A 278,845-nucleotide genomic window follows, 5' to 3' on the forward strand; every position below is an offset into this window, starting at 1 on the left:
ACAGCCCAGCCATGGAATTGGACACTTGGATCCTGTGTGGAGCATTTAAGTGAGGCAAAATAGGCCCACTGTACTTAAAATGGGCCTTCCTCCACTAAACAGGCACAATCTGAATCCCCAGGGCCCAGATATGACATCACACAATCTCCTCTTTCTTGTCTTTTGTGCCTTTTTCTGTGGCACATCCTTGTGGCCCCAAAGAATTATCCCTCCACAGCATGAACAGCCCTGCTCCAAGTGAGGGAAATGGGTGTGGAGAAGTCGATGGTACAATAATCACCCAGGCTCAAATACTGAATCATGAAACTGAGGCCTGGCATAGGGGATCCCTGTCACCACTCTGATGCAGACACCTCCTGCCCTTGGATTGCTGAGAGAGTGAGATGTTCATCTTTGCAGGTTACTGACTGGCTGTGGCCCCTAGTCAGGATTAGGGCCCAGATTCCAGGGTGGGAAGGAAAATGGGAGTGACAAGCATTTGGATTAATCCCACCACAGAGACCAGTTGTGACACAATAAGGGACATGGCTCCAGATCTGCTGGTCAGCATCCATGTTCTGTCTGCCCTTGCCCCAGCTCTCTGCCTCATCAGATGTTTGTGGTAAAGGAGCCTTCAAGTTGGAGTCATCTTCAATGCACATAGCTCGGGTCCATTCCCTGCTACGAAAGCACCTTAGACCATGGAGACAGTGAAAGCATAGCCATGTATTACTGGATCTCAAGACTGCACTCAAAAAGGCCCAGATCCAGGCTGTGCAAGCCGCTTTCTGACTCCTGAGCAAATACAATTTGATCACTTGTTCGATGAATCTTTTCTGTGTAACCAGCTCACACCTCACACCTGCGCATAGGTTAGCAAGATATTTGAGAGCAACAGGAAACTGCTGTCTTTAGCGACCTTGCTGAGAACTGAGCGAGCTGGGGTGAACTGTGTTCCACAGGAGGGAGGATGGCAGCCCGTGCCACAGCGCAGGTCCTGCCCGAAGAGCACAGCACAAGCTCGATACTGCCCTCTGCACAGCAGCAGCTGCGCCCTGCAAGTCCCTTCTGATGTCTCCAAGGTTCAGGTTCTGTTACCTGGTCATACACTTGCATTCCTGCAGCCCCCATCTCCCTTCGAACACTGAGTCTGTTCCATGCTAGGAGCAGCAAGGAAAGGCTGCTTCCAGAGGGGTGGGAAGCCAGGCAGGAAGGGCTGTAGCAAGGCAGGGGCTTCACTGACCAGGGTTCATTCCCACAGGGCCTGAGGAAGGTGAGCAGAGCAGATCTGATGACAGATGGCTTCATCCTATGAGTTGGCCCTGGCCTTAGAGAGTCAATCCTCCCCCAAGGAGGGGGGAATGTACTCAGGGCCCCAGCAATGTACTCCACTTTGGTTTACTTTGTCTCATAAGACTTCGTAGTAGAGGTAGAAACTCATGTGCAAATAATGAAACAAAGATTCAGAGAAGGATATGCTGAAGGACTACAGAAAAAAAAAATGGTTGTGAGAATAATAAACCAAAGATGTGCTGCTATACTCTCATGCGTACATCGAATGGGACAGAACTCCCACATCCACCATCCTCACAGGGTGGAATGAGGGTCCAGGCTGCACATTCACCAATTGGACTTCCATGGGCTTTCCCAATTCCAACTGTGTAACCTGTGCTGAATCTTCCACAGCTGCTTGCTGCCAAGTGAAATGCAGTTTCCATGGCTTCCACTTGAGGCTCAGACCTCCTCCGCTCAGATGCTTCCTGGGTATCTTTCCCTCTCCGCACACCTCTGCAGAAAGCCCCTTGATTCCAGTTTAAAGGGCTTTATCCCTCCCTCTCAAGGAACCAGTGTATTCCCTTAATGTGCCTGAAGATAGTGTCCAACACACCAGGTAAAGCAGAAATATTAATTGTGTGTGCAATTTGTGAAGTCCCATGTCTCATTGCACTCTCAGCTGTTGATGGAGATGTCTCAGTACCTTGCTAGGTATATTTTCAGACACAGAGTTAAAAGAGTCTCAGGAGGAGACCTGCTCTCTCCTGTTTTGGGGTCACCGCGTCATGGCTTGTGTTTTCCAGTCTCTGCAGGTGGTCCCGAGTCTCACCAAGCTGGGCACTGATGCTGAATTCAAGTCCAGTCTCTGCAAGCAGTGCCCTCAGCAATCACAGACCAGCCTGGCTCATCTCCTCCATCCTCAGTCTGCCTTTGCTTACCACCTCTCTTCTCTGTTTTCTGCATTAGAACTGTTCAAGCTTCCTCCTCCTCCTCATTCCTTGCGGCAGACATGTGAACATGGACAGGTCCGTTTGCCTGCTTTTCTGGAGTCAGTCGGAAAGCCTGGAAAGTGTCCTGCTCAACACTTGGCACGTGGGACAGTGCCTGCACTGAAGGTCATGCAGGACCTGTCTGATCAGCACAGAGGACCGTGGGAGAAAACCATCAGCCTTTAAAAATGTCCTTGCTCAGAACCTGCAAAGTGGGATCCTCAGAGGCTCTTAATTAAGGAAAATTTGTTTCCGTGCTACTGGGCAGGAAAAAAACCACCCAGGCCAGCTCTCCTCTCTGAGATGGAGACTCTGGAGTGCGTTCCTGATGCACTAGCTGTTGGCCAAATACAGGCCAATTAATTTTTGCTGTATCTGTAATGGGTAAAGTTCTGAGTAACACACAGAGCAACCACAACTGCAATAGTTAAATCGTAATGACAGGCTGGGAAATGAAAGCAGGTCTTCCTAATGGAAACTGCTATGCAGTCTTAACTTTATGCCTCTACCTGCTCCACTTACTATCTCTGCACGGAATCTAGCACAACAGGACTAAATCTAGTCACAGCCTCTAGGCATTCCTGCAATATAGCTGCTAAACATATTAAAAGCAAGAGTAACGTTGTAAAATTATTTACTCAAAGTTTGGGAAGGCTAGAGAACAGGCTGGCTGTGGCCATGGTGTTGTTCGACCAAAGCTGGCTCCTGCCAGGCATAGATCCTGCTCCTGGGGGTGCCCATGGCATGGTCCATCAGGCTCTGCAGCCACCCCCTGCCTGAGGTGGGCAGCAGCTCCTGTGCAAGGGGCACCCAGGAGGTCCCCTGACCTCTGCAGCCGTGGTCCCACAGGCTCTCCCTGATGTAGAGCTGCTCCACGTACTTCTGTCTTCAGCTTGACAGTGAGACTGAGTGTTCATGCCTGGGGAAAGAACTTCAGAGCCAGGCCTGGCAGGGCCACAGCTAGAGCAATGAGAGTCCAGGATTCTCATTAACAGTAGCAAGAGCACTCCCAGGTGCACGGATTTGCTGCTGACAAGATCTCAGACTGGAAATTTTTGTTTCTGTAGCCCTGGACAAGGTTCACATATTCCTTTCACATATTTCTTTGAGGAATGTTCTGCTTAGGAGAGCTAAGCCCTCCCTCACTCCTGTGTTTGGATCCTGTTCAGGGAGAGCAATGTTAACCAAATTCTTTAGAAATTAATGGGGCTTCTAAGGCACAGGGCTGGTACCTCTCGCATGTTTAGAAGCAGCTCTCTCCAAGTGCACTGCTCTGCCCCAGCAGTTATGTGAGCATGGCACCCCAGAAGACATCCCTCGTCTGCAGGTCACTATGTAGACATACATCTCATGGCTCTGTGAGAGCCTATAAGCAAAGCTGATGTTCTTAGAGTGCAGGATGCAGGATTCAGAACAAAATGGGTTAGGCAGCACTATGCAGAATACAGGCTGGCACATGAACATCGTTTCTTCAGCTGGGAGCCCAGCCCAGTAAAAGCACCACTGAAAACATCCTGCCTCCATTGCCTTCGTGGCCTCTCCTCAGGTATCTACCCACACTGATGAGATCCCCTGGCACCTTCCCTTCTCCAGGCTGAACTGTTCCAGCTCCCTCAGCCTTTCCTCACAAGAGAGGTGGTCAGGTAATTTCTACATGTTAAGATGTTATTTTGTCACTGCTCAGGTTTTCTCCTAGAGGTGGCTTTTGTTGGTTGTTTCCTTGTCTTCTGACCATTCTTGCTGTCTTCTGCTACTACTGCAAAGTTATACCAAACCAGCCTTTGTTGACGCCTTTGCTGGGGATTCTTTTAGCGACCTGAAGCACCCAGCCCTGGTAAGCAGCTGCAGGTGACTCTGCTGAGGTGGGGAACGAGCCAAAGATCAGAGCATGGCTGACAGCCCAAAGAGCACCAGTGTGCAAAAGGGGTCTGCTCCCCTGAGATTCACATGTGGAGCACGGCACCTCAGGAGCATCAGCATCTGCTGCAGCACCTCTGGATGGAAACAGAAGTGCAGGAAGTATTTGGAGACTTGTTTCCCACAAAGAAAAACCAGAAGCCCTCGGCAGTGGGACAGCTGCTGTCGGGACAAGCAAGCCCCCAGCATGAACCCAGCAAAGCTCTGCTCAGGGGGACTGTGTTGCTGTGGGGTTGGCCACTGTGTCACAGCTCGGGGTGGACACTGAGGTTCCTACTGCGCCGAGTCAGGGCACCTTGCAGTGCTTCCTCAGGGGGGAATCACAGCCAGGACTGTCAGGCAGCCCCCAAGGTGCTGGTGTGCTGGGGAAAGGATGGGATCTGCCTTTGTGGGTCACATCCAGCCCTGGGGTCCTTCAGAACTCCTGACCACTGTCCATCCCACTCAAGTGAAACCTGCTTGGTGCTGCCAAACAGCTGGGAAAGAAAGCTTGTGAGAAAAGTGGTGTAAGACCAAATATTTAAATAATTTACCAAAAGTAGCGTCCCCATTTATTTCAGACTGTCTTTCTCAGAAACCACCGCAGCCAGCAGATTCAGAGCAAGGAAGCTGATAGAACCACTACAGACCAATGAAGGAAACTCGGGTTAAGTCAGAGCTATCACTGAGGTATGAATGGAGTTAGCAGTGCTGGAAAGGGAAACTGGAACTTACTAACCTGGGGCCAAATACAGTCTCAGCGGTGACAGCAGCTTATGGCACCTAGCGAAGGTTCAGAGATCTGTAATTAATCGCCCGGATCTCTTTGGGACTGGGCTGAGCACCATGCAGATGAACCCTGGTCTGGGCTAGGGCAGATACCCATGTGATTTAAAAACAATCCCCGAGATAAGAAATCTACATCCACCATGATAACCCATTCTAAGATGCAACTAACTAGAAGATTAATTGCCCTTGCTATTAAAAATGTCTCATTTCTAATATGTGTTTGCCCAGCTTCAGTCTCCAGCCCCTGTATCTGGTTTTACCTCCAAGGAAAGGCCTGACAGTGCTGAATGAGCCCTGCAGGGAGGTTGAGCAAGAAGGCACAGTAGGGTCCAGCAGTGGCTGTCAGGGGACAATGAAGGGGTCCCTGGCACTCTTTGGGAGGGGGTGTCAGCCCCTCCTTCCCTGTGAGCCTTGAGAGGAGAACAGGCACCCACACCTGCACACAGGCTCCGAGGAGCAGCCTTGGTGTGTCCAGCCCCTCACCTCCACAGCTCCCACTGCCAGGAGCTGCTGCAGCCCACCACCCACTCGTGGTGCTACTCTAAACCCCTGCTTTCTCTCAAACTTTCTGAAATATCGACCCTAGAGCCGAGTGTCCCTGCAGCAGGGAACCCAGAGACCTGCAGGCACTGGGCACCTGCCCCAGGTGTCTGTGTGCAGCTACATTCTGCATAATGAAATCCAGTAACTCAGGAAATATTTCTGCTCTGCATTTGAAACAACTATGTGCAGTATTCATATTTTACAGTGATAATGAAATACTTTCTATTCCATCAGTAATTAAGGAAGATGCTAAACTGTGTAAGTAACAATTTTTATAATGTGCAGGAGAAGAGCTTACATCCAAGAGTATTTAGTTGGCTAATGAGTTCACAGAACCATTTATTTTTTTCTTTATAGCAAATCATGGCACACTGGGGAACTTAAGATTACTAGGGGTAAAAATACCAATGTCTTGTCAGTATTTAAATGTGTTCACATGGATATCCAAGAAACTATACAGCAGTTTGTTCAACATACCTCCCAAGCAACCACAAACAAGCAGTCAAAGGATGTTCTGGGTAAGTCAGTAAAAACTAGAAGCCAATTCAATGTAATTTGAAAGAGGTACTTTCAAATTATTTTATGTAACTTTTTTATAAGCCTACAAGTTTGATAGAGCTAATGAGAGATGGGGCATGCTTAGAAATCTGTAAGTCATTTGACTAAGTTCTGCATGGCATTCTAATAAGAAAAATTAGCTGTATGCTGCAGTTAGTGTCCTCAGTTTAACTGATCTGAAAGAACTTGGTGGCTGAGGAGACTTACATAGCCTTTTGACAGGTGTGTCTCTATTCTCTTCACATATCAATGCTATATGCTATTTGCAATGAGGGAGAAATAAAAAAAACGCTGCTGATAAAATGACTGGAATGGATAAAAATGAATTGTTGGGATGGTAAATTAACAGGTGCACTTGCCCAAGAAAACCTGCTTGGGGTTGCTGGAAACACCAGGCTGAGGAACAGCCTGGCTGGTTACACTGAAGCGTGAGGTGCAATGTGTAAGTGAGAAGGATGAGGCTTCACCTTAATTCAGGGATGGCGTCACGGGTGTAACAAGTGTGAACAACATTAGAGGCTGCAACATCTGCTGTGGAGCACAGAGCACACTGACTGGAGGCATCTCTGCCCAGACCTCTCCTGGGCTGTGCCAAAGGGCAAATCACATCAAATACGGATCCAGAGCTCCTGAGCATTGGTGTGGATTTCAAGTGCGCAGCAGAGCAGCCCCCACACAACCGCAGCACTGTGCACAGCTGTCCTCCCTCCATCTCAAGGGATGCACCACAACAAGTAAAGGCCCAGGGAAACCTGTGTGTGGAGTCAGGGCTGGGTGACAGCTTTCACAAAGGAACAGCACAGCTGAACACAATTCCAGCCCCAATAAGGAGAGAAATAGTACAGATCTCTGTAGTTTTAAATTATATGAAGAGAAACAGAAAAATTTTGCCCATATGTTCTTACATGGCATCAAGTTAAATATAACAGTGACAGCAGAAAGATAAAGAGAGTGAGGTGATCAGTGCACTGAGTAATTCTTCTCTCCTTCCCACAAGGGCATCAGAATGCTCAAATATACACAGGCCCAAGAAGTGACTGGTGAAATTTATGGCAGAAAATAAAAAAATCTCTCCACAGCCAAAAAATACAAAGATGTCTTTTTGACTCAAAACTGCCTAAGAAGCAGGTTACAACACAGGGTGGGTACAGACATGCTAGGAAAGAGCTTTTCTCTGCTTGCTTTGCCTGTAAGTACCTTACTGTTAACCCCCATTATGGCTCCCCATGCTCTTTACTGAGGAACAGGAAAAACTGAGTGAGAGTCAAGCAGGTGCTTGAAGCTGGGAAGCCTGCAGAGTGTGCTGGCTGTCTGTCAGAAGGGATACCAGGGATGGGAAGGGCTTTGGCTGCACAGGGAGGGTCAGCAGGATCCAGTGGCTGCAGCTGGGATGGAAACTTCTGTCTAGAACTGGGATGACTCTTTCCCAGAGCACCTCACTTGAGTGGCTGCACTGAAAATGCAACAGTGGACTCGCATCTCTCCAGCCACTCCTAAAGCTGCATCTTGTCATGACTGTTCTGCTGACAAACCCAGGTGGATGCTGAAGCAGGAGCTCGTCTGTGCCCAAGAGATATGCCCAGCAAAGCCAGGATACAGAAGTGGCTGGCAGCTGCCTGTGCCTGCAGCAGCTGACAAAAACACACTAGAACCACATGCCCCTGTGCTAACAACCCCCTAGGTTCAGTGTTCTCAGTGGAAATCACAACCCTCCCACTCAGGATGGTTAAAGTTCCCTGGCAAAATTGTCCCAGCAAGTACATCCAATTTCCCCTTTAGAAACCTGAGAAAATAGCAAAGGTTGTTAAGTTGCCAGAATGTGCTCTGGAACATTAAATCTTTTTAAATCTGTTATTGTAAATGTTTTTGAAAATCAATTGCTAATCAATTAGCATAAATGAGTTGAAGTCAGAGCATTTGTACTCAGCCTGCATCTTAGCTTGAACCTTTCTGATTGTTTTCATTTGCCAAAGGGCTGGAGTTCCCAGAAGCTTTTCTGGTGGATTGGTTTGATTTGGTTTAGTTTTATCACCGCCAGTTGCCTTGGTCATGCTGTAAAAGGTTCTCCCTTTTTCCTACCAGCCTCATATTCCTTGAAGGCTGTTATCCAGTGGTATCCTTATGCATAATGAACTCGTGCCCTTTTAATTTTGGTAGGAGCACAGACAAAATTCAGTTTCTGAAGATATGTGGCCAGGGATGGCCTGCTCCTCTCAGTCATCCACCTAACCTCAGCCCTCCCAGGCACACCAGGATGCTCTGTGTACAAATCTGGTGGCTCTGAGAGAACCCGTGTAATGTACCTGCAGCCCCCCCATGGGTCCTTTGTTGCAGCAGGTGCCCATCTGGGCCACCTTCGTCCAGGAAGGACTGAGATGTGCCAGAGCTCCATCTGCTACTGCCTTTGCAGAAACCAGACCCTTTGTTTCATCTCTCCCCACTGGGAGAGCTACAGCTGCCCTCATCAGCCAGTGCAGAGCAGCCTTAGAACTGACAAAAGCAACCAGAAAACCCAAAAAACCAAGAAACAGCTATAAGCCTAACAGTTGCAAGTAACAACTACAAAATAAAGCAAACTATTAAATTCAACTCTTCCCTGTTTTAAGAAGATATTATTATGGCTGAGCATGCATTACTGAGCACAAGTTAATGCAGGCATAGGGATGATGTTACAGGGAAGGATGGGATACCTGTCCAGGTGTGCTGCTCTGCAGGCTGCCTTCAGACCAGGACACCAGGTCAGGCTACAGCAATCCCAGATTGTGCTGCCACCAAAAAGGACAGACCTTCCTGTTTCTGTTCCTCCTTTGCTCATAGACATCATCTGGCTAAAAATGAACTCTAAAGTGGTGATTAGGCTTTGGGAACAAGATAACTGGCCCTGATGATGTAAACAGATGACCTGAGCAGACAAGCTGGTTCAGCCAACAGGAAGGAGGTAACTAACTTCAGACTCCATTCCTACACTGGTGCAAAGGAAACTCACTGCTGGTCCATGGTGAGAGGGCAGGCCATCAGCCGTGTATTTTAAAAACTTTGGCTCCCCTGTACACTTCATCCCAGTTTTGCAGATAATTGTGATCACCCCAAGCCAGCACCTGACCTCTCTGCTCCGTATGTCATACAGCACATAGCCAAACCTTCCTGAGAAATACCAACTCTATACTGCAATGGTACCTACATAAAGGCAGGCACAAGTGCTTTCCAGGCACCTTGTGTGCACCTGTGGCACACGAACATATCCCTCTCATACCCTGGGGTAGCATTCCTGCTGTGGCACAGCAGCAGGGCAGGCACACCAGGAGCAGCACGATCAACCTCTCAGTGTGGTTTTGGGCTCACGTCCTCAGAGCAGCAGGGCTGAGGGCACGCAGCTACAACCCATGTGCCCGGAGAGGTGGGAACAGAGAGCACCCCTGGGTCTGTCACGCAGCCTTTCCTTCAGAGCTGCTTCTTCCAGAGTCCTGCTGCTGCTGTGACCATGAGGAGAGGCCAGGCAGAGCGAGTGCAGCATGAGGAGAGACCAATGCTATGGGTACCTGTGCCAGCCACAGCTTGAGCCACAGGCAGTAATGGACTTTGCTTACAGCAGATCTTTAAAGGATGGATAGTGCTTCCTTTTCTTCATAACTGCGTCTCCATGTCACAGGATAAAACATTTCCCTTCACCTTGTCAAGGGTGTGGTGCAGCCCAGTGCAGTGTGAGCCTGCAGCGCTCCGGGTGCTGGCTGCTCTCTGCCCAGCAGCAGCCTCGGGACACATTCCTTCTCACCAGCACTGCTCAAGCACAGCCTTCCTGCCCCAAGCTCCTGAGCCGGGTAACCCCAACATTGTACCTTCATGAAAGGGCTTTGATTGGAACACCCACCACAATTTCCCTCAGAGAAGCAGGGGGGTGCACAGGTCTGAGTATATATGCCACCACCCATGGCATGGCAGGTGACCTCTGTCAGGACACTCCTCAAAGAAATGTAGAAGTCGTGCTCAGGTAGGTATAAAGAACAGGATTTATTCCAAGCACCTTTGGGTACAGACCAAGCAACTTGACTAAAGACAGGACCACAGCAATCATCCAGGGCACCAGAGTTGCCTAGTACAGGCTAGAGCATTTGGATTTGGGGTAGGGAAACTGGTATCCTACTACTAAGCCTGGGATCCATGCAGTGTCTTTGACCCTTGTACCACAGATTTCTCTAATTCCCATACCTCCTTTTGTTAGTCTGGGTTTTGTCTGTATTAGTACGGACAAACAGAACACTCCAAAACAGGTGCACAATGCAGAGCACAAGGCTGGCTGGGACTGGGACACAGCAGCAGGCTTGGCACAGGGGTTGATGGGGCAGGGCAGGAGGGGGTGAGGGGAAGGGGGTGGCTGCAAAAGCACAGATCGCAGTGGCAGGGGTGGAATATCTGCACAGAAAGGCACAGCAGGACTGGAACTGCCACCCCTAGTAGAGAACATCCTCGAAGCCGAGCAGCAGGAACTGGTGCAGGGCACTCGGCAGATGTAGCTGGGACAGGACCAGAAGCAGCCGGCCCTCCAGGAGGGTCCTGAGTGTGCAGCGAGCCAGGTGCTGCAAGGAGCGAGGTCTGTGCCCCAGGGAGAAAAGTGACTGGTAGAAACACGGGTATTTCTACAGAGAGAAGAAAGGACCAGAGGCATGCAAAGCTGAAGGTGTCACCCTGGGACAGAGGTAGAACCAGACATCCACTTGCCTCACTATGGAGCATTCTCCCTGCCCCAACAGCACGCACCATCCCTGTGCCTGCAACCCCACGGCCAGCCCCAGCTCTGCCCAACCCCCTCCGGCCTAGATGCCCCTGGCAGCCCACCAGAAGCTAGAGATGTGTTCTTCAGGCAGCAGTCAGCATTTGCCCCCTCACCTGTACAACCTCTGCTGGAACTGCTTCCTCCCAGTCCTCGGAGACGCGCACATGGCTGTAGCTGTTCACCAGGGCCTCGATGACACGCGGGCAGCTGTGGCAGCACCGCAGCACCTGGCGGAGAGAGAGAGATGCCAGAGGCTCCCCGGAGCAGAGGCTAGCCAGTGTTAAATGAATAAAGCAGGGATTGAGTAAAAAGCCTTCAGAGGATACTCCTTGGGCAGTACAAGAGCCTGGATGAGGCTACACCCAAGATGGACTCCAAGTCACAAGTTGTCATGTTTTTATAGGTTTTGGTTCATTCACGTATTGGAGTTAATTGTCCAATTACAGCTTCAGGTTATGAAGCCCCATCCTCCCAGGCTGCTCTCCTCAATTCATGTTGTTTACACTTTTGGGGCCTGAAGCTGTAAAGGTACCCTTGGTTCTGGGGCTGGAAAAGGATTGTTTTGTCTGACTAAGCTGTGAAGTGAGCTTCCTAACACTTAATATTAAGTTCAGAGTTATATACTAATACAATACAGAATATGGAAAATATGAAAGCTAGAACTTAAGGCATCAAGAACAGGTGACTGTCACAGGGACAGTCTTCCTTCTCTCAGGATTTTTTCATAGAGCAGCACAGAGAAAAGAAAGAGAAAACAATTTCTACTTCTGCTCCTTGTTTTTCCCATGTGGAATGTGTTTGGAGAATTGTTTACCTGGGGTGATTGCTTGATTGGATTCTGGTGAGGATTGTTTGAGCCTGGTGGCCAATCCAACCCAAATGGGGCTGGGCTCTCAGAGAGGGTCACGAGTAGTGAGGAGTTAGATATGGTAGTTAGAGAAAGTAGGTATGTAGTTTTAGTATCTTCCTTTATATAGCATATTAATGTATTATAGCATAACTATAAATAAAGAAATAATTCAGCCTTCTGGAGTTAGACATCATAATTTCTTTCCACCAGGTTTGCCTGCATTTTACAATAGGTGGTCACCATCATTTGGCAAGCTCCTGCAAGCCCCACTGTCACCTCCTAAAGTATTGCTCAATCCAGAGGTAGTAAATCTGGTGAAATCCTATCCTTCCCTTATTGTGACCCAGGAGAGAAAAACCACGGCAGGTAAGGAGCACCAGAGCATCCCTCCTTAAAAGAGGAGGGCTGAGCCATCACTCAACATGCACAGCATGGCTGGCTTCAGCACAACCAGGTCCCCACAGCTTCTCCTCAGACACAGGAGCCATCCTAGATGGCTGGGGTGATGATCTCCACCAGCTTTACTGCTGCAAGGAGTTCACAAACACCAACACTCTGCTTTACACCAGACTCTTCACCTCACATTTCAGTAGTTGGAGCTGAGCCATTCCAGGGCAGGGACTGGCATTAATTTTGTGATCAGACAGAGCACAGCACACTACACCTCTTTGGAGGGCCACACCAGGGTCTCAGGGATGCAGGATTGTGCCTCGTTGGTGCACAGCTGCAGAGACATCTGTACCTGTGTCTAAAGCAGTGCTGTGCCCATGTCAAGGGTGGCACAGAATCACAGAAGACTTCACACATATTTGTACAACATCTCTGGTGTGTCCCACCCTGGCGTGGGTGCAGGTGACAAACCAGTGCCGTGTACCTAGCCACAGTGCAGCCTTTGGAGCGCAGCCCACCCAGGCAAAGCCGCACAGAGGCAGATTTCCCTGGCTCCGGGCTGCCACTCCCCATGGCCCAGGCCAGCAGTAGCTGTCAGAGTCTATTCTGGCTGTACCAGTGATCCTCATTATCTGGCGTTAATAGGAGATTAATTAGTGTTAATTGTTGATTTTCCTGTATTTTCCCAAAGGGGAGAGCAATCTGCTGATCTCCGGGCTGGGTAATTATTGCAGTGCTCAGGAATTAAGACAGGAAATTAACCCTTTGTCGGCGGGTGTCTTGCAGAGACAGTGGGAGCTGGAGGGTGTGCCCCTGAGAATAAACACCTCCAGAGGAAAAGGACCAACAATTTCCAGAGCAAGTAATAATGGAAACTGGGTGAGTGCTGTCCACAGAGCTTAGCAGACAGAAGCAGGAGAGTGCTACAGCAAAACACACCCCAGGAGAAAACATCAGGTATTCCCATACCAATAATGCCAGTTCTCCCTTCCAAGGCCCTGGGCAGAGCAGGGCAGGACAGCAAACAGGCTGCCTTGGAACAAGCCCTGCTGTGACAGGAGAGTCCACTGGGGCCCTGGTGGTGTTCCCAGCCCTCCCCTCCCAGCACACTCACCTTGAGGAGGGAACCTGGCCAGATGCGGACGGCACCGTGGTTGAGCAGCGCCCGTACCACGAGCTCTGGGTGATGTTCCAGCTTGTAGGCAGCCACTTGCAGGATGTTGTGCAGGGCCATGTTGCCGCCGTAGTTCATGACATTGACATTGGCACCCTGGGCCAGCAGTAACTCTGCGATTTGAGCATTGGCATTCTTGCAGGCCAGGTGAAGCGGGTGCTGCCGGTCCCGATCCTCAGCGTTGATGCTGGCACCGCTCTCCACCAGCAGCTGGCAGACCCGGTAGTAGCGGTCCATGTCCTGGGGCTGATGGTGCTGAGCACAGGCAGCATTCAGTGGTGTTTGCCCCTCCTTGTTCTTCACCTCCAATTCAGCGCCGTGGTGCAGAAGCAGCTGGACGTGCTCTGCCAGGCCGTGCCGCGATGCCACATGCAGTGCCGTGTCCTTCTCCTCCTCCGTCTGGCTGTTCACACTGGCGCCATGCTGCAGCAGCAGCCGGACACACCTGTGTGGGCCAAGGCGACTTGGTGACCATGCCTCATCTCCACCTCCCATCCTACCTCCCAGCTCCTGCATCTGCACCACCCCAGCTTTTCCCCTGAGTCCAAAAATCCCTGCTGCTCATGCCCTGGAGCAGTGTTTTTAAGCCAGGATGGATGGTGAGCAGAGATACTGTCACCCTAATTTCAGGTAACTCTGCATAGACCTCCTCTTAAAGTGCTGTCACACCTGATGCCTGCTGGTATGTATAGTGGAACTGCACAGGAACACCCTGAACATTACAGTGTGACCACAGTGGATCTGTGCAGGAACGCCCTGAACATTACAGTGTGACCACAGTGGATCTGTGCAGGAATGCCCTGAACATTACAGTGTGGCCACTGTCTCCTCAGCTGCTTCTGCTAAGGACAGGAGCTTGCAGTCACCTCTGAGTTTGAGCCTCAGAGGCAATCCCAGCGCAGGAACAGGCACCAAGGCCACCCCCATTCTGCACCCACCAGCCCACCCTCAGGGGAGAGGTGGGACCCCTCCTACAGGGATTAGGCTCGAGGGGGAGGGAGGCAGGACTCACTCGATGGAGCCGGAGCTCTTGCAGAGGTGCAGGGGCCGGTAGCCATCCTCGGAGACAGCCTCGGGATCAGCCCCGGAGCCGAGCAGCAGGCGCACGCAGGCGGCGCTGGCGGCTGCACAAGCCTCGTGCAGGGCTGTCTTGCCCCCCGGAGCAAAGTCGACGGCGGCGCCGCGGAGCAGCAGCAGCCGCAGGCAGTCCGTGTAGCCCCGGCCGGCCGTGATGTGCAGCGGCGTGGTCAGCTCCTGCTCGTAGCTCAGCGACCACAGTCCTGCAGGGAAAAGGGGTCAGGGAGCCACGTCCAGCCACGGCGCACAAGGACCTGCCCCTTTCCTTGAAGGACTTGGGGTACAGCCCCCTGAGACACGTGTGTTTCCCCTCAAGGGACATCAAGTCCCCTCCCTGCAAGATCCCTGGCAGGCTCTCAGCCTTGCAGACAGGAGCTCCAGGGAGCAGCAGCCCGCAGGACAGGCTGTTCTGGTCAGAGTGCCCCTCACCTGCGGCTCAGGTGGGTACATGGGGCTTCTGTTGTCAGGGGCGCAGCAGATGTAGGGTCTGGGGTGTAAGCAGGGCTGATGGCAGTGAGATGGCTGGGCCAAACACCATGTGTGAAGCACCACAAACACAAGGAACCAGGCAGTAGAGAGGTGTCAGAGCCAACTGCCACACACAGAGGGGACTCAGACAAGCCCTGAGCAGGGTGCAGACAACAAGCTACAGCAGAGACGGACATCTAGAGCCTAGGAGAGAGCAAGGGGCTGGAATGTGCCAGCTCTCAAAGATGCTGACCCAGCACAAAACCACCGCTGAGCCGGTGCTTTCTGCTGGCTAACAGCCTGCAGATGCTACAGGAAAAATCTCCTTAAACTGTGCTTCTTGCTGCCTACCCAGACTGAGCTGGAGGACATCCCAGACTGCATGGTGCATTCCATACTACAGCCTCTCAGCTCCTGCTTGCAGAGGCAGTATGGCACCTGTGTTTTCCAGGGCCAGGTTCAAACTGCACCATCTCATAGGTCTAGCTCCTGTTGTGACAGTCTGGCACAACCTGTGGTGGGAGCCCACAGCACAGAGCAGGCTGCACAGAGCAGCTCCCAAGCACTTAAGACAATCCCTGTGGGAGGGACCAGGTTTCCCGTATGCACCCCACGCTCTCAGAAGCGGGAACCCCCTTCCACAAGGAACACAGGAGAATCTGAGCATGTCCCCATGCTCTTGCTCCCATTCCCACTACTCTGCAAGCCCAGTAGCACCCGTAGCACACAGCCCCAGCAGCAGCCATGCCCCGCAGCACACAGCCAGGCTGAGCCCCACTGCTGCCCCATACTCAGCCCGCGGGGATTGAAGCGGTAGTTCTTCCACTCTTCCAGGTCACTGGTGTCAAACACAGCATCGGGGCTCAGGTTGTTCTGAGGATCTCTGAGGATCTTGGCGACAGTGCCCTGATCCCGGGTCAGCAGGGCCTGCCAGAACACCTGGGCAGGGCCACGCGCCTGCTGGGTGCGGATGGGCTCCTGGCTCTCATCTCTTCCGCCTGTGACGCTGCCCATGACGCCCAACAGACTCTGCTCAGAGACCAGGACAGGACCTGCTGGTGCACCCCAGCCAGGCTCTGAGGCACAGCCCCACCAGCAGCCCGTGTTTGGGCCCAGAGTCTGCCTGCCAGCCCAGGGTGTTTTGCAGGGAGAGGGAATGCATCACACCCCTCTCTTTGGCTCAGGCTGGGCACAGCTCAAGTCTCAGCTGTTCTATTCTGGGAAACCTTGTGACCAAATGCTGGGGCCAAGAGGCTGATAAAGGCTCTCCACTCAAGCAGCAGTACCTCAGCAGTGCCCTGCTGTGAAGGCAAAACCCTCAGGAAGGGCAGGGGAGCTTGAAGGGTAGAAATGGGGATGAGACATCACTAAGACAACAGAGAGGGAAATGGTATCATGCCTACTCAGCATGTTGCCCACTGTTGCCAGACCACAACAGCATGCCCACAGCAGCTCCACACACATCTCTATACCTTTGTTCACCTCTTGGCTCCACACACGTCTCCAGCACTGCACACCCATTTACCAGTTGCATCTGAGCCACTGGCATTGGGAAGATTTTTAAACAAGCTACAGAACAGCTATTTTTAATCAAAGCCAAAGAAGTGGTAGCAATAGGTACAAGGATGGGAAAAATTTAGGGTAATTATCCTTTAGACCCTCCCCACTTCATCCTTTTTCTTGATATGCAGGCTTGCACAGAGCCCCTGCATAGCTTTAGTGTTCCCTTTCAGTCCTCAGACACTCCCCTGGCTCGGCTGCTCGCTGCAGTCCTGTCACCTGAGCTGGTGTTCTCTGACCCCAGTTGGCTGCACACATCCCTCCTCAGTCGCAGGAGAGCATGGCCTGCTCACGTGGCAGCAGCACCCTGCACACATTGTTCACACCATGTGATCCAGAGAGCATGGCAAACTGCATGGAAGACTAGTAGAGTTCAGTTTAATTTTGTGTCATGGAACTACTCAGATCATGCAGTTAAGTGACCCCAGTAGACCACCAAGCAACAATTACCAGAGGACCAGTGCAGAGGGAACTTTACCCTTCTCAGTAATGAAAATAAATGAGCAAGTTCTATGCTGACAATATCCAGTTTGCTCTGTGTGTGCAAACTTCACCTTGTCTAACTGAAATGTGGCCTACAAAAAGGTAAAGAAAGGGAAGGCCCTGGCAGAAGTTCTCACCCGATGAGACCCTCTATTTACCCAAGGATATAAGCAGGTATACCATGAGAGCTTGAGGCTCCCAGTCACGCACCAGGGAGGCAGAAAGCAGTGTAAGTATCAGTGACACCAGACAGTTTACACTTCCTCTGGGCACCTTAAAATACCAGTGAGGTGATCTGGGAAAGACAAGGTCACTAGAACCTACTGTTTAGGTCACTGAATTCTAGGAGCTTCTCCCTGCACCGTCAGCAAGATACAGAGACAAACCTCAGGTAGCATGAAGGTTTGTTTTGGTTTTTGTTCTGTATTCTTATCTGATAGATTTGGCAGCATATTTTTGCTCTGTGCTTGATGAATGATCTTGTTTGGTTGGGTTTTTCATGTCTTGAAACTTTGTTGATTAGAGAAATTTCTGGATGAAGTTGTTTTATATTGATCCATTTTCTCTGGGGCACAAACCTTCCCCAGCAGAGAGACTGGCTGCTCCAGTGTCTGCCAACCTAGGATAACACAGGAGTTACCACACCCAGTCTGTGTTTTACTGACAAATGGTCTCACACAAAGGGTAATACCTTCAAGGATTTCATTCCTAAGTAGACTGTAACAATTCAAAACCTAGGTCTTACAAATCTTGCAGCTCAGTAAATAATCTTCACCACTCACAAGCAGCAGCATGTGCACTGGCAAGCCCACACACCCTATTCGTCTCTTGGTGGAGTGGATCCCCACAAAACTATCATTTGTCTAAGCACCAGGACATTTGGCCTTCTCCTCTGGGAAAGCAGCTTTGTCAACAGCTCTTCCATTCTCCTATGGGTGGCTTTTGCCACCAGCCTTCTGTTGAGGAGGCTCTCTCCCAAATTTGCCCTAAACCAGGACCAATACAGTCAAAAGGCCTTCCCCACTTGATGCTCTTAAATTCTGGGAGTCTGCCTGCACCACATCACTAGCTGACAGTAGCAAGAACCAGGGCACATCAGGCTGCCCAGCACACCTCTCCCTTGGGCACACCAACTGCATCACTTGCTGAGAAGCCTATAGACAATGTTGATGAGAAGGTAAGTAAAAGGGACCAGAGAGTGTGGAAGCATGTGTGGTAGGCCCAAGATGTGCCTGACAAGGTAGAGATGGACAAGTGAGATGGACAGAGGGAAACACTAAGAATGATCAGATCCTACCTCCTATCATTGAGGAAAGTTTGCTTCCACCATCTTTCTCATGGACTGGATTTCTGCTCCCCTTGTCAAACCTATCTCATGGAACAGAGCAGCATTCTGGTGCCTCTTCACCCATGCACACTCCCCACCACACACGTATTTCACATCCATCCCAGCAATCTCTAACAGGACAGTCCTGAGGATGTGCTTCTCCAGCAACTATTTCAGGGGCCCTATTCTCATTATTTTCTGGTAGATCTGCCTCATACCACCTTCAACAAGCCTGCTACTATTTGTTGTACAGCCTTGGAAACTTCCTTCCTCACACTAAAGCTGTTCTTCTCAAGTCCTTCTTCCACCACTGGGGATTCCTTTCAATATTTTTCTTGGGTGCCTAAGCCCTATCCTTGGACCCGATCCTGGGCGTTTTCTATTCCCCCATATCCCAGTCCCTCATACCCACCACGTTTACTGCTAGTCCAGCGCAGCACATCGCCCCTGGTCTCAATGATGAGGTTGACAGCTGCGCTCTTGGTGAAGTACTTCTGCACCATGTCCAGGTCTCCAGTGAAGAGTGCATTCTGCACCAGCAGATCCTGGCACTCCAGTGGCTCCAGGCGGCTGTGCTGGTGTCCCCAGCCCTCTGGGCTCAGGCTGTGCTCACTGTGGTGGGACCTCACACTGCAGGAAACCTTCCATGGAGCTGGCTGCAGCAAACGTTGAGGGGCAGAGCGGAGAGGGAAGGTGCAGTCCATCACAGGTAACTAACCCGAGAAATCTGAGCCACACAGTAAATGAGCTATTACAGCGAAGACCCTCTTGTTCAAGGGTTTGTCCTTTGCAGATTGCTCCTGGGTTCCAGCTCCCCTGCATCTGGCTGGACTCAGGCAGAGGCCTGAATCACCCAGTATAAATAGCCTGGCTTGGCAGCTCCTCATCACCACCTCCCCTTCTTCCCAGAGCTTATTTTCAGCTGCTAGGTGCAATTGCCAGCATGGACTAGGCACAGGAGAGGGGTGGCAGGCAGCCTGGAAATGCTCCCTTTGTGCTTGTTTGCTCTGCAGAGAGCCCTGCTCCACACAGCGCTCCCACTGAGAAAGGGGCAGAGCAAGGTGGGGGCAACCATGGCAGGGAGGTAGGGAGGTGAGGGGGAGCTTGGGAAAGGCCTGGATCAGACTTGGTGTCAGAAGTCATAAAAGACTAAGGATAGAGCTCTTCCCCACAGGGACCAAAAGACCCTCACAAGCACCACACACTGCTCTGGCAATCAGCTCCTTCCCCAGGGCAGCAAGGCTGGCTGCCCACAGGGCTGGGCAGGATACAGAAGGGCAGAGAGGTGAGCCCTGAGGAAAACAGCTTGTACAACACTGTCACATTGGTCCCAAACTGTAATCGAGTTCTTTGTGGTGTGGCTGGAGGTGCTGATCAAACAGGGAGCCAGACTTTGCTTGTGCTCCTTTTGGCAGCTGGTTCCAGAGCAAAGAGTTATGTAAGGACCTCATAACTGAAGAGGGTCCACAAACCAGTCCCAGGACTGGGATCATGCCAAACATTACCACTGCCACAGCACAGATGCTCTGTGCCAGTGAGCACATGCAGCATCCCTCTGGTGCTGGGCTGGGAGCACACTGTTCTCCTGAAGGATGCAGTGGCTCTACCTCCAGCTCCACATGGAACCCACATTCAAGCTTCAGAGTCTCCTCCAGCCAGGTGAGGGGCTCAGAGCAACAACCCTGACTTGGGGAACTTTGAGTACAGGAAGTCTGGATTCCCTAAGAGATGAGGAAAAGGACAAACTAAGAACTCTTAGTTCCACTCCAACCTGTCTTTACAACTTGTGCTGTTCCTGGAACCAATGCCATCATTTTCACCCAGTTATGGTCTTGGGAGCAGAACCCCAAACTAACCCCTCACACTCAGCACTATTCAGGCACCCAAGGCCACCCAGGGAAGGTCCCTGGGAGGAATGTTCTGACTGCAGGTGTCCCCCACCCCATTACCCCCTCCATGCTAGCTGAGGGAAGGCAGTGTGTTCACACTCAGCATCTCACAGGCCTGGGTCTGCACATTCTTGACTGCACCAGCTACCCTAGACATTTTCTCCCATTCCCATAGCTAACAAAAAAAAAAAAAAAAAAAAAAAAAAAAAAAAAAATCCCTCAAACCACTTCAAGAAAACCAATCAACCTAAAACTACAAACAAAAAATCCACAAAGAAAGGAAAAAAAAAACAACAAAAAACACCAAACCCACAAAACACAAGCAGCCTCCTTCAGCATCTCCAAGCCCAGTACCCATAGGTGCCAAGTAGGAAAGTCCACAGAGACATTGAGGGCACTGAGGGTCCTCAGCTGCAGGCAGAGAAAAGGGTGTCAGAGCCATTCATTTCCTATCCAGAAGAGCAGCCAGCTGGGTCACTGAGCAAGAGACAAATGTCAGAATACAACTTGTCTTTAAGTACACCTGGGGCTTTCATCCTCACCCCACTAATGTTTGGTCACAATATAGCACTGAGAAAAACCACAGCTGGGAGACCCTGGCTAGGAGAGCCTGAGCATGATCAGGAAGAAGAGGGCAAGGACTGAATACTGCCTTGTCCTCCCACATTTCTATCGTGCATGGCTTGAGGGGGCAGCAGAGGGTGCCCACACAGCAGTCGGAGAGAAACAGAGCAGCAAGGCCTCTCTCCCAGGCAGCCACTAACCAGCACACACAGAACTGCTGCTCCATCAGCTCCCTCACACCCAGTCCCACAGCTCGTGCACCTGCCATGGACATTCGGGAGCACAGCTTGTCCTCAGCTTCAGAGCCAGCCTCGAATAGCTGACACAGCTCCTCCAACAGTGCCCAGAGCTGAAAGCCCTGGGGCTTCAGGGTTAGGAACCTGCAGTGACACAAGTCCAAGGGCTGCTCAGAAAGTGACCACTGGTGAAGGCCAGGACCCCTGAACAACAGTTCCATCACCGGGCATGGCCCACACACCTCTGTTCCCATGGACAACACCCAAGTGCCATGACCTGGCTGTGCCTTATCTCTCACCCATGTCTATCTTGTCAAATAAATGTCTCCATGGGGCCAAGCACTGCAGCCATGGCGGGGGAGATGCATTCAGAGCCTCAGAACGAGGTTATGTGGGGAGGGAGCAGCATGCGTGGAAACGAGCCTGTAACGAGTTTGTAATATGCATGTGTGGCACGGCCTGCGCAGCGTCATCACAATGGCACAGGCACTTTCCCGCCTCATTGCCTCCCAAATGGATTTTAAATATCATTCCGAGGACACAATTATTTAAAACGCTGAACTAAACACTCACTAATGGGAAAACGGCGTGTGGCCTGCAGCAGCCATTCCTCATGGGGCCACTCTGCCCATGTCATCCTCCTCTCCAGCCCCACACCCTGCATGGGGCACATGGAAGCATCCTCTTCCTCTTCCTTGTTGGCCAAACAGGGCACCACTGATACCTGTCTTGAGCCCAGGCCAGCGCACGTGGCTTATGTGAGTGAGAACACACCTTTGTCCCCACCCCAGTGACCTCCAGCCCCTAGCAGCTTCCAGGCACCCGGGGCACTGCGAGTCAGCCCCCAGGGCTCCGCGTTGGGGAGCACCTCACCACACAGCAGGTCTTCCTGTCTCTCCCCAGTTTGGCATCAGGTTATGCAGGGCTACACAGGGAGAGGACAAGGATGAGAACAAGGATGCCTCCTGACCCCCTTTATGTGGCCCTGGAAGTTATAGTTCCAACACAAGATTTACTTTTTCACTTAGTCTGAATCCTTCCCACGCACCCAGGCACAGGGGAGATGAAGAAAGCAGCATTATTGTAGGCTACATCCAGGAATCCAGAGCACACAGAGCATGAGAAGAGAGGAAAAACCCCAAGGAAACAAACACTTTGCAGTAACACTTGCTGATGAGAACACAGGGAGAGACAGCTCCAAGAGTGCTGTGGACGCTCGGTCCCACTGCAGCATTGGCAGCATTGGGGTGGCAGAGCTTTAGACAGCAGAGCATCTGCTGAGGGGGGAGTGCCTGCCTGACCTTTGACTATTACCCCTCTCCTTCCCTCTACACAGGGATTCTAAGGCCACCACTCAGAGACAGCAGCCAGCCCCCAACTCAACAGAGAAAGGAGGTGACACAGAGCAGCACCATCCCCACACACAAGCAGCTGAGCACGGAGAGGATGAGAGTCCATTGCTGGAGGCCCGGCTGTACATCAGAGGTTCACATTTTAACAGCTTTGGCATCACTAGGGCTATCCATCACCAGCTCATTTTCTTCCATGTGCTGGACTGCTCCTGCCTCTGCTATTTGGAACAGCATCTAATGAGACACAGGAGCACCACCTGGCAACACGGCTGCCAAGGGACACAACATGGGAAGAGGAATACACACAGGACTGCACACTACTGCCAGCCTCCACTGCCCAAAATGCTCCCTCCCTCAAACCTGCTCCACTCCTAACAGACCTCAGGGATGCTCTGCCTCCTGGTCCTCCTCCATGGGAGAGAAAGAGCACATGCTCTTAAGCCATTACTCTCTTAGAGAACAGAGGCACTGGTGATATTTTCATGAATGCTCATTCAGCACTATGGTGCTCTTTTTGAGAGGTTGAAGAAAGGACAAAAAAAATTGTTTCTAGCCCACAGACATGCACAGCTTAGTCAGAACATAGACATGGGGCCAGGGACACGCAACATGACAGTGATGCAGTGTTGCAGCACTAAAAACTCTCTGTGAGACTTGTAAAGACATAGGCAGACCTGGACAAAGACTCGTGGAGCAAGGCAGCCCCAAGGCACTTTGGAAGAGAGCCTGCACAGGCGCCAAGCTTTGCTTTTAGTGTAACCTGAGTACTTCCGAGTTGTTCTCACAGCGATCAGTGCCCTGTAAATCCCTACTGGGCAGCAGAGCCTAAAAGCGACTTTGCCCACATCTCACGGGAGCCACAAGCCCAGTCTGGAGGCAGCTGAGCTGAGGCATGGTTCTCACCGGAGCTCATCAGCAAAACACAGGGTGAGCCCTCAGGAAAAGACAGCCCTGCGGGACATCCTGTGCAGGCATCCCGGGGCAGCTCCCGCAGGATTTACTTTGGGGAAACGAGCAGCAGGATCCCTGCACAGCCAGAGATGAGCCCCTCACATGGGAAATGTGCAAGGGACAACGTGGGCAGGTTGTGCAGAACTCCCTCGTTCCAAGAGCAACCTCCTCCTTCTGCCCCTCAGTGCATCTGCACTACCGGTCACATCTCCGAGGAAATGCAGGGATCTGGTGAGAGGAATGCGAGCCCAATCTCCAACTCCATTCCTCAGGTCTTTGTTGGGGGCGGAAGGGAAGAGAGGGATGTGACACGAAGCGGGATGCAAAAGTGGAGTACTGGAGACTCAAACACCTACACATTTAAATCCTCACTCCTCTGGGGCTCACGCAGTGTTCGATGCTCCATCAGACATCTGCAGGAGACAGCCCCTCACCTCACCATAGATCAGCACCGTACCCAGCCAGGTACCTGCCGGAGGAGGATGCCGCACGGTCCCCGGGCTCCTGCTCGTGCCGCAGACATGGAGCCGAGATCAGGCAGTCAGAGAGACCCATCTCCAGGGCAGGAGCAGAACTGCAGCTCCGGCTGCTCCTCAGCACTGCCCATCCCTCAGAGAGCAGCTGGGAGAGCTGGAAAGGGGGACAAGCTGGAGCGAACGAGTTAAAAGTGAGGAATGTTTCTCCATTGCCTCCTCAAAGAGAAGGATTTGGAATTTGAACTGCCTTCAACAACGAACAGAAACTGGCTTATTTTAGAAAGTTAGGCACCCCCTTTACTAGTCATTAAAAGAGCTTCTGGTGACACATCTGGCAACCAAGCAATAAACTTTTGATACATCAGGCAAACTTCACCAGACTCTAAGGAGCAGCCAATGACATTTTAGCGAGCGAAGACGAAGATTCCACATGCCCGCTGTTGATAGGATGTCTCTGTGACTTTGCCACTTTCAATACCCTCTGTAAGCATGCACCTAACTTGCCACAGGGGTTGCAAGATGTCAAAATCTTTGCTGTCCTTAACTGTCCTGGCTGCTCCTACGAGGCTTTTCATGCCCCACCAGGTTTGCCCGGCTGCCATGGCTCTGCTCCCTCTGTGGCTTGCTTGCCAGCTCTCAGAGGGAGCTGACCAGGTAAAGACCCAACTCAGATGTCCCCCATTGCACTCTCTAAGCCACCTCTGGACCCATGGTGGTGGTCACCCCTTCCTGTGCTTTTTAGAATTATTATTGGCATTTCTCTTCTATTTTCTTGCTTTTCTCTTTTATGGATAATAAAAAAAGTTGAATTATCACTTTGTTTTCCAACATCTAACCTCATTGATGTTTTAATCTCACTTGCAGTTATGTTTAGAACCTCATTCCTTTCCACAATTATGGATCAAGGCAAAACTTGCCTCTCCTCAGCTTGGGCAGATCAGAACACAAGCACAGACGTGTGGCCTAGTCAGCAGAAGAACAGATTCAGCAAGGAGATGAGCTGCTCACCTGCTCACTGCAAATGGAGCCTGCTCAGCCTCCCAGTCTTTGCTGGACTCTCCCAGGCCTGCCTCCAGTCTATGCATGCAGCTGAGATCCCCACAGCTCCTCTGCCTCCAGTACCAGCCATAGAGCCTCTCCCCACAGCACAGCTACCACAAGGGTTAGAGGGAGGAAAATAGGTGCAGCCCACACACCTCTGCTCAAGTCCAGTTCTGGCTTGCAGGCCAGACACAGGGGAGAGATTGCTCTTCAATGCTGTCCTACAGACAAAAGGAAACGGAGCCCCAGCAGAGCCCCTTCGCTCTGTCCCCCAGCCAGCCCCACTCTGCAGCAGCAGAGATGCAGCTGAAGGTGAGATGCTCAGTGCTGCTGCCTCCTGTGCTCTCCCTAGAAGCATCACATACATCTTGTCTGGCCCACACCAGAGAACAGCATCTGTCACAGCTCATGAGACTCAGCAGCACCTCACAAGCTGGGGAAATCCAGGACTGGCCCATTTACTGTCACCTTGAAACTTAACACAGCTCTGGCACCTCCTGGTAACCCTATCCTGATAATGGCTGTGAAGACAAGACATTAAAATCCAGACCCGACATGAAGCTGGCAAAAGGCACTGCAACAGGTTGCCCAGAGAAGTTATGGATGCCCAAGCATTCAAGGCCAGGTTGGACAGGGCTTGGAGCAACCTGGTATAGTAGGTGTCCCTATCTATGGCAGGGAGGTGGACCTGGATGGGCTTTAAGGTCCCTTTCAACCAAAACTGTTCTATGATCCTCACCCAGAACATGGAGCACACGTTTTCTTCACTCCACCACAGACCCTGAGGCAGCATCTCTGTGCAGGAATCCAGGACAGCCCCACACACCCCAAGAAGGTGCTGTGCTTACAGGGCAGCCAAGAACCTACCACAGGGTCACAGCTCTAGACACAACACTCAGCCCTGTGGTTGCCCAGGCTCCATGTGGACAGACAGAAGTACGCCCATGCTCCCTTCAGGGCCCTAGATCCCTCCTGTAAGAAGCACTTGGGGACACAAGGAAAGGCAGTGAGGGCCACTCACTAATATGAGGCAGAGCACAGGACACCCAGCCCTAGCCCAGTTTTAGAGCCTTGCAAGATAAAGTTCTCTTTAAAAGACACTGGAATTAAGTAGAGATGATGGCCACATGTCTAAAAAGAAAAGAGTACTGTTTTCCTGTCAGTGAAGATCATTTTGCTTCAATCTGCCTAGTCCAGAAAAGAAGAAAGTTTTCACCAGAAGGAAAAAAACAAACTAACAAAAAAACCCCTGACAAAACCCAAACTCAACAACATTAACAAAAATAATACACAAAAACAGCTAATAAGGAAAAGCTCTCATCCCCACAGCCTACCAGAAAAAAAACAAACAAAGAACAACAGCTTTGAAAATCATTTATAAACATTAGAAGAACCCTTTACCCAGTGCTAATTTCATCCTATTGACCCAGGGGGATTTAGCATCTATTCTGACCAGTATAAACTGATAATTTGAGCAGAAAGACCCACCACAGTTTGGAAGCAGTTGAAGAACAGCAGGAAAGTCAAAGGCAGCAGAAGTCTTCAGCAGTCAGGAACCTGAAAGCCATAGGAAGGAGTTTGGAGAACTGCAGAGAACCCACTATGCTTTCCATAATGACCCCAGCTTTGCCCAGGCATACCCTGTGGTCCCTGCTCTAGTTGCATATGTTTGTTTTCAGACAGCAGCTGTCCTTCCAGCCCTACCAAACAATCCCCATGGCTTAAACCGCCTCACAACTTGAGATGCAAAGATGAAAGACACGATCTCTATGCACTTTTTATTCGCAGGCAGACAACACAAGGCTTTGCTGTGTCAGTTGAGTAAGACCCAACACGTCTCCTGCAGGAGGAGGCAGCAGGCCCAGGCTGCTCTCAGCTGGTTGCTGTACTCAGTGAGGGCCTCGGTGCCCTCGGACACAGTGAGCCGGGCAGGCAGCAGCCACACGGCCATCTGCACCCGCAGCTGCTGACTGTGCCGGCCCAGGCGAGGCCTCGGTGGCCAGGTGCTCCAACACGTCATTGACAAAGGAGTTCGTGATGCTCATGGCCTTGGAGGAGATGGCCAGGTCGGGGTGCACCTGCCGGACAGCAGCTGGACACCAGCTCAGCCTCGCACACCCAGCAGCCTGGAGGGAGCGGTAGCTCCGCTCCCCAGCCCAGACAGGGCACTCTAACTCCAAAAGCACCTGCAGCTGCCACCCTAAGGGTTTCAAATCATGGGCCACGTTACACTCTGGAGAGGCTCCCATAATGCTAGAAGAGTTTTGGGATTGCACTGGCAGAAGCCTCCTCACAATCCCCATGGAAAACATGGCTGTGAGGGATGGAAATACTCCCGTCTCCAAGTCCTAGCTACAGGCTCATGCTGACAGCTGTGGCCTAAAAAACTCATGGCCACTTCCAAACATTCTCTCATCTCTACATCAAAAATAACCAGACATCTACTCACAGGGCCAGAAGCAACTATTTCTACTGTACTGACTTGTGTGAAATTACTTCTTTGGGCAGAGCTAAGCACCAGAGCTCATTCCCTCTAGGAAACACTTTCCGCTCTGGATCCATTGCTACTACCCCTAGAATCCACCCCCTCAATTCCTGAGCTTCACCATACCTGTACTTACACTGTTTCTTCTTTCCCCATCTCACTAGAAACCCAGATTTTTCTTCCTTGTTCTTTATAGTGCTAACATACAACAGGCAGAAGCTACTTTATGCACAAAACAATTTCTAGCAGAAAAGAAACATTTACTCACCTGCTTCAGTACTTTGTACACATAGACTGAAAATGCTTCCTTTCTCTTTGTCTTCTTCTTAGAGCTTTTTTTCCCCAGAAGCAACAGCATGACCATGTTTCTTCACAGGTTCTGAGCTCATCTTAACCTCCAAAAGAACAGCCAACAAGTGCTGTGAGGCTGGTTATATAGCACAGGCAGCAAGACCTAACCTGCCTCAGCTGCAGCTCCCAAGAAGCAGGACAAGTACACACGTGTGGCTGATGATTCCACTTTGCACTAAATGAAAAGCAGCTGGCCTGAGAGGAGCTTGGAAGCGACAGATCCAATTAGACTTTCAGACCTGACAAGTTTGAGAGTAACCAGGGCAAAGAGGGACAAGAGCCGAAGCATCTGATTTACAGGGGACATAATTACCAGACAAGAGCCATTCCCAGGTCCAAAAGGAGTTTGGTGAAAGGACGGATCTTGCTTTGGTACAAGTCTATGAACTGGAGTACTCAGGGTATTCCAGAATCAAATGGAATCATATCTGTTCTATGGAACAGGTAATGCCATCAGGGGAAACCCAGTAATTGCAGGAAGCATTGGTCTAGAGATGAAACGATGGCACTGTAAACATACTACCAGCCAAATTTCCATGGTACCTAGCCTGCTCTTGGGATCCCCCTGCTGCACACAACAGGGCCTGGAATGTCAGGAGTGGGGCAGTGGAAAGCTGACACCCCAAGTGTGGCTTTGACCTGTCTTGGAAACCAGTCATTACACTGAGGGTAATCGTGACACAGGAATTAGGTTTAGCTGGGAAAAATGTGCAGCAGCACAGCAGAGACATGGACAAAACAGAGTTTTCTGTACTTTGGAGAGAAAAGGAGGCCTTTCAGCAGACACCACTACAGCCATTTCATAAAAGAGTGATGCCAGTATGCTTCTATAGTGGGGGAACACACCTTTGGTGGGGGTGTCTGTGCTGACATGTGGAATCTCCTGCTCAGGTACACACATCATACTGGCACATCCTGAGCAAATCACATCTTCCAGAGAGTGAGCTCGGGAGCCCTACGCATCAGGCAGTGATTCTGCTACAGCTTGTGCAGCCCTCGGTGTTTCACTGAATTGTTTTGTTCTCAGCCTATCTCCATGGGGAGGCACCTGACCCCCTTCCCCTAGTGCAGTAACTGTCACAGTGACAAGGGCAGTCAGTGCCACAGCGGGGTTCTTGCTCCCAGAAACCGAAACACTAGTGATCAGGCAGTACAGGCTGGAACGGTCATGTCAGTGCATTTGTGAAGGAGAGTGGGCTTGTGAAGATATGTGGCAGTGGGATCCTCTTAAACAGGAGTGACTGATACTAGCAGTGAGGAGCAGGGGACATCGCCACTTGTGCTTCGTAAGGGGCCCTGTGTTGTCAAGGAACAGTCCAGGCTCCCCCCTCAGAGGGACATTCTGCCACCCTCCTCGCCATGGGAGCTGTGTTTCCTTGCTCTCAGCACACAGGGAGGGATTCTCGTGCTGAAGAAGCTGAGGGCTGTTGTATCCCTCCTTAGCTGCCACCCTGTTTGTGATCCACAACATTACACAGTGATGGACACCCAGCTGTCTTTTCTGAAAAAAACCCATTTAGTTGGAAGGGAGCCCGTTGGTGGAGGAACAGCAGCTGGTCACTCAGCGTTAGGCACAGGAAGCCTTTACACATCGAGGATGGAGGCTCCTCCACTGAGCACTACAGTCAGCTCTGAACCCTCAGGTCTGGAGAATTACCATCTGCTTCCCTAGACTGCATGTGCTAGAGGCTGCACACGCTGCTGTGCTAGGCCTGCCTCAAGCTGCTGCTGGTTTTTTGGTGTATGGACCTACTGCAGCACACACACAAGGGAATCCCACAAGCCTGCACCTGCCACCTCTGGCTGTGAGAGCCAACCTTTCTTTTGGATAACAGGCAAGTGTGACTGTGCAGGCGCTGGGTCACTTCTTTTACAGAAATGACCATCCTAGCACCTAAGGAGCAATTCTTGTAATTTATTGATAGTTTTGCTTTTCTGCAAAACCAGAAAATTCTCAGCTGAAACAGCTTGAAGTGGCACTGCCTCAGTGTGTTGCCGTCTCCGAGATTAGTGCTCCAGGACATGTCTGCCACAGCTGCTTCAGCACAGCCCAACAAACTGTCACCAAGAAACATAGGTTAAATCAAGGCTGTTAAAGCACATTTATGGATTCCATATTACAAGCCCTGGCCTACTGTGACCCTTAGTGCAGCTACAGCTGCTTTTGCTTCAAACATGTACCTGTGGCCCTTGTTTATAGATCTGAGACATATCTGCATCTGGGAAGTTCCTCTCTCTTTGCAGCAGCAGATAGGTAACAGTGCTCTTCTTGGCTCCATGAGCTACGACAGTGCTGCAACTACTGCCCTTCATGCTGGCTGTCATCCTAGCATCCCCCGGCCATTCTTGGGATTTACCCATCCCAAAGAACTCCGTGTAAGATTGTATCCTCCATTTATTACCGCAAATCTGAAATTTAGTGAAATGAATTGTTGTCAAATCTTTGGTAAGGAAAATAAGTGTAGGACAAATAGCTCTAGCTTCAGTAAGGACTGTGACCTCACCATTCTCAGAGCCACTTCACAACCACTTCCAACTCACCAACACTTCCTACAACTTAGAGAGCAGAACAAACAGACCTGCATTAAACTCTAATTGTTTAACTTGCGACCCATCAGTTTTTTCAGAAATCACTTCCCTGCAAGTTTTCACACCCTCGCTCTGGTAACTTCCATGTCCTCCACTGTGAGATATTCATCCAGGTGACATTTACTGCCATCTAGACCTTTCTGCTGAACTAACTTGGAAGCACTTCTACTAACTGGCATTATTTTCCTAGAAAACATATTATTTTTCTCCTCTCAGGTCGTTGCCAGAACTGGTGAAAAACCTGAAGGGTCCTATTTGATCTACTGAAAGCAGCTCACATTATGACATTTGTCCTATGGATGATACTCAGTGCTTCCACAGCAGCAGCCACGACTTTGATGAGCCCTTTGGGAAAGAAGTTGTGCATGAGAGCACAACTCCTTTGTTTGTCCTTACCTTCCATTCACCCAGGCACTTGTGCTGCCACATGGGCTGCTGGGCTACATGAGCCTCTTCTGTGATGAGTGCTGTCACTCTCATGTGCCAGAAATAATTAAAATGATGACTCATGATCAAAAAAAGCTATTAGGTTCAATTTGCTACCTACCTTTCTCTTTAGTGCCCTTTATTCTAGTACTAAATTAAAAATGTATTTTATTCAAGCTTCTGTGGCTCAGGGTGAGATCTGAACACCAACTTTTCCAAAAATCTGTTATTGAGAACAAAAATAACAACTAGACTTCAGTTGATTAGTCTTTACTTAAACCTGCAAGGAACAAGAAACTAATTCAGAGTCCAAAATTCCTATATTATTCAATCGTATTAAGAGAATTCAAGGTGAAGTAAAACGCCACAACTGAGCCCGTGTGCTTGTAAGAACACACGCTGGTATTCCACAGATCTATGTTCTGTCTCTAACAATGATCTTCAGAACACTTTCAAGTTGTGTCCGCCACTTTCTGCAACAGAGGCACCCATGGCCTGTTCTGTGAATCGCTGGAGATGCAGTGCTCAGTCTGGCTGAGCAGAGGTGCCCCAGGTACGAGGACCCTGCTCGGTGCCTCCACAGCTCAGTGCTCACCACTTCACATCTCTCAAGTTCTGGCCACAGCTTTGGTTGTACTGAGGAACTGAGCACTTAGCAGGAAGGGCTGATCTCAAAGCTCAGAACCTGCTGACTCACCCCAGCACAACCCAACTACCACGGCTCACAAAACAAGACAAGATTGTTTTTTTCTCTTTATTGACTGATGGATTCTCAGGCAGATCTGTTAATTACACTGTTAAATAATAGTTAAAAACAAACCAAGGCCAGAGGAGTTTGAAGTGAAGTATCTAAACTGAAGCAGAAATTGGGAAGGAAAAGGCAGGAGAAGCTGGGCTGGGGTCTCCACTTGTGTATCACTGCAGCTCGGACACCCCGATGGCCACTGCTGTGACCCCAAGCCAACAGATTCCAAGGCTTGGCTCAGATGGGACATTGTCTAAATAAGGACACAGTTGCCCATACGTAGCCAGATCAGAAGAGAACAGCTCTGTCCAAACATAGAGGTGCGAGGCAAGTCGAGGGGAAGCAGTATTGCAGCAATCCTAGAACACAGGCGGAGGAGCAGCAGCTCTGCTCCCGCTGGCACCGGCGGGCAGGTGAGTGGCGTGGCCACCGCCAGCCCCACGGAGAGCACGGCCTGGGGGCTCCTCAGCTCACACGTTGTGGGTCCGTTTGGTGAGCTGCGGGTCCTCATCCACCAGCTTCGACTTGAGATGCTCCTTGTAGGCAAGGATGTCCCCTTGCCACTTGGTGATTGTCTGCTTCTCACAGACCCAGATTTCCTGTGCAACCTGAGAGCAAACACAACGAGGAGGAGGAGGAGAGAGGCTTGCAGTACAAATTTTTACAATCTTACCAAAATTATAAAGGTAACTAAAAATTATTCTCTGAAGTCTGGCAAGAAAGGTTTGGTAACTTTCACATTTAGACTACCAAAGAAAAGTATCTACAGGGAAACATCTTCCCTGGTGTTTATCACATAGTCCTAGGCCCCCTCTGTATTTCCGGTTTTGTTCATGGACTAAGATGAAAAGCCTTTCTTGCTAAATTGGTAACTGCAACGAAAGTAGTTCCTGACCTGAACTACTTGGATCTATAACAGTGAAAAATAAAATCATACCTGAACTTGCAGCCAAAGCTATGGTGGATAGATCAGCACTTCACGTTTGTGGTGGTTTTTATTTTATTTAAAGTACCTAATGTTTTCCTGGGCTAGCTCAGCAATTGTTTAACATGAACACAGTAAGGGAATTGCAATTTTTTTTTTCACTCGTCCCATCTTTTTGGGATGAATAAGAGCCAGTCAGTTGAAAACACCTTGTTTTAATGACTAAAATGTTAGAAAGGTGCTCCGGCAAAACTCACAAGTGTCCTTACCTGTTGGATGAGTCTGAAGTCATGGCTGACAAGCATCATTCCTCCCTCAAACTCATTGATAGCATCTGCCAGTGCATCTATAGTTTCTATGTCCAGGTGGTTGGTGGGTTCATCCAGGAAGAGCATATGAGGGTTCTGCCAGGCCAGCCAGGCAAAGCACACACGGCACTTCTGTCCATCAGAGAGGTTCCTGATGGGGCTCACCTGCCCAACACACACATGGCTTGCAGCTCTGCAGTGACCTGGCAGCCTTCCACCCTGACCCAAACCATTTGGGCCTGCCCTGGGCTCCCCGCAGCTCCATGACACAAGAAGACAAATGCTCAGTTAGCCTTATACCTACATCAACCTTCTCCCACCCAGGGAAGAAGGGAATTCCAAGGATTTCTGAAGGACTGTACACAGCAAGGCCCAGCTTGTACCAAAGCTGTGTAAGGACAGTTAATTGGTCTGACTGGTATTCACTTACACAACAATCAAACTACTCTCAACTTCTGCAGTGATAAATGGGCAAAACCAACGTTGAACTGCAGCAATGTGGACAACTGTCACACACAGGATGTGTCACATACAGGAGCATGTCATGCTTGCACTTAGAGCACCACAGGTGAGCCCACTCTTGTCTGAACCAAGTGGACCCTACAAACAGCTGAGAATCTTCTAGCACTTCTGCCTGGTACTCATATTGGAAATAAGAGAGAAGCAAAATAGTTCAAATTATAATTAAAACATGCTCAGGTCTAGCACTATACCAGAACTTGCTTTCTTTTCACCTGGAATCTGAGGGAGTCGCCCTTTCCAACCCACACACTGCTGTGATCCAAAGAAAGTTCCCATGAGCATTGAGTTATTTTTTTTTCTCCAATTTCAAAAGGAGAGATGGAAAAAGCATTTTGATACTGTGGTGTGGCATGCTGCATACTGTATCACACTGTCAGGTATCAGCAGAGTAACAGAAAACACAGAACCTCTACTCCCCTAAGGAACAAAAAGCAAACCTCAACAGCTCATACTCACCTGCTGCTTCCCTGTCAAACCGTATCTGCCAATGATTTTCCTCATCTCCTCCTTCTCCTTGATCTCTGGGTAGCATTTCAGCATGTACTCTAATGGTGAGAGGTCTAAGTCCAACTGCTCTTGCAAGTGCTGACAGAGAAGAAAAGTCAGCTTCAGGCTGTGCAGGCCAACCACTTCATGGCCCTAAGCACTACCCCCCTTGCACACCTCTGGTACCAGGTGAGCAGCAGAACACATGAGCCAATAATCCCACCCGCAGGACAGCCTCTATGTTGAACTAATATTAGGGAATAATTTCCATTTCAGGAACAGGAGTGCTGCTTCAGAACAGAAGGCTTGTTCACCACCAAACACAAGGCAAGCAGGCAACCTGTCATAGCAGGTGGGAGACTGAACAGGAAGGACCACAGCCAGCCTCTTTGCAGGGTAAGAACACGAACTGGAGCCCATTCCATGGAGCAGTTCCTTCCCCCATCTCCAGACACAGAAAGGCAGCACTGCGAGAGGCCTTAGAAGCAGAACTAGAGGGGCAAGGTTCCCCATTCCTGACAGCCTTTTCCTCAGCATTCCCTGTCACTGGGGGCTGCTGTAGGGAGTACCTGGTGGTATCTACCGATCTTCACATGCGAGTGCTTGCGAATCATCCCATCTGTGGGCAGCAGCTAGAAGGAAAAGATAAAAATCATTTCACCAGGAAAGCTCTCCTCTTGTAGTATGCCAGAAATACAGAATCCAGCCATCTCCAGTCTGGCACAGGGGAGACAGTCTGAACAGGTAACATGAGAGAAAAAGCCTTATGTTTCAACAAGACCACAGGACTTGTAAGGCCTGACCAGGGTGTTCTGGCAAACAAGTGCACTTTGTTGAAGACTATCCCAAAAGTAAAGGCCCAGAGCAGACAATGCACAGAGCAAACCTCTCCTGTGAGCAGTTTCAGCAGGGTTGACTTTCCAGCTCCATTGGGTCCAACAAGAGCTACACGAGTATCCAGGTCAATCCCAAACTCCAGGTTATTATAGATCCATGGCTGCGAACCACAAAAAATACATTATGCCTTTTCAGTACTCTCCAGAACCTCCCTGCTGCACCTGTAATGCTCTGTCCCCAGCAGGCCCAGCATTAGCACTGCCAAGAACTTTGCTTAATTAGTCATACACTGCAGCCCCCTCAGAAGCTCAGCCAAAAGTCTCCCACTCCCAAACAAGGCAGCAATACAAGTGATCTCTGTATGCACACTCTCATACTCACCCCATCCTTGGTGTATCTGAAGCTGACATTTTGCACCATGATGACAGGAGGGGGAATTTTCCCACAGGGTGGAAAGTAGAATGATAAAGTCTGTTAACACAGAATATCCACCTGTGAGACACCCAGATCATGGATAGCCAGTCATTCCAGTATAACCGTGCCTCACTACCAACATTAGCTGTAGACCACGGCACCAGACTGTGATTTTTTATAAGCCCTACTAGCAGCTCACTCAGATTTATTCTGATGAGCTGCTTGCAAGCTCATATGCTGGCTAACAAATCCCAATTTATTTTCCTGTGAAACAAATGTGGGTTTGTACTCTTTATACAAGTAAAAGCTGCACCGAGCATCCTCTCCAATCTCTTATGAGCTCTAGGCATTCCTTTCTGATTTCTGTATCTGCAAAATAGCCTTATTGATAAGACAACTCCACTCCCCTCGCCTAGAAAATTCCTCCTTCTCATTGCTCAGCATTACTCCATCCTGAGTACAGGGATACCTGGCATCAAGGAGGGGTATCTTGTTCTTGCTGCTAGCTGTCAGCCATTCCTGCTGCCTGCTGGAGACCCTTCTACTCCTGTAGTCCACGTTTCAAATACAGATCTCTAGATGCAATCCCATGTCTGATCCTACCTTATCATTCACAACTCTCTCTGTCAAGCCAGAAGCCATCATTTTTTGAAGGGTCTTCTCCTTGCTCTGAGCTTGCCTGGCCAGCTTCGCACTACCATGGCCAAATCGTGCAATGTAATTCTGCAAAAAGAGTTAGCCAAAAGCCTCAGTGATAAGGCTGATGAGGGGCAGGGATGTCCACTCAAAGGGTAGGAGGATGCTCATGCAGCTAAGCAGGTACCTTCATATGAGCAATCTGATCTTGCTCCCAGTGGAATCGCTTCATTTGATTTTCTTCTAGTTCTAAGCGTGTCTTTACATACTGATCATAATTTCCCTGGAAAAAGAGCATGGAACATAAGATGTGTACAGAGAACAGCCCCTGTTTCTGCTCTCTGGTCACATGGGGCTCCATCCACTCACCGTGTAGTACTTAAGTTTGCGGTTGTGCATGTGGATGATGTTGGTGCAGACACCATTCAGGAAGTCCTGGGAGTGGGATATCAGCACAAGAATCCGCTTGAACCTGTGGCACCATATAAGTTATTAGAGGCTAAATTAGGAAAAGAAATCCTGTTTGTTGGCCCTGATGGTGAAAAAGGCTTTATATGCATGCTCTGGGAAATCGGCAGTAAAGCAGCTACAACCAACTGCAGTGAGTAAATCCTGCCAGCAGTTTTCACTGTAGTAAAACACCCTGCACTATTAAATAGTCTTTGCCTGTTATCACGAAAAGCCCAGAGCTGGCTGCCTTTGAGGCAAGTGACTCGTGTCAGATGCAGCTGACTCCACTGGCATCACGTTTCTAAGAAGCTTCAACCTTTGCTGCTTACTTTCCCCTCAGTACAGACTCCCATCCATATGCACACTGCATCTGGCTCTGCTCCAAATCCATACAAGGAGGGCTTAAAGCTTCCCCAAAAGAGGTTCAAAGTTCTTTTCTAAAGCACCTCACTTCTAAAGCAATGATGCAAAAGTTCAACTGACAGAGCTGATGGGAAAACCTCTGCAAAGACAAAGCCCTTCTCACTATACAGTTCTTTTAATGCATACCCCAAAACCTGAGCTTCCTAACTGTTCCTAAGCTTTTTGCCTTACACCTTAATGTTTTACCTTTGTTATGAAAACCAGGCACCTCACACACTAGCACAAGATGAAACCAATACACTCAGATACTACAGTTCTGTGAAAACAGAGAAATGGTGGAGAGGCAGCTCATACTATGAGTACCGTACATAAATGCTGGTACACAGGCTGCCAAGGCCTGCTCCTGCCTTTCAAGGAAGCACCTTTAACCTGGTAGTACAAACCAGTATTTCTCATTTCTTCAGCACCAGGAGACAGGAAGCTGAACTGAATTCTTTACCCTTGCATCAAAGAATCTCACACAGCAGCCAGCAGAAGGTGTCACTGGTACTGCAATGGAATTTTGCACCCACAAGGACTATACAGTTACTCCTGCAGAACTTGCTTACGTGCTGACAAGATGTTCATGCTCACATGCTGACAAGCAGAAAAGCACAACCCACAGAAGCAGCAAATCCCTCCATGCTTACGTTTTCAGCTCTTCCTCCAACCACACACAGGCATCCAGGTCAAGGTGGTTTGTGGGCTCATCGAGCAGCAGCATGAAAGGCCGAATGAAGAGCGCTCTGCAAGGACAGGGGAGATGACAGCACAGGGTAAGTGTAGGTAACCCAAAGCCTCTCAACCCTGCCCTGAGTTCTCAGAACTGTCTGTGACTCTGCAGTCACAAGCAGGCACACATTCTCACAGGAGGCAGGCAGCACTATTCCACTCACCTGGCAAGGGCCACCCTCATTCGCCAGCCACCACTGAAGTCCTTCAGCTTCTTCCTCTGCATGGCCGGCGTGAACCCCAAGCCATGAAGGATACGTGAGGCTCGTGCTTCTGCCTTATCAGCATCCAGCTCCTCCAGGCGTTCATATAACTCCAGGAGTTTCTCACATTCCGCTGAAAAAGAGCCTGCTGGTCAGCACCTCTGAACACAAAGGGCTCTCAGCTGCACTGCTGCACAGCTGGGAAACCCCACAGTCCCTCTGCTTTATTCCTGTTTAGCTCCCTCCATATCCAAGCCTGAGACACTTCTAAAGATGCTGCAAGGAATAATTCATCCAAAGAAGTGTCATCCGTGCCCGTTAGTACAGGGCGGCTGGGGGAAACAGTTACCACAACACGTGAAAACTTCCCCAAGGAACCCAAATTTTCCTTGGTAGGGAAGGATATGGAGGAAATGTCCCTTGGGACTTCAAGAAGCTTTACCATCTTCATGAGCTAAACGTTCCGCTTCTCGCTCCAACATGGCCCTCTCTGTATCCACTTCCATCACACACTGCAGAGGGGTCTTGTCACTGGGAGGCATCTCTCGGGTCAGGTGATAGATGTCAATGTGCTCTGGGATGGGCACTTCTCGCTTCCCAATAGCTGACAAAAGCATGGATTTCCCTGTGTGCAGATAATCACAATCACTGGATTCAGTGAGATACAACATCACAGTGAAACAGACAAGATACACTCAGATCCCACTGTTATTTCTCTCCAACCTCAGAAAATCCTGAAGAAATTTTGTCCCCAAGAGGACAGAAGAACTTGAGGCACAGCAGAGCCCACTGCCTCGGTAGGACGGGCCGCCGTCCTAGCTAAGGCTCACCACCCCAGGGACAGGACTGAGACATGAAGAAGCTTTTTGGAAATCCCTGCACTTCAGCCCTTGCCCACATTTGGGAAACTTTATCCCTGTTGTTGTTTCTGCTGTCTAACCAGGTCTGACAGCTGGTATCAGGATCCCAGATTCCGAAGACTTCTAACATAGAGGAAAGTAATGCACTCGTCCCTAAACAACCTGGGTTTTCCTGAAACTTAAATGAGGTGGTCACTCTTACTAGCACCTCTCTAATCACACCCATATGCTGCATCTCCCAGTGTAGCATCACTTTCTCCAGGGACTGTACAGTTGTTTTCCTAGTTGGGCCAAACCACACATTTTCTATTTCTCCACATAGTACAAGTTCTTTGACCAACACCCATCAGCATTGAGTTTACTGGCTCTAATCAGGTAAACAGGAATCAGGCAGATTAACAGATCCCAGACAACTCACCCAACTCTCCACAGAAACAAGATCAAAAGCACAGTCCAAATCTAGAATGCAATCTCAGACTTCTACCAGCAATCTTAGTAATTCCCCTCCCGGCTGGAGATATGGGAGAACAGAAACTGCTGCGTCCCAGCCATGTCTGTCTAACAGCCCTCCTTCTGGTTTCCAGCACTTCCCACCTGCACCTGCCCAGCTTCTCAGCAGAGACACCTTTACCAAGTTCCAGAGAGCCATGTGCTTCCCCTCAGCTTACCAATCCCATTGAGTCCAATCAGGCCATAGCGTCTCCCAGAGTTCAGCTCCAGTTTGGTGTCACTCAGCAGCTCCTGGCCATGAAAGGTCAGTGAGAGGTTGATGATATGCACATCAGTGCTGTTGGGGTGGGAGGCCAGCACTCCTGTCACGGCTCGGGCAGCAGCTTTCTTTAACTCAAAATCCTCCAGCTCCTTTGTAAGAGCATCCACCTCTATATGTAGAGAAGACCAGAAGTGTTACTGATTTACAAACACAAGCGAAGCCATAAGCCTCTGCACTAAAAGGCCCAGGACCACAAAAACAACTCCCCTTTCTACGGAAGAGTTAAGGAGACAAGGACACAATGACACTCAGCTTTTCAGCTTAGCAGGAGAATACATATGGTCTAGTAGGATCCTCCATCAGCTAAATATCTAAATGTCATCTAAACAAAATAGGACCATCAGAATTAAGTGACCAGCCACACCAGTGAACCATTTTCTGAACGTGATGGGACTAACTCCCCTTGCAAGAAAGACTAGACTAGGAATACAGTGTACAAAGTATTGCCTGCAAGTGAAAGAAAAAGCTTGGCCAGAAAATTAATTGACTAGAAAATAAACAAACGGAAAACTGAGAATAGAGAAGTGGCAGCAGCATTGAAACAGACCCTACTAATTTTCTGAGAAGCTACAATACCCATCTGCATGTTCCCTCTTTCCTCCTACAGTACAAGAAAATCATGGGATCACAGAATCCTAAAATGGTTTGGGTTACATCTTCCAGAGCATTTAACTCCAAACATGCTGCCATGGCTAGGGACACGTTTCACTAGAGCAGGTTGCTCCAAGCCCTGTCCAACCTGGCCCTGGACACTTCTACAAATGGGGCAGCCACAGCTTCTCTGGGCTGCCTGTGCCAGAGACTCACTGCCATCCTTCCTGTGATGCTGACCTTCTGTCACAGGCCGACTTCACTCCCCAGTGAGAGATGTTATCCTTTGAAGCAGCCAATAGCACTGGGGATCCTGGCAGGCAGACCTGATTTCTGACTGTGCCAGTGCAGAAGGACACCCTGGTTGTCAGCATCCAGCACTCCTGGCAAAATAACTCACTCTGCAAAATCACTATTTTACACCATGGCAAATGTGCCTTAGCCGAGGAGCAAAAAAATGTCACTGACACTGATATAGGACCCCTTAGGGCAATGCCACAGAGCAGTGACAACAACGAATGAAACAGGTGAGCAAAAATGGGTAAGGGAATGTTACTCCGATGCATAAATAGCTCAGTAAGAAATATGCCGGTATCGACCTAGAATCACATGATCTGCTGAGCCGGAAGGGACTCACGAGGATCCGGGATCCCAGGTCCCGGCCCTGCAGACACCCGGCCATGCCCTCCTGTACCCGAGAGCGCTGCCCAAAGGCTCCCGAGCGGCGGCAGAGCCGGGGCCGCTCCCGGAGGAGCCCGCTCGGTGCGGCATGCAAATGAGCCCGGCGGAGGCCGCCGATTGGCCGCCTCGGACCGGGCCGTACCCGCGCGCGCCGGGGCCGCCCGGAGCCGCGCCGGGGCCGCCCGGAGCCGCGCCGGGGCCGCCCGGAGCCGCGCCGGGGCCGCCCGGAGCCGCGCCGGGGCCGCCCGGAGCCGCGCCGGGGCCGCCCGGAGCCGCGCCGGGGCCGCCCGGAGCCGCCCGGCCGCCCTCCTCCTCCGAGAGCAGCCCTGCCGGCCCCCGGGCTCCGTGCCACGCACCGACTGCCTCTTGGCACAGTGCACCGCGGGCTGCGCCTGAAAGAACCTCGCGGGCTGCCCGGTGAGCTAAAGGAAGGCCCAAAAATAAACTCTCTTTAAGCGTTACCAGCCCTATTCCCTTTAGAACCAACAGCTCCCTGCGGCAAAGCCTCTCTCTTTAACAGGCACAAAACCTCTTTTAGAGGCAGGCTCTTAGTTTCTGCAAGCCAGGTACGTCTCAAGAGAAACAGGTGAGCAGAGAATCACAGCAAACAGCAGTAAGGGAATTAATTCCGACGCTACGGTGGTTTCTGCAGCAGCAAAGAAAACTCCACACAAAAGGAAAACCCAAGAAACCCCAAACAGGTCCGGGCATCAAGCAGCAGAACATAGGGACAGTGTCTGAGACGGGGGAGAACACCATTAGCCCGTCCACCTTCACACTGCCATGCCTCAAGCGGGGGCCAACGGGCATCCTTCACACACACGGCCCGTGCGGAGCCCCGCGGGTGTCCTGCTGCCCCAGCGCGGAGCTGTCCCGGCGGCAGCCACCGCAGCCGCCCGGCTCCGCGCAGCCCGTGCCCGAGTGCTTCATCAGAACATCAACGTCGCGGTTCGGAGCCCGGGACACAGCCGAGCGCACACGGGCGGCCGGGAACGGCGCCGCCAGGGCTGGGACACGCGGGGCAGACACGGGACCAGACAGCTTCTCACCTGGTAGCACCGTCCCGTTGGCCTCCGGGGACCGGACTTCCTGCGGCTCCGTCCCGGCATCACCGTTCTCGTCCGGGACCCGGCGCGGCCGCTGCCGGGCCTTGGCCGCCTCCTTCTTCTTGGCCGCCTTCTTCTTGGCCAGGTCGGAGGGCATGGCGCGGGTGGGAGCTACGCCAGAGGGGGCGACAGGCGCCGTTAGGCCGCGCCGATCCGGCCCGGCCCGGCCCGGGTCGCCCCGCCTCTGCTCCCCGGCCCGGAGCACACGGCGCCGCCGGCTCCCACCGAGCGTTCCCGCCCGCCTGCCGGGCTGGCCGCGCCGCGCCGCACCGCACCGCGCCGCGCCGCGCCACCCACCCCGGCCCGGCCCGGCCCGGCCCGGCCCCGCCGCTCCCCGCTCTTGGCTCCCCGGGCCCGCCCGCACCGGCCGCTCGCGCTTTCCTTCTGTCGCAACAGCCCCGCCGCGACCGCGTGCGAGCGCCCCGCCCCCTCGGCTCACCGGCCAATCGCAGCGCGGAGCGTCACCGGCGCCGGGCGGCGCGCGGCCCTCGGCAGCGCGGTCCGCACGGCCGCCGCGCCTCCCGGCCTGCCGCGCGCCGGCTCGGCCCCGCCCCGCACGTTACCATAGAGGCGGCGGCGGCGGCGCGGGCCAGAGCGGCCGGCAGGCAGCAGCGAGCGCGGCGGAAGCGGAAGCGCGCGGGGTGATGTGGCGGGTGAGGTGGGGGCGGCGGCGGAGTGCGGCCGGGCTGCAGCCGCCGTCACTGCCCGCGCCCCCGTCCCGGTGCTGCGGCCCGCGCTCCGTCCCGTCACCGGTCTGCGGGTAACAGCGCCCTGGGGCCGCCGTCCGGCGGCACCGCTACCGCCCGCGCGCCCCGCGCCCGCCATGTCCTGAGGCTGCCCCGGGAGCTCGGCCCGGCTGTAGCTGCCGCCATGCGCCTGGGCGCGGTCCTGAGCGCGCTGCGGCCCGCGCTGCCTCTGCTGCTCGGGCTGTCCCTGGGCTGCAGCCTGAGCCTCCTGCGCGCCTCCTGGAGCCACGGCGCGGCCGAGGAGCGCTGCCTGGCACCGGGCCCGCCCGCGCCGCCCGCTCGCGGGGCTCCGCCCGAGGCGGCGGAGGGGAGGCCGGGCCCGGGCCACGAGGACTTCAGGCCTCGGATTGTGCCGTATTACAGAGACCCCAACAAGCCTTACAAAAAAGTGCTCAGGTAAGGCGGTTTTTTTCTGGCTTGGATTTTCTTCAAGCAAAATATTCTCACGGGGAATTTTAAATCTTCGTATAAGTGATCAGTTTGAAATAACTTGTGTAGTAAGAGTGTGGTGCACCAAGGCAGTGGCCTGGATTGTTGCCTTAAGGAGTGCAACAGACGTGTTTAGGAAATTAACCTGAAGGGAAAAAAGGCAGCAAAATTGCCCAAGAAAAGTGAGGCTATTTCTTCTCAGTACAGGGAGGGTGATTCTGCCCTGCTCAGGCGAGACCCCACCTGCAATGCAGCATCCAGCCCTGGGGTCCCCAACACAAAAAGGGCATCAGCTTGTTGGAGTGAATCCAAAGGAAGCCACCAAGATGATTAGAGGGGTGGAGGAAAAGCTGAGAGAATTTGAATTGTTCAGTCTGCAGAAAATAAGCTTCACAGTGCTCTAGCTGCAGCCTTACAGCACTGCAAAGGGAGCAGCCAAGGATGGAGAGGCTGTTTAACAAGGACGTGGAGTGACGGGACAAGAGGGGGGTGACTTCAAACTGAAAGGCAGTAGGTTTAGATTAGATATTGGGAAGAAAGTCTTTCCTGTGAGGATGGCAAAGCAGTGGCACAGGTTACCCAGAGAAGTTGTGGCTGTCCTATCCCTGGGAGTGTCCTAGGCTGGGTTGGACAGGGCTTGGAGCACCCTGGTCTAGTGGAAGATGTCTCTGCCTGTGGCAGGATGTTAGAACTAGATGATGTTAAAGGTCTCTTCTGCCCCAAACCATTCTGAGATTTGGGGGTTGTTTTGTTACTCATGTTTAATAGAACATGTTAAATTATTCTTGAAAACTTGTTTTAACTGGTCTACTTGTTAGGAAAATTCTGTCCTAGTAATTGTAGTCTATCTGTTAAGGAAATTTTCCTGCCTGACCATCCAGGAGCCACTCTGGGTATCGCACTGTCCCTGCCCTGGGCTGTCCCTGCTGGGACTAGGGCTCCTTTGCAGCTCTGGTGACCCAAGAGGTGCCTTGTTCAGCTCTTCCCACACACCAAGCTCATACTGCCAGACAAGTTTCCTTGGCCCCAGGTTTCCTGTAGCAGAGTCTCTTTGGTTTCTCTTAGTATTTCACTTAGGGTGTAGCAACATCACAACAGCTCAGGGTGGTGCCTGTGCAGAGGGACCCTGAACAAAGGGAGTCCTGGACTTTTGCACCCTCACAGTCTGTTCACTTCTTCTGTTTCCTCATGTGCCCCTTGGTGCAGTGCTGGGTTTTGGTCTGGAGTCTCCTCATTGTTCACTGGGTCCTGCAGGGCTTTGTGCTGTTTGTGAGGCCAAAGACGACCACCCATTGCTGGTTCATGGCCTGGTGATCTCCCAGCACCCAGGGCTCCATGTGCAGCTGGGATACCCCAGCACACCTCAGCCACCAGCACCAGAGACTCCTTAATAATCATTCCAGTGTTTTTGTTTAGCACACCTGCTAAGCTGCACCGTGTACTAAGCTCCAAGTGGTTAGCTCTGTGGTATTTTAATTTTAACTACACTGGCACAGTTTTCTAGCTCAGATAGAAAATGTGAGATTGTAGCTACCTTGAAAGAAGCAAGTGCTTTTACAAAATGGGATTCTCACTAGTGAGTCTTCTCTTCAACCTCTATGACTAGGCTTGACTTTTTCAGCCTGGGTAGATTCCAGCATTTAATGACTTGTCCCAAGTTACCATCATTCTTTGATTTTTTTTTTTTTCTCCTCCAGCTGTTTGTCATGTAGGTATGTACTTCCTTTACAGAACTCGCTACATTCAGACAGAATTGGGATTCCATGAGAGACTGTTTGTGGCTGTGCTGACCTCCAAGGCCACGCTGAACACGTTGGCAGTGGCAGTGAACAAGACCGTGGCCCACCACTTCCCACGCCTGCTGTACTTCACCGGGCTGCGCAGTGCCAAGGTGCCCCATGGCATGGTGCTGGTGGCCCACGGTGACGAGAGGCCCATTTGGCTCATGTATGAGACCGTGAACTATATCCATCAGCATTTTGGTTCTGACTATGACTGGTTCTACATCATGCAGGATGACACCTATGCCCAAGCTGAGCAGGTCAAGGCTCTGGTGACACACCTGAGTATTAACCAAGATGTGTACCTGGGGCGAGCGGAGGAGTTCATCGGGGGAGATGAGCAGGCCCGCTACTGTCACGGGGGCTTTGGCTACCTGCTGTCCCGTAGCCTCTTGCTTAAGCTCCACCCACACCTGGACAGCTGTCGCAATGAGATCCTCAGCGTGCGCCCAGATGAGTGGCTAGGTCGTTGCATCATTGATTTCCTTGGCATCACTTGTGTTTCCCAGCTCCAGGTACTGCCGCCCTGCTCAGGTTTTGTATTAGCTGAGCCTGACAAAGCCCAGAAACTGATTCAGTCTCTACTGCATAGCCAAGTGGCTTCTTGTGAGATGCTGCTGTGAGTTGCAGAGGAAGGAAGGGCTCTGTGCTATGGCAGCATTGGCAGGGGGGCCCAGAATCGCAGCTGGAATGTTGAGGGAGAGAGAACACACGGGATTTAATTTTCAGCCTTACTAGCAGGGCTGATTCACAGGTTTTTGAGGGCACAATAAAGGGTATGTTGGTACTGAGGAGCAAGTGGGAATGCAATGCAGGCTGGGAGGTACAACTCACTGCTTTTTTTTTTTCTGGGAACCACAGTCAGTGTGGAGAGAGGGGCAGATGGGTGTATGGGGTGAGGAAAAGCTCCTCTGTGAACTCAAGTTCCATGCCAGTCTTTCTGGCTTTTGTCTGCTGCAGGGCCAGCATTATCACACTTATGAATTAGCCAAGAATACTGACCTGGAGAAGGAGGAAGAAGAGGACTTCCAAGCAGCTCTTGCAGTGCACCCTGTTTCTGACATGACCCTGATGTACCGGCTGCACAAGCAGTTCAGCAGGATCCAGCTGGACAGAATCTATCAGGAGATCCAGGACCTCCAGGTATGTGGTGAGGACTACCTGCAAAAACTCCTTGATCAAATGGAGGATTTCCTTCATTTTCAGGAACGAGAAAAGATCATTGCTGGAGGAAGATCATTGCTTCTGTTTGTGGGCAACTGTCAGTCAGACACAGGCTATAGTCCCTTGTCTCAGAAACAGACCTCCTGATACCAGGTTACCCAAAACTCCTGGTGTAACTCTACCCATGTACAGTTGTTGGGGTTGAGGTGGGCCTGGGGAGGAGCTCACTTGGATCTCTTTGAAAACGTAGTGGTGATCAGTTTGTGCTCTCTCTTTGCACAGATGCAGATCAGGAACCTGACAGCACTGACCCCTGCAGGTGAGGCAGGTGTGACCTGGCCTGTGGGCATTAATGCCCCTTTCCTTCCAAAGTCTCGTTTTGAGGTGATCAGCTGGGACTACTTCACAGAACAGCACCTCTTCTCCTGTCCCGACGGCTCCCCAAAATGCGAGCTCTCCGGAGCCAGTAAGGCAGACGTCAGTGAAATCATTGAGTCTGCGGTGGAGCAGCTGAACCGTCTCTATCAGCCCCTGCTTCGCTTCAGCAAGCGGCAGCTGCTGAATGGCTACCGGCGCTTCGACCCCACGCGGGGCATGGAATACACCCTGGACCTGCTCCTGGAGGCTGCCACCCAGAAGGGTCACAGTCATGTTCTGGCCAAGCGAGTGAGCTTGGTCCGACCCTTAAGTAAGGTGGAAATTATTCCCATGCCATATGTGACAGAAGCCACACGGGTGCAATTGGTGCTTCCCTTGACAGTGCAGGACCTGGATTTTGTAGCAAACTTCCTGGATATGTTTGCTATGAACACACTGGACACACATGATAATGCCTTGCTGACTTTGCTTTTTATCTACCATCCCTATGATGCCCAGAGAGTTGGCCAGGTGGATGTTTTTGCTGGAGTCAAAGCCATGGTAGGAGAGCTAGAGAAACGCTATGCGGAAGTTAAAATCCCGTGGATTAGTGTTAAAACAGAGGTGCCATCACAAGTGAAGCTCATGGATATAGTCTCAAAGAAGCACCCTGTGGACACACTGTTTTTCTTGGCCAGCGTCTGGACAGAAATCAACATGGAGTTTCTGAACCGTTGCCGCATGAACACCATCAGCAATTGGCAAGTCTTTTTCCCTGTGCATTTCCAGGAGTTCAACCCTGCGCTGGTGTACCGTGGTGAGCAGACAGCATCCTCCAGCACCGACTTCCTGAGAGATGGGCATTTTGACAGACATTCCTTTGCTGAGGCCTGCTTTTATAATTCTGACTACATGACAGCGCGTACCAAGCTCGCAGCTGATATCCTGGACCGAGATGAGGTGCTGGAGAGCATGGAGGTATTTGATGTCTTCCTCCACTACTCTGGCCTGCATCTGTTCAGGGCTGTGGAGCCGGGGCTAGTGCAGAAATACACACTGAGAAGCTGCAACCCCCGGCTCAGTGAGGAGCTGTACCACCGCTGTGTGCTCAGTAACTTGGAAGGACTTGCATCCCGCTCACATTTAGCCATGGCGCTCTTTGAGCAGGAACAGGCCAACAGCACTTGAGAGATGAGAAACATCAAGAGCTTCTCTGCACCTTAACACTCGGCACTTTCCATCCCCTTCCCAGCCTTGCCATGGGTGAAGGGTATGTGAGGTCAAGGGGGGAGGAAGGCTCTCTGAGACCCTGAGGCACATGGGCTATGGAATGAGGCTGTTTCAGTAGAGGGGTTTTGGTTTGGTTTTGGGTTTTTTTAAAATAAATTAATTTTTCTTTCCAGGCAGAGTAATGTCGTCACTTGTAAACTGTGCAGTCTCTGGGATGAGGGAGGTAAATAAGCTGTAGAGTAAACCTTACTTAAAGCTGTGTAATTCTGCTGAGCAGCACAGGGAGAGAATGAGTAGGAGCTGTGTACTTGGACAAAGTTACCTTGACTGTGCTACTCTCAGGGCTGTTGCTGCACCCTCCTGTGTGTTTATGCATTTCACTTTTTCAAGAGGCATAAACACAGCTTGTCTGGGTTAACTGGACAAAGCTATTCAACCACTTTCACTTTGATGGTTTTGGCTCTTCCAGAGCTGCAAAGTGGTTCCAGTTTAAATATCTTGGGGATGGAGACTCACAGCAGTAGAGTGGATAGTAACATTTACAGTTCAAAACTTCTTTTTCCTGTTTGAATGATTTTTTTTTGCATTTTAATTTGTGCCCATTGCTTCTCTTAGCATCACTGAATGCCATTGAGCAGCAGCTGTTTGTGTCTTCCTTACACTTTCCCATTACTAACACACACATGGATGAGGCTGCCCTGAGCCTGTTCTCCAGACAAAACAGTCCCAGTTCCCATTAGTTAATGTTTCCACATCCATTTACTGGACTAACTCCAGTATGTCCATGTCTATCTTGTATTGGGAAGCCCAAACTGGAGACAGCACTCCTGGCATGTCTTTTGAATCCTTTTACTTTTTCAGCTTTCCAGCATCATTTCTCCAGCCAGCATCCCAGAAATCAAACCCTGATGTGAGCTTGTGAATTTATGTGATAAGCCAGCAAGTGTGACTGACCTGTTCATCACTGCAGGGTCACTGCTGTAGGAGAGTGACCCTTCACTCCTGCTACACTCATCTCATGAGGTGAGTGAGGTGAAGATCTGGTGTGGGCAACAAAAGAGATGCTGAAAAATTAGAAAAGCTTAAGGATTCAAAGTCAGCAACATTGGTTCAAATGGGATCGAAATTTCAGATTTTGTTATTTAATAAGTAAGGCATGTCTCAGTTATATTTACATGGGAAGATCACAGATTTCTGCAGTGCCTTATGGAGATGTGTGCTTGTTGCTAAGCGAATGAAGCAGAGCAATGCAGAGTCCCCAGGGAGGTACAAAGGAGGGCCCTTTATTGCAAAAAACAGGCATTTTTAAGTAGTTAGGCTGTTAGCAGTTACATTCCATTTTAGCATAACAAATGTAATTCAGCTAACTAGCATTCACTGCAATGTGAGCATGTAATGGTTATATAACTCGTTTTTCTACCTCCAGTTCAAATGAATCACTTTCCCATAGTCCTCTTCTACTTAGCCAAAGTAGCAGGCCTGAGCCACGATTTTACAAGGTTAACAAGGCCCTTATTTTGTAAAGTTTTTCCTATATGCAACATCTAAGCACCTGTTCACAGAATGAGGACAAGGGCAATTACCTGGGAAACCTTTTATTATTATGAGGGTTGTTCTGCATGAGGAGGTCCTGATCCATTGCGATCCAAGTAGGAAAGAGACTAGGGCTGTGTAGGGTGCTATTTAAAATATGTGTTAGAGCAAACACAAAAGAATAGTGTACATCATCTCATATCCTTTGATATGAGATGTGGGGAACCCCAGGTGGGCCTCTGTTCCACGCCCAGCAGCCCAGCACACCCTGCAGGCCCCACTTGTGGTGCTGGTTCTCCCTTTTTTGCGATTGGAGCCATTATAAGAGTGCAAGAAAACTATCCTGTTCCTCATTCCTGCTGTCACACAGAAAGGATGTTTGCATGATAATTTCTTGCCTCACTGTTAGACAACAGCCAGGCTATGTGAGTGGCAGAATGGCTGGGCATGACCAAGAGCCTCCCATGGGCATTTCTGTATGATGAGCTGGCTGAGACTGTCTGGTGGGCAAGGGTTTGTGCAACAAAGGCAGGTGTGACTTTGCCCTGTGAGCAACACAGGCATGTGTGTGCTCAGGGTAACGTCTCCTTGGGATGCAGCGACTGCCAGCTGGGATCACGTGCCACAGCAGAGATGGACAGAGTGAAAACTCCAGTGATGCTCACCTTGGGGATGCTATGCTCGTCTTGAATGCAAAAGAGACTCTGGTGCCTGAAAAATAACTTCCTGGTGTCAGCAAGGATACAGAGCTTGTAATTGCAGGTTTCAGAACAGTGTAATTTCCAAGGAGAGTTCCTTGGATCATTGTTCTACATAACACATCTGGAAGCACTGGCAGTGGAATGCTGGTGCTGTAAGAAACTAAGCAAGCAGCAGATTTTCTGCACAGGGACACAGGGGTGTCATGCCACCAAGCTGAGCATTAACCTGGGAGAGATGCAGTAGGGGATGTGACAGGTGGGGATGTCTGAGATGTAAAACAAGCTACTAAAGGAAAGGGTTTGAAATTACATAGGGCAAGCAAGAACCATTAGTGAGTCCTCATTAGAGAAGAAAGGAAACAGGGTAGTGAGATTTGATGGATGTAACCCAACAACCAGGAATGTTGTTGCCACTTCTTGTTGGCAAGTCCCTGCCTGTGTTCAGGCTATGCCAGATGATGATGCAACACTACACAGAACTTAAAATTCTTAAGAGCATCTTGTATCTTGGGAGAAAGCTGAAGGAAGCTGAAAGCTGATTATTCTATTTTTTACAATCCAGCTCTGTGGGAAAGGAAAGGCAGGAAATACTGCCAGCAAACTGCCCAATCCATAAGCTGAGGATCCTGGTTTTTTATCTTAGGGAGAGTTCTCCAGCCAGTGTTGTTTGACACTTAATTGATTATTTGGAAGCAAATATAAGATCTCTACAAATAAAATCAGCAGATATGTAAAAATATGCCAAAAAGTCATGAAGAGAGGATAATAGTGAAGAAGAGTAAGGCCCTTCAAACAGACTTTTGTCTTAGAATAGTCAAATGCAAACTTATGTGCTTGGAGAAGATGGTGTATCACTCCTCCAGAGAAGACTGCATGTTAAAAAAAAAGGTAAGTCTGTAAAGAAATTGACTGTATTAAAGTGCAAGCAGCTTAATTTTTCTTGGACTCACTGTTTCAGACACTAATATCCAGGCTCTGTCCCAGCCCTGTAAAGTACAGATTTAAGACGTGATATAACAGATCTTTACAGGTAGACACTCTGGGGGAAACAGAAATCAATTGGTGTTGACGTGAGACAGCAAGAAGGGTCCTGGTGGCATAGCACACAGCCTATTTTTAAGCCTTCTAGGGAACAGAGAAAAGAAGGTTTGAGGTTCACAAAACTTACCTGAAGATTTTAAGAAGTATTTTACAGTGTGAGATGCAGAACTCTTGTAAGATAAGGGGTAATGACTTGAAACTGGGTTTAACAGTTTTAAACTAGAAGAGGGTAGATGCAGACTAGATGAGAGACCAGTTTTAAAATGAGGCTGGAAAGCACTGGGCACAGGTTGCCCAAACAACCTCATCCATGGAGGTCTCCAAGGCCAGGTTGAACGGGACATTTAGTGACCTTATTATGAGTTGGAAATGTCCCTGTCCATGGCACGGTGGGACTAGATGGCCTTTAAAAGTCCCTCCCAACCCAAACCTTCCTATGATTCTATGAACTCTTAGAAGGTTGTGACTATGTGTACAAAGTGAAAACACTGGATACTAAAGCAGTTTTTAGTTGTCCAGGGGTAAGGCATGACTGCAGCAGATTTAATTCCAAAGAAAAACAGGCACATGCATTCAGTGCTGAAAGTGAGTAGCTAATGGAATTAAGGTGGTAACTTTTCCTGTGTGCTACAATTTACTTGGTTTGTGTAACAGAGATCATTGGAGGCAAGTGTGAAATCACTTGTCAAATGTAAGTGGGTAGAGTAAGTCCTTCACTGCCTTAATTCTCATGACTGCCACTGTACAGTGGATGAAATTTGCAAAAGAGAAATCTATCAAAGGCTGTTAAAACACAAAGCCAAAACCTCTGGTACAGCAGGTCTCTAAATTACAAATCTGTAAGCGTTAGGAGAGCTGTCAGGGAAGGAGCACTCTTCGTCTACCCTATTTAGTGAGTTTTTAATAGGCAGACAGTGTTGGCCACTGTCAGGAAGAGAGTAAATCAGTCAGGTGTGCTTATGATTTGACTCTTTGCCACCATTTTTGTCTCTTGTGCTAAAAAAGACTAGCTCTTTTTCAGGATGCCAGAAATTACAAACTATGTGAGGATCATGATACTGAGTCTGTGTACTACAGTGGGGTCATGTACTGGCCAGAAAGACAAATTATCATGATTGTCAGGTTTGATCTTGTAGCCTTGAAGAAATGCACACCCTTCTGTGATGTCCCTGCTTTCCCCAACATGCACTGGGTGTGTTTATTTTTGTGTGTACTTCACTTTCATTGTGTCCACAGCAATGGATATTTTTCTTCCTTGTCTTCAGTTGTGAAGGTAATTTCATCCATTGCATGTTTTAGACTGCCTGATATATCCTGTTGGAATAATCTGTTGATCCTAGAGAAGGATGTGTAGTATATGTTACAAACACAAGAAGCTTTGGTCCCAGCTGCATTTTTAACTTCAAGAAACAGGTAAAAATAGACTCTCCACTTTTTCATCTGTGAGAGAGCTGCTACTCTACCCCAAATTAACAAGTATACTTAAAAAACAACAGCAACAAAAAAAAAAAACAACAACAAAAAACCCCAAACCCAGATGCTGTGAACTCGGCTATTGTATCTAATCATAGTGTCCATCAGTCTTCTTCCAGACCAAAAGATAAATGATGTGCCTCTGACATGAGACCTGGATGAGTAGCCCATCTCCCTTGGGGGATCTGCCAGGGTGGCCTCCCCTCTGCTCCCTGGGTGCTCTGCACCTGACCAGCAGTTCAGGTCTGTCTGGGCAGCTCCTCCACTCAGTCACAGCTCACAAGCTGCACAACTCCAAGGGGCTGCAGAGCCAATTCCCAGCACACTGGAGAGTGCAGCCCAGGTCTTGCAGATGGTCTAAACTGTTTCACTGAAGTTCTGGAGTTGCAGTTGGTCAGATGAGCAGAGAGAGGACAGGATGCTCTCATTAACAGGTGCACATTTCTGCAGCTACAGCAAGGTATTCTTGCTCAGGATACTCCTCCATTCTCAACTCCAGTACAAAGAGTTCTTTTCATAGCAGCTTGCTGTCTTCTATTTGGCTTGGAGCATTGCCTTGTCACACATCCATTGTGAAATATTCTGTACAGCACTGCAGAGCATGTGCAGGTCCAACTGCCAGCTTGGCCTCAAGCCAGGAGTCGTGGCCCGAACCCCACTATACCAGATGCTTTCATGCCCCACTGTCCCAGGACTCACTCCCTAGACCTGTCCTTCAGCCAAGGCAGTCACACTCTCCCATTAGGAACTCTTTCCTGGATGTGCTAGGCACTTGCCTTATCTGCTCAGCATGCATGCTGAACTTTGGGTTCTCGAAGGGGGTAATTTTCTGGTGACAGGTACCACAGAAGCTCGTTTTCCATTTGCAACAGTGTTTTGCTGGTACAAATAACTGTAGGAAATAAGCTTGAAGATGTGACACAGAAAATGCAGTGAAAAAGCCAAAAGCATGTGCTCAGTCCCCTCCTTAAAAACACCCACTAAGACTTAAATCCACCTTGTGATCTTTAAAATATTTTACTTCATCTTTTAGACCTGTACTGATTTTGAGCATGTGAAGCTGTCAGGTTTGCTTGGCTCCTTGCAGGTGGAGCTCAGTCCTTTCACTGCTTCCTCACAGCTCCTTGGAGCATTACTCCAAAGTATTCATTGTCAGTGCTCATTCTGTCCGAACTTCCCTCATCCCCATGGACTGCAGGGCTTTGGCAAGTCACACTGAGGGTTCCTCCGAATTGCTCTGTCAAAGTGCACGTCACAGCGATCTCGCCCTGGTGTTTAAGAAGCAATTTTCCTTTTCTAATTATAACTGACACCGCACCACAGACCTGTAGTCCGCCAGGCCCAGTACGCTCATCTTCACCCTCCCGGGAGTCACCAGCTGCTTAACACCAAAGCGTGCGGAGAGTGGGTCGCAGCTCTGGGCAGGTTCCGAGTTTGAAGGCTTGTACGTGCCTCAGACCCTCCCCGGGCCTCTTTGCTTTCTCATCCTGCTACTACCGTCCCCGTCGCCACTGGAATTCTCACTGGCTCCCGGTGAGCCCCGCCCGGCCGCCGTCGGGGCGAGCCCCGCTCGGTACCGGGCGGGGCGGGGGCTCTGCGTCGGGCTCCGCGGCCCGGGGCGATGCCGCGCGGGGCCGGCAGGCGGCGCTGGGGAGCGCGCGGAGGCTGCGGCGGCGGCCGGGAGCGCTGCGAGCGCGCCGGGGCCGCGGCGGCGGGGGCGGCAGGGGGCGGCGGTGAGTGCGGGGCGCGGGGCTGGGGGCCGCAGTAGTCAGGGGGCTCCGGCGGTGGTGCGGGGCGCCGGTGGGGAGAGAAGGGGGTGGCTGTGGTGGCGGAAGCAGGGGCGGCGGGGCTGGGGACCCTGGCGGCGGCGGCGGCGGACCTAAAGCCAGTCCGTCTCTGTCCCGAGATCCGTCGAGGCGGAGGAGCCGAAGCGGCCCGTTGGGCTGGGAGGGCGTGGGCGCCGCACCCACTTGTCCCCGGGAGGAGCTCCGTACCGCGCCGCCCCCGCGGGGCTGGGAGCGGGGCAGGGGCCGCAGCTGCACCGCCCTCCCGCCGCAGCGGCGCGGCCGGGGCCGGGCTCCCGGTGCGGGACCCTCTCCCCCGGCGCGGCGGGCGAGATGCACTTTACAGACGGTCCCTGGCCGCTCTCCGCAGCGCCGCGCAGGCGCTCCGCGCGCGGCGGGAGCGGAGCATGGACGGGACGGTGAGCGCTGCGCGGCCCCCCCGCCCCGCCCGGGCATCTGCCAGACGCCCAGGTACCTGCCAGGCACCCGGGGCCGGGCACGGACGCCGGGCAGCGCCGCTGCTGCTCCCGCCCGGGCGCTGCCCGCAGGGCTCGCCGGTCGGGAGCCTGCTGGAGTCCGGGCGGACCCCTGCGCCGCCGGTACCGCCCGGCGGTGCCTCCTTCCTCCGCTGCCGCTCGCTCGTGGAGCCGCGGCTGGAGCAGCCTGGCGGCTGCCGCGCCGCGCTCTCCGAGCTGCCCCGCGGACTCGGCTTTAGCCGGTGCAGCGCCCGCCTGGCCCCGCCGGGTGTCCCGGCGCGGGCCCCGCTCCTCCGCCGAGCCCCGGCGGCTCTGCTGCCTTGCAGGAACTCGGCTCGCTCGGAGGGGCAGGCAGAAAGGGGGAGCCCAGTGCTCATCTACCGCCCCCGAGTGTGGGCTGCAGGCCCCCTCGGGAGGGTCTCCTTTAGCAGGGACTGACTTTACCGAGGGAGACACCATCACTCTTCCGGATTTGCCCATCCTGCCCTGACATGATGCATGCATCCTCTGGAGAGGAGGGTCCTCTTCTTGACACCCTGTCCCTGGAGACACCTCAGCGCTGCCCTGCATCTAGCTGACTGCTGTCTCTGGTGCTCCAGGAAGCACCAGCCTTCACACAGGAGATGGCAGCTTTTGAGAGAGAGTAGTTGACTTGCTGCCTCTAAGATGCCTCTCAGTTCTGTCTTCAGAGGGAGATACATGGTCCAAGATACTCTCTCAGGACTAAGAGATCCGTGTCTGTGAGAGACTGATGCTCTGCGTGGCCTTCTGGAATACCTCCAGACTTCCCACACAGGCAAACCATCACACTTTGGCACCAGGAGTTTGCTGCTGGAGATTGCTGCTCTTTTCCTCCCTCCTGTTCCCTGAAGCCTGAACTCTTCTCTGCCCCTTCCATCACCGTGGCCTGTGGAGGATCCGTGTGTGCAAGTTGCTGCTGGGAGAAACTGAAGTAGAATTGAAATGGGGGACTGAGGAGCAAGCAATGTCATTCACCAGTTAGCATGATCTGGGAGAGTGTGCATTATCCTTGCCTGGTGCTGCCAGCACTGCCCTTCTTGGAAAGACCGACTTCACACTACCACCATTTAAGGAAGTCCTGCAGCTTCTGGAAATAACCAGTACCTTGGTGTTGTCAGCAATCAACAATCTGCTGTTTTGCATGGGGACACCACCAACCAAACAAGCTGAGCTTGTCTTCCCTCGAAAAACTCCCTGACCTCTCTGTGAGGAGGAACGTGCAGCTCGGCCTTGCCCCTAAGGCAGGGTGAGGACACTCAGCCTTTGCTCTCCTCCTTTTCCTCCATGCTGCAGTAATATTCCTTTCTGTACCTCATGCACTCTCACTTGTGCTGCCTCCACTGCAGTGTTTGCCTCAGCCCCTGGGTGCCTGGGCTCTGTCCTTCCTTGACTACTGCTCTGTTTCAGCAGAATTCACCATTATCTTCTTTTTGCCCCTTGTTCTTCCCTTTCTTTGACCCCACTAGATAGAGAGCCTTAGTCCTGTCCCTGGTGGAGTTATCCACTCTGCTCATTCTGCCTGGCACTGCCCAGGCTGGCACTGCAATGCTCATACTTCCTTCCGTTTCTTGCCTTTCCATTTTCTGAACAGTTGTTTCTATTTGAATGTCTAGATGTGAGCTTATGCTTGAGAATGCTGTGTGCACTGGTGCTCACACCTGTTCTGCTGTAATGCTGCTTTTCTTCATCAGCTACAGTACAGAGCTGTCAGGAGCAGCAGGGCTTTGTATGTGCAGGTGCAACCGCCTCAGCTCTTCCATGGAACAGGTTCCTTTTCCTTCTTAGCCTGCTTTGTCTTCTTTGGGAGCTATCATAGCATGCAGACACTGAAGCTGCCTGGCTGTGCCCTAAATCTGTAGGATCATTAATTATTCCAGTCTGCCACACTCTCCTTAACCTACTCGGGCAGCTAATGGTGCCTGATAAAATGCTGGAGTGTTCTGGTAGGAGTTCATTTTGAGTTCTTTAAGGAATTGAATTTTTTAAGGATGAAAACAAGCTGACTTGGTTAATGTTCCTAAACTGGCCTGCTTTCCCAAGGTTGAGAACAACTGTGTGAGATGATATCCTTGCTTCTTGGGACAGGCAAATTCCAGGGGTCTACTCCAATTCTCCCCACCCTGTGGTTCTTATCAGAGCCTGATCAATAGGTTGACAGGTTATGGGTAAGCAGTAACCTCTGTGTTCTTTCCAAACTCCACAAATACAAGCCTGGTCCTATGGTGCAAACTGAAGAGCCTACATGGATGGGCCAGTGCCTGGGCAAAACTGCTGTCTTGGCAGCCTGGTCATGCACCTATGTGCACAGTCTCCAGAGAAGTCCCAAACTGCTGTGTCAGTCTCATCTTCCCTTTCTTCTCCCCTTCTCTTTTTCTGCAAGTTGTGTTGCTTATGAAGTGTCACATGGGTTCATGCTGTTCTAGGAAATGTTATTTTTATTGTATGTTATTTCACTCTCACCCGGTATGTACTTTTCTCTTTTCAGAGCTGGATCCAAATGTATCCTCAGCCTGCTGTCTTAGAGCTGTTCCTGCTTAAGGTCACTGAGAACATCTCCTGCTAATTCATCATGACATAATAGCTGGTCTCCTGCTCCATCCACAGGATAAGTTTCTTGCTTCCTCTTGGTCTACACAGATGTGACTCCAGGTATTCAGCTGTCTTGTCTGATACAGGTAGGTTTTAGCTCTTTGAAAAGTGACCCATTTTAGTCAGGAAGGATGTGTCTGTGCTTTGGACTGGGGATGGAAAATGTTTGCCTTTGGGCATGTGGGAAATACTATGTTGTGAACTAAATCCTGAGACGCCAGCTTGCTGCTGCTGACATAAACTGGTCATTTGAATAGCCAATTACTTCTGTGGTAGTGTGTGCTAGTGTTGGCAGGAGGATGCTGGTCTGGCAGAGTGGACTAGTTCAGAGGAAGTGACACTGGAGGATGCAGTTGCTAAGAGGAGTCGTAGAAGTAGTAGTAGTAGTAGCAGGTATTCTTTGTGGTAATTCATTACTCCATTTGCCACAAGTAAACATGATTAGTTCTTGTCAGGTGGTTATTGATCTGTGGGGTTTCATGCTTCTCAGTGCAGGTTTAAATTAGCTCTTCCCAGCTAGGAAGACTTCTTCAGTACTTGCTGTTGCTGGGTGGGCATTGGGCATCTCCATGATAAGGTGCCCAAATCTGTCACTCACATCCTCATTTTCTACCATTAGTTACATTCTTCTTGTTGCTTTTGCTGTGAATATCCACCTGTGGCTACTTGTCTGTTTTCCCAGCCAGTACACAGCATGCCTGTAGGGGACTTTTGTTTTTGCCACACCTGGATTGGTGAGTTCTCACCTTTCACAGCCTACACAGGTCACCTCACTGGTAGTGTAAATTGTGTGGTAGAAAAAATTAATACTATTTGCTTTGGAAATAAACAGCCTAGGTTATAACAATTCTCACTGGAATTGGAAGGGCCTATGTATGAAAACTCCTTCAGTTTTTTGATGAAGATGTTAATGTTAACATTCTTTATCACTCAGCACCGTCTCCTTGCCCAGTGCAGTGGTTTCCAAGCAGAGTGCTTGGACTAACACCTGGAATTTGGTGGTCTCTCCTTGAATTGACCAGCATTCCAGGAGCTTATATTTTCTGGAAAGATGCAGCTGGAGGAATTGAATGGTTATTAATTTAAACTGTGAAGGATTAAGAGTTCGCATGTTATACTAGGGGAGTTATCCAGGTTTTGCATTTATATAGAAATGTCCTGGGTACATGGAACCAGGCAGGTATCTACAGTTTATGTGCCTTTTCATCTAGTTCACAAGGTTGTACTGTGCTCTCCATAGTGTTTTCATAATGCAGACACTGGCTAACAGGTCTTCTGGGAATGTTCCTCAGAGTGAGGAACAAGTGAGGTGTCTTTGATTTCCTCAGTGTTTGTCAAGTGAGGTGTGAATTGACAGCCTGAAATGCCCTTGTCAGTTGTTTCCAATATTCACTGAGTAGATGGGGAAATGACAATGACACTGTCATTTCTGCACCTCCCCTATGGAGACAGGCTGAGAATGTTGGGACTGTTCAGTCTGGAGAAGAGAAGGTTATGTGGAATTGTCTGAAGGGGCTGCAGATGAGCTGGAGAGGGATTCTTTGTTAGCAACTGCAGTAATAGGAAAATGAGTAATGGGTACAAATTGAAAGAGGGGAAATTTAAGTTTAGATATTAGGAAGAAATTTTTACTGTGAAAATAGTTAGATACTGGCACATACTGCCCAGGAAGGTTGTGGATGCCTTGACCCTGGCAGTGCTCAGAGCCGAGTTGGATAAGGCATTGAGTGACCTTGTCTAGTGGGAGATGTCCCTGCCCAGGGCAGAGGGGCTTGGAACTAGATGATCTTTAAGTCCACTGCAACTCCTTAACATTTTATGACTCTATGATGTGAAAGAAATTTGACTTCACTTGGGGAAATTTTGAGGCCCAACAAAGCATGATATCAAAAATTTATAAATGTATTAATTTTAAAGATTTAAGTCAGTCATTTTCCCCTGTCAAATACTATGATTCATGGCAACGGCAACAGCAGAATTTACAGTTAAAAGGTGGTGTCTACATGGAACAGAAGAGCTGTATTTGCAGCTATGAGACCAGTGAGGAATGATTTTGAAATGTGACTTGCAGATTTTTAAGCTTTCCATTTTCATGATAGAGGACATAGTGGAAAGTTACTTGAGGGGTTTTATTTGTGTTTGTTCCTTGAGATCGTAGGGGTAACCACACCGTAACTGAATGGGCTGGCAGGCTGATCACTCTGTGTGGACAGGGGCAATCTTAGCAGTTGCAGGAGAAAGTACAAAGCTCATTCACTGTGGGTCACAGAGGGGTAGAATGGTATGGGTTGGAAGGGACCTTCACAGATCACCTAGTCGTGTTCTAGCGTTTCACCTCACTCATTGTAAAAAATGTCTTCCTTAGGTCTAATCTAAAACTGCCCTCTTTAAAACAGCAGTTTAAAAGTGTTCTCCCTTGTCCTGTCTTACAGGCCTTGGTAAAAGGTCACTGTCTTTCTTACAAGCCCATTTTAAATACTGGAAGGCTGCAAGAAAATCTCCCTGGAGCCTTTGCTTCTCTTGGTTGAATAGCCTTGTCTCTCTCAGCCCATCTCCAGAGCAGAGGGGCTTCAGCCGTCAGAGCATCTCTTTGGCCTCCTCTGGGATTGTTCCAACAGACCCATGTTCATCTTGTAGTGTGGACCATAGGTGAGGTCTGACAAGTAGAAACGGGAATAATCCCCCCCCATACATGCTGTTGATGCTGTGGGATCAGCCCAGGACATAGGCTGTTTCTGGGATGTCAGCCCTCATGGCCAGGATCTGTTCCCCCAATAAATGAGACGGAGAATTGGTGATGACCAAAATGGAGAAGGCTGAGGTACTCAACAACTTTTTTCCTCTCAGTTTTCACTTGTAATTGCTCCTCCAAATCTCTGGAGTCCCTGAATCTCATGGTAAGGACAGGTGGAATGGAGCCCTGCCCGCTGTGGGAGTAGATCAGGACCTAGACCATCTGAGGAACATGTATGTACAGAAGTCCATGGGACCTGATGAAACATGTGCCAGGGTCCTCAGGGAACTGGCTGATGGTGAATCCTCTCTCCTTAGTAATCTGTATTCCTCAAAGGACATCCCATGGCTGGAGAAGCCAGCTATCAACACCAGCCATGAAGCCAGGTGTTGATCCACGTTGGTTGTGGTTGTTTACACCTTAATGGATCTTATGGCTAAAAGAAGCTTTTGGATCTTATGACACCCATATTTTACTGAGCACTAATTGATTTCCATTGGTCCTTACTAGGAGCCTTATACCTTCCACAAAAACAAGCTGGTTAACCATTGGAAATTTAAATGTGATATACTGCTTGTAGACCTTCTACCGGTGGAGGGTTTAAGAACTTGGACAAATATCTGTTAAGAAGGGTTGTGGCAGATCAAGGCTGTCTTCGGGCAAGGAAGTAAAGGCCATGCCAGGCTCTCTGCTTGTTCTCTTAATACTTAGCATTCTTGTATGGATGAAAATCTGGTGCCAGTTTTGTGCTTGGTAGTCCAGACCTATCTTAGTAAGGAAGTGAACCAGTGTGGACTGCTAAGAACAGCATAGATCTAGATCTATGCCTAGATCTCCCTGGGATGTGCACAGACCAGCTAGGGAACAAAGGCAGTGTGCCCTGAGACAGGGCACCTGAGAAACATCTGCTGTCATGACTTTGCTCTGGACTGTCTGGTGCTTTTACTCTCCACCATCCTCTGAAGTAAATGGTGGTGTGTGTCTTGTGGACATTTGACACATACAGGCTTTGCCAGGTGGTTTACAAGTTTGAGAAAACTGGATGCTCCTTATCTAATTACTGCTTTTTACATCTTCAATGTCTCTTGGCAAGTCCTATGCCAGTTAGTGCCCCAGACTGGCTATTTTACATGAAAAACATTTCATTCACTTTGAACTTAGTCCTCCATTTTTGTTGGTGATCCTCAAAGTTCTTCCGTTACAAGATAATGTGCTCCTTTTATCACAGTGACAATTTTTATTCTGTATATTTCCTCCCTCCTCTGCAATATAAACAGGCACTCTGCTTCAGTTCCTCTCCATAAGAGCATTACTTTGTATCTAGTCTTTCTATATCTGTATGGTTATAATTCTGCTGCATGCTTTTAGAGATGTGACCAGCACTGGCTGAAGTGTGATAAAAAAACAGTACTGACTGATACTGTGTTCTGTAATGTCTTCTGTCAAGCTCTTCATAAATCCTTCCGATCTTATATTCTGACTGAATGCTTCTGTCAAGTGCTGCCGCCATCCTCACCTGTTAATATCTCTAACAATGTAAATTGTACACAAAGTTTAATTAGTGGAGTCCTGTTTTTTGTTTGAAGACTTGGTGTGTAAGTGTGCCACTGCAGGTAAGGAGTCAGCGCGTCTTCTGTAGAGACAAACACATGCCCCATGGGTCTGTTATGTTGTTATTCTATTCTCCATTGTGAACCTGTTTTATTAGGATTAGAATTCTTTTATAGGTAATGTAAATAAAAGTGGGCTTGTCAGCATATTGCGTTTCAGTGTTTTGAAAATGGCTCTCAGCCAGGTTTCTAAAGAATATAAAAGCTAATAAGGGAAACAGATAGTCAATAAAGAAAACTCCTCGTATGCAGTAAGAAAAAGCAGTGGCTTATACAATGGTTGAGGTTGGAAAGGCCCTCTGGAGGTCATCAAGCAGAACTGGTTGCCCAGGACCATGTCCAGACAACCTTTCAGTATCTCCAAGCTGGAAGACTCTGCAGCCTGTCTGAGCAACATGTAAATGCAAATAGCATTTTACACTCACTGTAAAATGCTATTTTTTGATATGCCAAGGGAACCTCTTGTGTTTCAGTTTGTGCCCGTGGCATCAGATCCTGTCACTGGGTACCACTGGGCTCTGAAAAGAGCCTGGATCCATCCTCTTTGAATGCTCCCATCAGGTATTTATATGCATTTATGAGCTCCCCTCTGAGCCTTCTCCAGACTGAGCAGTACCAGCACTCCTGGCCTTTCCTCACAGGAGAGATGCTCCAGTGCCTTTGTCATCTTCCTGGCTCTTCCCTGCACTCCCGAGGATATCCGTGTCTCTCTTGCACTGGGCACAGTGCTCCAGCTGTGGCCTCATCATGCTGCACTGAGGGGGAGGACCCCCTCCTGGCACTGTGGCCAGTGCAGCCCAGGTGCCCTGCCCTCGCTGCTGCCTCGGGTTCCACTCAGGAACTTTGTCTGACAAGCTGCTCTTGGGCTGAGTCACCCCCTGCACGTCCTGATGCCTGGGGTCGTTCTTCCCCAGGGGCAGCAATTTGCACTTCCTGGTGAGTTTTGGCAGGAAATGTAAGGGTACACCTTCATTAAGGTCAGGCAGTCAAGGAGATTCTCCATGCAAAGGGGATCATGAGTAAATGGGGAAAGTGCTACAGAAAGAGAGAGACACTGTTAGGCTGTTAGTCAAGGGATAATGGCAACAAAGCCCAAGAGCAGGCTTCCACTGACTGATGAGCCTTTAGGAAACTGCAGGCATAGCTTTCCAGAGGTCTAAGCTGGGTTACTGCAATCCCTGGGACACCGGGAGTTGCTGAAGGTGGTAGCTGTAGAAGGATTAATAAATGTTGTGGTTTTGTGCTTTCTTGGCTCCCCATTGGTGCTTAGTGTATGATGAATTATTTCCAAAGGTCTAAGTAATACAGCAACAAAATTAGATGATAATGTGACATTATTTGGTGCAGCAGAACCTAAATCTGTCTCTTAGGATTGGGGAAGAGTGTTTCAAAACTGGGTGATAATATGGCGGAATACATTTATATGTAACGTGCATAAAGAAAATAAACCTGCTAATGTAGCCACATCACTGCTAAAATTATCTCTTTCAGCTCAGGAAAGAAATCTTGGCATCTTTATAGAGAGTTTTCTGTAAACCCGAGCTTAACAGTAGTGATTAAAATGGAAACTTTGATATTAGATATTACAGGAAATGAATCAACAAAGCTGAAGTTTTGAGGCTCTCCTATGTTGTGAAGAGAGAATAGCGTTTTGTATCTTTTAAGATGCAGTGACTAGTAGAACAAGAGGAATTCTAGAAAAAGTGATTAGGACAGTGAGAGGTGGAGAGATTTCCATCCAAGGAGGCATATGAAAATTCTTTAGAGTAATGATATACGAAGGTAAAAGTGCTAGAGATTATCAGCCACAACTGAGGAAAGTAAAGCACAAATAGACTTAGAATTTATAGGAGATACAGGCATATGGTGAAATTATGAAGCAACAGGCTTAAAACTAGCACAAAATATTTTGGGTGTTGGGTTTTTTTTCAGTTGAATATAAGCCCAGATGCTGCCATGTGGGCAGGAGGCCAGTGGTACCTGGCTTGTAGCAGCACCGGTGTGGGCACAGTGCCTGTGCCTGTGCTGGCCCTGCTGAGCCACCTCCAGTCCTGGGGGCAGCTCTGGGCCCCTCGTGACAAGAAGGACATGGAGGGGCTGGAGCGTGTCCAGGAAATGGAGCTGGGAAGGGGCTGGGGGAGCTGGGAAGGGGCTCAGCCTGGAGAAAAGGGGGATCAGGGGGGACCCTGTGGCTCTGCACAGCTCCTGACAGGAGAGGTGGAGGTCGAGCTCTGCTCCCAGGGAACAGGGACAGGAGGAGGGTGAACAGGTTCAAGTTGTTGGGAAATATTTCTTTACTGAAAGGGTTCTGAAGGCCAGCACAGTCTTCTCAAGGAATTATCAGGGTCACCATTCCTGGAGGGAGGATAAAAGACATGTAGACATGACACTTGTGGACATGGCTTAGTGGAGGACTTGGCAGTGCTGGATATATGTTGTATATTATGATCTTGAAGGCCTTTTCCAACCCAAATGATTCTGTACTTCTATTCTGTGATTAGTAAGTGGACCATGTTCCCCGTCACTCTTAGGGCACTGCCTGCATTCAGTCAGTAAATTGAGGAGTAAAGGGTGGAGAAGGGTCCCTGTGCTGCCAGAAACACCGAGCCGCCAGGCTTCCCCATCCTGAGGCATGCTAGCCACTGATCCTTTGAGCTCAGTCTCTAGCAGGTATGTGGAGCAGAAGGCCCCTATTTCACTTGACACTCCTCCCCAAATTGCAAATCTTAAGTATCGGTGCAGTCTTTTCAGAAGGATGGGGAAAAGGCTTGGGTGAGGGTGGAGAGAGAATGTGAAACCAGCAGTGCTGTGGGCACTGCATCCTGCAGCCAAGCGAGCTGCCTCGCTCCTCCTGCATGGCTGCAGTGCAGATCCCCCCGGCACAAAGCTGCTGTGCTGCAGGACTGTCCGGGCTGAACCGAGCAGGGCGGCCGCAGAGGGGCAGTGCGGACCTGCCAGGACCGTGCAGACCCTGGCTATGTGCGCTGTGTGTGCTGTGTGCGCTGTGTGTGCTGTGTGCGCTCTGTGTGTGTGTGTGTGTGTGCGCTGTGTGCGCTGTGTGTGCTGTGTGCGCTCTGTGTGTGTGTGTGTGTGTGTGTGTGTGCACTGTGTGCTGTGTGTGTGTGTGTGCGCTGTGTGCGCTCTGTGTGTGTGTGTGTGTGCTCTATGTGCTATGTGTGTGCGCTGTGTGCTCTGTGTGCTCTGTGTGTGTGTGTGTGTGCTCTGTGCGCGCTGTGTGTGCGCTGTGTGTGTGCTCTGTGTGCTCTGTGTGTGTGTGTGTGCTCTGTGTGTGTGTGTGCGCTGTGTGTGTGTGCTGTGTGTGTGTGGTCTGTGTGTGTGTGTGTGTGTGCTGCCTGGGGCTCTGCTACAGAGCTGTCTCGTTCTACAGACATGCTCTGGTTTAACCTAGTGGCAAAGACAGAGGAGAGATGGACACTGCCTTTTGCCAACCAGCTTTTCTGGAAGTGGAGTTCTAGACCACAGGAAGCCTATGGAGAGGAAGGAATCAGTTTTATTGCATATTAGATCAGTCAGAATGACTTGAAAGAGCAGCAGGACGACAGGAGAAAAGCAGGCATGCAGAAGCGTGTAGGCTGACAATGTCATTTTTAGTGCTGATATCAAAACCAGATATTAGGGATAATCTGGCATATTATAGCAAAGCGCTTAAAACATATTCTGAAAACAGGAATGGAATAATGATTGATGTACTTAACTGGGGGAGGTGGTTATGGCTGTGTAAAATTCTTCATGATCTTAAAGATGCCGAAATGCTTTGGGCACAGTCTCCAAAAGCAGTGGCTGTCTCCTTGGCAACAGGAAGGCATCTATCTGTTCCCATGGCAACGGACTGGAGGGGTGCTCAAGGAGGGCTTGTGCAGAGCTCCCAGCTCGTTGTTGCTCCTCCCTGGAGCAGAGGCTGTGGGCACATTCAGGTGCTCTGATTCTGCAGCTGACAAGGAGGAGTGAACTGGAATAATGTGGTACGGTTCCTGCTCCCTGTGTAAAACAAATTAATTGCGCAGTGTTGCTTCATCTGGGGAGTTCCTTCCTAATTGCCAGCATTAAAGAGTTCTTTGCAGCTCCCCATAAGGAAAGTAGATTTTTGCTATCCAGAGAGACATCAGAATGCTTGGTGTTGATTCTTTCAAAGGCGTGGACAGACTGATCTGAAGAAACAGGAAACAAGGTATATGCAGAGAGTTTGCATCTCAGCAACCCTTTCTGGTGTCTAAAAGGAGAACTGTGCAGAGACCCTGACAGGCCTATCTGCATTAGATCCACCACATAAGAACTGCTAATAAAGTAAGCTTATTATGTATAGTAGGCACCACTTCTTCTAAACTCACTGTGAGTCTTTTCTAAGTAAGCCAACTCATATTTGGCACCAGAAGTAGGATTGAAGCATGGTTTGATGTTTTTATCTTTTCTAAATGAGGCTGGGATGCAGAAGCACTAATGGAACCATGATAATTTCAAAGTGATCAACTGAGAAAATTTTAGAACCAGCATTTTGAATGCATTTCTATGTATTGTGTGTAAGTATTACTAAGCAGTGTTTAGTTTTTTTCATCAGCAGCCTGCTTTTCATTCCAGTAGCTTCTTTCTAGTCCTGCATTAAAAGATAGCAAAACAGAAATGCACTACTTACCTTCATTGGCATACTGTTTTGCCCCTAATACATACCTTTTAAGGCAAAAAATACTTTCAATCGCTGCTGCTGGACTAGCATATATGCTTGCAGGTAAAGGCACTCCAGGTATTTTGTCCTTGCCTTGTCTCAGCTCCAGTCTCCAGGCTGTGGTTCCTCATACAAATTCACTACATGTTGATTAGGCAAGCTGATTGAGTTACTTGTTATGCTTAAGTCTTTCCTGAGTAGAATCATAAAAGCACAGAATGGTTGAAGTTTAAAAGGACCTCTTGAGATCATGTGTTCCAACCTCCCATCTCAGAGCTGGGTCAGCTTGAGCAATTTCCTGGGTATGAAGTTCAGTAAACTTCTGAATATCTGCAGTGATGGCATGAACTTGCTCTTTGGGCAACCTTTTCTAAGTAAAAACCTGCCTGTTCACCTGTTGTGTGTGTCCATCTGGCTCAAACATTCCCTAATCTTGTCTTCCTTCACTTATGGCAAATCTTCCTTGCTCCAGACTTCCTTACTGGTCTTAGGAGCCTGGAATTCCTGACAGCCAATCTTGTCAATAAAGAAAGATGCAAAGAAGACATCCAGTACTTCAGCTTTTTCTGTGTTCATTCTCAGCAAATCCCCTCCCCAGTAAGCCTACATTCTCACATTTCTGTCTTTTACTGTTGAGATATTTGTAAAAACCTTTCTGCCTGCCCTTCATGTTCCTTACTAGATTCAACTCCAGGTGGGCTTTTGTTATCCTTATTGCATCCCTGTATGCTTGGACACTGTCTCTGTATTCCTTTTGGGTCACCTGGCCCTGCTTCTGCCTCTTGTAATGCTTCAGCTCAGTCAGGAGTTCCTTGTTCATGCATGCAGGCTTCCTGCTGCTTTTGATTAATTTCCTACCTGTGGGATGAACCAGTCTTGAATTTGGAGGAGGTGATCTCTGAAAATCAACCAGATCTCCTGAAACTCTCTTCTTTCCAATTCATTGATTGTTTTCTACCGTGTCCATCCTCTCATGTTCCTGAAATATCATCTCATGGTCTAGCCAAGGCTGCTCTGACCTTCACATTCCTGACCAGTTCTTCCATGTCCAGCAGAGCACCTCTCTTTGCTCCTCAGCTGCCCATGTTAAAAGTTTATCATCAGTGTGACCCAGAAGCCTCATGGATTGCTTGTGCCATGCTCTTTTATCCCCTCAGCAGACACTGGGCTAATTGAAGTCTTCCATGAAGACCAGAGGCTGTGGACATGGGGATTTTTCCTGCTGTCTGTGATCTCACTACTTCTTCCTCAGCAGGTGCTCTGCAGCAGACACCCACCATGGCGCTCCATGTTGGTTCCACCTGATAACTCTGACCCTAACTCTGGTCTGTGAGCTCTCAGCTCATGCTCTGTCCATCCCAAGATGGAACTCTGTGTGCTCCAGCCACGCGCTTGGCTGAAGGGCAGCTCCTCCTCTTCACCCCCAGCCTGCCCTTCCTAAAGAGTCCTAAAGGCTCCAGCCAGCCCAGCACTCCCGTCCTGTGAGTTGTCAGTTACCTTGGAATTCAGTGCATGGCCAGGGTGAAAAGGGACCAGAGAGAGCATCACTAACAGCGTGGATGTTTGGAAGCTTTCTGGAGGAAGGAGAGGTGGGCTGTCGGTCTGGAAGCAGATATGGGACCTTTGCTATAGGAATCAGGAGAATATGTCACAGCTTCATCAGTCTGAAGATGGTGACTGAAGGCCTTCTGTCCTCCAGCCATAGGCAAGTGGCATAAAAAGCATTTCACATGTTCCTGCTCTCACAGATGCTTTGCTACAGGGAGACTGCAACAAGATCAGGAGCTGAAATATTAACTATTGGAGTTCCACATGGTCCATTCTTCCCCAGCTGCCAGACAGAACAGTAATTTTCTGAGGGTGTTCTTCAGGGCTTTGGTTTGAAATGTCAGAAACATGTTGTTTCTGCAGGCAGGCAAGAGGGTTCACAGCACTGGTCTTTTGATAGACAAATGGAGTTAAATTTAAGGGAAGATCATAAACTTTACAATAAGGCTGTAACAGGAGAGGGATGTAGGTCTGTAACTGATTTTGATTAAATAATTTCTTACAAAAAGCTGTGATGGTTGACTCCTTGCAGCACTGTGGAAGAGGAAGGGCATCCTAGGGTTGCGTGGCAAAATGGATGCAGGGCAGGGTAAAATCAGCAAATGCATAAGGCTGATGGGATGCACAGGGATGCAGAACTGGGCCCTTATCTACATGCAGTATCTGCACTGCATATAGACAGTTTCAGAGCAAATTTTTGCTTGTGGCATTCTGAGAGGATTTAATCAGAGCAAAAAAAACCGGTATTTGCCAAGTTCAGAAAAGACAGAATTGTGGCTTTGTGATGTGCAACAGCAGAAGCTTCAACTGGGGAGACAAAGGATTGACTCGAATAGAAGGAGGTGGAGAAATAGAAGATAAGAAAAAATTAGTAACTGTCAAAACAAAATCAGCCAAGTGGAAGAGTTGCTAAAGATCAAATGCAGCAGAAAAGGAGTAAGTTATGTGATAGACAGAAGAACTTTTTCTGAAGAACAAAAATATTACAAGCTTTTTTTGTGTTGGAATATTTCTTAGCTCCCTATATTTCTTATTATTGGAATATTAGTGATTAACTTTCCATTACATAAGCTTTTCACTAATTTGTTATGTTTGTTTTATGCTTGTTTAGATTAGGTGAATACCCTACTGGAGATTAATGTCCAAGATCTGAACTAAAAGGATTTAAAGATATACTGGCTTAATTTTCATGTTACCTTAGACGTACAATAACAGTTTAGAAAGTCTTTCTCTCTATAACCTTAGCAGAAATTTATGTATTATTATATGGCATAATATTTATAATTAGCATTTGGTGTTGCTGTATCATATGTATATGGCTGTGTATTCTGATATGTGTATCAGAACACTAGGGAATCTCTTTGAAGAAGGAAGCATAGTTATTTCCCAAGAGACAAGAAGGTAGTCGAAATCCCCCACAAGTGTGTTATTTCTGTGGTTTCAAGTTGTAGGCTGGGTATAAATTGATCTGAAAACAGGTGTGGAGGATGGGGCGCACAGGGTAGGAATTTGGTGGCTATTCCAAACAAGTGTAGCCAGACAGCTGGCATGCCTGTCGGGAAGACTGGTGTTCTCTGTTCCACTGTGCTCCTTCTATTTCCATCCATTAACTTCATCTGCAAACTGTCAAGGTCAGAGACAACATGGCTCCTATCTGTACCTCCTCTCAGTCTCAGGCACCAGAAACTACCGAGTCCCAAGAATGGGAAGGATTGTAGCATGTGACAGAGAGTGTGACACAAAGTACAACACTCAGCTCTTCTCCCTCTGACAGTTCATGGTCATGCACAAACGCGCCCCTCTCCTGGAAGTTCTCCCAATAAACCCCGTTTCGAAAAGCACTGAATGCCAGAATGATTCAACTGCGTTCTTCTGCATGTTTTGAAGCTGATGCAAGGAGTGACTCGTGGCACCACTCGTGGCCATGTCGCTCAGAGGTGCTTTCCGGACGGCCGCGGTGCGTTGCTGCGCGCCGTGCGCTGTGAGCCAGGCTGAAGGCAGGCCGTGCCTCTGAGCGGGAGCTGCCAGCCGGCTGTGCCGTGCTCCGCTGAGGGAGAGGAGCACACAGCCACCGGCTGTGCTGTAGCCAGACCGTTGCCACTTCTGCAATGCTCAGTTGCTCAGATGAGCCTTAGTCAAAAGCCCATTGTCCAGCTGGAGCCCAAGTGCAGTAATCATGTCCCTGTGCCACGAGCTGCTGTGATTCATACAGGTATTGATGTACTGGGTGAATCGGTGCTGAAAGGATTAGCAAACCATCCTACCTGCTCTACAGACACAGCACAGTTCTTTATCAGGATTTATCTACCACCAGCTTGATTTTTTCCCAGCTTAAATCTCCTGTCTTAACATTTTAGGCCGAGTTGAGTTTTTTATCCTCTCTCCCAATTGGCTGTGAAACTTTTCCAAAATCTTCTTGTGTGAGGATTTAATCTACAAATATTTTGCTTCTCTCTTTCAGATCTTTGAAGGAGGTAAAAAAATCTGTATGTAAAACCCACCTTGGAGTCCATAGTAGTCATTTTCCTTCCACTTGTTTTTATTACTTGTTTATAACCTTTCAGTAATGTTACATGCAAATTACATACAAATTATGTTCCTATTAAGAATTTCAGGCATATAATAATGTTTTACTACATTGCCTCTAAGTCACATTTGCCATTTCCCGCTGGCTGCCATTGTTTTTTTCCAAAGCCATTGTTTGCTGTAATTATGTACTGTTTGAGATTAACTTTGACTTTTTGAAGTAATCTGTAATTGTTGCAATTATTCTGCCAAATAAAATAATTTTAGAAGATATTCTGCCTTGTCTGGCAATTCAGGTTTTGTTATGATCACCCCTACTGCTTGCTCTCAGTTCCATCATGTTCTAAGATGAATGTGATTAACCCCTGTTAATTGTCCTTCCAGTTCAGCTGAAGTGGGAGCTGGATTTATGAGTCAGTCCATGCCAAGACTGCTCTTGGCAGTGCTCTTGCCACTCTTTTCCTTCTTTGGTTCTGTACTTTATCCAGCCTACTAGTGTTCAATTCTTAAGCAGCTTTGCCTATGAATATATCCTTCAGTCCATATTTACTTACTATTGATTTCCTTAAACTATAGACACTTTTCAAATGATTTTCAGTGAGAATAGGACATAATTCTTAGCATTGCTAGTGTTAATAAAAATGGTCTTTAAATTTGTTTTTTCTAACAAACAAACAGGAAATCCTGTAAGTTTTCTGACAATACAGAAGGGCAAGAGTACTCTAGGCAGATGCACTAACTTCATCCTAAGTCCATGCAAGGCTCAAGAATGATTTTTGAAAGCGAAAATTAACTGAGCAGGAGAAGGATATGTGTGGTATGAAAAAGCAGCCTAAGTTTATTAATCTACTCTTTCTCAGATAAGTAGATTGATTCCTCACAAAGAATTTAGCAACTTTCTTGTCTAGATTTGAGTGAAGTCTTTGATACAGTGTGATCTGAAAATTTGCCTGGGACTCAGAAGACCGGTAAAAGCAGAACTGCAGAGTAAGTAAGGAGCTCAGTAAAGAAAACACAAGACATTGCAGTTTCTTCAGGATTTCTCTAGGGATTGGTGTAATTTATTATTTTCACTAATGCCCACAGCACAAAAATAGGCAGTGTAATAATTAAATTTGCTGCTGATGCAAAATAGGTATTGTTGAAGCAGAAGAGAACAGATTATGTGGGAAGAACTGCTTGACTGTGAACTACACAAGCAGAAACCAGCTGGTATCTGGTGACGTTACAGTGCACAGCCATGCACTTGGGGCCTTGTCACAGAGGTAGGCACTCTATGCCAGAAGTGATCTAATGACAGTGCTTAAGAAGGAGAAAAAGTCAGGTACTTCAGTTCATCTTCAAGAGAACGTGGAGCTGTCACTGCCAGGATGTTGTGGAAGGCAGCTATGAGCCTGGTGAGGTTTGATAGATTTCTGCTTGTGAGAAAAGTCTTACTGGCACACGAGCATGTGGCCTGGACAATGGAGGTGCAGCTCTGTCTGTCCTTATTCTAGCCAGGTTAACTGGGACTGACAGGAAAAGATGGAATTATGAGACATGGGCACAGAGTTTTAAGAAGGCAAATAACAGTTACACTTGCTTAGTCTGACAAAAGGTGAATGTGGATGTGATAGGTATGTAGAAATGCTTTAAAGCATAAACATTAGACACAAAGGACCATTAGGACAGTGTTGATAAGAGTAAATTAAAATAGCCACAAAACCCCAGAACTCAGATTTTTAGCAGCTGTCCTGTAGGAATTCCAAGATTTAAAGTGCTGTGCAATAAACTTATATCTGAAAGGATTAGATGTGACATGGTTGCTGTTGATTATACATAGAATCAGAGAATTGTAGAATGGTTTGGGTAGGAAGGGACTTTCCAGCCCAACAAGTAAACCAGGTTGCTCCAAGCCCTGGCCAACCTGGCCTGGAATACTTCTAGGGATGGGGCAGGCACAGCTTCTCTGGACAACCTCACCACTCTCATTGGGAATAACCAGCGGTTCCCACGTGCTGACACAATGGTTCTCTCAGCTCTGTTCTGTCAGTGAGTGACAGCAGGTGGATATTCTAAATGCTTTTACCAAACACACCCCAAAGCCATCATTCTAACAACCAAATATCATAAAAACACACTTTTTGGACTAGGAGGTGGTTGGTTTGAGGCTGGTTGTTGATAGGTCTTCTGCTCCCTCAGGATTACCCACCAAGAATTCCTCTATTTCATTCACTTCCAAAAAATTCAAATCTGTATTCCTCACTGTTCTCTTTCCAGGACCAAAATCTTACTACTAACATCTCACACTTTGCACTCTGTTCTGGTCCTTGGCTAGAGGATGATGATTGTGGCTGCTGCTTGCAGTGCTCTGGTTCTTTGCTCAGATGTTTGAAGCCATGCACAGCTCTTGCTGCACACTCAAGAGGGATGTAAAGAGGGATGGTGAAGATGGTGATGATGGAAAAGTGGAGGTAAAGGCATGGTAGAACTAGACAGCTTACCATGAGGTCAAACAGAATTGACTAAAATATTAGTATGGTCCCTTCCCTTCCCTTCCCTTCCCTTCCCTTCCCTTCCCTTCCCTTCCCTTCCCTTCCCTTCCCTTCCCTTCCCTTCCCTTCCCTTCCCTTCCCTTCCCTTCCCTTCCCTTCCCTTCCCTTCCCGACAGATTTGAGAAAGAAGTACTGGAAAGGTCTAACAGAGAAAGGAACTTTTGTGTTACAAAATCTAAGTTTCTGTAGGGAAATAAGGCAAAAGGAGCCTCTGGAAATCAGCTGGTTCTCTGTCCTGCCCCAAGACAGAACCCACACCACCTCCATCACTCTGGATAGATGCTTGTCTGACATGTTCTTGAAAGACTTTGGTGATGAGGAGTCCCATCCTTGCTGGACAGACTATCTCAGAACTTCTCTACTGTCACTGCTGTGCTTCTCCTTAATATCTAACATAAATCTTCCTGGGAGAAATTTAAGCCATTATTTCCTGTACTCTGTGTATGGGGAGCAGCTCTTCCCTGTATTTGCAGCAGCCTTTTGGACATCTGATGACTGTTGTTTTCTCTTTATCTTGTTTGGACCTTGCGGCTCTTGTCACACTTTGTGTCCTTTCCTTAACCATCCTGGTTTCCTGGTTTCTCCCACTCTTCCTCTGATGCACAGAGCCCTTGACGGCAAAGGTTGGTCTGGACCAGACACTGACAATTCATACCACGACCGAATTGCTTTGGAAGAGTTCCTCAGCAATTCTGGCAAAATTTAATTTTTCAACCTTAAGGAAATGCTGAGATGGAACAGCTTGTGGCCTGGAGAGCTCAGGGAATGGGGAGGAGGAGGAGGAGGGACGGAATGAGGAGAAATGAAGAATCTGAGTACTGTTGTCAGTGCCTGTGCTGCCACCAAGGGGATGAGAGCAGTGGGGCAGCATTCCTGCAGTTCCCGATCTTCTGGGGGTTTATCTGGTTATTTTGTGACAGGGTAGTAGTACTGTTAGCTCAGTTAGTACATTCAGCTTATGATCTGTCGTATCCCCAGATGTTTTTTTCTGAAAAATAAACATCTCTTCAGCCAGTTGTTCCCCGTCTTTTATTTAGACAGTTGTTGATCTATATCTTTATGTGGAGCCCTGCACTGTTTCTGACTGAAATATCCTGGTTTGAAAAAAACAGGATATATCTCCAAGTCGTCAGGATTTTAATTTTGATAATCTCTTGTAGCAAACTTGTAACCTCTCCAAACTGTATGTTGCTAGGAAATGGAATAAGTATGTTCTCTAAGTACATTATCCATATTGTTAATGAGACTATTGAATAATTCTGAACTCAGGAACAAATGGACATTGCTTTAGATTAAGCAGAGCCACCATCTTGGGATATTTTCTGGTTCTAGCATGTCTTCTCTGCCACATTGCATCAATTCTAAAACTATTGTGAATATTTTAATTTTCAGTGAAAAGAGCAATGCTGACTTAAGTAAAACTTGGATGAGGGAAACCACAGCTGCTTAAGGCAATCAGCACCTTCATGTACTTCTATAATTACCTACTGATCAAAAAATGGCAAGTAGCAGCAAACATACCTCCCTAAAACAACAGCTGCGTTCATCTCTTTTCTAATCAGACCATTTTAGTTTAATACCCTGAAAAGCCCTGAATAGCAGAAGTTAAACCAAACCACACACACAGAGACCAAGTGGGCTCCCAGTGCCCCAGGAAGTACCAGAGAAGGAGATCAGCCTTTCTCTGAAATGAAATGGTCTGGGAATGGGACATGAAGCTGAAAGTGAGTATGAATGAGGCCCCAGTGCATGCTCAGCCTTCAGGAATGAGTGGAGGAGCACAAGCCTTGCACAGAGCCCCATGGCTCAGAGAACTTCTAGGTCAGAGACGGCTGGAAGCCGTCAGGATACTTGCAGCAGTTGGAGATGACTTGGGTTAAATCGGTCACTTTTTAAAAGAACATTGACAACTATTTTCTACACTTTTATGGAAAAAAAAAAGTTGGGAAAATAGAAAACCAAACAATTTAAAATAAAATTATATGCTGTTTCTCTTAATATGGGAAATTAATTATTGCATGGTAACCTTCATCCTTTTGTGCAAATGGCTCACACAGTAGTTTTCCTGGACACTATTGTGAAGGGTTGAAGAATCACAGGAAATGGGTTTCATTCTCAGCTAGGTAATGTTGGGCAAGTCACTTCCATCCACTTGTACCGTATTTTCCATTTGCAAACGTAAGAGCTGCATCTACTGATTTATTTTCTAAAGTGCTTGGAGAACTACCGTCATGCTAAGTAAGAGCTGAATTTTTATTACTACAGGATTTTTAATTTTTTTTTTTTTTTACATTTACTCAGTTGACGGCTGAAGTGGACTGCCCGTGGAATTTGATGTTCAAGGAAAACTGCTTTTGGATGTCTGTTAAGGATATCCAGACAGATTACAATATACATGGTATGGTTTTCAGCTTAAATTAGTAGCACTTCATAGCAAATGTCCTCCTGCTCCAGAAGGTACTCAGTGGCTATTGGCGGAAATCGGGGCAGCTGCGGCTGCACGCCGAATCTGTAGCGAAGGGGGGAAACAAGAAAACCCTGAGATGCGGAGCCGAGCGCATGCTCCGGCCGGAGGACAAAGGGCCGGGCCGGCGAGAACAGCCGGCTGCCGCTCGGTGCCGCTCCTCCGCCGCGGCGCGGGAGGGGTTAAAGCGCTCCCGCCGCGCGGCCCCGGGCGCGGCCCGCGCTGACCTTCACGGGGCCGCGCTGCGCATGCGCGCGCCGCGCCCGGGGCCGCGCCCGGGGCCGCGGTTCTGCTCGCGCGGCTCGGCCCGGCCCGGCCCGGCCCGGCCCCGGGCGGGCAGATTGGCCCGGGCCGGTCCTCGCCCGCCCGCGGCGGGGCCGGGACCGTGGCAGGCGCACGCCCTGCCCGTGCCGGGCGCGCCGTTGCCATTCGGTGCCGATGGTGCTGGCGGCGGAGCGCGGGGGGACGCGAGGGGGGACCGCGCGCCGCGCCGCGCCGCAGCGCGGAGCCGCCGCCGCCCCTTCCCGCGCCGGGCCCGTAAGGACGGCTGCTGCAGGAGTCGGCACGGCCCGTCCTCGGTGCCGTTTCGCGCGGCGCGGGCTCGCACGGCTCCCCGCGAGGGGGAACAGCCGCACGGGCCGGAGCCGGTGCCCCCCGCGGCCGGGACTGCTGGGACCGCCGGCCGGTGCGGCACCGACAGCTAGTGCAGGAAAATGCACGGTGTCTGCCGGGCGCGGGAGGGGGCTCACATGATGGGAGCCAGCATTCCTGTGTGAGCCTGGGGTCTAAAAAGCATGGCAGATACCAGCTTCATGCTTGCCTTGCCAGTCACCTTGGCATGCAGAATTTAGAGTCCTTTAGGTTGGAAAAAGCCCTCCAGATCAAGTTAGCCTGACATGAACACGTCCACCAGACATGCAGCAGTTGGTTCCAGATTATATCTGCCTTTCTTTAGTTCAGCGAGAATTTAAGGAATTTTTCCAGCACAAAACAAGGCAAGGCTATGTTGATTTGCTTGGTGTATTCCTTCTGAGGGGCTTAGAGGAGCTGATAAGCATGCTCACCCTCGCTAAATTTCTGTGATTCCTAGGGCGGTTGCTATACACTAGCACTTAGATTGGGGTGGCCCTAAAAATCAGTGGAGGTCACTGTCCTCGTCCCCATGTTCAGAAGGCCATGTGACCTTCATGGCTTGCCCTTCGCTGCTAGTCAATGCAGTGTCTTTTCTGTGCTTGTTTTTATTATTGTATGAGGGCAGAATAATTTTTATTTTTCTGATCTGATTCTGTCGTTTGCAGTCTTGACAGAAAATTCACAGCCCCTAGACAAGAATTTAAAGCAGAGGAATAGAATAAGCCCCTCTTGTAACCTGGCAACATCTGGCCTATTGCTGTGTTAAGGGAGAGCAGGGAACATCGGCCCTTGTGAGCTGCCGGGAGCAGATGGGTGCCCCGGGCCATCGCTGCAGGCTCGGCCATCATGGAGCAGCCAGACTCGGCTTGTGGAATGGCCGCCGTGCTGCCAGCGCCACCTCGCCCCAGGGCCACCGAGGGGCTGGGCTGCTGCTCTCTTCTCTCTTCCCCCTTGGGCTTCATGTTCCCAGCAGTGTCGTGGCATCTCACACACTGTCGTGCAGGGCTTTGTTTGACAAGCAGTGAACTGCTGATGTTTTAGAGCAGCTGTGGTGTTAATAATTTGTCTGCGCCTGTCAGTCACCTGGGGTCTCTAGAGGATCCGTCGCAGTGGTGCCAGACCATCCCGGGAGTGGTCAGTGGGGAGAGGTGGTGCGAGTGGGGGCTGGAAACAAGCCGTGGGAGCTTTGCCGCCATGCTGCCCCCCACCCCTTCCTCCACTGATCTCACACACTTTCCCTTCGCTTCCACATGTCCCTCCCTGTTCCCAGCTCCGGCCTCCCGCTGCTTCTCTCTTGTCCAGAGGGGTTAGCTCTCGTCTCTCATGCTGGAAATGCTGCCAGCGAATGTTTCTGTGTGCTGCCTGCCAGGTCCCTGGGGAAAGGGCCTGGAAATGCAGTGCGGGAGGAGCAGTGGGAGCAAGGGAAAACCACTGTTCGCTGCTGCATTTTCTAATGGGAAAACATCTCTGCGAAGTGCTGAGCTCTGTGTCACTGCTGAAGTTGCCCCCTCCCCCTTCCCCTTGCCCCAGAATTTCCCATCCCTGATGCAGAGGAGGAGAGGCTGCAGCACTACCAGGGAAAACCGAGACGTATTTTTCAATTTGCCTCCTGCTTATCTCTGCTGTTTGGACAGAGAGGTTTAAAAAGCTGGATTTTCTGTCCCTGCAGAGTAAACAGACAGAGCCCGGCAGCACAAACTATTTCTGGCTTATCAGTGGAGGAATGCAGCAGCTGAGGCTGAGCGCGAGTGGGCCGTCAGGAAGGCCCTGAAGGGGCCCCCTCCCCACTCCGTGCTATTAGAAGTGTGAGAGCCCAGCAGGACTCAGAGGGGAGAGTTGGAGAAAAAGGCAGAAAAGGGAAAGAAAGAGGAAGAGAGAGAGTGAGAGAGGCTGAGCAGACCCTGATGGCTACAGATGAAGTTACAGGAGGGGCTCGCAAAGCTACGAAAAGCAAACTTTTTGAGTTTCTGGTCCATGGGGTGGTGAGTCGGGAAAGTTAGTGAGCTGGCTGGCTCTGAATAGAGGGATGAGTGGAAACTGGAGGTTCTGTGCTGGGCTGGATCGGCTCCTGCAGTGTGCTCCTGGGGCGCTGGTAGCTGCCTCACCAGGAGAATGCTGGGGTCTGTGGAACCCCCAGCCTATGCACTGATTCATTGTTAATACAGCTTGTGTCTGGGGGGATGTGTGCTGTGCTTTTTGCTGTGATTCTCCATGAATGGTGAATAGCATGCTTTTCAGCCTGATCATGGTGCAGAATCTGCACTGGATCTAACCCGTATTGGCTTGTAGGACACTTTGTTCTGTAATCAAACTTGCATTTTGAAAAACAATTCTGATGAGAGCCTGATGAAGCCTTGGGGTGCTGCCTTTGGTTCTTGTCTCCAGTCTTGGCTCATTTGTATCCTCTGGCTACTTAACAGGTGACTTTCAGGGGCTTGAAGAGATTAGCTCTGCAGGTCTGTAACAGTCTATGGAAACTCACCCACGAGAGAATGTCAGGGTGCCATGCTTAATTAAAGCAATCCTTCAGGTCTTTACAAATGTTCCAGCTTTTGTTAAATAATCAGGTCTTTGATCTCCATTTAAGGGGAAATGCTCACCCTGTTTTACTGCGACTGGAAACGTTCTTTAAATGACTCTAGTGTCTGAGAGCAGTCACCACTTATAACATTTGGATTTCTAGCATTGGTACACATTGAAGAGAAATAAGGCTGTTAAAAAGCCCAAAGGAATGTGATATTTGGATGCTGATATTCCCAAGTGCTTCTTTCTTGAGGATCCTGGCACCGCCTGTGGCACCTTTCTGAAGACATCAGGTGGAGGCTCTTGTACAGAGATCATAGAAACCTGTGGGGTTCAAGGCAGACTGTTGAGTTGTCTCCATGATAGGCCTACTCCAGATGGTAGGATCTTGTGTGTGTTCTTTAGATCCTGGATATGGTGGCACAGGCAGGGCCAAGGACTCTGAGGTAGCCTTCTGTGTTGGTGGGAGCTGTGAAGTGGTGGTGTGGTGCCAGTGCACAGGAGCAGGCTGGGCGAGATTGGCAGCTGCTCGGGGGTGACGGAGAGCGGGTGTGCAGTGGTAGCAGTGCTTTAGTTGTGGACATGTGGGTTTGTCAAGGTGGTCTGGATTGTGAGGCTGTATCTGAGCAGAACCAGAAGCACAAGTTGGAAGGATAGCAGATGGGATGATTTTGCCTTTTCCAAAGTTTCCCTTGGCATTTGCACACCAGTGCTCTTCCTTTAGTATCAAGAAGAGCGGCAAAAATAGTTATGTGAATTTGTTTATTCCACATCTAGCTGGCCTTTGTGTGAAAGCAGCATGCAGGGCTCTTAAGCCTGGGAGATTTTTAATTTATACTGGAATGAATATAGCAGAACTCATTTCCGTTACTTATTTGGATGCCAGGAAAGTCTGCCTTTTCTACCCTGGAACTTTTGTTGCTAGTGGCATCTTACTTGAACATATACATTAGCCTGGAATATCTATATATATATATCTCCTGCTTCTGTTCCTGAGGCTGGGGCTTCTTGGCTGTTGTTCTGGTGCCTGAACACTTCTTGTATCACCCTCTCTTTTCCTTCATTATCATCTCCTTTAGTTCTGCTTTGGTGCCTGGTTTGTTCTTTCCTTTAGTTTTTTCCTCATCTCAGGTTCATTTCAGTCAAAACATGGGTTGGGGTAGTCACTCTTCCATGACTTAAAAAAGATGAAAAAAAAGCTATAACTTTGTTTTATCTCTCCAGGCCCTGTATCCTGCCAAATAAGAGAATGTGCCATGCGAGCCATTACCTTGACTTTGCCTAGCACTGGCTCCTCTGTTTTATTACTATCAAAGTGTGTCAACGGCTGAATTAATTAATTGAAAAATCAAGTTGCATAGCAGACTTTAGTGGAATTTCTTGGAGTCAGACTCTGCTCTAATTTCAGGGACCAATCTCTTCTTCAAATGACTGATTTTTTTATTCTGTCGATGATAACATTATTTAACTTGGTTATTGAAAATTATTTTCTCTCCCCCCTCAAAAAATGGGGAGAAGTGAACAGAGGTAGAATGTTGTGAGAAATCTTTTTTTGCTTTGTTGACACTTAAATTAACAGGATATTTCCTGCAGTATTTCCTATGGGCGCTTAGCTCTTGGATTCACTTGATCTTTCTGGAAACATATATTCCTTTGCTAAGGTCACTTTGCCCTTTGCTCTTGTGCACCTGATCCTGCTTTTGTGCTTTTCCATACTGCCAGCTTAGATGATGTCTTCTTCCTCCTTTGTCCCAGGCAGAAGGGATCCCCCTGAAAGGTGAAGTCTTTCAAAGGTTGAAACTCTCAAGTGGGATGCTTCATTCTCTCCTGCTTGTGACCTTGATAGTTTGTTACACCTCTGGTTAGCAGTTGGGCTTTTAGAATGGTTACCTATCTTTCAGATATTTATTTTTACTATGCTTTTACTTCTTTTAGTTTTGTCAGTGTTTTGCGCATCATTTTTGTGGGAAGAATTTTTTTTCCCCCCAAAGATTTCATGCTGTACTTAGTCCTTTGTTGTTGTTCCTCTCTCTTTCTAGCTTTTGTATGGACAAATAGGCTTTAATCACCACATTTATGATGATTTTCTTTTTATCAGTGCATTTTCTGCTCTCCAGTAGTACATTTCAGGCAGTCCTTATGACATTGCTCTAGGTGTCCAGCTGTTACCTTGTATTTTGTTGAACAAGTTACTAGTCTTGCTGCAAGTCATTCCTTTCCTTGGTTGCCTCTATCCTCCAATCCCTACCATAGGCCTCATTGCTGGCTGGATTCCTTAAAGGGATCCTCTAGTCCCTCCCTTGCCTTTTCCTTTGTTTCTTTCTCTTTTGTCTTTTTCTTCCTCAAAAAGGGGTCTGCCTGTTTAGTCTTGAGAAGGTTTGTGGTGCTGGGCTTGTCAAAACTGTTGTCCAAACATCTAGACATCTGTCCTCTCATGACTCAGTTGCAGGAACCTTCGCTCAGTACCTTGCGCTGGTGACCTTGGCTGTGTCATCTGCATACGAGAACCTGCTGAGAGGTTCATTTTATTCTCCCGTTGTTCTGACCTTTTTAGTCTGCTGCTGTGTCCTTTTCCTGTTCCCACTTTATCTTCCTTCCAAAGCCAATCTTCTTGCCTTTTATCCATCAGTTACCCCATAAAGGTCTATGTGCCTTTCTTAACTCTGGAGTCATAGCTGTATTTACAATGTAATTGCTGTCAGTTCAAATCACCTTCTTTTTCCCATAGTGATCTTGGTCCTTGTCCTCTTTGCTATGCTTAGGAAGTTCTCTGTGGCAATATAAGTCCTTAACGATATTTTTTTTTCTGCTCATAGGTGTTATTTCATAGTTCCTGCTAATCTCTACAGTTTAATAATAGTTACACTCCAAGATTGCTAATTCATACAAATCTGTGTATGTGACTTCTTTACTTATCCTCAGTCCTCTTTTTCTTTGGCTATCTACTTCTCAAATCTGGTCATAGGATTTTATGGTGAATACATAAACTGTCTCGTATGAAATGGCATTTACAACAGTGAAAGAAGAATGTCAGAACATGCCAGCATGTAAACAGGTATTTCATATATATGGTAAATAACTTGCCAGTGTTAGAACACACTAACCAACAGGTTGATGGGTATGGAGGATCTATAAGATTTATCAGTGATTTGGAAAAGGGAGTAAGCAATGAACCTCATGTATGAGTTTTGCATGTCCTGATACATCTTGGGTTTAAATGAAATGTCACCATTCAGGAGAAAGGCTTGGATGTCCTGTGAGCTGCCTAGTGTCTAACTAATAAGAAATCACATAAACTGTTAGCCTGATTGAGAATTGGGGCAGGGAATAACACAGAAGCAATTGTAAATTCATGGCATATACTTAAAATAATGTTTTTCTGGTTTTGGTAATCTATGTGACTAACAAGCCAAAAGACTGGGAACTCAGAGGGCAGTAGTAGTGGGAGACCTCTGAAGGCTTCATCAGTGAGGGAATGGGGGTATTTTTGGTTTTATTTATAATCTCTAAGTATAGAGACTGATTATGCAAGCTGTAAAATCTCTGTAATTGGAGGCTCTTGGGTACTGGTTAAAGAAGTGAAGATCTATCAAAGATGATGGAGATACTGGTGGTACTTCTTTGAGATAAGGAAGAACTACATGACCTCAAGGACTCACTTTTTAGTATATTATAAAAATTATGGAGATTTTATTAGAATGGGAAGAACTAAAGAGATTTTCCCAAAATTGAATGGTGGTCTGTCTGTTTTAGTTTTAAGTGTGTGGATAAATGTGACTGTTTCTCCCACCCAGTCACAGGGTTGTGAAGATCACTACTGGCAATAGTGAGGTGAAGAGAGTATGGCCAAGTTTGAAAAAAGTAGAGCTTTGCTAATAAAAAATATCCTATTAATTTTTCTTTTGTCATGGGTGTAGGTACTGTCCCATCAGAGCATAAGCCAGCTAACACTAGAATGGCTAGAAAAGAGCCTCGTAAACTGTTTGTTTTGGACAGTTTGTTCCACTTTCTACCACAGAGCTCCCTGCATGCTTCTCTCTGCAAGGACATCCTCAGAGAATGGGACCTGGAGTGGAGGCACTGGTTTGTTGTGTGCATGTTCCCTGTTGTGGTCATTAAGGAGGTATTTGGGGTGAGTAGGACAGCCTGGAGAAATCAAAAAGCCTTATGGCAAGGAATTCGATTGGGAAGGTAGCTGCAGGGGACAGCTAGAGTGCAAACCTTGTACAATGTTCAACTATGTGAGCAAGCTGCTGGTAGAGACTGAAGGCTTGTCCTTTTCTAGCCATGGAGTGATTTCAGACTGTCAAATAGAGAAAGGTTCATACATAATGAAGAAAATAAAATCATTACTGCTAGTCAAGGCTTTAATTGAGATCAATGTGATTTCGTGCAATATGAGCTTGTTAAACAAATCTGAGTTCCTAGTTGAGAAAGCTTGGATTTGCTTAAGAATGTAGGTGTATGGATAAAATGGACTTGTGAGATATTTGAATTGCTCTTCTCTTTCTAAAAAAAAAATACTGTAGAAATATGAAAATAATCAGATGATCGTTTAGTTCAGTATCCCGCGTAGAATGGGGGCAGTGGAAGGCAGCATGGAAGTTCAGGAACAGGGCAAAACCTTAGTGATTGTTCATACAAATACTCTGATTTGGAGCTTGGGAGCTTTCTGACCCACAGCTGCCCTCTGTGTAGTGCCTCTATGTGGATTTTATTTATGGATGTTAGTCTAATGCTATCTTCTGAACCCTTCTAAACTTATAGCAGTCAGTGTTTTGTGTCAGGATTTTTTTCAGTTTATCTTGCATAAGGAATTATCTGATCCTGCCGAACTGTTGTTTGATTATTGTAAGGGAAGAGACAGTGAGCTCTTGACCAGCTTCTTCTCTCTCCAAGCTAGTCATGGTGCTGCAGAGGGCTGTTATTCCTCTCTCTCCCAAAGCCATATTTTTCAAGAGATGCATTCTGGTAGTTCTTCACAGAAAATCCCTTCTCTGCATTAGATCACAGCAGTGGTATGATGAGATCTGTTAAAGCTGGTGGAACTCAGAACTGGTCTGTAAGGTTTATTTGCTTCAATTCCAAAGACTTTCTTGGGTTTTTTCTTTTGGTTACATCCAAGAGCACCACTTGAACTTGGTGATAGATTATTCTGAACTGTGAACAGATATGCATGAAATAGAACTGAACTTAATCTCATGTTCCAATTCATGGTTCTGTAAATGGGATGTTTTCTTAGTTAAAGACTTCTGGATTATTGTGAATATTATATTAAAATGTGTGGTACCTGGAACACTTGGACTTACAGACTGGGAGCTTCTGGGAAATGGAGGAAGGTGACTATGGCAGGAAGCAAGAATTGTGATACTGATGTTCCAGCTTTTTAAGCCTCTGAAAGATTCATAGACATTAAAAAGGGGAACTCACGAATTAACATCTATATTTGTAAGGAGGAGAGAAGCCTTGTACCAGTTTTATTTGTTGCACTTCTAAGAGTCCCATTTTGAAACAACACATGCAGTTGGGAAACTATTTGTGCAGGCAGAAACTTGTTGCCATCACACAGTATCAATCTAGTCTAAATTTCTTAAGGGTTCCATGTACTTCTAGTTACTCATTCTTACTTCTAGACAGCATCAGGTATCTCCTCTTGCTTATGTTTATGCCGTATAGAAATCATAGAATGGTTTGGATTAGAAGGGACCTTAAAGATCACCTTGTCCCACCCCTCTGCCATGGACAGGAACACCTTCCGCTAGACCAGATTGCTGTAAGCTCCATCCAGCCTGGCTTTGAACACTTCCAGGGATGAGGCAGCCACAACCTGGGCCTCATGACCCTCATAGGTAAAGAATTCTCTTCTAATCTAAACCTACTATCTGTCAGTATGAAGACCTCTCTTGTTCCGTCACTCCAGGCCCTTGTAAACAGTCTCCCTCTGTTTTTCTTGGAGGCTCCTTTTTAGTTAGGAAATATGCTGTTTGTATACTTGGTGGTGGTTGTTATTCTCAAAATCTGTCGGTGTCTCTGCTAACAAGAAGCTGGTGGCTGTTCCCCACGAGCCAGCTGTAAGAGCTGCCTGTGTGGTGCTGAGGTGGATGGAGTCTGTCAGGACAGGAGATTGCTGTAAGTGCACCTCAGCACTCAGCTGCAATGCAGCAACTCCTGTCTCTCTGCTCTGTCTTTCTGAGGCCTCTTGTGGGTGTTCTTGCTTTACTTTACTTGACACTTTCTTTTACTTTCCCCTGTCAGTTCTCCGGGTTATTTTCCTCTTACTGGTATGTCCAGACAGGACTCCTTTTTTCTACTTCTGTGTTTTGACTGCTGTGATGCATATCCCCTGAGAAAAGGCTCCGCAGCAGAAGAACGTAGAAAAGCACTGCTCAAATGTTGTCTTGTTATTGCTGTCAGACAGAAGGTCACTTAAGGATGACAAGGAGGACAGAGGCAGGAATGTGACAGGAAGTTCAGGCAAGGAAGACAGCAGACGAGCCAAACACGACTTAGGAAACTGGTCAGTGGAAGGCAGTGAAGGGCTGTGGCAGCAGGTGTCAGGGGGACATGTTCTGCTGCACTGACAGCATGCTCAGGGTTGAATAGCTGTAGCCACAGCAGTGGTGGGCTGTGCACATGTACACAGGCAGTCAGCAGAACTCCTGTGGACCAGTATACCAATGAAATACTGGTTGTGTGCCTTTGTGTCTTTGCCTTGCTGCTGTGCCTCACCTCTGCTCTGTCCTCTGCTTCACCTTCCCAGAGCTGTGAGAGTGGTCCTTTCAGCTGGGGACAGGCTGTGGTCTTCCTCATTTCCTATGGCCAACAGTGGTTTTGCCCTCCATCCAGCAAGGTGTTTGTGCAGATTAATACATGTAAATGGAATCAATGAAGGTAAAAAGGAGATAGGACTGTGGATACAGAGATGGGTCAGGGATAGGAGTCTCAGGTAGATGATTTTCCAGGAAGTGTGTGTGTGTGTGTCAGTGCTGTTTTGCACTGCAGTTTTTCCCATGGGTTCTTCTTGTTTAAGACAGATTCCATCCTGCTGAAGAAGAGGGGGAGAGACAGATCGTGACCTGTAGATAGATGCACCTGTAGATAGATGCTTTTGCTAGAGCTGCCTCTCTTTTCTCATGTTTGTTCTTTCTCTGTTTCTCCATTTCAGTGCTTAGCAAAGGAAACTGAAGGAAGTTCTAAAACATAAGACCAAGAATGAGAGTAGATTTAGCTTGCTGACCTTGTTCTTCAAGCTCTAAGTTGTTCTTTAGAGCAGCACCAAAGTGCACCTTCAGTCTTACCCATGTAGCCAGTCAGTCTCCATGAATGGCTGTGCTGGAGACCTGGGCTCTTCTGAATGACTGTCAGATGTCCCCAGCTGACTGACAGGCAGCAGCTGGCCCGGTGGTCTGCCCTGTGCTGGAAGGAGGCCACAACACAACGTGTGGCTTGACAGATGACAGATCTTAAATGCAGGCTCAAGAGAGGAGCATTTTCTGGGCCATTTCTTTCCACTGACTCTGCCTGGGTCAGAGGGTCGGGGCGCATACACAGGAACAGAGTGCTCTGTTCTCTTCCAGCTGTTCTCGGGGCTCCAGGATCATGGCAGAAGTTATTTGCAGCTTTGCACAAAGTTGCAGTTTTTTCTGTCTGCTGCCTGCTGCTCTCTCCGTGGCCACACCTGCCATTGCTTTCTTACATTGACACTTGCTGAATTCACCTGCTTGGATTCCAGCGCTGGTGACTCTCCTACCTACTGCCTTGCTTTTCTGTCCGTAACAGTTGTAGCCCATATTGGTTCTTTGCTGGTAATCCATTCCTCTCCTTCATGCAGTTTCCTTTACAAGCATGAGGAATAGCTAAGACTTGTGGTGATCAGCGAGGGCACTGAGCTGGGCCTTTGGGAGCTATAGTGGATTTGGGTAGTTAATTTGGAGATGCGGGTCCAAATTACTTTTAGAATTATGTTTTATTATAATACTTATTTATATATTTAGAAATCATAGAGATTAGGAGATAAAGATGAAATAAACTTTTAAAAATAATTGTATATGTTGACTGTGCACAAAATATTTTCTTCCCACCCCTAGTGGACTGGCTTGCATACCCTCAGGAAGTGCACATATCTCACTTTGGGGTCCAGTCGTGTGTTTCTCCCAGTACTCTTGCAGTCTGCAACTACTGAGCCAAGTATGTCTTCCATGTTGTTAGCACCCTTTTGGAAGAGGGTTCCATAGGTTGATACCCACAGTGTGACAGACTCATCCCTCCAGTGGTCTGTGAGCCTGACCCTTCCGCTGATGGCCAGGGTTCCCTATTCTGGCAGGGGCAATGAACAGTCAATACCTCACTGTGCTCCCCAGGCCACACGTGATTCTTCAGAGCTCTGGCAAATGTCCCTTTAGATCACCTTGGATCACTTCTTTCCAGATGAAAAGTCACAATATATTTACCTTTACTTCCCTGGATGCAGTTTGATATGCTAAGAATTTCTGTGCCATTATTATCCTTGTTTCAGCTCTGCTGTGCCATCACTGAGCTGCAGGAGCTAGAGCTGCACACAGACCTTCACTTGTAGACACACCATGACCATGGCACACTGATATCCTCTATTCCCTCCATTCTTATTTCTTTTCTTTATGACTTTTTTTGACCTCTAGTAACCAGTGAACTAATATTTTTCTGGAAGTGTCTGTTCAAACAAGGTCTTGGTTCTGGTGGACAGCTTAGGGCCCATCGCTTTGTCTGTGTTTCTTGGATTGTTTTTTCCCCTTTTGTAATTCAGTTCAATATGTATTGAACTACATTAACATCTTCCTTTTGAGCATTCATTCTGTCTCATAAAGTCCTTCTGCAATTCTTGAAGCTGGCCTTCATCCTTATCAGCATGAATAACTTAGCATTACCAACAAACATCTTCACTTCCTTGTTTTTACCTGGCTTTTTTTGGTTCTTTTTTTCCCGGGTTGTTTTAAATATGCTGAAAAGGAGACATCCCAGTAGAAGTTTATACTTGCCTTCCTTTTGTTTTCAGAACCAATTACTTTTGCCTCGTTTCTATCCTTTAACTAATTGTTTATCCATAATGGATGCCATTGCCTCTTTGTTTCCTTAAAAGACTTTGTAGGGGGACTTGGCTTTCAGAGGACTTTTGTAGTATGGTTATTCTTATTTTTGTTCTAGTTCAAATGCCTAGAGAGTGTGTGTGTCTGTATTTTTGCATATATGTGGACATATATTAATTGATACATATTGACAATTCTCACTATGAGACCATCTTTCTGTTTTGAATTGTGTTTTACAGGCAGTCATTATTTGACTGGTGGTTTTCCTTGATGGCTATAAACTTCTAGAATTCAGAATCAGATTTACTGTGTGTCTTGTGTCTAAGTTCGTGATTTGACTCAGTGTCTCTCAAGAGCATGCAGAAGTCAACATAAATGCCAGGGCTTTAGAATGCCTACAGGGGCTGCTTACAAACTACCACGTCCATTTCTTTATTTTATTTTATTTTAAAGGCTTGATCTGGGCCATGACCTTTTTTATAAAGGATTCATGTTGCCTTACGAACTTACACTGCTCTCTGGTGTAGGCAAAGTAGAAGGCTCTCAATGGGAAATGCTTATCCTGGTGTTTGCCTGTGCTGGTTTCTGTCTCCCGGCTGATCAGAGCCGCCTGCTCGCAGTGCAGCGCACGCAGTGGGAGTGTGCTCACAGCAGCACGTGAGCTGCACCAGCGTGGACTGCGTGTTGCTGCCATGGGGTGTTCCCTTCAGGCTGAAGGTAGACCTTTCAGCTGTAACTGCTCTGGATATGCTGCTGACCGCTGAGTGTTTTCCCAAACCTAGTATTTTGCCTCCCTGTTTCCTGCCTACTTTGTCCCTGAATGCCTCTTCATGACATCCAAGATACACCAGTCACAGAGCTCGCATGTTTTGTGTTGCTGCTTAGCGCTTATCAGGATGGTCAAAATGGGGAATCTGTTGAGGCCTGTGTCGCATGATGTACAAATGTCTTGGCAGCTGCAGAAAGAGGAACCAAACTGGCTTTTCTTTCTGTTTCGCTTTTCCTCCAGCGCCCTGGGATGCCATCAGGAGCTCGAATGCCCCATCAGGGGGCTCCCATGGGTCCTCCAGGCCCCCCATATGTTGGAAGCCCCACAGTGCGACCAGGAATGCCCCAGACTGTGATGGAAACAACAAGAAAACGCACTGCACCACAGCAGGTCCAGCAGCAGCAGGTGCAGCAGCAGGTGCAACAGCAGCAGCAAGCCACTCAGAACCGAGCTAGGAGGTGAGTGTTCTGTAAAGAAAACACAGGAGGACAATTTGAGGAAGCAAAGGTGATACCTGTTTAGCAGTAGATAAGACTTTTAAGATCAAATGAGACAGAATAGAAGACCTATGTACTGACAGTTTCTTAAGCAGGAAGAACATTAGTAAATTTTAATTTTTTTGTGTTTATGAATGGTCTTGAACAAACCAACCTTTAATAATGTCTGGTTTTGAAGTTATTCTGCTTTTACCTTGCAGGTTTGTCAGGCCATAAATTTGTCTAGAGTGTTTAGCCTTTAGAATTAATGAACAGCTCTCTTCTAATATAGTACAATTATTTTATTATTTTTTGCCTGTTCAGTATTGTTGCTCTGATTTCTGAATGGCTAACCTAGTAGTTTGTAAATGACACAAGTGGAAAAATCTTTGGTTTGTCATGTGAATGCTTGTACTATGGTCACTCAGAAGAGTGGTCATAAAACTTGCAGTTGTCCCAAGTGTTTTTACATATAAAGTGGATAAATATGCAGTGGAAGTAATTTCCTAAAATTAGAGTGATTTCTGTGGGGAACTTTCTTTTTGAAATATGCCCACCTTGTACATTGCTGAATGCATTCTCTCTTGAGTAGGTTAACTAATTTCTTTTTGCAGCACATTAGACCTCATCAGTCTTGAGTGTTGAGTGTGATCCACACGCACATAGGGTGCAGTCATCTACGTGGGCTACCTTTTGCAAAATCATTATAGATGTAGATACAGCTTCAGGCAGTGTTCTGGTGGTGTCAGGGAATCCAGCTGTAGGTAAAACATGACTCTCTAATCTCAGTTCTTCAGGAGTCCTGCTCTGTCCAGGTTATATACCTTGGATCAGCAAGTCAGATTTGGGAATGCTTGTGTCTGGGATGCATCTGGAAAGAACACTGATCTTGAGAGTATTAATACATTACAGCTGAAAAATGTTGAACACAGAAGGAATATGTGTGAATGCAGAACGTGAGCACAAGCAGTGCATGTGCCCCTTGGAGGCCTTTCCCAGCAGCAGCCAAAATGCACATTCTATAGCACCTCCCAGGAGGTTCTCCAGGAGACTGCAAAATAATGTCCAGCCTTCAGGTACTAGGTAGGATATAACCTGAAAAATTGCCCCTACTGGATAATTAAGGTAAACTTTAGTCACTAACTAGTTTCCAGGGAGCATTAAAGGACAGTATTAGCTAAAAGTTGGTGGCCTGACTCACAGAAAAAATGTTCCCCTCCCCTGTTCTTAACTTCAGTGTTTCTAGTTTGAGACCCAGCAGTGATCTCTACTACATTGAGCCCAATTCACACCAGTGCTGCCTGGATACTCAGCGAGTTTCTCTGTTTCTTCTGCCGTGCCTTCCCTTCAGATAATGTATTGAATGTTTTCCCTTTTTTCATTTCCACCTCCCTGTCATTTCTCATTATGCGTTTTTCAGGCACAATTTTCTGGCACCTTGGGTTCAGTTCTGGGGGTAAAATTAGTTCCATGTTTTCTAGCATGGACCAAGAAAGTTGCACTTGTCCTTTCTTGGCAGGTTTGGTGGAGATAAAAATCTCATTTCTGTAAGAGATTATTGAAGAACTGGTTGAGATCCAAATTATTTGTGGATGTTGCTTTGTTTTTTTCTTGCTTTTTATTTGCAAGCCTATGGGGTTGTTGCAGGTACATGCATATCCCATTCCCTTTGGGAGGCTGGGGCTTGCTCAGCTTTTACTTCCAGATTCTGTGCAGATTTCATTTTGTGAGCTGTAGAAGGTGTTGGAGTTTCACACCATGTGACATTCCATTCCCCTTATTCCTACACTTTTTAAAAGGAACATTGTTCACCTATTAAGTTGGGTGTAACTGAATTTTCTGCCCGCTGTACCTCCAGGCACAAAGAGTTCCTCAGCCTTGGCTTATGTGGGAATGGGTAAGAGTCTTAAGAATCTGGTATTTCAGCCCTGGCTCGTTACTAACAAACGTAGAAAGAGAGTATGCCACACCAATGTGCATGGAAACAGCTTTTATGTGGACACAGCTGACGACAGACTTCCAGTGTGAAGACAGTAAGGAGGGGTGTCCTTGTGACATGGCAGAGTGGCAGCAGGTGGTTTTCTTGCTCCCATTTGTCTGTCACAGATGGAGTTATTAATTTCCTGGTTAAGATAAAGGCCTCACAAGTTAAAGAGATGAAGAACAGGACCTGAATTCCCTCTTGGCCCTGTTAGAGGAAGCTGGGTGATAGGTTTGGTGGGCATGAACAATTCTTAGAATCTGAATACAGTCTTCCTGACAGCAGCATTTCTTAGGCACATAGACATTTGTGTTTATGTATGTGAGTACAAGTGTGTTTTTAAAAGCATAACTATAGAAATGTGCCTATGTATGGGTATGGACACTATGTATACACACTGCAGGCACACATACATCTTCCCACGTGTGTTCATAAAGGTGAAGAAATGTTGAAGTGTAAGGTCTTCTACGTTTATCTATCACTCATGCAAATATGTTAAACAAGTGTGTGTGTACATATGAAGGAAGGGCGTCCATATATGTGTGTTTTCATACATCATATGAAATACACACATATGTTTGTGTTCTTCAGCACTTAATTTTGGGCACAATCGAATAATTGCGTGTTGTCTCTTTGAACAAGTTGCCATGCCGTTTGCAGTCACTCAGCCACTCAGCTGTGCACACGCATAGGTGTGTCTGTGCACACATGAGGCTGGGCTCTGCACGCCTGTCTGTACCTGGAAGCAGTGTGTGCACATGCACTTGCATATATTGCCGCCCTGCTCCGCGGAAGACACTGTGATCAAAGAACTTACAGACTTCTTTCCAGGATGCATAACAGACAGCCCTGATTTGTTCTTACCTAACTGCCTCCCCAGGCTGCTGAGAGAAGGGGTACGAGAGGTCCTGGGCATGGGTGAGACCCTTTTGCTGATGCATGCACAGCTGTGCACCAGCATGTGGAGATGTCAGGATAATTTAGCAGGTGGCCTCGTTACTCCTAGATCTGTCACCATGGTAACGTGTTTTTTTCTTTAAAAAATGTACAGTGCCAAGAGGAGGAAGATGGCTGACAAAATTCTCCCTCAGAGGGTGAGTCGCTTTCATTTCCTATTCCCTTCACAATCAGTTCAGCATCTTAGTGTAATTAGAGGAATTTTAGAAAATTCTTTGACTTTTTGTTTAAAAATCTAATTAAAAAGTAAGTAGGCAGTGGGTGAAAGTCTGGAGAGCCAGGCTGGGGCTGGGCTGGGGGCTGGGAGCGGGAGCAGCCCGGCCTGCGCGGCCTCGTGCCTGGATTAGCCGAGCCAGCACTGCCGCTTGCTGGAGGGACCGTGGCGCTGGGCTGCCAGGCGGCAGCTCGGCACCAGGGCCTCGGGTCTCCACGAGGCTCTTGATCCTTTCTTGAGGCTGCCCAAAACCTGGCCCAGAGTGTGGCTGTACCTGAGGGGTGGGCTCATGCTCAGCTCTCTGGCCCAGCAGAGCTGCCAGGTTATGATTTTTATGGTTGTGTCACCGTAGGGTTGAAGTGAACCCGTGTAAACAACAGAGTCCGAGGGGTCTGTATTGTCTGGAGAGTTACTAATTCTCTTATCCCTGGGGATGCATCTGGCTTTTGGTGTCTGCCTATGTTTGATCCTCAGTGCTTACATCTTCTACTTCCTTTCCAAGCACTGGGATTTCTCTCTGCTCTCCTCTCATTATTCCCATACTTTTCTTTTTCTTCACCCTCTTCAGTACAGTTCACAAGAAACTGCTTGGTCCCTAAAGGCTTCAAAATACATACCCTTGCAACATCCTAATCTAAGTTGCTTTGACTGCTGGTGCATTTTCTGGGCTCAGAATCCCTTGGACAGGCATCTTTTTCCTCCATATCCTTTTCAAGTTTTCAAGCTCCACTGCTAAAGTGAGCCCAAACTTGCTGGCAGGCTCCAAAATCACTTCTGTGAGATTTCACAGGTGCCTACTACCAGCCATCCAAAGAGGTGAGCCCACTTTGGTACTCCTGATGTTATGCTATCACTTCTTCTCTTGTTATTCCTGCCACTTTCTGAAAGCAGAGCCTTTCATACGTAAGCCACTAGATATCTTATGTTGCTGTCTTGAAAGGACTAAGCTACCATTAAACCCAGACCTTTGAACCACTTGCAGTCTCCCTGGGAATTATGTTGAAGCCTCATTCCTGTTCTGCTGGTGGTTAGTACCTTTTTTATAATGAAAGATAAGTTTCTTGTACTGTCAGTTTTGTCTGTCCCACACAAACTGTTTTCACAATGATACATCCTGTATAGTGAGGCTGTTGCTGGAAATATATGTCCATTTCAAGATGCTTTTAGTTTTGTTTTGGGTTGGTTGGTTGTGGGAGTGTTTTTATTTTATTTTTGCTTTTTATTTTGCATGTTGCCTTTATAAGATTAAAAGGTGTAAGAGGTAATCAAACTTTTTTTGCCAGCAGATCACTGACTGTTTATCAAGTCGATGATAATTCTTTAATAGGTAAAGCCTTATATAGGTGTGTCAAAAATCTCTACAGATGCTTTCAGAACCATGCTGTCACCAAATATTCTAGCTTTTCAGTATCTTTGTTGCTACCAGCCAATAGCTTTAACTGGTGGAGTAATAAGGCATTTGCTAGAAGTCTCTTCTGCAGTAGGTTTTTTATCAGTGCAGCTGCAGTACTGGTATCAGTGATGTGACCTCTCTCTGGGTTAAGGTACACTGTTAGGCTGCAGTTAGTGTGGCAGAAATCCCTTACACCATCTCTGGAATGAAGAAATTCTGTGTACATCATTGTCCTGTCAAGTGGAAGATGTGCACTGGTGGCTGTGGAATGCACGTAAAACATGGGGTAAAACTTCCAGCTTTCTGGAACTACCTCTGGAGTGTTTTCCAGCCAGTCAGCATCTGTTACCCACAGACTTTTTGCAGACTCTTGTTAATGTTTTCCGGGAACTTTGAAGGGGAGAGGGGAAGATATTAAGTACATTTGACTCTTAAAAATGATCTTATGTAGTAGTGGGAAAGGAGGTGGATTCTCACTGTTCCTCACTACTGTTCTGACTATGATAATGACTTGGGCAGTTGGCATAGGTAGCATCTTGTTGGTCAAGCCTATGCCATAGTCCTGGAGCATCGTGCTGGTTGGGCAGGATCACTGAGTCATTCCAGGTCAACTGTTTGAGAAGGATTTACTTTCACAGGAATGTAATTGTATGAAAAATTCAACCCAGCAAACTTTGCACATAGGAAGATTGGATTGGAGAGCTGCACATGGCATCTGGTTCCCTCTGTCATGGAAGCCATGACACAACTGCCACTTCAAGACTAGTTAGGTTCCTTACCTGAGACATACTTTTGATCTGCCAGCTTGGTTTGTTTTTTTTGGTTTTTTTTTTGCTATGCTCAGCAAGGGAAGTACTTCTAGTTTGCCAAGTTAGAGAGGCTCCCCTCTTGAAATCCTCTTAGTCATTTGTTTTATCTAATCCTGGTTAAATTAATGTCTTTCAAACCGTTTTAAATGTACCTCTCAAGAAACCAGAACTATACATAGTATTACAGGTTGCCAGTGTTCACCATGCTTGAATGCTGCTCCTGCATTTTTAGCTCTATTGGAAATAGCACTGCAAATTGAGATTGCTGTGCTTTTTTTTTTTTTTTTAATTGGCCTTTCCACATTGATACAGCCTCTGGTCATTCTGTGATTGGCTAATACAAGTATTTCTGCTTTCTGTCATATGTAACTGATGAATTCCCATATTAAAGCAGGATTTAGACCCTGAGGCATGATCCTGTGCATTGTAATGCTATATATCATCCCATCTCCATTATGCAGTTCTGAGCTTCCTTACATTCTCTGTACTGTCCTCTTCCTTGCAATGATAGTGACACTCAAATGTATCATTACTGAGTTTTCTTAGCATACTTCTCCTTTTTTGTACAAGAACACTTTTTTCCTATGCCAGGTCTTGCTCCAGCTCCCACTTTTCAGTCTTAAGGAGTGGTTCCCTTCATGACTGTATGTCAAATGCTTTACTTAAATGCAAGTTGATTGCATTGACTGCATATCTTTTGTCTAAAATACAATTTTAATGACCACAAGGACTTTGGTTACACTCAAACTGACGTACTGTAACATAACAAGGCCTAGTATTTTTTATAGTGTATTTAACATTGACTCCAGTTCTGTCCAGCAGGTTCTTTCCTTCCCTATTTTCCTCACTTCTGGATCTTTCCTGTGTTCACATTTGGCTGTTTCTGAAACCCTCATTCAATTTTGGAGAAGTTCACAGGCATCTTCATTCATGGCTGAGGACCTAAATCTCTAGAGCTGATGTTACCCTTGTGACCCAGGTTTTGCAGTTGTGCCTCAATTTTGACCTCAGACCACAAACCATCTGTAGGGGCACATGACTGCACCTCAGACTGTACCTCTTTCTCCAGGCCTTGCCTTCTCATTACTTCTGGTCAGTCTTATTTTCTCTTATTATTGAGTAATTACATTTTTTCCCAAGAAGCTGTGAATGTGATCCACCACTCCCATTCAGATGCAAGAATCTCAGCTGAAAACCATTCTGGCTCCATAGCTGTGCCTGTCTCTGCTTTTCCTTGTTTAACTTCCTGAGTGGAGTGCAACTTTGAAATAGCAAACTGCCCCTCCTTCAGTGGCTTGCTTGTCTCTTAGTATTGGCTACTGTTCTTCTCACTCAGCCCTGAATTCCTGAGGACTTTTTGTCTAGCGGTGCTGACAGGGTTTTGTACACCTGTCCTTTCCTTTTCATCTTCTCTACTTCATTTTCCTTTACACTAATATTTAGTCAATTTTTGCTGTTGCTGTTCACTGACCACCATGTGGAATTCTCTGCACAGATCCCATGCCATAATAGCTGTCCTGCTGTGGTTTGGTCACTGCATGGCTGTTGTCCACCTCTTTCTCCATCTGAGCCAACCAGAGGTGAGGAACACCTGGATCTGCCATTCTTTCATGTAAAAAAGAAGAGGTTAAGGGTGTGATAATCAGTGGTAGCCTTGGATATAGCAACTGTGAAATAAAGAAATTAAAGATCTTGCTGGGGATGAGGAAGGAGGGTAGTCAGGTACAAACCCTGGACTTTAGACAAGCAGAGTTTGGCTTATTCAGGGAACTGATAGGTGTGATTCCTTGAGAAACAGCTCTGAAGGGCAAAGTGGCTCGAGGAAGCTGGGAGGTCTTTAAGGACCTTTAAGAGCAGCCTGTTTTAAATGCAGGAAAATGAGCAGATTTATGAGGAGCCCAGAACAGGGTAATCACAGTGGTGGTCCCAGCATCAAAAGGCAATGTACAAGAAGTGAAGCAGGGACAGGCTACAAAGGAGGAGTTCAGAAACATTGCCTGGCATACAGGGAATGGTATCAGCAAAGTCAAAGCTCAGCTGTAGTTGAGATCTTCAAAGGACATGAAGGACAAGAAGAGCTTCTACTATTAGACTAGTAATAAGGCTGACCAAGGAAAATGTATGCTAAGTGGGCTGGGTGATCCAGTGATGGCAGAGACAATAAGTCTGAAGCACTCAAAGCCTTCTTTATTCAGTCTGCATTAATGATGCCTCCATGCCTTGTGATCAGTGAACACATCCAAGAGGAGCAGGCAACAGTGGACGGGATAGGGCCAGGGATTAGTTGAGGAAACTTGACCTGTACAACTCCATGATATCCAACAGATTGCATCTGGGGGAGCTGAGAGAACTGGCCAATCTCCTTTCAAGGCTGCTCTCTCAATAGTCTTGTATTCAGGTTGGGACATTTTGGTTGAAATGGGCTGACAGCCATGTGGGCGGATGATGAGGCTGAGAAGGTGGCTAATGGTTGCTCTTGGCTGTGAAGATTGTGACATTAGAGTGCTGCAGGGATGTGTCATGTGCATCATAGCAGCCGTTCAATCCAGCATCTTCGCCATTGGAGGAGGCAGTGCAGTGCTTGCTTAGAAAATCTACAGATGACACCAGTCTCTGGGTGGAAAAACCAGTTTATATGCTTGTGGACATGCTGGAGGAATGAACCAACAAGAACTGTATGAAAGTCAACTAGGTCAAATGTTCTTCCTTGAGAAAGAGGAGGGCTGCCTGGCTGAGAAGCAGCACTGCTGGAAAGGCCCTGGAGGCACTGGTGGACAGTGAGCTGTGTGAGCAGGAGGTGTCTAACATCATCCAGAGATCTGTGGCCAGGAGCACAGCCAAGAGATTGAGGGACTTGATTACCCTTCTTAGCTCTGTACTGGGTAGCTCAGTGCTAGAGCACTGTGTCTAGTTTTAGGATCCTAAATTCAAGAAAAACAATGGCAAACTGGACTGAGGTCAGTGGATGATTGTCATTGATTGAATGACTGGATCAGCACATGAGGAAAGAGTGAGACAACTGGCCTTGTTCAGGCTGACGGATGGCTCTGAGGGGACCTAGCAACAGCAATGGCTAGCCTGGTCCTAAGAGTGGAGGACCAAGAACATGCACTGCTTTTGGCATTTTACTGGACTGTTACTGGCCCCATGGTAGTCAGTCAGAAATCCTCCTCAAGCCACTCTCTCTTAGGGGCTGTAGGGTGGCACAGTCATGATTTATAAGGAGTGTCAGCCCTTAGCTGTCTTTCTTTCACCATAGAAGCCTCAGTGGTAGAGACACTATTGTCAATAATCTATAGGCTAAAGTTCCTGAGCGGGGAAACTGTCCAGTAGCTCCCAAGTCAGACTTCAGTCACTGCCACTTAAGGTAAAAAATCTGGTTCTCAACAATACCTGTGAAATGTGTGGGTTATGTCCATCTGCCATAGGTAGTAAAAAAGGCTAAGGATCAAATTGAGCTTGTCAGACTTGGGGGAATAAGAGGTCTTGGATTTTGTTACCTGTCTCAAAGACAGAAATTCTAGGGTAGCCTAATTCTCAAGAAGCTGCCAAATCTCTGTTTATTAGTGATTTTTTTTTTTCTTAATCAAGATTGCTGAAACTGTTTTGTTTGTCCTGTTTAGACAGTGAAGAATGCAACTCCAATTGTTCCTGCCTGAAATAGATCCAGTTTTATTTATTGTGTTTTTTCTGGGATATTGGAAGTGCACAACAAAAGGACCTGTGAAAGTTTTGCAGGCCAGCTGTTGTATAAAACAGGTTGAAATTTCATCAGCTTGCTCAGGACCTTGTCCAGGTTCTGAATACCTCCAGCCAAGAATGGACAATCCAGAGCATTTCTTGGCAGCCTGTTCCAAGGTTTTGATACCTTGACATGTTTTGTTCGTTTTGTCAGAGTTTTTTTTTTTTACAAACCAATTCTTACAGGGAATGAATTGCCCCTGCTGCAGTGAGTTTCTGTTGCCTCTCACCCTAATCTCACGCAACTCCACGGGGAGGCTGGCCCTGTCTGTGCTTCATGAGTCCACATAGCTGTCACACTCTCCCACGCGATCTGCTTTTCCCTTTTCTTCTCCAGGCTGGAGAAGCTCTAGCAGCTTCTCCTGGCAGGTCTGTGCTCCAGCCCCCAACATCCTACTGAGCCTCTGCAGGCCTCGCTCCAGGGTGTCACATCTCTGTGCTCCTGTGCCCACCATCCAGATCCAGTTTCACCAGCATGGAGTAGCAAACAAGAGCCTCTTTCCTGGGCTGGATGGCAAAACCCGTGCTAATAGAGCCCCTTTTGCAGCTGACCTTGGCTATGGCTGCCTTACCCCTCAGACTCCTTCTGCACTGTTGTCTGTCCCTCAGGGTGCCCAAGTCCTCTCCTGCCAACCTGTTTCCTACCCCAGCAATGCCCACCTGTCCCCCTGTGCAGTGCGATTCTCTGCCAGCAGCAGAGCTTTCCCGGGCTGAGCTTTACTGCGCTGAAGTGCCCTCCTGTTTCTGCAGCCTGTCAGGCTCCCTCTGCACAGCCCTACTGCCCTGCCTGCCCTGGGCTCAGGACTCAGCCAGGACCAATGGAGCCAATGACACCATGGAGCCTTCTCTGTGGCTTTCAACATGAGTGGCAGAACCAAACCCGGAGCTGGGTTTTTTCCTTTAGCTTTCCTTCTGCTCTCATCTTCTTGCAGAAGGCTTCCTCATGGCTTTCCCCAGCCTGCTGACTGCTGTCATTGCCTTCCAAGCAGTCATACTATGACAGCCATAGGAGCTATCCAAAGATGTTGTTTGTATCCCAGAATTTGCAGTGTTGCAGCTGTTCCTTGGTCTCTGATTCTGTCTCACAAGCCTTGCACATCTGTTTACAGGCAGGTGTAGTGGGTCCCCCCCACTGTCTCCCATCATGTCATTCCTTTGACACTGTCTTCACTGTCCCCACTTGCAAGTTGGCCATTTTTTGTCACCACTGATATCTTGTGGAAATCGAGGATATAAATGCATAATTTAATAACAATTACTTTTTACTAATCTTTAAAAGTTTGAAATGTTTGAATTTTCATAATAGAAAGATAAACAACTCCAGCCTCAAGAAAGACACTGTCTTACTAATGTTAATAGTAATCTCTTCCAGTTATCCATGGAATTCTAAGATAAAGTATAGCTACATATGTTCAAAACCTTGGCTGATAAGATGCTGGTTCTGCTAGGTGCTTTCTGGAGTTTCTTCAAGAAACTTCTTCATTCTGGCCTTTCTAGATAAAAGCCAGAATGGAGATTTTAAGTATTGAAACGCTCTTTTTGCATCTATAGTTAGAACTTTAGTTAAAAGAGTGCAGAACTGCACAGAGCTATGAACTTTTCCATTAGGGCAAGCCATGCAAGAGAAGGAATTAGGCAGGCTGCACAGATACCTATCCCATAGGCACTCTCATGTCTCCAAAAGATTATTCCCATAGTAGGATGAGAAAACAAAAGACTGAGAGCTGCCAAAACTGGCCTGAGTCTTTAATCTTGCCCAAAATCCCATCTTTGCTGTGACCATAACACATCCCCAGAGAAGAATACAAACACAGCAAGTACAAGTCTTCTCACCAGTGCTCTCCCAGCCTGGAGCCATTTGCAGTTCAAGGAATTAGATGCAGTTTTGTTTCTGGCTGATTTTAAAGTGTTTATGTTTTTTAGCATCTTATAATATTTAACATCCAGTTTGGTTATAGGAATGGAATAGGAAATAGCCCTTTCACTTTCATATGGTAAAAGATGTAAAAGTGTGGATTAAAAATATTTATTTAAGTTTTCTTCTGTTTCTACAAACTTCCTAGAAATTTTATTAGATCCTGGGTCTAGTACCCATTGAACCAGCCAGAAAGTTGTATCACCTGTGTTGTATAGGCTGTATCCTAAGGACTCTGTAGGCCTCACCCTGCTTCACCATGTGCCCGGGGGGTTCACACACTGACTCTGATGGAACTTGGAATTAAAGGTCAGAAACTACTTTCTCGGTCCAGAATTTTTAATTGACTGTAGCACAACATCATTAAGTTCTTCAGGCAAGGAACTGAGGAATCTTTTCATCTGTGCAGAACAGGAGAAAAAATATTGGGGTGTTTTGTTGTTTCCAAAGATTTGCACTCACTGCCTTGCTGCCCTTACTCTGCAAGCTGTCGGTCAATTCCTTGATGTTTCCAGGGTAATGCTTGCTCTTCATGCTCATGTTTCTTTTATTATGCTGCTGATACTAACACTTTGAGAAGCATATAAGCAGTTAAAAATCTTCTCGGCTAAAGCTGAGAATAATTTTTTCTCTTTGGCTTCTGCTTTTCCAAAGTATCAGTCTGGTTGTAAGTAGAGCAGGTATTCTACCATCTCAAAACAAAAAGAGTCAGTTGAAAGAGATATTTATTTGATAACCTTAGTCTGTCTAAATACAGCAGGGAGAAATTGTTTGTCTTCAGGCTGGAAAATAAATTTATTAAGAAAGGTATGACAAAAACCTGTAAAACATATAACAAAGGTGCCTAGGGAATGCCTTCCCACTGCTGCTCCAGCAGTGCAGGGAAATGGCATCAAATGAAACTTGCTCGTGGCAGGTTCCAAACGAGCAAAATGAGGTTCTTCTTCCCACATTGCCTGGTGAGGTTCTGGAATGCTCTGTCTTGGGCTCTTGTGGATACTAAAAGGCAACAACTTTGAAGCCTTGTCAGAGACACAATACTAGGAGAGCCAGCTATTGGCGTGACCTCATGCTATAGTTCTCATGTCCTTGCAGAACACAGGGAACAGGTGCATGCCTAGTGTCTCTCACATAGGTGTTTGTGCCTTACACCAGATATAAACTGTAATTTTAACTGTAACTAACTGATTCTAAAGCAAAACATGAATACCAACTCACTTTTAATTCCTGTGGGACTATTATAGCAGTTAAATATTTTAGTTAAATAATTGAAAGCTAGAGTGATTATTGTAGAAATAGAAAAGGTTATCTATTATATCTATTTTCATTACTTACAGTATCTTTTTATGGTTTTCCTGCATGAGTTATTCCAAATTCAGAACCAACATTTTCATTTAAGGGTATACTTAATAATTTCTAAGCTCAGTTCATTAGGTCTTTCTTCCAACCTACTTCATATCCCTTCCTTTGCTAACTTCCTTGTAAAAGAGAAAATAAAAAGGGGGTTTATCAATAGAACTGATGTATCAAAATACCAATAAAAGTTGGCAGGATCATAAGTTGACACCTGATAGCTGGTCATGTTGAAACTTTGACATGAAGGTCAATTTCACCTCAGCCAGGAAGATGTGCGAACAAAGGCAGGCATCCTGCGTGGCAGTTTTTACTTACAATGGGTGACACTTGTTTTTGAAATGTCATCATGAACACCCCCCCCCCCCCCCCCCCCCCACTTTTAGTCTAGGGAGATGCAGCACTTTTTTAGTTTTGAACAGGACAAATTCACTGTACTTTGGATTGGTAGCTAAGCCTCAGTCGAAGAAAAGAGCCATGATTCAGGCTTTGTGGATTCAGGCAGGGTCTTCCAGAATGCATTAGGCTCAGTTCTGTGCTCCTGCTCTTCAGTCTGTGCCTGTCCCATGGTGCTGAGACCTGCCGCATGTCTGGGAGCTGCTGTCGGGGGAGAACTCCTCTGGGCACACCTGTCCAAGGGCTGGGAATGTGTTGGTGTTGCTGTTCTGGGACATGGCAGATTCATGCTTCCAATATTTGGATATTCCTTGCTTCCTTCTCAGATCCGTGAGCTGGTTCCTGAGTCCCAGGCCTACATGGATCTCTTGGCCTTTGAGCGCAAACTAGACCAGACCATTATGCGGAAGCGTGTGGATATTCAGGAAGCACTGAAGAGGCCAATGAAGGTATGTTGTGAAAAATGTGTAGATTGTGTCAGAGGAAGAAAATAAGTCTTGTACTAAATGGTGGAAATACCTTTCGAGTAAAAGTCCCATTAGCAGAAATGCTTTGGAATGGGTTAGGCTGAGCTCCTAAGAGCGAACAGCTGGGAATCGGCATGCATAGAAAAGTGGTAGAGAAAATTCTGTGGCTGTTACCAGCTTTAGCTTCTGAAAATCTTTAATAAGAGGAATAATAGCCTAGGGATAAATAAAGGATAGATAAACATTGGCTTGGGAACTTTGCATTAAAATCATAAAAAATGAGGAAATAAGAGATTAGAGGGGTGTGCTGAAGGTATGCATTACGTTTACAATTCAAATTTGGTCAAAAGTGGAACCTGTGGAATAACAGAACATACAGTGGGAAGAATTACATACAGAAGGTATTATTTGTGTAAGAAAAGAATGGATGATATTTTCTCCTGTTTCTATTAGATAAAGTTCTGCTCTTTGCTTTTCCTAATATCCCACTGAAAAGGTCTGTTTCTAAGTTTTCTGAGTCTATTCATTGGAATCATGGAATAGTTTAGATAGGAGGAAACTGGAAGTTATCTAGTCAGCCTTCTGTTAAAAACAGGGTTGTCAAGGCCTTGTTGAGTTTTGAAAATCTGCAAGGATGGAGGTTTCACAGCATTGTCAGGCAGTCTGTTACATTTTTTTGCCCACTCTCATTGTGAAGAATTTATTTTTGTGTCTTATTTAAGTTCTTGTGACTGTATCGGGTAGTTCATACTCTATTCCTCAAATAATTCCCATAGAATGAAGGGTTTTGTAGTTATATGTCTGTCATGACATAAAGCTGTCATTCTTGTCTGTACCACAGTGATGGGGGTCAGCCCAACAAAGTTCAGTATTCTGTTGTCCATTAACACCTCCTAGACAGAAAGGAAACTGAATCCTGGATAGTCTAAATCATGAGTTCATTCTCAAAAAGTGTTGCACATAATATACAGTACTCTCAGAAGAAATCATTTGTCTTACCTTCTTGTTATGGGTTGAACACCATTCTTTTAAACTAGTTAGGAATCTGGCCATATTTAAAGGTGATTGAAGACTTTGACTTAATTCTTAAATCAGGAAGTTATTTATGCTGTGGCAAACTCTTTATGAATTAACAAGTGCACAAGGTCCGAGCTGTAAGCTGTGCTGTTGAGATATTCAGTGTCTGGGTAGGGAAGAGTGTAGGAGGCACAACAGAAACTGTAGACAGAAAATTCTGCTTCCATCTAGGGCTCAGCAAACATGTTTTAAATATCATTTACCCAGTTAACATCTAGAGAATGATCAGATGAGAACTTATATTCTAGGACTACCTATACATGAATTTGGAAAACAGATGTTTTCCAAATTCATGTATAGGTAGTCCTAGCATATAAGTATCAGACCTGTCAAAATAGGGCTAAACCTAGATAAACTTGAGTTTTTTCTTAATGTTAAGTATTTCCATTTTATTGTAGTTGCAAAATTGGTAACAGCAATAGAGGTTATCTCTGCATTTCCTTCTCTTATCAAAGCTTTTTAATTTTAATTTTAATTTTAATTTTGAAACACTTGCCTTAAAACAGTGATTCTCAAACTGGAATTGTAATCCTAGGAGAAATATGAATTTGTCTAAAGTATGTGAAATTATGTAGGTGATATGTAGGATTTCTCAGAGTTATCAACTGTAGTGGCAGTTACAGTGTTTGTCACGGTGATTGAGCTGTAGCTAGAAACAGTTGTAGGGAACCACAGATTTATGATCTAGTGCTGCTCAGGCTGTCAGCAGCCCTCTTCAGCTGCCAGCTTTTCCAGTTTAGATCTTGCCTTGGCAGTTTTCTGCTGGTTGGACACTGCTGTGTACTCTCCTCTTCTTCAGCCAGTCCTGCATTCTTGGATTTCATCTGTCATGAGAGTCTCAGAATTCCTTGTCTGCAGAGTAGCATTAGCAAGTGTCCTTGTACTGACTTCATGGAAGACCCACATGGTCAGAATTCCAGAAAGAGCTTTTAGGAGGCAGTCAGGCAGACAGGGCTGTTTGACAGATACAGCAAACTCCATGGCCTGAAGGAAATGGAAACCATACACCCAACAGACCACTAACTGTCCTTAAATAATGAATTACTGAAAATCTATGCAGCTCTAAGACCATGGTAGACTTTGGGAGTGGATTTATTTGGCTAAGTATAGACATAGCCATTTCATTCATTTATATGTGAGCTAGTTACTCTTGGCTCCCTTCATGGTTGAGAGATTAAGTTGGTGCAGGCAGTGCTGTTCAGGGCACAATTCTTCTCATACAGAAGTGGATGTTTAAAATAATATAGATAAATAACAGTGTAAAAATGCTTATTTCTCTCCATTGTGTAACCCTGAGATAGAAGTTGTCACCATAAACATGATTATAAGACTGAGAGGATTTTCATCCCAAAGCCTGAACCAGGGTCTTCTGACTGAAAGTGGGATGTGACCATGTCACAAGCACGGCTCCTACTCCAAGTCCTGGCACCACAAACAATACTTTCATCTCACCCAAACCAGAGACTGTCATCCAGGGACTGTCATTCTTTTGCAGTGAACTGATGTGAGACATTCAGTTTACCAGATATGTGTGTAGCTGCAATTTCCAAACTAAATGATCTGCTTCCAGGTTCTCCATTTTTAGGTGAAAAACAAGTAGTAGCATCAGAACACCATCATAGTGTCTCTCTCCCTAGTTTTGTGAATTGAGATTTTTTTCCCCCACTTTCAGATTTTAAGATGACTGAGGAATTGATATTGGATTGTTGCCAGAAAGCAATTTGTTTTTTTTTTCTGAAACACTTGTCTTGTGACATAATTCTATGTGTTCTGCTTTTTGCATTATGAGATAAGGAAAATGAAAACACCTTCTCTCTTTTAATCAGTCAGTGTTTTAAATATGTCATTCAGGTTCTTTAATGTTCTCTTTTCTCAGGTAAAAAATTAATTCCTTCCAATCACTGTAGAAAAATAACTTTTCAGTGCAACTGGCTTCTTCTTATTACCTGTCACTATACAACTCCTCGTTCTCTCCTGAGGAAGTACAATATGCAACTATGAAATAAGCTGCTACAGTTGATTTCGTAGACTGTTGTGCATACAAATTTCCATTTTATTCCTCAGTAGTATTTGCTTCACCTTTTTTTGAGTTTTGATGTTGTTGTTTATGCTTTTATAGAACTATCTGCAAGTATTTTTCATATGTTGGTGCAATTTTGAACTTAGTAAGTATTGTCTCATTCCTTTTAATTATTCATTATACTTGTGTAGTCTACTAAGTTACTGTTTTTTCTGCTTTGGATTGACCATTTTTAAGTTCATGTCCATTTTTTTTCAGGAGTTACCTAACTAATTTTGTTTCCTCTACAAATTTTGACATATCTTGCTGCTGCTCTGAGCAAGATGCCTCTGTGTTCCAGCTCTGATATGGACATTCTTCATTTAATTTGGGTATTTAATAATGATCAAACAGTGGCCATTGTTTTTTCTGTCTCCTGATTTTTAGTTTCCATGCTATCACTGTTCATTTTGCTTTCTAAGAATTCTTTTTTTTCTGTGAGACCAGGAAATGGTTACTGTATATGCAAAAGGAGAAACACAGATTTCAATCTTTTCTGTGATTTCTGTTTGAGGTTTTTATGCTACGTTGACGTTCATGGAAATTCACCCTTAAGATATCTTAGAGAGCTCTTAACACAGTACTACTTACCAGATTGGCAGTCAGATTTTCTTGAGTCAGTCAGCAGTAGACTATCTACTAATAACTTTGTTCGTTTATTTAAAACCCCAAGCACAACTTCCCTGGAAGTGTCCGGGAGGTTTTGGGTCCACCTGAGAGTTCATTGAAGGAGACTAACTTCAGCAGTTGATGGAGATTTGTCTGGGGGATATAGCACACAGATCGTGGGATCATCAGATGTTTAACTTTCTGATTCAACTTGTTAGGGATTCAATACTAATGGAAACTGAAAAAAAAAAAAGTAACACTGTAAACCAGGGAAGGTTTTCTGAAGGATTTGACAGATTTCCAGCATTTCACCCATTTACTTGAACGTAAAGTTGTATTGATTTGTGTGAAGATGACATCAGAGAACTTGAAGAAGGAACAAGCTCTAGGTGTGCTGCTCCACCATTCCTGTCAGCCTCCCATTCAGATCTGTTTGATTTCACGTGAGCTTGACCAGCAGTTGTGCTGAGACCTTTGCAGGAGTTCATTGCTGACATGACCATCTGTTACATATGATTGCTTTTTTCCTTTTCATTTTCTCAAGGAAAAATTGTAAGTGAAATACAGTGGGTTTAGGTGAAGACTTTGCATTTTAATATGACTGCTATTTAAAGTTCCTTTTGCTGAAGCTGAGTCAAAGATCAGTGTCTTGCTCTAAGAGAGCAAGGAGATCAAGCATTTACTGATTTTTGGATAAGAGATTATTTGACTCACAATGTTGATCAAGTCTCTGTGAAGTTCCCTGTGCTTAGCTTTGCCTTTTTGGGTAGTAAAGTTCTGGTGTCTGAAGAGATGAAACGTTATGCTTTCTTTTTGCCCTAGAGCTGTAAGTCTTCTCTTTAGTTTTTGCTCCCAGCTACTGAGAATCCTTTGGTTGCTTGCTCTTCTGTTCTCTGAGAATCCACCATACAGAGAGGAGAACAGATTTTAGGTCTGTGTGATAAAGCACCAGGCGAAGAAGTTTGCAGAATTTATTGAAGGGCAGTGGCTTCTTGCCACTGCTTTATTTAAGCTGCAAAACATTCAAGTTGCTCATAAATTTTATCATTTCCTGCCTGGATGAGATGGAGTTGCTCAACTGGAAACAGAAGAATATGTCATTCTGAGAGCCTTCTGGATATGAACTTGACATTGTTGGCTACTGAGAGTGAACCAAATGTAGTGGTTTTTAGTGTGTATCAGCAGCTGAAGAGACTTTATGGTCTCTACTCTAAAACCCCACCAAGCACCATGTTGGTATCTTTATTTCTTGAGCTCAGTTTTGACTATATCCCATCTCTGAACTGGTGTCTTCCAAGACTGGACATCCTTATGACAGCAGTATAGCTGGAGTTGTTGTTGGATCCCTTCATGTGGGATTCATTCTGTACTCTTGGGTCTCTGTGAAGGGTCTTGCTTTGCAGGCTCGATGGTAGTGTGAATCAGCTGCCAGGAGAACAGTCACAGTAGGAGAGAAGGAGCTTAAAGGTCCAAAGTAACTGTTCCTGGCTGTAGAGCCACAGTTATGAAATTTTGCTAGGGATTTCTACATTTATTTTCTTTAAATTCCACTGCACAAAGTATGCATTACCACTGTTGGTAATAAGGGTATGTAAGGCAAGTTCAAGAGCCATGGTCTAGTTCCTGGACCTGGAAGGGGAGACGGCCTCCCAAAATGTCTGGGAGCAGAAGAGCTACCATTCCCAGGTAGCTCTTATAAGGAGCCAGTGGTGCTGGTGACACTAGATGCCTGTTAAGTAAAAGCCTGCTTGTGTATGTAAGTACAGTTCTGCAAGTAATTCAGGTGGGGATAAAATTCAGGAATGTTGCATAAAATGTCCAGGGTGATTGGAAGAGTTTTGAGTTTAGAAATGTGAAGTCCTTCACAAATCCACCACATTAAATAGAGTTTTGGGGTCAATAATATAATTATATTATGAAAGAGCACTTTGGCAAGAGAAATCTTGTGGGAAAGGATGGTGAAGACATGGATTCACAAGAATGGTTTTTCTGTTAATCTGCCTGTTCTTACCTGTGTAAACCTATCATTCTCTGCACTGATGGCACTTTGGAAAATCCTGTTCCCTGTCAGAGCATACTGTTGACACTCCATTTCTATCAAACCTCTCTGTTACTCCAGATTTGGCAAAATGCAGTAATTTTCCTGTTCCTCTTCAGCCATACATCTCTGCCTTTCCCATACCTCTATGCCAGCTTATGCTGTATAATCTGCTGTATGTTACTTGTTCTCTCCAATGTGTGTATAAACTTTACAAGATCGCTCCTTTCTTAACGTTGTTTTGTTGGCATTAATTTGACAACTGTAGCCTTTTTGACATTGTATTCTACATAGGTATTGGAGATTAGAGTCCCAAAGTAATGATTTGTAACAATCTTTCCTGGAATCCATGCATCAGACTTAATAGCTGGGTTTTCCACATGATGCATGGGAGGAAGGGCACTGAGAAATGATACAGCCATAAGCCACTACAGTTTCTGGAAAACTTCAGATGGTCTATAAAAATGACAATGTATTAGCATTATTTTATCTCTGAGAGACTTGAGCACCCGGGTTAGGGATGAAGCAGGGTCCTTCTTTCACTCAGGTCTCCCAGCAAGCTGGAGCTGCAGCATGTTTGCTCAGAGTGAAGGCAGGTGGGGAGAAGAGGAGGATAAGGCAGTCGGTGTGTGTGTGTTGGTGTGTTCAGGTGTGTCTGCAGGATTGTTACTAGATGCTGCATGATGGTAGTATGCAGATGGGCAGAGATGTGCCTGGCAGGTAATTTGCAGCATGAGCTGTATTTGTGACTGCCATTTTCAAGTCTGAACTGATTCAACTATGAAGGACATTTGTGTTGGAATAGGGTTGCAGCTGAATTTTAGCAGTCTAGCTAGGTTGAAGCCAGAAAGGACATAATATCATGCTTTACTCACAATGATTTCTCAGCTATCTAATCCAGAAGTATAGGATGCATCACTTCTTAGGCATGGCGACCTCCCATCTTCCTCCATTTACAGTGAATTTCAGCATGTTTGTATAGCCAAGAGTTTTTGAAAGGAATTTTCAGATTCAGCTCTTCAGTATATTTTTGTGCATGTAACAGAATCTTAAATTGTAATACATCTGGTGCAGCTGTACAAAACATGGAGAATCCCTGTTACGTGTGCAATTATCACCTTTCATGCAGCTTCCTCAGATCCTGAACTTAAACTGGATATGTACTTTTCCCTTCTCTTTGTGCATAACAGCAAAAGCGGAAGCTGAGACTTTACATCTCCAACACATTTAATCCTGCAAAATCAGACGCTGATGACTCTGATGGCAGCATTGCTTCGTGGGAGCTGCGCGTGGAGGGGAAGCTCCTGGATGATGTATGACTTATCTCTGCTTCACTGGGGCTGGCAGGATCTAAAGATTGTCCTTTGGGGTAGTAGGTTTTACTGGGGACATCAGCTGAGACGAGACATATCTGAATGGCAGTGTTGACTCGTTGCTGCTGGGAAGGCACTGTGCCCAACCCAAGTGAGGGATAAGGCCCTAATGGGAATGTTGGAGAGTGCAGCAGAAAATGAGGCGGAAAATGAGAAACATAAGGACAGGAGAGGCAGGAGGAAGTGAAGAGAAGAGGGCTGAGATTAATCGCTTTAAAGAGATGTCAAGGTTCAGGTTATAGCAGATGTGGTAATTCTGGCCTACAGTGGGCATTGTATCTTGTGAAGAGCAGGATAACAGGGAGAAGGCAGTACTTCATATTCTTAGGGGGTACAACACGGTGTGTGAATGGTTAGAGCAAGGATGGAAGAAACATTTTACCATGATGAAGTCCTCAGAAGCCTCAGTGGTGGATTTAGCTGTCCTTGGGGAAGGCTGAACTTTGCTAATAAAGGCATCGTCTATTTGAATAGATTTCACAAGCTATTACTTATAGGCTAAACAGATGGAGAACATGCATGCATGGAGAGGGTAAGGCTTTCAGTCTGTCTGGAGGTAACTGTACATAAATCAGAATCTTGCTGGAGGAGGAAGTAGTGATAAAGTGCAGCATCTGGGAATTGAAGTTAGACAAGTTCAGTTTAGAAATTAGAGCATAAATTTCAATAAAGAAAGAGATTCTTTATTGGAACAACACAGCTTTTCAATTGCCAGCATTTTTTTAATAAAGTATTATCTGCATTAAATATAAATAAATAAATTGGAATCCTGTGGTCTGTGTTCTGTGGAGTCAGCTAATGATAGACCTTCTAGTTTTTAATATAGACAGTATGAGCTGCGCAGTAAAAAACAAATACTGGTAATTAAATGAAAATAAAATACTTCATAGGAAATAGTTTTGCTTAGTGTATGACCAGTCTGAAAAATTTACTGTAATCTGATAAATCAGACCAAGAAATTAGCATCCATCAAAAAAAACAAAACAAACAAACAAAAAAAAAAAACCCAAAAAAACCAGGCTGTTAAAAAGAAAGGTATCCAGAGGATTTAGGATCATAGAATGGTTTGGGTTGGAAGGGATCTCCAAGACCATCTCATTCCATCCCACTGCCCTGGACAGGGACACCTTCCACTAGCCCGTGTTGCTCAAAGCCCCATCCAATCTGGCCTGGAACATTTCCAGGGATAGGGCAGCCACAGATTCTGTGGACAAACTGTGCCTCACCACCCTCTGAGGAAAAAATGTCCTTCTTAAGACCAGTCCAAACCTAAATCTTTCATTAAAACCATTGTAATTTACCCTGTCACTACAGACCTTGGTAAAACGTCTCCCTTGATCTTTCTTACAAGACCCCTTTAAATACTCCCTGCAACCTGTGTTTCTCTGGGCTGAACAACCCCACCTCTCCTGTCCTCACAGGAGAGGTGCTCCAGTCCTGGGATAGTTTTCATGGCCATTCTCTGGATCTTTCTCATAGATGCCATGTTCACCTTACAGACCAGTCCTTTTCAATAACATTAAGAGTCAAGTAAATCTTCCCAAAAATATGCACTGTTCCACTACTGTAGAGATTTTTGCATCTTAGCCTGTTTTTGTCAGAGGGAGAACTCAATTAGATTGATCACACTTGTGGTTTACATGGGATTTAATGTTCAAGACAGACTGAGAAGTCTACAACACAAGCTAACAAATGCAGCCTTATACATGTCTGGTTCTTCTGCTTGTACAGCTCAGCAAACAGAAACGGAAGTTTTCATCTTTTTTTAAGAGTTTGGTTATTGAACTGGACAAAGATCTTTATGGACCTGACAATCATCTTGTGGAGGTGAGAAGGCTGTGCACCCTTTGTGTACAAACCAGTTGCTGGCACACATAAACACCTGGCAGCTGTTGCCTCCCTTGTTTAAGGGACTTGTCATTCATTATCTCATTTAAAGTACTTTCAAAGTTTTCAAAATTCCATTATCCTTAAGAATGTTTGATAAAGGAATCTTCTCTAAAAACATAAATGATTTAGTGCTGCAGTGCACACCTTAGAACAGAGTGTATGAAAAGATTAAAATATTGTGCACATTTCCTAACATGTAAAGTGTGTTAACAGCAGAGCAGATTCTGCAGTGAAGCTGAATTGAAATGACTGAGGGGGTGGATGTGGCGCGGGGGGGGGGGGGGGGGGTGTTGTGGTTTGGTTTTGTTGTTGTCAGGTTTCTTTTTTAGATTGCAAGATCTTCAGAAAGCTTGCACTTGTCTGAGACTGCTCAAGATGCACCTCTGTGGACATCAGTGAAAAAAAGACCAACAATTTTGTTTTTCCCTTTGTTAGTGGCACAGAACTCCCACAACCCAGGAAACAGATGGCTTCCAGGTGAAGAGACCTGGGGATGTCAGCGTGCGATGCACATTACTTCTCATGTTGGACTACCAGGTCAGTGCACTGCTTTTAGCCTGAAACATACAGCCACTGGGACCTAGTGCAACTGAGCAAACCCATCTTGTCACACACCTCAAAACCCAATATACTTGTCCTTGCAATGTCACATGGTTCATTGAAGTCAGAATGATACTAAATGGATAGATTATTTAAAATTTAAAGGGGACAAATCAAGTGAGTTTCTAATATAGTCTAGCAAAATATTGGTCTTGGCATTATGGTAATTAGTATTTTTATTGCCCATCTGCAGAAAAAATATGCATTTCCTCCTCTAGATTCTTAGAGAATAGTCAGATAGGTTGTACACAAGTTATGCGTGTGGTTCTTTAAAAAGCTATTCAGAGAAGCTTTTGCTAGTGATACCTGAACTAGCTGTGTAGCTGTGGCAGCCTTACCTTGGCACAAACTATGGATACTGCAGTTGTGGAGCTCGCTTATCTGACTGAAACTGTCCCTGAAGAAATGTTGCTGTCTTAAGGAAACTGTTAATTGTTAAACTCCACTGCTGCCATTAGATGGGATCCCCTTTTCAATGACAGTTCAGGCTCAGATGCATTTTGATCGTGTAACTTTAAGAACTTGTTCTCTGCCACCTTCTTTTGCCTCCAGGCAAATAGCATCTATTCAGGATATAGACATTCCATTTTATGTTAACAGAGAGAAAACTTTATTAGTTTTAGGGAGCATATGGGCTAACTGAAATACTGATATAGGCAGTGAGAATTTTTGCTATTAAGACAATATGAGGATGTTTGTTATGCTCAGCATTATTATAAATTTATGCTTTAAAATAGATGTTCTTTTGTTCTTAGGTCCTGATTTGTTATAAAGCTAGCTTTGGGTGAACTGCCACCCATCAGAGTAATCCTTGCTTAATAATGTGGTGAATAGTAAACCTGAGTATGAGCACACATTTGAAGAAGCATCCAATTCCAAATTATCCAAGGTTTATGTTACAAGAGACGGAGAACAGGGAAGTTGAATTGTATCACTGAGATCAGGAAAAGAAATAAAATCCATTGACTGGTTGTGGTTGGGTAAATTTTTTGGTGTGCACCAGAATGTTCGTGCTTGAACAGAGTTGCAAAACAGTGTGTTGACGTGAGACAGCAGTTATTAGCAGCTGTGGAAGCATCATCCTGCCTTCCTTCTCTCTCTCTGTGGTTAACTTCCAGTAGTTGAGGGGAAGGGCTGTTCTTTTTCTTCTCTCATTCCCAAAAGTCAAATTCTTCCTGAGTCTTTGTGCAAGTTTTTATTATTTGAAGCATGTGCTACAGGTAGTCTATGTGCACAGCACAGGTACAATGTCCTTCTTCCAGAGCACCAATGGTGGGACACAAAAATACAAACTTGTATTTTTGCAATCTCTGTCACTGAATGGGATACATCTCCTGAGGAGCAGAGTCCCCCGAGAATGAAAACTGAGCCTTCATCCTTGCATGTCTGTCTGCTTTGCTCTGTACTGCCACCTTGTTGGCTCTCTGTTCCAGCCACCCCAGTTCAAGCTGGACCCGCGGCTGGCCCGTCTGCTGGGGATCCACACGCAGACACGCTCGGCCATCATCCAGGCTCTCTGGCAGTACATCAAAACAAACAAGCTGCAAGACTCCCACGATAAGGAATACATTAACTGCGACAAGTACTTCCAGCAGGTAACTCTTCTTTGGACACAGTAGCTCTTTAGAAGCAAACTCTAATATCCAGCCACAAATTTGGGGTGAATGAAAATGACTGATTTTTATTTTCCCTTGATGATTTGCGGTATCCTCAGTACTGAATGGCTTTCAGCAGCCACTATGTGCCATGTGTTGTCAAAACCCCCTACATCTGGTGGTTCAGCACTTCCACAGAAGTTGTGGCCTTTCCAGGAAGGAGGATTTCTGGATTGATTTGATGAGTTTTTTTCCTCCGTTGTATCATTTTATGCTAAGAAATAGTCTGCTGATTCTGATTGGCACATCATATGTAGACCTGTTTTCTTCCCTTCTCTTTCCCCATTTATGAAGGAAGAAGACATGAAAGATACAATTAGAATAGCTGTTTTTTCGTAAATCTTCTTCAGATAATGAAATGCCCTTAAATATCTCCATGATCTTTTAAAGTAGCATGTTAAGACTTTTTGTCTTGCACAGTGACCTCTAGAATTAACCAAGAAGGACACATAAAAGCATTTCCACCCTTTCTGTAAATATGATTATGGGTTTTTTTTTGAAAGGTAATGTTAACTGAGCTATCACTGTCTTACCTGGCTTTGTTTTTCAGGCGCACATGACTTACTTTGAAAGTCATTGAAAGTAGGGTTTGTGAAATAATTCCATGTAAGGAAAGGACTGGCAATTACAATGAATGAATAATGTTTTAGCAAGCAATGAAAGTAAATGTTGTGATGAAACTTGTATATATTTTTCTTTTTATATTTTTATTTTCTGTTATTAATTTGCCCTACAACAGTTCAAAGTAGCCAATGCTTCAAGTAAATTTCAAGATACCTCTGCACATTTGCGACTACAAAATGCAACAAAATAATTGTGAGATTCATGGGTATTTTTAGGGATATAGAACCAAAGTGATCAGGATTATATAGTCATTCTCTTGTTTGTCTGGGTTTTGGTTTTTTGAGGATTACAGCATGTAGACTTCTTCACAAATAGTGAAAATTCCATATTAAAACCATGTAAGAATTTTTGGCAAAATGACAATTCTGTTTGTTCTCTTGATTAGATTATTTGATTTCCATTCTTTATTTATCTATAGCAAATTTAGATTGAGTTTTGTTTCTGCTAGCTCAAAGAGGAAATGGGAAAGGGGAGGTAAAAGACATTTGAAAAATCATGAGCAGAAGGAAAAATGTGAAAAAGGAGTAGTTTTTTATATTTTGGTCAATAATTACAGTTCATCAACTAAAACTGGCAGGTAGCAGATTGGAAACAAACAAAAGGTCTCAAGCACATTTAAACTTCAAAACTCCTTGCAATAGGACCTTGCAAATGCTAAAGTGTATTAGTGTATATAGGTATAAAGTGTATATAGGTTCCAAAAGTGACAAACCAATGGATGAAGAATCTTGGGCTGTTTTAAATGCAAAGCTGTGGAAGTTGGGGGAGTTTTTTTGGGGAAGAACCAGTATATGTTTCTCCTGTTCTTACAGTTTTCCTTTACTATCCACTTTTAGCCACTACCAAGGGCAGGATAGTATGGTAGATTTGTAGCAGATCCTTTGTGTGGCCCTGTACAGATGTACCTATGTTATTTTTAGTAAGCAGGAGAGCCTCATCAATTTTATTTATTTTAACTTTCAGTTTAAGAACTTTATTAGAGTAAGAAGTTGTTGAAGCTATCTTCTCATGCATCTCATTAGAGACTTACTTGCTCTTAGGTCTCCTTTGTCTTAGAATTCTGCAGGAATGCTGTGACACCTGAAAATTGTCTTCTCATCCTCAGAAGATGGGTTAAATGAAAGAGTTTGGATGTAGCTGATTGGTTTTCTAGAAGACTGAATCTCACACCCTGCAAGAGCTGACTAATCTGGAATAGTTTAATAAGAATTCAGTGCTTGCACTGATCTGAATTATAAATGGGATTGTTTTGTGTGTTTCTGTTTTCCTTAGGTCTCTGGCAGAATTGGCCTAATTAGGTGATCTTGCTTTCAAAACTGACACTACTACTTAGGAATCTGAATCCCTTTACAATAAATGAAATATTTCATTATGATTTTTTTTGTTGTTTTTCACTCTGATACTCTCAGGTTGAGAGATGGAGGGCAAAGGAATTGGGTTAGTAATGCCTTCCAGTCTGATAATATTTCTGTAGATTCTATAGTTTTAGCCACATAACTCCTGGAAAGAAAAGTGTTGTCCTGGCTGGAATATGTGTATCATTCAGGGGAGCAGTGCACAATGCGCCAGTGGCTCTGCATTCCCTTTGAGATACCAATCTTCTCACTTGCTATGCCAGTTTTTCTGAATGCCACGCTGCTGTGTTGTGCTTATGTCTAAGGGCACAAGACAGTACAGACTGAAAAATGATCACTGAACGAGTTACCTGACCCACCAGGATAACTGTAGCCAGAGAGGCTTTCAGAGCCTAACTTAGCTTAGACCACTAACTCCAGTTAGGCAGGAATGTGAGAAACTTTAGGAAAATTCCACTCAGCCTTAGTTTGCAGTCTCACATCCTCCTCTCACTAGCATGTGCCCTTGATCCCTTTTCCCTTCTTAAAGCTCTTGTTGCTCAGGCAAGCATCCATGTTAGGAATTTGACATGAGTGCTGAGCCAATGATGAGAGCAGATGGCATGGAGCTTAGTGTGGAGAGATTTTGAGTGGGAATTCCACAGTCATCTCTGTCAAGTGTCAGAATTCAGACCTCAAATAAGGAGTGAGCTGCAGACTCAGTAAATTTCATCATGTCCTTGTTCTTCAGAAACTAGCTAGCTGAATTCCTAGATGCAGGCAAGTCCAACACAGCTTTTAAAGTTGGTGAAAACAGATCTTTTTCTGTTTAAAAACAATGTTTACATTAGCAGGGAGATTTGAAATCCATTTCTTTTTTTTCCCCCCACTTGTGTAACAAGCAAAAACAAGAAAAAAGGTTCAAAGGTGTTTCAAAAGCAATAGAACCTTGCAAATGGTTCCTAGAGCTGGCTCCTAGGTATTTCTGCTGCCAAATTCACTCACGTGAGAAAACTGTGAATTTCAAAAGATACCCTATGTGAGGACCCCCAGATGTCTATTGTATGTCTATTCTACAACCTGAGAGTCCTTTTTCAACCCTGCCTGCATCCTTTGTCTCTGGAGCTGCAAAGGTTGTTTCTGTTTATAGATACAATACTATGAGTAGTGTATCTCTACTGTCAGGTGAAAATAGTTTCCCTAAGAGGCATTTGCATAGGCCTGAACATTTTTACAAATTGCCTCCATATAAAGGCACATTTTAAGGCAACTGTTAATATATAGGTTTTTATATATTTTTTTTTAAGGTCAGTTTAAATGGGATATCTTTAGAGAAAAGTCTGTTTGCCTGTTCAGAGCATTAAAAATCACAGTAGAAGACAAAGGCTGAAATAATTATATTTCTGAAAACTCAAGGTGTAAAGAGTGTTGTTTCTATATTCATGTTAATGCACTGCCATTGCTGTCAGAAAATTTCCAAACTCTACAGCTTTTAACTCTTTCCAGAATTTTTTCCTTTTTTTTCTTTTTTTTTTTTCCCCTGAATTCAGCAGAAATTCATTGTGTGATTTCCAGGGTTGTCGTGTGCAGAGCCAGGAGCTGAACTCAATGACCCTTGTCAGTCCCTTCCCACCCAGGATATTCTATGAGTCTATGATTCTATTTAGCTTCAGGACCATAGTAACCATAAACTGTTTTTTTGGAAACAGGTGGATCCCTCCCAAGAGACTGTTCAGGCTTTGGTTAAAAATAAATAATATCACATTGACTTTATTTTTCTGTAATCCTGAAAAACCCACAATTTGCAAATGGTTTTAAAATCCAGAAATGTTTTCTTGTATTTTTCTTTAGCACAAAATACTGCAGGAAACATTCATTGGGGGGGAAAACGCAAACTGTTTTTGTGTGTTCTCCAGTAAAAAAAATTAGTCATTTTCTTTACAATATGCTGCTGTAAACCCTTAGTAAGAGAGGGAGTATTTGCTTTTCTCCCATCATTGATACAGTTGGTCCTCATATCCCAGTGACGAGTCCTGTTCCCTCCAGTAGCTAAACCAAAAGTGAGACACCTGAAATTGTCATGACCTTCTGGAAGCCCAGATGAAGGTGCAGGGACAGATGTGGCCAAAAATTTAATCTGTGCAAGTAACCTGAATTACAGCTTTCAAAACCACCTTCTGTAATTGCCTCAGTTCCTTGTGAGCTGCAGATTCTTTACTTTATCATTTAACTGCAAGGTAGGTTTTGGACAAACAAAATTTGTTGTTTATTGTGTTACAGATCTTTGACTGTCCACGGCTAAAGTTTTCTGAAATTCCTCAAAGACTCACTAACCTACTGCTGCCGCCAGACCCGATAGTGATAAACCACATCATCAGGTAAGCTGGTTGGTCAGCTCAGCACTGTCCTGTGCAAAGCACTCACTAGATAAAAATACAGAAAGAGCTGCAGTAGCTGTAGGGACCAAAATCCAGTTTTTATAACTTCCATAACTTTATAACCTTGGACTTTGTTGTGTGTTCATTCTATATGTCATTCTAGTTTGTGTAATTCTGAGTTATTTTCACTAGCACAGCACCAATTTTCTAGGAGTATGAAAAACAGCTTTTATATTTACTAGAATACCATTAGTTGGGCTTTTTCCTAAGGAGAGACAAATGAAAGTTTGAACCCACAAAAGAGTAAAAAAGAAATTGAAATGAGGTATTGTGTATCATGTACAATCATTCTAATCACTGATATATTATGTAAAATGTACAACAGCATTGCGATTTCAAATGCAGTGCCAGTCCATGCGTGCTTTGTTGGGATTGGGTCAGCTCCTTGACTGTTAGTCTTATCCTGAGAATGCCAAGGAGTCAGGACATCTCCAGAGATTAACAACAAAGAATGCCTGGATTCAGAGGAGGTCAATTGTGACCAAGATACTGAGCCCTCATATCCATGTCAAAACAGATGTCTTCCTGGCATAGCAGATGAACACAACTGTCAGCTCTCAGGCTCTTCCAGAATGTGCCTTATTTAAGTGACAGCAGTGTACATGGAGGAGGGGGATAAAAAGACTTCTGGGGATTGCAACTTTACTGTTCATATATTTCAATCCTTTCCAAGTTTCTTTGTGGTCAGGGTCAAAACTCTAATTCTGGATGTTTAAAAATTAATATTACTTAGGTTATTGATTTGATTTCCTACAGAATATATACAATATATTTTTTAGCAGATGTTTCTGAATTTGCTTAAAATTGGGCTCTTTATTTTAAATTTTCACATATGTGATAGGGAGTTTAAATATTACATAGGCTATGGAAATAAAGTTTGCTTTTTGATTAATTTGAATGTATCAAATAGAGTAATGAAGAAACAGCTTGGTGGCCATGCAGATTGAGAGCTGTGTATGTACTGTCACTGGGCACAGCTCAGTGACCTGTTTGATGGACCACAAAAAAGCTGAGCTCCTCAAAGATAGATAGTCATTGCTTAGAGAAAAAATGGCAAGGAACTGATGATTATGTTTCTTGGCAGAGAGATAACAAAAAGGTACTGGAGGAAGTGTTTTTTGTCAGGTACCAGCTAAAGAACAGATGTGTGTTACAAAGCTACAGCTTTGTGTCTAGCAGCACTCTCTGATATGCTGTGTGCACCACACAGCACCTGACAACCTTAAATGGAACTGACGTAATGGTGTGGACAAAGGAAGAACTCATTTCCTGGGAACAGATAGTACTTTTGCAGTGAAGTCTTTACAGTGTTGGACTAAGCTAAAATAAATCTGGAGGTCTGTCCCTGAATTTAAAGAAACTAAGCAATTTTTAGACTCATAAAGTCACAGAATAGAAGGGATTACTGATCGTCATTGAGAGCTCCCCCATCCAAACTCAAATTAGGCTCAAAGTCTGTCCAGGATACTTAAGGGCCTGGTCCAGCCAGGCTTAAAACAGGGTCTCACAAATGCTCTCCCCTGTCGCTCTGCATTCAGTTTTTTAGAGTGAATGTAATGAACCACTGAAACAGTATGCCAAGGGCCTGTCCTGGTTTAATCCAGTCTTCAGCCTGTCCTTGCTTAATCCAGTCTTAATCCATCCATCATTCTCTCTCCAGCAGGGCAGGGGGACGCATTGAAAAGGTAAAAGGGAGAGAAAAAACAGTATAACAATGATAATGATGATGATGATGATGGTGATGAACAAAATCCAACACTACGAACGATACAGATGAAAACTGTTGCTCACCACCAACTGACTGATGCCCAGCAAGACCCTGAGCAGTGAACACCTGCCTCAGTTTACTGCTCAGCATGGCACCACATGGTTTCGAATATCCCTTTGGTCAGTTGGGGTGAGCTGTCCCAGCTGTGTCGCTTCCCAGCTCCTTGTGCACCCCAGCCTCCTCATGGGCAGGAAGTGTGAGGAGCTGAAAAGGTCTCAACAGGCTGCAAGCAACGATCAGCAATAATGAAAATATCTCTGTGTGACCAACCGTTTCCAGCACAAATTCACAAAACAGTCCCATACCAGCTACTATGGAGAAAATTAATTCTGTCCCAGTCAAAAACAGCACACTAGTACAGGGAATTTTTCATCACTAGTGATTGTAAATGTATGTGCTCATAATCCAGATAACGCCTCAGGCCTGCCTTTTACAGGAAGATCAAGTAGATCACAATTATTCATTCTAGTTTTAAAGGATATGCACAGGGATAAAAATGTGAAATATTCTAAACTCATTCTAGAAATTTTAATAGTATTGCAGAATCGCAATGCAATGGGGTTGAAGTAGACATAAAATAGAGATGCTGGTAGAAGTCAAATCTTACCTGAGCTCAAGCTACAAGTGGAGATTTTCTTGAGTTGCACTCCTAATTGCAGCTGACACACCTAGAATCAGAGGTAAATAGAATAACCTCTGTGGGATTTCCACTTCTGCAAAGAAGCGAGACATCTTCCACACTATTAAAGAACACAAGCAGACTGCAAAGCATAGCCCTCCGATATTCTTCTAGTATAAACAGGCTATCTCTGTTTGACTACTGTCATGATTTTCTAGAAACCAATTCCTTATAGCTATTGCAGCTTCTCCTGGCAGGTCTGTGCTCCAGCCCCCAACATCCTACTGAGCCTCTGCAGGCCTCGCTCCAGGGTGTCACATCTCTGTGCTCCTGTGCCCACCATCCAGATCCAGTTTCACCAGCATGGAGTAGCAAACAAGAGCCTCTTTCCTGGGCTGGATGGCAAAACCCGTGCTAATAGAGCCCCTTTTGCAGCTGACCTTGGCTATGGCTGCCTTACCCCTCAGACTCCTTCTGCACTGTTGTCTGTCCCTCAGGGTGCCCAAGTCCTCTCCTGCCAACCTGTTTCCTACCCCAGCAATGCCCACCTGTCCCCCTGTGCGGTGTGATTCTCTGCCAGCAGCAGAGCTTTCCCGGGCTGAGCTTTACTGTGCTGAAGTGCCCTCCTGTTTCTGCAGCCTGTCAGGCTCCCTCTGCACAGCCCTGCTGCCCTGCCTGCCCTGGGCTCAGGACTCAGCCAGGACCAATGGAGCCAATGACACCATGGAGCCTTCTCTGTGGCTTTCGACATGAGTGGCAGAACCAAACCCGGAGCTGGGTTTTTCCTTTAGCTTTCCTTCTGCTCTCATCTTCTTGCTGGCAGCCACACAGCACAGATTCTCAGAATGTTTGAGGTTGGAAATTATCTGGTCAGTGCCCTCCCCTGCTCAAGCAGAACCACCCTTAGCAGTTTGGCCACAGCCGTGTCCAGATGGCTTTGGAGTATCTCCAACATGGGACTCTCTGGTCTGGGGGAAAGGCAGATGGGCTTTGAAGGTCTTACTGCAACTTGTGCTATTGCTTGGTCATCCTTACAGTAAAAACATGTTTCCTGGTTCAGAAGGAGCTTCCTGTGTTTCAGTTTGCACCAACTGCCTCTTGTCCTGTCACTGGGTACCACTGAAAAGATCCTGGCTCTATCTTCTTTAAACCCTCCCTTCAGGTTTAGGTAAGTTCCCTCCCCACCAGCCTTCTGTTTTCTAGGCTGAATAGTCTCAGACCTCTCAGCCTTTCTCAACTGTGAGGTGCTTTAATGCCTTAATCATCTTCACAGACCTTTGCAAAATTCTCTCCATATATATATAGCAGCTCCATATATCTCTCTTGCACTGAGGAGCCCAGCACTGAATGCAGTACTAGAGGTGTTCTCATCGGTCTTGAGAGCAGAGAAGGATCACCTTCCTCCACCTGCTTATAACGCTCCTAATGCAATTCCATCCCTGGAAGTTCTTCCGCTCCCCCAAGTTGGTCAAGCTCAATTAGATCCTTAGCAATTTTTCTTTGCTACCTACTGCTGATGCTCACAACCCACACATTTGACATGTAGGGTTGAGGAGCTAGCATCTTTATATTGCAAGTGACAGTGATTGAAGTCTGATTTACCAACTACTGCGGTGAAGACTGTTTTCTTGTTAAGAAACTTTAGACTAACAAAGTAAATGTTAAGTCTAAAAGTTGGCAAACTAAAGATAAATTTAGGACAGGATAAGCCAAAGAATGATACTGGCATTTAGTGTATCAGGTCTCAGAGGATGTTAGAAATTAAATTTGATGGTCTGCGCAAAAGCTCCAGCTCAAAAGTCTTTGGAATCTGACTGTCAAAAGATGAGAGAATATACTAAAATAGGAAAATATATAAAGATAGCCTGTTCTTACACTTTTTTCACAGCATCTGCAACAGACTTTATTGAAGAGTGAATTCTCAGCTGGTTGGAAATTAATTCTGATTCATTATGGCTGTTCTCATGATCTTGTGTTATACTCTCCATAGTGTTGACCCCAACGATCAGAAGAAGACGGCTTGTTATGACATAGATGTAGAAGTTGAAGACCCATTAAAGGGCCAGATGAGTAGTTTTCTTCTCTCAACAGCTAACCAACAGGAGATAACAGCATTGGATAACAAGGTATTAGCTCAAGAGTAAAGTATCCCATGGTACATGTACTCGTTGTGTAGCTTGATGTGTGTTTGGTGTCATGTGTCAGACAGTAATATTGTGAGACGGGGACTTGTTAAGGGTATGTGCTTTCAAGGGATGAATAAGCCAAATGCAGTAGGAATGCATCAGGGTGAATGGCATTCCCACTAAGAATTTGATCCAAGGCCTGATGTGGTTGTTGAGATGATAGAGTCTCACAGGTAGTGTACTGAGTCCCCTGATGCTTGAGAACCACCTGAACTGTATGAATAACTTTTTATTGAGAGGTCATGATGCCTTGCTAAATTGCTAAGCCAGAGCTAGGAGAATCTCATATGCAGGTGTGGGGTTTGTGTTCCTAACTGCAGAATGGCTCTCTGTGTTAAGTGGAAATAGGGAACATGCATGGCAGGAAAATCACTTGGACCATTTCGGCAGTTCTAAGTGTTAGTGGAAGAGGATCATGTGCACTTCAAATAATAGTATCTGTCTTAAGGCAGTGGTGGGTTTTGCAGGCTGTTTTAGGGATTTGTGTCCTAGGTGCTGTTAGCCAGTTCTGGCATGTGCCACTGGCTGATTTGGATGGGTAAGGGATAAACAAAAATTCCTTCTCAGAGCAAGGCCCAAGTTCTCTTTGTTTACTGCTAATACAAACAAATGTGTTAAACTCTGGTCTTCATGATGAAGTTTTAGAGGGGGTCTGAGCACCAGCAGTGCAGTGGATTCTGGTAAGTGTTGCAGTGTCTTTGCTGTCATGGCTCTTGAGGAGGGTTCTTTTCTTTTCAGCTGCTCAGTCAGTTGCTTCCCAGCCTAGATAAGCCTGCAAGCAGCATGCATAGGATTATTCTGTTTCCAGTCCCGCTCACCTTTTCCCCTGTCTGTGTCACCTCTATCTTGAATATTTGCTACAGGACAGGGCAAGCTGTGATCAGAGACGTTGCTGAAGTCACTCCTGGTTGAATGGGCATGGGCTACTCCTGTTACCCTCTGTGCATTACATTGCTGTGCTTCCATGGAGTCCCCTTCTGGGAATTCGGCACACACCAGTGGAGTTCACCCCACACAACTACAGTGTTTTCCCAAAGAAGGAATGATTTAAAGTTAACAGCAGCTCTCTTCTCTTAATGTACCATGTAGTAGCTGCACAAGTGGCCTTGATGGCATAACCAGGTCAAGGGATTATTATTTTCTCCCATGTGCTTGCTCACCTTAGCTGTTTTGGCAAAAGAGATGAATACATGAAGCTAAAAAAGATAGGTTTACTATTTCAAACTAGAATGTTAGAGGGACCGGGCAGCAAAAGTTTGCTTTTGTGTGTGTATATGTGCAAATGATTCATGAGCTGTCCTCCCATTCATACTTGATGACTATCGATTATAAGACCTTGACTCCTCTTCAGTCTTCATTCTTCCCCACTAGTTAATATTTCTGCCATAAAATTTCTAAAGATATTATTAATTTTCTGTAAACCTTCCATACTCGTGATTTCTCATTGTTCACGCTCTTCTTTTTTGCAGCCATCATGACATTTACAGGCTTTCTCTTCAGAAAAATCTAGAAGTCATGGCTGTTCATTTGACATGGACTTGATCAGGAAACTGCTAGAGTTTTTAAGGGTTACAGTAGGATATTGAAGATGTGATCATGATGGTAACCAGGGGAATAACTGCTTTCTTTCACTGGGCACTGCTTAACTGCATATTTATGTAGCACCTTTCCTCAAAGATGCCAGTCTTGGCAGGCAGAGTGATTCTACACAGGAAATTATTACATTGTGCAGTGACATGGCTTAGTTCTGTATGCCATGCAGGAGTTCATTGCAGGAAGTGAAGGAGAATCCTGTACATACTTGTATTGCAGAAGTACAAGTGAGACCAGAATGTACTGGCAGGATTGCAGTTAAGTTGCTGCTTTTTGAACTGAAAAAGCCCTAGGAAGGGCTGCACAAATCTGTGGTGTAGAATTGTCACCTTTGTACATTACCAGGAATACAAAGACAGTATGAGAGCTGACCTGATGGTCACTGGAGCATGGGAGAAATTAAAGAATATCCGTTTTGGTTTTTTTTTCTGTCAGATTCATGAGACAATTGAATCCATTAATCAGCTGAAAATACAACGTGATTTTATGCTGAGTTTCTCCAAGGATCCCAAAGGATACATCCAAGACCTTCTCCGGTCCCAAAGTAGGGATCTTAAGGTGAGCTAAGATTTGAAAAATCCATTGAAAAATCTGAGTGGAACCAGAATGGAAGAATTTTATCTAAATATCCATAGAGTGTATAGCCAAACATCTAGGATGGATGATTGGTGGAAGGCAGACAATGAGTGGACTACTGCAATCCTAGAGTAGATAGGAAAGATAGTTTAGGTTGTATTCTAGTTCCAGTAGAACAGTGGTGTTTCATGGGTCAATTTGTGGCCAGACAGTAAGTTCAAAATGTAGGGCTTTGTTGATGTATTCTGTAAACTCAAAGCTGTGTAAAACTCAGCAGGAACATCCTATAGTATGAGAACAATTTGGGTGTTGGTTTATAGTTTAATCCTATCAGCTGTCCTTGAGCTTATCTTTGAAATATGCAAGAAATCAAATGTAAAGAAGTTCAGCTGTTTGACAGCAAAAATTAATAATTTGTTCCTCATGGTTTCACATTTTCTGTCTTTAACTGACATGCCTCAAAATCACATGTATTATTGAATCCACTAATTTATTTTAATAAAATCATTGTGTCTTTCTTATATAAATGCCTTTTTTTAACTGAATAGTCTTTCCAAAATCTCCTCTTAAGATTATGGTTATTACTATTTATATTGTATTCAAAGGGGACAGGCATCGGAAAGCATGTTTAGATAAAGCGGACTTTGACTTGAGGAACTTAGAAACAGAGGTGCTATGGAGCTTTTCTAGCTATATACATGGAATAGTTGTTCAGAGTTTTCCCTGACTGAGAACTAGTCCCATAAGAGCCTTTTCTATTAAGGTTCTGCCCTGCTGGCATCAGAGTTGTGATTATGTGATGCTGGAGACATAGTGATCAGAACTCTATTTTTGTAGAATGGCTTCAACCCCCTGCTGCCCTATCCCTGGAAGCAGACTGGACAGGGCTTGGAGCACCTGATCTAGTGGAAGGTGTCCCTGCCCATGGCAGGGGGGTGGAATGAGAGGAGCTTAAAGGTCCCTTCCAACACAAGCCATTTGATCATTCTATGATCCTGTTTTGGCAGTAAGCACACACTGTCCATTTGCTTTGGGCTTTGAGAACAGTGCTGATCATTTTTATGTGTAATGTAGATAAATTTTCACCCTGGGTAAATCTGAAAGTTTCTCTATGTAGTAGAAGAGCTATGGTGAAACATGGTTTTATTTTGTCACAGGTGATGACTGATGTGGTTGGAAACCCAGAGGAAGAACGCAGAGCTGAATTTTATCACGAGCCTTGGTCTCAAGAAGCTGTGAGCAGATATTTCTACTGCAAGGTATGAAAGAAATATCCACAGTGCTGACTTATAAATACATCACTTGCCAGTGAGCAATTTAATCTGCTAAACTGTACGGTGTGTCTTTTTATTTCAGATCCAGCAGCGCCGACAGGAATTGGAACAATCTTTGGGAGTGCGTAACACATAAGTACTGCTCACAAAATTCCATTGGCATCATGACCACCAAACCAGTGGACTTCTCAGTGTTACTTAGCTCACTGTTACACATGGACCTGCTTCCTGACTGGATGAGAACGTGCCATCAACACACCAGTCAGAACACCAGCTTTAGAGTGACCCTTGAAAATCTTGCCCAGGATGGGTGTCAAACCATTCCAAGCCAGAGACAGCACCATACAAGTGTCAGTGTGAAAGAAGACTAAAGGTTCACTCATCAACGCACATTGTTAAGTTTTAGTGGAATGTTAGACACTACACAGCAAATCCTAATGGGCTATGCTTAGAATCATGGTGGCACCAATGGCGGAGGTTGAGATAGGTGTTCTAGGAGACTACAGATTTAGAGAAATAAATGCAACTCTTGCCCTATGGTACCCAAGAGTCTCAAACAATAACTTATCTGGAATTAAACAAGATAGTCTTTCTTATAGCTGTGGAATGCTTTATATTCCTGAATAGAGTTTTTATTTCAGCCAGACCAATGCAAGAAGCTGTCTCACCATCTGAAAGAACAAAGTAGGAGCATTTGCATCCTGGAATGTAGAGCCCATCTGGAAGAAAGACATATAGTCAGGCCATCTCTTCTGCAGATGCAAATAATTTCTCTTCCCCTTGTCCTGGCAGTGAAAGGTAGATTGAATCACATCTCACTAGATGGGTATGATCTGTACACTGTACTGAGAGAAAGAGAATCATTCCTGAGATAAGAGCTTCTTATGCATCCTTAATATCAGTGGTATTAGCAACAAATAAGGCATTCTGAGAAAGCTAAAATAACGTCATGGTGCTTTGCTGATGCCTGCCTTTAACACAGCAGATATTAACAATAAGTATATATGTAAAATACCAGATTATTTAAATGTTACTCTGTGTGCCTGTAGGGTTCATCACTGAAAATAACTTCCTAATTCTTGGTGTAGAATCCAAGAAGCTTAACTTAATGTCACATGGTAGTTTTTTCTTTACTTCAAGATGTTAACAGACTCCCTTGATTGGTCTCATGTTTTAATCATAGGTGAATTGCCTCTTACTATGAATTATTTAGCTCTCCCATACATGATACATGCTGGTTATTTTGGATGCTGTTGAGTTATAAGGCACTATCAGCCTTAAATAGCACAGAGAACATATCCTTTGGAAATCATCTTTGTAAATGTATGGCAAATTCAGATAATGGGAATTTACAGAACAATTACTTGGAAGCAGGGACATCTTCCTTGAATCCTCATTTTTTGTAGTGCACAGATGAGGTGTAATAAAGGCCCAATATAATTTCTAGTCCAAAAAGCAGCTGCCAAAGTACAACTGTCCATTTGATGTGGCACTCAAGATCCTCTTCTAGGATCCTTTTCACCTCCTTTCTTACACTTCCTTGGAAAGAGAATCAAATTCACATGTGGTATGGAAGGAAGGCAGCTCTTCTGAATAAACGCATTTTTTCTCTAGTGTTGTGTTTTCTGCTGTCTTTGCCAATTTCTCTCTTAGTTTGACTTAAAAGTTTCTTCTCTTCAGTCACAGAAGAGATAGTCTTCTCTTTACCCCTTTGTTTAATATCTTTGTTTTCACATTAAAAGTGCCATAGCTTTTAGTCCATCCATTGTGTTCGGAGATGTCTTGGAAAATTTACATTTGATTGAATTTATGTGATGGCAGTACTCTCCCACAAAACCTCTTGGTGTAAGAAACAAGTACGGCAGTACTTCATGGTCTGAGGCCTTTTGCTGGGAATGGCTTGATTTGGCATTTTTCCCTTTTGTGTTAACGCCTCTTTTCACAGTAAAATGTGAAATCCTGCAGTCTTAAACTGGTTATACTGGGGGACTGTGAGGCTGCCACAGTGATGCACTTGAAACGTTACTTAATTTAGAACTCAGCGAATTGGACTACAAGCAAGCATTATGAGAAAAAAGCAGTGGGGGTCATCTGCTACTGTGCTTCCATATTTTTTATGCTGCTGTCTCCGTTGTGTGCATGCTCCTCGGTGTATAAAACTCTTATCTGTATGTGGCAAACAGCGGCTACATTCAGGGATATGCTCAGTCTGTGGGAATAAGAAATGCAGAGAAAAATACCAAGGATATGAGAAGGGCACGGGACCGAGATGCCTGCAGAATGTCTGCCTGGGAATTGTGGGGTTTGAGAGCCTTCCTGCTGAAGTGGCAGATACTTGAGAGCAATACCGGCATTTGCCACAGCTGACAGCATACTGGAGTCCAGCCTGTTTTTAGAGCCTCTGTAGAATTAATTGGATGGATCTGGTTCCAAGTCTCTTTCAGAGCAAATTAACAAAATTAATGTGGTGTTGGTGCCAGTGTTCACAACTGCATCACTGAAAGCTGAAGCTCTGTCAAGGAGCAGTGTTATACTGAAATGGGTGTGTGCATGAATCAGCCACTGAAGATGGCACTGGAGATAGCAGTCCAGAATCTAAATTCTTGTATTTCACTGTCTATAAAAAAAGACTGGTCAATACCAGTGAGTCTTAGGACTAGCTGTCAGATGTCTTTCCTTTGGTTAAACTGAGATTTGAAATTCTGATGCCTTTTTCCTGTGTTCAGGAGCTGTTCAGGTCTTTTCACTGAATCAGAAAGAGAAAAATTTTGTCCTTTTTTTCCATAGGTGCAGGTAAGAGCTTGCTTGTTTGCGAAACAAAGAAAAACTTTATTTGAAGATAAATAATGGAGCAATACTGGAAGTGACTGTTGCTTGATCATTGAAAATGAAAGGTAGTGGCACTGAACAGGCAGGTAATTTTGGCAGACTGTGAATGAGGAATTTATTTTAAGTTCAGGATAGTTGTCTTTTTGTGTATATAAAAGATGGCAAGATGTTTTGAGGTCTTCAGTTACCACCATACAAATCTATGCATACTGCAAAAGAACATTCTGTGCATAGAAGTAGTTCATGTATAGATGATAATATAGATTGTTAGAAAATACAGCATCAAACTAGGAAAGAGTTCAGTGGAATTCTGGAGTACCAGTAGGAGGGAAATGTATCTTGGAGCAGAAGTGTTGACATGGCAGGGTTGAAACAGGTTTCTTTCGTCTTCTGGGTTGTTGGCCATGAGGTAGGAAACAGGTCAAATGTTTCTTAGAGATTGAAAGGGAAGCAAATGTTCAGTTGTGGAATAAAGAGAAAAATACAATAGTGGGAAAGGAAATTTTAAAATGGAGCAGAGTACAACTGAAGCACCAGAAAGACACAGCACAAGATAAGGTGCAAATTACTGTTGGAAATAGCACAGCTCACGTGAGTCTGTGCATTCTGTGTGCATGTTTATGCGGACACACACTGTGTGTCTCTTGTGGGAGAGACAGTCACAGATGGTGTGTAGCCTAGGAAGTGGGGGGCAAGGACGGAACCAAAAGTTTTGCAAATAACTTAGAGACACACTGCCAAAGCATTTTCACTGCTACCAGCAGGGATTCAGTTGTTCGACATAGCAGGGTTGGTAGCTGTAGTGCAGACATCATCTCAGCTGGCAGGTTTTTTACACCACATTGTTTAGGACTTACCGTGTGGAAGCCAGGTGAAAATATTAGAATTTAAATCTATATTGGTGCATATCTTGGGCTCCTAATTTTGCCAAAATGCTAATCATGTATTTGGGGGTTGTTGGTCTGGTTTTGTGTGGAGAACTCTTTTAAGGCAATGCAAAGAGATAAGGAGGGAAAAAAGACTCTTTTTTCCTGAAGGAAGCGGTCTCCTTTCTCTTTCTGTAACTGCTCTGTTGTTTAATAGGATGTATCTGTTCTGACAGATCCTGTATTATGAACATCTTTTCCAAACTCACTGAAGAGAGGAACTCCATTTAAAAAATACAACAGTGGGTTTGTGCGAGTGAGCAAATACATGTATAAAGAATAGAGGGAAGGGAGAGGGAGACTCCCTCTGCTCTGTAGCCACCATATCCATTGTATGATGCTGAGTGATTCATCGAAGAGCTTTTAACAATAAATACTTTGTTTCTTTGTATCCTGTGCACAAATCTTACTAATGAAGACCGGTACCTTGATTTCTTTCTGTTCCTGCTAATGTTTGGATTTCTCTTCACTTGTGAATGCACGCAAAGACATGCAAACATTTACAGGTTTTAATGGGATTTGATAAAGGTGAGAACTGTTTCGCCTTAGATCTTTCTTGTGAGTTCTTTTTTCACTAGATTCCACCTTCAGCCATTTCCATACTCAATAAGTGAGAAATCCTTTCCATTGGAGAGATCTGACTCCTCTTCTGGATAACCCTAGAGCTAAAGCTTGGATGCTGAGAGGTGGTGTATGAATTAGAGTCAACATCTCCACTATGGTAACAAATAGGTGGTTACCACTTGTCTAGCACTTCTCCTGAGGTTCTGCTTAAATTAAAAAATCAAATTGAGTTTCTTCTACTATAATATGTCATTGTAGTTCCAGATTGGGCCAGGAGCTTCTGAAGAAGAGACTTCTGCCCCCTGTCCGTTGTCAATTTGGCAGAGAATATTGTTTTGTTCCAGAGTGGCTGGATGGAGCACGGGGACAGTTGTGGTTGTCAGCTTTAGAGTTTGATTGCAAAAGTCACTGAAAAAAAGAATGACAACGAGGTTTGTCAGACCGGTGCTTTCAGACCTCTCTTGACATCTTTGCTTTGTGTTGTAGGTTATTGTGTATTTGCACTTGCAGAGAATAAGTGTCTCCTAAATTCAGTCCAGAAGGTCCCAAAGGCTTTTACTGAGAATATTTCTTTACTTTCTTTCATTTGTGATAACATAATCTCCAAACTGCCAGGAGGAACTCCTTAATTTGTCTTGGAGAAAACAACATGGCACAGGCAGTTTGCAACGAGACCAGGATTGTGTTTGGAGAAGAGAGTGCAGTGTGTCCTGACAAGCCGTGTCTACCTTATTCCAGGTGTGTGCTCTTATTCCAGGGGGGAAAATGCACTACGCCAAGTCTTTTTCAGTTCTTTGACCTAGAAAGGTTCTTCCTGGCGCACAGGAAGCAGATGTTTTTTCCTCACGTGCTCGGGCTGGACTGGGACCAGTCCACGGCTGAGGAATAATTTCATTTTCCCAGAAGGAAGAGTGGAAATAATGGACTTCCATGTAAAATGGCTGGAGAGAAACTTGGAAGAATTCTTGCAACTTGTTTATGATTTATTCTGGACTGGTATTTGCTCCCTCAATGCCTTCAGTGTCCTAAACCTTCGCGCTCCCCGTGTGAGGGCTGACGGGCGCTCGGTGCCCGCGGCTCCGCAGTGACGCCCGCGCGGGCACGGACACTTCCACTGCCCCGCGGGAACGGCTCGGGAGCGCCGGGTGCGGTAACCCCGGCGGGGCCGCTCGGTAACCCCGGCGGGACAGTGCGAGTCCTGGCTGCGGCAGCGACGGGCGAGGGTTGCAGCGACAGGGGAGGAGGGCGGGAGCTGCTGTGGGTGTAGCGAGGTTGAAGATGAGCGGAGAACGGCGGCTCCCGGAAAGCCCCTGCGGGGGGCGGCCCCCGAGCAGCGCCGGGTGGGAACGGGTGGCGGGGGCTGCGCGAAGCCCGGGAGGCGCTGCGGGGCTGGGCCCGCCCGGGAGCCTCTCCGGGAAAACGAAACCCACACTTTCTCCCGCCCCGGCCCCGGGGCGAGCGGCAGCAGAGCGGGGAGCAGATCTGAGCAGGTGGGGCAGTGCCGGGGCGCAGGGAAAATGCGGCTGGGACTGGAGGCAGAGCTTGCAGGCTTCTCACATTTAAATGAAGGAGGAAAGCTGGGAGAGAGGTGGTACAAAAGCACTGTGGGTGCTCGGGCAGGTGAGACATGACTCAGGGAAGCGAGTCGCTTTCCTGAGCTCCTGAAGTTCCACTTGCCTCTCTCAGGAGCAGTCGTGAGAAGTTTCCCGTTTGGAGCTGGGCCCCAAAAGGAAGGAACCTGAAACTGCTTCTTCTGATAAATCCCTAAGTGTGGGAGGCCGTATGAAGCTCACTGCTGTAAGCAGCCAGTAACTTCAATGGATATTTTAACTATTAAAAACAGTGACTTGTATTTCCTCTGGACAAAAATGACTTGGCTTTCCCATGTAGGATTCACTGAGGCTGTGAATTGCAATCCAGGGCATCTCCAGGCTTCTGATGCTCGGGGCTGTGTCGTTTGTTGTGCAGAAAACATCCCAGGCTGTCCATCCTGGGTGTGGATGTGCATTTCCAAAGTTCCTCAGAGTGGGAAAAGGCCAAGAGGGTGGTGGGAAGGGCTTTCTCCCAGGTCTGGGCATCCTCAGGACACTTCAAGTTTGGTTTTTAAGTGTTTGTTGTCTTTTGTTTCCCAGCCCAGGGCTAAGCTGGGGAAAAGGTGGAGAGAGTAGCAAGAGAGATTCCCGTGTTTAGATCCATCCTTGGATTCCAGTTCTCCTAGTGGGTCTGTGCTGGCCAAAGGACGGAGATGTTGACAGTACCTGTTTCTTCACCTGTTGAACCTGGAAGAGACGCTGATCATGAAATTGCAGGGAAGCTGCAATTGTGTAGTGACTGGAGGAGAAGCATCTTGCCCATTATCCCCCACACCAGCATGTGCTGTGTTTTTTTCCCATCTGGGTCCTTGTTTCCCTCTGTGTCTCTATATTCCTCTGTCCTTGCCGTGTGTTTGGCACTCTCTATTTTTCTCTGTCCTTCTCCATGTCTCACTTGTGTTCCTTTTATTCTCTGTGGCTCCTCATGTCATTGTTCCTCACGGGCTCTTTCTGTCCTGTTCCGGTTCTTTTTTAATCCCTCTGTTGTGATGCACATCCCAGTTTGGTGGGTTTTCTTTGGTTGGTTTTTTGTTTGGTGTTTTTTTTTTTGTTGTTGTTGTTGTTGTTGTTGTTTTAATTTTGGTGGTTTTTTGGTGTTTGTGTTTTTTTTTGTTGTTGTTGTTTTTTTTTTTAATTTCATCCTGCACCCCGTTCTTTCTTTTCTTCCTGTGTCCTTTCAGCTTCCATTCCCTCTTCCTGCCCCTGGTCTGCGACAGCGAGGCGGGGCGGGAGCTTCGAGCCTTCTGGGGGCTGCCCCCCTTTCTTGTTGCGGCGGAGTCCCTTTCTGGGGGATGGAGGTGTGGGAAGGGCTGGAAGGGAGTGCTGGGCTGCTGTCCGGGGCAGTTGGACTCGTCCTGTGCCTTCTTCGGGAGTCAGGGTTAGGGGCTGAAGCCTCGGGGCTCTGATGGCATTTGGGGCACCCCAAGGTCGCTAGGAGAGGGACGCACACTGCGGTGGAGGAGCGGGTGGGTGGCAGATGAGAGGGGGGGTCACGCTGGGTGCCGTCCCGCAGAGGGACCCAAAGCTGCCCCAAAATTCCCTGGGAGGGTGTGTGTAGAATACTAAAACCGGGCAAGTGTTTCGTTTTCACAGCTATTGGTAAAGGATAGGAATCTATCGCTAAATTCATTTGGAAAGAAACCCAGAGCACCGCCAGGTATGAGCTGTTACCATGATAAGGAGGAGGGGCGGCTCCTGCCGGGGGGAGATTGTTTTAGGGCGAGGGTTTGCCACCGCTGGCTTTTGCACGGAGCTGCTGGAGAAGAGGAGTTTACGGGGGGCTCCCGGGGCTGTCTCCTGGAAGGATGGTGAGCGCTTCGGACAGGGTCCGGGGGATCACCTGGATCCCCACCTGGAAACGTGGAGCATTGCTCAAAGGAGGAGCCGAGGGACAAACCTTTGTGCCGAGAAGCAGCAGCCAAGCAGGTGAGCCGGTGCGCCTTTGTAGCGGGGACTTTTCCCCTTTCTCTTTGAGATTTCGTCATCCTGAGGTTGAATCGGAGGGGGCAGTCCTGTGGTCCCGCCTTTTAAGGGGTTTGGATTGAGGTAAGAAGCCCCCTTTTGCCATCGTTTGAGGAAAGCCGCTTCTTTTCTTCTCTTCTAGGGGACGCAGTTGAAGGGGAGCGCACGTTTCCGTGCCCTTGTTGGAAGGAGGTGAGCGCCGGAGCGTGGCGTCAGTGTCGAGGCTTCAGAGGAAGGGAGCTGCAGCCGTGGCAGCGCTGGCAGGGCGGGGATCGCGCTGTGCCGCTGCATTCGGGGCGCTTCTTCTGCCCCCGGCCCGGCAGCGAAGGGTCCGGCGCGGAGCCCTGCCAGCAGTGCCGGGGCTGGCCGGGGCGGAAGGGGAGCTGGGCGCGGCTGGGCTGCCGCGGGCCCGCCGGAGCCGCGCCGGTGCGAGCCGTGCGGAGCCGAGCGGAGCTTTGGCCGGGCCGGCGGGCGGGGGAGGCGGCGCGGGCGGGGCCGGTGCCGGCCGGTGCCGCCGCTCCGTCCGCTCCGGGCGCGGGGCTCGGGCGCCGCCGGGGCCCCCCGGGCCCGGTGCCGGCCCCGCCGGGCCGGGGGCAGCGGGCGGGGGTCTGCCGGCGCGGCGCCGCCTCTGCCTGCCGGAGGAGCCGCTTTCCTGCCGGAGCCGCGCTGCGCCCGGGGCCGGGAGCGCGGCTCCGCATCTTCCAGCCTCCCTCGCTGCGCTGCTTTTGAGGCGCTCCTGAGGAATTTTTTGGGTCGTCTTCTTTTGTTCGTAGCTGGTGTATGAGAAGGGCCGTGGTGTTCTTGTTGTTTGTTACGGTTCTTGCTTCAGGTGCTGATGGACAAGGGTTTTTTTTGATTGAGTTGGTTGTTGGATTTCTTTTTGATCGGTTTACCATGGTTTTTCTGGGTCGTAGCATGAAGTAGAGGGTAGGTTTTTAATTCGGTTGTGGAGCCTTTTATTAGCGTGAGTATGTAGTGGTTAATTTGGTTGGTTTGAGGTAGTGTCCTGTAGTTAATTAGTGAGGTTTTTTTTAATATTGATAATTGCATTATTGTTTATTATAGTATAGGGGTTTTATTCGTTTGTCTTATTTGATTGCCGTGTATGTTTTATTGTTGGAGAGAATTTGGTTACATTTCTCTTTTGGCGACGTGTTTATTTCTATGTGGTATTTATGTTTTGATGGTTTGAGGCATTATGGGTTTCTTGAGTTAGAGATTATTATTTTGTTGTTGTTAATATAATTTTTTTTTTTAGTTGGATGTATTTGTTGTTTTTTATTAGTTTTATTTTTGGGAGCATGGGTATTCCTATGGTGGATCTTTATAGATAGTTATTTTATTTGGGTGGTGAATTTTTGTTTCTTCGTGGTTTCGATTTTTTATATCTGTAATTATTTTGGGGGGCTTAGTTAATTTTATAGCGTATTGCGTTCTCTTTATGAGTTAGTGTAGTGGTAGAGTTTTGTGGGTTTTTATTAGAAAATTTCGGGTTCTGTTGTATGGTTTGGAGTATAGGAAGTTAGTTGGAGGGTTGTTTTTTTCTTTTTAGTGGTTTGTGTGTTTTGCTGTGTGGGTTTCTATAGTTTTTTTTAAATTTTTCATTTTTGTGATGTGATAAGAACTGTTAGTGAAAGGACTGTAGTGCAGGTTTTTTTGCTGGTAGTTGGTTGGCTGGTGGAGCCTTTCTGAATTTTTTGGATGGTATTGGTGGGAATTTGATGCTGTTTTGGCATTTTATTTTTAGGAATTGGATTACAACTGCAAAGTTTTAACTATAACTCTAATGGAACAAACAAATGCATAAATATGAAAATGGGAATATAAAACTTCAATTTTAAATATAAACGGAATACATATAAATAAAACATGTTATATAAATAATGTTATCCATTACTATTAGACATTATATTGTTTGATATAGAGTATTTTATTTGTTTATATAAATACAGATTATAAATATAAACCAAATCCATATAAAATACCAATACAGAGATGTATAATTAATACATGTGGGTATATAAATATAAAAAATACAAAATAATAGAAATCAATACAGTACATAATGCATATAATTAAGCAAAACAAATATATACATATGAAAATGGGAGTAGAAAACTTAAATTTTAAATATAAACAGAATACATATAAATAAAACTTCACTTTGAAATATAAACAGATTCATGTAAATTAAACATGTAATGTAAATATGTATTACTCTAGGATATTATAATGTGTGATACAGAGTATTTTATGTATTTATAAATATAAACAAAATCCATATAAAACATCAATTTAGAAGTATATACTTAATAGATGTAGATATATAAATATAAAATTTACAAAATCATTGAAATCGATGCAATACATAATACGTATTATACTCTATATGTCCTCTTACAGCACATTATATTTCATATGTATTATATATCTAAATATATAAATATATATTACATAATATATATAAATATATAGTACATTAATATAGTATAGCATAATATATAAGAACTTGTAAGTGTCAAAAATATAAATATAGAAATATTTAAATATAATTTAAACAAAAGGAGATTTTTATTTTCTATTTGTTAGGAGGTAGGGATTTTATTATAAAAATTTCAAATATAAATAAAAAAATTAGAAATCGATGTATGGAAATATATCATAAACACATCAAGAGCTATAGAAAAAATTAAATGTAAGTAAATATAAGTATTAACATCAAGTATTTTCGTTATACATCCATATACATTATAAATCCGAATGTGAATATAAATATGAAAAATATAAACTATGTTGAAATGCAGTTCAAGAGGAAAGCTTTTTTCTTTCGGTTCCTATCGGGTCAGAGGCAGGTTTTTTGTTCCGTTCTTTCCCCCGCGGATGCTTCGGGGCATTCGCTGCCGAGGCCGTGCCGGCGGGGACGGCGCAGTGCTGCCGCCTTGTGGGCAGAGAACGGTACTGCAGCCCGCCGCCCGCGGCCGCCATCTTGGGAGTGGCGTGGCGCGGCCTCGCTTGACCTTCTCGAGAGGGCGCGAAAAGGAGGACATTGAAATTCGAGGACCCGTGTCTGTTTTCTACACTGCCTGAATTGCCCGCACCGCCGGCGCCCCCCGACGGGATTTTCCGCGGCGGTTCCGATGCCTTGCACACGGGCTGTGGGGTCAGCAGCACGGCGAGCGTGCGGGTTTTTGGCGGGAGCCGACAGGCATCGGCAAAACGGCCTCTCTCTGTCAAGGTCCCCACGGCCCGGCTTCTTGCGAGCGCCTTGGCGCGGGCTCGCTTGACCGTCTCGAGAGGGCGCAAAAAAAAAAGGACGCGAACATCCGGGAGCAGCCGTGTCTGTCGACTGCTCTGCTTGAACACCACCCTGACGCCGGCGTGGCCCGGCGGGATTTTCCGCGGCCGTTCCACTGCCGTGCACACGGGCTGTGGGCTCAGTGGCTCCGCGGGCGGTCGGATTTCGAGCAGGCGCCGACCGGCATCGGCAGATTCGCCTCTCTCTGCCCGGCTCCTGCAGCGGCCGCCATCCTGGGCGCGGCCCCTGCCTCTGCCGTGCCGCGCGGGGTGCCCGTCCCGTCCCCTCCCGTGCTGTCCCATCGCCTCCCTGCCGTACAGCTAGAAATAAACAAAACCAACGTAGAAATATATATAGATTAAAAAGAAAGGGCTTTTGGGGCGGAGGGGGCGTTATTTGGTTCGAGGCAGGGTCTTTTAGTTTCTGTGCGGGATTTTTTTTCCAACGGGCTCGATCGCCGCCGCTCTTTTCCGCCTGCCTCCCCTCCGGGCGAGCGGCGGCCCCCGGCTGTGGCGGGCGGCGGTGCTGCCGCCTTGTGGCAGAGGGCGGTACTGCAGCCCCCAAGCCAGCGCCCGGCAAAACCACCGAGACGGGGCGGGAAGGGCGAGGAGCGGCGGCGAGCGCGGCGGTGTCTGTGAGTGAGGGGAGGGCTGAAGGCGGCTCCGCGGCGGCGGCGCCGCACAACGAGGGCGGATGGGCGGGGCCGGTGGCGGCGGAGGCGCGGTTGCAGCCCTCCCGGGCCGCGGCCGAGCGGCCTCGGAGCAGGGCTGCGCTCCTTTCCCGGCACCGCGCCCCTCTCCAGACGCCGGGAGCGGCCGCGTGCCGGAAAATGCCGCCGGGGCGGCGGGGCGGAGCCCTGGCTCTGCCCGCCCCTGCTGCCGCCCTCCTTGGAAGGTCAAGGGAGCCGCCCCGTCCCGCCGCGTCCCTGGCTCGTCCCGCCGCCTCCCCGTGCTTTTCCGCCGTCTCCACTCTCGCACAAGCCCCCCGCCTCCGGGCCCCGCTCCGGTGCAGGGAAATGCAGGAGAACACGGAAGCATCGGGGCAGAACCGGCGCTGGAGGTGCCCGAGCCGTCTCCCGGCCCGCAGGAGCAGAGGTGCCCGCCGCCGTGAGCTGACAGGTATGCAGGATGGGCTTTGCCTCGCTGCGTTCCGGTGCGTGCTGCTGCGGCAGGAAAGAGCGAGAGCTCCAAAGCCCTGAGTAGAGCGCTTGGGGAATGGGAGGCGAGGAAGGCTTGGGCTAAGGATGGATTGAAACCGGGCTGCCTGTTCGTGCCCAAAGAGACGTTTGTTATCCACACTGCCAAAACGACCACCTGGTACACCCTAGGTCTGCCTCGTGTTTTGTGTGTTTTTATTTCCTGCTCATGTCATTCCAAAAAGCAAGGGCGGAGCAAATGGGACTGGTTCCCACTGTTGCTGTGTGAAGGCTTTTTACAGGCTGCTGTATTGATGTCGTCTTTTTCTTCACTCCAGGCTTGGCTTTTCCCATCTTTTTCCTATGGCTGCTGCATTGGGTGTCCCCAGGAGGGCTGGGTCCCTCAGCAGGGGTCTTAGGAGTTGCTATGAATTCTGATTTTTCTGAAGGTGTATGGAGGTGTGCTATCAAATCAGCTCTTTTCTCTCCTGATAAGCTTTCCATCTATGACCACCCATGCACTTATGTGTTTTAATCACGTAGCCGGACACACTAAAGCTTTTACTTTCTAAGCCAAAACCTGAAGCAGATGACTGTTTGCTTAGTGTGTATGAGAAGTGGCATTTGTGCTGGAGAGTTGCAGTGGGGAAGAAAGGATGGACTGGATGGGCATGGGAGGAAACACTTGCACAGCAAGGCAAGGCAGTGTGATGATTCAGGAGGAAAAATGAGAGGTTGTTGCTTCTGATCTGTGGGGACTTTCCTTTGGAATGATGGATCAGAGAGTGTGTGGAAGCAGAGAGCATCTTCTGGATATTTTTGCTCTGTAAACTTCTCTCTGGCTTCACAGGTCCATGCTGGAGATTGGGAGAAGGGTCCCTGCTGGTTGCTGTGTCCTCGGTGGGCAGAGAGATCTGACCTTGGCCAGATGGGCTGGTGGGTATTGAATCAATCCCTGCCTCCTCGTGAGCAAGTTGTTTGAAGGAGTGGTCAACAGGGATGGCTTTTAGGTGGCTTCAGTTCACTTTCTTTTTCATTTTCTGTTTCTGGGTGTTTTGATCCTGACATGGCCAAACCCTCAAGTTTGCAGAATTAGGGCACTTCCCTGTATGAACTGTGAAATGTCCCAGAAGCTGATCGATGTCTTTGTGCTCCTGCTGTGTTAATTTGGGCTGTGCTTCAGCCTTCTCTCCCTGGGCTCTTGCAGTTGCAGTATCTCTTGGGTGCTGTGCAGAACGGAATCAGGCAGCCAAGCCTCAGGTTTCCCTTCTCCCTGACCCTCTACGCTGCTGGTGTGGCACAGCAGATCCTGAAGCAGGTACTGAAACTTGCTGCATGTGTCACTGCTGGGGTGAAAAACGGAGCCTTGGGGAGTGTTGATCTCCTCACCTTCTCTGTGCTCGTGCATTCTTGACCGAGCTTTTCCTGCTGGGCAAGAGAAGGGGAGGGTGGGCAGCACTCAGAATGAGCCTCGGAGCAAAGGCCTTCTGCAGTTGCTGGGCTGTTCTCCCAGCTTGGAGCGCTGCACACTCACCGCAGCTCCACAAATTGTCATCCGTGCTTGTGGATTGGCAGCACTGTCCTCCTACACAATGCCAGCTTTCTCTCTTTGCAGAGGAGCACGTGTACATAAAGGTAAAGAGATTCTTTCTGTCACACCAGTATTTGGACCTGAGGAAGGTACCAGGTTTTTTCCAGCTTTTCTACAGTTTTGATTCTGAGGTAAGAGTCCCATTTTAGGTCTCCAGTAATTCTTCAGAAATGTATTAAAACAGCCGTAAAAATACAATGAAATCTCATTCTCCCACAGGTAGTTAATTAGAAGCATCTTTCTTATGTTTCATATTGGAATTAAAAACGTTATTTCCATGGGTTTTTTGTTATTTTCTTAATACTAACACACAATGAATTGTGCTGTGTATGCTCTGTGAGCACAAGAAACAGAATATCCTGCCCCAGCTAGCTACAATTCCTCTTTGAGTTTAGATTAAATAACTTTGAGTTCAACTGAAGTATTTTAGAAACAGCAACTTCTAAAATTCCATTTCCAGTGCATGTTTGGGCTGCAGACTGACTGTTCCCAATCACTGTTAGTGATTAAATTTGATAGGAGTGGAAATGGAGAAGTCCAGAACAAGCTGTGGTAAGCCCTGAGCTGGCACTCAGAGGGAACCAGGGTTTTGTGCTCTTAGGAGCAGGTATTCTTTGGAAACGTCTGAATGTCTGATGGTGGTGTTTTTCTTTGTGACTTCCAGTACAAAACAGCATGAGTGGATACTCAGATTTCTTGGGGAAGGGCTGCGTGACAAACATTGCTGTGAGCTTTGTGACTAGCAGAGGATTTTCCAGGTCATTCTTTCATTTTTCAACAGTCCTTTGTGTGACGAGGGCTCCCAGGTAAGAATTGAAAAAGAAAGTCCCAAAAAACCCCAAACCACAGAAGCTTGCATGACTTTGAGATCTCAAGTACCAAACAGAAAGGAACAGCTGACTCTGCCTTGGTCCTCTTGAAAATCTGTTCCTTGTTGGTTTTGTGTATGTGTGGAGGGGGAGATAATTGCTTGTGTCTAAACCAGTCCCATCCTTATCCCCTGAGACTGGAACAGGTTCCTGCCATCACGGAGCCTCAAGTGGGTGACGTGGTTTTGCTCCTGCAGTCGGGGCCTTTTCTTTTTGGGGTCTCTATTCCCCAGCCAGCACATTTGTTATGCGAACAGTGCTTCAGGAGGAGGGAAACTCACGTGCCAGGAGCTCTCAGGTTTGGGAGCATCCACCCTGAGTATTTCAAGTATCAAAATCTTGGACAAAAAGAGAAAATTGTCTTGCTACCTGAATACTTCTTGTAAGAGCAGCACCTGTGGTATGAAGCATTGAAGGGAGAATGTCTTTCCTTCTCTGTAGTTCCTGAGAACAGGTGGCATTCATTTTACCTGGAAGTTGATCAGATACCAGCCAAATTGCTCATTTTAAGTTAGATAATTAGATCTTGGCTGTAACAGAACAAGTTGCATTTTCTGTTTCAGAGTCGTATTCTGGAGATATTACAAAGTGCTGCCCGTGTCACCAGAGCTACCTATGAGCTGATGGAGGATCACAGCCTCCTCATGGGGGTCCTGCACAGCTTAGAGCAAAGGTAACCAGAGAAGTACAGAAGAAATGGGAACAATTTTCCTGTCCACAGTAGAAGAATTCTGTGGCTGAGGATGAAAGCAAGGGTGACAGACATGGAGACAGGGGCACCAAGGGCTGCCCTGGCAGAACTTGCTGAACTCTGAGGCCTCCCTTGTGTTTTTGAAAACGGACTCAAGATGCTTTCAGGTAATGGCAGGGGGTGCTTTTTGTGATTTGGAAATCACTCCTTGAAAAAGCAAAATGACACCTTGTGCTGGTGTCTTTACTTTTTAAATTTCAAGCACCCTCAGTTGCCATCCTGTCACAGGACCTGCTGCACAGGAAGTGGCACAGTGATGGATTTGAGCTGTCTAGAACATTATTTCTCCTCCCCTTGCCTCTCCCTCAGAAAAAATCTCTTCTGCTAACATAGAGTGCCCTGACAGGCAAGTGCACCAAAGGTGCAGTAGAATATGGTCCCCTGTAGGAGACGGACCAGCTGCTGGTGAGGATCTGCCTTTTAAATGTGGTTTTCTTTTTTTTTTTCTTTTTTTTCTTTCTTCTTTTTTTTTGGTTGTTGTTTTTTTCTGGGTTTTGTGTTTGTTTGTTTGTTTGGTTTGTTTTTCAGGTTTCTGGAGAACAAGGTGATAAATAAAATTATTTTCTTACTCCATACTCTATGGCTAATAAACTTTGGAGACAAGAGATCCCTTTTGCTGGTCACTGAGAGCATCTGACAGCTCGTATTTCCAAGTGCTTTATTTAACAGGAAACTGGTTTGTTCCTTCTTGTGAGTAGGATTGTTGGCTTTGCATGGGCAAAGTCACTCCAGATTTTCCAGCTAGGAAAAGAGTTAGGGAACTCTTTTAAAACAGTCCTGGAGGTAGCAAGCAGCTTGGCTTGGTAATCCTGTGGGGAGATAGAAGAATATCTGTTCTGATTTTTGTCTTCTCTTTTTTCCACAGCTGTTTCTGTATTCCTGACTTCCATTTACATTGGAGACATGGGGCTTGGAGCACAGGAGCCAGATATGTTACCCGTGTCAGATTGATCTGCACTAGTGCAGATTGAGTTACAGGATGACTCAGACACTTGAAACAAGGGGAAGAAACCATTCCATCTCTTTGCAAAAACACTTGGCTCCATCAGGGCATTAATTCAGGGGACTAACACTTAACCTTTAACATTCTGCTCTGCTCTGTCCTCATCGCCGTGAGAGCCTCCTGAGCTGTTCTCATATAGACCTACCTTGTTTGGTCAAAAATAATCAGTATTTTATTACTGGGTGCAAACTCAGGGGGAAGATTTGATTCAACATCTCACAGTGGCACATTAACGCTCCAATTTCCCTTTTCTTGAACAGTTTGAGAGACAATATTACTTATGTAATTTTTATTTACAGGCATTTTTATCATTTTGAAGAACCAAAAAGACTGTTTGTGCATGTGTGTGTGCTTAATATCCACCCTCTCCCTAATACAGAATGGGGAAAAAAGGCTGCAGAGCTTCCTACACTGGGGTGTAATTGCAAAGAACCAGGAGACAGCACCATGATTTACTGTTTCTTGGAGAGCCTGGTTGGTTTCATGATACCAAAACCAGTATGAATAGAAGACTGGACTCGGGAATCAGGACAGTCTTCTTGGGTTAAAAAGCTTGAATGGCACTTCAAGACATTTATGTCAGACCTGGTTTATTTTTATTACCCATTTTTTAATAACAAAAAAGCCCCAATCCATTGTGATGTGCGACAAAAGCCCACCTTCCCTCTGCTTGGAACAGGTTGACAGATGGAACTAAAGCCCAGAGGATTTTCTGCTCAGTGATTATACCCAGATTTCTCTGGGAAATCTGGTACATTGTTCTGAAATGTGGCCATGAGAGTAGTTGAGCATGCCAGTGCAGATCTGCAAACATGCAGTGCCTGAGCAAACTGAATGCATTTGGCTGAACTGAGATGAGCTCAGCTGAACCGACCCGTCCTCAGCCCAACCAAACTGTGTTTAGCCAAACCCAGCCGAACCTAGATGAGCTCAGCCAAACTGAAATTCTGCTGAACTTGTATTTCCTGATGTGTAAAGTAACAAGGATTCTGCTGAATTCCAACACATGAGCAAGGACAGCAGGAAAAGTTCTTCCTGAAGTTAATTTACCCCCATGGAACCAGCTGACATCACAAAAGGCAAAGACACTGACAGTGAGTAGGCAATATTATTTATTATTTTCTTCCACCACTTCCTGGGGGCTTTCTTTAAAAAAATACTTCTGACATATTAAGCATGTCCCACAGCATTCCCAAACTTTAAACTGCTGGATTTGCACAGTTCTTCCAATGCATTCTGCTGGCAAGTACTCCGTCCTTGCACCAGGATCTGCCCTGGGTGCTCTTGTGACCGTTAATTATCGTGAGTGCAGTCACTGCCTAATGAGCTCCTGCCCGACCCTGTGTTCCTGTTCATCATCGTGCTGAAAGGAATGAGAAGAAGATAGTCTTTACCAACAAACTGTGGGTCTGCTGGTACACCAACCCAGATACTGACAGATGAAAGAAGTAATGAATGGAACTATAAATTCAGAGTTCCAGTGCCCCAGTACCCAGAGACCCACCTGGTCAGGGCAAGTCACTCTTAGGCAGTGCTGTGACTGACCTCAGCCCAGGCAAAATCACTGAACTGAAGCTAAGACACAACTGAAAAAATCTTTCAAAGAACAGGGAAGCTAATTCCAGACTCTGTGGATTTGGACAAAGACAAGTGCAGTGACAATGTCTGATACCATTTTCTGAGGGAGGTGTGATTGGAAGGATGAAGGCAGCTGCACATCTCTACTATGAGGGTGCTCATGCACCACATCCAAATACTGAATGGAGTTCCTTATGGTAGGATATCTATCTGGAGCCAGCAGGGAGCCCCGGGACCCTGGACTGAGCCTCTCTTAGAACAAGAAACAGGGATGAGGGATGAGGCATGCAGATCTTCCAATTTTCTGGGCATCCAGCTTGGGTATCTCTCCAACATTACACCATCTGGTAGAAAGGTAATAGCCAGAAGAATTGTGTTGTGCATGGATATCAGAAACGCACAGCCTCCAGTGAAGTGCATCCCTCCAGGGACACCTGGAGGGAGCTGGCCCTGTCCTCTTTCCACTGTGTGAAGTTCCAGCCTTGGCCAGGAACCATCTCTGGCCACTAGCCCTTATTTTTCTGTGACATTTTGGATGTTAATACACATAATTGAAGCAAATGTTAATGCTCTGCATCCCAGCAGTGTGATCATCAGCTGCCTTGGCAGGCAGCTGGGTTTGAAATCAGTGGTCCCAGGACTGCTGGTGGGTGAGCTGGGAGAGCACAGGAGGTCCTGCATGTCCCTGGGCTTGACAGAGATGGATGAGCAGAGAAACGGTGAAGGCAAAAGTTCTCCAGCCCTGACCGGTGATGTGAGCGTGCGTTTGTTGGGTGAGTGTCTCGGGATTATCGTAAGAAAAGAGACGTGAGGTTTCCACAGAGATACTGGATGATTGTCATGCCAAGGGCAGTGGGTGGGGGACACAGCAGAGGATGACAGGGCAGGGGATGCAAGTTTACACTAGTGGCTCCTTTCAAGCACTCCACTGGGTTTCAGTGCTGGAACTGGGGGAAGTGAGGCTTAAAAAACAAACAGAACTCAAGCAAAAAGGACAAGTTTTGTGTGTGACTGGGTTTAATAGTTTCTTCAGTCCTAAAATTGTTTTCTCACAATATGTCTCAAGCCTAGAAAAATGATAACATAGGATGGTTTCAAAGCCTAAATAAATCTTACTGAACACTTGTTTTTTTTTTCATTAATGATTTCTGGGCACTCCAGAAAACATTTCTAGACTTGCCTTGTCTAGAGCCACAGTGGCTCCTTTGATGGCCAAAATTAAATACATGAAGGATAAATATGTGTATTTTAAAGCCAAGTATTTTGCTCAGTAACATGATGAAAAAGTGAAAAAAACTTTAAAAATGAATATTTTGTTTAAGTCTTGCAAGCACTCTGAGATTTTCAAGTACACAGACTTCTCCTGCCACTTTTTTAGGAACAGTAAATTCTTGGTAACATGCCTCTGTTACCCTGCAACTTCACATCCATTTCCATGTCTATTGTGTTGTTAGTCCGACTCCTGCCTTGTGGTTTATTTGAGCAAACTGCCTTTTTAAAATTGTTTTTATTACCCTTTGTGAGCATACCAGAGGCCCTAGGTGCCAATAAATGAGAATATTAGTGCTCCCTTTGACTGCTGTTTCCCTTCCCTCTGCTTGTTTCTGACCTAATCCTGAATCTCTGACCAGCCTGCTGAGCTGAATTTTCTGATGATAAAAGGAGGAGCAGTGGGTCAGGAGACACTCCGACCAAATACTGACAGAAGTGTCCCCTCTGTGCAGTTATAAACGTTATGTGTCATTGCTGCGTCACTGGAGGCAGTGAATGTTTCCTACAGGTTATTTTTTCACACCAGTATCTACTTCATCTCTGGTTATACTTACTTTGCTGGCGTTGATCCGGAGCAGGACATACACAGCAAAACAAGGAAAAGAAACATCACAAACGCAGCAAGGCCGACCCAAAAGGCAATGACGATGGAGTCTGTGGGCACAGCAGAGTAATTCTGTCATGTGCATTCTGCATGGCAGAAATAAAACACAGTGAGATGGTTTATCATCTCTAATAAAGGTGTGCCGTTTGAATCATTCCGTTTCTCCTTTCAGAGAGAGGACTCCAAGTGCCAATTTGTTAAAGGTCTTGGGAACCTCCTAACAGGGTATGGCAGCAGGGATGAGGGAAGGGCTGGGAAAAGCCTCCAGAGAGTGTTCTGGTGGCAACATCTGGTGCAGATGTTGGAACATGGCTCCTTTTACATAACCATAGTGCAGAAAGCCTGAGTGGTTACTGCCTAATTCTGCAGGATCTTTCAGGAGAGGCCCCCAGGAAGGGAATTCCAGCCTTGAGAGCAGTTTATACCAAGAGAAATTGCAAGGGGAGTTTGTTGCCAAGTGCCTGTGCCCCTCCCAGCACATCAGTGCAGTGGAAGAGAATGTGCCCCTTGCCCTGTTCAGCTGCAGTGCCCCTGCAGCCACCATAGAAGAGGGCAAGATGCTGCCTGCTTTGCCAGGAGCACATGGTTTATTTCAGGAACAAGAGGGCTGGCAGTGCCAAAGTGTGTCCACAGCCAGTTTAGAGGGAGTGTGAGGTGGCTGGGGGAGCAAAGGGAGCTGCTCTTTCATGGAGGCTTCAGTGCTGTGCTGATTTTATTGCCTGAGCCTTGGGCTCACTTGAGGGAGGGGACGGATCTGCTCCTGCCCCCACAGCACCTTTGGCCACTGGTTCAAAAACGCTCCTTCCTGGTGTCACTGTGGTGCTGGTGGTGTCCTTGGGAAGTTTGGGTGCTCTGCCCTACATTCACAGCTGGTGGCTTACTTCAGATGAGGTGGAAAAAGAAGGGTCACTGACTCCAAGACAAATATTGACCAAGACAAAATAAATCTTCCCTCTGCAAGTACAGAAAACATTGTGTTCTTTGAAACAGGTCCAGTATGTTTGATTGAGTGCTTCTTTGTGAAAAAAGTTCAGTCTGTGTTGGCATCAAAGCCACAAATAGATTAAGGGAATGAGCCCAGCTCCTTTTAAACCCAAAACTAGAGCTGGCCCAGCTGTTCCCTCATCAGAAACAGGAGTTTAGGCTGGGCTACTGAAAAATATCAGTGGGGAGGGCAGCTTGTTTTATTCTTCCTTTACCCAGGGACATTTTGAAAAGCCCAGAGTTTTGAAGTGTTCCACACCATTGGGACAGAAATTAAGAGTTTGGATTTATAGAATTCCCTGTCAGAGCTATTTTGGCTTTTTCTTTTACAAACAATTATAATAGATGTTATGGAATTCACCGAAGCCAAATAAATTGGCTTCAGGGCTCGGGTGGAGCTTGAATCAAGATTTCCTAGGTTTAAATTCTGCAATTAATTGGTTTTTGCTTGTTTGCTTTTGTTTGGTGTGGTTTTTTTTTCTTTAACTGGAATAATGTATTTTCGTATTTTACCAATCTATAAAAACTTTCCTATTGCTAAATTTTGCCATCACATTTTGTGCATATGTGTGTGAGTGCTTATAAATAGCCTATTAGATCATGGGCCAATTAAGATTTTTCATTATTTTTGTAGAAAATTGAGAGAGATGCACAACATTACAAATAGAAAACTTTTCATCTGGGTTTACCTTCATTTTTATGAGACAAATTCAGTCTCAAAAAGTTTCAGGAACTAGCCACACATAGAGGAAAAGAAGTGCAGAGATTCAGGTCTGTGTTTCATATTAAAAAAAACCCAAAACCTAGCAGGCAAAAGTGAACAAGGGAACTGCAACCCCATCGCAGTGTTATGGAACTGTGTAATTCCCTGGGGCTGCCCCAGCAATGGCCCTGAGCACATGGAGCCGATAATCCCAGCAGCAGCTTCTCAGGGAATAAGAATGTAAATATACAAAGACAAACTATATTCATTGCTTGACTGGTGCCTTTACTCAAAACAACAAAAAATCCCAACCAGCTGTTGGGAATTATTTCCCTTGGTGTTTTCATTAGAACTTGTAACCTGCTGATCTCCCACTGGTATTTGGAGAAGGAAGAATAATAGTACCAAGAGGATGCACTCTCTATTCCTCCTAGGCTGCTGACATGGAAAAAATGTCTATTTTCATCTTCTTAGAGTACAAAAATGCCTGAAAGGTGGTAAACTTCTCTATTTCTCGGGGGGGGGGGGGGGTGTCAGAACAAGTGGGACTAAAAAGTCAATACAAAATCAGTTTACCCTGCTTTTTAATGGAAATAAGGCTGATGAGATCACTCTTAGGCACATATGGGGTAATTTCCTCCATAAAACTGTCAACAAATTTAAATTAACAGAGGGTGAGCATCTTGTCTCAGAAGCACAGTTTCTATAAATTTCAAGAAAACAGGCAGCAGAATTAAAATACTGTATCAAGGAGGGAAGTGCCACAACACAAATACCATCTCTGTTACGCACTGGGTGATCCAAATGATAGTAAAATGTTATTAAGGAGAAAATGGGGGAAGGTTTATTCCTGATTTTTGGGTTTTGCTATGCCAGCCACATGCCAAAGACTTACATCTAGCTTAGCTAAGCAGTTTGGGGTTTCTCTAGTTGAATTTGGGGGTAATCATCTGCCCTAACTTTAAAATTGAGAGAATCAGAGGAGCTGCTCATAATTTTCCTGGTCCCAGCACCACCAAATGTTGCTCTGCAACATTAGAGAGCAAGATTTTCTTTACAGAAGGATCTGGATATTCACACCACTTTCTTTAAGGTGAGGCGCTCTAAGTTTGGAGGCAATAAACCCTCAGCTGATCTGAATGCACAGAAAAACTTTTCTAGAGGGGGTGCAGAGTAAGTTTCTCCTTTTTCCTACTGCTGTTCAGGCAAGAGAAGGACAAGCAGCTCCTAACACAGAATTCAACCTCCACCATCAGAAAGGCAGTTTCTTGCATTTTTAGTGAGAGAGACAAGATTCTGAAAGGCAATCGCAATTTCTGGGAACAGATAATAATTTCGCTGTAGTAACCTTGGGAAAAACAATTTTAGTCTGTGAATCCACATCTGAACAGTTACAGCCATCTTCAGTAAACTAAAGAGCAATGAGTAAACCCTGTAACTTTGTTAATGAACTGAAGATACAACCACAGGCAGAGGCTTGACAGAAATCAAGGGAAAGCACTGTCTGCAGCCAAGTGACTCCAACACACCCTGCCTGCTCTCCCTTGGTCTTTGTCAGCCCACCCATCACCCTCGGTTAATCCGCTGGGACACAGCTTGTCATTTTATTTTAGCAAAACCTAATCAGTGCAGTTACATTAGAAAAACCAAAATCATTTGCCACTACAAGTAGCCATAACAAGACACTGCTGTTTCACTGTGCAAAGCCAGGTGTGAAATGGAATGAGCTATGGCAAGGTCAGATTGGTGAATGCTACTTCATATCCTTTGGAAATAAACTGCAAAGCCCAGCAGAATCGGTTTCCGCAGCAGCAAAGCATTTGCACAATAATGGATACTATTACTTTATTAGTTCAGCAGCACTAAATCAAAGGAGGAAAGGTCAAAGAATAGGTTTGCAGCTTATTGTTCCTGGCTAGTGGAAACATATATTTCCTTTACTAAAAGTCTGAATGTTTACCCATTGCAATGTCAGCCTTGTCTCAAGATGAAAACACAGTATTTTTATGAAAACCTCTGCTCTTTCAGTGAACTTTGGTGACAGTAGCACACAGATAACCAGCACGCCGCACTACAGATTTGCAAGTCATCAAATTTCCCCTTAGCAAATGACCAAAAAAAAAAAAAAAATCTGTCCTTGTAAAGAAGAATTAGTGTCAGCAGTCTTATAGCTTCAAATACTGTAAGATAAAGCCCAGAGTGTTTGTTAGTAATTATCCAGCCTGAAGGCAAACACATATTCACACAAACCAGGCACTGGCATGGACTCTGTTGCAGAAAACAAAACCAGGTCAGTGAGACAAGGTACCCAACATTTTCCCTGTGTAAGATTAGCACCTACCACTCCACAATACTTACATTTATTAACCTTCAACTTGCTTCCATCTACTGGAATTGGATCTATGTAATCCCAGTAATATTCATAAGACCAGAAATACTCCGAGGAGTTTGTTCTGTTAGCCATGTCAGTGGTGCCTTTTAAGCCAGCTCAGAACTCTGACCCACTACTTTGCTTCGCAGCACTGCAGCGCCCTCAGAAAGACAATTGCACAACTGGTGTCTGTGCCAATCACTCTGGGGTCCTGCAGCTCAAGGGCTGCCTTGGGACTGAAAACATTTCGTGGCAATGAGTGTTAATGTATGACAGAGATGTACGAGGAGCCCTGAAAACGCAATCCTCGCTTCTTGCCGGTCACTCATGTTATTTCTCAGGATGTTTTAAACTGAGATGGGTGCCCTGTAACTTAGGGACAGGTTGGACAAGTGCCAGCTGGATCACAGACCCTTCTTTTCGAGCAGTGCACTGTTCCTGGGAGCTCCCGAGCACAGCCGGGCTGGAAAACATTCCTGAATGTATCTGGATGGAAAGGACTGGGGTCTGGAGGGGTCACGCCAGGAGTGGCTGAGGACACTTGGCCTCTTCAGCCTGGAGGAGACTGAGGTCAGAGCTCACCGGGAGCTGCAGCTCCGGTCTCTGCTGCCCGTGAGCAGGACAGGACCCAGAGAAGAGCTGGAGCTGGATCCGGAGGGGTTTAGGTTGGCGATCAGGAAAGGCTCTTCCCCAGAGGGGCTGGCACTGCTCAGGCTCCCCGGGGCACGGGCACGGCCCCGAGGCTGCCAGAACTGCAGGAGCCTTTGGAAAGCGCTGCCAGGGATGCCCAGGGTGGGACTGTTGGTGTCTGGGCAGGGCAAGGGTGGCACTGGATGGTCCCTGGGGGTCCCTTCCAGCTCAGGGGGGGATCCCTGACTTAGGAGCGACCTGATAAATCGCCTCATACAAAACCGATGTACCGGAATAACCACACCCTTTGTCGTAGTTCCGTGCCCTTACGAGGTCCGAACGCCGCACGGGCGGCGCGGGCGGGCCCCGGGGAGCGGTTCCGGGGCAGCCCCGGCGAGCGGGGCGGGCGGCGCGGGGGCGGTTCCGGGTCGATGTCCGCCGTCACTGCCGCTTCCTCGGCGGGCCATTCGAAGGCGATGCTGGGGGCCACTGCCGGTCCCTCGGCGGGCGGGCAGGACCCGATGGCGCTCTGCCCGGAGCTGGAGTACTCGCTGTCGCTGCTGGAGCCGGGCGGCGGCCGGGCCGAGCGGCAGAAGCGAGAGCGGCGGGCGGACGCGGCCCCCATGCCCATGGTGTTCATGTGCACCGGCTGCAGGCGGCCCGTGGGCGACACCTCGAGCTGGGTGTCCAACGACGAGGAGACCGGCTGCATCCTGCTGCGTAGTGAGTGCCGGCCCCGCAGCCCCGGCGTGTCCCCGCCGTCCCTCTGCCATCCCTCCTGCCATCCCTCCTTCCCTCCCTCTCTCCCGCTGCAGGTGCGGCCGCCAGCGTCGCCGTGGACCCAGAGCGGAAGGTCTCCAAGCTGCCCGGCGAGTGCGGATGGTGAGGGCCGGTCCTGGCCGGGCACAGCGCCGGGCACCGCCGGGGCTTCGCGGGGAAGGCGCTGAGGACAAGCCCGACCAAGGCCCCGGGGTGCTCGTGGGCCCCCAGAGCCCCTGGAACTCTTATGTGGGGTGCTCTGTACAAGCGCTTGTGGCCTAAGGCAGAGGGATTTCTCACAGGGACACAGAGCCATTGGCAAGGGGAATGGCATTAGGATGAAGGAAGGCAGGTTTAGATGAAATATCAGAGGAAGTTTTTCCCTGTGAGGGTGGGCAGGCCCTGGTTCAGCTTGCCCAGAGCAGCTGTGGCTGCCTCTGGATCCCTGGCAGTGTCCCAGGCCAGGCTGGACACTGGGGCTGGGAGCAGCCTGGGACATTGGAAGGTATCCCTGCCCACAGCAGGGGGTGGAATGGGATGAGCTTTAATGTCCCGACCACCATTTAGTGATTCTGATGGTCTTCCTGAGGTCAGTCAGCCTGAGGAGCTATTGCAAATTCAGGCTGAAAGATGAATGCTCATAATTTACAATGTGTAAAGCAAGAATGAATACCTAAAAAAATTCTAATGCATAGGGAGGCTTTTTTTTTTGTGTGTGTGTTTTTTGTTTTTTTTTTTTAAGAAAAAGGATGGGGAGAAGTTTTCCTTTTATTTTCTTCTAAATAAATGTTATTTCTTACAGCATGGTAGAAACCTTATTCTGCTCTGGCTGCTCAACGACACTTGGCAGCATCTACAGGTGCACCTCAAGGAACCTCGACTATAAGAGAGATTTGTTCTGTTTCAGTATTGACTCCATTGACAGGTAAAGACAGAATGTTTGTGGGTCAGCCTGCCAGTTCCACTTCACTCACCAGGCATCACACTGAGGGTGCTCCTGTCATATCTCTGGGAAGTCTCGAGGGAGCTTTTCCTGCTGCTCTGTCCCAGAGTGGTTTTCTGTGTTGCTGCTGTTGGCATCAGAGTGCTCAGCTGTGAGGAACTGCCGTTTGTATGAGAAATTGCATTCCAGCCAAGAAAATATCACCAGGTCCAGGGCACGGGAAGGGTCCTTCTCATTTGATCAGAGGAGTGCCCAAACCAAGCTCCAGATAGGCCTGTCTGGAGTCCTTAGGGGTCGGATTATCAGCAGGAAGTGTGGCCAGAGGGGCTCAGGCAGAACTTGGGGCGTGTCCAACCTGCACTGCTCTGTCCTTGCTAAGGTGGCATTATGGTTTGACACTGGCACAATGTCAGCGCTTTAATGAAAATTTACGTTTTTTAACTGAATGCTGTGAGATGTGATTAGGAACAGAGCAGAGCAGGCTTGAGCTTAAAAACAAAGGAGAAAACTTTATTATTTTACAACTACAATAAAAGGAATACACAGAATTTAGGATGAAAACCTTTTAAACATTCTACTCAATTTCTACTAAAACACAGTGAGACACAACTCTGGATTCTTGATTAAGTTACTATTCTTTAGATAATTAATTTTTAGTTTATCAAGGGAGAGACGAGTTTGTCTTGTGTTATAGATCTCTAAGAAACACAATTGTAACTTCTTGTGTTTCTGTGTCACACATGGTACTGTCTGGAGAAAATTTGCTGTTGTGACACTTTCCCTTCCATGTCACAGTGCTCCCACCACTGTGCATGGACTGAAGCTGCTTATAGGGTTTATTTTTAAGGATGTTTTGCTAAGGACTAAAAGAGTAACAGTTTTTTCTTTTTGGGATAACAGTCCCCACCATTTTTTCCTTCTCTGGGGCTGAGGGTCTCAAGAACAGAGATAATATTTTTTTTTTGAAGCTAGAGGGTTCTGCTATACCCTCTTTAACTTTTTTTCTTTGTTTACTTTACTCTTGTACATTTTTAGCTTAAGTAATTTTATCCTCTTAAAAATGCAGTCTCTGTCTTGTAGGAGAAAATTGTTTTAGTCTATGGCAATACAAGAAAAGTCTAGCTAAGGCTACTCTAGTATTTCTTTCTACTTAGCCTTCTTCCCTCATTTTCTTCTGACATTTCGGTCTTAGGCTATCTCTTTTCTTTTAGATTAAGGAGGAGTAAGGTTTTGTAAAGTTTTTTTTTTTCAGGAAAGGGTTAAAAGTATTAAGCTCCCAGGATGGGTGAGATCTTACAGTAGGCTGCTAAACTCTTATGGCTGGGCACTTGCTTTTCTCTTATTTTTGTTTTCTTTGTGGTGTACTGCTGGCACATGATGTTAAATTTTTAGGTGGAACGGGCTCTTTCTTTTTCTCTCTCTCTCTCTCTCTGGGAGTTTGCTTGGGACATTTTAGTGGCTTTTTTACCTTTATGTCTTGTGGGGCAGCTGGTTTGGTTTCATTCTCCTCACCCATCTTTCTTTTTCTGGGTCTCTGATCTGCTTCAGTTACTGGTGGCATGGCTTCCCCTCTCTACTCGTGGTGGACTGGAACAGAAGAGAGAGTTCTCTTGGGAGTTCTTTGCTTTTAACCCCCTGTGTTCTCAGAGGCGTGTCTAATGCTTTTAGTGGTCACTTTAAGTGTTAATATCTAAACTTGATGACTGATTAATTTGACTCCAACTTTTAGAGAACACTCACTTCTATGTCAAACTATAATAGGTGGGCAAAGGCAAATCTGACAGCTGAGTATGTGCTTGACACTCTCACTCAGCCCTCTTAAAATCTGTCTAGAAAATGAAAGTGTGCATGGGTTTAGTCAGTTTATAGCACTGAAAAGTGGTCTTAAGGTGTTCTTCAGTAAGTATATAGTGAATCACAGCTTTATGCCAATGTTCTTTTATGCAAGCATTGTTCTAATGGACAGTGTTCACCCAAACTAGTTTTAATGCCTCTGTTTTTTTCTGAAGTTCACATTTATTTTGCTGTATTGCTGTGGATGTTCACCCTTGTGCTCTGCACAGTGCGTTTGGGTTTTTTTCTTAATTCTACAGCTGTGATACCTTATTTTTTGGCAGTAAAATGGCATGGCAGTAAAATTCTCTACAGCACTAACCTGGGTGCAGAATGCACTTTTCTTGGAGAATAATGCTGCTTCTCCCAGCCAGCGCTGCACTGTTCCTGGTGTCTGTGCAATTTTTCACTGCATCCTGCAGCTTCAGAATCCATGGCTGCCTCTCAGGGTTCTGGAGGAGTGCCGTGTCTGGATTTTTGGCTTCAGAGTGAGAAGTGCATGATCTAAACTGTGGCATCTCAGCTATGTTCTAGGAACCCCAGCAAAGCAAGCTCTTATTCATGAGGAACCGCTTACTCTTGAAAGTCGAGCTGTCTTGCAGGAGGTGCTGGAAAAGGTGAGATTTAACCTCATACCATTCTTTGTCTAAATCACCTCTGTGAAACCTTAATGTTCTTCAACACTTTATTTGGAACAGCTTATTTCACCCAGAGTAATTCAGTGCATTGTAGCATGTCATTGGTATCTTGAGTTATTCAAGATTTTCAGTAACTTTTCCTTCCATTTTTATGGTAATTAGCATTTTCTGTTTATCAAGCACAGCATTAGGTTCCTATTTATGTCTCAGTAATTTGGTATGTTTTTTCTAGTTAGTTCTGATTCACTTCTACAGATCTTCACTTAACTTTTAGTCATGTTTCTTCTTGCCTTTCGTGCAAATTGACTTACTGCTTTTGCTGTAGCTTTGTATTGAAATCTAAAATCATAAATCAAGTTGATGTTTTGCTCTACTAAAATCTTGTGACTGCAGGTAGAAAGAGCTGGGAGCAAATAGTGTAAGGAAGTTGTCCAGCTAAGCTGAGTGTGTTGCTCTGACACCGAGGCTGGAAAATTGTCCACTGTGTGGACAGTGAATGTTAGAGTTGGGTGAGCTTTCAAAGTATGAGAGCAGCAGGGAAAGAATCGAATGAAAAGAATCGGTGGTGTGAGATGAGATTTGAGCCCTTTTTAACATCCACATGTGCTCTTTGTGTTGTCAAATCCTGTGTGTAAGCCAGAATCTCTTCCTGGCTATTTTGCAGGTGGATGTGATACTCAAAGCTCTGGAGACAAGGCTGAGCACTGTCGAGTCATGCGTGGCTGCTCTGCACAGGCAAGTGTGACAGGAAATACATGCTGAGCTGCCGGAGAAGGCGAATGTGAGCCTTGGCCCTGCCATCCTCTGGGATCTCTGGGAACATTGCAAGGACTGGGAAAGAGCTGAGAGCCATGGAAGCAGCGCTGACCGAGGCTGTGTCCCAGCCAAGGAGTTCCTTTTATGTTCCTTAAGAGGATACCCCAGGGCTTTTTTTCTTAATAAAGACTTCTGATCAGACAATCTGTTGATTTCTGATTTAATGTAAATATTTATTTAAATTTTTGTCTCTGAAAGCAAAACATTTATCTCCTGACTTCCCTGCTATTCAGTATCTGCTGAGCTAAGCTAAGGAAAAACCTCCCTGTGATTCTGTAATTTTGAAAGAACCAGCATTAAGTCACTTATATTTTTCTTGTCTCCATAGCTTTAGTTTGTCTCGTGCTCAAAGACAGGAATGACTCAAGAACGATATGGGGTGAATTGTTAGTTTGGCGGGGTTTTTTTGCAAGTTCAGGGAGAAAATGTGATGTAAGAAAAGGCTTTTTTTGCAGCATTAGATTTTTGCAGCATTGCAGCTTTTCAAGCTTTCTAAGTAAGTCACTTCATTCCAATTTAAACTCTCTTGAAATATGCTTGATATGTTTTTTTTTTCATTATTATGTTAAGTTTTTATTTTGGTTTGATTTGGCTTTCTTTTTTGCCTGGCTTAGGAAAATTTAACAGATCTCACTTTTTTCTTCTCCAGTTGAGTGTAGTGTTATCTTCTTAATTCAAAAAACATTTGCTTGCTTTTCTTGCTTCTGCTTTTGCCTTTACTTCCTAGTTAGTTTAGCTAAGCAGTCCAATTCTTTCCCTGGACTGTCTCTTTTCCTTTCCTCTTCCTGAATACCATCCAACCTGCTCCAGACTGGGATCTGGGAGACACCAAGGAACACTGGAAGCCTGCATTTTGTGATCTGCAGCAGCCATCCCCAGTGCTGGAGAGAAATCCCCAGCGTCCAGACCCGGGCAACGACTCCCAGGAAAGACTTTCAGGATTTGTTCATCTCTTCAGAGTGGTGAAAGAGTTTTGTTGTCATCTGGTGTTGTTAATTTTTTTGGTGCTGGGGAGTGCTTTGTTCATTGAATAAACAGGTTCTTTTCCACTTCTCTGAGAGAAAATTTTTTCCTGAACCAGGTGGGTGGGGAGGGGCCGTGGGGGTTTGTTTTCTGGGGGCTCTTCCCAGAGGGTTTTCCCCAAATTTGCCCTAAACTAGGACACCAAAATAAAACTTATCCGTTTTCTTATGAATTCCCAGCAAATTGGTCCCAAAGGCTCTGTCACTCAGTCTCTGCTTCCATTGGTGTGGAGAGGCTGGATCCCAGTTATCACCCCAGGAGTGCCTCTGCATCCCTCTTCCCCACTTTTCTGTTCCAGTCGTGCAAAATACTCAGGCTTTGTTGTTTTCCCCCTGCAGTTCACTGCAGATCCCAAAAAACACCACAGGAGGGTAGATCATTACTTGTGCTTCCACCATCAGATGAGAGAAGAGATGGCCACATCCTAGGAGCCTGATTTTGTAGTGTTTTATGGAATTGGCCCAGTGGTTTTTACTTCTGGGGTTCCCGTAGTCTGTCCATGGCAGGTCCAGCCTGTGCTTCAACTTAGAGCCCTCAGTCCACAGGAAAATGAACCTTTGGGGAAGTTCTTACAGCTCTGCTTACTGCTTTATGAATGGTGATGGTTTTCTGGAAGTAGGCTGTCCATTCTGACCCTTTTTCTTCCCTCTCCCTGCAGACTCTACCTGCTGAAAGGCTGAGGTGAGAGCAGGATCTGTAAAATCCCTGACTCTCCGTGTCTTCCTGAGGCTGAAGCCATGTTTGCTGTCAGTGACAACAGGGTGGAAAATGCTAAAGAATGAAAACTTTGGGGTTTTTCCCCTAAACTACCTAAGACTCTCCGCAGCTGTGCCCTGTCTATCTCGAAAGAGTTTCTGGGTTTACAAAGCTTTTTACATTCTACAGTATTTATCTAAAACTCCATTTAAAAGAATCATACTGTATCAATGTGGTGTTAATTACTTTTTTTGAGTTGGTTAATTAAAGCAAATTATTGATAAGGGCTTTGAGCATCTTTTAGTTGGAGCTGGCAGCTCTTATTTAGATTCTCTTCATTCCTTTAATTTATTTCAATTATTTTTTAACCAATTACTGCTATTAGGATATCCAGTAAGGACAAGAGCATTTCTGCCCTACTGGATTGGGAAATCCAAGCCCAATTCCTTGGAGACATTGAGGGGATGGGGAGCTGAGCCTCAAGCTGGGCTTTGACAGTGGAAATTTGGTGAGGAAGGAAGAGGAGAGATCCCACAGAAAGTGGCTGAGGCCAGTTCCGCTGGCTTTGGGTGCTCCTACCCCCGAGAAAATCATCCTGGCTGAAGGGAGCTGGAAGAAGCCAGAGGGCTGCGCCGGGGGCTGTGCAGGGACCCCAAACCCTGGTCAGGGGCGCTGGGCAGTGCCAGCTGCAGAGGAACGCTGCAGAGGGGCTGCGCTGGAGCCCCTCAGCTTCCATGCAGAGATGCTGGCACTGCGGGGCTTTCGGGACACTGCCGAGAGGCTCCGCTGCCAGAGCCGGGGAGTTCTCCCGTTATGTTCTGTCGTGCTGAGCACCTGGCAAGTCATTACAGTCCCACAGGCTGCCAATCCCAGCGGAGCAGCTGGAATCACAGACGGTCACACAGAAACCGGGCTGGGAGAGGAAATGAGCTGTTCCATGTTATTTTTCACAATGCATTTTGAATGTATACCAGAATCTCTTCTTTCCCCTCAGACCCCGTACCCTTGAGTTTTGAGTTTTCTCATAGAAATGTCTCGGCCTGCACTGGAAGAAAGAAAATTCCCTGGCACGGCGGGGAGTGGCGGGGTTTGGGGGTGCTGGGGCGGCACGGGGGTCCCCACACCCCGGCCGGCTTCAGTCAGCACCGGGAAATCGCCACCGCCGCCGGCTCGGCGCGGGTGCCCGTCCCAGAGCGGCTCCCGCCGTCCGCGGCGGTCCCGGTCCCGATCCCGGCCCCAGCGCCGCCCCGGTGCTCCGGCCCGAGAGAGACCCAGACCCCGCCCGCCGGGGCAGAGGCGGCACCGCTCGGGACCCCCGGCCGGCACCGCCGGGAGCCGAACCGGCACCCCCGATCACCGCCCGGGACCCCGGCCGGCACCCCCCTGATCCATCCCGGCGGGCCGGGAGCGATGGCCCCGCCTCCATCCCGGCGGGCCGGGGCGGAGCTTCAGGTGCGGGGCCCGGCGCTGGCTCAGGTGCGCGGGACCGCAGGGCGGCTGCGCGGGGCCAAGGTTATCTAAGTGCCGGGAATCTCCCCAACCGCCATTTGCTCCCTCTGAGCGCGTTGGGGACCCATAGATTCTGTCCGGGCTCCGCAGCATCGGCCCTCTCTCCTTCCCCCCCCGCCCTTCCTTCTGCTCGTATTCTCCTTATTTCTCTGCCTTTCCCCCCTTTTCCTCTCCTCCCCAAAGCCGACTGCTTTCGCTTCCCTTTCGGCCTCCCCTCCCGTGCCCCCTTCTACTCTTTCTTCCTTCTGCTCGTATTCGCCTTATTTCTCTTCCCGCCTTTCCTTCTCGTCCCCTTTCAGCCTCCCCTCCCGTCCCAACCTCTACCCTTCCTTCTGTTATGTGTAGTAAATATAATAAATATAGTAAATATAATTCGCGCCATTCCTTGTATGAAATATGTAATATTGGATGCTTGTTAAATCATGCCCGTTGTATTAGTTCCTCCCCCCCTCCTCCCCCTTTTTGTAGGTAAGACTTGAGTGTATACTGGAAACTGATTTACAAGTAACAGATGTGGCTCGGCCGGGAGATGGGCCATTGTCTGCTGATCGTCTGTGCTGATCGTCCAAGATGGATATCATGGAAATACTCAGACAGATCCATGTGAATGAAGCCTTCCCGTAAACACCCAACATTGAATTTTTCTACTCATCACCAAAAAGAAATCCTTATTAACATATGGACTCCAAATAGAAGAAAGGACTGATTGCTAAAACCTTGGCCTCAGGCAGAATTTTCCCTATAAAAACCGCCTGTGCCAGGATGGAGGTGTGTGGGCATAGGGGAAAACCTCTGCTGAGGCTGACTCCTTGTTGCACACCCAGGGTCGACCCCGGGCTCGGCTCTGTCCTTTCTGTGTGGCTGGCTAGATAGAATTTGACCGCTAATAAAATTATTTTTATTTTTTAATCTGGCTAAAATAAACTCTCGTTTATAACACTTCCTTCTCTCAATTTTTCTCCCCTAAACCCATTCCTCCTCTTCCTGCAAACGCGATCCCCCCCCACTCCTCCCTCTCCTGTCCCTGCCCCGCTGCTCCGTTCCATTCCCCCTCTCTCCCTCCTCTGTGGCCCGTCCCTCTTGCTGCCCTGCCGGCCTTTCCCTTCCCCGCCCGCTTTCCTCCGCAGCCCGACCTCCCTCCCCGCCCTTTCGCATGTCCCGCTCTCCCTCCTCTCTTCCCGTCGCCCCTTCGCTTCTTTCCCCCGCAGCCGCGGGGCTCGGGGCGCCGGAGAATAAAGCCCCGAGGGCCGGAGCCCGGCGCCCCCCGGGCCTTGCGGGAGTCCCCGCACGGGGCCGGGGCTCTCGGCGGATCCCCCGCGCCGCTCGGACCCCGCCCCGGCGCTGCCGGACCTGCGGCTCCGCCGGCATCGCGCTGCGAGCGGCCCCCGCTCTGTGCCGTGCCGGCCGTGCCGCGTCCCCGCCGCCTCTGCCGCTCCCTCTTTCTGCCCCTGGCCCGCGACAGCGAGGCGGGGCGGGAGCTTCGAGCCTTCTGGGGGCTGCCCCCCCTTCCTTGTTGCGGCGGAGTCCCTTTCTGGGGGGATGGAGGTGTGGGAAGGGCTGGAAGGGAGTGCTGGGCTGCTGTTCGGGGCAGTTGGACTCGTCCTGTGCCTTCTTCGGGGGTCAGGGTTAGAGGCTGAAGACAGAGTTAGAGGCTAGAGACTGAAGAGACTGATGACTGATGTCATTTGGGGCACCCCAAGGTCCCTAGGAGAGGGACGCACACTGCGGTGCGGGAGCGGGTGGGTGGCGAATGAGGGGGGCGGGTCACGCTGGGTGCCGTCCCGCAGAGGGACCCAAAGCTGCCCCAAAATTCCCTGGGAGGGGTGTGTGTAGAATACTAAAACCTGGCAAGTGTTTCGTTTTCACAGCTATTGGTGAAGAAGAGGAATCTATGGCTAAACTCATTTGGAAAGAAGCCCTCTCTTGATCCACTCATTTGTATGCAGGAACGTAGGAAACTGACTGGGGATGGGCAGTAGTTCTGAAAATCATGCCCTAGCCTTTTTCTCTAGGAATGAGCCAAGCAAGTGCCCTGAAACCAGCGGATCAGCTGCAGGGGCTGAAGGGAACAGAAAGGGCTCCCCGGCACCTTTTGCCTCCGTTCTCTGCCATTCCCCCAAACGTGTCGCAGCCCCGGAAGAGGCGTTTATCATGCAGCCTGCCAAAATAAAGACCTGTAAAATCCTAGCTCTGCCTTTTGTTTAATGTGTTCTTACTTCCTATTTATGTCATCACAGAAAGCAAGGAAAGAAGAAATGTGAGTGGTTCCCACTATTGCTCTGTGCAGGCATTTTTAAAGGCTGCTGTACTTCTGTTCTCTTTTTCCACTCCAAGCTTTACTTTTCCTCTCCTTTTTCGAGGTCTGCTGCTTTGGGTGCCCCGAGCAGGGCTGGGTTCCTCGGCAGGGGTCTTAGGAGTTGGTGCTGATTCTGCTTTTTGCGAAGGTGTATCAAAGTGTGCTAGCAAAAGGACTATTTTCTCCAGGGGAAAGCTTTCTTTCAATCACCATCAGTGCATGTATGTGTTTTAATCGTGTAACCAGATGGATTAAAAAAAGCCGACGCCTGTAGCAGATTTCTGTTGGATCTGTGTCTGTGAGAAGTGGGCTGTGTGCTGGAGACGGAGAGACGCTGTTGGAGGGTGGCAACAGCGGCAGGTTTGAGCTGTGAGGATGATGAGGGCTCAGAGCAGCCCCAGGTGTGAGCTGTGAGGATGATGAGGAGGGCTCAGAACAGCCCCAGGTGTGAGCTGTGAGGATGATGAGGAGGGGCCGGCTCCTCTGGGGGCTGATTTAGGGGGTTTTCCTCACATCGCTTTTGCACGGAGCTGCTGGAGGAGTTTATGGGGGGCTCCCGGGGCTGTCTCCTGGAAGGACGGTGAGCGCTTCGGACAGGGTCCGGGGGATCACCTGGATCCCCACCTGGAAACGTGGAGCATTGCTCAAAGGAGGAGCCGAGGGACAAACCTTTGTGCCGAGAAGCAGCAGCCAAGCAGGTGAGCCGGTGCGCCTTTGTAGCGGGGACTTTTCCCCTTTCTCTTTGAGATTTCGTCATCCTGAGGTTGAATCGGAGGGGGCAGTCCTGTGGTCCCGCCTTTTAAGGGGTTTGGATTGAGGTAAGAAGCCCCCTTTTGCCATCATTTGAGGCAAGCCGCTTCTTTTCTGCTCTTCTAGGGGACGCAGTTGAAGGGGAGCGCACGTTTCCGTGCCCTTGTTGGGGTGAGGTGCGCGCCGGAGCGTGGCGTCAGTGTCGGGGCTTCAGAGGAAGGGAGCTGCAGCCGTGGCAGCGCTGGCAGGGCGGGGATCGGGCTGTGCCGCTGCATTCGGGGCGCTTCTTCTGCCCCCGGCCCGGCAGCGAAGGGTCCGGCGCGGAGCCCTGCCGGCAGTGCCGGGGCTGGCCGGGGCGGAAGGGGAGCTGGGCGCGGCTGGGCTGCCGCGGGCCCGCCGGAGCCGCGCCGGCGCGAGCCGTGCGGAACCGAGCGGAGCTTTGGCCGGGCCGGCGGGCGGGGGAGGCGGCGCGGGCGGGGCCGGTGCCGGCCGGTGCCGCCGCTCCGTCCGCTCCGGGCGCGGGGCTCGGGCGCCGCCGGGGCCCCCCGGGCCCGGTGCCGGCCCCGCCGGGCCGGGGGCAGCGGGCGGGGGTCTGCCGGCGCGGCGCCGCCTCTGCCTGCCGGAGGAGCCGCTTTCCTGCCGGAGCCGCGCTGCGCCCGGGGCCGGGAGCGCGGCTCCGCATCTTCCAGCCTCCCTCGCTGCGCTGCTTTTGAGGCGCTCCTGAGGAGCTCCTGGGATCGGTGGCTTTTGATCGGCGTCGCTGTAGGAGAAGGGCCCCGGGCGCTTCTTGGTTGTTACGGTTCTTGCTTCGGGTGCTCGAGACAAGGTTTTTTTTTGGGTTGAGTGTTGTTGGATTTCTTTTTGATCGGTTCTTATGTTTTTAAAGGATGTGTTTCTAAAGGTTTACACTGTTTTTTCTGGGTCGTAGCATGAAGTAGAGGGTCGTTTTTTAATTCGGTTGTGGAGGCTTTTATTAGCGCGAGTGCATAGTGTTTGTTTTGGTGGGCTTGAGGGAGTGTCCTGGAGTTAATCGGTGAGTTTTTTTTTTTAATATTGATGAGTGCATTCTTATTTATTATATTATAGGGGTTTCATTCATTTGGCTTATTTGATTGCCGTGTATGTTTCATTGTTGCAGAGAACTTGGGAGATATTGTTTGTGGTTACGTTTCTCTTTTGGCGACGTGTTTTTTTCTAGGTGGTATTTGTGTTTTGATGGTTTTAGGCAATATTTGTTTCTTGAGTTAGGAATACTTATTTTGTTGTTGTTAATATAATTTTTTTTTTTTTTTGTAGCTTGATGTATTTGGTTGTTGTTTTTTTATTAGTTTTATTTTTGGGAACATGGGCATTTCCATGGTGGATCTTTTTAGGTATTTATTTTATTTGGGTGGTGATTTTTTTGTTTCTTCGTGGTTCCGATTTTTTAATAGCTGTAATTATTTGGTGGGGCTTTTTAGTTAATTTTATGGAGCACTGTGTTCTCTTTATGAGTTAGTGTAGTGATAGAGTTTTGGTTATTATTTTTTTTAGAAACGTTGGGGGTCTCTTGTATGGGTTGGAGTACGGTAAGTTAGTTGGCTTTTTTTTTTTTTTTTTTTTTCCTTTTTAGTGGTTTTTGTGATTTGCTGTGTGGGTTTCTATCGGTCTTTTTTAAAACGGTTGTTTCGTTTTTGTGACGTGATAAGAGCTGCTAGTGAAAGGAGTGTAGTGCGGGTATTTTTGCTGGTAGTTGGTTGGCTGGTGGAGCCTTTCTGAATTTTTTGGACGGTATTGGTGGGAATTTGATGCTGTTTGTTTTGGCATTTTATTTTTAGGAATTAGATTATAACTGCAGTGTTTTAACTATAACTCTAATGAAACAAAACAAATGCATAAATATGAAAATGGGAATATAAAACTTCAATTTTAAATATAAACGGAAAACAAATTAAACATGTAACATAAATAATGCTATCCATTACTATTAGGTATTATATTGTTTGATGTAGAGTATTTTATATGTTTATATACATATAAATATCGATTATATACATAAATATCCATATAGAAATGTATAATTAATATATGTGGATATATGAATATTATAAAACAATAGGAATTAATACAGTACATAATGCACATTTTACTGTATGTGTCTTATTATAACACATTACATGTCATAAATATTATATATCGAAATATAGTACCTCAATATGTTGTGATAGAATAGATAAATACTTGTAAAAATCAAAAGTAGAAATATAGAAATATTTAAATATAGCTTAAAATAAAGGGGATTTTTCTTTTCTATTTGGTAGTAGGTAGGGATCTTATTATAAAAATTATGAATAGAAATAAAATGAAATTAGAAATCTTTGTATAGAAATATATTCTAAATACGTTAAGATCTATATAAAAATTCAAAGGTAAGTAAATATAAGTATTAGCGGTATGTACGAAATAGATAAATTATTATTAAAATTCTATCTTGCTATCTTATTATATATATGATATATATTTATAAATCAATATAAAGTAAAAATTCAACTGTGACTATAATGATGAAAAAAAATATAAATATTCAAGCATCTTTTATAGAAAGGGCTTTTTTGTTTTTATTTGTTTAGAGGCAGGGTTTTAATGGAAAAAATATTAATATGCATTTTATTTTGTTATCATTCTAAATATGGAAATATATAATCAATGTATACTGGTGTGTATATAAAAATATAAAATAGAATTAAAAATAAGTATTAGGAAGAGATAGACTATAAATAACACCATACATCAATCTACATTTAAAATATAAATTTGAATATAAATGCGAAAAATAGAGATACATCTAAATGGAGCTTAAATAAAGGGTTTTTAAAAAAGTTTTTTACTTGGATCGAGGCAGGGGTTTATTTTAAGCAATATGAACCTTTTAGATATAGAAATCTAACTATAGAAATATGTAAGCAATGTATAAAAATATAAAATGTAACAAAATGGAACACGAATAAATGTCAGAAATCATAAAAAAAAATTTCCATCAATATCCATTACAAATCCGAATGTGAATGTAAATATGAAAAATATAAAAATAAAATCGATTGAAATGCAGTTTAAGAGGAAAGGCTTTTTCTTTCGGTTCCTATCGGGTCAGAGGCAGGGTTTTTTTTGTTGGCGTTCTTGTCCACGCGGGATGTTTCGGGGCATTCGCTGCCGAGGCTTTTCCGGAGGGGACGGCGCAGTGCTGCCGCCGTGTGGGCAGAGAGCGGTACTGCAGCCCGCCGCCCGCGGCCGCCATCTTGGGAGTGGCTTGGCGCGGACTCGCTTGACCTTCTCGAGAGGGCGCGAAAAGGAGGACATTGAAATTCGAGGACCCGTGTCTGTTTTCTACACTGCCTGAATTGCCCGCACCGCCGGCGCCCCCCGACGGGATTTTCCGCGGCGGTTCCGATGCCGTGCATATGGGCTGTGGGGTCAGCAGCACCGCGACCGTGCGGGTTTTTGGCGGGAGCCGACAGGCACCGGCAAAACGCCTCTCTCCGTCAAGGTCCCCACGGCCCGGCTTCTTGCGAACGCCTTGGCGCGGGCTCGCTTGACCTTCTCGAGAGGGCGCAAAAAAAAGGATGCGAACATCCGGGAGCCGTGTCTGTCGACTGCTCTGCTTGAACACCACCCTGACGCCGGCGTGGCCCGGCGGGATTTTCCGCGGCCGTTCCACTGCCGTGCACACGGGCTGTGGGCTCAGTGGCTCCGCGGGCGGTCGGATTTCGAGCAGGCGCCGACCGGCATCGGCAGATTCGCCTCTCTCTGCCCGGCTCCTGCAGCGGCCGCCATCCTGGGCGCGGCCCCTGCCTCTGCCATGCCGCGCGGGGCGCCCGTCCCGTCCCCTCCCGTGCTGTCCCACCGCCTCCCTGCCGTAAAGCTAGAAATAAACAAAACCAACGTGGAAATATGTATAGGTTAAAAAGAAAGGGCTTTTGGGGCGGAGGGGGCGTTATTTGGTTCGAGGCAGGGTCTTTTAATTTCTGTGCGGGGTTTTTTGGGCCATTTATTTCTAAGGATTTTTTTTCCAAGGGGCTCGATCGCCGCCGCTCTTTTCCGCCTGCCTCCCCTCCGGGAGAGCGGCGGCCCCCGGGTGTGGCGGGTGGCAGTGCTGCCGCCTTGTGGACAGAGGGCGGTACTGCAGCCCCCCAGCCCGCGCCCTGCCCTTCGCCGCTGGGTGCCGGGGCGGGAAGGGCGAGGGGCGGGAGCGAGCGGCGAGCGGGGCGGTGTCTGTGAGTGAGGGGAGGGCTTTCTGTCCCTCGCCGACCGCCGTCCATACCGCAACACTTTGAGGCTTTTTGTCCCTCTTCGGTCGCCGTCCGTACCAGAATGGTTTGTGCTTTCTGATCCTCGCCGGCCGCCGTCCCCCACGTGACGCGAGCCCGGCGCCGCCGTGATGGCGGCCGGCGGTGGGACCGGGACTGGGTCCGGGTGGGCTCTGGAGGCGCTGCTGGAGATGGGATTCGGGGCTTGGCGTGCGTGAGGGCGGCGGCACCGGTGGGACATCGGGGGAGGGCCGGGGACAGCGGGGGAGGGCGGGCGGGCGGGAGCAGCCGGAGGGTACGCGGGCCCCCTAAAATTTCTCCGGGACCCCCAAAAAACCCCCCGGGACCCCCCCAAAAATAACCGGGAGCCCCCCGGTCCCGCAGGGTGCAGGCGCTGGCACTGACCGGGAACCGGGGAGTGGAACCGGCCATGGACTGGTGAGGGGGGGACCCCAAAAACACTCCCGGGACCCCCAAAAAACCCCAGCGGGATGCCCCAAAAACAGCCCCGGGACCCCCAAAAACAGCCTCGGAAACCCAAAAATTCCCTTCAGGAGCCCCAAAAATCCCCCTGCAACCCCCCAAAATTCCCTTCGGAACCCCAAAACCACCCCTGGGGCCCCCAAAATTCTACTCAGAACCCCCAAAGTTTCTCCCAAAAACCCCCTGAGACCCCTAAAATTCTCCCCAGGACTCCAAAAGCCCCCCCCGGGATGCCCAAAATTCCTTTTGGGGCCCCAAAACACCCCCTGGGACCTCCAAATTTCCCTTTAGGATCCCTGAAATTCCTCCTGGGACCCCAAAAACCCCCTGACACCCCAAAATTCCTCCTGGGATGCCCTAAAAACCTTCCAGAATCCCCCAGGAACCCCCCCAATTTTGGGTCCCCCCCCTGATTTGGGGTTCCCCCCGGTTTTTGGGTCCCCAGGCTGGTGGCTCATGAGGACGACCCCGACTCGGACCCCGAACTCCCCCCGGGTTTGGGGGCACCGCCCTCGGGCCTGGGGGGGCCCCATCAGCCGCCGGACACCAAGGACGAGACCCAGAAGTGAATTTTGGGGGTTGGGGGGGAATTTTGGGGTTTGGGGAGGAAATTTTGGGGTATGGGGAGCTCAGAGTGGTTAATTTGGGGTTTCGGGGTGGTTTTGGGCAGGGTTTTCGGGTATTCTTGAGAGGGCTTTGGGGTATTTTTTGGTGGGTTTTAGGGTATTTTTGGGTGGATTTTTTGGGGTATTCTTGGGAGGGTTTTGGGCTGTTTTGGGGCATTTTATGGTGAGTTTTTTGAGTATTTTTAGGAGGGTTTGGGTATTTTTGGGTGGGTTTTTTGTGGGTATTTTTAGGACGATTTTGGGGTATTTTTGGGTGGGTTTTGGGCTGAAGGCGGCTCGGCGGCAGCACCAGAGAAGGATGGCAGCAGCGAGGGGAGCCCGGCAGGGCCCTGGCTTTGCCCGCCCCTCCTGCTGCCCTCCTTGGAATGGTTTGAGGCATTATGGGGTTATTGAGGTAGAAATAATTATTTTGTTGTTGATAATTTAATGTGGGTTTTTTTTGTTTGTTGTCGTTTCATGTATTTGGTTTGTAGAGCAGGAACTGTAGACAGAATCCTGCAGAAGTAGTATGGAATTTGTCTTCCCAAAACCTACCCGGCTTCTAACCACTTTCAGCATGTGGTCTTCCTTAGCAGCACATGGTTCCCCCACACTTGGGAGCCGGTGCACTCTACTTTTCTCTCCACCTTTGCTGACAGATCCTGCTGAAGGCTGAGGACAAAGCCCTACCCCTACACGGACAAGGCAGCAGACCTGGTTCGGGACGCCAGCGTGCTCCAGGTTGCTACAGGACTCGGATCAAACATCAGCATCCCCGTCTCTCACGCTGATGGTATGTGGTAACCCCTCTAAGAACAGAATTCCAAGACTTGGGGCTACGTTTTCTAACCCTAAGCAGCAAACTGGGGATGGATAACTCTAGAAATCCTGTCCTGTAAGGACCTCCAGGATTCAGCCCTCCATGTGTCCTTGGTATCAGAAGCTGGAATTGCAGAGTTGCCACTTTACCCCCAAACGTAATTTTTGATGTGGTTGTGCCACTTTAACGGTATTTGAAATCTCTCTTCGTGCTCTTGCAACAGCATTTTCGAACCACAATGGAAATCTAGTCCTTCTGCCTGGGGCTGCTCATAGAATCATGGAATCGCAGAAGGGTTTGGATGGGAAGGCTCCTTTTTTTAAAGCTCGTCCCGTTCCACCCCCTGCCATGGGCAGGGACACCTTCCACCATCCCAGGATGCTCTAAGCCCTGTCCAGCCTGGCCTTGGACACTTCTAGGTATCCGGGGGCAGCCACAGCTTCTCTGGGCAACCTGTGCTGGAAAGCAGCATTGAAAGCCAGAGTGAAGTACAGCTGTGATTTTTGTGCTGCCCCTAACATTGTATTGCCTGACAAATGTGCCTTTGGGTTTTTTGATTGGTTTTTTTTTGTTGGTTTTATTTATTTTTTTGAGGGCTTTTTGTGTTTGTTTTGTTCGGTTTTGGTTTGGTTTTTTTTTTTTTGAGAACTAGAAAGATACCTTGTGTTCCTGGAATGTTGCATTCTACGTCTGTTATTTTCCCAGTAAGTCTGGATCCTCTGCTTACATTTTTTCCTTCACTTATTAGATGTCGTGGATGTGCTGGCTGTTCTGATGGAGGGCAGTGATGGCTTAGATGAAGAAATTGGGTTCTCTTTGAATGAAGATGTGATTATCCAAACATTTCCCTTCAGTGCTGTTGTCCCTGCTGCATTAGCAGCCAGGAATATACTGTTGCTTTAGTCTGAAAATGGAACAGGTACAGGGGTTTTTTTAATGTTTTATGTGTCATTTCCAGCAGTGGAGTGAAAGTGGCATCATTTCTGCCCTCTTGCAATAATTTTTTACCATTTATCATTTTTTACCTTGAGGCATTTTATTATCTTCCCTGCAAGCAGAAGGAGGTGCAGATTCACGGTGCTTTGTGCTCAAGAGGGGCATTGAAGCTCTGTAGGTGCGTCTGCCCTTTTTCCCTGACCCTAAAGAGAAGGGACACTGTCCCTGCATGGACAGTCTTGGTCTGGAAGTAGTTGGCCTCAGTAACACAGCGTTTTAAGGGCAGAGCGTGGCGATCAGGAGAGGAAGGTGATTCTCGTGCCTGTGGGCAGCTCTTCCCGAGATCAGGGAGAGGGGACTGCATTGTTAAGTAGGAAGTGGATGCATTTCACAAGGGAAACTTCAGAAATTAAGCTCCAAGGGCAAATACTGCGAGGTTCTACCACCTCCTTGAGGACAGCGTTAAAACCACAGGGGCATCAGCAGAGCTTGGAGCAGGACTGGCCAACCCCAGAGCGCCTCAAGAAGCCCTCTGTGTGTATGTGGCAGTCGAGTAGCACCTGGGGGGTGCTGAAAGTCCCAGTTCTGACAGAAAATTCTGCTTAACTTGTACACGTTGGCTGGGTGTGTGCCCCCAGTACAGCTCGGTTCTTCTCTGAGGCGGTGCCTGGCAGGGTCCGTCCCTGTTAAGAGACGGCTGTGTTTTTGGCACAACACAGCGAATGTGGATTATTTGCTTCAGCAAGAGCTGATGATGTCTGGAGGGTTTTTCAGGCACCTCAGCAGCCAGGAGCACGTGTATAGTTCACTAGGAACACTTTTTGATCTTGTTCAGTTCTTTTCTCCATGAGGCTCTGTGGGCTGCTGGCAAGGCCCAAAGTAAGGAAGGTTGTCCCAGTGTCCGTGCTCATGTTAATAGTTTAATTTATTTGGCTTTTCTAGGAGCAGATGTCGTGGAGGACCTTGGTGCTGTTTTCACTGACCTCCTGCACTCTCTGAGAGAACCCCTTGCTCCCTGCTTGACGCTCCAGCTCTGTGACAAAGATCCCGAGTCCCTGAAAGCTGCTAAGTATCCTCAGCTCTACCAGTTTAACCGATACTATAGACTCTGGATGCCCAAGCAGTCCCAGGAACCTGTGGTATGGAGTCCTTGAAGTCGCTGAATTCTTGAGCCAGTATTCCTATAAAATCCTCGCAGTCGACAGAGGTTACATTTCCATCAGAAACAGCGTTTTTATTGAGGAGGTAATTCTGCATCTCTTGTTGATCCTGCTGGGGACACATGTTTGCTCCAGGGCTTTTCTCTGATGGCACAAGAGGTCTCTGTGGTGTTTGGGAGGCGATACCAGGGCTCAGGGCTCATACAGAGACTCCTCACCGGGCACAGCAGAGCCTGGTGTGCGCTGTGGCCTCTGTTTACAGCACCTGGAGTTCCCCCAGGTGGGTGGAGGATCACAGGCCCCTGGGCTGGGTTTGGTGAGTTTTTCTAAGCTCAGCAGTGTGAACACTCCAGACGCCCCTGGGGAACCTGCTGGGCAGCTCTGTTCTAGCAGGACTGCATGCCAGTGTTTCCAGAGATTCAGTTCAGGGCTCATCTCAAAACAAAGGTGGCTAAAGAGATTTTTGTTTCATACTCATCGCTGTTTTTCTCTTATGCTTTTTGTTTCGCTTTAAACAGTTTGAAAACCACAAGGAGGTCAGCCAAGAGCCTCCTGTGGCACCGGATTCTGTATTTGCCACTTTGTTGAAGGGAGCCTGGGAGAGAAGAAGCAGTACCTTCCTGGAAGATGGTGTTCAGACAAAGTGGAGAGACTTGGCTTCCTGGCTCCCCCAACCTGAGCAGCTTTTGCTGGGAGTAAAGCACGTGCTGCTGTACCCGAAACCCACAGTGGAGAACTTCAGCAGATAATAATGTAGTTATCCTTGGTTTACTTTATGGTACAAGTTATAGATGACTTGGCTGCTAAAACTTAGGTTCCAGTGCTGTAGCTCTTTTTCCTCGACTCGGCTCCGAGGGTACGCAGCACCGTACAAAATTATACCTAATTTGTAAACAAATGTCAGTTGTTCTGATTATTGAAGCTGGGCTTTATTGAGTTGAATCCGGAGTGTGTGCTGCACCCAGGTCCTTTGTACAAATAGGGTACTGAGGGTGGGGGAACCAGAACTGCACATTCCTTGTGATATGGATGGGATTTTGGGGGGGTTAAATTAAAAGGAGATGCAAAATGAGGGAATTGCTTTTAGATGTAACTATTCTTGTCCTAAAGGGGCCATCAGCTCTGTCCCGAGAGCTGAGTTAGGAGTGTGTGTGTTGAAAGAGCCGCAAGCCTTTAGGGGCTGCAGTTTGTGTGCCCTGGAATGAGGTGCCCTGAGGAAATGTGTGAGCCGGAGGGAGCCGGGGCCGGGCGGAGGGAGCCGAGCTGTGGGAATGGGCGAATGGAGGCGGGTGCGGGCGGGACTAGGCGAGCGTGGGCGAAAGCGGCCGAAAGGGGCCGAGGAGGCGAGCGGAGCCGAGCTCTGCCGAGCGCAGCAGCCCGGGCAGGGCGCGGCGCCGGGGCGGAGCCGGGGCGCTGGGAGGGATCCCACTCCTGTCCCTCTCCCTCCTTCTCCATGCTCCTGCCCGTATTCCCCTCGGTTATCTCTCTTTCCCCCGTTTCCTTGTCCCCCCCAAACCCGGATCCTTCCTGTCCTGTCCCTGCCCCGCTGCTCCGTTCCTTTCCTCCTCTCTCCCTCCTCTGTCCACCGTCCCTCTTCCCTCCCCTGTCAGCCTTTAAATCCGAATTATAAATATGAATGTGTATATAAATATTAAAAATATAAAAACAAAATACATTGAAATGCAGTTTAAAAGAAAAGGTTTTTTCTTTTGGTTCTTGTTGGGTTAGAGGCAGGGTTTTTTTTGTTTGCGTTCTTTTCCGCGCGGGATGTTTCGGGGCATTTGCTACCGAGGACGTTCCGCAGGGGACGGCGCCCGTTCTTTTTTGCCGCCGGCCCCGCCCCGCGGCCCCGAGGCGAGCGGCGGCCCCCGACGGTGGCGGGCGGCAGTGCTGCCGCCTTGTGGACACAGGGCGGTACTGCAGGCCCCCAGCCAGCGCCCGGCAAAACCACCGAGACGGGGCGGGAGGAGCCAGAGCGGCCCCAAAACCACCGAGACGGGGCGGGAAGGGCGAGGGGCGGCAGCGAGCGGCGAGCGGGGCGGTGTCTGTGAGTGAGGGGAGAGCTGAAGGCGGCTCCGCGGCGGCGCCGGAGAAGGATGGCAGCGGCGAGGGCAGCTTTCTGTCCCGCGCCTGCCGCCGTCCATGCCACCAAGCGTTGCGGATTTCTGTCCCGCACCGGTCGCCGTCCGTACGAAATCGCGTTGTGGCTTGTTGTCCCGCGCCGGCTGCCGTCCGTACGACAACGGTTCATCTCTATTGTTTTTGAGGACTTCTTGTTCGTCTCAATGGTGTTGTGGAATTTCCGGTTAATCTCCATGGTTTCTGGAAAACTTCCGCTTAGTCTCTATCGTTTCTTGGAACTTCCGGCTCATCTCTATGGTTTTTGGAGGACTTCATGTTCGTCTCTATGATCTTATGGAACTTCCGGTTCATCTCTATGGTTTCTGGAGGACTTTCTGTTCGTCTCTATGGTTTCATGGAACTTCCGGCTCGTCTCTATGCTCCTGGAGGACCTCCTATTCATCTCTATGGACCGTCCCTGTGGTCGCTCCTGCGCGTGCGCGGCCGCCATGAGGGACCGGACGCGGGAAATATGACATGCGAGAGTCCAGAAAAAGGGGGAAAAAAGGTAAAAAACGGGAAAAAAAAAGCCAAAAAGCGGGACAAGGAGCCCGGAATCGGGATGGGGGAACGCGGAAACGGGGGGGAAGTGACCAAAAATGGGTAAAGAGCCCAAAAATTAGGGAAGAATGGGCGAAAATGGGATCGGGGAGCTCGGAAATTGGGGGGGAGTGACCAAAGTCGGCGAAAGAGCCGAAAAGTGGGAAAAAGATCAGAAAATGTGGGAAAATCGCACAAAGAAACGGTTTAGGAGCCCAAAAATGCGGGAAAGGCAAAAAATGGGGAAAAAGCAAAAAAAAAAAAAAAAAAAAGGGAAAAGTGCCCAAAAATTCGGATCGATGTGTGGAGAGTTTTGTGGATGAGTGGCTTCGGGAGAGAGGCCATGACTACTTGCAGTTAGTGAAGCGGTAGCTGAAAATTGCAGAGTGCAGCAATAGCGGATGTAGCAACAATATCACACGTCCTTGGGTGAGCTGGTTCCCAGCAGCAGAACGGTCAGCAAAGAGATAAGTGTAAGGGAAAACAAAGCAAGCAGAGAAAGCCCCAAAGGCGAGCTTGACCTGTTCTAGAGACACCAATGAGGAGCCTAAGTTTTGCAATATGCATGAGCTTCATTATAACGGGTATAACTGTACATGCGTACTTAGAATAAACTGAAACTTGTTGGCATTATAGAATGGGCTTTTCTCCCGTTATTTTTCCCCAAAAATGGTGACCTCGACGTGATAGGCGCCACGGTGGAGTGATGAAAAAGAGTTCAGGTCCTGATGCAGCCAGGACGGCAAAAGTGCTGAATTGAAATAGAGTGCACCGTGCCCCAGGTGACTGCAGAGGCAAGCCTGGCCGATACGTGCTGCCGACGACCTCGGAGGGCTGCAACAGCGCTGACAATAGAGGTATGGAGAGGCAAGCAGCATATGATTTATTTACTGCATTCTTGCAGAAAAGGCAGATTAAAAACATTGATTTACATAAAGATCTGCCAAGGTTATTAACATATAGGTATGCTAAGGGGTTCTTTATAAATCCTCATACAGTACATAAGTTGTCTAAGTGGCGTAAGTTTAAAGATAAACTATAAGAAGACATTTTAGATGATGATAAGGCAGCCAAAAAGCTAAAAAAGTTGTAAAAGGTAGTTCACAATGAGTTATTACAACATCAGGCAGAAAAAAAAGCTGCTGCACAAGCAACGTCACACTAGAGAAGAATAAAAGTTATAGCAGAGAAAATTAATTACCTAGTATTTCCATGCCACCTGCTGTGTCTACAGTGGAGTTACCTCCATTGCGACCCGTGCCTGAGGACACGGAAACAGAGTCGCGTTGTGAGCCCACGGCTCCTCCAGCCCCCCCAAACAGAGATCACTGGTTTGTCACAGTTTGTCTGTCAGTAAATCAACCCCTAAGGCAAAGTCTGACCTAACAAAGGCTCTGGCCAGAGAGCAAAAAGAAGTTTAGGCAACTCTAACAAAAGAAAAACTAAACAAAGAGAATAAGCAAACTTTAGAACTAGCAGCCGACTTAGCTTATCCTATAATTTTTCAGCAGCAAGCGAGCAAAAGGTTACCAGCTCAAATTACACCGTTAGATTAAAAAATTGTTGTCACAGTTGCAAGCTACAGTGAGTCAATTTAGAGTAACTAATAAACCAACTCAGCAAATACTAAATTATATTTAGAGTACTAATATATTGTTGCCAAAAAATTCTAAAAGTCTTGCTAAACTTATTTTCTCACCGCATCAGAAACTTTTATTTAGTGCACACTAGCAAGCAGAAGTTAATAAAGCTGTAGCTATGCAAAAGCAGCCTAAAGATCCTCTTCACAAAGTAACTATAGATAAATTGATAAGCTTAAGACCATGTTTTCGCACTAAGGCACAAGCTATGCTAAAACCTAAAAAATGTCAAAAGGCAATGCAACTAACTCAACAAGCTATAGATAAAGTAAAAGACCCAAGAAATTTACCAGCATATATAAAAATTAAGCAAAAAAAAAAACCAAAAAACTTTTAAAGCATTTATTAATAAAGCAACAACAGCAGTAAAAAAAAACTAGAGTGCCTAAGTTTATACATAATATATTTATATATTTATACGTTAAATATATATTTATACGTTTATACGTAAATCATTAAATTATTAATTAATTATTAAAGCAGTATGCTTTACAAAATTGTAATACTTCTACAAGAAGTATACTAAATACATTAAAAACTAATTAAACTATAAAAAATACACTAAAACAGATAACTACTATACCAACAAAGCCACAAACATTTTTAGTTAAAACTATTAAAATACTAAAGGAAAAGTTACAAAAGCAAGCAAAAGCATCACAAACACAAGTGTTAACTGCCCTTACACCCCTCCAAACATCAGTAACAACCCAAGAAAGTCCTCAAGGGGGCCGTATAAAATGTTTCCATTTTGGTGGGGTTTTTTGTTTGTTTGGTTTGGTTTTGGTTTTTTTGGGGGAAACTAAAAAGATACTTTGTGTTCCTGGAATGTTGCATTTTACCTCTGTTGTTTTCCCAGTTAGTCTGGATCCTCTGCTTACATTTTTTCCTTCACTTATTAGATGTCGTGGATGTGCTGGCTGTTCTGATGGAGGGCAGTGATGGCTTAGATGAAGAAATTGGGTTCTCTTTGAATGAAGATGTGATTATCCAAACATTTCCCTTCAGTGCTGTTGTCCCTGCTGCATTAGAAGCCAGGAATATGCTGTTGTTTCAGTCTGAAAATGGAACAGGTACAGGGGTTTTTTTAATGTTTTATGTGTCGTTTCTAGCAGTGGAGTGAAAGTGGCATCATTTCTGCCCTCTTGCAATAATTTTTTACCATTTATCATTTTTTACCTTGAGGCATTTTATTATCTTCCCTGCAAGCAGAAGGAGGTGCAGATTCACGGTGCTTTGTGCTCAAGAGGGGCATTGAAGCTCTGTAGGTGCTTCTGCCCTTTTTCCCTGACCCTAAAGAGAAGGGACACTGTCCCTGCATAGTCTTGGTCCTGGAAGTAGTTGGCTTCAGTAACACAGCGTTTTAAGGGCAGAGCGTGGTTCAGCAGTAACTGCAACATAGCCCATGCTTCTGCAGCACAGACCTCAAAAGTTCTACACTCCTGTGGACCCTCTTTGTAACTAAGGACAGTGGAAGTCAATTGCCACCTAAAAAGAGAATTTATTTTCAGATCGAGTACTCTCCAAAACTAGCTCTCAACATATTTGACAACACATTGTGTTGCCAGTTTTGTAAACCTAAGCAGTGGAAAAACAGGAAAGCAACATAAAATGATGTAGTTTTCCTTTGATATATGTGACCCTGTCTCATTCACACCGTGTCATAGTAATTTAAATGTGCATCTTGTCCCTCATCTTTAGCAGAAGAATGGTTTTTCAGAACACAACCATAACTTTCTCCATACCAATTAAACACAATTATTCTTGAAGGCATTTTGCAGTGTGTAGATTCCTTTTGGGTATTACAGCAATTTAAGAGTACCTCACTTTAGGTAAGTCAGTTCTGTGAAGGATACTGGTTACTTAACCAAAGGTATGTCTTCAGGTAGAGTTAGTTAAATTAAAATAAATGTCTCCTGGAATTTGCCTCTAGTGATGAAAAAAGTTTATTAAAATCAGTACAAGCACATTGCTAGGCAAATCCTTAATACTTATCAAACTACAGTGAAGTCACTAGAATCATTCTTAACTTGAATTAGCATGTTGTTGCAGGCCCTATAACTCTGTTGAGTAGGAGAAGGAGAAGATTTTAACTAATTGCATTCATCCATACAGATGTCTTTTGTGGACCCATTTAGGCTAGTTGACTAAATCTGGCATAAAAGATAGCACAGAGATTTTAACTGTTGAAAAACTCTGAGCAGGAAGTGTTCCCACAGTGCAAGAATCCTTTGAGTCAGGGTGCTTTAATAGTGTAATTCATAAGTTGTCTAGAGGAGGAATAGAAGGAAGTTAAACTAAGCTACCTTTAAGGAAGATGAATTAAACCTCATTAGAAGTCTGTATGGACACTCATTCTGCAAATTAAAGGAGCAGGAAGGAAGGCAATTGATGGTGCTTCAATTCTCCATCAGAGGCCTAAGAATAATGTATCTTAACAGTTTTCTCTTCTTAATTCAGTTAGTGTATTTTCATTTCCCTGAATGACTCCAGGTAGACAAAGGCACAAGGGAATAGTGGGTTTTGAATTGCCCAGGATACTACAGGTGGAGGTCCTCAGGAAGTGGCATGTGCTTTTTGGCTGTTGCTACAAACCATGGAGCTTTGAGCCATCCCAGGTGCCAGCAGCACCCTGAGCAGTGCTTACCAGCACCTGGCACTGGTAAATATTCCTGGCACAAAAGATTTTCTCTCCGTGGCCAAGCTGTGTCCGTGCAGGTAGCAGGGACAGCCACGCCATGGTCAGGGTTGCTGCTGCAGCACATCCCATTCTGTCCCGGTAGGATTCACTGAGCGCTAGTCACAAGAAGAGTGTCTAAAGTGATTTCTAAGAGAAAAGCTGCATGGGGTCAAACATGATCTTTCCTGTGGTTTTTGTAGCCAGCTCACCGTCAGTTCCCAGCACTGAACCAGGGCAGGGTGTGCCGTAGCTTGGCTCGTCCCTGAACGGGTGCCACCGTGCCTCTCCCTTCTTACTGCCCAAAGCTTTGTGTCCAGGCACAAGGGGAGTAGAGAAGCTTCCTGCCAGGAGATTGAGAGGCAGCCCGTGTGCTCATTCTTCTGCTCCATGAGCCTTTCCTGGCAGAGACGGGGCTGCATGGCACTCCCTGCATTTGGAGCACTGGTACTTGCTGATAGCACAGCTTCTTCTCCCATCCTCTTGCTGGCTGCGAGGTCCTGTTACCTTCCCTCATGTTACCTTCTAAAGAAAAGGGGCACTGTCCCTGCATGGACAGTCTTGGTCTGGAAGTAGTTGGCCTCAGTAACACAGCGTTTTAAGGGCAGAGCGTGGCGATCAGGAGAGGAAGGTGATTCTCGTGCCTGTGGGCAGCTCTTCCCGAGAGCAGGGAGAGAGGACTGCATTGTTAAGTAGGAAGTGGATGCGTTTCCCAAGGAAAACTTCAGAAATTAAGCTCCAAGGGCAAATACTGCGAGGTTCTACCACCTCCTTGAGGACAGCGTTAAAATCACAGGGGCATCAGCAGGGCTTGGAGCAGGATTGGCCAACCCCAGAGCACCTCACAAAGCCCTCTGTGTGTATGTGGCAGTCGAGTAGCACCTGGGGGGTGCTGAAAGTCCCAGTTCTGACAGAAAATTCTGCTTAATTTGTACATGTTGGCTGGGTGTTAGCTTGGTTCTTCTCTGAGGCGGTGCCTGGCAGGGTCTCTCCCTGTTAAGGGCCGGGCGTGTTTTTGGCACAACACAGCGAATGTGGATTATTTGCTTCAGCAAGAGCTGATGATGTCTGGAGGGTTTTTCAGGTACCTCAGCGGCCAGGAGCACGTGTATAGTTCACTAGGAACACTTTTTGATCTTGTTCAGTTCTTTTCTCCATGAGGCTCTGTGGGCTGCTGGCAAGGCCCAAAGTAAGGAAGGTTGTCCCAGTGTCCGTGCTCATGTCAATAGTTTAATTTATTTGGCTTTTCTAGGAGCAGATGTCGTGGAGGACCTTGGTGCTGTTTTCACTGACCTCCTGCACTCTCCGAGAGAACCCCTTGCTCCCTGCTTGACGCTCCAGCTCTGTGACAAAGATCCCGAGTCCCTGAAAGCTGCTAAGTATCCTCAGCTCTACCAGTTTAACCGATACTATAGACTCTGGATGCCCAAGCAGTCCCAGGAACCTGTGGTATGGAGTCCCTGAAGTCGCTGAATTCTTGAGCCAGTATTCCTATAAAATCCTCGCAGTCGACAGAGGTTACATTTCCATCAGAAACAGCATTTTTATTGAGGAGGTAATTCTGCATCTCTTGTTGATCCTGCTGGGGACACATGTTTGCTCCAGGGCTTTTCTCTGATGGCACAAGAGGTCTCTGTGGTGTTTGGGAGGCGATACCAGGGCTCAGGGCTCATACAGAGACTCCTCACCGGGCACAGCAGAGCCTGGTGTGCGCTGTGGCCTCTGTTTACAGCACCTGGAGTTCCCCCAGGTGGGTGGAGGATCACAGGCCCCTGGGCTGGGTTTGGTGAGTTTTTCTCAGCTCAGCAGTGTGAACACTCCTGATGCCCCTGGGGAACCTGCTGGACAGCTCTGTTCTAGCAGGACTGCACGCCAGTGTTTCCAGAGCTTCAGTTCAGAGCTCATCTCAAAACAAAGGTGGCTGAAGAGATTTTTGTTTCATACTTATCACTGTTTTTCTCTTATGCTTTTTGTTTCGCTTTAAACAGTTTGAAAACAACAAGGAGGTCAGCCAAGAGCCTCCTGTGGCACCGGATTCTGTATTTGCCACTTTGCTGAAAGGAGCCTGGGAGAGAGGAAGCAGTACCTTCCTGGAAGATGGTGTTCAGACAAAGTAGAGAGACTTGGCTTCCTGGCTCCCCCAACCTGAGCAGCTTTTGCTGGGAGTAAAGCACGTGCTGCTGTACCCGAAACCCACAGTGGAGAATTTCAGCAGATAATACTGTAGTTATCCTTGGTTTACTTTATGGCACAAGTTATAGATGACTTGGCTACTAAAACTTAGGTTCCAGTGCTGTAGCTCTTTTTCCTCGACTCGGCTCCGAGGGTACGCAGCACCGTACAAAACTGCACCTAATTTGCAAACAAATGTCAGTTGTTCTGATTATTGAAGCTGGGCTTTATTCAGTTGAATCCCGAGTGTGTGCTGCACCCAGGTCCTTTGTACAAATAGGGTACTGAGGGTGGGGGAACCAGAACTGCACATTCCTTGTGATATGGATGGGATTTTGGGGGGGGGGTTAAATTAAAATGAGATGCAAAATGAGGGAATTGCTTTTAGATGTAACTATTCTTGTCCTAAAGGGGCCATCAGCTCTGTCCCGAGAGCTGAGTTACAAGTGTGTGTGTTGAAAGAGCTGCAAGCCTTTTAGGGGCTGCAGTTTGTGTGCCGTGGAATGAGGTGCCCTGAGGAAATGTGTGAGCTGGAGGGAGCCGGGGCCGGGCGGAGGGAGCCGAGCTGTGGGAATGGGCGAATGGAGGCGGGCGCGGGCGGGACTAGGCGAGCGTGGGCGAAAGCGGCCGAAAGGGGCCGAGGAGGCGAGCGGAGCCGAGCTCTGCCGAGTTCAGCCGAGGCGAGCCGAGCTTTGCCGAAGAGGCGAATGGAGGCGAATGCGGCTGGTAATAGCCGAGCGTGGCCGAAAGTAGCCGAAGCTGGCCGAGGAGCCGAGTCCAGCCGAACGGAGCCGAGCTCTGCCGAGCGCAGCAGCCCGGGCGGGGCGGGGCGGGGCGCCGGGGCGGAGCCGGGGCGCTGGGAGGATCCCCTCCTGTCCCTCTCTCTCCCGCTCCATGCTCCTGCCCGTATTCCCCTCAGTCACCTCTCTTTCCCCCGTTTCCTTGTCCCCCCCAAACCCGGATCCTTCCTGTCCTGTCCCTGCCCCGCTGCTCCGTTCCATTCCCCCTCTCTCCCTCCTCTGTGCCCCGTCCCTCTTCCTCATCTGCCGGCCTTTCCCTTCCCCGCCCGCTTTCCTCCGCAGCCCGACCTCCCTCCCCGCCCTTTCGCATGTCCCGCTCTCCCTCCTCTCTTCCCGTCGCCCCTTCGCTTCTTTCCCCCGCAGCCGCGGGGCTCGGGGCGCCGGAGAATAAAGCCCCGAGGGCCGGAGCCCGGCGCCCCCCGGGCCTTGCGGGAGTCCCCGCACGGGGCCGGGGCTCTCGGCGGATCCCCCGCGCCGCTCGGACCCCGCCCCGGCGCTGCCGGACCTGCGGCTCCGCCGGCATCGCGCTGCGAGCGGCCCCCGCTCTGTGCCGTGCCGGCCGTGCCGCGTCCCCGCCGCCTCTGCCGCTCCCTCTTTCTGCCCCTGGCCCGCGACAGCGAGGCGGGGCGGGAGCTTCGAGCCTTCTGGGGGCTGCCCCCCCTTCCTTGTTGCGGCGGAGTCCCTTTCTGGGGGATGGAGGTGTGGGAAGGGCTGGAAGGGAGTGCTGGGCTGCTGTTCGGGGCAGTTGGACTCGTCCTGTGCCTTCTTCGGGGGTCAGGGTTAGGGGCTGAAGCCTCGGGGCTCTGATGTCATTTGGGGCACCCCAAGGTCCCCAGGAGAGGGACGCACACTGCGGTGGAGGAGCGGGTGGGTGGCGAATGAGGGGGGCGGGTCACGCTGGGTGCCGTCCCGCAGAGGGACCCAAAGCTGCCCCAAAATTCCCTGGGAGGGGTGTGTGTAGAATACTAAAACCTGGCAAGTGTTTCGTTTTCACAGCTATTGGTAAAGAATAGGAAGCTATGGCTAAACTCATTTGGAAAGAAGCCCTCTCTCGATCCACTCATTTGTATGCAGGAATGTAGGAAACTCTGACTGGGGACGGGCAGTAGTTTTGAAAATCATGGCCTATCGTTTTTCTCTAGGAACGAACCAAGCGAGTGCCCTGAAACCAGCGGAGCAAGGGGCTGAAGGGAACAGAAGGTCTCCCCGGCACCTTTTGCCTCCGTTCTCTGCCATTCCCCAAAACGTGTCGCAGTCCCGGAAGAGGCGTTTGCCATGCAGCCTGCCAAAATAAAGACCTGTCAAATCCTAGCTCTGCCTTTTGTTTAACGTCTTCTTACTTCCTATTTATGTCATCACAGAAACCAAGGAAGGAAGAAATGTGACTGGTTCCCACTATTGCTCCGTGCAGGCATTTTTAAAGGCTGCTGTACTTCTATCCTCTTTTTCCACTCCAAGCTTGACTTTTCCCCTCCTTTTTCGAGGTCTGCTGCTTTGGGTGTCCCAGGCAGGGCTGGGTTCCTCGGCAGGGGTCTTAGGAGTTGGTGCTGATTCTGCTTTTCACGAAGGTGTATCAAAGTGTGCCAGCAAAAGGACTGTTTTCTCCAGGGGAAAGCTTTCTCTCAATAACCATCAATGCATATATGTGTTTTAATCGTGTAACCAGATGGATTAAGAAAAGGCAACACCCATAGCAGATTTCCAATGAATCTGTGTCTGTGAGAAGTGGGCTGTGTGCTGGAGACGGAGAGACGCTGTTGGAGTGCGGCAACAGCGGCAGGTGTGAGCTGTGAGGATGATGAGGGCTCAGAGCAGCCCCAGGTGTGAGCTGTGAGGATGATGAGGAGGGGCGGCTCCTGCCGGGGAGGAGGGGGGAGGGAGGAGGGAGGTTATTTTAGGGCGAGGGTTTGCCTTCGCTGGCTTTTGCACGGAGCTGCTGGAGGAGAGGAGTTTATGGGGGGCTCCCGGGGCTGTCTCCTGGAAGGACGGTGAGCGCTTTGGACAGGGTCCGGGGGATCCCCTGGATACACACTTGGGTACGTGGAGCATTGCTTAAAGGAGGAGCCGAGGGACAAACCTTTGTGCCGAGAAGCAGCAGCCAAGCAGGTGAGCCGGTGCGTCTTTGTAGTGGGGACTTTTCTTCTTTCCCTTTGAAATTTCGTCATCCTGAGTTTGAAATTTGTGGTGCTGCCCTGTGGTCCCGCCTTTTAAGAGGTCTGGATTGAGGTAAAAACCCCCTTTTGCTATCATTCGAGGCAAGCCGCTTCTTTTCTGCTCTTCTAGGGGACGCAGTTGAAGGGGAGCCCACGTTTCTGTGCCCTTGTTGGGGTGAGGTGAGCGCCGCAGCGTGGCGTCAGTGTCGGGGCTTCAGAGGAAGGGAGCTGCAGCCGTGGCAGCGCTGGCAGGGCGGGGATCGGGCTGTGCCGCTGCATTCGGGGCGCTTCTTCTGCCCCCGGCCCGGCAGCGAAGGGTGCGGCGCGGAGCCCTGCCGGCAGTGCCGGGGCTGGCCGGGGCGGAAGGGGAGCTGGGCGCGGCTGGGCTGCCGCGGGCCCGCCGGAGCCGCGCCGGTGCGAGCCGTGCGGAGCCGAGCGGAGCTTTGGCCGGACCGGCGGGCGGGGCCGGTGCCGGCCGGTGCCGCCGCTCCGTCCGCTCCGGGCGCGGGGCTCGGGCGCCGCCGGGGCCCCCCGGGCCCGGTGCCGGCCCCGCCGGGCCGGGGGCAGCGGGCGGGGGTCTGCCGGCGCGGCGCCGCCTCTGCCTGCCGGAGGAGCCGCTTTCCTGCCGGAGCCGCGCTGCGCCCGGGGCCGGGAGCGCGGCTCCGCATCTTCCAGCCTCCCTTGCTGCGCTGCTTTTGAGGCGCTCCTGAGGAGCTCCTGGGATCGGTGGCTTTTGATCGGCGTCGCTGTAGGAGAAGGGCCCCGGGCGCTTCTTGGTTGTTACGGTTCTTGCTTCGGGTGCTCGAGACAAGGTTTTTTTTTGGGTTGAGTGTTGTTGGATTTCTTTTTGATCGGTTCTTATGTTTTTAAAGGATGTGTTTCTAAAGGTTTACACTGTTTTTTCTGGGTCGTAGCATGAAGTAGAGGGTCGTTTTTTAATTCGGTTGTGGAGGCTTTTATTAGCGCGAGTGCATAGTGTTTGTTTTGGTGGGCTTGAGGGAGTGTCCTGGAGTTAATCGGTGAGTTTTTTTTTTTAATATTGATGAGTGCATTCTTATTTATTATATTATAGGGGTTTCATTCATTTGGCTTATTTGATTGCCGTGTATGTTTCATTGTTGCAGAGAACTTGGGAGATATTGTTTGTGGTTACGTTTCTCTTTTGGCGACGTGTTTTTTTCTAGGTGGTATTTGTGTTTTGATGGTTTTAGGCAATATTTGTTTCTTGAGTTAGGAATACTTATTTTGTTGTTGTTAATATAATTTTTTTTTTTTTTTGTAGCTTGATGTATTTGGTTGTTGTTTTTTTATTAGTTTTATTTTTGGGAACATGGGCATTTCCATGGTGGATCTTTTTAGGTATTTATTTTATTTGGGTGGTGATTTTTTTGTTTCTTCGTGGTTCCGATTTTTTAATAGCTGTAATTATTTGGTGGGGCTTTTTAGTTAATTTTATGGAGCACTGTGTTCTCTTTATGAGTTAGTGTAGTGATAGAGTTTTGGTTATTATTTTTTTTAGAAACGTTGGGGGTCTCTTGTATGGGTTGGAGTACGGTAAGTTAGTTGGCTTTTTTTTTTTTTTTTTTTTCCTTTTTAGTGGTTTTTGTGATTTGCTGTGTGGGTTTCTATCGGTCTTTTTTAAAACGGTTGTTTCGTTTTTGTGACGTGATAAGAGCTGCTAGTGAAAGGAGTGTAGTGCGGGTATTTTTGCTGGTAGTTGGTTGGCTGGTGGAGCCTTTCTGAATTTTTTGGACGGTATTGGTGGGAATTTGATGCTGTTTGTTTTGGCATTTTATTTTTAGGAATTAGATTATAACTGCAGTGTTTTAACTATAACTCTAATGAAACAAAACAAATGCATAAATATGAAAATGGGAATATAAAACTTCAATTTTAAATATAAACGGAAAACAAATTAAACATGTAACATAAATAATGCTATCCATTACTATTAGGTATTATATTGTTTGATGTAGAGTATTTTATATGTTTATATACATATAAATATCGATTATATACATAAATATCCATATAGAAATGTATAATTAATATATGTGGATATATGAATATTATAAAACAATAGGAATTAATACAGTACATAATGCACATTTTACTGTATGTGTCTTATTATAACACATTACATGTCATAAATATTATATATCGAAATATAGTACCTCAATATGTTGTGATAGAATAGATAAATACTTGTAAAAATCAAAAGTAGAAATATAGAAATATTTAAATATAGCTTAAAATAAAGGGGATTTTTCTTTTCTATTTGGTAGTAGGTAGGGATCTTATTATAAAAATTATGAATAGAAATAAAATGAAATTAGAAATCTTTGTATAGAAATATATTCTAAATACGTTAAGATCTATATAAAAATTCAAAGGTAAGTAAATATAAGTATTAGCGGTATGTACGAAATAGATAAATTATTATTAAAATTCTATCTTGCTACCTTATTATATATATGATATATATTTATAAATCAATATAAAGTAAAAATTCAACTGTGACTATAATGATGAAAAAAAATATAAATATTCAAGCATCTTTTATAGAAAGGGCTTTTTTGTTTTTATTTGTTTAGAGGCAGGGTTTTAATGGAAAAAATATTAATATGCATTTTATTTTGTTATCATTCTAAATATGGAAATATATAATCAATGTATACTGGTGTGTATATAAAAATATAAAATAGAATTAAAAATAAGTATTAGGAAGAGATAGACTATAAATAACACCATACATCAATCTACATTTAAAATATAAATTTGAATATAAATGCGAAAAATAGAGATACATCTAAATGGAGCTTAAATAAAGGGTTTTTAAAAAAGTTTTTTACTTGGATCGAGGCAGGGGTTTATTTTAAGCAATATGAACCTTTTAGATATAGAAATCTAACTATAGAAATATGTAAGCAATGTATAAAAATATAAAATGTAACAAAATGGAACACGAATAAATGTCAGAAATCATAAAAAAAAATTTCCATCAATATCCATTACAAATCCGAATGTGAATGTAAATATGAAAAATATAAAAATAAAATCGATTGAAATGCAGTTTAAGAGGAAAGGCTTTTTCTTTCGGTTCCTATCGGGTCAGAGGCAGGGTTTTTTTTGTTGGCGTTCTTGTCCACGCGGGATGTTTCGGGGCATTCGCTGCCGAGGCTTTTCCGGAGGGGACGGCGCAGTGCTGCCGCCGTGTGGGCAGAGAGCGGTACTGCAGCCCGCCGCCCGCGGCCGCCATCTTGGGAGTGGCTTGGCGCGGACTCGCTTGACCTTCTCGAGAGGGCGCGAAAAGGAGGACATTGAAATTCGAGGACCCGTGTCTGTTTTCTACACTGCCTGAATTGCCCGCACCGCCGGCGCCCCCCGACGGGATTTTCCGCGGCGGTTCCGATGCCGTGCATATGGGCTGTGGGGTCAGCAGCACCGCGACCGTGCGGGTTTTTGGCGGGAGCCGACAGGCACCGGCAAAACGCCTCTCTCCGTCAAGGTCCCCACGGCCCGGCTTCTTGCGAACGCCTTGGCGCGGGCTCGCTTGACCTTCTCGAGAGGGCGCAAAGAAAAGGATGCGAACATCCGGGAGCCGTGTCTGTCGACTGCTCTGCTTGAACACCACCCTGACGCCGGCGTGGCCCGGCGGGATTTTCCGCGGCCGTTCCACTGCCGTGCACACGGGCTGTGGGCTCAGTGGCTCCGCGGGCGGTCGGATTTCGAGCAGGCGCCGACCGGCATCGGCAGATTCGCCTCTCTCTGCCCGGCTCCTGCAGCGGCCGCCATCCTGGGCGCGGCCCCTGCCTCTGCCATGCCGCGCGGGGCGCCCGTCCCGTCCCCTCCCGTGCTGTCCCACCGCCTCCCTGCCGTAAAGCTAGAAATAAACAAAACCAACGTGGAAATATGTATAGGTTAAAAAGAAAGGGCTTTTGGGGCGGAGGGGGCGTTATTTGGTTCGAGGCAGGGTCTTTTAATTTCTGTGCGGGGTTTTTTGGGCCATTTATTTCTAAGGATTTTTTTTCCAAGGGGCTCGATCGCCGCCGCTCTTTTCCGCCTGCCTCCCCTCCGGGAGAGCGGCGGCCCCCGGGTGTGGCGGGTGGCAGTGCTGCCGCCTTGTGGACAGAGGGCGGTACTGCAGCCCCCCAGCCCGCGCCCTGCCCTTCGCCGCTGGGTGCCGGGGCGGGAAGGGCGAGGGGCGGGAGCGAGCGGCGAGCGGGGCGGTGTCTGTGAGTGAGGGGAGGGCTTTCTGTCCCTCGCCGACCGCCGTCCATACCGCAACACTTTGAGGCTTTTTGTCCCTCTTCGGTCGCCGTCCGTACCAGAATGGTTTGTGCTTTCTGATCCTCGCCGGCCGCCGTCCCCCACGTGACGCGAGCCCGGCGCCGCCGTGATGGCGGCCGGCGGTGGGACCGGGACTGGGTCCGGGCGGGCTCTGGAGGCGCTGCTGGAGATGGGATTCGGGGCTTGGCGTGCGTGAGGGCGGCGGCACCGGTGGGACATCGGGGGAGGGCCGGGGACAGCGGGGGAGGGCGGGCGGGCGGGAGCAGCCGGAGGGGACGCGGGCCCCCTAAAATTTCTCCGGGACCCCCAAAAAACCCCCCGGGACCCCCCCAAAAATAACCGGGAGCCCCCCGGTCCCGCAGGGTGCAGGCGCTGGCACTGACCGGGAACCGGGGAGTGGAACCGGCCATGGACTGGTGAGGGGGGGACCCCAAAAACACTCCCGGGACCCCCAAAAAACCCCAGCGGGATGCCCCAAAAACAGCCCCGGGACCCCCAAAAACAGCCTCGGAAACCCAAAAATTCCCTTCAGGAGCCCCAAAAATCCCCCTGCAACCCCCCAAAATTCCCTTCGGAACCCCAAAACCACCCCTGGGGCCCCCAAAATTCTACTCAGAACCCCCAAAGTTTCTCCCAAAAACCCCCTGAGACCCCTAAAATTCTCCCCAGGACTCCAAAAGCCCCCCCCGGGATGCCCAAAATTCCTTTTGGGGCCCCAAAACACCCCCTGGGACCTCCAAATTTCCCTTTAGGATCCCTGAAATTCCTCCTGGGACCCCAAAAACCCCCTGACACCCCAAAATTCCTCCTGGGATGCCCTAAAAACCTTCCAGAATCCCCCAGGAACCCCCCCAATTTTGGGTCCCCCCCCTGATTTGGGGTTCCCCCCGGTTTTTGGGTCCCCAGGCTGGTGGCTCATGAGGACGACCCCGACTCGGACCCCGAACTCCCCCCGGGTTTGGGGGCACCGCCCTCGGGCCTGGGGGGGCCCCATCAGCCGCCGGACACCAAGGACGAGACCCAGAAGTGAATTTTGGGGGTTGGGGGGGAATTTTGGGGTTTGGGGAGGAAATTTTGGGGTATGGGGAGCTCAGAGTGGTTAATTTGGGGTTTCGGGGTGGTTTTGGGCAGGGTTTTCGGGTATTCTTGAGAGGGCTTTGGGGTATTTTTTGGTGGGTTTTAGGGTATTTTTGGGTGGATTTTTTGGGGTATTCTTGGGAGGGTTTTGGGCTGTTTTGGGGCATTTTATGGTGAGTTTTTTGAGTATTTTTAGGAGGGTTTGGGTATTTTTGGGTGGGTTTTTTGTGGGTATTTTTAGGACGATTTTGGGGTATTTTTGGGTGGGTTTTGGGCTGAAGGCGGCTCGGCGGCAGCACCAGAGAAGGATGGCAGCAGCGAGGGGAGCCCGGCAGGGCCCTGGCTTTGCCCGCCCCTCCTGCTGCCCTCCTTGGAATGGTTTGAGGCATTATGGGGTTATTGAGGTAGAAATAATTATTTCGTTGTTGATAATTTAATGTGTTTTTTTTTTGTTTGTTGTCGTTTCATGTATTTGGTTTGTAGAGCAGGAACTGTAGACAGAATCCTGCAGAAGTAGTATGGAATTTGTCTTCCCAAAACCTACCCGGCTTCCAACCACTTTCAGCATGTGGTCTTCCTTAGCAGCACATGGTTCCCCCACACTTGGGAGCCGGTGCACTCTACTTTTCTCTCCACCTTTGCTGACAGATCCTGCTGAAGGCTGAGGACAAAGCCCTACCCCTACACGGACAAGGCAGCAGACCTGGTTCGGGACGCCAGCGTGCTCCAGGTTGCTACAGGACTCGGATCAAACATCAGCATCCCCGTCTCTCACGCTGATGGTATGTGGTAACCCCTCTAAGAACAGAATTCCAAGACTTGGGGCTACGTTTTCTAACCCTAAGCAGCAAACTGGGGATGGATAACTCTAGAAATCCTGTCCTGTAAGGACCTCCAGGATTCAGCCCTCCATGTGTCCTTGGTATCAGAAGCTGGAATTGCAGAGTTGCCACTTTACCCCCAAACGTAATTTTTGATGTGGTTGTGCCACTTTAACGGTATTTGAAATCTCTCTTCGTGCTCTTGCAACAGCATTTTCGAACCACAATGGAAATCTAGTCCTTCTGCCTGGGGCTGCTCATAGAATCATGGAATCGCAGAAGGGTTTGGATGGGAAGGCTCCTTTTTTTAAAGCTCGTCCCGTTCCACCCCCTGCCATGGGCAGGGACACCTTCCACCATCCCAGGATGCTCTAAGCCCTGTCCAGCCTGGCCTTGGACACTTCTAGGTATCCGGGGGCAGCCACAGCTTCTCTGGGCAACCTGTGCTGGAAAGCAGCATTGAAAGCCAGAGTGAAGTACAGCTGTGATTTTTGTGCTGCCCCTAACATTGTATTGCCTGACAAATGTGCCTTTGGGTTTTTTGATTGTTTTTTTTTTGTTGGTTTTATTTATTTTTTTGAGGGCTTTTTGTGTTTGTTTTGTTCGGTTTTGGTTTGGTTTTTTTTTTTTTGAGAACTAGAAAGATACCTTGTGTTCCTGGAATGTTGCATTCTACGTCTGTTATTTTCCCAGTAAGTCTGGATCCTCTGCTTACATTTTTTCCTTCACTTATTAGATGTCGTGGATGTGCTGGCTGTTCTGATGGAGGGCAGTGATGGCTTAGATGAAGAAATTGGGTTCTCTTTGAATGAAGATGTGATTATCCAAACATTTCCCTTCAGTGCTGTTGTCCCTGCTGCATTAGCAGCCAGGAATATACTGTTGCTTTAGTCTGAAAATGGAACAGGTACAGGGGTTTTTTTAATGTTTTGTGTGTCATTTCCAGCAGTGGAGTGAAAGTGGCATCATTTCTGCCCTCTTGCAATAATTTTTTACCATTTATCATTTTTTACCTTGAGGCATTTTATTATCTTCCCTGCAAGCAGAAGGAGGTGCAGATTCACAGTGTTTTGTGCTCAAGAGGGGCATTGAAGCTCTGTAGGTGCGTCTGCCCTTTTTCCCTGACCCTAAAGAGAAGGGACACTGTCCCTGCATGGACAGTCTTGGTCTGGAAGTAGTTGGCCTCAGTAACACAGCGTTTTAAGGGCAGAGCGTGGCGATCAGGAGAGGAAGGTGATTCTCGTGCCTGTGGGCAGCTCTTCCCGAGATCAGGGAGAGGGGACTGCATTGTTAAGTAGGAAGTGGATGCATTTCCCAAGGGAAACTTCAGAAATTAAGCTCCAAGGGCAAATACTGCGAGGTTCTACCACCTCCTTGAGGACAGCGTTAAAACCACAGGGGCATCAGCAGAGCTTGGAGCAGGACTGGCCAACCCCAGAGCGCCTCACGAAGCCCTCTGTGTGTATGTGGCAGTCGAGTAGCACCTGGGGGGTGCTGAAAGTCCCAGTTCTGACAGAAAATTCTGCTTAACTTGTACACGTTGGCTGGGTGTGTGCCCCCAGTACAGCTCGGTTCTTCTCTGAGGCGGTGCCTGGCAGGGTCCGTCCCTGTTAAGAGACGGCTGTGTTTTTGGCACAACACAGCGAATGTGGATTATTTGCTTCAGCAAGAGCTGATGATGTCTGGAGGGTTTTTCAGGCACCTCAGCAGCCAGGAGCACGTGTATAGTTCACTAGGAACACTTTTTGATCTTGTTCAGTTCTTTTCTCCATGAGGCTCTGTGGGCTGCTGGCAAGGCCCAAAGTAAGGAAGGTTGTCCCAGTGTCCGTGCTCATGTTAATAGTTTAATTTATTTGGCTTTTCTAGGAGCAGATGTCGTGGAGGACCTTGGTGCTGTTTTCACTGACCTCCTGCACTCTCTGAGAGAACCCCTTGCTCCCTGCTTGACGCTCCAGCTCTGTGACAAAGATCCCGAGTCCCTGAAAGCTGCTAAGTATCCTCAGCTCTACCAGTTTAACCGATACTATAGACTCTGGATGCCCAAGCAGTCCCAGGAACCTGTGGTATGGAGTCCGTGAAGTCGCTGAATTCTTGAGCCAGTATTCCTATAAAATCCTCGCAGTCGACAGAGGTTACATTTCCATCAGAAACAGCGTTTTTATTGAGGAGGTAATTCTGCATCTCTTGTTGATCCTGCTGGGGACACATGTTTGCTCCAGGGCTTTTCTCTGATGGCACAAGAGGTCTCTGTGGTGTTTGGGAGGCGATACCAGGGCTCAGGGCTCATACAGAGACTCCTCACCGGGCACAGCAGAGCCTGGTGTGCGCTGTGGCCTCTGTTTACAGCGCCCGGAGTTCCCCCAGGTGGGTGGAGGATCACAGGCCCCTGGGCTGGGTTTGGTGAGTTTTTCTAAGCTCAGCAGTGTGAACACTCCAGACGCCCCTGGGGAACCTGCTGGGCAGCTCTGTTCTAGCAGGACTGCATGCCAGTGTTTCCAGAGATTCAGTTCAGGGCTCATCTCAAAACAAAGGTGGCTAAAGAGATTTTTGTTTCATACTCATCGCTGTTTTTCTCTTATGCTTTTTGTTTCGCTTTAAACAGTTTGAAAACCACAAGGAGGTCAGCCAAGAGCCTCCTGTGGCACCGGATTCTGTATTTGCCACTTTGTTGAAGGGAGCCTGGGAGAGAAGAAGCAGTACCTTCCTGGAAGATGGTGTTCAGACAAAGTGGAGAGACTTGGCTTCCTGGCTCCCCCAACCTGAGCAGCTTTTGCTGGGAGTAAAGCACGTGCTGCTGTACCCGAAACCCACAGTGGAGAACTTCAGCAGATAATACTGTAGTTATCCTTGGTTTACTTTATGGCACAAGTTATAGATGACTTGGCTGCTAAAACTTAGGTTCCAGTGCTGTAGCTCTTTTTCCTCGACTCGGCTCCGAGGGTACGCAGCACCGTACAAAATTATACCTAATTTGTAAACAAATGTCAGTTGTTCTGATTATTGAAGCTGGGCTTTATTGAGTTGAATCCGGAGTGTGTGCTGCACCCAGGTCCTTTGTACAAATAGGGTACTGAGGGTGGGGGAACCAGAACTGCACATTCCTTGTGATATGGATGGGATTTTGGGGGGGTTCAATAAAAAGGAGATGCAAAATGAGGGAATTGCTTTTAGATGTAACTATTCTTGTCCTAAAGGGGCCATCAGCTCTGTCCCCAGAGCTGAGTTAGGAGTGTGTGTGTTGGAAGAGCCGCAAGCCTTTAGGGGCTGCAGTTTGTGTGCCCTGGAATGAGGTGCCCTGAGGAAATGTGTGAGCCGGAGGGAGCCGGGGCCGGGCGGAGGGAGCCGAGCTGTGGGAATGGGCGAATGGAGGCGGGCGCGGGCGGGACTAGGCGAGCGTGGGCGAAAGCGGCCGAAAGGGGCCGAGGAGGCGAGCGGAGCCGAGCTCTGCCGAGCCCAGCAGCCCGGGCAGGGCGGGGCGCCGGGGCGGAGCCGGGGCGCTGGGAGGGATCCCACTCCTGTCCCTCTCCCTCCTTCTCCGTGCTCCTGCCCGTATTCCCCTCGGTTATCTCTCTTTCCCCCGTTTCCTTGTCCCCCCCAAACCCGGATCCTTCCTGTCCTGTCCCTGCCCCGCTGCTCCGCTCCTTTCCTCCTCTCTCCCTCCTCTGTCCACCGTCCCTCTTCCCTCCCCTGTCAGCCTTTAAATCCGAATTATAAATATGAATGTGTATATAAATATTAAAAATATAAAAACAAAATACATTGAAATGCAGTTTAAAAGAAAAGGTTTTTTCTTTTGGTTCTTGTTGGGTTAGAGGCAGGGTTTTTTTTGTTTGCGTTCTTTTCCGCGCGGGATGTTTCGGGGCATTTGCTACCGAGGACGTTCCGCAGGGGACGGCGCCCGTTCTTTTTTGCCGCCGGCCCCGCCCCGCGGCCCCGAGGCGAGCGGCGGCCCCCGACGGTGGCGGGCGGCAGTGCTGCCGCCTTGTGGACACAGGGCGGTACTGCAGGCCCCCAGCCAGCGCCCGGCAAAACCACCGAGACGGGGCGGGAGGAGCCAGAGCGGCCCCAAAACCACCGAGACGGGGCGGGAAGGGCGAGGGGCGGCAGCGAGCGGCGAGCGGGGCGGTGTCTGTGAGTGAGGGGAGAGCTGAAGGCGGCTCCGCGGCGGCGCCGGAGAAGGATGGCAGCGGCGAGCGCAGCTTTCTGTCCCGCGCCTGCCGCCGTCCATGCCACCAAGCGTTGCGGATTTCTGTCCCGCACCGGTCGCCGTCCGTACGAAATCGCGTTGTGGCTTGTTGTCCCGCGCCGGCTGCCGTCCGTACGACAACGGTTCATCTCTATTGTTTTTGAGGACTTCTTGTTCGTCTCAATGGTGTTGTGGAATTTCCGGTTAATCTCCATGGTTTCTGGAAAACTTCCGCTTAGTCTCTATCGTTTCTTGGAACTTCCGGCTCATCTCTATGGTTTTTGGAGGACTTCATGTTCGTCTCTATGATCTTATGGAACTTCCGGTTCATCTCTATGGTTTCTGGAGGACTTTCTGTTCGTCTCTATGGTTTCATGGAACTTCCGGCTCGTCTCTATGCTCCTGGAGGACCTCCTATTCATCTCTATGGACCGTCCCTGTGGTCGCTCCTGCGCGTGCGCGGCCGCCATGAGGGACCGGACGCGGGAAATATGACATGCGAGAGTCCAGAAAAAGGGGGAAAAAAGGTAAAAAACGGGAAAAAAAAAGCCAAAAAGCGGGACAAGGAGCCCGGAATCGGGATGGGGGAACGCGGAAACGGGGGGGAAGTGACCAAAAATGGGTAAAGAGCCCAAAAATTAGGGAAGAATGGGCGAAAATGGGATCGGGGAGCTCGGAAATTGGGGGGGAGTGACCAAAGTCGGCGAAAGAGCCGAAAAGTGGGAAAAAGATCAGAAAATGTGGGAAAATCGCACAAAGAAACGGTTTAGGAGCCCAAAAATGCGGGAAAGGCAAAAAATGGGGAAAAAGCAAAAAAAAAAAAAAAAAAAAGGGAAAAGTGCCCAAAAATTCGGATCGATGTGTGGAGAGTTTTGTGGATGAGTGGCTTCGGGAGAGAGGCCATGACTACTTGCAGTTAGTGAAGCGGTAGCTGAAAATTGCAGAGTGCAGCAATAGCGGATGTAGCAACAATATCACACGTCCTTGGGTGAGCTGGTTCCCAGCAGCAGAACGGTCAGCAAAGAGATAAGTGTAAGGGAAAACAAAGCAAGCAGAGAAAGCCCCAAAGGCGAGCTTGACCTGTTCTAGAGACACCAATGAGGAGCCTAAGTTTTGCAATATGCATGAGCTTCATTATAACGGGTATAACTGTACATGCGTACTTAGAATAAACTGAAACTTGTTGGCATTATAGAATGGGCTTTTCTCCCGTTATTTTTCCCCAAAAATGGTGACCTCGACGTGATAGGCGCCACGGTGGAGTGATGAAAAAGAGTTCAGGTCCTGATGCAGCCAGGACGGCAAAAGTGCTGAATTGAAATAGAGTGCACCGTGCCCCAGGTGACTGCAGAGGCAAGCCTGGCCGATACGTGCTGCCGACGACCTCGGAGGGCTGCAACAGCGCTGACAATAGAGGTATGGAGAGGCAAGCAGCATATGATTTATTTACTGCATTCTTGCAGAAAAGGCAGATTAAAAACATTGATTTACATAAAGATCTGCCAAGGTTATTAACATATAGGTATGCTAAGGGGTTCTTTATAAATCCTCATACAGTACATAAGTTGTCTAAGTGGCGTAAGTTTAAAGATAAACTATAAGAAGACATTTTAGATGATGATAAGGCAGCCAAAAAGCTAAAAAAGTTGTAAAAGGTAGTTCACAATGAGTTATTACAACATCAGGCAGAAAAAAAAGCTGCTGCACAAGCAACGTCACACTAGAGAAGAATAAAAGTTATAGCAGAGAAAATTAATTACCTAGTATTTCCATGCCACCTGCTGTGTCTACAGTGGAGTTACCTCCATTGCGACCCGTGCCTGAGGACACGGAAACAGAGTCGCGTTGTGAGCCCACGGCTCCTCCAGCCCCCCCAAACAGAGATCACTGGTTTGTCACAGTTTGTCTGTCAGTAAATCAACCCCTAAGGCAAAGTCTGACCTAACAAAGGCTCTGGCCAGAGAGCAAAAAGAAGTTTAGGCAACTCTAACAAAAGAAAAACTAAACAAAGAGAATAAGCAAACTTTAGAACTAGCAGCCGACTTAGCTTATCCTATAATTTTTCAGCAGCAAGCGAGCAAAAGGTTACCAGCTCAAATTACACCGTTAGATTAAAAAATTGTTGTCACAGTTGCAAGCTACAGTGAGTCAATTTAGAGTAACTAATAAACCAACTCAGCAAATACTAAATTATATTTAGAGTACTAATATATTGTTGCCAAAAAATTCTAAAAGTCTTGCTAAACTTATTTTCTCACCGCATCAGAAACTTTTATTTAGTGCACACTAGCAAGCAGAAGTTAATAAAGCTGTAGCTATGCAAAAGCAGCCTAAAGATCCTCTTCACAAAGTAACTATAGATAAATTGATAAGCTTAAGACCATGTTTTCGCACTAAGGCACAAGCTATGCTAAAACCTAAAAAATGTCAAAAGGCAATGCAACTAACTCAACAAGCTATAGATAAAGTAAAAGACCCAAGAAATTTACCAGCATATATAAAAATTAAGCAAAAAAAAAAACCAAAAAACTTTTAAAGCATTTATTAATAAAGCAACAACAGCAGTAAAAAAAAACTAGAGTGCCTAAGTTTATACATAATATATTTATATATTTATACGTTAAATATATATTTATACGTTTATACGTAAATCATTAAATTATTAATTAATTATTAAAGCAGTATGCTTTACAAAATTGTAATACTTCTACAAGAAGTATACTAAATACATTAAAAACTAATTAAACTATAAAAAATACACTAAAACAGATAACTACTATACCAACAAAGCCACAAACATTTTTAGTTAAAACTATTAAAATACTAAAGGAAAAGTTACAAAAGCAAGCAAAAGCATCACAAACACAAGTGTTAACTGCCCTTACACCCCTCCAAACATCAGTAACAACCCAAGAAAGTCCTCAAGGGGGCCGTATAAAATGTTTCCATTTTGGTGAGGTTTTTTGTTTGTTTGGTTTGGTTTTGGTTTTTTTGGGGGAAACTAAAAAGATACTTTGTGTTCCTGGAATGTTGCATTTTACCTCTGTTGTTTTCCCAGTTAGTCTGGATCCTCTGCTTACATTTTTTCCTTCACTTATTAGATGTCGTGGATGTGCTGGCTGTTCTGATGGAGGGCAGTGATGGCTTAGATGAAGAAATTGGGTTCTCTTTGAATGAAGATGTGATTATCCAAACATTTCCCTTCAGTGCTGTTGTCCCTGCTGCATTAGAAGCCAGGAATATGCTGTTGTTTCAGTCTGAAAATGGAACAGGTACAGGGGTTTTTTTAATGTTTTATGTGTCGTTTCTAGCAGTGGAGTGAAAGTGGCATCATTTCTGCCCTCTTGCAATAATTTTTTACCATTTATCATTTTTTACCTTGAGGCATTTTATTATCTTCCCTGCAAGCAGAAGGAGGTGCAGATTCACGGTGCTTTGTGCTCAAGAGGGGCATTGAAGCTCTGTAGGTGCTTCTGCCCTTTTTCCCTGACCCTAAAGAGAAGGGACACTGTCCCTGCATAGTCTTGGTCCTGGAAGTAGTTGGCTTCAGTAACACAGCGTTTTAAGGGCAGAGCGTGGTTCAGCAGTAACTGCAACATAGCCCATGCTTCTGCAGCACAGACCTCAAAAGTTCTACACTCCTGTGGACCCTCTTTGTAACTAAGGACAGTGGAAGTCAATTGCCACCTAAAAAGAGAATTTATTTTCAGATCGAGTACTCTCCAAAACTAGCTCTCAACATATTTGACAACACATTGTGTTGCCAGTTTTGTAAACCTAAGCAGTGGAAAAACAGGAAAGCAACATAAAATGATGTAGTTTTCCTTTGATATATGTGACCCTGTCTCATTCACACCGTGTCATAGTAATTTAAATGTGCATCTTGTCCCTCATCTTTAGCAGAAGAATGGTTTTTCAGAACACAACCATAACTTTCTCCATACCAATTAAACACAATTATTCTTGAAGGCATTTTGCAGTGTGTAGATTCCTTTTGGGTATTACAGCAATTTAAGAGTACCTCACTTTAGGTAAGTCAGTTCTGTGAAGGATACTGGTTACTTAACCAAAGGTATGTCTTCAGGTAGAGTTAGTTAAATTAAAATAAATGTCTCCTGGAATTTGCCTCTAGTGATGAAAAAAGTTTATTAAAATCAGTACAAGCACATTGCTAGGCAAATCCTTAATACTTATCAAACTACAGTGAAGTCACTAGAATCATTCTTAACTTGAATTAGCATGTTGTTGCAGGCCCTATAACTCTGTTGAGTAGGAGAAGGAGAAGATTTTAACTAATTGCATTCATCCATACAGATGTCTTTTGTGGACCCATTTAGGCTAGTTGACTAAATCTGGCATAAAAGATAGCACAGAGATTTTAACTGTTGAAAAACTCTGAGCAGGAAGTGTTCCCACAGTGCAAGAATCCTTTGAGTCAGGGTGCTTTAATAGTGTAATTCATAAGTTGTCTAGAGGAGGAATAGAAGGAAGTTAAACTAAGCTACCTTTAAGGAAGATGAATTAAACCTCATTAGAAGTCTGTATGGACACTCATTCTGCAAATTAAAGGAGCAGGAAGGAAGGCAATTGATGGTGCTTCAATTCTCCATCAGAGGCCTAAGAATAATGTATCTTAACAGTTTTCTCTTCTTAATTCAGTTAGTGTATTTTCATTTCCCTGAATGACTCCAGGTAGACAAAGGCACAAGGGAATAGTGGGTTTTGAATTGCCCAGGATACTACAGGTGGAGGTCCTCAGGAAGTGGCATGTGCTTTTTGGCTGTTGCCACAAACCATGGAGCTTTGAGCCATCCCAGGTGCCAGCAGCACCCTGAGCAGTGCTTACCAGCACCTGGCACTGGTAAATATTCCTGGCACAAAAGATTTTCTCTCCGTGGCCAAGCTGTGTCCGTGCAGGTAGCAGGGACAGCCACGCCATGGTCAGGGTTGCTGCTGCAGCACATCCCATTCTGTCCCGGTAGGATTCACTGAGCGCTAGTCACAAGAAGAGTGTCTAAAGTGATTTCTAAGAGAAAAGCTGCATGGGGTCAAACATGATCTTTCCTGTGGTTTTTGTAGCCAGCTCACCGTCAGTTCCCAGCACTGAACCAGGGCAGGGTGTGCCGTAGCTTGGCTCGTCCCTGAACGGGTGCCACCGTGCCTCTCCCTTCTTACTGCCCAAAGCTTTGTGTCCAGGCACAAGGGGAGTAGAGAAGCTTCCTGCCAGGAGATTGAGAGGCAGCCCGTGTGCTCATTCTTCTGCTCCATGAGCCTTTCCTGGCAGAGACAGGGCTGCATGGCGCTCCCTGCATTTGGAGCACTGGTACTTGCTGATAGCACAGCTTCTTCTCCCATCCTCTTGCTGGCTGCGAGGTCCTGTTACCTTCCCTCATGTTACCTTCTAAAGAAAAGGGGCACTGTCCCTGCATGGACAGTCTTGGTCTGGAAGTAGTTGGCCTCAGTAACACAGCGTTTTAAGGGCAGAGCGTGGCGATCAGGAGAGGAAGGTGATTCTCGTGCCTGTGGGCAGCTCTTCCCGAGAGCAGGGAGAGAGGACTGCATTGTTAAGTAGGAAGTGGATGCGTTTCCCAAGGAAAACTTCAGAAATTAAGCTCCAAGGGCAAATATTGCGAGGTTCTACCACCTCCTTGAGGACAGCGTTAAAATCACAGGGGCATCAGCAGGGCTTGGAGCAGGATTGGCCAACCCCAGAGCACCTCACAAAGCCCTCTGTGTGTATGTGGCAGTCGAGTAGCACCTGGGGGGTGCTGAAAGTCCCAGTTCTGACAGAAAATTCTGCTTAATTTGTACATGTTGGCTGGGTGTTAGCTTGGTTCTTCTCTGAGGCGGTGCCTGGCAGGGTCTCTCCCTGTTAAGGGCCGGGCGTGTTTTTGGCACAACACAGCGAATGTGGATTATTTGCTTCAGCAAGAGCTGATGATGTCTGGAGGGTTTTTCAGGCACCTCAGCAGCCAGGAGCACGTGTATAGTTCACTAGGAACACTTTTTGATCTTGTTCAGTTCTTTTCTCCATGAGGCTCTGTGGGCTGCTGGCAAGGCCCAAAGTAAGGAAGGTTGTCCCAGTGTCCGTGCTCATGTTAATAGTTTAATTTATTTGGCTTTTCTAGGAGCAGATGTCGTGGAGGACCTTGGTGCTGTTTTCACTGACCTCCTGCACTCTCTGAGAGAACCCCTTGCTCCCTGCTTGACGCTCCAGCTCTGTGACAAAGATCCCGAGTCCCTGAAAGCTGCTAAGTATCCTCAGCTCTACCAGTTTAACCAATACTATAGACTCTGGATGCCCAAGCAGTCCCAGGAACCTGTGGTATGGAGTCCGTGAAGTCGCTGAATTCTTGAGCCAGTATTCCTATAAAATCCTCGCAGTCGACAGAGGTTACATTTCCATCAGAAACAGCGTTTTTATTGAGGAGGTAATTCTGCATCTCTTGTTGATCCTGCTGGGGACACATGTTTGCTCCAGGGCTTTTCTCTGATGGCACAAGAGGTCTCTGTGGTGTTTGGGAGGCGATACCAGGGCTCAGGGCTCATACAGAGACTCCTCACCGGGCACAGCAGAGCCTGGTGTGCGCTGTGGCCTCTGTTTACAGCGCCCGGAGTTCCCCCAGGTGGGTGGAGGATCACAGGCCCCTGGGCTGGGTTTGGTGAGTTTTTCTAAGCTCAGCAGTGTGAACACTCCAGACGCCCCTGGGGAACCTGCTGGGCAGCTCTGTTCTAGCAGGACTGCATGCCAGTGTTTCCAGAGATTCAGTTCAGGGCTCATCTCAAAACAAAGGTGGCTAAAGAGATTTTTGTTTCATACTCATCGCTGTTTTTCTCTTATGCTTTTTGTTTCGCTTTAAACAGTTTGAAAACCACAAGGAGGTCAGCCAAGAGCCTCCTGTGGCACCGGATTCTGTATTTGCCACTTTGTTGAAGGGAGCCTGGGAGAGAAGAAGCAGTACCTTCCTGGAAGATGGTGTTCAGACAAAGTGGAGAGACTTGGCTTCCTGGCTCCCCCAACCTGAGCAGCTTTTGCTGGGAGTAAAGCACGTGCTGCTGTACCCGAAACCCACAGTGGAGAACTTCAGCAGATAATACTGTAGTTATCCTTGGTTTACTTTATGGCACAAGTTATAGATGACTTGGCTACTAAAACTTAGGTTCCAGTGCTGTAGCTCTTTTTCCTCGACTCGGCTCCGAGGGTACGCAGCACCGTACAAAACTGCACCTAATTTGCAAACAAATGTCAGTTGTTCTGATTATTGAAGCTGGGCTTTATTCAGTTGAATCCCGAGTGTGTGCTGCACCCAGGTCCTTTGTACAAATAGGGTACTGAGGGTGGGGGAACCAGAACTGCACATTCCTTGTGATATGGATGGGATTTTGGGGGGGGGGGTTTAAATTAAAAGGAGATGCAAAATGAGGGAATTGCTTTTAGATGTAACTATTCTTGTCCTAAAGGGGCCATCAGCTCTGTCCCGAGAGCTGAGTTACAAGTGTGTGTGTTGAAAGAGCTGCAAGCCTTTTAGGGGCTGCAGTTTGTGTGCCGTGGAATGAGGTGCCCTGAGGAAATGTGTGAGCCGGAGGGAGCCGGGGCCGGGCGGAGGGAGCCGAGCTGTGGGAATGGGCGAATGGAGGCGGGCGCGGGCGGGACTAGGCGAGCGTGGGCGAAAGCGGCCGAAAGGGGCCGAGGAGGCGAGCGGAGCCGAGCTCTGCCGAGTTCAGCCGAGGCGAGCCGAGCTTTGCCGAAGAGGCGAATGGAGGCGAATGCGGCTGGTAATAGCCGAGCGTGGCCGAAAGTAGCCGAAGCTGGCCGAGGAGCCGAGTCCAGCCGAACGGAGCCGAGCTCTGCCGAGCGCAGCAGCCCGGGCGGGGCGGGGCGGGGCGCCGGGGCGGAGCCGGGGCGCTGGGAGGATCCCCTCCTGTCCCTCTCTCTCCCGCTCCATGCTCCTGCCCGTATTCCCCTCAGTCACCTCTCTTTCCCCCGTTTCCTTGTCCCCCCCAAACCCGGATCCTTCCTGTCCTGTCCCTGCCCCGCTGCTCCGTTCCATTCCCCCTCTCTCCCTCCTCTGTGCCCCGTCCCTCTTCCTCATCTGCCGGCCTTTCCCTTCCCCGCCCGCTTTCCTCCGCAGCCCGACCTCCCTCCCCGCCCTTTCGCATGTCCCGCTCTCCCTCCTCTCTTCCCGTCGCCCCTTCGCTTCTTTCCCCCGCAGCCGCGGGGCTCGGGGCGCCGGAGAATAAAGCCCCGAGGGCCGGAGCCCGGCGCCCCCCGGGCCTTGCGGGAGTCCCCGCACGGGGCCGGGGCTCTCGGCGGATCCCCCGCGCCGCTCGGACCCCGCCCCGGCGCTGCCGGACCTGCGGCTCCGCCGGCATCGCGCTGCGAGCGGCCCCCGCTCTGTGCCGTGCCGGCCGTGCCGCGTCCCCGCCGCCTCTGCCGCTCCCTCTTTCTGCCCCTGGCCCGCGACAGCGAGGCGGGGCGGGAGCTTCGAGCCTTCTGGGGGCTGCCCCCCCTTCCCTGTTGCGGCGGAGTCCCTTTCTGGGGGATGGAGGTGTGGGAAGGGCTGGAAGGGAGTGCTGGGCTGCTGTTCGGGGCAGTTGGACTCGTCCTGTGCCTTCTTCGGGGGTCAGGGTTAGGGGCTGAAGCCTCGGGGCTCTGATGTCATTTGGGGCACCCCAAGGTCCCCAGGAGAGGGACGCACACTGCGGTGGAGGAGCGGGTGGGTGGCGAATGAGGGGGGCGGGTCACGCTGGGTGCCGTCCCGCAGAGGGACCCAAAGCTGCCCCAAAATTCCCTGGGAGGGGTGTGTGTAGAATACTAAAACCTGGCAAGTGTTTCGTTTTCACAGCTATTGGTAAAGAATAGGAAGCTATGGCTAAACTCATTTGGAAAGAAGCCCTCTCTCGATCCACTCATTTGTATGCAGGAATGTAGGAAACTCCGACTGGGGATGAGCAGTAGTTCTGAAAATCATGCCCTATCGTTTTTCTCTAGGAACGAACCAAGCGAGTGCCCTGAAACCAGCGGAGCAGCTGCAGGGGCTGAAGGGAACAGAAAGGGCTCCCGGCACCTTTTGCCTCCGTTCTCTGCCATTCCCCCAAACGTGTCGCAGTCCCGGAAGAGGCGTTTGTCATGCAGCCTGCCAAAATAAAGACCTCTAAAATCCTAGCTCTGCCTTTTGTTTAACGTGTTTTTACTTCCTATTTATGTCATCACAGAAAGCAAGGAAAGAATAAATGTGTCTGGTTCCCACTATTGCTCCGTGCAGGCATTTTTAAAGGCTGCTGTACTTCTGTCCTCTTTTTCCACTCCAAGCTTGACTTTTCCCCTCCTTTTTCGAGGTCTGCAGCTTTGGGTGTCCCAGGCAGGGCTGGGTTCCTCGGCAGGGGTCTTAGGAGTTGGTGCTGATTCTGCTTTTTCCGAAGGTGTAGCAAAGTGTGCCAGCAAAAGGACTGTTTTCTCCAGGGGAAAGCTTTCTTTCAATCACCATCAGTGCATGTATGTGTTTTAATTGTTTAACCAGGTGGATTAAGAAAAGCCGACAGCCGTAGCAGATTTCTGTTGAATCTGTATCTGTGAGAAGTGGGCTGTGTGTTGGAGGTGGAGAGACGCTGTTGGAGAGTGGAAACAGCGGCAGGTGTGAGCTGTTAGGATGATGAGGGCTCAGAGCAGGCCCCAGGTGTGAGCTGTGAGGATGATGAGGGCTCAGAGCAGCCCCAGGTGTGAGCTGTGAGGATGATGAGGAGGGGGCGGCTCCTCCGGCGGCTGATTTAGGGGGTTTTCCTCCCATCGGTTTTGCACGAAGCTGCTGGAGAAGAGGAGTTTATGGGGGGTTCCCGGGGCTGTCTCCTGGAAGGACGGTGAGCGCTTCGGACAGGGTCCGGGGGATCACCTGGATACGTGGAGCATTGCTCAAAGGAGGAGCCGAGGGACAAACCTTTGTGCCGAGAAGCAGCAGCCGAGCAGGTGAGCCGGTGCGCCTTTTTAGCCGGGACTTTTCTCCTTTCCCTTGAAATTTCGTCATCCTGAGGTTGAATTGGAGGGGGAGTCCTGTGGTCCCGCCTTTTAAGGGGTTTGGATTGAGGTAAGAAGCCCCTTTTTGCCATCATTTGAGGCAAGCCGCTTCTTTCCTGCTCTTCTAGGGGACGCAGTTGAAGGGGATCCCACATTTCTTTTCCCTTGTTGGGGTGAGGTGAGCGCCGGAGCGTGGCGTCAGTGTCGGGGTTTCAGAGGAAGGGAGCTGCAGCCGTGGCAGTGCTGGCAGGGCGGGGATTGGGCTGTGCCGCTGCATTCGGGGCGCTTCTTCTACCCCCCGGCCCGGCAGCGAAGGGTCCGGCGCGGAGCCCTGCCGGCAGTGCCGGGGCTGGCCGGGGCGGAAGGGGAGCTGGGCGCGGCTGGGCTGCCGCGGGCCCGCCGGAGCCGCGCCGGTGCGAGCCGTGCGGAGCCGAGCGGAGCTTTGGCCGGGCCGGCGGGCGGGGGAGGCGGCGCGGGCGCCGCGCCGGTGCCGGCCGGTGCCGCTGCTCCGTCCGCTCCGGGCGCGGGGCTCGGGCGCCGCCGGGGCCCCCCGGGCCCGGTGGCAGCCCCGCCGGGCCGGGGGCAGCAGGCGGGGGTCTCCCGGCATGGCGCCGCCTCTGCCTGCCGGAGGAGCCGCTTTCCTGCCGGAGCCACGCTGCGCCCGGGGCCGGGAGCGCGGCTTCGCATCTTCCAGCCTCCCTCGCTGCGCTGGTTTTGAGGCGCTCCTGAGGAGTTTATTGGGTCGTTTTCTTTTGTTCGTCTTTGGTGTATGAGAAAGGTCACGGTGTACTTGTTGGTTGTTACGGTTCTTGGTTCAGGTGCTGTGATAAGGGTTTTTTTGGATTGAGTTTGTTGTTGGATTTTTTTTTTTTTTGTGCGATATATTGGATTTTTTTTTGGTTGCTTTTATATTATAAAAATATAATTGCTGTTATCTTCTTAAAGGATATGTTTTTTTAAGGCTTACAATGGTTTTTATGGGTCGTAGCATGAAGTACAGGGTTGGTTTTTAATTAGGTTGTGGTGGCTTTTTTTAGCGTGAGTATGTAGTGTTAGTTTTGGTGGGTTTGAGGTAGTGTCCTGTAGTTAATTAGTGAGTTTTTTTTAATATTGAGAATTGCATTTTTGTTAATTCTCTTACCAAGGTTTTATTCATTTGGTTTGTTTAATTGTCGTGGATGTTTTATTGTTACCGGTAATTTGGGAGATATCGTTTATGGTTACATTTATGTTTAGGTGACGTGTTTATTTCTAGGTGGTATTTGTATTTTGGTGGATTGAGGCATTATGGGTTTATTGAGCTAGGAATAATTTTTTTTGTTGTTAATTTCAGTTTATTTATTTGAGTTTTTGCTTTAGTTTGATGTAGTTGTTGGTTGCTTTTTATTAGTGTTTTTTTTAGGAACTTGTGTATTTATACGGTGGATTTTTTTAGGTAGTTTTTTATTTGGGTGCTTTTTATTGTCTAGTGGTTTAGATTTTTTAATATCGTTTATTACTTTGGTTTTTAAAGCTAACTTAGCAGAGTACTGGTTACTCTTTGAGTTAGTGTAGAGATATGGTTTTCATTTTTAGCAGCTTTCAGGGTCTGTTGTATGGTTTGAAGTTTAGTAAGTTGGTTGGACTTCTTTTTCTAGTGGGTTTTGTGATTTGTTTTGTGGGGTTCTATAAGGCTATTTTTTATTTTTGTTTCATTTTTGTGATGTGCCTCACTAACAACTGTTAGAGAAAAGCGTGTAGTGTGGGGTTTTTTTTGCTGGTAGTTGGTTCTGTGGTGGTGTATTTTTAGTTTCTGTTGTTTGTTTTTGGGTTTCTTTTGTTAGAGATTAAAGTTTTTATTTTGGGGTTAATTTGTAATTATTTTTAAGGTTTTAGAACGATTGAGATTTTTTATATGGATGCCCTGTATGATAACAGTTAATTTCTTATAGGTTGGGGTTTTTTTGTTAACTCGTGGAGCCATTCTGACTTTTTTGATGAGATTGGTGGGAATTTGATGTTTCTTTTGCTATTTTATTTTTAGTAAGCTTTTCAGTAGGCTTTTTGATTTTGCTTTTTTTATTTTTTGTGGTGTAATAATCTTTTAGAAGAATTTGGATGATTTTAAAAAATATTTTTGTTATACTTTTCATCTAATGTTGTTGGATTATTACAGTTGTTTTGGAGTTTTATTTTTTTTAAGTTTCATTTGGATGAATTTATGCTAGATGGTAGGATTGTGTTTTTATTTTTGGAGTAGTTGGTTGTAGGTGTATTGTATGTTTTTCAAATGAAGGTAAATCGAGGTTTGTATTCAGTTGTTAGAGGAATGGAGAAAAATATTGGTAATGTTAACAGTGGTGTGTTATTTTGTGGTTTTTGATTTTAGTTTGTATTGGAGTTTTGATAAGTCTAGTACAGTAGTGTTTAATGGTGGAGTTATTTAAGGTATGATAGTTTATAGTTAATTCTTATTGGTTTTAGATTTGTGTGTAGGTTAGAGGAGGTTGTTGAAGGGTGAGTGGGTTTTTTAGATGAGTTTTAGTGTTTCAGTTTATAGAGCATTTTTTGGATGGGAGTTATGGTATTTTGAGTTGTTTGGTGTTGCTGGTGATGTATTGTTGAGGTGGTAAGGAGGATTTGTTGGGTTTTTTAAAAGAAGGTTTATTGTAGGTAGTTTTAGATAGTTGTGGTGGGTTGCTTAATTGTTTTATGTTTCTTGGCTTTTTAGTAGTTATTTGAAATATGTTAGAGTTTTTTGGGTTTATTGAAATACTTGATTTTGAGGAAGTTCCTGTTTAGAATGTATGATTTTTTTTTTTTTTTTGGCTTAAAAGAAAAATTTTATATTTTATTTTTAGTGAGGTTTATTTTTTTTTCCTTTTCTTACTGCTATATTTTGTGATATTTGTGTTAGGTTAGTAATAGGAATAGCTTTACTTTTATACATTGAAATGAGGGTAGTGTGTACTGGTGTTCATAAAAGTTTAATATTTTTATGGTTCTGATGTGTTAGGTTAATGAATTTATAACGTTTACAAGACTTTTATTTTGGTTTTATTTCGATACAAGCAGGGTTTTCTTAGTTTTAAGGATTTGTTTGGCATAGATTAAGAGGTCTTATTGAGGGGATAGGACAGGGTGTCTCTGTTAATCTATTTGGATATTGGGTAAACAAAATTAATATTTTGGTAGATTTTTTTTATTTTGTTAGTTTGTTTATTTATGAATTTGTGTGCCTGCAGCTGTAGTGTCTCTGCTGCAACTCTCAGTATCCATTCATGTTTGTGTGCGTTAGGCAGTCCACTCGTGTACCAGCGAGACCCCCCTGCAAGCGGCCGCAGAGCCACTCCTTCACTCTCGTGGGAATTTGGGGAGCGGCACACAGCTCTGAGAGGAAACCTTGATCTTTGTCACTTGAAGGTGGCACCAGGGAGCCTCAGGAGCGGCCGAGGAGTTGCTGTAAGTCGGGGAACTACTAGTGAGGGGGACCAGGGTCCACTCGAGTTTTGGGAACGCCACCTCACCTCGCCTGCTCTTCAGGCAGGCAGACCCTGCCAGGAGGGCGTGGGCGAAGCGTGCGGCCTGAGGAGCCTGGCGTTCTCAGGAGAATAATGGTGAGCAGCAGAATTGCTGAGTTGTGGCTGCTGTGCGGTTGAGATCGTGCAGTGATGTTTGGTGTTCTCGATTGTAGCTGAGCATGGGACCACAGCCCGGTGACCATAGGACATTCCCCACAGGCGAGGCTGCCTCCATTGCCACGCGACGTGGATTCTCATGCCCAGATGCCTGAGAGATAAGTGGAGGGCTAAGACCCACAGAGGGGGTGAAAGCGGGGTGCTGGGAGGGCCTTTTGAATCAGCTTTGGGAGCGGGGATGTGCAAGAAGCGTCTCCTTAGGCCACCTAAAGGAAAAGTGTCTGTTTTGATCACAGTGCTGAGGTGCTCAGGGCAGAGCAGTTCCGGTGTGTGTCCTGTCACTTGTCTCTGGTGCACTCTGTGTTCTTTGGGTCTCTCAGTCCTTTCTTCTCCTCAAAAGCTTTCTCTCCCTGTCCTGTGTCATGGGTGGCTGCAGGTATTTGTCCTGCAGCTGCTCTGCCCTGCTGCTTAGCCTGTAATAGGCACAAGTCCTGGGGACTTGAAATTTGTAATGCAGGGTGTAGTTGTGCTCTAGATTGTATGGGGAGATAGACATAACATGTTTGGTGATGCTAAGTTGTCCTCCCTCCACCAGCCCCTGAGGGACTCCCCCTTCCCCCCCAGATCTTAATTGGGAAATCCCCCTGACCCCTGGGACCCTTCAAAACTCTCTGGGACCCCCCAGAAAGATCCCCCAGGGACCTACCTTGAACCCTCTGGGACTCGCTGAATGATCCCCAGGAATCCTAAGGGATCTCTGGTACTCCCCAGTGGTCCCCAGGACCCCCTGGGATGCCCCTGGGACCCCTCCCCCATGTGACCATTGAGAGACCCCCTTGAACACTCCATGCCCCCCTCCCAGAATCCATCTGGGACCTCCAGACCCCAGAGTGACACCCCTGGGACCCCCGCATTCCTCCCCACCATCCCCGAGAACCCTCAGAGCCTTCCCGTGGTGGCAGTAAGGGCTACAAGCAGTGACAGAACTGCTTCTACTGCGTCCTGTACTTGCTATGGGAGCACTGGGAGGGACACTGGGGAAATCAAGAGGGAAGCGGGAATGTTGGGTGGCACACTGGGAGGGAACTGGGGCAGCTGGGAGGACTCAGGGGCACCTGGGAGAGATCTGCCGTGGAAAAGGAGAGAAAGGGAGCCAAAGTCATCCCAGAGCCACGGGATATTCCAGACTGAGACCCCGGGGCCACCCAGGACCATGGCAAGAGCAGTCAGGCCATGAGCCGGGGGCAGCTTTGGTGTGGGAGGCATCTGGCATCCCATTTGGAATTTCAGGAGGTCCAGTGGTGGCCACAGGGCCATAAGCACAAACAGCAGTCCTTTTCCCTGGGAAAGAAAACTCACCAGTCCAGGTTCCTGATGTCAGTTTGTAGGACTCCCCTGGGACTATCAGGGCAGCACAAGTTAGAGGTGGGGACAGCTTCGGTCTGGGATACATCCTTTGATGATTGGAGTTTTTGTAGTCAGGCACCAGCTCAGGGCCAGGGGCCCCTGGGCATATTCTCCAGCCTTTACCCTGGGAAAGAAATCTCACCAGTCGAGGTTCCTGGTGTCAGTTTGTAGGACTCCCATGGGACAATCAGGGCAGCACAAGTTTGAGGTCGTGGCAGCTGGGGTCTGGTAGATAACCTTCGGTGTTCGTATTTGTTGCAGTCAGCTGCCCACCGAGGGCCAGGGGGTCTTGTGCGCTAATTCCAGCCATTTTTCCTGGGAAAGAAAACTCACCAGTCCAGGTTCCTGATGTCAGTTTGTAGGGCTCTATTGGGACTATCAGGGCAGCACAAGTTTGAGGTGGGGGCAGCTGGGGTCTGGGAGATATTCTTCAGTGTTCGTATTTGATGCAGTCAGCTGCCCACCCAGGCCCAGGGAGTCCTGTGCGCTAAATCCAGCCTTTTTGCCTGGGAAAGAAAACTCACCAGTCCAGCTTCCTCATGTCAGTTTGTAGGTCTCCCTTGGCACTGTCAGGGCAGCAGCAGTTTGAAGTTGGGGGAGATGGTGTCTGGGTGATATCCTTCGATATTCGTATTTGTTGCAGTCAGGGGCCTGCCCAAGGCCAGGGAGTCCTGTGCTCTAATTCCAGCTCTTTTCCCTGGGAAAGAAAACTCACCAGTCCAGGTTGTTGATGTCAGTTTGTAGGGCTCCATTGGGACTATCAGGGCAGCACAAGTTAGAGGTGGGGGCAGCTGGGGTCTGGGAGATATTCTTCAGTGTTCGTGTTTGATGCAGTCAGGTGCCCACCCAGGGCCAGGGGCACCTGTGTGCAAATTCCAGCCTTTTTCCCTGGGAAAGAAAACTCACCAGTTGTCATGGTTTGACACTGGCACAATGCCAGTGCCCCCATGAAAATGTGATCCCTCCCCTGAATGCTGTGAAGTGGAATCTAGAACAGAGCAAAGCAGGCCCAAGCTTAAGAACAGAAAAAAAAAAAAACTTTATTAAACTACTACTACTAAAGAAAAGAGAAAACTAAAGAAGGGAAAAAAAAACCACACAAAGATCAAATGAAAACCTTGCAAAACTTTCCTCCCACCACCCAACTCCAACAAACCACAGGGAGACACAATATGGACCCCAATCAGGTTTCCGCCCTCCAAACAATCGATACTCAGTCCATCGAGGGAACAGAGTCTCTCCTGTGCCACAGACCCCCCCCTCCAAGAAACACAGCTCCACATCCTGTGTTTCCATGTCACACATGGCACCGCCCGGAGAAAAAGTTTGCCATGGTGACCCTTCTCCTTTCCATGCACAGTGCTCTCACCACCAAATGCATGGATGGACAGACTGCCTTTAGGATTTTTCCTATCAAGGATGCCCTGCCAAGAGGGGAGAAAACAACAGTTCAGTTTTTCATTGTTTGGGACCACAGTCCCCCTCCATTTTCTCCTGGGGCCGAGGGCTCAAGAACAGAGATCTTCTTCTCTTCTCTTTCCTTTCCAGGACAAGGGGGCGCCACCACAAACCCCCTAACCTTTTCTCTGTTCACTCCAATTTTGTCTTTTTCCCAGCTGAAGCAGGTCTCTTGACTCACTGGCATCCTCCCAAAACACAGTCTCTCTCAGAGGAGAAGATTGGTTCAGGTTGTGGCTAACACGGAAAAGTCCAGCCAAAAGTCACTCCTTGTCCCCCTCCCATCCAGAATTCCTCCTTCCAACATCCCAGGGTCCAAGGTGTCCCTCTTCCTCTCTTTCAAACCGAGGAGGGGAAAGGAAAATTCACAAAGCTTTCATTTCTCAAGGAAGGGTTAAAAGTCCGAACTCCCAGGATGTCTCGATGCCCGGACATCCAGCAACTCCCACGTGACTGGGCACCTTGCCTTGCAGCTCCCCCCGCTCCTCCTTCCTCGCGGCTTTCTCTCTCCCTCTTGGGAGAGGAACTCTGGGGGGGGGGGGGGGGGGAATGGAGACATCCCAGATTTCTTCCACCCTTCCATCTGCAGGGGCCAGCCCGGTTCCAGTCCTTCCACCACCCTTGGGGCCTACCTTTCAGGCCATGGGGGCTTCCCCTCCCCCACCCAGCTCGTTGCTGGGCGGGGGAAGGTCTGCACTGCACGCTGACCGGAACCAAAGAGAGCAAGTTCCCCTGGGAATTCTGCTTTCAACCCCTCTGTGTTCTCAGAGGCGTGTCTACTTTCAATTGGTCAATATCTAAATTGACCTCTTCTTTCTGGAAAAAATTCTCTTTCTGTGTCAAACCATGACATTCCACCCTTCGTCTCTGAGAACACAGATTACAAAAAAAAAAATCATTATCAAAATTACATTCAACACATTCTACATAAAACAGCAACTTACACTAAATCTCCACCCCAATTAATCTCAAAACCCAACACATGCTTTGCTCTTATTCCTCCTGGTCCCGTTTCACAGCATTCACCTTATCACCATCTTATCTTATCTTATCTGATCTTATCTTATCTTTTCCCGGTCAGGGAACCAAATGTCATGGTTTGATTCTGGCACAATGCCAGTGCCCCCATGAAAATGTGATCCCTCCCCTGAATGCTGTGAAGTGGAATCTAGAACAGAGCAAAGCAGGCCCAAGCTTAAGAACAGAAAATAAAAAAAACTTTATTAAACTACTACTACTAAAGAAAAGAGAAAACTAAAGAAGGGAAAAAAAACCCACACAAAGATCAAATGAAAACCTTGCAAAACATTCCTCCCCCCACCACCCAACTCCAACAAACCACAGTGAGACACAATCTGGACCCCAATCAGGTTTCCACCCTCCAAGCAATTGATACTCAGTCCATCGAGGGAACAGAGTCTCTCCTGTGCCACAGACCCCCCCCTCCAAGAAACACAGCTCCACATCCTGTGTTTCCATGTCACACATGGCACCGCCCGGAGAAAAAGTTTGCCATGGTGACCCTTCTCCTTTCCATGCACAGTGCTCTCACCACCAAATGCATGGATGGACAGACTGCCTTTAGGATTTTTCCTATCAAGGATGCCCTGCCAAGAGGGGAGAAAACAACAGTTCAGTTTTTCATTGTTTGGGACCACAGTCCCCCTCCATTTTCTCCTGGGGCCGAGGGCTCAAGAACAGAGATCTTCTTCTCTTCTCTTTCCTTTCCAGGACAAGGGGGCGCCACCACAAACCCCCTAACCTTTTCTCTGTTCACTCCAATTTTGTCTTTTTCCCAGCTGAAGCAGGTCTCTTGACTCACTGGCATCCTCCCAAAACACAGTCTCTCTCAGAGGAGAAGATTGGTTCAGGTTGTGGCTAACACGGAAAAGTCCAGCCAAAAGTCACTCCTTGTCCCCCTCCCATCCAGAATTCCTCCTTCCAACATCCCAGGGTCCAAGGTGTCCCTCTTCCTCTCTTTCAAACCGAGGAGGGGAAAGGAAAATTCACAAAGCTTTCATTTCTCAAGGAAGGGTTAAAAGTCCGAACTCCCAGGATGTCTCGATGCCCGGACATCCAGCAACTCCCACGTGACTGGGCACCTTGCCTTGCAGCTCCCCCCGCTCCTCCTTCCTTGCGGCTTTCTCTCTCCCTCTGGGGGGGGGGGGGGGGAATGGAGACATCCCAGATTTCTTCCACCCTTCCATCTGCAGGGGCCAGCCCGGTTCCAGTCCTTCCACCACCCTTGGGGCCTACCTTTCAGGCCATGGGGGCTTCCCCTCCCCCACCCAGCTCGTTGCTGGGCAGGGGAGGTTTGCACTACACGCTGACTGGAACCAAGGAGTGAGTTCCCCTGGGAATTCTGCTTTCAACCCCTCTGTGTTCTCAGAGGCGTGTCTACATTCAATTGGTCAATATCTAAATTGACCTCTTCTTTCCGGAAAAAATTCTCTTTCCGTGTCTAACCACGACACCAGTCCAGGTTCCTGATGTCAGTTTGTAGGGCCCCCTTGGGACTGTCAGGGCAGTGCAAGTTAGAGGTGGGGTCAGCTTTGTCCTTGGATACATCCTTTGATGTTTTGATTGTTTGAAGTCAGGTGCAAGCTCAGGCCCAGGGATCCCTGAGCACATACTCTGGCCCTTTTCCCTGGGAAAGAAAACTCACCAGTCCAGGTTCCTGATGTCAGTTTGTTGGGCTCCATTGGGAATCTCTGAGCACTGCAAGTTTGAGGTGGGGACAGCTTTCTCCTGGGATGCATCCTTTGATGTTTGGATGTTTTGAAGTCAGGTGCTAGCTCAGGGCCAGGACCCCCTGGGCACATACTCTGGCTCTTTTCCCTGGGAAAGAAAACTCACCAGTCCAGGTTCCTGATGTCAGTTTGTAGTTCTCCCCTGGGACTATCAGGGCAGCGTAAGTTTGAGGTGGTGGCAGCTGGTGTCTGGGTAATATCCTTTGATGTTCTTATTTGTTGCAGTCAGGCGCCTGCCCAAAGGCAAGGGGTCCTGTGCTCTAATTCCAGCTCTTTTCCTGAGGAAAGAAAACTCACCAGTCCAGGTTCCTGATGTCACTTTGTAGTGCTCCGTTGGGGCTCTCAGGGCAGTACAAGTTTGAGGTGGAGACAGCTGGGGTCTGGGAGATATTCTTCAGTGTTCCTATTCGTTGCAGTCAGCCGCCCACCTGGGGTCAGAGGGACATGTGCGCTAATTCCAGCCTTTTTGCCGGGGAAAGAAAACTCACCAGTCCAGATTCCTGATGTGAATTTGTTGGGCTCCATTGGGACTCTCAGGGCAGTGCAAGTTTGAGGTGGGGTCAGCTTTGACCTTGGATACATCCTTTGATGTTTTGATTGTTTGAAGTCAGGTGCAAGCTCAGGCCCAGGGACCCCTGAGCACATACTCCGGCCCTTTTCCCTGGGAAAGAAAACTCACCAGTCCAGGTTCCTGATGTCAGTTTGTAGTGCTTTGTTGGGAGAATCAGGGCAGCACAAGTTTGAGGTGGAGACAGCTTTGGTCTGGCAGACATCCTTTGATGTTTGGCGTTTTTGTAGTCCGGCGCCAGCTCAGGGCCAGGGGCCCCTGGGCACATTCTCCAGCCTTTTCCCTGGGAAAGAAAACTCACCAGTCCAGGTTCTTGATTTCAGTTTGTAGGGCTCCATTGGGACTATCAGGGCAGTACAAGTTTGAGGTCGTGGCAGCTGGGGTCTGGGAGATATTCTTCAGTGTTCGTATTTGATGCTGTCAGGTGCCCACCCAGGGCCAGGGGGACCTGTGTGCTTATTCCAGCCTTTTTGCCGGGGAAAGAAAAATCACCAGTCCAGGTTCCTGATGTCAGTTTGTAGGACACCCTTGGGACTTTCAGGGCAGCAGAAAATTTAAGGTTGGGCAGATGATGTCTGGGTGTTATCCTTCGATATTCATATTTGTTGCAGTCAGGCGCCAGCTCAGGGCCAGGGGGTCCTGTGCTCTAATTCCAGCGCTTTTCCCTGGGAAAGAAAACACACCAGTCCAGGTTCTTGATTTCAGTTTGTAGTGCTCCGTTGGGACTATCAGGGCAGCACAAGTTTGAGGTGAGGACAGCTTCGGTCTGGGAGATATACTTCAGTGTTCCTATTTCAAGCAGTCAGCCACCCGCCCAGGGCCAGGGGGACCTGTGCGATAATTTCAGCCATTTTCCTGGGGAAAGAAAACTCACCAGTCCAGGTTGTTGATGTCAGTTTGTAGGGCTCCCTTGGGACTCTCAGGGCAGGACATGTTTGAGGTGGGGACATCTTCGGTCTGGGATACGTCCTTCGATGTTTGGAGTTTTTGCAGTCAGGTGGCAGCTCAGGGCCGGGGGCCCCTGGGCATATTCTCCAGCCTTTTCCTTGGGAAAGAAAACTCACCAGTCCAGGTTCCTGATGCCAGTTTGTAGGGCCCCATTAGGACTATCAGGGCAGTACAAGTTTGAGGTGGGGGCAGCTGGGGTCTGGGAGATATTCTTCAGTGTTCGTATTTGATGCTGTCAGGTGCCCACCCAGGGCCAGGGGGACCTGTGTGCTTATTCCAGCCTTTTTGCCGGGGAAAGAAAACTCACCAGTCCAGGTTCCTGATGTCAGTTTGTAGGACACCCTTGGGGCTTTCAGGGCAGCAGAAAATTTAAGGTTGGGCAGATGATGTCTGGGTGTTATCCTTCGATATTCATATTTGTTGCAGTCAGGCACCAGCTCAGGGCCAGGGGGTCCTGTGCTCTAATTCCAGCGCTTTTCCCTGGGAAAGAAAACACACCAGTCCAGGTTCTTGATTTCAGTTTGTAGGGCTCCTATGGGACTATCAGGGCAGCACAAGTTTGAGGTCGTGGCAGCTGGGGTCTGGGAGATATTCTTCAGTGCTCCTATTTCATGCAGTCATCCACCCGCCCAGGCCCAGGGGGTCCTGTGCACTAATTCCAGCCTTTTCCCTGGGAAAGAAAACTCACCAGTCCAGGTTCCTGATGTTAGTTTGTAGGGCTCCATTAGGACTCTCTGGGCAGTACAAGTTTGAGGTGGGGGCAGCTGGGGTCTGGGAGATATTTTTCAGTGTTCGTATTTGATGCAGTCAGCTGCCCACCCAGGGCCAGGGGGACCTGTGTGCTTATTCCAGCCTTTTTGCCGGGGAAAGAAAACTCAGCAGTCCAGATTCCTGATGTCAATTTGTTGGGCTCCATTGGGACTCTCAGGGCAGTGCAAGTTTGAGGTGGGGTCAGCTTTGTCCTTGGATACATCCTTTGATGTTTTGATTGTTTGAAGTCAGGTGCAAGCTGAGGCCCAGGGATCCCTGAGCACATACTCCGGCCCTTTTCCCTGGGAAAGAAAACTCACCAGTCCAGGTTCCTGATGTCAGTTTGTAGTGCTTTGTTGGGAGAATCAGGGCAGCACAAGTTTGAGGTGGAGACAGCTTTGGTCTGGCAGACATCCTTTGATGTTTGGCGTTTTTGTAGTCCGGCGCCAGCTCAGGGCCAGGGGCCCCTGGGCACATTCTCCAGCCTTTTCCCTGGGAAAGAAAACTCACCAGTCCAGGTTCCTGATGTCAGTTTGTAGGGCTCAATTGGGACTATCAGGGCAGTACAAGTTTGAGGTGGGCGCAGCTGGGGTCTGGGAGATATTCTTCAGTGTTCGTATTTGATGCTGTCAGGTGCCCACCCAGGGCCAGGGGGACCTGTGTGCTTATTCCAGCCTTTTTGCCGGGGAAAGAAAAATCACCAGTCCAGGTTCCTGATGTCAGTTTGTAGGACACCCTTGGGACTTTCAGGGCAGCAGAAAATTTAAGGTTGGGCAGATGATGTCTGGGTGTTATCCTTCGATATTCATATTTGTTGCAGTCAGGCGCCAGCTCAGGGCCAGGGGGTCCTGTGCTCTAATTCCAGCGCTTTTCCCTGGGAAAGAAAACACACCAGTCCAGGTTCTTGATTTCAGTTTGTAGTGCTCCGTTGGGACTATCAGGGCAGCACAAGTTTGAGGTGAGGACAGCTTCGGTCTGGGAGATATTCTTCAGTGTTCCTATTTCAAGCAGTCAGCCACCCGCCCAGGGCCAGGGGGACCTGTGCGATAATTTCAGCCATTTTCCTGGGGAAAGAAAACTCACCAGTCCAGGTTGTTGATGTCAGTTTGTAGGGCTCCCTTGGGACTCTCAGGGCAGGACATGTTTGAGGTGGGGACATCTTCGGTCTGGGATACGTCCTTCGATGTTTGGAGTTTTTGCAGTCAGGTGGTAGCTCAGGGCCGGGGGCCCCTGGGCATATTCTCCAGCCTTTTCCTTGGGAAAGAAAACTCACCAGTCCAGGTTCCTGATGCCAGTTTGTAGGGCCCCATTAGGACTATCAGGGCAGTACAAGTTTGAGGTGGGGGCAGCTGGGGTCTGGGAGATATTCTTCAGTGTTCGTATTTGATGCTGTCAGGTGCCCACCCAGGGCCAGGGGGACCTGTGTGCTTATTCCAGCCTTTTTGCCGGGGAAAGAAAACTCACCAGTCCAGGTTCCTGATGTCAGTTTGTAGGACACCCTTGGGGCTTTCAGGGCAGCAGAAAATTTAAGGTTGGGCAGATGATGTCTGGGTGTTATCCTTCGATATTCATATTTGTTGCAGTCAGGCGCCAGCTCAGGGCCAGGGGGTCCTGTGCTCTAATTCCAGCGCTTTTCCCTGGGAAAGAAAACACACCAGTCCAGGTTCTTGATTTCAGTTTGTAGGGCTCCTATGGGACTATCAGGGCAGCACAAGTTTGAGGTCGTGGCAGCTGGGGTCTGGGAGATATTCTTCAGTGCTCCTATTTCATGCAGTCATCCACCCGCCCAGGCCCAGGGGGTCCTGTGCACTAATTCCAGCCTTTTCCCTGGGAAAGAAAACTCACCAGTCCAGGTTCCTGATGTTAGTTTGTAGGGCTCCATTAGGACTCTCTGGGCAGTACAAGTTTGAGGTCGGGGCAGCTGGGGTCTGGGAGATATTTTTCAGTGTTCGTATTTGATGCAGTCAGCTGCCCACCCAGGGCCAGGGGGACCTGTGTGCTTATTCCAGCCTTTTTGCCGGGGAAAGAAAACTCAGCAGTCCAGATTCCTGATGTCAATTTGTTGGGCTCCATTGGGACTCTCAGGGCAGTGCAAGTTTGAGGTGGGGTCAGCTTTGTCCTTGGATACATCCTTTGATGTTTTGATTGTTTGAAGTCAGGTGCAAGCTGAGGCCCAGGGATCCCTGAGCACATACTCCGGCCCTTTTCCCTGGGAAAGAAAACTCACCAGTCCAGGTTCCTGATGTCAGTTTGTAGTGCTTTGTTGGGAGAATCAGGGCAGCACAAGTTTGAGGTGGAGACAGCTTTGGTCTGGCAGACATCCTTTGATGTTTGGCGTTTTTGTAGTCCGGCGCCAGCTCAGGGCCAGGGGCCCCTGGGCACATTCTCCAGCCTTTTCCCTGGGAAAGAAAACTCACCAGTCCAGGTTCTTGATTTCAGTTTGTAGGGCTCCATTGGGACTATCAGGGCAGTACAAGTTTGAGGTCGTGGCAGCTGGGGTCTGGGAGATATTCTTCAGTGTTCGTATTTGATGCTGTCAGGTGCCCACCCAGGGCCAGGGGGACCTGTGTGCTTATTCCAGCCTTTTTGCCGGGGAAAGAAAAATCACCAGTCCAGGTTCCTGATGTCAGTTTGTAGGACACCCTTGGGACTTTCAGGGCAGCAGAAAATTTAAGGTTGGGCAGATGATGTCTGGGTGTTATCCTTCGATATTCATATTTGTTGCAGTCAGGCGCCAGCTCAGGGCCAGGGGGTCCTGTGCTCTAATTCCAGCGCTTTTCCCTGGGAAAGAAAACACACCAGTCCAGGTTCTTGATTTCAGTTTGTAGTGCTCCGTTGGGACTATCAGGGCAGCACAAGTTTGAGGTGAGGACAGCTTCGGTCTGGGAGATATACTTCAGTGTTCCTATTTCAAGCAGTCAGCCACCCGCCCAGGGCCAGGGGGACCTGTGCGATAATTTCAGCCATTTTCCTGGGGAAAGAAAACTCACCAGTCCAGGTTGTTGATGTCAGTTTGTAGGGCTCCCTTGGGACTCTCAGGGCAGGACATGTTTGAGGTGGGGACATCTTCGGTCTGGGATACGTCCTTCGATGTTTGGAGTTTTTGCAGTCAGGTGGCAGCTCAGGGCCGGGGGCCCCTGGGCATATTCTCCAGCCTTTTCCTTGGGAAAGAAAACTCACCAGTCCAGGTTCCTGATGCCAGTTTGTAGGGCCCCATTAGGACTATCAGGGCAGTACAAGTTTGAGGTGGGGGCAGCTGGGGTCTGGGAGATATTCTTCAGTGTTCGTATTTGATGCTGTCAGGTGCCCACCCAGGGCCAGGGGGACCTGTGTGCTTATTCCAGCCTTTTTGCCGGGGAAAGAAAACTCACCAGTCCAGGTTCCTGATGTCAGTTTGTAGGACACCCTTGGGGCTTTCAGGGCAGCAGAAAATTTAAGGTTGGGCAGATGATGTCTGGGTGTTATCCTTCGATATTCATATTTGTTGCAGTCAGGCGCCAGCTCAGGGCCAGGGGGTCCTGTGCTCTAATTCCAGCGCTTTTCCCTGGGAAAGAAAACACACCAGTCCAGGTTCTTGATTTCAGTTTGTAGGGCTCCTATGGGACTATCAGGGCAGCACAAGTTTGAGGTCGTGGCAGCTGGGGTCTGGGAGATATTCTTCAGTGCTCCTATTTCATGCAGTCATCCACCCGCCCAGGCCCAGGGGGTCCTGTGCACTAATTCCAGCCTTTTCCCTGGGAAAGAAAACTCACCAGTCCAGGTTCCTGATGTTAGTTTGTAGGGCTCCATTAGGACTCTCTGGGCAGTACAAGTTTGAGGTCGGGGCAGCTGGGGTCTGGGAGATATTTTTCAGTGTTCGTATTTGATGCAGTCAGCTGCCCACCCAGGGCCAGGGGGACCTGTGTGCTTATTCCAGCCTTTTTGCCGGGGAAAGAAAACTCAGCAGTCCAGATTCCTGATGTCAATTTGTTGGGCTCCATTGGGACTCTCAGGGCAGTGCAAGTTTGAGGTGGGGTCAGCTTTGTCCTTGGATACATCCTTTGATGTTTTGATTGTTTGAAGTCAGGTGCAAGCTGAGGCCCAGGGATCCCTGAGCACATACTCCGGCCCTTTTCCCTGGGAAAGAAAACTCACCAGTCCAGGTTCCTGATGTCAGTTTGTAGTGCTTTGTTGGGAGAATCAGGGCAGCACAAGTTTGAGGTGGAGACAGCTTTGGTCTGGCAGACATCCTTTGATGTTTGGCGTTTTTGTAGTCCGGCGCCAGCTCAGGGCCAGGGGCCCCTGGGCACATTCTCCAGCCTTTTCCCTGGGAAAGAAAACTCAACAGTCCAGGTTCTTGATTTCAGTTTGTAGGGCTCCATTGGGACTATCAGGGCAGTACAAGTTTGAGGTCGTGGCAGCTGGGGTCTGGGAGATATTCTTCAGTGTTCGTATTTGATGCTGTCAGGTGCCCACCCAGGGCCAGGGGGACCTGTGTGCTTATTCCAGCCTTTTTGCCGGGGAAAGAAAAATCACCAGTCCAGGTTCCTGATGTCAGTTTGTAGGACACCCTTGGGACTTTCAGGGCAGCAGAAAATTTAAGGTTGGGCAGATGATGTCTGGGTGTTATCCTTCGATATTCATATTTGTTGCAGTCAGGCGCCAGCTCAGGGCCAGGGGGTCCTGTGCTCTAATTCCAGCGCTTTTCCCTGGGAAAGAAAACACACCAGTCCAGGTTCTTGATTTCAGTTTGTAGTGCTCCGTTGGGACTATCAGGGCAGCACAAGTTTGAGGTGAGGACAGCTTCGGTCTGGGAGATATACTTCAGTGTTCCTATTTCAAGCAGTCAGCCACCCGCCCAGGGCCAGGGGGACCTGTGCGATAATTTCAGCCATTTTCCTGGGGAAAGAAAACTCACCAGTCCAGGTTGTTGATGTCAGTTTGTAGGGCTCCCTTGGGACTCTCAGGGCAGGACATGTTTGAGGTGGGGACATCTTCGGTCTGGGATACGTCCTTCGATGTTTGGAGTTTTTGCAGTCAGGTGGCAGCTCAGGGCCGGGGGCCCCTGGGCATATTCTCCAGCCTTTTCCTTGGGAAAGAAAACTCACCAGTCCAGGTTCCTGATGCCAGTTTGTAGGGCCCCATTAGGACTATCAGGGCAGTACAAGTTTGAGGTGGGGGCAGCTGGGGTCTGGGAGATATTCTTCAGTGTTCGTATTTGATGCTGTCAGGTGCCCACCCAGGGCCAGGGGGACCTGTGTGCTTATTCCAGCCTTTTTGCCGGGGAAAGAAAACTCACCAGTCCAGGTTCCTGATGTCAGTTTGTAGGACACCCTTGGGACTTTCAGGGCAGCAGAAAATTTAAGGTTGGGCAGATGATGTCTGGGTGTTATCCTTCGATATTCATATTTGTTGCAGTCAGGCGCCAGCTCAGGGCCAGGGGGTCCTGTGCTCTAATTCCAGCGCTTTTCCCTGGGAAAGAAAACACACCAGTCCAGGTTCTTGATTTCAGTTTGTAGTGCTCCGTTGGGACTATCAGGGCAGCACAAGTTTGAGGTGAGGACAGCTTCGGTCTGGGAGATATACTTCAGTGTTCCTATTTCAAGCAGTCAGCCACCCGCCCAGGGCCAGGGGGACCTGTGCGATAATTTCAGCCATTTTCCTGGGGAAAGAAAACTCACCAGTCCAGGTTGTTGATGTCAGTTTGTAGGGCTCCCTTGGGACTCTCAGGGCAGGACATGTTTGAGGTGGGGACATCTTCGGTCTGGGATACGTCCTTCGATGTTTGGAGTTTTTGCAGTCAGGTGGCAGCTCAGGGCCGGGGGCCCCTGGGCATATTCTCCAGCCTTTTCCTTGGGAAAGAAAACTCACCAGTCCAGGTTCCTGATGCCAGTTTGTAGGGCCCCATTAGGACTATCAGGGCAGTACAAGTTTGAGGTGGGGGCAGCTGGGGTCTGGGAGATATTCTTCAGTGTTCGTATTTGATGCTGTCAGGTGCCCACCCAGGGCCAGGGGGACCTGTGCGCTAATTCCAGCCTTTTTGCCGGGGAAAGAAAACTCACCAGTCCAGGTTCCTGATGTCAGTTTGTAGTGCTTTGTTGGGAGAATCAGGGCAGCACAAGTTTGAGGTGGAGACAGCTTTGGTCTGGCAGACATCCTTTGATGTTTGGCGTTTTTGTAGTCCGGCGCCAGCTCAGGGCCAGGGGCCCCTGGGCACATTCTCCAGCCTTTTCCCTGGGAAAGAAAACTCACCAGTCCAGGTTCCTGATGTCAGTTTGTAGGGCTCAATTGGGACTATCAGGGCAGTACAAGTTTGAGGTGGGCGCAGCTGGGGTCTGGGAGATATTCTTCAGTGTTCGTATTTGATGCTGTCAGGTGCCCACCCAGGGCCAGGGGGACCTGTGTGCTTATTCCAGCCTTTTTGCCGGGGAAAGAAAAATCACCAGTCCAGGTTCCTGATGTCAGTTTGTAGGACACCCTTGGGACTTTCAGGGCAGCAGAAAATTTAAGGTTGGGCAGATGATGTCTGGGTGTTATCCTTCGATATTCATATTTGTTGCAGTCAGGCGCCAGCTCAGGGCCAGGGGGTCCTGTGCTCTAATTCCAGCGCTTTTCCCTGGGAAAGAAAACACACCAGTCCAGGTTCTTGATTTCAGTTTGTAGTGCTCCGTTGGGACTATCAGGGCAGCACAAGTTTGAGGTGAGGACAGCTTCGGTCTGGGAGATATTCTTCAGTGTTCCTATTTCAAGCAGTCAGCCACCCGCCCAGGGCCAGGGGGACCTGTGCGATAATTTCAGCCATTTTCCTGGGGAAAGAAAACTCACCAGTCCAGGTTGTTGATGTCAGTTTGTAGGGCTCCCTTGGGACTCTCAGGGCAGGACATGTTTGAGGTGGGGACATCTTCGGTCTGGGATACGTCCTTCGATGTTTGGAGTTTTTGCAGTCAGGTGGTAGCTCAGGGCCGGGGGCCCCTGGGCATATTCTCCAGCCTTTTCCTTGGGAAAGAAAACTCACCAGTCCAGGTTCCTGATGCCAGTTTGTAGGGCCCCATTAGGACTATCAGGGCAGTACAAGTTTGAGGTGGGGGCAGCTGGGGTCTGGGAGATATTCTTCAGTGTTCGTATTTGATGCTGTCAGGTGCCCACCCAGGGCCAGGGGGACCTGTGTGCTTATTCCAGCCTTTTTGCCGGGGAAAGAAAACTCACCAGTCCAGGTTCCTGATGTCAGTTTGTAGGACACCCTTGGGGCTTTCAGGGCAGCAGAAAATTTAAGGTTGGGCAGATGATGTCTGGGTGTTATCCTTCGATATTCATATTTGTTGCAGTCAGGCGCCAGCTCAGGGCCAGGGGGTCCTGTGCTCTAATTCCAGCGCTTTTCCCTGGGAAAGAAAACACACCAGTCCAGGTTCTTGATTTCAGTTTGTAGGGCTCCTATGGGACTATCAGGGCAGCACAAGTTTGAGGTCGTGGCAGCTGGGGTCTGGGAGATATTCTTCAGTGCTCCTATTTCATGCAGTCATCCACCCGCCCAGGCCCAGGGGGTCCTGTGCACTAATTCCAGCCTTTTCCCTGGGAAAGAAAACTCACCAGTCCAGGTTCCTGATGTTAGTTTGTAGGGCTCCATTAGGACTCTCTGGGCAGTACAAGTTTGAGGTCGGGGCAGCTGGGGTCTGGGAGATATTTTTCAGTGTTCGTATTTGATGCAGTCAGCTGCCCACCCAGGGCCAGGGGGACCTGTGTGCTTATTCCAGCCTTTTTGCCGGGGAAAGAAAACTCAGCAGTCCAGATTCCTGATGTCAATTTGTTGGGCTCCATTGGGACTCTCAGGGCAGTGCAAGTTTGAGGTGGGGTCAGCTTTGTCCTTGGATACATCCTTTGATGTTTTGATTGTTTGAAGTCAGGTGCAAGCTGAGGCCCAGGGATCCCTGAGCACATACTCCGGCCCTTTTCCCTGGGAAAGAAAACTCACCAGTCCAGGTTCCTGATGTCAGTTTGTAGTGCTTTGTTGGGAGAATCAGGGCAGCACAAGTTTGAGGTGGAGACAGCTTTGGTCTGGCAGACATCCTTTGATGTTTGGCGTTTTTGTAGTCCGGCGCCAGCTCAGGGCCAGGGGCCCCTGGGCACATTCTCCAGCCTTTTCCCTGGGAAAGAAAACTCACCAGTCCAGGTTCTTGATTTCAGTTTGTAGGGCTCCATTGGGACTATCAGGGCAGTACAAGTTTGAGGTCGTGGCAGCTGGGGTCTGGGAGATATTCTTCAGTGTTCGTATTTGATGCTGTCAGGTGCCCACCCAGGGCCAGGGGGACCTGTGTGCTTATTCCAGCCTTTTTGCCGGGGAAAGAAAACTCACCAGTCCAGGTTCCTGATGTCAGTTTGTAGGACACCCTTGGGGCTTTCAGGGCAGCAGAAAATTTAAGGTTGGGCAGATGATGTCTGGGTGTTATCCTTCGATATTCATATTTGTTGCAGTCAGGCGCCAGCTCAGGGCCAGGGGGTCCTGTGCTCTAATTCCAGCGCTTTTCCCTGGGAAAGAAAACACACCAGTCCAGGTTCTTGATTTCAGTTTGTAGTGCTCCGTTGGGACTATCAGGGCAGCACAAGTTTGAGGTGAGGACAGCTTCGGTCTGGGAGATATACTTCAGTGTTCCTATTTCAAGCAGTCAGCCACCCGCCCAGGGCCAGGGGGACCTGTGCGATAATTTCAGCCATTTTCCTGGGGAAAGAAAACTCACCAGTCCAGGTTGTTGATGTCAGTTTGTAGGGCTCCCTTGGGACTCTCAGGGCAGGACATGTTTGAGGTGGGGACATCTTCGGTCTGGGATACGTCCTTCGATGTTTGGAGTTTTTGCAGTCAGGTGGCAGCTCAGGGCCGGGGGCCCCTGGGCATATTCTCCAGCCTTTTCCTTGGGAAAGAAAACTCACCAGTCCAGGTTCCTGATGCCAGTTTGTAGGGCCCCATTAGGACTATCAGGGCAGTACAAGTTTGAGGTGGGGGCAGCTGGGGTCTGGGAGATATTCTTCAGTGTTCGTATTTGATGCTGTCAGGTGCCCACCCAGGGCCAGGGGGACCTGTGTGCTTATTCCAGCCTTTTTGCCGGGGAAAGAAAACTCACCAGTCCAGGTTCCTGATGTCAGTTTGTAGGACACCCTTGGGGCTTTCAGGGCAGCAGAAAATTTAAGGTTGGGCAGATGATGTCTGGGTGTTATCCTTCGATATTCATATTTGTTGCAGTCAGGCGCCAGCTCAGGGCCAGGGGGTCCTGTGCTCTAATTCCAGCGCTTTTCCCTGGGAAAGAAAACACACCAGTCCAGGTTCTTGATTTCAGTTTGTAGGGCTCCTATGGGACTATCAGGGCAGCACAAGTTTGAGGTCGTGGCAGCTGGGGTCTGGGAGATATTCTTCAGTGCTCCTATTTCATGCAGTCATCCACCCGCCCAGGCCCAGGGGGTCCTGTGCACTAATTCCAGCCTTTTCCCTGGGAAAGAAAACTCACCAGTCCAGGTTCCTGATGTTAGTTTGTAGGGCTCCATTAGGACTCTCTGGGCAGTACAAGTTTGAGGTCGGGGCAGCTGGGGTCTGGGAGATATTTTTCAGTGTTCGTATTTGATGCAGTCAGCTGCCCACCCAGGGCCAGGGGGACCTGTGTGCTTATTCCAGCCTTTTTGCCGGGGAAAGAAAACTCAGCAGTCCAGATTCCTGATGTCAATTTGTTGGGCTCCATTGGGACTCTCAGGGCAGTGCAAGTTTGAGGTGGGGTCAGCTTTGTCCTTGGATACATCCTTTGATGTTTTGATTGTTTGAAGTCAGGTGCAAGCTGAGGCCCAGGGATCCCTGAGCACATACTCCGGCCCTTTTCCCTGGGAAAGAAAACTCACCAGTCCAGGTTCCTGATGTCAGTTTGTAGTGCTTTGTTGGGAGAATCAGGGCAGCACAAGTTTGAGGTGGAGACAGCTTTGGTCTGGCAGACATCCTTTGATGTTTGGCGTTTTTGTAGTCCGGCGCCAGCTCAGGGCCAGGGGCCCCTGGGCACATTCTCCAGCCTTTTCCCTGGGAAAGAAAACTCAACAGTCCAGGTTCTTGATTTCAGTTTGTAGGGCTCCATTGGGACTATCAGGGCAGTACAAGTTTGAGGTCGTGGCAGCTGGGGTCTGGGAGATATTCTTCAGTGTTCGTATTTGATGCTGTCAGGTGCCCACCCAGGGCCAGGGGGACCTGTGTGCTTATTCCAGCCTTTTTGCCGGGGAAAGAAAAATCACCAGTCCAGGTTCCTGATGTCAGTTTGTAGGACACCCTTGGGACTTTCAGGGCAGCAGAAAATTTAAGGTTGGGCAGATGATGTCTGGGTGTTATCCTTCGATATTCATATTTGTTGCAGTCAGGCGCCAGCTCAGGGCCAGGGGGTCCTGTGCTCTAATTCCAGCGCTTTTCCCTGGGAAAGAAAACACACCAGTCCAGGTTCTTGATTTCAGTTTGTAGTGCTCCGTTGGGACTATCAGGGCAGCACAAGTTTGAGGTGAGGACAGCTTCGGTCTGGGAGATATACTTCAGTGTTCCTATTTCAAGCAGTCAGCCACCCGCCCAGGGCCAGGGGGACCTGTGCGATAATTTCAGCCATTTTCCTGGGGAAAGAAAACTCACCAGTCCAGGTTGTTGATGTCAGTTTGTAGGGCTCCCTTGGGACTCTCAGGGCAGGACATGTTTGAGGTGGGGACATCTTCGGTCTGGGATACGTCCTTCGATGTTTGGAGTTTTTGCAGTCAGGTGGCAGCTCAGGGCCGGGGGCCCCTGGGCATATTCTCCAGCCTTTTCCTTGGGAAAGAAAACTCACCAGTCCAGGTTCCTGATGCCAGTTTGTAGGGCCCCATTAGGACTATCAGGGCAGTACAAGTTTGAGGTGGGGGCAGCTGGGGTCTGGGAGATATTCTTCAGTGTTCGTATTTGATGCTGTCAGGTGCCCACCCAGGGCCAGGGGGACCTGTGCGCTAATTCCAGCCTTTTTGCCGGGGAAAGAAAACTCACCAGTCCAGGTTCCTGATGTCAGTTTGTAGTGCTTTGTTGGGAGAATCAGGGCAGCACAAGTTTGAGGTGGAGACAGCTTTGGTCTGGCAGACATCCTTTGATGTTTGGCGTTTTTGTAGTCCGGCGCCAGCTCAGGGCCAGGGGCCCCTGGGCACATTCTCCAGCCTTTTCCCTGGGAAAGAAAACTCACCAGTCCAGGTTCCTGATGTCAGTTTGTAGGGCTCAATTGGGACTATCAGGGCAGTACAAGTTTGAGGTGGGCGCAGCTGGGGTCTGGGAGATATTCTTCAGTGTTCGTATTTGATGCTGTCAGGTGCCCACCCAGGGCCAGGGGGACCTGTGTGCTTATTCCAGCCTTTTTGCCGGGGAAAGAAAAATCACCAGTCCAGGTTCCTGATGTCAGTTTGTAGGACACCCTTGGGACTTTCAGGGCAGCAGAAAATTTAAGGTTGGGCAGATGATGTCTGGGTGTTATCCTTCGATATTCATATTTGTTGCAGTCAGGCGCCAGCTCAGGGCCAGGGGGTCCTGTGCTCTAATTCCAGCGCTTTTCCCTGGGAAAGAAAACACACCAGTCCAGGTTCTTGATTTCAGTTTGTAGTGCTCCGTTGGGACTATCAGGGCAGCACAAGTTTGAGGTGAGGACAGCTTCGGTCTGGGAGATATTCTTCAGTGTTCCTATTTCAAGCAGTCAGCCACCCGCCCAGGGCCAGGGGGACCTGTGCGATAATTTCAGCCATTTTCCTGGGGAAAGAAAACTCACCAGTCCAGGTTGTTGATGTCAGTTTGTAGGGCTCCCTTGGGACTCTCAGGGCAGGACATGTTTGAGGTGGGGACATCTTCGGTCTGGGATACGTCCTTCGATGTTTGGAGTTTTTGCAGTCAGGTGGTAGCTCAGGGCCGGGGGCCCCTGGGCATATTCTCCAGCCTTTTCCTTGGGAAAGAAAACTCACCAGTCCAGGTTCCTGATGCCAGTTTGTAGGGCCCCATTAGGACTATCAGGGCAGTACAAGTTTGAGGTGGGGGCAGCTGGGGTCTGGGAGATATTCTTCAGTGTTCGTATTTGATGCTGTCAGGTGCCCACCCAGGGCCAGGGGGACCTGTGTGCTTATTCCAGCCTTTTTGCCGGGGAAAGAAAACTCACCAGTCCAGGTTCCTGATGTCAGTTTGTAGGACACCCTTGGGGCTTTCAGGGCAGCAGAAAATTTAAGGTTGGGCAGATGATGTCTGGGTGTTATCCTTCGATATTCATATTTGTTGCAGTCAGGCGCCAGCTCAGGGCCAGGGGGTCCTGTGCTCTAATTCCAGCGCTTTTCCCTGGGAAAGAAAACACACCAGTCCAGGTTCTTGATTTCAGTTTGTAGGGCTCCTATGGGACTATCAGGGCAGCACAAGTTTGAGGTCGTGGCAGCTGGGGTCTGGGAGATATTCTTCAGTGCTCCTATTTCATGCAGTCATCCACCCGCCCAGGCCCAGGGGGTCCTGTGCACTAATTCCAGCCTTTTCCCTGGGAAAGAAAACTCACCAGTCCAGGTTCCTGATGTTAGTTTGTAGGGCTCCATTAGGACTCTCTGGGCAGTACAAGTTTGAGGTCGGGGCAGCTGGGGTCTGGGAGATATTTTTCAGTGTTCGTATTTGATGCAGTCAGCTGCCCACCCAGGGCCAGGGGGACCTGTGTGCTTATTCCAGCCTTTTTGCCGGGGAAAGAAAACTCAGCAGTCCAGATTCCTGATGTCAATTTGTTGGGCTCCATTGGGACTCTCAGGGCAGTGCAAGTTTGAGGTGGGGTCAGCTTTGTCCTTGGATACATCCTTTGATGTTTTGATTGTTTGAAGTCAGGTGCAAGCTGAGGCCCAGGGATCCCTGAGCACATACTCCGGCCCTTTTCCCTGGGAAAGAAAACTCACCAGTCCAGGTTCCTGATGTCAGTTTGTAGTGCTTTGTTGGGAGAATCAGGGCAGCACAAGTTTGAGGTGGAGACAGCTTTGGTCTGGCAGACATCCTTTGATGTTTGGCGTTTTTGTAGTCCGGCGCCAGCTCAGGGCCAGGGGCCCCTGGGCATATTCTCCAGCCTTTTCCCTGGGAAAGAAAACTCACCAGTCCAGGTTCTTGATTTCAGTTTGTAGGGCTCCATTGGGACTATCAGGGCAGTACAAGTTTGAGGTCGTGGCAGCTGGGGTCTGGGAGATATTCTTCAGTGTTCGTATTTGATGCTGTCAGGTGCCCACCCAGGGCCAGGGGGACCTGTGTGCTTATTCCAGCCTTTTTGCCGGGGAAAGAAAAATCACCAGTCCAGGTTCCTGATGTCAGTTTGTAGGACACCCTTGGGACTTTCAGGGCAGCAGAAAATTTAAGGTTGGGCAGATGATGTCTGGGTGTTATCCTTCGATATTCATATTTGTTGCAGTCAGGCGCCAGCTCAGGGCCAGGGGGTCCTGTGCTCTAATTCCAGCGCTTTTCCCTGGGAAAGAAAACACACCAGTCCAGGTTCTTGATTTCAGTTTGTAGTGCTCCGTTGGGACTATCAGGGCAGCACAAGTTTGAGGTGAGGACAGCTTCGGTCTGGGAGATATACTTCAGTGTTCCTATTTCAAGCAGTCAGCCACCCGCCCAGGGCCAGGGGGACCTGTGCGATAATTTCAGCCATTTTCCTGGGGAAAGAAAACTCACCAGTCCAGGTTGTTGATGTCAGTTTGTAGGGCTCCCTTGGGACTCTCAGGGCAGGACATGTTTGAGGTGGGGACATCTTCGGTCTGGGATACGTCCTTCGATGTTTGGAGTTTTTGCAGTCAGGTGGCAGCTCAGGGCCGGGGGCCCCTGGGCATATTCTCCAGCCTTTTCCTTGGGAAAGAAAACTCACCAGTCCAGGTTCCTGATGCCAGTTTGTAGGGCCCCATTAGGACTATCAGGGCAGTACAAGTTTGAGGTGGGGGCAGCTGGGGTCTGGGAGATATTCTTCAGTGTTCGTATTTGATGCTGTCAGGTGCCCACCCAGGGCCAGGGGGACCTGTGTGCTTATTCCAGCCTTTTTGCCGGGGAAAGAAAACTCACCAGTCCAGGTTCCTGATGTCAGTTTGTAGGACACCCTTGGGGCTTTCAGGGCAGCAGAAAATTTAAGGTTGGGCAGATGATGTCTGGGTGTTATCCTTCGATATTCATATTTGTTGCAGTCAGGCGCCAGCTCAGGGCCAGGGGGTCCTGTGCTCTAATTCCAGCGCTTTTCCCTGGGAAAGAAAACACACCAGTCCAGGTTCTTGATTTCAGTTTGTAGGGCTCCTATGGGACTATCAGGGCAGCACAAGTTTGAGGTCGTGGCAGCTGGGGTCTGGGAGATATTCTTCAGTGCTCCTATTTCATGCAGTCATCCACCCGCCCAGGCCCAGGGGGACCTGTGCACTAATTCCAGCCTTTTCCCTGGGAAAGAAAACTCACCAGTCCAGGTTCCTGATGTTAGTTTGTAGGGCTCCATTAGGACTCTCTGGGCAGTACAAGTTTGAGGTCGGGGCAGCTGGGGTCTGGGAGATATTTTTCAGTGTTCGTATTTGATGCAGTCAGCTGCCCACCCAGGGCCAGGGGGACCTGTGTGCTTATTCCAGCCTTTTTGCCGGGGAAAGAAAACTCAGCAGTCCAGATTCCTGATGTCAATTTGTTGGGCTCCATTGGGACTCTCAGGGCAGTGCAAGTTTGAGGTGGGGTCAGCTTTGTCCTTGGATACATCCTTTGATGTTTTGATTGTTTGAAGTCAGGTGCAAGCTGAGGCCCAGGGATCCCTGAGCACATACTCCGGCCCTTTTCCCTGGGAAAGAAAACTCACCAGTCCAGGTTCCTGATGTCAGTTTGTAGTGCTTTGTTGGGAGAATCAGGGCAGCACAAGTTTGAGGTGGAGACAGCTTTGGTCTGGCAGACATCCTTTGATGTTTGGCGTTTTTGTAGTCCGGCGCCAGCTCAGGGCCAGGGGCCCCTGGGCACATTCTCCAGCCTTTTCCCTGGGAAAGAAAACTCACCAGTCCAGGTTCTTGATTTCAGTTTGTAGGGCTCCATTGGGACTATCAGGGCAGTACAAGTTTGAGGTCGTGGCAGCTGGGGTCTGGGAGATATTCTTCAGTGTTCGTATTTGATGCTGTCAGGTGCCCACCCAGGGCCAGGGGGACCTGTGTGCTTATTCCAGCCTTTTTGCCGGGGAAAGAAAAATCACCAGTCCAGGTTCCTGATGTCAGTTTGTAGGACACCCTTGGGACTTTCAGGGCAGCAGAAAATTTAAGGTTGGGCAGATGATGTCTGGGTGTTATCCTTCGATATTCATATTTGTTGCAGTCAGGCGCCAGCTCAGGGCCAGGGGGTCCTGTGCTCTAATTCCAGCGCTTTTCCCTGGGAAAGAAAACACACCAGTCCAGGTTCTTGATTTCAGTTTGTAGTGCTCCGTTGGGACTATCAGGGCAGCACAAGTTTGAGGTGAGGACAGCTTCGGTCTGGGAGATATACTTCAGTGTTCCTATTTCAAGCAGTCAGCCACCCGCCCAGGGCCAGGGGGACCTGTGCGATAATTTCAGCCATTTTCCTGGGGAAAGAAAACTCACCAGTCCAGGTTGTTGATGTCAGTTTGTAGGGCTCCCTTGGGACTCTCAGGGCAGGACATGTTTGAGGTGGGGACATCTTCGGTCTGGGATACGTCCTTCGATGTTTGGAGTTTTTGCAGTCAGGTGGCAGCTCAGGGCCGGGGGCCCCTGGGCATATTCTCCAGCCTTTTCCTTGGGAAAGAAAACTCACCAGTCCAGGTTCCTGATGCCAGTTTGTAGGGCCCCATTAGGACTATCAGGGCAGTACAAGTTTGAGGTGGGGGCAGCTGGGGTCTGGGAGATATTCTTCAGTGTTCGTATTTGATGCTGTCAGGTGCCCACCCAGGGCCAGGGGGACCTGTGTGCTTATTCCAGCCTTTTTGCCGGGGAAAGAAAACTCACCAGTCCAGGTTCCTGATGTCAGTTTGTAGGACACCCTTGGGGCTTTCAGGGCAGCAGAAAATTTAAGGTTGGGCAGATGATGTCTGGGTGTTATCCTTCGATATTCATATTTGTTGCAGTCAGGCGCCAGCTCAGGGCCAGGGGGTCCTGTGCTCTAATTCCAGCGCTTTTCCCTGGGAAAGAAAACACACCAGTCCAGGTTCTTGATTTCAGTTTGTAGGGCTCCTATGGGACTATCAGGGCAGCACAAGTTTGAGGTCGTGGCAGCTGGGGTCTGGGAGATATTCTTCAGTGCTCCTATTTCATGCAGTCATCCACCCGCCCAGGCCCAGGGGGACCTGTGCACTAATTCCAGCCTTTTCCCTGGGAAAGAAAACTCACCAGTCCAGGTTCCTGATGTTAGTTTGTAGGGCTCCATTAGGACTCTCTGGGCAGTACAAGTTTGAGGTCGGGGCAGCTGGGGTCTGGGAGATATTTTTCAGTGTTCGTATTTGATGCAGTCAGCTGCCCACCCAGGGCCAGGGGGACCTGTGTGCTTATTCCAGCCTTTTTGCCGGGGAAAGAAAACTCAGCAGTCCAGATTCCTGATGTCAATTTGTTGGGCTCCATTGGGACTCTCAGGGCAGTGCAAGTTTGAGGTGGGGTCAGCTTTGTCCTTGGATACATCCTTTGATGTTTTGATTGTTTGAAGTCAGGTGCAAGCTGAGGCCCAGGGATCCCTGAGCACATACTCCGGCCCTTTTCCCTGGGAAAGAAAACTCACCAGTCCAGGTTCCTGATGTCAGTTTGTAGTGCTTTGTTGGGAGAATCAGGGCAGCACAAGTTTGAGGTGGAGACAGCTTTGGTCTGGCAGACATCCTTTGATGTTTGGCGTTTTTGTAGTCCGGCGCCAGCTCAGGGCCAGGGGCCCCTGGGCACATTCTCCAGCCTTTTCCCTGGGAAAGAAAACTCACCAGTCCAGGTTCTTGATTTCAGTTTGTAGGGCTCCATTGGGACTATCAGGGCAGTACAAGTTTGAGGTCGTGGCAGCTGGGGTCTGGGAGATATTCTTCAGTGTTCGTATTTGATGCTGTCAGGTGCCCACCCAGGGCCAGGGGGACCTGTGTGCTTATTCCAGCCTTTTTGCCGGGGAAAGAAAAATCACCAGTCCAGGTTCCTGATGTCAGTTTGTAGGACACCCTTGGGACTTTCAGGGCAGCAGAAAATTTAAGGTTGGGCAGATGATGTCTGGGTGTTATCCTTCGATATTCATATTTGTTGCAGTCAGGCGCCAGCTCAGGGCCAGGGGGTCCTGTGCTCTAATTCCAGCGCTTTTCCCTGGGAAAGAAAACACACCAGTCCAGGTTCTTGATTTCAGTTTGTAGTGCTCCGTTGGGACTATCAGGGCAGCACAAGTTTGAGGTGAGGACAGCTTCGGTCTGGGAGATATACTTCAGTGTTCCTATTTCAAGCAGTCAGCCACCCGCCCAGGGCCAGGGGGACCTGTGCGATAATTTCAGCCATTTTCCTGGGGAAAGAAAACTCACCAGTCCAGGTTGTTGATGTCAGTTTGTAGGGCTCCCTTGGGACTCTCAGGGCAGGACATGTTTGAGGTGGGGACATCTTCGGTCTGGGATACGTCCTTCGATGTTTGGAGTTTTTGCAGTCAGGTGGCAGCTCAGGGCCGGGGGCCCCTGGGCATATTCTCCAGCCTTTTCCTTGGGAAAGAAAACTCACCAGTCCAGGTTCCTGATGCCAGTTTGTAGGGCCCCATTAGGACTATCAGGGCAGTACAAGTTTGAGGTGGGGGCAGCTGGGGTCTGGGAGATATTCTTCAGTGTTCGTATTTGATGCTGTCAGGTGCCCATCCAGGGCCAGGGGGACCTGTGTGCTTATTCCAGCTTTTTGCCGGGGAAAGAAAAATCACCAGTCCAGGTTCCTGATGTCAGTTTGTAGGACACCCTTGGGACTTTCAGGGCAGCAGAAAATTTAAGGTTGGGCAGATGATGTCTGGGTGTTATCCTTCGATATTCATATTTGTTGCAGTCAGGCGCCAGCTCAGGGCCAGGGGGTCCTGTGCTCTAATTCCAGCGCTTTTCCCTGGGAAAGAAAACACACCAGTCCAGGTTCTTGATTTCAGTTTGTAGTGCTCCGTTGGGACTATCAGGGCAGCACAAGTTTGAGGTGAGGACAGCTTCGGTGTGGGAGATATTCTTCAGTGTTCCTATTTCAAGCAGTCAGCCACCCGCCCAGGGCCATGGGGACCTGTGCGCTAATTTCAGCCTTTTTCCTGGGGAAAGAAAACTCACCAGTCCAGGTTGTTGATGTCAGTTTGTAGGGCTCCCTTGGGACTCTCAGGGCAGGACACGTTTGAGGTGGGGACAGCTTCGGTCTGGGATACATCCTTCGATGTTTGGAGTTTTTTGCAGTCAGGTGGCAGCTCAGTGCCGGGGGCCCCTGGGCATATTCTCCAGCCTTTTCCTTGGGAAAGAAAACTCACCAGTCCAGGTTCCTGATGTCAGTTTGTAGTGCTTTGTTGGGAGAATCAGGGCAGCACAAGTTTGAGGTGGAGACAGCTTTGGTCTGGCAGACATCCTTTGATGTTTGGCGTTTTTGTAGTCCGGCGCCAGCTCAGGGCCAGGGGCCCCTGGGCACATTCTCCAGCCTTTTCCCTGGGAAAGAAAACTCACCAGTCCAGGTTCCTGATGTCAGTTTGTAGGGCTCAATTGGGACTATCAGGGCAGTACAAGTTTGAGGTGGGTGCAGCTGGGGTCTGGGAGATATTCTTCAGTGTTCGTATTTGATGCTGTCAGGTGCCCACCCAGGGCCAGGGGGACCTGTGTGCTTATTCCAGCCTTTTTGCCGGGGAAAGAAAAATCACCAGTCCAGGTTCCTGATGTCAGTTTGTAGGACACCCTTGGGACTTTCAGGGCAGCAGAAAATTTAAGGTTGGGCAGATGATGTCTGGGTGTTATCCTTCGATATTCATATTTGTTGCAGTCAGGCGCCAGCTCAGGGCCAGGGGGTCCTGTGCTCTAATTCCAGCGCTTTTCCCTGGGAAAGAAAACACACCAGTCCAGGTTCTTGATTTCAGTTTGTAGTGCTCCGTTGGGACTATCAGGGCAGCACAAGTTTGAGGTGAGGACAGCTTCGGTCTGGGAGATATTCTTCAGTGTTCCTATTTCAAGCAGTCAGCCACCCGCCCAGGGCCAGGGGGACCTGTGCGATAATTTCAGCCATTTTCCTGGGGAAAGAAAACTCACCAGTCCAGGTTGTTGATGTCAGTTTGTAGGGCTCCCTTGGGACTCTCAGGGCAGGGCATGTTTGAGGTGGGGACATCTTCGGTCTGGGATACGTCCTTCGATGTTTGGAGTTTTTGCAGTCAGGTGGTAGCTCAGTGCCGGGGGCCCCTGGGCATATTCTCCAGCCTTTTCCTTGGGAAAGAAAACTCACCAGTCCAGGTTCCTGATGCCAGTTTGTAGGGCCCCATTAGGACTATCAGGGCAGTACAAGTTTGAGGTGGGGGCAGCTGGGGTCTGGGAGATATTCTTCAGTGTTCGTATTTGATGCTGTCAGGTGCCCACCCAGGGCCAGGGGGACCTGTGTGCTTATTCCAGCCTTTTTGCCGGGGAAAGAAAACTCACCAGTCCAGGTTCCTGATGTCAGTTTGTAGGACACCCTTGGGGCTTTCAGGGCAGCAGAAAATTTAAGGTTGGGCAGATGATGTCTGGGTGTTATCCTTCGATATTCATATTTGTTGCAGTCAGGCGCCAGCTCAGGGCCAGGGGGTCCTGTGCTCTAATTCCAGCGCTTTTCCCTGGGAAAGAAAACACACCAGTCCAGGTTCTTGATTTCAGTTTGTAGGGCTCCTATGGGACTATCAGGGCAGCACAAGTTTGAGGTCGTGGCAGCTGGGGTCTGGGAGATATTCTTCAGTGCTCCTATTTCATGCAGTCATCCACCCGCCCAGGCCCAGGGGGTCCTGTGCACTAATTCCAGCCTTTTCCCTGGGAAAGAAAACTCACCAGTCCAGGTTCCTGATGTTAGTTTGTAGGGCTCCATTAGGACTCTCTGGGCAGTACAAGTTTGAGGTCGGGGCAGCTGGGGTCTGGGAGATATTTTTCAGTGTTCGTATTTGATGCAGTCAGCTGCCCACCCAGGGCCAGGGGGACCTGTGTGCTTATTCCAGCCTTTTTGCCGGGGAAAGAAAACTCAGCAGTCCAGATTCCTGATGTCAATTTGTTGGGCTCCATTGGGACTCTCAGGGCAGTGCAAGTTTGAGGTGGGGTCAGCTTTGTCCTTGGATACATCCTTTGATGTTTTGATTGTTTGAAGTCAGGTGCAAGCTGAGGCCCAGGGATCCCTGAGCACATACTCCGGCCCTTTTCCCTGGGAAAGAAAACTCACCAGTCCAGGTTCCTGATGTCAGTTTGTAGTGCTTTGTTGGGAGAATCAGGGCAGCACAAGTTTGAGGTGGAGACAGCTTTGGTCTGGCAGACATCCTTTGATGTTTGGCGTTTTTGTAGTCCGGCGCCAGCTCAGGGCCAGGGGCCCCTGGGCACATTCTCCAGCCTTTTCCCTGGGAAAGAAAACTCACCAGTCCAGGTTCCTGATGTCAGTTTGTAGGGCTCCATTGGGACTATCAGGGCAGTACAAGTTTGAGGTCGTGGCAGCTGGGGTCTGGGAGATATTCTTCAGTGTTCGTATTTGATGCTGTCAGGTGCCCACCCAGGGCCAGGGGGACCTGTGTGCTTATTCCAGCCTTTTTGCCGGGGAAAGAAAAATCACCAGTCCATGTTCCTGATGTCAGTTTGTAGGACACCCTTGGGACTTTCAGGGCAGCAGAAAATTTAAGGTTGGGCAGATGATGTCTGGGTGTTATCCTTCGATATTCATATTTGTTGCAGTCAGGCGCCAGCTCAGGGCCAGGGGGTCCTGTGCTCTAATTCCAGCGCTTTTCCCTGGGAAAGAAAACACACCAGTCCAGGTTCTTGATTTCAGTTTGTAGTGCTCCGTTGGGACTATCAGGGCAGCACAAGTTTGAGGTGAGGACAGCTTCGGTCTGGGAGATATACTTCAGTGTTCCTATTTCAAGCAGTCAGCCACCCGCCCAGGGCCAGGGGGACCTGTGCGATAATTTCAGCCATTTTCCTGGGGAAAGAAAACTCACCAGTCCAGGTTGTTGATGTCAGTTTGTAGGGCTCCCTTGGGACTCTCAGGGCAGGACATGTTTGAGGTGGGGACATCTTCGGTCTGGGATACGTCCTTCGATGTTTGGAGTTTTTGCAGTCAGGTGGCAGCTCAGGGCCGGGGGCCCCTGGGCATATTCTCCAGCCTTTTCCTTGGGAAAGAAAACTCACCAGTCCAGGTTCCTGATGCCAGTTTGTAGGGCCCCATTAGGACTATCAGGGCAGTACAAGTTTGAGGTGGGGGCAGCTGGGGTCTGGGAGATATTCTTCAGTGTTCGTATTTGATGCAGTCAGGTGCCCACCTGGGGTCAGGGGGACCTGTGCGCTAATTCCAGCCTTTTTGCCTGGGAAAGAAAACTCAGCAGTCCAGATTCCTGATGTCAATTTGTTGCGCTTCATTGGGACTCTCAGGGCAGTGCAAGTTTGAGGTGGGGTCAGCTTTGTCCTTGGATACATCCTTTGATGTTTTGATTGTTTGAAGTCAGGTGCAAGCTGAGGCCCAGGGATCCCTGAGCACATACTCCGGCCCTTTTCCCTGGGAAAGAAAACTCACCAGTCCAGGTTCCTGATGTCAGTTTGTAGGGCTCCCTTGGGACTGTCAGGGCAGCACAAAATTTAAGGTTGGGGCAGATGATGTCTGGGTGTTATCCTTCGATATTCGTATTTGTTGCAGTCAGGCGCCAGCTCAGGGCCAGGGGGTCCTGTGCTCTAATTCCAGCGCTTTTCCCTGGGAAAGAAAACACACCAGTCCAGGTTCTTGATTTCAGTTTGTAGTGCTCCGTTGGGACTATCAGGGCAGCACAAGTTTGAGGTCGTGGCAGCTGGGGTCTGGGAGATATTCTTCAGTGCTTCTATTTCATGCAGTCATCCACCCGCCCAGGGCCAGGAGGACCTGTGCGATAATTTCAGCCATTTTCCCTGGGAAAGAATACTCACCAGTCCAGGTTCCTGATGTCAGTTTGTAGGGACTCTCAGGGCAGGACACGTTTGAGGTGGGGACAGCTTCGGTCTGGGATACATCCTTCGATGTTTGGAGTTTTTGCAGTCAGGTGACAGCTCAGTGCCGGGGGCCCCTGGGCATATTCTCCAGCCTTTTCCTTGGGACAGAAAACTCTCCAGTCCAGGTTCCTGATGCCAGTTTATCGTGCTCCCATGGCACTGTCAGGGCAGCACAAGTTTGAAGTGGGGACAGCTTCAGTCTGGGAGATATTCTTCAGTGTTCGTATTTGATGCAGTCAGCTGCCCACCCAGGGCCAGGGGGACCTGTGCTCTAATTCCAGCCTTTTTGTCTGAGGAAAGAAAACTTACCAGTCCAGGTTCCTGATGTTAGTTTGTAGGGCTCCATTAGGAATATCAGGGCAGTACAAGTTTGAGGTCGGGGCAGCTGGGGTCTGGGAGATATTCTTCAGTGTTCGTATTTGATGCAGTCAGGTGCCCACCCCGGGCCAGGGGGACCTGTGTGCTTATTCCAGCCTTTTTGCCGGGGAAAGAAAACTCAGCAGTCCAGATTCCTGATGTCAATTTGTTGGGCTCCATTGGGACTCTCAGGGCAGTGCAAGTTTGAGGTGGGGTCAGCTTTGTCCTTGGATACATCCTTTGATGTTTTGATTGTTTGAAGTCAGGTGCAAGCTGAGGCCCAGGGATCCCTGAGCACATACTCCAGCCCTTTTCCCTGGGAAAGAAAACCCACCAGTCCAGGTTCCTGATGTCAGTTTGTAGGGCTCCCTTGGGACTGTCAGGGCAGCACAAAATTTAAGGTTGGGGCAGATGATGTCTGAGTGTTATCTTTCGATATTCGTATTTGTTGCAGTCAGGCGCCAGCTCAGGGCCAGGGGGTCCTGTGCTCTAATTCCAGCGCTTTTCCCTGGGAAAGAAAACACACCAGTCCCGGTTCTTGATTTCAGTTTGTAGTGCTCCGTTGGGACTATCAGGGCAGCACAAGTTTGAGGTCGTGGCAGCTGGGGTCTGGGAGATATTCTTCAGTGCTCCTATTTCATGCAGTCATCCACCCGCCCAGGGCCAGGAGGACCTGTGCGATAATTTCAGCCATTTTCCTGGGGAACGAAAACTCACCAGTCCAGGTTCCTGATGTCAGGTTTTAGGGCTCCCTTGGGACTCTCAGGGCAGGACACGTTTGAGGTGGGGACAGCTTCGGTCTGGGATACATCCTTCGATGTTTGGAGTTTTTGCAGTCAGGTGGCAGCTCAGTGCCGGGGGCCCCTGGGCATATTCTCCAGCCTTTTCCTTGGGAAAGAAAACTCTCCAGTCCAGGTTCCTGATACCAGTTTATCGTGCTCCCATGGCACTGTCAGGGCAGCACAAGTTTGAAGTGGGGACAGCTTCAGTCTGGGAGATATTCTTCAGTGTTCGTATTTGATGCAGTCAGCTGCCCACCCAGGGCCAGAGGGACCTGTGCTCTAATTCCAGCCTTTTTGTCTGAGGAAAGAAAACTTACCAGTCCAGGTTGTTGATGTCAGTTTGTAGGGCTCCCTTGGGACTGTCAGGGCAGCACAAGTTTGAGGTGTTGGCAGATGAGGTCTGGCAGATATACTTCAATGCTTGTATTTGTTGCAGTCAGGTGCCTGCCCAAGGCCAGGGGGTCCTGTGCTCTAATTCCAGCTCTTTTCCCTGGGAAAGAAAACGCACCAGTCCAGGTTCCTGATGTCAGTTTGTAGGACACCCTTGGGACTGTCAGGGCAGCACAAAATTTAAGGTTGGGGCAGATGATGTCTGGGTGTTATCCTTCTATGTTCGTATTTGTTGCGGTCAGGTGCCAGCTCAGGTCCAGGGGGTCCTGTGCTCTAATTCCAGCGCTTTTCCCTGGGAAAGAAAACTCACCAGCCTAGGTTCCTGATATCAGTTTGTTGGGCTCCATTGGGACTCTCAGGGCAGGACACGTTTGAGGTGGGGACAGCTTTGTCCTGGGATGCATCCTTTGATGTTTGGATGTTTTGTAGTCAGGCGGCAGCTCAGGGCCAGGACCCCCTGGTCACATACTCTGGCTCTTTTCCCTGGGAAAGAAAACTCACCAGTCCAGGTTCCTGATGTCAGTTTGTAGGGCTTCCTTGGGACTCTCAGGGCAGGACAAGTTTGAGGTGGTGGCAGCTGAGGTCTCTGAGATATCCTTCGATGTTACAGTGAGGTGGCTGCCCAGGGCCACAGGGTCTTGTGCACAAATTCCAGCTCTTTTCCCTGGGAAAGAAAACTCACCAGTCCAGGTTGTTGATGTCAGTTTGTAGGGCTCCCTTGGGACTCTCAGGGCAGGACATGTTTGAGGTGGGGACAGCTTCGGTCTGGGATACATCCTTCGATATTTGGAGTTTTTGCAGTCAGGTGGCAGCTCAGGGCCGGAGGCGCCTGGGCATATTCTCCAGCCTTTTCCTTGGGAAAGAAAACTCTCCAGTCCAGGTTCCTGATGCCAGTTTGTCGTGCTCCCATGGCACTGTCAGGGCAGCACAATTTTGCGGTGAGGACAGCTTTGGTCTGGGAGATATTCTTCGATGTTCCTATTTGTTGCCGCCAGCCGCCCACCTCGGGTCAGGGGGACCTGTGCGCTAATTCCAGCCTTTTTGCTGGAGAAAGAAAACTCAGCAGTCCAGATTCCTGATGTCAATTTGTTGGGCTCCATTGGGACTCTCAGGGCAGTGCAAGTTTGAGTGGGGGGTCAGCTTTGTCCTTGGATACATCCTTTGATGTTTTGATTGTTTGAAGTCAGGTGCAAGCTCAGGCCCAGGGATCCCTGAGCACATACTCCGGCCCTTTTCCCTGGGAAAGAAAACTCACCAGTGCAGGTTCCTGATGTCAGTTTGTAGGACACCCTTGGGACTGTCAGGGCAGCACAAAATTTAAGGTTGGGGCAGATGATGTCTGGCAGATATACTTCAATGCTCTTATTTGTTGCGGTCAAGGGCCTGCCCAAGGCCAGGGGGTCCTGTGCTCTAATTCCAGCTCTTTTCCCTGGGAAAGAAAACGCACCAGTCCAGGTTCTTGATGTCAGTTTGTAAGACTCCCTTGGGACTTTCTGGGCAGTACAAGTTTGAGGTTGTGGCAGCTGGGGTCTGGGAGATATTCTTCAGTGTTCCTATTTCATGCCGTCAGCCACCCGCCCAGGGCCAGGTGGACCTGTGTGCTTATTCCAGCCTTTTTGCCGGGGAAAGAAAACTCACCAGTCCAGGTTCCTGATGTCAGTTTGTAGTGCTTTGCTGGGAGAATCAGGGCAGTGCAAGTTTGAGGGGGGGTCAGCTTTGTCCTTGGATAAATCCTTTGATGTTTTGATTGTTTGAAGTCAGGTGCAAGCTGAGGCCCAGGGATCCCTGAGCACATACTCCAGCCCTTTTCCCTGGGAAAGAAAACTCACCAGTCCTGGTTCCTGATGCCAGTTTGTCGTGCTCTCATGGCACTGTCAGGGCAGCACAAGTTTGAGGTGAGGACAGCTTCGGTGTGGGAGATATTCTTCAGTGTTCCTATTTCAAGCAGTCAGCCACCCGCCCAGGGCCAGGGGGACCTGTGCGCTAATTTCAGCCTTTTTCCTGGGGAAAGAAAACTCACCAGTCCAGGTTGTTGATGTCAGTTTGTAGGGCTCCCTTGGGACTCTCAGGGCAGGACACGTTTGAGGTGGGGACAGCTTCGGTCTGGGATACATCCTTCGATGTTTGGAGTTTTTTGCAGTCAGGTGGCAGCTCAGGGCCGGGGGCCCCTGGGCATATTCTCCAGCCTTTTCCTTGGGAAAGAAAACTCACCAGTCCAGGTTCCTGATGCCAGTTTGTCTTGCTCCCATGGCACTGTCAGGGCAGCACAAGTTTGAGGTGGGGACAGCTTCGGTCTGGTAGATATTCTTCGATGTTCCTATTTGTTGCAGTCAGCCGCCCACCTGGGGTCAGGGGGACCTGTGCGCTAATTCCAGCCTTTTTGCCTGGGAAAGAAAACTCAGCAGTCCAGATTCCTGATGTCAATTTGTTGCGCTTCATTGGGACTCTCAGGGCAGTGCAAGTTTGAGGTGGGGTCAGCTTTGTCCTTGGATACATCCTTTGATGTTTTGATTGTTTGAAGTCAGGTTCAAGCTCAGGCCCAGCGATCCCTGAGCACATACTCCGGCCCTTTTCCCTGGGAAAGAAAACTCACCAGTCCAGGTTCCTGATATCAGTTTGTAGGACACCCTTGGGACTGTCAGGGCAGCACAAAATTTAAGGTTGGGGCAGATGATGTCTGAGTGTTATCCTTCGATATTCGTATTTGTTGCAGTCAGGCGCCAGCTCAGGGCCAGGGGGTCCTGTGCTCTAATTCCAGCGCTTTTCCCTGGGAAAGAAAACACACCAGTCCAGGTTCTTGATTTCAGTTTGTAGTGCTCCGTTGGGACTATCAGGGCAGCACAAGTTTGAGGTCGGGGCAGCTGGGGTCTGGGAGATATTCTTCAGTGTTCGTATTTGATGCAGTCAGGTGCCCACCCCGGGCCAGGGGGACCTGTGTGCTTATTCCAGCCTTTTTGCCGGGGAAAGAAAACTCAGCAGTCCAGATTCCTGATGTCAATTTGTTGGGCTCAATTGGGACTCTCAGGGCAGTGCAAGTTTGAGGTGGGGTCAGCTTTGTCCTTGGATACATCCTTTGATGTTTTGATTGTTTGAAGTCAGGTGCAAGCTGAGGCCCAGGGATCCCTGGGCACATACTCCAGCCCTTTTCCCTGGGAAAGAAAACCCACCAGTCCAGGTTCCTGATGTCAGTTTGTAGGGCTCCCTTGGGACTGTCAGGGCAGCACAAAATTTAAGGTTGGGGCAGATGATGTCTGAGTGTTATCTTTCGATATTCGTATTTGTTGCAGTCAGGCGCCAGCTCAGGGCCAGGGGGTCCTGTGCTCTAATTCCAGCGCTTTTCCCTGGGAAAGAAAACACACCAGTCCAGGTTCTTGATTTCAGTTTGTAGTGCTCCGTTGGGACTATCAGGGCAGCACAAGTTTGAGGTCGTGGCAGCTGGGGTCTGGGAGATATTCTTCAGTGCTCCTATTTCATGCAGTCATCCACCCGCCCAGGGCCAGGAGGACCTGTGCGATAATTTCAGCCATTTTCCTGGGGAACGAAAACTCACCAGTCCAGGTTCCTGATGTCAGGTTTTAGGGCTCCCTTGGGACTCTCAGGGCAGGACACGTTTGAGGTGGGGACAGCTTCGGTCTGGGATACATCCTTCGATGTTTGGAGTTTTTGCAGTCAGGTGGCAGCTCAGTGCCGGGGGCCCCTGGGCATATTCTCCAGCCTTTTCCTTGGGAAAGAAAACTCTCCAGTCCAGGTTCCTGATACCAGTTTATCGTGCTCCCATGGCACTGTCAGGGCAGCACAAGTTTGAAGTGGGGACAGCTTCAGTCTGGGAGATATTCTTCAGTGTTCGTATTTGATGCAGTCAGCTGCCCACCCAGGGCCAGAGGGACCTGTGCTCTAATTCCAGCCTTTTTGTCTGAGGAAAGAAAACTTACCAGTCCAGGTTGTTGATGTCAGTTTGTAGGGCTCCCTTGGGACTGTCAGGGCAGCACAAGTTTGAGGTGTTGGCAGATGAGGTCTGGCAGATATACTTCAATGCTTGTATTTGTTGCAGTCAGGTGCCTGCCCAAGGCCAGGGGGTCCTGTGCTCTAATTCCAGCTCTTTTCCCTGGGAAAGAAAACGCACCAGTCCAGGTTCCTGATGTCAGTTTGTAGGACACCCTTGGGACTGTCAGGGCAGCACAAAATTTAAGGTTGGGGCAGATGATGTCTGGGTGTTATCCTTCTATGTTCGTATTTGTTGCGGTCAGGTGCCAGCTCAGGTCCAGGTGGTCCTGTGCTCTAATTCCAGCGCTTTTCCCTGGGAAAGAAAACTCACCAGCCTAGGTTCCTGATATCAGTTTGTTGGGCTCCATTGGGACTCTCAGGGCAGGACACGTTTGAGGTGGGGACAGCTTTGTCCTGGGATGCATCCTTTGATGTTTGGATGTTTTGTAGTCAGGCGGCAGCTCAGGGCCAGGACCCCCTGGTCACATACTCTGGCTCTTTTCCCTGGGAAAGAAAACTCACCAGTCCAGGTTCCTGATGTCAGTTTGTAGGGCTTCCTTGGGACTCTCAGGGCAGGACAAGTTTGAGGTGGTGGCAGCTGAGGTCTCTGAGATATCCTTCGATGTTACAGTGAGGTGGCTGCCCAGGGCCACAGGGTCTTGTGCACAAATTCCAGCTCTTTTCCCTGGGAAAGAAAACTCACCAGTCCAGGTTGTTGATGTCAGTTTGTAGGGCTCCCTTGGGACTCTCAGGGCAGGACATGTTTGAGGTGGGGACAGCTTCGGTCTGGGATACATCCTTCGATATTTGGAGTTTTTGCAGTCAGGTGGCAGCTCAGGGCCGGAGGCCCTGGGCATATTCTCCAGCCTTTTCCTTGGGAAAGAAAACTCTCCAGTCCAGGTTCCTGATGCCAGTTTGTCGTGCTCCCATGGCACTGTCAGGGCAGCACAATTTTGCGGTGAGGACAGCTTTGGTCTGGGAGATATTCTTCGATGTTCCTATTTGTTGCCGCCAGCCACCCACCTCGGGTCAGGGGGACCTGTGCACTAATTCCAGCCTTTTTACTGGAGAAAGAAAACTCAGCAGTCCAGATTCCTGATGTCAATTTGTTGGGCTCCATTGGGACTCTCAGGGCAGTGCAAGTTTGAGTGGGGGGTCAGCTTTGTCCTTGTATACATCCTTTGATGTTTTGATTGTTTGAAGTCAGGTGCAAGCTCAGGCCCAGGGATCCCTGAGCACATACTCCGGCCCTTTTCCCTGGGAAAGAAAACTCACCAGTGCAGTGTAGTAGATAGGGACAGGCGAACGGAAGATTTCGGGATGTGACGGAAAGAAAGACCCCTTCCCCCTCTCACCCTGCAACATGTTATCCATTTACCCCAAAGAATGTAACCACACCTAACCCAGTAGTTTTCCACTCCTGACTAACCCTAGAGACCCTACCAACCCCCCCTGACGTAGCAGAGTCCCCCAAGACTATTTAAACCCATGAGATAAGATAATAAAGGCTTTTCGACCGTCCACCACACTGGTGCCTGCGTGTGTCGTTAGCCCGAGTGGCCCAGGGGAGACTGGGCTGCCGTGCTGTTCCTTGAAACCAGGTCGCCTTGCCTTCCCCTGAAGGCAACATAACTGGTGCCGAAGCCCGGGAATAATTCGCTCGGGCAGCGGGTGTCGCCTGGACAAGAGCAGCGGCCAGACCGGTGAAACCGTGTTCTCGGCAAGGGAGACGTCCCAGGACCCGTAGTCGTCATGGACGCCACTGCCAGGGTCGTAAGTGAGGTTCATAAGCAATGGGGAATTGAGTGTAAGCTCAAAGACTTTTATCTTGCTATAGCAAGGCTGCTTGAGCTTGGGGCAATTGAACGCCCTGTGGATGTTTTGCATCCGGAGATATGGGAAAAATGCACAGCCGCGCTGGCCGAGGACACGAAATCCTCAGGCAGCGGCAAATGCCTTAAGACGTGGGGAAAAGTAGAGAAAGCCCTGCGCAGAGCAATAGAAGAGCAGGAGACATGGAGCGCAGCGCGTACGTGTTTATTGGTTACACCCAAGCTAGGGGTAGGAGCGGCAACGCAAACTACCCCTGAGGGTGACCCGCCCGGGAGCGGGGATCCGGGGGGGCCCGGCACATCCCCCCCCACCCCGGGCCGGGGCCCGGGACCCCCCGCGGAAACCTCCCAAAAATCCGCGGCTTCCCCATCCGCCCCGCCACCGCCGGTCAGTGACCTGGTACCGGAGGTGCAGCAGCGCGCAGAGCTCTGTTGGCAGGGACTGGCGGGGGAAGCCAGAGCCGCGGGAGCCGCGGCTCGGGAGGAGATCTTGCCCACGCCGCCTCCATACGCCTTTGAAAATGGCGCCGGCAGCCAAGGGGAGGGGCGGGGCGCGGGCAGTCTCGACGCGAAGAGCCCAGAGGCGCGGAGTTTCGCTAATGCGCGTGTGCGGGAGAAAGAGGAGGAGAGCGGCAGAGGGCTCGGAGCCGATCGGCAGCCGCGCCTGACGCTGCCACCATATAAGGGAGAAACACCCCCCTGCAGGAGGCAGGGCGAGCCCGGGGGGCGGCAGCGGCGCCACCCCCAGGGGGAGGAGCGGGGTCGGAGCCGCACAAAACGGCACCGAGCCCCGGAAGTGCGCTGGCACTCGACTTCCGACTCGGAGTCCGGCAGCAGCTCCGGCAGCTCGGAAGAGCTGCCGGGAGCCAGCTGGGACTCTAAGACTAAGGGAACAGAGCTAACGCAATTTAAAACAAAACCAAGTAAAGCTTTAAGCCGCACCGAAAAGCAGCCACAATACGAACCAGCCCAGTTTACCGACTGGGGAGAAATAAAAATAGCCTGTGCTGAATGGTCCCCAGCGGCCGCCGTACAAGCCTTCCCGGTGAGGATCACCGGCCCGGAAGGGAACCAGCAGAGGGTATATGCCCCGGTAAACCCAAAAGATGTACAATCAATTGTCAAAGCCATTGCAGAAAAAGGAATCAATTCGGCCATGGTCTCTACACTAATTGATGGTCTTTTTAGTAATGATGACCTGCTTCCCTTTGATATCGAGCGAATAGGTCGCATGATACTTGATGGCGCGGGAATGATTGTATTTAGACAAGAATGGGAGGATAATTGTACAAAGCTATTAGCCCAAGCATCTGGCGCGAGGCAGCCACTACACAGATCGACTTTATCCAGGCTTATGGGAAAGCACGATGATATGATCACGCCTCAGCAACAAGCCACGCAGATGCGAGCTGAGGAAGTCAGGGCGACCACTCAGGCTGCTAGGGAGGCTATTCGTGCAGCCTCTCGGGTCGTGGCCAAGCCATCGCCGTGGTCCACCGTGAGGCAGGCAGAGAGCGAAAGCTTCACGCAGTTTGTGGATCGCCTGCAGGCAGCGATAGACTCCTCTACCCTGCCGGCAGAGGCAAAGGGCCCCGTGGTAGCTGACTGCTTGCGCCAGCAGTGCAACTCTGTCACCAAAGATATCTTACGTTCCCTGCCAGCCGGAGCCAGCCTGGCTGACATGATCAGACATGTAGTGAGGGAAGAACACCTGACACCCATTCAGGCAGCCGTCCACACCCTGACCAGTGCCATGGCGTGTTTCAAGTGTGGTGAGGCAGGTCACATCGCGGTGAGCTGTCCCCAGCCGACACGGCAGCCCGCCGCGGCGCCTCCACCCCAAGCACGCCCGAGAAGAGCCTGTTGGAGCTGCGGGAGGAAGGGGCATCTGGCCAAGGAATGCAGGTCCCGGCCCCAGGGAAACGGGAGAGGGAGGGGGCGTGCGGGCTGCACCCAGCCTCCTCCCGCTGCAAATGCAAGGCAGCCCATCTATGCCAACCCCCAGTGGGACGGGGCGCCCTTATACCCCATACCCCCACGGGAGGCAGCCAGCTTCGTACCCTCGCCAGCGAATTTCGCAACACAGCCTGCGGTACCTTCGTACCCACTACCGCCGCAAACAGCGCCTGTGCCGCAGGGTCAGCAGGGGACGCCCCAGAACGGGACCCCTGGGTGGCCCTGGCCATGAAAATAGGGAAGGAGCCCCTGATGCTGTGGGGGACGTGCCGCCTTTATGGCAGTCAGGACCCCCATGTCATAGGGCTTCAGTTTTGGGCAGACACAGGAGCAGACTGCTCGATTTTTCCCCAAGCACTATGGCCCCGACACTGGCAATGCAAAGAAGTCCCCCCAGTGAACGGAGTGGGAGGGCCGTCCCGAGCTTGGAAAAGCACCCAATTAGTAGCCATAACGCTTCATACAAAAAAGAGACCAGAACAAACAGTAGCAATCCACCCCTACATTTTGCAAAACTCTCCACCCCTGATAGGAAGGGACATCCTTGCTATGTTAGGAGTCAGAATTACAAATTTATAATAAGGGCCACTGCTGTACACCCACTGCTGCCAATCAAACTGACTTGGAAATCACCAGACCCCGTATGGGTCGAGCAGTGGCCCCTGTCAAAGCCTCGAATAGCAGCCTTGCTAGAACTGGTCGACCTCGAGCTGCAAAAGGGTCACATAGAACCCTCCACCAGCCCGTGGAACACCCCTGTGTTTATATACTAGAAACTACCTTTCTAACCCTAAACGAAACCAAACCGAACCTGACTAACTCCTGTTAGCTTTGTTATGATGTTAAACCCCCTTTCTACGAAGGCATTGCTTTAGACACCCCCTTCAGTTACTCCACAGCCAGTGCCCCCCACCAGTGCAAATGGGACACTCCCCGCAGAAGAATCACCCTGAGTCAAATCACAGGACAAGGCAAATGTTTTGGTAATGCAACTTTAGCAAAGCAAAAAGGCAACTTCTGCACTAAAGTTGTCAAACCCAACAGAAAAATCGGTAAGTGGGTGGTCCCATCCGCATCTGGGATGTGGGTTTGCCAGCGATCCGGAGTGAGTCCTTGTGTGTTCCTTGCCAAATTTAATGACTCTATTGACTTCTGTGTCCAAGTTCTGATTGTTCCTAGAGTCCTATACCACTCAGATGAAGAAGTGTACCACCTTTTCGAAGAACCTGACAGACTGCACAAAAGAGAAATAATCACAAGTATAACTATCGCAATGCTGCTCGGCCTGGGAGCAGCTGGTACAGCCACAGGTGTCTCAGCCATCGCAACCCAACAGCACGGACTCTCTCAGCTGCAAATGACCATCGATGAAGACCTGCAGAGGATCGAGAAATCCATCTCCTATCTAGAGAAATCAGTCTCTTCGCTTTCAGAAGTAGTTTTACAAAATAGGCGAGGACTGGACCTCTTGTTCATGCAACAAGGAGGACTGTGTGCAGCTTTGAAAGAGGAATGCTGCTTTTATGCAGATCATACAGGAGTCGTTAAAGACTCTATGGCAGAACTCCGAGATAGACTGGCTCAAAGAAAGAGAAACAAGGAAACCCAGCAGAGCTGGTTCGAATCCTGGTTCAATCAATCACCTTGGCTCACCACTTTAATTTCTGCCCTGGTAGGTCCACTGGCAATACTGCTTTTAGCTGTTACCATAGGACCATGCCTGCTGAACAAGCTAGTCTCGTTTGTTCAGGCCCGTCTAGAACGGGCGAACATTCTGTTTGTAGGCCAGCAACAAATGCTGTAAACCAAAAAGTGCGAACACAGTCAGCTGCAAAAAGCCTTCGAAACTCACCTTGCGAGATTTACTCAGGTTTACCAAAAACCCTTTTTTCCTTACCAAGTTACAAGTTTGTACCTCACTCCAGTGCCTATATCTACGACTACCTCATGTTACTTATGAAAAGGAGGGGGGAGATGTAGTAGATAGGGACAGGCGAACGGAAGATTTCGGGATGTGACGGAAAGAAAGACCCCTTCCCCCTCTCACCCTGCAACATGTTATCCATTTACCCCAAAGAATGTAACCACACCTAACCCAGTAGTTTTCCACTCCTGACTAACCCTAGAGACCCTACCAACCCCCCCTGACGTAGCAGAGTCCCCCAAGACTATTTAAACCCATGAGATAAGATAATAAAGGCTTTTCGACCGTCCACCACACTGGTGCCTGCGTGTGTCGTTAGCCCGAGTGGCCCAGGGGAGACTGGGCTGCCGTGCTGTTCCTTGAAACCAGGTCGCCTTGCCTTCCCCTGAAGGCAACAGTGCAGGTTCCTGATGTCAGTTTGTAGGACACCCTTGGGACTGTCAGGGCAGCACAAAATTTAAGGTTGGGGCAGATGATGTCTGGCAGATATACTTCAATGCTCTTATTTGTTGCGGTCAAGGGCCTGCCCAAGGCCAGGGGGTCCTGTGCTCTAATTCCAGCTCTTTTCCCTGGGAAAGAAAACGCACCAGTCCAGGTTCTTGATGTCAGTTTGTAAGACTCCCTTGGGACTTTCTGGGCAGTACAAGTTTGAGGTTGTGGCAGCTGGGGTCTGGGAGATATTCTTCAGTGTTCCTATTTCATGCCGTCAGCCACCCGCCCAGGGCCAGGTGGACCTGTGTGCTTATTCCAGCCTTTTTGCCGGGGAAAGAAAACTCACTAGTCCAGGTTCCTGATGTCAGTTTGTAGTGCTTTGCTGGGAGAATCAGGGCAGTGCAAGTTTGAGGGGGGGTCAGCTTTGTCCTTGGATAAATCCTTTGATGTTTTGATTGTTTGAAGTCAGGTGCAAGCTGAGGCCCAGGGATCCCTGAGCACATACTCCAGCCCTTTTCCCTGGGAAAGAAAACTCACCAGTCCTGGTTCCTGATGCCAGTTTGTCGTGCTCTCATGGCACTGTCAGGGCAGCACAAGTTTGAGGTGAGGACAGCTTCGGTGTGGGAGATATTCTTCAGTGTTCCTATTTCAAGCAGTCAGCCACCCGCCCAGGGCCAGGGGGACCTGTGCGCTAATTTCAGCCTTTTTCCTGGGGAAAGAAAACTCACCAGTCCAGGTTGTTGATGTCAGTTTGTAGGGCTCCCTTGGGACTCTCAGGGCAGGACACGTTTGAGGTGGGGACAGCTTCGGTCTGGGATACATCCTTCGATGTTTGGAGTTTTTTGCAGTCAGGTGGCAGCTCAGTGCCGGGGGCCCCTGGGCATATTCTCCAGCCTTTTCCTTGGGAAAGAAAACTCACCAGTCCAGGTTCCTGATGCCAGTTTGTCTTGCTCCCATGGCACTGTCAGGGCAGCACAAGTTTGAGGTGGGGACAGCTTCGGTCTGGGAGATATTCTTCGATGTTCCTATTTGTTGCAGTCAGCCGCCCACCTGGGGTCAGGGGGACCTGTGCGCTAATTCCAGCCTTTTTGCCTGGGAAAGAAAACTCAGCAGTCCAGATTCCTGATGTCAATTTGTTGCGCTTCATTGGGACTCTCAGGGCAGTGCAAGTTTGAGGTGGGGTCAGCTTTGTCCTTGGATACATCCTTTGATGTTTTGATTGTTTGAAGTCAGGTGCAAGCTCAGGCCCAGCGATCCCTGAGCACATACTCCGGCCCTTTTCCCTGGGAAAGAAAACTCACCAGTCCAGGTTCCTGATATCAGTTTGTAGGACACCCTTGGGACTGTCAGGGCAGCACAAAATTTAAGGTTGGGGCAGATGATGTCTGAGTGTTATCCTTCGATATTCATATTTGTTGCAGTCAGGTGCCAGCTCAGGGCCAGGGGGTCCTGTGCTCTAATTCCAGCGCTTTTCCCTGGGAAAGAAAACACACCAGTCCAGGTTCTTGATTTCAGTTTTTAGGGCTCCTATGGGACTATCAGGGCAGCACAAGTTTGAGGTGGAGACAGCTTCGGTCTGGTAGATAACCTTCGATGTTCGTATTTGTTGCAGTCAGCAGCCCGCCCAGGCCCAGGGGGTCCTGTGCACTAATTCCAGCCTTTTCCCTGGGAAAGAAAACTCACCAGGCCAGGTTCCTGATGTTAGTTTGTAGGGCTCCATTAGGACTCTCTGGGCAGTACAAGTTTGAGGTCGGGGCAGCTGGGGTCTGGGAGATATTCTTCAGTGTTCGTATTTGATGCAGTCAGCTGCCCACCCAGGGCCAGGGGGACCTGTGTGCTTATTCCAGCCTTTTTGCCGGGGAAAGAAAACTCACCAGTCCAGGTTCCTGATGTATGTTTGTAGGGCTCCCTTGGGACTGTCAGGGCAGCACAAAATTTAAGGTTGGGGCAGATGATGTCTGAGTGTTATCCTTCGATATTCGTATTTGTTGCAGTCAGGCGCCAGCTCAGGGCCAGGGGGTCCTGTGCTCTAATTCCAGCGCTTTTCCCTGGGAAAGAAAACACACCTGTCCAGGATCTTGATTTCAGTTTGTAGTGCTCCGTTGGGACTATCAGGGCAGCACAAGTTTGAGGTCGTGGCAGCTGGGGTCTGGGAGATATTCTTCAGTGTTCCTATTTCATGCAGTCATCCACCCGCCCAGGGCCAGGAGGACCTGTGCGATAATTTCAGCCATTTTCCTGGGGAACGAAAACTCACCAGTCCAGGTTCCTGATGTCAGTTTTTAGGGCTCCCTTGGGACTCTCAGGGCAGGACACGTTTGAGGTGGGGACAGCTTCGGTCTGGGATACATCCTTCGATGATTGGAGTTTTTCTAGTCCTGTGCCAGCTCATGCCCAGGAATCCCTGAGCACATACTCCGGCCCTTTTCCCTAGGAAAGAAAACTCACCAGTCCAGGTTCCTAATGTCAGTTTGCAGGGCTCTCTTGGGACTGTCAGGGCAGTAGAAGTTTGAGGTTGGAGAAGATGTTGTCTGGGTTATATCCTTCGATATTCGTATTTGTTGCAGTCAGGCGCTTGCCCAATGCCAGGGGGTCCAGTGCTGTAATTCCAGCTCTTTTCCCTGGGAAAGAAAACGCACCAGTCCAGGTTCCTGATGGCAGCTTGTAGTGCTCCCATGGGACTGTCAGGGCAGTGCAAGTTTGAGGTGAGGACAGCTTTGTTCTGGCATACATCCTTCGATGTTTGGATTTTTTGAAGCCAGGTGCCAGCTCAGGGCCAGGAGCCCCTGGGCACATACTCCTGCTCTTTTCCCTGGGAAAGAAAACTCATCAGTCCTGGTTTATGATGTCAGTTTGTATGGCTCCATTGGGACTATCAGTGCAGTACAAGTTTGAGGTGGGGGCAGATGGGGTCTTGAAGACATCTTTGATGTTCTTATATGTTGTAGTCAGGCGCCTGCCCAAGGCCAGGCGGACCTTTGCTCTAATTCCAGCCCTTTTCCCTGAAAAGGAAACTCACCAGTCCAGGTTCCTGATGTCAGTTTGTAGGGCTCCCTTGGGACTCTCAGGGCAGCACAAGTTAGAGGTGGGGACAGCTTTGTTCTGGGATGCATCCTTCGATGTTTTGATTTTTTGCATTCAGGTGCCCACCCAGGGCCGGGGTCCCCTGGGCAAATTTCCCAGCCTTTTCCCTGGAAAGAAAACTCACCAGTCCAGGTTCCTGATGTCAGTTTGTAGGGCTCCCTTGGGACTCTCAGGGCAGCGCAAATTTGATTTTGGGGCAGATGAAGTCTCGAAGAAATCCTTTGATGTTCTTATGTGTTGCAGTCAGGCGCCTGCCCAAGGCCAGGGGGACCTTTGTTCTAATTCCAGCCTTTTTCTATGAAAAGGAAACTCACCAGGCCAGGTTCCTGATGTCAGTTTCTAGGGAACCATTGGAACTGTCAGGGCAGCGCAAGTTTGAGGCGGGGACAGCTTTGTTCTGGGATGCATCCTTTGATGTTTGGAGTTTCTGGAGTGAGGTGCCAGCTCAGGGCCTGGGGCACCTGGGCATATTTTCCAGCCTTTTCCCTGGAAAGAAAACTCACCAGTCCAGGTTTCTGATGTCAGTTTGTAGGGCTCCCTTGGGACTCTCAGGGCAGCGCAAGTTTGAGGTGGGGGCAGATAAAGTCTCGGAGATATCCTTTGATGTTCTTATGAGTTGCAGTCAGGCGCCTGCCCAAGGCCAGGTGGACCTTTGCACTAATTCCAGCCCTTTTCCCTGAAAAGGAAACTCACCAGTCCAGGTTGTTGATGTCAGTTTGTAGGGCTCCCTTGGGACTCTCAGGGCAGCGCAAGTTTGAGGTGGGGGCAGATGAAGTCTCGGAGATATCCTTTGATGTTCTTATTTTTGCAGTCAGGTGCCCACCCGTGGTCAGGGGATCTGTGCGCCAGTTCCAGACTTTTTCCCTGGGAAAGAAAGCTCACCAGTGCAGGTTCCTGATGTCAGTTTGTAGGGCTCCCTTGGCACTCTCAGGGCAGCAGAATTTACATGTTGGGGCAGATGAAGTCCCGGAGATATCCTTGGATGTTCTTATGTGTTGCAGTCAGGTGCCTGCCCAAGGCCAGGGGGACCTTTGTTCTAATTCCAGCCTTTTTCCCTGAAAAGGAAACTCACCAGGCCAGGTTCCTGATGTCAGTTTCTAGGGAACCATTGGAACTGTCAGGGCAGGGCAAGTTTGAGGCGGGGACAGATTTGTTCTGGGATGCATCCTTCGATGTTTGGAGTTTTTGGAGTGAGGCGCCAGCTCAGGGCCAGGGGCCCCTGGGCATATTTCCCAGCCTTTTCCCTGGAAAGAAAACTCACCAATCAAGGTTCCTGATGTCAGTTTGAAGGGCTCCCTTGGGACTCTCAGGACAGCGCAAGTTTGAGGTGGGGGCAGATGAAGTCTCGGAGATATCCTTTGATGTTCTTATTTTTGCAGTCAGGCGCCCACCCAGGGTCAGGGGACCTGTGCGCCAATTCCAGACTTTTTCCCTGGGAAAGAAAGCTCACCCGTCCAGGTTCCTGATGTCAGTTTGTAGGGATTCCTTGTGTCTATCAGGGCAACACAGGTTTGAGGTGGGGACAGCTTTGTTCTGGGATGCATCCTTCGATGTTTGGAGTTTTTGGAGTGAGGCGCCAGCTCAGGTCCTGGGGCACCTGGAAATATTTTCCAGCCTTTTCCCTGGAAAGAAAACTCACCAGTCCAGGTTCCTAATGTCAGTTTGTAGGGCTCCCTTGGGACTCTCAGGGCAGCGCAAGTTTGAGGTGGGGGCAGATGAAGTCTTGAAGATATCCTTTGATGTTCTTATATGTTGCAGTCAGGCGCCTGCCCAAGGCCAGGTGGACCTTTGCTCTAATTCACGCCCTTTTCCCTGAAAAGGAAACTCACCAGTCCAGGTTCCTGATGTCAGTTTGTAGGGCTCCCTTGGGACTCTCAGGGCAGCACAAGTTTGAGGTGGGGACAGCTTTGTTCTGGGATGCATCCTTCGATGTTTTGATTTTTTCCATTCACGTGCCCACCCAGGGCCGGGGGCCCCTGGGCACATTTCCCAGCCTTTTCCCTGGAAAGAAAACTCACCAGGCCAGGTTCCTGATGTCAGTTTGTAGGGCTCCCTTGGCACTGTACTGGCAGCACAAGTTTGAGGCGGGGACAGCTTTGTTCTGGGATGCATCCTTCGATGTTTGGAGTTTTTGGAGTGAGGCGCCAGCTCAGGGCCAGGGGCCCCTGGGCACATTTCCCAGCCTTTTCCCTGGAAAGAAAACTCACCAGTCCAGGTTCCTGATGTCAGTTTGTAGGGCTCCCTTGGGACTCTCAGGGCAGCGCAAATTTGATTTTGGGGCAGATGAAGTCTCGAAGAAATCCTTTGATGTTCTTATGTGTTGCAGTCAGGCGCCTGCCCAAGGCCAGGAGGACCTTTGTTCTAATTCCAGCCTTTTTCCCTGAAAAGGAAACTCACCAGGCCAGGTTCCTGATGTCAGTTTCTAGGGAACCATTGGAACTGTCAGGGCAGCGCAAGTTTGAGGCGGGGACAGCTTTGTTCTGGGATGCATTCTTTGATGTTTGGAGTTTCTGGAGTGAGGTGCCAGCTCAGGGCCTGGGGCACCTGGGCATATTTTCCAGCTTTTTCCCTGGAAAGAAAACTCACCAGTCCAGGTTCCTGATGTCAGTTTGTAGGGCTACCTTGGGACTCTCAGGGCAGTGGAAGTTTGAGGTGGGGGCAGATGAAGTCTCGGAGGTATCCTTTGATGTTCTTATTTTTGCAGTCAGGCGCCCACCCGGGGTCAGGGGATCTGTGCGCCAGTTCCAGACTTTTTCCCTGGCAAAGAAAGCTCACCAGTGCAGGTTCCTGATGTCAGTTTGTAGGGCTCCCTTGGCACTCTCAAGGCAGCACAAGTTACATGTTGGGGCAGATGAAGTCCCAGAGATATCCTTTGATGTTCTTATGTGTTACAGTCAGGTGCCTGCCCAAGGCCAGGGGGACCTTTGTTCTAATTCCAGCCTTTTTCCCTGAAAAGGAAACTCACCAGGCCAGGTTCCTGATGTCAGTTTATAGGGAACCATTGGAACTGTCAGGGCAGCGCAAGTTTGAGGTGAGGACAGCTTTGTTCTGGGATGCATCCTTCGATGTTTGGAGTTTTTGGAGTGAGGCGCCAGCTCAGGGCCAGGAGCCCCTGGGCATATTTCCCAGCCTTTTCCCTGGAAAGAAAACTCACCAGTCCAGGTTCCTGATGTGAGTTTGTAGGGCTCCCTTGGCACTGTACTGGCAGCACAAATTTGAGGTGGGGACAGCTTTGTTCTGGGATGCATCCTTCGATATTTGGAGTTTTTGGAGTGAGGGGCCAGCTCAGGGCCTGGGGCACCTGGGCACATTTCCCAGCCTTTTCCCTGGAAAGAAAACTCACCAGTCCAGGTTCCTGATGTCAGTTTGTAGGGCTCCCTTGGGACTCTCAGGGCAGCGCAAGTTTTAGGTGGGGGCAGATGAAGTCTCGGAGATATCCTTTGATATTCTTATGTGTTGCAGTCAGGCGCCTGCCCAAGGCCAGGGGGACCTTTGCTCTAATTCCGGCCCTTTTCCCTGAAAAGGAAACTCACCAGTCCAGGTTCCTGATGTCAGTTTGTAGGTCTCCCTTGGGACTCTCAGGGCAGCGCAAGTTTCAGGTGGGGACAGCTTTGTTCTGGGATGCATCCTTCAATGTTTGGAGTTTTTGGAGTGAGGCGCCAGCTCAGGGCCAGGGGCCCCTGGGCACATTTCCCAGCCTTTTCCCTGGAAAGAAAACTCACCAGTCCAGGTTCCTGATGTCAGTTTGAAGGGCTCCCTTGGGACTCTCGGGGCAACACAAGTTTGAGGTGGGGGCAGATGAAGTCTCGGAGATATCCTTTGATGTTCTTATTTTTGCAGTCAGGCGCCCACTCGGGGTCAGGGGACCGTGTGCGCCAATTCCAGACTTTTTCCCTGGGAAAGAATGCTCACCCGTCCAGGTTCCTGATGTCAGTTTGTAGGTCTGCCTTGGCACGGTACGGGCAGGACAAGTTTGAGGTGGGGACAACTTCGTTCTGGGGGATATTCTTTGATGTTCCTATTTGTTGCAGTCAGACTCCTACCCGGGGTCAGGGGACCTGTGCGCAAATTCCAGCCTTTTCCCTGAAAAGGTAACATAGCAGTCCAGGTTCCTGATGTCAGTTTCTAGGGAACCATTGGGACTGCCAGGGCAGCGCAAGTTTGAGGTGGGGACAGCTTTGTTCTGGGATGCATCCTTCGATGTTTTGACTGTTTGCATTCAGGTGCCCATCCAGGGCCGGGGGCCCCTGGGCACATTTCCCAGACTTTTCCCTGGAAAGAAAACTCACCAGTCCAGGTTCCTGATGTCAGTTTCTAGGGAACCATTGAAACTGTCAGGGCATCGCAAGTTTGAGGCGGGGACAGATTTGTTCTGGGATGCATCCTTCGATGTTTGGAGTTTTTGGAGTGAGGCGCCAGCTCAGGACCAGGGGCCCCTGGGCATATTTCCCAGCCTTTTCCCTGGAAAGAAAACTCACCAGTCCAGGTTCCTGATGTCAGTTTGTAGGGCTCCCTTGGGACTCTCAGGACAGCGCAAGTTTGAGGTGGGGGCAGATGAAGTCTCGGAGATATCCTTTGATGTTCTTATTTTTGCAGTCAGGCGCCCAGCCGGAGTCAGGGGACCTGTGCGCCAATTCCAGACTTTTTCCCTGGGAAAGAAAGCTCACCCGTCCAGGTTCCTGATGTCAGTTTGTAGGTCTGCCTTGGCACGGTACGGGCAGCACAAGTTTGAGGTGGGGACAACTTCTTTCTGGGAGATATTCTTTGATGTTCCTATTTGTTGCAGTCAGACTCCCACCCGGGGTCAGGGGACCTGTGCGCAAATTCCAGCCTTTTCCCTGAAAAGGTAACATAGCAGTCCACGTTCCTGATGTCAGTTTCTAGGGAACCATTGGGACTGCCAGGGCAGCGCAAGTTTGAGGTGGGGACAGCTTTGTTCTGGGATGCATCCTTCGATGTTTTGATTTTTTGCATTCACGTGCCCACCCAGGGCCGGGGGCCCCCGGGCACATTTCCCAGACTTTTCCCTGGAAAGAAAACTCACCAGGCCAGGTTGCTGATGTCAGTTTGTAGGTCTCCCTTGGCACTGTACTGGCAGCACAAATTTGAGGTGGGGACAGCTTTGTTCTGGGATGCATCCTTCGATATTTGGAGTTTTTGGAGTGAGGGGCCAGCTCAGGGCCTGGGGCACCTGGGCACATTTCCCAGCCTTTTCCCTGGAAAGAAAACTCACCAGTCCAGGTTCCTGATGTCAGTTTGTAGGGCTCCCTTGGGACTCTCAGGGCAGCGCAAGTTTGAGGTGGGGGCAGATGAAGTCTCTAAGATATCCTTTGATGTTCTTATATGTTACAGTCAGGCGCCTGCCCAAGGCCAGGGGGACCTTTGCTCCAATTCCAGCCCTTTTACCTGAAAAGGAAACTCACCAGTCCAGGTTCCTGATGTCAGTTTGTAGGTCTCCCTTGGGACTCTCAGGGCAGCGCAAGTTTGAGGTGGGGACAGCTTTGTTCTGGGATGCATCCTTCAATGTTTGGAGTTTTTGGAGTGAGGCGCCAGCTCAGGGCCAGGGGCCCCTGGGCACATTTCCCAGCCTTTTCCCTGGAAAGAAAACTCACCAGTCCAGGTTCCTAATGTCAGTTTGTAGGGCTCCCTTGGGACTCTCAGGGCAGCGCAAGTTTGAGGTGGGGGCAGATGAAGTCTCGGAGATATCCTTTGATGTTCTTATTTTTGCAGTCAGGCGCCCAGCCGGGGTCAGGGGACCTGTGCGCCAATTCCAGACTTTTTCCCTGGGAAAGAAAGCTCACCAGTGCAGGTTCCTGATGTCAGTTTGTAGGTCTCCCTTGGCACGGGACGGGCAGCACAAGTTTGAGGTGGGGACAACTTCGTTCTGGGAGATATTCTTTGATGTTCCTATTTGTTGCAGGCAGACTCCCACCCGGGGTCAGGGGACCTGAGCGCAAATTCCAGCCTTTTCCCTGGGAAAGGAAACATAGCAGTCCAGGCTCCTGATGTCAGTTTCTAGGGAAGCATTGGGACTGCCAGGGCAGCGCAAGTTTGAGGTGGGGGCAGATGAAGTCTCGGAGATATCCTTTGATGTTCTTATGAGTTGCAGTCAGGCGCCTGCCCAAGGCCAGGGCGACCTTTGCTCTAATTCCAGCCCTTTTCCCTGAAAAGGAAACTCACCAGTCCAGGATCCTGATGTCAGTTTGTAGGGCTCCCTTGGGACTGTCAGGGCAGCACAAGTTTGAGGCCCGGACAGCTTTGTTCTGGGATGCATCCTTTGATGTTTGGAGGTTTTGGAGTGAGGTGCCAGCTCAGGGCCTGGGGCACCTGGGCACATTTCCCAGCCTTTTCCCTGGAAAGAAAACTCACCAGTCCAGGTTCCTGATGTCAGTTCGTAGGGCTCCCTTGGGACTCTCAGGGCAGCACAAGTTTGAGGTGGGGGCAGATGAAGTCTCGGGGATATCCTTTGATGTTCTTATGAGTTGCAGTGAGGCGCCTGCCCAAGGCCAGTGGGACCTTTGCTCTAATTCCAGCCCTTTTCCCTGAAAAGGAAACTCACCAGTCCAGGTTCCTGATGTCTGTTTGTAGGGCTTCCTCGGGACTCTCAGGGCAGCGCAAGTTTGAGGTGGAGACAGCTTTGTTCTGGGATGCATCCTTCGATGTTTTGATTTTTTGCATTCAGGTGCCCACCCAGGGCCGGGGGCCCTTGGGCACATTTCCCAGCCGTTTCCCTGGAAAGAAAACTCACCAGTCCATGTTCCTAATGTCAGTTTGTAGGTCTCCCTTGGCACTGTACTGGCAACACAAGATTGAGGTGGGGACAGCTTTGTTCTGGAATGCATCCTTCGATGTTTTGACTTTTTGCATTCAGGTGCCCACCCAGGGCCGGGGGCCCCTGCGCACATTTCCCAGCCTTTTCCCTGGAAAGAAAACTCACCAGTCCAGGTTCCTGATGTCAGTTTGTAGGGCTCCCTTGGGACTCTCAGGGCAGCGCAAATTTTAGGTGGGGGCAGATGAAGTCTCGGAGATATCCTTTGATATTCTTATGTGTTGCAGTCAGGCGCCTGCCCAAGGCCAGGGGGACCTTTGCTCTAATTCCGGCCCTTTTCCCTGAAAAGGAAACTCACCAGTCCAGGTTCCTGATGTCAGTTTGTAGGTCTCCCTTGGGACTCTCAGGGCAGCACAAGTTACATTTTGGGGCAGATGAAGTCCCGGAGATATCCTTTGATGTTCTTATGTGTTGCAGTCAGGTGCCTGCCCAAGGCCAGGGGGACCTTTGTTCTAATTCCAGCCTTTTTCCCTGAAAAGGAAACTCACCAGGCCAGGTTCCTGATGTCAGTTTCTAGGGAACCATTGGAACTGTCAGGGCAGCGCAAGTTTGAGGCGGGGACAGCTTTGTTCTGGGATGCATCCTTTGATGTTTGGAGTTTCTGGAGTGAGGTGCCAGCTCAGGGCCTGAGGCACCTGGGCATATTTTCCAGCCTTTTCCCTGGAAAGAAAACTCACCAGTCCAGGTTCCTGATATCAGTTTGTAGGGCTCCCTTGGGACTCTCAGGGCAGCGCAAGTTTGAGGTGGGGGCAGATGAAGTCTCGGAGATATCCTTTGATGTTCTTATGAGTTGCAGTCAGGCGCCTGCCCAAGGCCAGGGGGACCTTTGCTCTAATTCCAGCCCTTTTCCCTGAAAAGGAAACTCACCAGTCCAGGTTCCTGATGTCAGTCTGTAGGGCTTCCTTGGGACTCTCAGGGCAGTGCAAGTTTGAGGTGGGGACAGCTTTGTTCCGGGATGCATCCTTCGATGTTTGTAGTTTTTGCATTCAGGCGCTAGCTCAGGGCCAGGGGCCCCTGGGCACATACTTTGGCCATTTTCCCGGGGAAAGAAAACTCACGAGTTCAGGTTCCTGATGTCAGTTTGTAGGTCTCCCTTGGCACTGTAGTGGCAGCACAAATTTGAGGTGGGGACAGCTTTGTTCTGGGAGATATTCTTTGATGTTCCTATTTGTTGCAGTCAGCCTTCCACCCGGGGTCAGGGGGTCCTGTGCGCTAATTCCAGCCCTTTTCCCTGGAAAGAAAACTCACCAGTCCAGGTTCCTGATGTCAGTTTCTAGGGAACCATTGGAACTGTCAGGGCAGCGCATGTTTGAGGCGGGGACAGATTTGTTCTGGGATGCATCCTTCGATGTTTGGAGTTTTTGGAGTGAGGCGCCAGCTCAGGGCCTGGGGCACCTGGAAATATTTTCCAGCCTTTTCCCTGGAAAGAAAACTCACCAGTCCAGGTTCCTAATGTCAGTTTGTAGGGCTCCCTTGGGACTCTCAGGGCAGCGCAAGTTTGAGGTGGAGGCAGATGAAGTCTTGAAGATATCCTTTGATGTTCTTATGTGTTGCAGTCAGGCGCCCAGCCGGGGTCAGGGGACCTGTGCGCCAATTCCCGACTTTTTCCCTGGGAAAGAAAGCTCACCCGTCCAGGTTCCTGATGTCTGTTTTTAGGTCTGCCTTGGCACGGTACGGGCAGCACAAGTTTGAGGTGGGGACAACTTCTTTCTGGGAGATATTCTTTGATGTTCCTATTTGTTGCAGTCAGACTCCCACCCGGGATCAGGGGACCTGAGCGCAAATTCCAGCCTTTTCCCTGAAAAGGTAACATAGCAGTCCAGGTTCCTGATGTCAGTTTCTAGGGAAGCATTGGGACTGTCAGGGCAGCGCAAGTTTGAGGTGGGGACAGCTTTGTTCTGGGATGCATCCTTCGATGTTTTGACTTTTTGCATTCAGGTGCCCACCCAGGGCCGGGGGCCCCTGGGCACATTTCCCAGACTTTTCCCTGGAAAGAAAACTCACCAGGCCAGGTTCCTGATGTCAGTTTGTAGGGCTCCCTTGGGACTGTACTGGCAGCACAAATTTGAGGTGGGGACAGCTTTGTTCTGGGATGCATCCTTCGATATTTGGAGTTTTTGGAGTGAGGGGCCAGCTCAGGGCCTGGGGCACCTGGGCACATTTCTCAGCCTTTTCCCTGGAAAGAAAACTCACCAGTCCAGGTTCCTGATGTCAGTTTGTAGGGCTCCCTTGGGACTCTCAGGGAAGCGCAAGTTTGAGGTGGGGGCAGAGGAAGTCTCTAAGATATCCTTTGATGTTCTTATATGTTACAGTCAGGCGCCTGCCCAAGGCCAGGGGGACCTTTGCTCCAATTCCAGCCCTTTTACCTGAAAAGGAAACTCACCAGTCCAGGTTCCTGATGTCAGTTTGTAGGTCTCCCTTGGGACTCTCAGGGCAGCGCAAGTTTGAGGTGGGGACAGCTTTGTTCTGGGATGCATCCTTCAATGTTTGGAGTTTTTGGAGTGAGGCGCCAGCTCAGGGCCAGGGGCCCCTGGGCACATTTCCCAGCCTTTTCCCTGGAAAGAAAACTCACCAGTCCAGGTTCCTGATGTCAGTTTGTAGGGCTCCCTTGGGACTGTCAGGGCGGCGCAAGTTTGAGGTGGGGGCAGATGAAGTCTCGGAGATATCCTTTGATGTTCTTATTTTTGCAGTCAGGCGCCCAGCCGGGGTCAGGGGACCTGTGCGCCAATTCCAGACTTTTTCCCTGGGAAAGAAAGCTCACCAGTGCAGGTTCCTGATGTCAGTTTGTAGGTCTCCCTTGGCACGGGACGGGCAGCACAAGTTTGAGGTGGGGACAACTTCGTTCTGGGAGATATTCTTTGATGTTCCTATTTGTTGCAGGCAGACTCCCACCTGGGGTCAGGGGACCTGAGCGCAAATTCCAGCCTTTTCCCTGGGAAAGGAAACATAGCAGTCCAGGTTCCTGATGTCAGTTTCTAGGGAAGCATTGGGACTGTCAGGGCAGCGCAAGTTTGAGGTGGGGGCAGATGAAGTCTCGGAGATATCCTTTGATGTTCTTATGAGTTGCAGTCAGGCGCCTGCCCAAGGCCAGGGGGACCTTTGCTCTAATTCCAGCCCTTTTCCCTGAAAAGGAAACTCACCAGTCCAGGATCCTGATGTCAGTTTGTAGGGCTCCCTTGGGACTCTCAGGGCAGCGCAAGTTTGAGGTGGAGACAGCTTTGTTCTGGGATGCATCCTTCGATGTTTTGATTTTTTGCATTCAGGTGCCCACCCAGGGCCGGGGGCCCTTGGGCACATTTCCCAGCCTTTTCCCTGGAAAGAAAACTCACCAGTCCATGTTCCTAATGTCAGTTTGTAGGTCTCCCTTGGCACTGTACTGGCAACACAAGTTTGAGGTGGGGACAGCTTTGTTCTGGGATGCATCCTTCGATGTTTGGAGTTTTTGGAGTGAGGTGCCAGCTCAGGGCCTGGGGCACCTGGGCATATTTTCCAGCCTTTTCCCTGGAAAGAAAACTCACCAGTCCAGGTTCCTGATATCAGTTTGTAGGGCTCCCTTGGGACTCTCAGGGCAGCGCAAGTTTGAGGTGGGGGCAGATGAAGTCTCGGAGATATCCTTTGATGTTCTTATGAGTTGCAGTCAGGCGCCTGCCCAAGGCCAGGGGGACCTTTGCTCTAATTCCAGCCCTTTTCCCTGAAAAGGAAACTCACCAGTCCAGGTTCCTGATGTCAGTCTGTAGGGCTTCCTTGGGACTCTCAGGGCAGTGCAAGTTTGAGGTGGGGACAGCTTTGTTCTGGGATGCATCCTTCGATGTTTGTAGTTTTTGCATTCAGGTGCTAGCTCAGGGCCAGGGGCCCCTGGGCACATACTTTGGCCATTTTCCCGGGGAAAGAAAACTCACGAGTTCAGGTTCCTGATGTCAGTTTGTAGGTCTCCCTTGGCACTGTAGTGGCAGCACAAATTTGAGGTGGGGACAGCTTTGTTCTGGGAGATATTCTTTGATGTTCCTATTTGTTGCAGTCAGCCTTCCACCCGGGGTCAGGGGGTCCTGTGCGCTAATTCCAGCCCTTTTCCCTGGAAAGAAAACTCACCAGTCCAGGTTCCTAATGTCAGTTTGTAGGGCTCCCTTGGGACTCTCAGGGCAGTGCAAGTTTGAGGTGGGGGCAGATGAAGTCTCGGAGATATCCTTTGATGTTCTTATTTTTGCAGTCAGGCGCCCACCCGGGGTCAGGGGACCGTGTGCGCCAATTCCAGACTTTTTCCCTGGGAAAGAAAGCTCACCCGTCCAGGTTCCTGATGTCAGTTTGTAGGTCTGCCTTGGCACGGTACGGGCAGCACAAGTTTGAGGTGGGGACAACTTCGTTCTGGGGGATATTCTTTGATGTTCCTATTTGTTGCAGTCAGACTCCTACCCGGGGTCAGGGGACCTGTGCGCAAATTCCAGCCTTTTCCCTGAAAAGGTAACATAGCAGTCCACGTTCCTGATGTCAGTTTCTAGGGAACCATTGGGACTGCCAGGGCAGCGCAAGTTTGAGGTGGGGACAGCTTTGTTCTGGGATGCATCCTTCGATGTTTTGACTTTTTGCATTCAGGTGCCCACCCAGGGCCGGGGGACCCTGGGCACATTTCCCAGACTTTTCCCTGGAAAGAAAACTCACCAGTCCAGGTTCCTGATGTCAGTTTCTAGGGAACCATTGGAACTGTCAGGGCAGCGCAAGTTTGAGGCGGGGACAGATTTGTTCTGGGATGCATCCTTCGATGTTTGGAGTTTTTGGAGTGAGGCGCCAGCTCAGGGCCAGGGGCCCCTGGGCACATTTCCCAGCCTTTTCCCTGGAAAGAAAACTCACCAGTCCAGGTTCCTGATGTCAGTTTGTAGGGCTCCCTTGGGACTCTCAGGGCAGCGCAAGTTTGAGGTGGGGGCAGATGAAGTCTCGGAGATATCCTTTGATGTTCTTATGAGTTGCAGTCAGGCGCCTGCCCAAGGCCAGGGGGACCTTTGCTCTAATTACAGCCCTTTTCCCTGAAAAGGAAACTCACCAGTCCAGGATCCTGATGTCAGTTTGTAGGGCTCCCTTGGGACTCTCAGGGCAGCACAAGTTACATTTTGGGGCAGATGAAGTCCCGGAGATATCCTTTGATGTTCTTATGTGTTGCAGTCAGGTGCCTGCCCAAGGCCAGGGGGACCTTTGTTCTAATTCCAGCCTTTTTCCCTGAAAAGGAAACTCACCAGGCCAGGTTCCTGATGTCAGTTTCTAGGGAACCATTGGAACTGTCAGGGCAGCGCAAGTTTGAGGCGGGGACAGCTTTGTTCTGGGATGCATCCTTTGATGTTTGGAGTTTCTGGAGTGAGGTGCCAGCTCAGGGCCTGGGGCACCTGGGCATATTTTCCAGCCTTTTCCCTGGAAAGAAAACTCACCAGTCCAGGTTCCTGATATCAGTTTGTAGGGCTCCCTTGGGACTCTCAGGACAGCGCAAGTTTGAGGTGGGGGCAGATGAAGTCTCGGAGATATCCTTTGATGTTCTTATGAGTTGCAGTCAGGCGCCTGCCCAAGGCCAGGGGGACCTTTGCTCTAATTCCAGCCCTTTTCCCTGAAAAGGAAACTCACCAGTCCAGGTTCCTGATGTCAGTCTGTAGGGCTTCCTTGGGACTCTCAGGGCAGTGCAAGTTTGAGGTGGGGACAGCTTTGTTCTGGGATGCATCCTTCGATGTTTGTAGTTTTTGCATTCAGGCGCTAGCTCAGGGCCAGGGGCCCCTGGGCACATACTTTGGCCATTTTCCCTGGAAAGAAAACTCACGAGTTCAGGTTCCTGATGTCAGTTTGTAGGTCTCCCTTGGCACTGTAGTGGCAGCACAAATTTGAGGTGGGGACAGCTTTGTTCTGGGAGATATTCTTTGATGTTCCTATTTGTTGCAGTCAGCCTTCCACCCGGGGTCAGGGGCCCCTGGGCACATTTCCCAGCCTTTTCCCTGGAAAGAAAACTCACCAGTCCAGGTTCCTAATGTCAGTTTGTAGGGCTCCCTTGGGACTCTCAGGGCAGTGCAAGTTTGAGGTGGGGGCAGATGAAGTCTCGGAGATATCCTTTGATGTTCTTATTTTTGCAGTCAGCCGCCCAGCCGGGGTCAGGGGACCTGTGCGCCAATTCCAGACTTTTTCCCTGGGAAAGAAAGCTCACCCGTCCAGGTTCCTGATGTCAGTTTGTAGGTCTCCCTTGGCACGGGACGGGCAGCACAAGTTTGAGGTGGGGACAACTTCGTTCTGGGAGATATTCTTTGATGTTCCTATTTGTTGCAGGCAGACTCCCACCCGGGGTCAGGGGACCTGAGCGCAAATTCCAGCCTTTTCCCTGGGAAAGGAAACATAGCAGTCCAGGTTCCTGATGTCAGTTTCTAGGGAAGCATTGGGACTGTCAGGGCAGCACAAGTTTGAGGTGGGGGCAGATGAAGTCACGGAGATATCCTTTGATGTTCTTATGAGTTGCAGTCAGGCGCCTGCCCAAGGCCAGGTGGACCTTTGCTCTAATTCCAGCCCTTTTCCCTGAAAAGGAAACTCACCAGTCCAGGTTCCTGATGTCAGTTTGTAGGGCTCCCTTGGGACTGTCAGGGCAGCACAAGTTTGAGGCCGGGACAGCTTTGTTCTGGGATGCATCCTTTGATGTTTGGAGGTTTTGGAGTGAGGTGCCAGCTCAGGGCCTGGGGCACCTGGGCACATTTCCCAGCCTTTTCCCTGGAAAGAAAACTCACCAGTCCAGGTTCCTGATGTCAGTTCGTAGGGCTCCCTTGGGACTCTCGGGGCAGCACAAGTTTGAGGTGGGGGCAGATGAAGTCTCGGGGATATCCTTTGATGTTCTTATGAGTTGCAGTGAGGCGCCTGCCCAAGGCCAGGGGGACCTTTGCTCTAATTCCAGCCCTTTTCCCTGAAAAGGAAACTCACAAGTCCAGGTTCCTGATGTCTGTTTGTAGGGCTTCCTCGGGACTCTCAGGGCAGCGCAAGTTTGAGGTGGAGACAGCTTTGTTCTGGGATGCATCCTTCGATGTTTTGATTTTTTGCATTCAGGTGCCCACCCAGGGCCGGGGGCCCTTGGGCACATTTCCCAGCCTTTTCCCTGGAAAGAAAACTCACCAGTCCATGTTCCTAATGTCAGTTTGTAGGTCTCCCTTGGCACTGTACTGGCAACACAAGTTTGAGGTGGGGACAGCTTTGTTCTGGGATGCATCCTTCGATGTTTGGAGTTTTTGGAGTGAGGCGCCAGCCCAGGGCCAGGGGCCCCTGGGCACATTTCCCAGCCTTTTCCCTGGAAAGAAAACTCACCAGTCCAGGTTCCTGATGTCAGTTTGTAGGGCTCCCTTGGGACTCTCAGGGCAGCACAAGTTTGAGGTGGGGGCAGATGAAGTCTCGGAGATATCCTTTGATGTTCTTATGAGTTGCAGTCAGGCGCCTGCCCAAGGCCAGGGGGACCTTTGCTCTAATTACAGCCCTTTTCCCTGAAAAGGAAACTCACCAGTCCAGGATCCTGATGTCAGTTTGTAGGGCTCCCTTGGGACTCTCAGGGCAGCACAAGTTACATTTTGGGGCAGATGAAGTCCCGGAGATATCCTTTGATGTTCTTATGTGTTGCAGTCAGGTGCCTGCCCAAGGCCGGGGGACCTTTGTTCTAATTCCAGCCTTTTTCCCTGAAAAGGAAACTCACCAGGCCAGGTTCCTGATGTCAGTTTCTAGGGAACCATTGGAACTGTCAGGGCAGCGCAAGTTTGAGGCGGGGACAGCTTTGTTCTGGGATGCATCCTTTGATGTTTGGAGTTTCTGGAGTGAGGTGCCAGCTCAGGGCCTGAGGCACCTGGGCATATTTTCCAGCCTTTTCCCTGGAAAGAAAACTCACCAGTCCAGGTTCCTGATATCAGTTTGTAGGGCTCCCTTGGGACTCTCAGGACAGCGCAAGTTTGAGGTGGGGGCAGATGAAGTCTCGGAGATATCCTTTGATGTTCTTATGAGTTGCAGTCAGGCGCCTGCCCAAGGCCAGGGGGACCTTTGCTCTAATTCCAGCCCTTTTCCCTGAAAAGGAAACTCACCAGGCCAGGTTCCTGATGTCAGTCTGTAGGGCTTCCTTGGGACTCTCAGGGCAGTGCAAGTTTGAGGTGGGGACAGCTTTGTTCTGGGATGCATCCTTCGATGTTTGTAGTTTTTGCATTCAGGCGCTAGCTCAGGGCCAGGGGCCCCTGGGCACATACTTTGGCCATTTTCCCGGGGAAAGAAAACTCACGAGTTCAGGTTCCTGATGTCAGTTTGTAGGTCTCCCTTGGCACTGTAGTGGCAGCACAAATTTGAGGTGGGGACAGCTTTGTTCTGGGAGATATTCTTCGATGTTCCTATTTGTTGCAGTCAGCCTTCCACCCGGGGTCAGGGGGTCCTGTGCGCTAATTCCAGCCCTTTTCCCTGGAAAGAAAACTCACCAGTCCAGGTTCCTAATGTCAGTTTGTAGGGCTCCCTTGGGACTCTCAGGGCAGTGCAAGTTTGAGGTGGGGGCAGATGAAGTCTCGGAGATATCCTTTGATGTTCTTATTTTTGCAGTCAGGCGCCCACCCGGGGTCAGGGGACTGTGTGCGCCAATTCCAGACTTTTTCCCTGGGAAAGAAAGCTCACCCGTCCAGGTTCCTGATGTCAGTTTGTAGGTCTGCCTTGGCACGGTACGGGCAGCACAAGTTTGAGGTGGGGACAACTTCGTTCTGGGGGATATTCTTTGATGTTCCTATTTGTTGCAGTCAGACTCCTACCCGGGGTCAGGGGACCTGTGCGCAAATTCCAGCCTTTTCCTTGAAAAGGTAACATAGCAGTCCACGTTCCTGATGTCAGTTTCTAGGGAACCATTGGGACTGCCAGGGCAGCGCAAGTTTGAGGTGGGGACAGCTTTGTTCTGGGATGCATCCTTCGATGTTTTGACTTTTTGCATTCAGGTGCCCACCCAGGGCCGGGGGACCCTGGGCACATTTCCCAGACTTTTCCCTGGAAAGAAAACTCACCAGTCCAGGTTCCTGATGTCAGTTTCTAGGGAACCATTGGAACTGTCAGGGCAGCGCAAGTTTGAGGCCGGGACAGCTTTGTTCTGGGATGCATCCTTCGATGTTTTGATTTTTTCCATTCACGTGCCCACCCAGGGCCGGGGGCCCCTGGGCACATTTCCCAGCCTTTTCCCTGGAAAGAAAACTCACCAGGCCAGGTTCCTGATGTCAGTTTGTAGGGCTCCCTTGGCACTGTACTGGCAGCACAAGTTTGAGGCGGGGACAGCTTTGTTCTGGGATGCATCCTTCGATGTTTGGAGTTTTTGGAGTGAGGCGCCAGCTCAGGGCCAGGGGCCCCTGGGCACATTTCCCAGCCTTTTCCCTGGAAAGAAAACTCACCAGTCCAGGTTCCTGATGTCAGTTTGTAGGGCTCCCTTGGGACTCTCAGGGCAGCGCAAATTTGATTTTGGGGCAGATGAAGTCTCGAAGAAATCCTTTGATGTTCTTATGTGTTGCAGTCAGGCGCCTGCCCAAGGCCAGGAGGACCTTTGTTCTAATTCCAGCCTTTTTCCCTGAAAAGGAAACTCACCAGGCCAGGTTCCTGATGTCAGTTTCTAGGGAACCATTGGAACTGTCAGGGCAGCGCAAGTTTGAGGCGGGGACAGCTTTGTTCTGGGATGCATTCTTTGATGTTTGGAGTTTCTGGAGTGAGGTGCCAGCTCAGGGCCTGGGGCACCTGGGCATATTTTCCAGCTTTTTCCCTGGAAAGAAAACTCACCAGTCCAGGTTCCTGATGTCAGTTTGTAGGGCTACCTTGGGACTCTCAGGGCAGTGGAAGTTTGAGGTGGGGGCAGATGAAGTCTCGGAGATATCCTTTGATGTTCTTATTTTTGCAGTCAGGCGCCCACCCGGGGTCAGGGGATCTGTGCGCCAGTTCCAGACTTTTTCCCTGGCAAAGAAAGCTCACCAGTGCAGGTTCCTGATGTCAGTTTGTAGGGCTCCCTTGGCACTCTCAAGGCAGCACAAGTTACATGTTGGGGCAGATGAAGTCCCAGAGATATCCTTTGATGTTCTTATGTGTTACAGTCAGGTGCCTGCCCAAGGCCAGGGGGACCTTTGTTCTAATTCCAGCCTTTTTCCCTGAAAAGGAAACTCACCAGGCCAGGTTCCTGATGTCAGTTTATAGGGAACCATTGGAATTGTCAGGGCAGCGCAAGTTTGAGGCGGGGACAGCTTTGTTCTGGGATGCATCCTTCGATGTTTGGAGTTTTTGGAGTGAGGCGCCAGCTCAGGGCCAGGAGCCCCTGGGCATATTTCCCAGCCTTTTCCCTGGAAAGAAAACTCACCAGTCCAGGTTCCTGATGTGAGTTTGTAGGGCTCCCTTGGCACTGTACTGGCAGCACAAATTTGAGGTGGGGACAGCTTTGTTCTGGGATGCATCCTTCGATATTTGGAGTTTTTGGAGTGAGGGGCCAGCTCAGGGCCTGGGGCACCTGGGCACATTTCCCAGCCTTTTCCCTGGAAAGAAAACTCACCAGTCCAGGTTCCTGATGTCAGTTTGTAGGGCTCCCTTGGGACTCTCAGGGCAGCGCAAGTTTTAGGTGGGGGCAGATGAAGTCTCGGAGATATCCTTTGATATTCTTATGTGTTGCAGTCAGGCGCCTGCCCAAGGCCAGGGGGACCTTTGCTCTAATTCCGGCCCTTTTCCCTGAAAAGGAAACTCACCAGTCCAGGTTCCTGATGTCAGTTTGTAGGTCTCCCTTGGGACTCTCAGGGCAGCGCAAGTTTCAGGTGGGGACAGCTTTGTTCTGGGATGCATCCTTCAATGTTTGGAGTTTTTGGAGTGAGGCGCCAGCTCAGGGCCAGGGGCTCCTGGGCACATTTCCCAGCCTTTTCCCTGGAAAGAAAACTCACCAGTCCAGGTTCCTGATGTCAGTTTGTAGGGCTCCCTTGGGACTCTCAGGGCAGCGCAAGTTTGAGGTGGGGGCAGATGAAGTCTCGGAGATATCCTTTGATGTTCTTATTTTTGCAGTCAGGCGCCCACTCGGGGTCAGGGGACCGTGTGCGCCAATTCCAGACTTTTTCCCTGGGAAGGAATGCTCACCCGTCCAGGTTCCTGATGTCAGTTTGTAGGTCTGCCTTGGCACGGTACGGGCAGCACAAGTTTGAGGTGGGGACAACTTCGTTCTGGGGGATATTCTTTGATGTTCCTATTTGTTGCAGTCAGACTCCTACCCGGGGTCAGGGGACCTGTGCGCAAATTCCAGCCTTTTCCCTGAAAAGGTAACATAGCAGTCCAGGTTCCTGATGTCAGTTTCTAGGGAACCATTGGGACTGCCAGGGCAGCGCAAGTTTGAGGTGGGGACAGCTTTGTTCTGGGATGCATCCTTCGATGTTTTGACTGTTTGCATTCAGGTGCCCATCCAGGGCCGGGGGCCCCTGGGCACATTTCCCAGACTTTTCCCTGGAAAGAAAACTCACCAGTCCAGGTTCCTGATGTCAGTTTCTAGGGAACCATTGAAACTGTCAGGGCATCGCAAGTTTGAGGCGGGGACAGATTTGTTCTGGGATGCATCCTTCGATGTTTGGAGTTTTTGGAGTGAGGCGCCAGCTCAGGACCAGGGGCCCCTGGGCATATTTCCCAGCCTTTTCCCTGGAAAGAAAACTCACCAGTCCAGGTTCCTGATGTCAGTTTGTAGGGCTCCCTTGGGACTCTCAGGACAGCACAAGTTTGAGGTGGGGGCAGATGAAGTCTCGGAGATATCCTTTGATGTTCTTATTTTTGCAGTCAGGCGCCCAGCCGGAGTCAGGGGACCTGTGCGCCAATTCCCGACTTTTTCCCTGGGAAAGAAAGCTCACCCGTCCAGGTTCCTGATGTCAGTTTGTAGGTCTGCCTTGGCACGGTACGGGCAGCACAAGTTTGAGGTGGGGACAACTTCTTTCTGGGAGATATTCTTTGATGTTCCTATTTGTTGCAGTCAGACTCCCACCCGGGGTCAGGGGACCTGTGCGCAAATTCCAGCCTTTTCCCTGAAAAGGTAACATAGCAGTCCACGTTCCTGATGTCAGTTTCTAGGGAACCATTGGGACTGCCAGGGCAGCGCAAGTTTGAGGTGGGGACAGCTTTGTTCTGGGATGCATCCTTCGATGTTTTGATTTTTTGCATTCACGTGCCCACCCAGGGCCGGGGGCCCCCGGGCACATTTCCCAGACTTTTCCCTGGAAAGAAAACTCACCAGGCCAGGTTGCTGATGTCAGTTTGTAGGTCTCCCTTGGCACTGTACTGGCAGCACAAATTTGAGGTGGGGACAGCTTTGTTCTGGGATGCATCCTTCGATATTTGGAGTTTTTGGAGTGAGGGGCCAGCTCAGGGCCTGGGGCACCTGGGCACATTTCCCAGCCTTTTCCCTGGAAAGAAAACTCACCAGTCCAGGTTCCTGATGTCAGTTTGTAGGGCTCCCTTGGGACTCTCAGGGCAGCGCAAGTTTGAGGTGGGGGCAGATGAAGTCTCTAAGATATCCTTTGATGTTCTTATATGTTACAGTCAGGCGCCTGCCCAAGGCCAGGGGGACCTTTGCTCCAATTCCAGCCCTTTTACCTGAAAAGGAAACTCACCAGTCCAGGTTCCTGATGTCAGTTTGTAGGTCTCCCTTGGGACTCTCAGGGCAGCGCAAGTTTGAGGTGGGGACAGCTTTGTTCTGGGATGCATCCTTCAATGTTTGGAGTTTTTGGAGTGAGGCGCCAGCTCAGGGCCAGGGGCCCCTGGGCACATTTCCCAGCCTTTTCCCTGGAAAGAAAACTCACCAGTCCAGGTTCCTAATGTCAGTTTGTAGGGCTCCCTTGGGACTCTCAGGGCAGCGCAAGTTTGAGGTGGGGGCAGATGAAGTCTCGGAGATATCCTTTGATGTTCTTATTTTTGCAGTCAGGCGCCCAGCCGGGGTCAGGGGACCTGTGCGCCAATTCCAGACTTTTTCCCTGGGAAAGAAAGCTCACCAGTGCAGGTTCCTGATGTCAGTTTGTAGGTCTCCCTTGGCACGGGACGGGCAGCACAAGTTTGAGGTGGGGACAACTTCGTTCTGGGAGATATTCTTTGATGTTCCTATTTGTTGCAGGCAGACTCCCACCCGGGGTCAGGGGACCTGAGCGCAAATTCCAGCCTTTTCCCTGGGAAAGGAAACATAGCAGTCCAGGCTCCTGATGTCAGTTTCTAGGGAAGCATTGGGACTGCCAGGGCAGCGCAAGTTTGAGGTGGGGGCAGATGAAGTCTCGGAGATATCCTTTGATGTTCTTATGAGTTGCAGTCAGGCGCCTGCCCAAGGCCAGGGGGACCTTTGCTCTAATTCCAGCCCTTTTCCCTGAAAAGGAAACTCACCAGTCCAGGATCCTGATGTCAGTTTGTAGGGCTCCCTTGGGACTGTCAGGGCAGCACAAGTTTGAGGCCGGGACAGCTTTGTTCTGGGATGCATCCTTTGATGTTTGGAGGTTTTGGAGTGAGGTGCCAGCTCAGGGCCTGGGGCACCTGGGCACATTTCCCAGCCTTTTCCCTGGAAAGAAAACTCACCAGTCCAGGTTCCTGATGTCAGTTCGTAGGGCTCCCTTGGGACTCTCAGGGCAGCACAAGTTTGAGGTGGGGGCAGATGAAGTCTCGGGGATATCCTTTGATGTTCTTATGAGTTGCAGTGAGGCGCCTGCCCAAGGCCAGGGGGACCTTTGCTCTAATTCCAGCCCTTTTCCCTGAAAAGGAAACTCACCAGTCCAGGTTCCTGATGTCTGTTTGTAGGGCTTCCTCGGGACTCTCAGGGCAGCGCAAGTTTGAGGTGGAGACAGCTTTGTTCTGGGATGCATCCTTCGATGTTTTGATTTTTTGCATTCAGGTGCCCACCCAGGGCCGGGGGCCCTTGGGCACATTTCCCAGCCGTTTCCCTGGAAAGAAAACTCACCAGTCCATGTTCCTAATGTCAGTTTGTAGGTCTCCCTTGGCACTGTACTGGCAACACAAGATTGAGGTGGGGACAGCTTTGTTCTGGAATGCATCCTTCGATGTTTTGACTTTTTGCATTCAGGTGCCCACCCAGGGCCGGGGGCCCCTGCGCACATTTCCCAGCCTTTTCCCTGGAAAGAAAACTCACCAGTCCAGGTTCCTGATGTCAGTTTGTAGGGCTCCCTTGGGACTCTCAGGGCAGCGCAAATTTTAGGTGGGGGCAGATGAAGTCTCGGAGATATCCTTTGATATTCTTATGTGTTGCAGTCAGGCGCCTGCCCAAGGCCAGGGGGACCTTTGCTCTAATTCCGGCCCTTTTCCCTGAAAAGGAAACTCACCAGTCCAGGTTCCTGATGTCAGTTTGTAGGTCTCCCTTGGGACTCTCAGGGCAGCACAAGTTACATTTTGGGGCAGATGAAGTCCCGGAGATATCCTTTGATGTTCTTATGTGTTGCAGTCAGGTGCCTGCCCAAGGCCAGGGGGACCTTTGTTCTAATTCCAGCCTTTTTCCCTGAAAAGGAAACTCACCAGGCCAGGTTCCTGATGTCAGTTTCTAGGGAACCATTGGAACTGTCAGGGCAGCGCAAGTTTGAGGCGGGGACAGCTTTGTTCTGGGATGCATCCTTTGATGTTTGGAGTTTCTGGAGTGAGGTGCCAGCTCAGGGCCTGAGGCACCTGGGCATATTTTCCAGCCTTTTCCCTGGAAAGAAAACTCACCAGTCCAGGTTCCTGATATCAGGTTGTAGGGCTCCCTTGGGACTCTCAGGGCAGCGCAAGTTTGAGGTGGGGGCAGATGAAGTCTCGGAGATATCCTTTGATGTTCTTATGAGTTGCAGTCAGGCGCCTGCCCAAGGCCAGGGGGACCTTTGCTCTAATTCCAGCCCTTTTCCCTGAAAAGGAAACTCACCAGTCCAGGTTCCTGATGTCAGTCTGTAGGGCTTCCTTGGGACTCTCAGGGCAGTGCAAGTTTGAGGTGGGGACAGCTTTGTTCCGGGATGCATCCTTCGATGTTTGTAGTTTTTGCATTCAGGCGCTAGCTCAGGGCCAGGGGCCCCTGGGCACATACTTTGGCCATTTTCCCGGGGAAAGAAAACTCACGAGTTCAGGTTCCTGATGTCAGTTTGTAGGTCTCCCTTGGCACTGTAGTGGCAGCACAAATTTGAGGTGGGGACAGCTTTGTTCTGGGAGATATTCTTTGATGTTCCTATTTGTTGCAGTCAGCCTTCCACCCGGGGTCAGGGGGTCCTGTGCGCTAATTCCAGCCCTTTTCCCTGGAAAGAAAACTCACCAGTCCAGGTTCCTGATGTCAGTTTCTAGGGAACCATTGGAACTGTCAGGGCAGCGCATGTTTGAGGCGGGGACAGATTTGTTCTGGGATGCATCCTTCGATGTTTGGAGTTTTTGGAGTGAGGCGCCAGCTCAGGGCCTGGGGCACCTGGAAATATTTTCCAGCCTTTTCCCTGGAAAGAAAACTCACCAGTCCAGGTTCCTAATGTCAGTTTGTAGGGCTCCCTTGGGACTCTCAGGGCAGCGCAAGTTTGAGGTGGAGGCAGATGAAGTCTTGAAGATATCCTTTGATGTTCTTATGTGTTGCAGTCAGGCGCCCAGCCGGGGTCAGGGGACCTGTGCGCCAATTCCCGACTTTTTCCCTGGGAAAGAAAGCTCACCCGTCCAGGTTCCTGATGTCTGTTTTTAGGTCTGCCTTGGCACGGTACGGGCAGCACAAGTTTGAGGTGGGGACAACTTCTTTCTGGGAGATATTCTTTGATGTTCCTATTTGTTGCAGTCAGACTCCCACCCGGGATCAGGGGACCTGAGCGCAAATTCCAGCCTTTTCCCTGAAAAGGTAACATAGCAGTCCAGGTTCCTGATGTCAGTTTCTAGGGAAGCATTGGGACTGTCAGGGCAGCGCAAGTTTGAGGTGGGGACAGCTTTGTTCTGGGATGCATCCTTCGATGTTTTGACTTTTTGCATTCAGGTGCCCACCCAGGGCCGGGGGCCCCTGGGCACATTTCCCAGACTTTTCCCTGGAAAGAAAACTCACCAGGCCAGGTTGCTGATGTCAGTTTGTAGGTCTCCCTTGGCACTGTACTGGCAGCACAAATTTGAGGTGGGGACAGCTTTGTTCTGGGATGCATCCTTCGATATTTGGAGTTTTTGGAGTGAGGGGCCAGCTCAGGGCCTGGGGCACCTGGGCACATTTCTCAGCCTTTTCCCTGGAAAGAAAACTCACCAGTCCAGGTTCCTGATGTCAGTTTGTAGGGCTCCCTTGGGACTCTCAGGGAAGCGCAAGTTTGAGGTGGGGGCAGAGGAAGTCTCTAAGATATCCTTTGATGTTCTTATATGTTACAGTCAGGCGCCTGCCCAAGGCCAGGGGGACCTTTGCTCCAATTCCAGCCCTTTTCCCTGAAAAGGAAACTCACCAGTCCAGGTTCCTGATGTCAGTTTGTAGGTCTCCCTTGGGACTCTCAGGGCAGCGCAAGTTTGAGGTGGGGACAGCTTTGTTCTGGGATGCATCCTTCAATGTTTGGAGTTTTTGGAGTGAGGCGCCAGCTCAGGGCCAGGGGCCCCTGGGCACATTTCCCAGCCTTTTCCCTGGAAAGAAAACTCACCAGTCCAGGTTCCTGATGTCAGTTTGTAGGGCTCCCTTGGGACTGTCAGGGCGGCGCAAGTTTGAGGTGGGGGCAGATGAAGTCTCGGAGATATCCTTTGATGTTCTTATTTTTGCAGTCAGGCGCCCAGCCGGGGTCAGGGGACCTGTGCGCCAATTCCAGACTTTTTCCCTGGGAAAGAAAGCTCACCAGTGCAGGTTCCTGATGTCAGTTTGTAGGTCTCCCTTGGCACGGGACGGGCAGCACAAGTTTGAGGTGGGGACAACTTCGTTCTGGGAGATATTCTTTGATGTTCCTATTTGTTGCAGGCAGACTCCCACCCGGGGTCAGGGGACCTGAGCGCAAATTCCAGCCTTTTCCCTGGGAAAGGAAACATAGCAGTCCAGGTTCCTGATGTCAGTTTCTAGGGAAGCATTGGGACTGTCAGGGCAGCGCAAGTTTGAGGTGGGGGCAGATGAAGTCTCGGAGATATCCTTTGATGTTCTTATGAGTTGCAGTCAGGCGCCTGCCCAAGGCCAGGGGGACCTTTGCTCTAATTCCAGCCCTTTTCCCTGAAAAGGAAACTCACCAGTCCAGGATCCTGATGTCAGTTTGTAGGGCTCCCTTGGGACTCTCAGGGCAGCGCAAGTTTGAGGTGGAGACAGCTTTGTTCTGGGATGCATCCTTCGATGTTTTGATTTTTTGCATTCAGGTGCCCACCCAGGGCCGGGGGCCCTTGGGCACATTTCCCAGCCTTTTCCCTGGAAAGAAAACTCACCAGTCCATGTTCCTAATGTCAGTTTGTAGGTCTCCCTTGGCACTGTACTGGCAACACAAGTTTGAGGTGGGGACAGCTTTGTCCTGGGATGCATCCTTCGATGTTTGGAGTTTTTGGAGTGAGGTGCCAGCTCAGGGCCTGGGGCACCTGGGCATATTTTCCAGCCTTTTCCCTGGAAAGAAAACTCACCAGTCCAGGTTCCTGATATCAGTTTGTAGGGCTCCCTTGGGACTCTCAGGGCAGCGCAAGTTTGAGGTGGGGGCAGATGAAGTCTCGGAGATATCCTTTGATGTTCTTATGAGTTGCAGTCAGGCGCCTGCCCAAGGCCAGGGGGACCTTTGCTCTAATTCCAGCCCTTTTCCCTGAAAAGGAAACTCACCAGTCCAGGTTCCTGATGTCAGTCTGTAGGGCTTCCTTGGGACTCTCAGGGCAGTGCAAGTTTGAGGTGGGGACAGCTTTGTTCTGGGATGCATCCTTCGATGTTTGTAGTTTTTGCATTCAGGTGCTAGCTCAGGGCCAGGGGCCCCTGGGCACATACTTTGGCCATTTTCCCGGGGAAAGAAAACTCACGAGTTCAGGTTCCTGATGTCAGTTTGTAGGTCTCCCTTGGCACTGTAGTGGCAGCACAAATTTGAGGTGGGGACAGCTTTGTTCTGGGAGATATTCTTTGATGTTCCTATTTGTTGCAGTCAGCCTTCCACCCGGGGTCAGGGGGTCCTGTGCGCTAATTCCAGCCCTTTTCCCTGGAAAGAAAACTCACCAGTCCAGGTTCCTAATGTCAGTTTGTAGGGCTCCCTTGGGACTCTCAGGGCAGTGCAAGTTTGAGGTGGGGGCAGATGAAGTCTCGGAGATATCCTTTGATGTTCTTATTTTTGCAGTCAGGCGCCCACCCGGGGTCAGGGGACCGTGTGCGCCAATTCCAGACTTTTTCCCTGGGAAAGAAAGCTCACCCGTCCAGGTTCCTGATGTCAGTTTGTAGGTCTGCCTTGGCACGGTACGGGCAGCACAAGTTTGAGGTGGGGACAACTTCGTTCTGGGGGATATTCTTTGATGTTCCTATTTGTTGCAGTCAGACTCCTACCCGGGGTCAGGGGACCTGTGCGCAAATTCCAGCCTTTTCCCTGAAAAGGTAACATAGCAGTCCACGTTCCTGATGTCAGTTTCTAGGGAACCATTGGGACTGCCAGGGCAGCGCAAGTTTGAGGTGGGGACAGCTTTGTTCTGGGATGCATCCTTCGATGTTTTGACTTTTTGCATTCAGGTGCCCACCCAGGGCCGGGGGACCCTGGGCACATTTCCCAGACTTTTCCCTGGAAAGAAAACTCACCAGTCCAGGTTCCTGATGTCAGTTTCTAGGGAACCATTGGAACTGTCAGGGCAGCGCAAGTTTGAGGCGGGGACAGATTTGTTCTGGGATGCATCCTTCGATGTTTGGAGTTTTTGGAGTGAGGCGCCAGCTCAGGGCCAGGGGCCCCTGGGCACATTTCCCAGCCTTTTCCCTGGAAAGAAAACTCACCAGTCCAGGTTCCTGATGTCAGTTTGTAGGGCTCCCTTGGGACTCTCAGGGCAGCGCAAGTTTGAGGTGGGGGCAGATGAAGTCTCGGAGATATCCTTTGATGTTCTTATGAGTTGCAGTCAGGCGCCTGCCCAAGGCCAGGGGGACCTTTGCTCTAATTACAGCCCTTTTCCCTGAAAAGGAAACTCACCAGTCCAGGATCCTGATGTCAGTTTGTAGGGCTCCCTTGGGACTCTCAGGGCAGCACAAGTTACATTTTGGGGCAGATGAAGTCCCGGAGATATCCTTTGATGTTCTTATGTGTTGCAGTCAGGTGCCTGCCCAAGGCCAGGGGGACCTTTGTTCTAATTCCAGCCTTTTTCCCTGAAAAGGAAACTCACCAGGCCAGGTTCCTGATGTCAGTTTCTAGGGAACCATTGGAACTGTCAGGGCAGCGCAAGTTTGAGGCGGGGACAGCTTTGTTCTGGGATGCATCCTTTGATGTTTGGAGTTTCTGGAGTGAGGTGCCAGCTCAGGGCCTGGGGCACCTGGGCATATTTTCCAGCCTTTTCCCTGGAAAGAAAACTCACCAGTCCAGGTTCCTGATATCAGTTTGTAGGGCTCCCTTGGGACTCTCAGGACAGCGCAAGTTTGAGGTGGGGGCAGATGAAGTCTCGGAGATATCCTTTGATGTTCTTATGAGTTGCAGTCAGGCGCCTGTCCAAGGCCAGGGGGACCTTTGCTCTAATTCCAGCCCTTTTCCCTGAAAAGGAAACTCACCAGTCCAGGTTCCTGATGTCAGTCTGTAGGGCTTCCTTGGGACTCTCAGGGCAGTGCAAGTTTGAGGTGGGGACAGCTTTGTTCTGGGATGCATCCTTCGATGTTTGTAGTTTTTGCATTCAGGCGCTAGCTCAGGGCCAGGGGCCCCTGGGCACATACTTTGGCCATTTTCCCTGGAAAGAAAACTCACGAGTTCAGGTTCCTGATGTCAGTTTGTAGGTCTCCCTTGGCACTGTAGTGGCAGCACAAATTTGAGGTGGGGACAGCTTTGTTCTGGGAGATATTCTTTGATGTTCCTATTTGTTGCAGTCAGCCTTCCACCCGGGGTCAGGGGCCCCTGGGCACATTTCCCAGCCTTTTCCCTGGAAAGAAAACTCACCAGTCCAGGTTCCTAATGTCAGTTTGTAGGGCTCCCTTGGGACTCTCAGGGCAGTGCAAGTTTGAGGTGGGGGCAGATGAAGTCTCGGAGATATCCTTTGATGTTCTTATTTTTGCATTCAGCCGCCCAGCCGGGGTCAGGGGACCTGTGCGCCAATTCCAGACTTTTTCCCTGGGAAAGAAAGCTCACCCGTCCAGGTTCCTGATGTCAGTTTGTAGGTCTCCCTTGGCACGGGACGGGCAGCACAAGTTTGAGGTGGGGACAACTTCGTTCTGGGATATATTCTTTGATGTTCCTATTTGTTGCAGGCAGACTCCCACCCGGGGTCAGGGGACCTGAGCGCAAATTCCAGCCTTTTCCCTGGGAAAGGAAACATAGCAGTCCAGGTTCCTGATGTCAGTTTCTAGGGAAGCATTGGGACTGTCAGGGCAGCACAAGTTTGAGGTGGGGGCAGATGAAGTCACGGAGATATCCTTTGATGTTCTTATGAGTTGCAGTCAGGCGCCTGCCCAAGGCCAGGTGGACCTTTGCTCTAATTCCAGCCCTTTTCCCTGAAAAGGAAACTCACCAGTCCAGGATCCTGATGTCAGTTTGTAGGGCTCCCTTGGGACTGTCAGGGCAGCACAAGTTTGAGGCCGGGACAGCTTTGTTCTGGGATGCATCCTTTGATGTTTGGAGGTTTTGGAGTGAGGTGCCAGCTCAGGGCCTGGGGCACCTGGGCACATTTCCCAGCCTTTTCCCTGGAAAGAAAACTCACCAGTCCAGGTTCCTGATGTCAGTTCGTAGGGCTCCCTTGGGACTCTCAGGGCAGCACAAGTTTGAGGTGGGGGCAGATGAAGTCTCGGGGATATCCTTTGATGTTCTTATGAGTTGCAGTGAGGCGCCTGCCCAAGGCCAGGGGGACCTTTGCTCTAATTCCAGCCCTTTTCCCTGAAAAGGAAACTCACAAGTCCAGGTTCCTGATGTCTGTTTGTAGGGCTTCCTCGGGACTCTCAGGGCAGCGCAAGTTTGAGGTGGAGACAGCTTTGTTCTGGGATGCATCCTTCGATGTTTTGATTTTTTGCATTCAGGTGCCCACCCAGGGCCGGGGGCCCTTGGGCACATTTCCCAGCCTTTTCCCTGGAAAGAAAACTCACCAGTCCATGTTCCTAATGTCAGTTTGTAGGTCTCCCTTGGCACTGTACTGGCAACACAAGTTTGAGGTGGGGACAGCTTTGTTCTGGGATGCATCCTTCGATGTTTGGAGTTTTTGGAGTGAGGCGCCAGCCCAGGACCAGGGGCCCCTGGGCACATTTCCCAGCCTTTTCCCTGGAAAGAAAACTCACCAGTCCAGGTTCCTGATGTCAGTTTGTAGGGCTCCCTTGGGACTCTCAGGGCAGCACAAGTTTGAGGTGGGGGCAGATGAAGTCTCGGAGATATCCTTTGATGTTCTTATGAGTTGCAGTCAGGCGCCTGCCCAAGGCCAGGGGGACCTTTGCTCTAATTACAGCCCTTTTCCCTGAAAAGGAAACTCACCAGTCCAGGATCCTGATGTCAGTTTGTAGGGCTCCCTTGGGACTCTCAGGGCAGCACAAGTTACATTTTGGGGCAGATGAAGTCCCGGAGATATCCTTTGATGTTCTTATGTGTTGCAGTCAGGTGCCTGCCCAAGGCCGGGGGACCTTTGTTCTAATTCCAGCCTTTTTCCCTGAAAAGGAAACTCACCAGGCCAGGTTCCTGATGTCAGTTTCTAGGGAACCATTGGAACTGTCAGGGCAGCGCAAGTTTGAGGCGGGGACAGCTTTGTTCTGGGATGCATCCTTTGATGTTTGGAGTTTCTGGAGTGAGGTGCCAGCTCAGGGCCTGAGGCACCTGGGCATATTTTCCAGCCTTTTCCCTGGAAAGAAAACTCACCAGTCCAGGTTCCTGATATCAGTTTGTAGGGCTCCCTTGGGACTCTCAGGACAGCGCAAGTTTGAGGTGGGGGCAGATGAAG

At 48.7% G+C, this 278,845-nt stretch overlaps 7 protein-coding genes, 5 long non-coding RNA genes and 1 other non-coding gene across 38 annotated transcripts; 9 read left to right on the forward strand and 4 right to left on the reverse strand.

The window, feature by feature from the left end:
* Positions 1 to 10,018: 10,018 nt before the first annotated feature.
* ASB10 (ankyrin repeat and SOCS box containing 10) lies at positions 10,019 to 18,950 on the reverse strand. The gene is made up of 5 exons (XM_021538975.2): positions 18,542 to 18,950; positions 14,227 to 14,494; positions 13,155 to 13,659; positions 10,914 to 11,027; positions 10,019 to 10,663 (listed from the first exon to the last, which is right to left on the reverse strand). Exons 1-5 carry the CDS (start codon positions 18,831 to 18,833, stop codon positions 10,478 to 10,480), a joined length of 1,365 nt encoding a protein of 454 aa, XP_021394650.2. The 5' UTR covers positions 18,834 to 18,950; the 3' UTR covers positions 10,019 to 10,477.
* A 7,501-nt stretch (positions 18,951 to 26,451) lies between these two features.
* Positions 26,452 to 27,512, reverse strand: H2BK1 (H2B.K variant histone 1). The gene is given in 4 exon segments (XM_031504154.2): positions 26,452 to 26,626; positions 26,628 to 26,716; positions 27,392 to 27,454; positions 27,456 to 27,512. Coding segments are annotated over 4 exon segments (384 nt in total).
* Positions 27,513 to 31,229: 3,717 nt separating this feature from the next.
* ABCF2 (ATP binding cassette subfamily F member 2) lies at positions 31,230 to 41,616 on the reverse strand. Of its 2 annotated transcripts, none has more exons than XM_021538999.2 (15): positions 41,599 to 41,616; positions 41,103 to 41,270; positions 38,678 to 38,890; positions 37,592 to 37,774; positions 37,111 to 37,282; positions 36,865 to 36,960; positions 35,732 to 35,834; positions 35,550 to 35,645; positions 35,330 to 35,449; positions 34,694 to 34,783; positions 34,362 to 34,472; positions 34,045 to 34,107; positions 33,446 to 33,574; positions 32,429 to 32,632; positions 31,230 to 31,842 (listed from the first exon to the last, which is right to left on the reverse strand). In XM_021538999.2, the coding sequence occupies exons 2-15, from the start codon at positions 41,254 to 41,256 to the stop codon at positions 31,705 to 31,707; spliced, it is 1,872 nt and encodes a 623-aa protein (XP_021394674.1). In that variant the 5' UTR covers positions 41,257 to 41,270; positions 41,599 to 41,616; the 3' UTR covers positions 31,230 to 31,704. The 2 variants fall into 2 exon arrangements, with proteins under 2 accessions (XP_021394674.1, XP_021394673.1); XM_021538998.2 differs by lacking the exon at positions 41,599 to 41,616 and adding an exon at positions 41,524 to 41,575.
* A 375-nt stretch (positions 41,617 to 41,991) lies between these two features.
* CHPF2 (chondroitin polymerizing factor 2) lies at positions 41,992 to 47,042 on the forward strand. 2 transcript variants are annotated; one of them, XM_021539001.3, is made up of 4 exons: positions 41,992 to 42,301; positions 44,066 to 44,630; positions 45,076 to 45,258; positions 45,562 to 47,042. In XM_021539001.3, exons 1-4 carry the CDS (start codon positions 42,030 to 42,032, stop codon positions 46,822 to 46,824), a joined length of 2,283 nt encoding a protein of 760 aa, XP_021394676.1. In that variant the 5' UTR covers positions 41,992 to 42,029; the 3' UTR covers positions 46,825 to 47,042. The 2 variants fall into 2 exon arrangements, with proteins under 2 accessions (XP_021394676.1, XP_021394677.1); XM_021539002.2 differs by having other exon boundaries at positions 42,209 to 42,301; positions 44,032 to 44,630.
* A 6,229-nt stretch (positions 47,043 to 53,271) lies between these two features.
* SMARCD3 (SWI/SNF related BAF chromatin remodeling complex subunit D3) lies at positions 53,272 to 126,596 on the forward strand. 5 transcript variants are annotated; one of them, XM_021539004.2, is made up of 14 exons: positions 53,272 to 53,347; positions 56,381 to 56,570; positions 87,809 to 88,026; positions 91,077 to 91,119; positions 101,130 to 101,252; positions 108,244 to 108,366; positions 110,158 to 110,253; positions 110,752 to 110,853; positions 112,350 to 112,511; positions 116,810 to 116,907; positions 121,345 to 121,480; positions 123,569 to 123,691; positions 124,867 to 124,968; positions 125,066 to 126,596. In XM_021539004.2, exons 3-14 carry the CDS (start codon positions 87,818 to 87,820, stop codon positions 125,117 to 125,119), a joined length of 1,371 nt encoding a protein of 456 aa, XP_021394679.1. In that variant the 5' UTR covers positions 53,272 to 53,347; positions 56,381 to 56,570; positions 87,809 to 87,817; the 3' UTR covers positions 125,120 to 126,596. The 5 variants fall into 5 exon arrangements, with proteins under 5 accessions (XP_021394679.1, XP_021394682.1, XP_021394681.1 ...); XM_021539007.2 differs by lacking the exon at positions 53,272 to 53,347 and adding an exon at positions 53,713 to 53,817; XM_021539006.2 differs by lacking the exon at positions 53,272 to 53,347 and adding an exon at positions 53,814 to 53,869.
* Positions 126,597 to 136,886: 10,290 nt separating this feature from the next.
* Positions 136,887 to 145,105, forward strand: LOC110475109 (uncharacterized). 2 transcript variants are annotated; one of them, XM_077790171.1, is made up of 9 exons: positions 136,887 to 137,269; positions 138,137 to 138,222; positions 138,494 to 138,604; positions 138,902 to 138,921; positions 139,338 to 139,429; positions 139,542 to 139,683; positions 140,310 to 140,419; positions 141,026 to 141,187; positions 141,363 to 145,105. In XM_077790171.1, the coding sequence occupies exons 2-6, from the start codon at positions 138,141 to 138,143 to the stop codon at positions 139,618 to 139,620; spliced, it is 384 nt and encodes a 127-aa protein (XP_077646297.1). In that variant the 5' UTR covers positions 136,887 to 137,269; positions 138,137 to 138,140; the 3' UTR covers positions 139,621 to 139,683; positions 140,310 to 140,419; positions 141,026 to 141,187; positions 141,363 to 145,105. The 2 variants fall into 2 exon arrangements, with proteins under 2 accessions (XP_077646297.1, XP_077646301.1); XM_077790175.1 differs by lacking the exons at positions 139,338 to 139,429; positions 141,026 to 141,187 and having other exon boundaries at positions 138,902 to 139,008; positions 140,310 to 140,604.
* LOC110475110 (uncharacterized) lies at positions 142,595 to 149,184 on the reverse strand. Its single transcript, XR_013341602.1, has 3 exons — positions 149,000 to 149,184; positions 144,905 to 145,004; positions 142,595 to 142,863 (listed from the first exon to the last, which is right to left on the reverse strand). It is a non-coding gene; the product is annotated as an uncharacterized LOC110475110 (transcript).
* An 888-nt stretch (positions 149,185 to 150,072) lies between these two features.
* MIS18A (MIS18 kinetochore protein A) lies at positions 150,073 to 155,680 on the forward strand. Of its 2 annotated transcripts, XM_021538976.3 has the most exons (6): positions 150,073 to 150,365; positions 150,458 to 150,524; positions 151,204 to 151,326; positions 153,701 to 153,794; positions 154,480 to 154,550; positions 155,442 to 155,680. In XM_021538976.3, the coding sequence occupies exons 1-6, from the start codon at positions 150,074 to 150,076 to the stop codon at positions 155,488 to 155,490; spliced, it is 696 nt and encodes a 231-aa protein (XP_021394651.2). In that variant the 5' UTR covers position 150,073; the 3' UTR covers positions 155,491 to 155,680. The 2 variants fall into 2 exon arrangements, with proteins under 2 accessions (XP_021394651.2, XP_077646310.1); XM_077790184.1 differs by having other exon boundaries at positions 154,480 to 155,680.
* Positions 155,681 to 160,838: 5,158 nt separating this feature from the next.
* LOC144248236 (uncharacterized) lies at positions 160,839 to 170,090 on the forward strand. 8 transcript variants are annotated; one of them, XR_013341611.1, is made up of 7 exons: positions 164,953 to 165,255; positions 165,573 to 165,626; positions 166,117 to 166,236; positions 166,936 to 167,069; positions 167,845 to 168,015; positions 168,975 to 169,277; positions 169,711 to 170,090. It is a non-coding gene; the product is annotated as an uncharacterized LOC144248236 (long non-coding RNA). The 8 variants fall into 8 exon arrangements; XR_013341609.1 differs by lacking the exons at positions 164,953 to 165,255; positions 167,845 to 168,015 and adding an exon at positions 160,839 to 160,853; XR_013341604.1 differs by lacking the exon at positions 167,845 to 168,015 and having other exon boundaries at positions 165,126 to 165,255.
* Positions 170,091 to 171,720: 1,630 nt separating this feature from the next.
* LOC144248243 (uncharacterized) lies at positions 171,721 to 178,715 on the forward strand. 2 transcript variants are annotated; one of them, XR_013341625.1, is made up of 5 exons: positions 171,721 to 171,821; positions 172,544 to 172,710; positions 174,396 to 174,566; positions 177,423 to 177,725; positions 178,159 to 178,715. It is a non-coding gene; the product is annotated as an uncharacterized LOC144248243 (long non-coding RNA). The 2 variants fall into 2 exon arrangements; XR_013341624.1 differs by lacking the exon at positions 171,721 to 171,821 and having other exon boundaries at positions 171,849 to 172,710.
* Positions 178,716 to 179,643: 928 nt separating this feature from the next.
* LOC144248245 (uncharacterized) lies at positions 179,644 to 180,453 on the forward strand. Of its 2 annotated transcripts, none has more exons than XR_013341626.1 (2): positions 179,644 to 180,208; positions 180,285 to 180,453. It is a non-coding gene; the product is annotated as an uncharacterized LOC144248245 (long non-coding RNA). The 2 variants fall into 2 exon arrangements; XR_013341627.1 differs by having other exon boundaries at positions 179,644 to 179,841.
* A 566-nt stretch (positions 180,454 to 181,019) lies between these two features.
* LOC144248240 (uncharacterized) lies at positions 181,020 to 190,639 on the forward strand. Of its 8 annotated transcripts, none has more exons than XR_013341619.1 (6): positions 181,020 to 181,248; positions 185,948 to 186,001; positions 186,492 to 186,611; positions 187,311 to 187,444; positions 189,350 to 189,652; positions 190,086 to 190,639. It is a non-coding gene; the product is annotated as an uncharacterized LOC144248240 (long non-coding RNA). The 8 variants fall into 8 exon arrangements; XR_013341621.1 differs by lacking the exon at positions 181,020 to 181,248 and adding an exon at positions 181,276 to 181,475; XR_013341618.1 differs by lacking the exon at positions 181,020 to 181,248 and adding an exon at positions 185,501 to 185,630.
* A 1,456-nt stretch (positions 190,640 to 192,095) lies between these two features.
* Positions 192,096 to 199,092, forward strand: LOC144248239 (uncharacterized). Of its 2 annotated transcripts, XR_013341613.1 has the most exons (5): positions 192,096 to 192,196; positions 192,919 to 193,085; positions 194,771 to 194,941; positions 197,798 to 198,100; positions 198,534 to 199,092. It is a non-coding gene; the product is annotated as an uncharacterized LOC144248239 (long non-coding RNA). The 2 variants fall into 2 exon arrangements; XR_013341612.1 differs by lacking the exon at positions 192,096 to 192,196 and having other exon boundaries at positions 192,224 to 193,085.
* The last annotated feature ends 79,753 nt before the right edge of the window (positions 199,093 to 278,845 follow it).

This window comes from Lonchura striata, chromosome 1, assembly GCF_046129695.1.
Source record: "Lonchura striata isolate bLonStr1 chromosome 1, bLonStr1.mat, whole genome shotgun sequence".
NCBI lineage: Eukaryota > Metazoa > Chordata > Aves > Passeriformes > Estrildidae > Lonchura > Lonchura striata.

What these genes read in the sequence shown, in the direction of transcription:
- MIS18A (XM_021538976.3), top strand. Translation starts at nt 150,074, where the DNA reads ATGTCCGCCGTCACTGCCGCTTCCTCGGCGGGCCATTCGAAGGCGATG. An exon ending in TGCAGGAGGTGCTGGAAAAG is followed by an intron (nt 153,795 to 154,479) that starts GTGAGATTTAAC and finishes GCTATTTTGCAG; the next exon opens with GTGGATGTGATACTCAAAGC. An exon ending in TGCGTGGCTGCTCTGCACAG is followed by an intron (nt 154,551 to 155,441) that starts GCAAGTGTGACA and finishes AACCTGCTCCAG; the next exon opens with ACTGGGATCTGGGAGACACC.
- LOC110475109 (XM_077790171.1), top strand. Translation starts at nt 138,141, where the DNA reads ATGCTGGAGATTGGGAGAAGGGTCCCTGCTGGTTGCTGTGTCCTCGGT. An exon ending in GACCTTGGCCAGATGGGCTG is followed by an intron (nt 138,223 to 138,493) that starts GTGGGTATTGAA and finishes GGGCTCTTGCAG; the next exon opens with TTGCAGTATCTCTTGGGTGC. An exon ending in CACAGCAGATCCTGAAGCAG is followed by an intron (nt 138,605 to 138,901) that starts GTACTGAAACTT and finishes CTCTCTTTGCAG; the next exon opens with AGGAGCACGTGTACATAAAG.
- SMARCD3 (XM_021539003.3), top strand. Translation starts at nt 77,119, where the DNA reads ATGGCTACAGATGAAGTTACAGGAGGGGCTCGCAAAGCTACGAAAAGC. An exon ending in GTGATAAACCACATCATCAG is followed by an intron (nt 116,908 to 121,344) that starts GTAAGCTGGTTG and finishes TACTCTCCATAG; the next exon opens with TGTTGACCCCAACGATCAGA. An exon ending in GCAGATATTTCTACTGCAAG is followed by an intron (nt 124,969 to 125,065) that starts GTATGAAAGAAA and finishes TTTTTATTTCAG; the next exon opens with ATCCAGCAGCGCCGACAGGA.
- ABCF2 (XM_021538999.2), bottom strand. Translation starts at nt 41,256, where the DNA reads ATGCCCTCCGACCTGGCCAAGAAGAAGGCGGCCAAGAAGAAGGAGGCG. An exon ending in CAACGGGACGGTGCTACCAG is followed by an intron (nt 38,891 to 41,102) that starts GTGAGAAGCTGT and finishes CTCTACATATAG; the next exon opens with AGGTGGATGCTCTTACAAAG. An exon ending in GTTTGACAGGGAAGCAGCAG is followed by an intron (nt 32,633 to 33,445) that starts GTGAGTATGAGC and finishes TGTGTTGGGCAG; the next exon opens with GTGAGCCCCATCAGGAACCT.
- ASB10 (XM_021538975.2), bottom strand. Translation starts at nt 18,833, where the DNA reads ATGGACTGCACCTTCCCTCTCCGCTCTGCCCCTCAACGTTTGCTGCAG. An exon ending in CTGGACTAGCAGTAAACGTG is followed by an intron (nt 14,495 to 18,541) that starts GTGGGTATGAGG and finishes TTTTCCCTGCAG; the next exon opens with GACTGTGGTCGCTGAGCTAC. An exon ending in TTCCAGCAGAGGTTGTACAG is followed by an intron (nt 10,664 to 10,913) that starts GTGAGGGGGCAA and finishes TTCTCTCTGTAG; the next exon opens with AAATACCCGTGTTTCTACCA.
- CHPF2 (XM_021539001.3), top strand. Translation starts at nt 42,030, where the DNA reads ATGCGCCTGGGCGCGGTCCTGAGCGCGCTGCGGCCCGCGCTGCCTCTG. An exon ending in CCTTACAAAAAAGTGCTCAG is followed by an intron (nt 42,302 to 44,065) that starts GTAAGGCGGTTT and finishes CTTCCTTTACAG; the next exon opens with AACTCGCTACATTCAGACAG. An exon ending in AGGAGATCCAGGACCTCCAG is followed by an intron (nt 45,259 to 45,561) that starts GTATGTGGTGAG and finishes CTCTTTGCACAG; the next exon opens with ATGCAGATCAGGAACCTGAC.